At 47.4% G+C, this 288,358-nt stretch overlaps 1 protein-coding gene and 1 long non-coding RNA gene across 2 annotated transcripts; both read right to left on the reverse strand.

Annotated features, from left to right (window-relative positions):
• Nucleotides 1-56,768: 56,768 nt before the first annotated feature.
• On the reverse strand, nt 56,769-186,682 carry LOC138522777 (weak toxin 2-like). Its single transcript, XM_069635404.1, has 4 exons — nt 186,575-186,682; nt 142,635-142,751; nt 98,681-98,837; nt 56,769-56,967 (listed from the first exon to the last, which is right to left on the reverse strand). Exons 1-3 carry the CDS (start codon nt 186,624-186,626, stop codon nt 98,719-98,721), a joined length of 288 nt encoding a protein of 95 aa, XP_069491505.1. The 5' UTR covers nt 186,627-186,682; the 3' UTR covers nt 56,769-56,967; nt 98,681-98,718.
• Nucleotides 180,481-184,401, reverse strand: LOC138551135 (uncharacterized). Its single transcript, XR_011294873.1, has 2 exons — nt 183,817-184,401; nt 180,481-180,834 (listed from the first exon to the last, which is right to left on the reverse strand). It is a non-coding gene; the product is annotated as an uncharacterized lncRNA (long non-coding RNA).
• Nucleotides 186,683-288,358: the final 101,676 nt, after the last annotated feature.

Raw genomic sequence — 288,358 nt, forward strand, 5'->3', positions numbered from 1 at the left:
TGTCAACTGTCCTTGGTAACATGGAACTTGGCAAGAGAAATACACTTTGAAAAAACACAGCAAGACCTTTCAAAACATAAATGCAGGATTACATGCATGTTGAAAATAGGCAGCACCTAATATGATGTGACCTACTTAATCTCGACTACCTGACTTCATTCCAAACAGCAGCCCCACATTAACCTCATATTTACCTAGATATGTTGGCGAGATTTCTGATTCAGTTTGGCATGGTGATCCTCCCCAATCTTTCCGTCTGCCTCCCCCAGGGTCACTCAGATCAGGAGCAATTCAGCATCAGACAGTCTCCAGCACTGGATTCCATCTCTAGCCAGCCCCCTGTTGCTTCGTCTCCCAGTGCCTGCTACTACCTCACAAAACCCCTTTTATCAAATCCCCTTGTTCCCCAAGGGAAACCCCTCCCCTTGAGAAGATGAATCCACTGTGAGAAGATTAATCCACTGAAATGACATGTGATTTCATTGCTGGAGAGCAAAAGATACATCTCTCCATGAGTTTCCTGCTCTAATACAATGCCTGGTGTTCAGTGAAATGGATTCAGCCTATACATTTAATTAACCGTTTAAAGAGCATTATGCATTTCCCCAATCTGCATGCTTTTCCTCATGGACTAATTTGCACTAAATCTTATTAAGGGATTCAGTTACATGTTTACTGGGGTTGGGTTAGATTAGTATGTTAATATATATTAGTATTATATTAAGTGCAGCTCAGTCCATTGAAATATCATTCTGAAGCAACATGCAATTTCAATCATGTGCTCTGTGCGTTGGCATCGATTTAATTCTGCCTGTGATTCACACTATTGAGTCCGGAAATGAGTTTCCCCTCCTGGGTCCCTATTACAGTTTAAACCCACGCTAACATGTGCATGCTAAAATGATAAACCTAACTGTTGAAATGTAGAGTCTCACTGCTAAAATTCAGAGCCCCTACTCCTACACATCTCTGTAGGTTTCCTTAGGGTATTAGGATGACCAGACCTCCCTAAGGATGAGAACAATGTACAATCCAGAGGCCAGGTGACCTAGGAAGTGACACGGCAGTGACCTGTGAAGCTGTAATGTAGTGCTAGAGCTGGCCTGAAAGATGCGGCTTAGACCACCAGTGGCGGGTGCCTGGCACTCATGTCATGGGAAAGATGAGCACAAGAAAGACACCAAAGACTAAGAACAACCCACACAATCAAGGGAGGGTAGAGTTCAATGAAGAACATGGACCACTGCAGCCAGAACCAGAGTGTACACATAACTCGCTCTAAGTGGGACATGCCTAATCAGAGCGCGCAAGATGGCAGCCCTCTAAGAGATGAGGACATGGGAAGCCTGCGGATATACTCCTGAGTCGTGAGAGGAGGAGAAGGAGAGCGAGGTTACAAAACATGGCAGGAGGAAATCCGCGGAATACAGCAACTTGGGGAAAAGCCAAGGGCAGGCGGTTTAATTACAGGGAACATGTTACATGCAGAGACAAAAGAATCTGGGTAAACTGAGGAGACAAAGTGATCCCAGCACTAAAACTTGCGACATGCAAGAGACTGGTCCAAGGGAACCCTGTGTGGTGACCATACCAAAGAGAACTATTTTGGAAAGTTCCAAGGAATAAAGATGAAGGCAAGAAGAGACAAAGGTTTCAAGCTAAAGCTGAACAGCCATGATGAGAGAAATACGCTGCTACATTGAGCATAAATCCCCTGAGATGATGAAAGGAACACATGACAAAAAATGACTGCATGTTCGGAGACAGACACTAGGTCCCCAAAGCTAACTGTAGACTGTAGTACACACTGAGATGTCGCTGCACGCTGTCTAAAGGGCAAACCTAAACTGAAGGAAGAACACACTAGAGAAGCTCTCCATGTTGGGGATACTGAGTCTACATTCCCAAAGCATACTGAAGCACCTCATTATGGCAGTTTGGCAGGAGGTGCTACGTGTCTCCCCTTGTGTTGACGTGGACTTTGGAGTGTCTCTTCAGTGCTTACTGAGAAGGAGCAGCAGTGACTTGCACAAAGAACCTACACAACACAGACAGCGTGGAGCGTGCGGTGTGTGCAGCATGCAACTGCAGTTGGGCAGTTCGGCGGGTGAAGGCCACCGGGAAGAGCTCCATCCCATTCCTGTACTAAGGACTAGTGGAATGGTTCATAGATGAGTGTGTTCTCTCGGTTGCACTTTGTTTGTATGTTTGACCTACGTAGTGGGGTCAAGCCCGCTAAAATGACTCCAGGTTCTTCAGGGGATAAGCAGCTGGCCATGACTATGCCACTACCATAGTCACCAGCGGACGGACCCTCAGGGATTAATACTTACTTTAATGAGACAGCGTACACTTACCGCCGTATAACGTTCTTTCATCACCCGTTTTTCTTTCTCTATGGGGGGGGGGGTGGGTAGGGCAAAGGGATATTAGGGGTAGGGGATGGGAGTGTGGGGAATAGGTTCTAAATAGCTCAAACAAAAAACAAAAAACAGAGTTTGAGCGGCCAAAACATCGGCTGCAAATAACGCTGGGAACAGAAAACGGGTGAGGGAATGCCATAGAACCGTTAATGCGCCTTTGCATAACAACCCCCCAGCCACCAAACAACAAAGTCTAACAAGGGTAGGGGCGCGACCAACAAGGCAGACAAAACTACTGGGGACACCCACCAACTGGAGTCAGTGATCAGCCGAGATGTTGTCTAGACAGAATCACATGAGGTCCAATCTAGTGCCTCACCATGGCCAATTACTATACCACCTTCGATGGTTGTGTCAAAGAGTACTACGGGGAATGTTGGGGCCAACCAAATAGTACACTTTGAGTACCACAAGTCATCCATTTCTAAACAGTGCCTCTTTTTCAGGGCTTTACATGGGGGATCAAGACCAAATGCTTAATCTTCCCCAACAGGAATTGTGTACGAGAGTAGCCTTTAGGCACTCTATCAGCTTACTAAAGGGCTCTGAGGGACAGGAATTGTACCAGGATTGGGACGGGCCATGCCTGAGGACTAACCCAAGACTGTATGATAACCAGGCTACGATTAAAGGGCCTGAAGGGAACACAAAGTTCAACAGACCTTGAATAAACCTAGAATAATGATGGAGGGCTTGCTACCGGATAGTAGGGACCATTTGCTAAATAGAGCGAATATCCTGCGCTTGTAGGGTGAAGTGCCTAGGTTCCCTGCACTATCTTCAAATGATATCGATAGAGTAGATTTCTCCAGAACAGACCATGGTGTCCAAAATGTTAGCTCAAAAATAATATTTGGTGTCATCCTGGGGGAGTGTCAGTCCCTGAGGCAACTAGGTTTTGATCTGCCAATCTATTCAGGTCTTGGATGGGGGTGAAGGGGAATGAATTTCCTGGGAAGTGTTCACCTTTACTGTCTGATATCTGGGTGTCAACAGACTGTGGTGGAGTTCAGGGTAGAGAAGTGACTGTGGCTATCGCGAGGTCTGACATTCAGGGTATCGTGCACGACTGGCCCTGAGTATCCGGAGCCCTCGGTCAGTCGAGGCCTGGTGGTAGGTAATGATTGGGCTCTAGGGGGCAAATCTCATTATTATTTTGGAATACTAGAGACCATCTGAACCTTTTTACTAATCCAGACCTGGGTAAAATCCTGAAAACACATTACTTGGTGTGTTTCCAAGAGTCACTTTTTTTTTGTCCTTCAGGGCATGACACACCACTCTTTGATCCTTCCCTCAGGCATAAATGTGCCGGAGAGAATTCCTGCATTGGAGCTAGAGGTGAGGTTGTTGCCCTGAGACTTCCACTATAAAGCCGCTCTTAACGTTGCATTTTTATACATTTTAATTGTGCTTATTGTTTGACAACACCTTACCTTATGGACGATTTGCCTGGATTCAGTCCTTGGAAGGCTCCACTTCCAGCCCACGCAGGAGTCCTCTTTCTTTGTCCTTCACAGCATGACATGCGCTTCTTTGATCCTTCCCTCCAGCATAAATGTGCTGGAGAGAACGCCCCTGCAGCTAACGGGCGCAGCAGGCGTGTCATCAGCGCGCCGAAGGGGCACTTAAGGCAAGCCCATCTGTGCCTGTCCAGGACTGCTCCGGGCCATGGGCCCTGGAGATTAACATTGCCAATAGCGGTAAGATGTGCGCAACCACTTACTCGCACAACGTTCTTGTTAACTTAGCTCCCTTGAGCGTTAGTTGGCCTGATGGCTTTAATACTTTTTTCTCACTCACCAGTGTTGAGTACGATCACCTCTCCTCCTACTCTCAAAGGTCTTCTTGTCAATGCTCGGTCCGCAGTAGCACACCGTAACGACATTTTCGCCATACTTGATGAACTCGTACCTGATGTTCTCTGTATTACAGAGACTTGGTTCAATGCTGCTTCTGGGCTGATATGGTTCATATGCTGCCCCTCCAATATGATATCCTTCATTTGAATTGATCTACTCCTAAAGCAGGTGGTGGAGTTGCCATTATATTTAAAAAACACTTGTGCTGCTCCATTATTGAATTTAACCACAAACGTACTTGTGATTTACTTCTAAGAATTCAGGTTTCTTCTGCACAGTGTCTACACTTTCTCATTGTTATCCTCCCTCCTTGTTATGCCACCCATTGTGTTCTTAGTAGCTTCACACAACTGATGGCTGATCTTTCTTCGACACACGCTAGAATTGTTATTCTGGGAGACGTTAATCTTCATCCAAATGCCCTGCCTGATCAACAAGCGGCTAAACCTACCTCATTGCTTGCAGACTGTGACTTACACCTAGGGAACCACACTCCTACCCTTTGGGCTGGTAACCAGGTAGACCTCATTTCTCCTGATATTTCTGATTTCCTTTCTTTTTCCCGCTGCCAGTGCTCTGGTCTGATCATTTCTTAGTAGGTTTTTCTTTTCTTCTCGCTCAGCCCAGAATCAGACCTCCCTCTCTTGCTAAATTTCAACACCAATGGGCTGATGTTCCTCCAATAAATATTGTTCTGTCTATTGAAAATCTCACTCTTCAAGGTCTTCTAACTGACACTAATCCCTGTGACTCCTTCATCCACTTGTTCCTTTGATTACAGTCCACTGCAGGCTCGTCGGTACCCTCTAAACGTTCTACTTCTCGTGCAAAACAGTCTGCCCCTGGTATTGTCCTGAGCTGCAAACACTTAAGCAAAGATGCGGACAAGCTGAACGCAGATGGCATCGATCTCCTGAGTGCTAAATCGGCCTATTTTGAAGCACGGAATACCTATCAAGGCACCAGTAAAAAAGCTAAGCTCAGCATTTTACTGCGCTCTTCTTTAAAGAAAGGATCTGGAATTTTTTGAGCAGGTTGGCGCTGAAAGACATATCTCTGACATTGCCCCTGAGGTCTCTCTCCGCCCAGTCTCTTCCCCTAATAGTTTTCAGTTTACAACAGTGACAGGTACCATGGGTTCTACTGACCTTCTGAAGTAGCCAGGGCCTCCTGTCAGTAAGCAGAGACACTGGCCCTCATTAGGACCCTGGCGTAAAGGGGTTAACGGTGCCATAAAAGGTCGAGGTCCCTTTGCGGTTTGGACCAGCCGTTAAAGTAGGGACCCGCAAAGGGACTTTCGAGGTAATGACGGTAACGCAATTTGCGGTACTGTAATTACTGCCTTCCCCAGTCCCATTGAGCCCTATGGGGCAAAAATGGGAATGGGAAGGGCCAATGGTAAATGGGGAATTACCCCATTATCTGAAGCTCAAATCCACATCTCCTGCTGACCTTGTTCCCCTTCGTACTCTCTAATCCATCCCTCACAGACTCGTCCCACTTCTCACTCCAGCTCTGAAATATTCTTTCTCTACTGGTTACATTTCTGACTCACTTAAACACATGGTAATCTCTCCTCTTCTGAAGAAGTCACCTCCAGATCCTTCTGCTGCTGAAAATTACCGTCCCATCTCTCTTCTTCCAGTTGTTATGAAACCGCTTGAAGCCATTTCCACCCTGCAACTTTCTGCTTTTCTTCTTCCTTCTTTCCAGGCTGGTTTCTGCCCTAGAATGGGCACTGAGTCCGTTCTGGTCTCTCCTCTTGATGATATTGCTCTACTTCAGGACCGCAGAGAGATTGGAGTTCGCCTTCTCCTTGATCTCTCTATGGCCTTCGACACTGTTGACCATTATAGAATCATCTGTTGTCTTCATAAAGCGGAATTTCTGGCATCCCCCTAAAGTAGTTCACGTCCTTTCTTTTCAACCGAGTTCAGATGGTCTCGCTCCCTCCTTTTACTTCCTCTCCTATCACTCTGGACTGGGGGTCCCACAGGGATCGGCTCTCCGCTCTCTTGTTTAATTTGGACATGCTAAACCTATCTCTAGTCACAGCATTCACTTTTTTTCCTATGCCGATGACAAACAAATTATTTTCTGTCTCAACGCCCCCTCTACTGATCCTCCACATACGTTAAAGAAGTGTCTTTCCGCAGTCGCTGACTGGATGTCTAAAAATGGGTTCAAGCTTAACGGTGATGAAACCAAGGTCTTATTAGTCGGTTCCACTTGTCCCAGTTCCTCTTGGACCACCGACTACTGGCCCTCTTCTCTTGGCCCATGTCCGGAACCTGCCCCTTTTGTTAAAAGCATAGGCATAAAAATCATGCCCTTCGGGTCCAGATCAGTTCAAGTGTCGGCCATTTGCCAAACGGGCTTCGCAAAACTGAAACAGTTGAAAAGGGTTTTTCCCTTCCTTCCTATTGAATCTCGATCCAAAATTGTTACGGCTTCTACTATGGGGTCTATTGATTATTGTAACAGGATCTATCTTGGCTAATCTGAATTTTTACTACATCGTCTGCAGACTCCTCAAAACTCGGCCGCTCGCCCTGCTCTGAACACCCCCAGACTGGCTCACTCCCAGAAGCTTCTTCTCCAGCGTCATTGTCTTCCTGCCAAAAGCCGTATGAAATGTAAAGCCCCATGCCTCGTTCACTGTGCTATTCACAACACCGGGGCGGAGATTCTGCAATCTAAATTGGTACTTTATAGACCCTGCAGAGCTCTTTGCTCGGCTAATCTTTCACTACCTTGTACTGCTCGGTTCTTACCAACTCGCGCCGCAGGAAGATCTTTTCCTGTCTTATGCTCGACTCTGTGGAACGCTCTTCCAGCTGAGCTGAGCAATACTGCCCACTTTCTCCCGTTCCATAAATGTCTAAACACGTTTCTGTTCCAGCATCCCGGGGCACCTCCCTCCTCTCCTCTACCTAGCACCTTGATGCCTTTACTGGTCGTGTTCGCGCTCTATCAAGTTCGGTACAGTACAATACAATACATGGTTAATGGAAAAAACATCTTTTGACGGATACACTGCACACGTGCAGGCAGCGTGTAAAGGTTTAATGGCACCCCCTCTCAGGGGGTCTTTTAACCTTGATTAAATCGTGCATCAGAATAAAGGGTAGGTTTGTAGAGGCTTTTATGTTATGTTATGTTATGTTATGTTATTGTTCATTTGTATAGCGCCTTATAAATCATTGGTATGATCGCAAAGCGCTGTGGGTTGAACACCCTTGGGGACCATAGTCCAGGTCTGTGGAGCAAGTATAGTAGCATATAGCGTGTACTCTGTATGTGTGCAGCCAGTACGGTTTGCACTGAGGTGGTCACTTTCAAATGCTAGGTGCAGTGGGGTGGTTGTGAGAGATCAGTGGAATGTATGCAACGAGGTGATTGACCTCGAGTCGGCACTCTGGCTGTCGTGGGGCCTGTGTAAGAGATGTGTGCAGATAGGCTGATTTTATTGTGGGATATAACAGACAGTTGAGGTGTTCAAGGAGAAACGTATGTATGTCTGCAGATAGGCCGAAATTGTTCGAGGGGTGTATATGCGTTCTATTGTTTGTTTGAGAATGAGCATATTGGTAGGAGTCAGTGGTCCTCATTACAACACCGGCGGTAACCAATGGCGCTATTAGCACCATGGTTGCTGCTGGTATTGTAACAAGTGCGCCAATGGTAAATGGGGAAATACCACCCCATTCCAAGGTTGGCGGGGCGGTAATTCCCCATTTACCATTGGCCCTTCCCCATTCCCATTTTTGCCCCATAGGGCGCAATGGGACTAGGGAAGGCAGTAATTACGGTACCACAAATTGCGTTACCGTCATTACCTCGAAAGTCCCTTTGCAGGTCCCTACTTTAACGGCTGGTCCAAACCACAAAGGGACCTCGACCTTTTACGGCACCGTTAACCCCTTTACGCCAGGGTCCTAATGAGGGCCAGTGTCTGTGCTTACTGACAGGAGGCCCTGGCTACTTTCTGGAACCCGATGAGTTGGCTGTGTCTGTCCTAGTGATTTACAGTAGTGGATCTCCGAGAGAGATTCTCTGGCTGGTGCGGAGTATGTTTTATTTGCCCAGTTGGATGGTCCCTCTTCTAGAGGCTCTGGTGTAGGTGTCAGAGGGCCCATTTCTCGGGTATTTGGTCATAGTCCATGGTGGGTGGCTGGGTAATCCTGACATGTCTGTGGTTACTGCTTACTTCCCAGTGCAGTTCAACCAAGCATATTGCTATAACGCCTCAGGTTTGGGGGTTCCTGGACTCACTCCTCGGTAGGCCAGGGTTGCCTGACCTGTGCATATACCGCCCTGTGTACACGATAGGCGACAAGTCATGACCCAAACGCAATGCCCAAAACACAAGTGCTATGAGGCTATGAAGTTCTGCGGCAGTGGCTCTGCGGGTTGATTCCCAAATAGTCAGACCTTGGCACAAGGTTAACAGGAACAGTGTGAAATGTGGTAGGCTGACGGGGGGGCCTGCTCCAGTAGCTCTGCATGCTAGTTCCCAGATGGGTAAAGTTTGACAGGAGTAGGCCCATCCGCATTTATCTGTTTGAGCAGCTAATTATGCTCCAGGAACGTGGTGGTGCGCAGGAGTCTGTGGGTAGGCCTGCACACCAGTGGTGGGAATCTCCTGGTGTGATAGCACTGTGCTTCCCTATGGGAAGGTGTGATTAAGCCCAGTTATGGGTGATGTTGAGCTCTAGTTTCTAGGCAGATATCTCCTGGTCTTAGAGTGTGTGGTATCTCTGGTCGGGTGCCAAGAGCTTGCCTTGTCATTGCATACGATTATAGTGATGTCAAGCAGTGGGATTGGGAGTTTTGGAGGGCATGGTCAACTTGTTGGCACAAGGGGGGATGCATGGAATTTGTACTCGAATGAGTGTGCAGAGAGCCCGCAGCTAACTAGCCCAGAGCCTGCAGGTCTCCTGAGCCAGCTTTCCCGCTCCCACAGCTCCTATTCTTCTGTGGTGATGCATTATAGCTTCTGCTACTGTGGCCCGGGTGGTCCTACTCGAGATTATGCCATTCTTGCCAAATTCTGGCCATTGGTGGGGGGCTGTGGGGGCCATAGTCAGTCCCTTTCATAGTTTTGGGAAAATGCCAGGTTTTCAATGCTTTGCGGAAGGCCATTTAGTACTGGTTGTGTCGAATGTGGGGAGGAAGTGAGTTCCACAGTGTTGGTGCCAAGGTACAGTGGGTGGACCCTCCAATCCTGGCTGAATTGGAGACTGATTCACTAGCAGTAGGGCCGTGTTTAGTCTTAGGCTGTGTGTTGGTAGGTACGGCATAATCTTCTCTTCTAGGTATGCCGGGCCAGCCTTGTGCACCACACGGTGGGTGATGCATATGATTTTGAAAGTGGCCCTTTGTCCAGTAGGGAGCCAGTGAAAGGTGTGGCAAGCCGGCAAGATGTTACCCCATTGTGCTAGTGCAAAAAGGAGTCTGGTAGCTGCATTGTGGACTCTTTAGAGTTTGTTGAGTTGGTAGGCCGTTGCACCCAAATAGAGGGGGTTTGCTTAGTCCAGTTTAGACATGTCAATGGGCATACTAGCAGCCAGTCTGTTGGGGTAGGTGAGGGAAGGGAAGATGTGTCTCAGAAGCCTGAGGTTTGAGTGACAGGATTTGGATACATTATTGATCTGGTGTTACAGGGTTAGGCCCGAGTCCATTGTGAAGCCAAAGGTTTTGGCTGTGTTTAGGTGGGGGGTGGGGTTGGGGGGCATGGAGTGGTTGCAGGAGTAGAGCTATGCTGCCACAGACCATGATCTCTGTTTTCCCTGGGTTCAGAAGGAGGTTGTTTCTTGTCATCCGTAGATATATAGCTCTGAGGCAGGCAAGCTGCTACGTTGGGTCATGGATTGGAGCCTGTTTTGAGGATTCTCAGGATAGTTTAAGTGTCCTCAGCGTATTTAAAGCAGGTGAGGTCGTGCATGCGGATGATAACTGGCAGAGGGGTCATGTTGAGGTTTAGAAGGAGAGGTGAAAATCAAGCACCTAGGGGTACACCTGCGTTCACAGGGCAAGCACTGGACAGAAAAGAGGGGAGCAAAGTAATTTGTTTCCTGATGTGGAGGAACGAGACAATCAAGTTAAGTGCAGAGTCTCAGATTCCTAGGGAGTGGAGTCGGTCAAGGAGGATTGAGTGGTTAGTGGTGTCAAAAGCTTCTGAGTGATCAAGGAGTACCAGTGCAACGCATCCTTCAGTGTCTACCAAGACTTTGGCTGGAAACCTGATTAAGCCGGGTCTAGTAGGTTGTTGGATTCTGCGAAAGGATTGAGCTGAGAGTATGCAGAGTGGTCGATGAGTTTCGTCAAAAATCAGGTGTTGGAGATGGGCCTGTAATGGATTGGCTGGATGGGGTCGAGACATGCTTTTTTCAGAAGGGGTTTGAAGGGTTCTGGGAAGATGCCAGAGGTGCGGAAGTCATTGAGTTTGGACATTGCCCGTTCTCCTGTGCAGGTGGAGATGAAGATATCTTTGAGGAGAGAGGCGGGTCAAGAGTCAAGGGAGGACCCGGAGGGTTTGCTGCTGGACAGTAGTTTGAGGAACTCCTTGCTTGAGATAAGGTTGAAAGAGTTGAAAGATGGCACTACGGCGATGGGGATGGTGGAATCTTGAGTAGAGTTGGGCAGGGAGTTGAGGTTGGAAAGTTTGGCATTAAAGGTAGCTGTCCTGTCCTGTGTTGTGGAAGTGTTGGGAGAGGGAGTTGCAGAGTGTCTGCGTGGATGCAATCTGGGTGTGTGAGAGAGAGGGTAACAGTGAGTGTCTCACTAGAAGGGATTCTCAATTAGCTGTGCATAGCTGTGTTTCGGTGAGTGAGATGGAGATGCGAGGTTTGTGGAGGATGGCTATTCCACCACCTCTGGAAGGTCTGGTGTGGGAGAGGAGCTCGTAGTCGGGTGGGAAAGCTTTGTGTACAACTGGTTTGAAATCGTCTGCAAACCATGTTTCAGTGATGAGGATGAGATTGGGATTGTTAGAGAACAGGAGGTCAAAGGTGTAGATGTCTGTTTTTGGCCACAGAGCTGGCATTGAGTAGGAGTCAGGTGAGTTATTGGGATGTGGTGGTTCCACTGATGCTTGTGGCCAGATGGACTCTGCAGGACAGGGTGGCCGGGGGTTAGGTGTTGGTCGCTGGGGGTGCGGTGTGTGTAGTAGGGTCAGAACAGTTGGAGTGACTGAACCTCACTGAGGGGTGTTGGCTCGGGTCAGGGATACTGTATGAGGGGGCGGTGAGTGAGTGTGATGGGTCAGGCGGGAAGAGTGAGCAGCCAGTGACTAGTTTGCATGAGATCGAAGGAGGTGGATCGGGGGTAGTGAGGTGGGTGGTAAGTGGTGCCGGTGTCGTGTGTGCGTTCTTTCTAGCTGATGAATGGGGTACGAGTCCAGAGGGAGGTAGAGGTGTCGATGTGGTAGGTGAGAGGTCATGTTCAAAAAGGGAGAGTCAGGCAGTGGCTAGCAGCGAGGACATGACAGCTGGGCTGGGGACGGTGGGGAAGGTTGGACCGATGGTGAGGCAAGAACAGTCAAGGATCAGGGCCGTTTTCTGTTCCTGAGTTTTGTGCGTTTGGGTGCAAGAAGTGTGTGGGAGAAGGTATGGGGGTTAGAGGGGAAAAGGGATGAAGCGATAGTTCTGGCTAGAGCAAGGCATGCCATGCTGAGAAAAGGGAAAGAGGTGGAGAGGGGTGGTCTGGAGATTGAGGGTGAGGGGATGTTGAGGAGGGGTGGGATGGGCATGTGTGTGGGGGGTGTGGGCATGGCAGGTGGTGAGGAAGGGGGCCTGAGTGGGTGGAGTTTGGGGTGAGTGGTGGTGAGAGTAGGTTGGGGCCGTCTATGGGATGCTGGGTATTTGTGGGATGGAGGCTGGGGGTGAGGTGAGGCAGGCTGGAGGTGGAAGGAGGGAGGGTGTATGTATCAGTGGAGGGCCAGGGTTAGTAGTGCAACATGGAGCTCCTCACATATGAGAGTTTGATATGGTGTGAAGTGGTGGGGTCCTTGGGGTACTGGCTAAGGCAGGGAGGGATGAGGGAAGGGGGACTGATCTGTGAGGGGAATTCCAGCAAGGTGGTGCAGAGGTTGAGGTAGTGGCAGTGAGAGTTGGAAGTAGTGCAGTTTGTATAAGTGGATTAGTGAGTGTCATTCTCAATGGTTGACTGGAGGGAGGGGGTGAACATGAGGGGAGGTTGTGCAGAGGTTTATGGTAGCACGGTATGTGAGGGGCATTCTTGGTGTGTCAGATAGATCCTCTGGTCTGAGAGCTGGAGGGGGTGTGGTGGGAGGAGGAAGGGTGTAAAGGGTCAGAGTGTAACGGGATTCCGGTGCCGGTGTGGAGAGGTGTTGTGGCGTGTAGCCGGGGATCGTGAATGAAGGTGGTAATATGGAGGTGGTAGGCTGGGTGGTGTGCTTTTTGGCTTGCCAGAGGGTTTCTTTTCTTTGTCGGTTGGGATGTGTGTGGTGAGTGGCTGTGTGCAGGAGTGATGCTCTGGATGAGTGTGGTGTAGATGGTTCAGAGTTGTGGGGGCGGAGAGGTGGTCTCAGTTGTCTCTGTCAGATTGGAGTTGCCAGTCATGGTCATGTGAGAGAGCATTGTGCCAGCTAAAAAAAATTTCATGTCTGAGTGAATAGCAGCAAGTAGGGAGTGCTTAGGTCAGAGGTACCTGGGTCGAAAGGGAGGTAGCCAAGTCTAAGCTACTGTAGTTGTTTAAGCTAGATGGGGGATTCCTGAACTGTCCGGGCGGTGCCTAGACCGGTTATCACTGCAGAGGGCATTGAACAGCCAGCTGTGAGACTCCTGGACAGCGTAAAATGACTAGATTTGAGGGAGCAGCCATAGCCAGTCACTAGTCAGATGTGAGGCACTTAAACAGTGGGAGAGATGTCTACACTTGCGACTATGGAAGGCAGTATTAATTGGCCAGGTGTGAGATAACCGAACAATGGAGGGTGTACCATAATTCGGGGCAACCATAACAAGTACCGGGCAACTAGATGTGAGGTACCCCATTATTCGGAGAGGGGCCTGCATCAGAGGCAGTTACTCCAAAGGGGGGAAATGTCCAGATATGGGATTCAGTTCACTGGTAGCAACTGGCCAGATGTCAGATGTCTTAGTTATCTGGGGAACCCCCTAGCTAGGAGGTAGTAGTTGCAGAGGACGACCCTCTAGATCTGAGATATATATACAGTGGGATAATGGCAGCAGATGCTTGGTGGCTGGATGTTGGACTCCTGAACAGTGGGAGATAAGGCCCAAATTGGCGATTGGCTACAGAAGATACAGAGCTATGTGTGAGATGCCTGAAAGTGCCCTAAATGGGGGCACAACAGTAAATGCAATAACACCTAGATTTGGGATGCTCGGGGGAGGGAGAAGCGCCCGAAATAGAAGCACGAGAGTAAATGCAATAACACCTAGATTTTGGACAGCTGGATAGTGGGATAAGGTATCTAAAATTGGGCCACAACAGTAGGAAGTGGAAAATTGTCCCACTCGCAGTTTATGATAAGCTACAACAATTTGCCTGTATGCGCGATATGGCTGACACAAAATAGAGCTGAATCCAATTCACCTAGAAATCACGCTCCTGTGGGCTATGTGCATCAGACTGCAAGATAATGGGTAATTAGAATGGAGGGCCAGTTTAATGGGGTTCAGTGGTGGCTTTGCCCCCTGTCCTAGCCGCTCTTACTTTGTCAGTCGATGCTGGTTGACGGATGCCGGCGTCACTAGCTAACACGAGCCAACATGTTCAGGAGCTGCCTCTTCTGGAGCTGTCCTTTGCCTCAGGGTCCTTCACCGCAGCGAGCTGAAACAGGCACTGGGACTGCCCTGAATATGATAATAAAGTAGGGCCAAGGGCCCAGTCAGGGGCGGGGGTCGTTAGAGGGAGGATCAACGGAGGATCAACAGATCAGGAATCAGGAAGATCACATTTTCAGGGTGCGAGGCGGATGGATGGATTCAAACAAAATTAAAAACAACAAGCACAGATGAAAGGAAATGCTCACACCACGAGCAGTGCTAAAACCCTGCCGTGTGCTATGGCCAGCGGAAAGCAAGAGCTGAGCCGAGCACTGGCAAAGGCAGTTCAAAGTCAATTCAAGCCAAAGCAGGAAGACGCTTGCAGGGAAACCATTGTACAACTCACCTTAGCCATAGAGGTGGAAAGGTGGATATGAGAGTGCACGAAGGAGCTAGACCCTCTCTGGTGATGTTAGTGAGCTGCAAGGGCCAATCATGGGTCAGTGGGTGGGATGGGAAGTGGGATGTAGGTGGTAAAAACAGGAAGCAACAAGGGTGGGGAGACGGGCAACAGAGAGAGGTGCAGAAAGCGCCCAAAAAATAAATATATGAAAGCAAAGGCAAAGAGTCAAATCAAACCAAAGCAGAAAGACGCTTGCAGGGAAAACACTCCACAACTCACCTCGGCCACACATGTGGAAAGTGTGAGACGAGTGTGAACGATATTAGCCTCCTATGTTATGTTGTAAGAGGCGGGGCAGGTAAACACATTGTTCCTTATCAATGTCTATTGGCAAACAGGGGTAATTGACCTGGAAATGGCCTTGGCAAGCTTAGCTTCCTTTGTAAATGACTGCAGCAGTCAGAAGCATGGAGGCCACCCCGACATTGCATCGACATTGATTACGAAGGTCCCCTTTTCAGGGGGTGAACAGAACTAAATCTAAGGACTACTGGGCCAGGCTTTGGCTTAATCTCCAGATGTTAAATGGGATACCTCAGGGACGCTCCTGGAGAAATGGAAAATCCAGCCCCACAATAGATAGTATTTTCGTGAGAAATGGACCCCACTTCAGATGATGTATCTTATGAAATAGTGAGACTAAGGGGAGCGAGCATGGCATGTTGATTGCAACATCCAATCTGGGAAGAACCCAAAGTGACTTAAATGGCCCGAAGGACCGTGGATTGAATGCGGCGGGAAACAGGATTACCTGGCATGGCCAGAATATAAAAGATGCAAATGAATGATACTTCTTTTATCTGGAAACGATACTCCTCCTCAGTCGATCGGTTTGAACCTTTTGAGGAAGATCTTTAAAACACATCTCTGGATAACCTGAGTAAACGTGGGCAGTTTAATCGCACACAGGAGGCAGTCGTAGGAAAGAAAAGGGCTTTAAAATGTGCAAAAGGCAGGACATTGCTTGAATCTTCAGGAGTGGAAATTGAAATTAAAGTATAAATATTGCCTGAACGGACATAAAGTGCTCATGCTGCAGAGGTACTCTGAAAGAAAGCTCAAAACATACAAAAATTAACAATCCCGGGTGTTTGGGGAATTCATAAATAAGGAACATTAAGTTAGCCCTGTGTGAGATAGAGAAATTATTCTCTGACAGCAAATCTGAGAGTGTAACTTGTCCTGGATTGATGTGTGATGCGGGTGGTTCCTGGATTATTTCTTTTAGACTAAATAGCAGCTATTATGACTAGGATTAGCTCGTTTTGTGCCCCGGGCGAATAACCCTTCGAATGTGTTCTTCAAGAGCAGCCAAAGGAATTGGGCATTTATCCTGAATCTATTTTTGGAACATTTTGGCTAGTAATAATTTCCCAGACTCATGGAAAGTGGCTCACATCATGCCAATCTATTGAAGTGACCCATGTAACTAGAGACCCATGTCCATTCTGGACGCCGACAGCAAGGTGTTTGCCACTGTCATGCCTGCGCCATGGGCGCATATATTTACGATCAATATGGACCTTATTTCCCATTTGCGAGACTTTGGTGCTTTTCTATTTTTCCCAACAAACTACACTTACCACAATGCACTTGGCTATAACCATCTTTTCCTGGCCATTCCTATTCGCCATCTTCGGAACTACAATCCCCAGAAGCCCTATGGATCTCCTCTGCTTCCACCAGCTCAGGAACAGAGAGGGAGGTGGCCAATTGTCTGCAGGTGTGCTTAGCCAGGTGCAACTAATTAGCCTGCCTCTGTGCTGGGAGTGGCGGTATAAAAGCTGCTGCCTGCAGGAGCTCAGTCTCTTGCGTTAAGAGTCCTCCCTGCACCTTTTTGCTTCGAGCTACGGATCTTGTATGCGGTTCCTCAGTACTCCTGCTTTGGATCCATTGCCCTGCCGGGCTCTCTGCTTTGCAGCCGATCACGCTCTGCTGTTTTCCAGCCTCCGCCCTTGCCCTGCTGGGCTCTCTGCTTTGCAGCTGATCAAACTCTGCTGCTACCTTCCGCCCTGGTCTTCCAGGCTCCAGCTCTGCAGCCTGCCTCACTCCGGCTGCCTACAGACCTTGTCCTCTGGGCTCCCTGCTCTGCAGCCTGCCTCACTCCGGCTGCCTACAGCCCTTGTCCTCTGGGCTCCCTACCTTGCAGCTTACAGTCCTCTGCAGTCTTTTACAGTCAGCGGCCCTGCTCCTCTGGGCTTACTCCTTGCTGCCGGTCCTTCTGGCTCCTTACCGCGCAGCCTGCCTCTCTCCGCTGCCAACAGCCCTTGTCCTCGGGCCTTCCTACCTTGCAGCCGATCACGCTCCGCTGCTTGCTACCTATAGCCTTTGTCTGCTGGGTTCTCAGCCTAGCAGCCCTCTACAATCCTCCAGAGCCTTCTACAGTCAGCGGCCCTGCTCCCCTGGGCTCACTCCTTGCTGCCTGGTCCTTCTGGGCTCCTTGCCGTGCAACCTGCTTTACTCCACTGCCTTAAGCCCTTTCCCTCTGGTCTACCTACCTTACAGCCCTGCTCCTGTGGGCTTGCTCATTGCTTTCCTGCTCCTCTGAGCTCTCAACCTTGTTTCATACTGTCCTCTGCTATCCAATCCTGTTATACAACTTTCCCTTCATTTCCTTCTGCTAGTTTGCTATTAAGTTCGTTTCCTGGATTTGTCTGTAAGTATCTTCTCTTGTACTGTTTGTAGACCCTTTTGTACAGAGCTTGTCTGTTGGTTTCCATCAGGCAACCTCTGCCCCTTCCCTTGTCTCGTTTCTACGTTACAGACACCCATAGCTGTTGTTCCAAGCCATGAGCAAACAGCGTGGGCCTCTGTTATAGCAAACTGTGCAGAAGGCTAGAGTTTTTCCTAAGGTGCGTGGAATACTCTTTTCCTATATCTGCATACACCCCTAGAGGGAATCCATTCTGTTGTACCGTATTCCTTGCTACACTTGTCTACTCTTCATTCTCATTACTTTCAGCTGTGTGTGTACTTATCTGTCCACCTTATTTCGGCACAACCACCCAAAGCCCTTCCTGTGCCTCTCTTTACAGGGTGTCATCCCGGGACAGCCACCTTGCTGTAGAAACATGTGCATACCTGGGAGAGGCAAGCTGGAAGACTACTAAATGGCTCGATTTTAGAATGTGCCCATTCATCGGTGTGGGCTAAAAGATACGAGTATGTTTTTCATAGCCACTATAGAGCTGTCTGCGGAAATTTGATGCAGTTAATAGAAACCTGCTCTGGGGAAAACTTGAGAAATGGGGAATACCACACGGACTCCGGTGTCTTCTGGTGGCCTTGCGTGCACATTCTGTGGTCCAGGTACGACTGAATGTGGAGCGGCCTTTGCTCAGAAGGGCACCAAGTTGCAGGGGTATTTTGGCCCCATGTCTTTTCAGCCTCTACACGTTGGGTGCGGGAGACTACCTATTACCGGTGACCCTTGCCCTGCCTAAACTGAACGATCTCAGAGTGGTGTGGCTTAGCTATGCAGATGACTTTCTTGGTTTTCACACAATTGCAATTGGCCTTCAAAGGCTGTTAAATACCTTTAGTAAGAATGTGACGGATCACTCATGATCAATTCTAAAAAAACTAAGCGCATGCAGTGTACATGGAAGAAAGGATCACCAGCATTTAAATGGCTATTGGTAAATGAGACACTGGAACGTGTGGATAGCTTCATTTATTTGGGCGCTCCCATTACCTCTAAACCTCACAAATCTAGCTCTGAGTTAGGGTTCAGCAAACGACCCACTACCGATGCTGGGAAAATACAATGTAACTTTCCACAGCAAATCTAGGGAACTGCACACTTCTACACCGCTACACACGAGGGGACTCTTCCATAGAAGGTACTGCGTAACACAAGTAACATGCTCACGCCACGTAAAGTCCGCACTGAAATAAAGTTAGAATACATTATCATTCTGTTCACTGAGAATGCCTGGAAAAAGCAGTATACGATGAAGAAAGTCATATGTCTTTTGGTGGCAGCATTTGCCCACCCTTAGGTCAGATGGCAAAGATAGCATGAGTTACCCGCGTGGCACTACCTCCTTATAACAGTGGCACCTGGGTGGGGGATGCCTTGGATTCCGAGTGCAAAAAAGAATCAACAGCATGGTCTTAGTTTTGGGTGGCCGTGCACAGCTGGGACAGAAAGAACCTGCCCATGGCATCCTGCTAACACCAGGCCTTGACAGAACAAATACATGTTGGGTGTTTGTGGGATGTTGACTAAAATTCAGGATCTCATGCTACTCACCTCTACTAAGATACTATTTGCTTCATTTATGAGATCCTTAAGGGGCCGGAGAAGCCCCCATATATTTCCCACAAGTGGAGGAAAAGTGAGAAAGAAATAGCTTTTAAAGTTACAGTTTAGGAACTGCTTAACACTGGAACTGTTTTTTTCAGATAGGTCTCATGTTATGCAGGTTTCTTTTCTAATTTGATCTCTTTATTTCATTTTTTAAATCTCTCAAAATATATATTTTTTTACTTTACAGGGCTGGAGGGACGCTTGGAAAATTCACTTCCCAGAGCATTTTCCATTTAATGGGTAATACATGTATCTTGCCTGGAGCCAGAATGACTGATTGAAAACAACAATGGCTCTGAAAAAAAAACTGTGTTGAGTGGTGGTGCTGGGTGCAGGAGCAAAAGAAGCTGGGAGTGGTTGCTCCTTATCTGGTGAAATTCCTGAATGCTAAATGGAGATCGCACTTTATGCGGTTCAGGCTACATCTTCTACTGACTCAGGGTATAGCGGGTTATCGATAAAGAAAAATATGTCTTTTTTTCTGTTTGTTGCTTTTACCTCAGCACTACAGGTAGGTTGCATGTCTTTAAAACAAATCCTATATGTCGACTCCAAGTAACAACGAATGTGATATACCGAAAACATAATCATTGAAATAAAAAAGCTGATTACATATAATCAGTTCTTATAACGAAACATCAACAACAACAGCAACATATAACGAAGGTGAACGAGGTCCTAAGAGAAAAGGACCTTAATGAGGAAGTCTTTTTCTAAATCGTGTCAACTGTTCAAAAACAGTTCATTACGACACAACCACTGAGGTAAAGAGAAAGAGTAAAGTAACGGGAGTTAAACAAAACATCACATAAACCACCCTTGTATTTACTGAGGTAAGATTTATAACGTGAAAGTAATGTAAAACATTACTTAAATGTACATATTTATTTAAAAACAGTGCATTAAAAAGCATATCTGATAAGATATTACCTTAATAACACAGCGTCTTTCATTCAATTTAGACTTCAACATAATGAGTGATACACTACAACATATTGAAACGATAAAAATGAAAAAACTATTGATTTCAAAAGGATTTATATTAAACAAAGAAAAGGAAAAAACAACTAAATGTATTGCAAATGTTCCGATTACTACGTTCACAATTGTCGAGGAAGAGCAGTGACACAGGGAGAAAAATTGCTAAGTGAGGGAGCCCACAAACACATGCCAGATAACACAAGAGCTGAAATAAAAAAGAAAATATCAGAAATGATCGATTTGAATGAAAATGAACCAACTGGATCTATAATCAAAAAACGTATGTAGGGATGTACCATTTCACATGGCTGGACAAATGCCAAATGTAAAATTGTTTCAACGACAGTTATGTAAATGCAGACAATTTTTATTTTTCCTGCAACGCCCTTTAACATTTCAAACTGTTAAAATACCCCAGGAATTGTTAGTAACTACGATTTTTTTTATTATTATTTGACAATCAAAAGTTGGAACATAGAGTACTAATCTTTGGAACCAGGAAAAAATTGACTACTTAAAATATACAACCCAATGGCAAGTTGTTGCAACTCTTAAAGTGTGTCCTAAACCATTTGCACAATTTTATACTATCCACGGTCTAATACGTGATACTTTGAATCCTTTATTATTTGCATTAATGCCTTCTAAATCACACAAAAATTACAAGGAAATATATAGGTTTGTAAAAGATGCAATTGCACCAAAAGAACTGGAAATGATAACTCTGGATTATGAAATTCAACAAATCAAAGCAATCACAGTTTTTTCTTTCCTGAAACTAAAATTCAAGTTTTTTTTTTTTTCGTTTCACTCAAGCAATCTGGACAAAAATACAAACAAATGGAATGCAAAGTCGATACACAGAATATTTAGATATTCAGTTCAGCATTAAATTGCTGTCTGCTTTAGCATTTGTACCAGAAAATCATGTAGAGGAATATTATGAATTATTAACACACAGTGACATTTTTAAGGCAAATTAATATTTCTTTGGCACCATTATTAGACTACCCTGATTCTACATGGATAGGACAGCTTACAAGAAGTGGAACAAAAAGAAGACCACGTTTCAGCAAACAACTATGGAACTGTTACACAGCTGCCAAAAATGAAACTGCATAAACTAACAACCGTCTAGAAGGATGCATTCTGGCATCAGACAAACATTCAAAATAGGGCAATCCATCTTTATGGAGCTTTCTACAACATCTTAAAAAAGAACAGTCTTTCCAAGAACAACAGATTGCCCAATGTTTGTCAAAGGGAAAAATAGCAACTCAAAGAAGAAAATACAGAAATGACCAAAAACGTCTTAAAGAGTATGTACTTGATTTCGAGAAAAAAAAAACAAGAAAAAATGTGCATATCTACACAGCATCGCTTTCAATATAAACTATTAAAAATATGAATGAATTTACCACTGCAAATGCCACAATCCAAAAGACAGAATATCCCAAACCTGGCCAAACTGCAAATAAATCCAAAATGGAAAATTCACTGTATCCAAAAAGCAAGGAAAATCCCCAGACTTCCAATGTGCAAAATTCAGATTATCCAAGATCCAACAGCAACCCAAACCCTAAAAAATTCAACGGCAACAATCCAAATCCTTAAAAATCCCATTAATCCATTGTCCTGGATCAAAATGTTCCATGTATCCAGCACAACATGGTGAAAAATCCCCCAAAAACAGCAAATCCAGAGTCCAGGAAATCCATAAAAAAGTAAAAACCATAAAAAAGCAAAAATCCAGGTTCCTTGGTATCCAAAAAGCCACTTCTAAAGACGCACTCCGACTGGTGCAAAACACAAAATCCAAAATGGCCTCTTAGTTTCTGGTACATTCTAATGTAAAACAAAAAAAAAACTATGGAGCATCACCTACTGGTCAAATGTAATATATAATTTTTAAAAATGTTATTCAATATTAAAATTATATAGAAGTTAATGAATTTTATGTATTATTCTTATTATACTTAATAAATAAATGTTCAGCATGTTTGCAATTGGTATTCAATATTAAAATGATATACAAGTTAATAAATTTAATTTATTATTCTTATTCTATTTAGAATGAAATATTAGTGCAGGTTACATCGAAATCAGTGCCAAGGTCAAAATCAGAATCAAAAGTCAGCGTGAAAATCAAGGTCAAAGTTAAGATCAGCATCAGAAACGAAAATCGAAGTCGAAATCAAAATCGATCATCGCTTGTAACTTCGAGCCTCAAGTCTCAGGAGACTAACACATTGTCGAGATAGTCTATTACGGCACAGATAATAGACAATTGCGACCAGACAGTAGGTATGACCACCACTCAGACATATTGTTGTTCAGTGGTGCAAATTTCTCGATAAATCTGGACCTTTGAGTTATTGTTGCTGGGCAACCTATAACTAGATGTTTTAAACATTCAACCATTTGTTCACAGAATCAACAATCGTTGTTGGTGGTGCCAGTTGTTTTTCTGCGGAATAATAGTTCCTTGGTTGGAAGCAGGTAAAGACGAAATTGTAGCAACTGATTACGGTGGTATTTTGATGGAAAGTTGATTATATATTTTGCAGGTTCATGTAAGGATCGGGGTTTGCCGATCAAAGGTAGACTAGTTTTGAGGGTTGCCCTTTCCTTTAGTCAATGGTATTGATCCAGTCCCTACGGGCTAGCATTTTCTTTGCTTTGCATGGATTCTCCATCAGCATTTGTATGCTGCTTCCGGCGTCAATCAGAAGAGCGGTCAGTCTGTTGGACCCTGACTTCAGCAGGCTACTGTTTGTTGCGCCCTCTAATATTTTATATGCTTTCGGTGTGTTGACCATCAATATTTTTCTCAGTAGCGAGACTGATTTCCAAATCAATGAGAGTGGAGTGATTGGATCCCCAGTTCATGTCTAATGGATTTTATAGAGGCGCAATTGGGTAGCCCAAGGACCTTTCGCCAGAATAGGCCTTCTAAGAGGGGCCAGATGTGATGTTGAATCCTGCCTCACTTCCAAAGGTTACAACAGCGAATACTTTTTGGCGGTAAAAAATTATTACCGTACATAATGACAACTTTCCGTAGTCAGCATGCAGTTTTGTGCCTTGCAGTTTCAAACTGATAATTTTGGAGGTCAAGTCTGTAACCCTTTGATGCTCTCTGATGGAGTTGTTGAAATACACCCCCAGGTAACGGATAATGTTGACACATTCCATGCTCTCGCCTGAAACGTGCCATTTAAACGACTTCCCTTTCTTTCTTGTTTTGGGGCCAAGGATCAAGGTTATAGATTTTCCAACATTGATCTTCAAGTCGTTTTGGTTCAAAAACAGTTCTAGACATGAAAGCAGTCATTGAAGACCAACTTGGGTACGATCAACCAACACCAGGTCGTCTGCATAGGTAACCCAACTGAGATGGTGGTTGTTGATATTTGGGGGAAAACAATGGCTGTCCATTAAGGCAGCTGGTAGATCTGATATATATAATTCGAAAATTGTTGCAGCCAACGGGCAGGCTTGCTTAACCCCTCTCTCTGTGGGGATCTTGTTGGTCAGTTTGCCTTGGGCGTTGATCGGTTTTTCTTTTCCATCTTTTTTCATTTGAGCTTGGGTGAATTTTGGATTCAGATGTGAGGTTTGAATGTGTGTTCTCCCTCTTGACGGTCTATTGGAACAAGCAGAGTCCATTTTTGGATAAAAGGTTTTGCCTGATTTATTTTGTTGTTTAGGCGCATAGACAGGTTCCTCCACTTGATTCTCATCTGCATCTTCGACAATGTAGAGGGAGCCACTTGAAGAGTCGCCATTTTGAATTGATTGGCAGGAGGAATCTGAAATGTCTCCCGATTACGGCTCGTCTTCGATGGAATATGTCGATAGGTTGGCAAGGTCTGCTGAATTAAAGGTTGTATCATGGTCTTGTACGTCCAATCGTGGTCTTTTTTGGGGGGATTTGCGGCCATCTCAGACCGTTTAGAAAGATCAGGTCCTTTGATGTTTGAGATTGTAGTCCTGCCAAACGAGGGTTCACGTAGAGGTGTTTTTGCGACTTCAACAGGTGGAGGTGTGGTAAGATTCCTCATACATTTCTTTGATTACTGATACCCTGTGCAATGCGTTGAATGGTTATCACCTGGCCAGAGCAGGTTATTCGGATTTGATTTCTTTCTCAGGGTCGCTATATCAGTGGCTTTAGGTGCTGATGATTTGACTTTGGCTGGGTCATTTAGATGACTTGGGGGGCTTTTCCAGATTGAGCTTGTGGTAGGGGAGGATGCATTGGCTTCCTTGTTGGTACTTGTAGACTAATCTTGGGATTGCTTTCAAACAAAACCACAGTGTTGGCCTCAGAATTTGTTATCTGTGGCAATTTGATTGGATGGTTTGTCCCAAGATCAGTATTTTTAGTTCCGAAGGTGAATCGAATGTCTTTTGTCGATGTCGGGATTGGCATAGGATTTTCAACTTTCCTGCATTTATCCAAAATGTCGACTAAAAAAGGGGCAGACACACTTGATGGATTTGTTGGGGGGGTGATAGAAATGCCCGGGTTTTCAGTCTACAAACAGCCGATGTTGGAACGATCCTCTTTCTGGTGAGATTGTATCTCAGGGTTAAAGATGTAGGTCTGGGCTGTTGTTGTGTCCTTTCTGAATTTAGTTTGGATGCAATTGGTGTTTTAGGCAAGTTCAAAGGTCCGCAGTTTTTCCGCATCCATTTTACACACTCCATTACCCCTTCCATTAAGTCAGCGTTGTGAACAAATTCATTTCTTGCAGCATTACTAGACGTTGCTGCCATCGAGTCGACCTCTCAGCCTCGGTATCCAAGTGTTTTTCCAGGTGTTGTGAAAAGTTTTCCAGGTTGATTAAATTCCCATTCAATGTTGCTAGTAGTGAAGTTTGGTTGTCAAGCTTATCACTGATGGATTCATAAAGTTTGACAAAGGGGGCTATTGATATTGATGTGGCTGCCAGTACATTGTCATGTATTTGCAGGCTGGCGGCAGCTGACAAGATATGTTTACTTTCCAAATTTAGAGCATCATTATCATTTTGCACAGCTGGCCGAGATGGAAAAGGATCATTCAAATTTAAGAGAGCACTTTCCTGTAGGATTTCATATGCAACCTCCGCCAATTGTGTGTCGCTGGCCTTGTTCCTGTTTGATTTACAGATTGAGGCTATGGCATGCCCCAATTTGATGGTATTGGGGGTACTTGTTAATTCCTTGTGAGGCTTAGTTGTTGCGTGATGTTTTCTGACAGCCGATCTGTTATTTGTAGATAAGCCTCTTTGCGGGGTGTTGCTCTGGTCTGGGGACCCGGCCTTGACTCGTGAGTGATTGGCTGATGTATGTTTTCTATTTGTGTCAATCATGGATATCTTTGAAGTTTGCATACTTGTGTACAGTGTACTTGACATTACACACAATACAAAGAAGATAAGGCGGGGCAGCTCACACCTTATATGGATATTTTTCAAGAGCAAATTAGGGCTCCAATCCTGACTGCTGTGACATGAGCCTATGCCTGGTGATATCCGTCTCGGCTTGTTTTGTCTGCAGGAAGTGGCGAAAAAGCACTCAAAGCGTGAGGGTCTTTAGAAATTCCAAAATGATATGGACCCTCTCTTACTTGTATCATCCCACCTCGGTGATCCTCCTTCCCCATCTTTCTCTGTCTGCCTTACATCAGAGACCCAATACATATCACGCTGGCGTGAACTATTGCGATAGCAGGGCTTTCCATTGCAACACTGTCTAAAAATGTAGCTTCTAGGATGGTCCTAAATGTTTTTTGGGGTGACACTCAGGCCGCGACAGAGGTCCACTCACCTCGGGCAGTTCAAAATGCCACTAGAAAGAAGACTGACAGTAAAATGACATTACAAGGCATTTGGCCAGTATAACTCTATATTCCCTTGGGCACCATATCAAATCAGATATGGCAGATATGTACTTATTACTCTGCCACCAGGCCTTGTGGATGTACAATTAAATACACTTTGGATCAGGATTGCCCAGAGTGAAGGGCAGTCCCTTGCTGTTGGAACATTGGGATGGAACAGGCTGTTTTCATGAATGCACAGGTGCAGCTCAAAGGGCAGCTGCAGGGGCGTCAGTACACAGGGTGTCAGTACACAGTTCCTTCCGAGTTCCATTTCTACACTAAACGTTTCAGCAAGAGTTAACCTGCTGAGCAGAGTTTACCTTCTGGGGCAGAACTACAAGAACAAGGTTTTGTTTCAGAAATCAAAACACTTCATTCAATTCAAGTGTTGCATGATAAAAGATATAGTTCACGCCTGTGTACTTTGCCAGGCGCTATCTATTGGAAAACGAGCAGTTGCAATGTGAACTGGCAACATGGCGGCCACAGCATAACATGTGCCTTAAACAAATGAATTGCAAAAGCTTTGGGCTGCCTGTCAAGGTACTGACATCCATGTTCCTCATTGCCTGGTGCCAGATCTTTCAATACATATACATAACAGGCAACATGTAGTTTGATATGGTGGCATATGGGGACAAAGAGTTACACTGTGAAATACACTCTGATGTCCTTTATTCAGGGGTAAAAAATGAAAGTGCCAAGCTCCTTGGCAGCCATAGAATGTCAGCTTTCTTACTTGTTCAAACTCAATTATCATGAGCCAATGGAAAGTGCACATTTTGAGTTATTTCCATTTGGTTTCCATAGTCAACGGAAGCTGCAAAGCATATTTTTTTATTTTATTATTTTTTATTTGATATAGCTGGTTGAAACCAACTTTTCAAATTTGCAAATATAAATACAAACAATTACATTATTTTACATAAACAAAATTTGTTTGCCCGTATAAAAAAAACTATTCATTCAAGATACAAAAAAGTAAAATTACATTAGCAGTCATTAAAAAGAAGAAAATAGGCACATGTTTAAATGCTCATTGATTGCGAGTTCTTTTACTCCTTTGCTGCCTAAGCAGTCAAATTTTCTAATTACAAATTTCATTATTCTCAGAATCCATTAAATTTAAACTTAATAGATAGTGTACTACAGCTACATTTGCTTTCTGCCATTGACAGTTGAAAATAACATTCCAAAGTTCATCTGAGGTCTCAATTGTGTAGCTTGAAAATATCTCAAAAAAGAATTGCTTCCTTTTATGCAATAAAGCCGGACACTGTACAAACAGATGTTTGATGGTTTCCTGCGATGCTAATATCTGCATATGTGTTCATGCTGTTTTGTAATGTCTCTTGGCTAATACATCCTTGGTTGGCCAAAGATCAAGGCGAAATCGCAGATATTGATATTTTAAACATTTTGATGGGTATCTATTCAAATATGGCTCTAATCGAGTTCGGTTTTTTTAATGCAAAACTATGATTTCTAAACAATTGCAATTGCTGACAGTTGGCTCTAGTAATAATCCAGTCATGCCATAACGATTTAGATTTGGCAAGTTATGTATTGTACAACAATAGTTCTTGGGGAATATCTGCTTTTTCCATATATCTAATTATGTTTTTTCACCAAATTTGAATTTTCAGATGATCACATTTAAACACATATGCACAGTGTAGTCATCAGGCATTTTTTGTTAGATCCTGTAACAGATATTTCCTATATGTTGACAAAAGTCTCCACATGTATTTGTTAAAAAAAGAAGGAATGCCTATTTCATGTCGAATAGCACAGATTGAGGTGCACATCGGAAGATTTAGAACCATTTTCCAGTATTTACCTTTGATTTGCGTCCAAAAAGGTTCGGCAGTGGCCTTCTGAGTATAAAATGTGATAGCCGGTTTCACTGTGAATTTCCCAAATTTCAACTGAATTACCCGTGTCTGGGAGATTACTGTTTTCAATTTGCAAATAGGTTCCGTTACATAGGAGGTATCAGCTGCATAGTTGCTAAAGATTACACCAAGATATTTAAATTCATTGACAATCTGTACAAGTTGTTGTTGTAATTTCCATACGTATCTGGTGGTAGGCAACTTTCTTTTGCTGTGTCAATGATAATTTTACATTTTGCCTTATTAATGGTCAACAAATTGGTTTAAGCATATACATCCAGCTGATTTAGGAGTGTCTGCAATCCCCTGGGTTTCCTCGCTAACATGGTCGTCGGCGTAGAACATTCAGGGAATGCCAACAGTTCCCAACCTTGAAGGATCTGAGATTTTTTTCAGAAAATCATGTCTCATGTCTGCTGTAAAATAATTAAAAAGAGCAGATGCCAAAATGCAAACTTGTTTAAGGCCTCTATGAGTGTTAATAGGAACAGACAATTTGCCATCCAAGGTTAGTCTCATTTGGATGGTCGTTTTCTGATGAAATTGGTTGCTCCGATATATTAAATATGCGGGACACGATGCTGCACAGAGTTTTCCAAGGAGAAGTTCTCGTGAAACCGAATCGAAGGCAGCTTGGAAATCAATGAATGCCATGAAAAATGGCTGTCCTCGATACTGTTCCTGCTGCTTTATTACATGTACAGTGTGCAAATGTACTGCAGTTCTAAGTCCCATGGTAAATCCAGTTTGATATGGATCTGGATGATCAGTAGATGTTAACCATTTGAAAAGTCCCTTAGAAGCAATTTAGCAAATAGCTTACCCGGGGCATTCAACAAAGCTATCGGTCTATACTGTTGGGGTAAACTCTGATCACCCTTTTTATAGATCGGTATGATGACTGATCGCGTCCATAAGTGTGGTATTTGTCTGGACTGAATAACTTGTGTGAATATCGTCATCATAATTTTAGCCCATGCTTCAGGATGCTTTTTGATCATAAAATTTGTGAGCCCATCAGGCCCTGGTGTAAGTAAGGTGATGCATACAGAGTATGATAGTGAACACTCCATATCTCCTCAGGGACTGCATTTATCTGTGCGCCCATTTGGAAAAAGCCAAAAGGTTTGTTCAAAAGACCCCAGATCAATGCAGATTTTTTAGATGCAATGGCAAATAGCATGGCTTAAGCATCTTTTTGATATAAAAGATATTTACGCTGTCTTAGCCAGTTATTATATTGGCATTTGAGCAACCTTTGCATGTCCATGCGGGCAAAACCATGAAGATGTTTTGCTGAGCGGCAATCTGCTCTTGACTTGGCTTTCCTCCTGACCACATCAATAGTATGTGTATGCACATGTGTGGTGTCCTCTTTATTAGACGCTCTGGGATTTTTCTTAAATATTTGCAAAACTGCTAGATATGAATTGTCAATGAAATTCAAGTGTGGCTGTAAATAGTAGCTTGATAATAAAATCGCAGTATTTAAAGCAATCAAGTCTTGTGGAGACCAGTAGAATCTATTTTTTCTTTGATATATAGACAAGTTATAAAGAGATGATTTCTCATAAGTGTTTTCTTTTTCAGGCCAAGCCCATGTCATTTCTAAAATATCATGATCGCTGATTGATTGAGAAACAACTTTGAATTCGTTAACCAAAGAAAACATCTTTTCTTCAACATATACATAATCGATAAAAGCAGTTTGATTGGCGTGATGCCAAGTATGTACAGGTGGACAATCTCCTGCAATCGCTCCATTAAGCATATATAAATGGCGATCACTCATGGGATTAGTCCATTTGTCAACAGTGACATTCTTAGTTGAAGCATCATCCATTGCGAAGCATATGGCCTGGAACTCTCGCCCACATTAGGAACTGGAAGTAGTTTTCTCGAACTACATTTCCCAGAACCCCTAGGGTTCTTCTTGATTGTTCAGGCGCTTCAGCGCCGGCGCTTCTGGGTCGCGCTTCTGGGTCGCGCCAGTATTCACCGGTCACGCCGCTCGCCACATATATTGGCTGGACTTCCCCTGCAGTCCATCTTTCTTTACAGGTACTGCTGCTGCCATTGGCATTTTACCTGTTTGCACGTGTCATCACGCTGCGCACGACTTCTAGGTCGACTTTATTTGTGATTCCCTGATTTTCTACTATTTAGGAATTTCTTGTGTAACGCACCACTGTCTAGGTAACACACTGTATGACTGCTGGTGTGAGTGGCAGAGAGCAAAGCACTCTCAGGTCTGCAAGGAACTGGAAGTAGTTTTCTCGAACTACATTTCCCAGAACCCCTAGGGTTCTTCTTGATTGTTCAGGCGCTTCAGCGCCGGCGCCTCTGGGTCGCGCCGGTCTTCACCGGTCATCGCCGCAGCTCGCCGGCTCGAGGGGAAACCCTGCGTCTAGCAGACGCATCCTCTTCTAAGTAAGTTGTTTATGCACTTTGCCTTTGTTTTATCATGTGCTTAAAGAAAACACTGAGCAAGTCAAATATGAATTCAAAGATTGCACCCTTGTTGGTGCTCTCTCTCTCCCTTCTCAACACACGTTCGCTATACAAGAACGGTGTGGAAATTTCAGACCTAACTAATGAGCTTAAGCCCGACTTCTTTGGCATAACTGAAACATCGCTCAACCCCGAGCTCCCCACCCAAGCTACACTGTCCACGCCCGACAATTACACTCTTTTCAGAGCTGATCGTTTGCAGGGCAAAGGCGGTGGAGTGGCTCTGATGTGTAAATCAAGTCTCGAATGTTATGAGATTCCCCGTACCTCTCCGGAAGGCTGTGAGAGTTTATGGGTGAAAATAAAAACCTCCTCTCACACCACTTTAAATACACTAACAATCTATCGCCCACCTAAAACTATGCCCCTTTTTGAAGACAAGTTAAGTGATCTACTGGCCCAGATTTGTACCACTAAAGGCCCAATTATCATTAATTATTAATCACTGGGCTAACAACCAACAGGACAAAGCAGGCACCAAGCTGATGGACACCATCACCTCTTTCGGCCTTACTCAGTGGATGAAGTCTCCCACGCAAAACAAGGGTCACACCCTAGACTGGCTTCTGACTCAAAATGTCAATATGTCCAATATCTCGGCCCCATCATGTATCTGGTCTGACCATTTTCTTATTCAAGCTAAGATTTCACTACCATCCCCTCCTCCAAAACTTAACGCCCATCCACGCATACAGAAAATGTCTCGTAACCTGAAGAATCTAACAGCTCCTAATTTTACCACATTGCTGTCTTCTAAACTTCAACCTCTTGACAACTTCACGGAATCCTCTGAACTTATCAACCACTTGTCAAATAACATTAAAGAAACAGTTAACGATCTTGCCCCACTAAAAATGAAGACAATAAAGACTGAAACCACAAAGAACACCTGGTTCAACAATGAAATTCTTGCAGCTAGACAAGAAAAAAGAGCTCTCGAAAGGGCCTGGAGGAAAAATCCTAACGATAGCACACAAACTAACTATAAAAAATCCGTCATTAATTATAAAAGGCTCATCACGGAAGCAAAGGCCACACATTACAATGCACGAATAGTGAATGCTCAATCAAATCCAGGGGAGCTTTTCAAAATCTTAGCAGAATTCCAAAGTCAGCCCCCAACCTCTAACAACATCGTCAAGGACAATAAATGGTGCCAGAGCATTCATGATGCTTTTTCACTCAAGATTGATTCTCACAAGGAAAAAATAAATAAAAAAAGCCCTAGGTAATGTAACATTTACGCAAAACCTCACAGACACCACTTCACCCAGCAACTCTGAAAACGATATTCCTCAATTCTCCTTTACGCACTACACTGAAGATGAAGTATCTAAAATCATAAAAGACCCCAAAGACACGTCCTGTCCTGCCGACGATTGTCCTACAAGTACTCTTAAAGAGTCTTTAGAAACTCTGGTCCCATGGATCACTAAATTGGTAAATCTCTCTTTTGATGAGGGTCTGGTGCCGGAACTGTTAAAGTCGGCATGGATCACACCCTTACTGAAAAAGGAAAACCTCCATCCAGCGAATAAAGACAACTACAGGCTTATTACCAACGTGCCTTATGTTCTCAAAATAATTGATAAATTGGCCTACTTACAGCTACAGGCCCATGTCCAAAAATACAATATCCTGGGCACCCGTCAGTCGGGCTATAGGGCACGTCATGGGACTGAGACAGCTATGCTAGATCTCAAATCTACCCTAGCTAGCATAGCTGATAATAATCAAGCTGCCTTGCTCATGTTACTTGACCTCTCCGCAGCCTTCGACCTAGTTGATCACAGCTTACTGGTGTCAAGGCTCGGAGAGGTCGCCAGGTGCTCCGCAAATGCATCCAGATCGATTGCCTCCTTTCTGGGTCCCAGAATGGTAAGGGTTTGCGTAGGCGATAGCCAATCTGCCCCTATTTCTCAGACATGGGGAGTTCCGCAGGGCTCCTGTCTATCGCCCTTGCTTTTCAATCTATACATTTGTCCTCTTCTTGACCTTTTAAATAAACTAGGCGTGCAATACACAAACTACGCCGATGATACTCAAGTGGTTATACAGCTGAGTGGCCTTTATAGCAGCGATTCTGCAACCATCAATAAAATATACAAAGATATACAAGACTGGATGGCCTGCAATTATCTTGCCCTCAATGATAAAAAAACTGAAATTCTCATTGTGGCATCTAAAAACACCAGGGCGAAACTAGATCCCGACTATGCTAGTTTCCATATTGCTGATAACACCATTCTCGTTCAGAAGAAGGTTAAGACATTGGGAGTTGTTCTTGACGAAGATCTCTCAATTAAATTTCATGTCTCCAGCATCAAATCAAGCTGTGGTCTTATAAATAAGAGAATAGGATACATTCGCCCATTCATATCACAAGAGAACTGCGCTCTTATTTCCACCGCACTAATTAATTCTAGATTGGATTACTGTAATAGCCTCCTAGCGGGCACCATAGCTCTCAACATCCAATCACTACAAGTGGCTCAGAATAATGCTGTGTGCAATATCTTCACTCAGTCCCGTCGCACACACATTTCCACCTTTAGGAAAAAACTTCATTGGCTCCCCATTAAACACCGGATAACCCATAAGATATTAACCACGACTCATAAATGCCTTAGTCTCAGCAGTCCCACCTACCTGTCAGACCGTATAAGCATTAAGCCAAACATTAGGACCCTTCGGTCATCCTTGGCCATCATTCTCAAACAGCCCAAGATTAGGACAGCTAAATTTGGTGGCACAACTCTTGATGCACAGGGACCCCTGCCCTGGAACAAACTTCCAGCCCAGATGCGGCAGATTCAGAACTACTCCGTCTTCAAACGCGCCGTAAAAACCCATTTGTTCAATATGGAATAACTCCTTGACCTTTCTCCTTCTCTGCTCTATTTAGGCTTCTCTATATGTTTGTCTGTCCTGTTAAGTTTCTATGTGCGCCCTGAGGCCTACGGGCATGTTGGCGCTTTATAAGAATTAAAATAAATAAATAAATATTGTGGGCTCTGTGCAGGCTGCTGTCTGTTCTGTACTGGGCAGCTCTGGCACCTTCCCGGGAGAAAGGGTCATACCTCCTCTGGGGTGGGTGAGGATCTGGGAGCTTGAAAGTGGCTGCTGCAGCATAATGGCAAGGTTACACCAGGGTGATAATGAATAGAGTCCCTGTACTAGGTGGCAGGCGGATGCAGTGAAGCACAGTGCAGCTGGGAGAGTAGCATCACACTTTAGAGGCCTCACTTCCCTGTATGACACCCTTCCTAACTCCCAACACAAAAGGGGATCCAAGTCAAGCTTTCTGGAAGGGGGTTATCCGAACACAGGCCTTGTGTTCTGATGCTCCCTCCCAATAAAGTAAAGTGACTATATAAGGGGTTAACGAGTCCGCCCCCACCTTTGGGAATCCTCTTTCAAGCAGATATGAACCATCTTGTGAGCAAATTGAAGATCTTTCACAGGAACCTTGTTGGGTTACAGGCTGCCCGGAGCCCCGTCTGATGGTTCTAGAGAAAGACCTCCAAGGAGGGAGAAGACCCTCTTCCACACCATCTCTGTGGATGTGGAGCCTTTGAGATAAGCTGCTGGAGGAAGGCCTGCCTGCTTGTGAACACTGGTACCCAGCACTCTGCCTACTGACGTGTCAGCTCTGCAAGTGTCCCTGGCATCCTTCCTGACCTGGAAGGACCGAAGGCAACCTCACTGGTCTTTAGGGCCCGGGGGAAGGGCGCCAAAGCACCCCAAAGACCAGTAGAAGCTGCATGTGTGTGTCTCTCTCTCTCTCTCTCTCTCTCTACAATTACAAATTGTTTAGAGCCACTGTGACTGCTGCAAACCCTTTCAAGCTGCTGTTGATAAGCTTTCAACTTTGAGTTTATTGAAGCGCTGTTGAGCTAAGCTAAAATATTGCTGCTTATCGAACCACACTACTCAGCCAAGTCAGCTCACCTCTGCAGAATAATCTCTGCACTCCTCCCATCGAGACCCCTGAGCCTTCGAGCGACACCAACATTAACATTGTCGCTTGTCACAAGCTTCTTAGGGGCACAGACTATTGCCGCTTGTTGAATCACACTGGTCTTTTTGTATCCTGTTGAACCAGTTTGCCAACTCAACCTGAACTGGAAGCACTGGAAAGCCCCCAAAACCCCAGCTTCATGCTGTAGTGATCCAGGAAGAAGATGATAAGGCATAAAACATGGGTTCTGGCCCCTGCCTCTTCTATGGGTCCCAGTGCGATGGAAGCCACTCGTTATGCCTTACCAACATAATCCTGAACTGAGTTTTCTACACACTTAATGCTTGCAGACCCCCGTTCTTCAATACCAAGAGCTCCCTCTTCTCATATCATATTAAAGGTGTGGATTGTTGGTGTTTTTAATAGTGGATTCTTTATATTTAATTAAAGTCTTATTTTCATAGAATAAAATGCGGATGGAATTCTCATGTCTGCAGATGATACAGTCTCAAAGACAAAGGTGGGTACGCAGAAACAGCCAGGTGTTCTTGTTCAATTGTGTAGAGAAAGAATGCTCTCAATAAATCGCTAGACAACAATGGCGATGGTGTGTCACAGTACAAAAAAGGATTAGGGCAAACATATCCATCGCAGGGCGCTCTCTCCAGAAGGCGGACAGCTCAGATTATTTAGCTGTCAGGTTCAAAGACAGTGATAAATGGGTTTCTTATCTAGGCAGAAGCAAATTCATCTTAACAGGTGCCCGGCATTGTTCACCGATTCCGTCTAATCTCCCTAGAAGGATACACAACTCAAGCTGTACCAGATGTTCTATATGGCAGCAAACCCTGGAGCCAAATGGTTATGTCCACCTTACCACAGCTTGAAAGAAATTCATTAAGCAACCCTTCAGTTTTGCCACAAGTGCAGCAACCATCTCATGATCCAATGAAATCACAAGTGCAGCAACCATCTCATGATCCGTGGAAACCACAAGTGCAACAACCATCTCATGATTCATGGAAACCACAAGTGCAAAAACCATCTCATGATTCATGGAATCCACAATTGCAACGACCATCCCATGATTTATGGAAACCACAAGTGCAGCAACCATCTCATGATCCATGGAAACCACAAGTGCAGCAACCATCTCATGATCCATGGAAACCACAAGTGCAACAACCATCTCATGATTCATGGAAACCACAAGTGCAAAAACCATCTCATGATTCATGGAATCCACAATTGCAACGACCATCTCATGATTAATGGAACCCACAAGTGTAACAACCATATCATGATTCATGGAAACCACAAGTGCAGCAACCATCTCATGAACAACCATCTCATGATTCATGGAAACCACAAGTGCAACAACAATCTCATGATTTATGTAAACCACAAGTGCAACAAACATCTCATGATGTATGGAAACCACAAGTGCAACAACCCTCTCATGATTCATGGACATACAAGTGTAACAACCATCTCATGATTCATGAAAACCACAAGTGCAACAACCATCTCATGAACAACCATCTCATGATTCATGGAAACCACAAGTGCAACAACCATCTAATGATTATTGGAAACCAGAGCCAAGTCAATTCAATGTGAGGATATTTCTGAAGAGTATCTATTGGCGATGTGGGGATTGATTGACATGAATTTGTGGTTACAGTGGATGGCACCCACACGTCCGGTGCCCACTTTGCTGACAGGAAGCGGTTTGCCAGCGCCGTACCGGCCTTTCATGGTTGCCCCACCTTGGACCAGGTGTGGGGAGTAGGCATGGCAATGGGCATTCAACAAGGATGGGTGCTCTAGGGCAGTCTGTAAATTTAGGCATGAGTGCAGCAGGTGCGCAGAATGGCACCCAGCCACGCAATGTTTTACAGCATGACACAGAGTGAGGTGTAGGGGTGCAGGGAGAGGGATTGTGGGGAAAGGCCTACACTCCAGTTAAGTTGGAGAAGTTGGAGGAGTGGCTGTGTTTTTACTCTGACAGGGAGGCAGCAAAGATTTTGGGGGAAGGGTTTCAGGCGGGTTTTAGGCTGGGGTTTCAGGGACCTAGGGTGCAGAGATGGGTGGTAAATTTGAAGTCTGGGAGAGAATGAACATTGTAAGACTGAAGTTGGAGAAAGAAGTGGTGGAGGGGAGGGTGGTTTGCCAGGTGATTGGGTGGTGTCCCCTTTGGGGGTGGTGCCTACGGGTTGACGGGGAGTTCAGACTGATCTATCATTTGTGACAGCCAGAGCGCATGTCAGTGAACAATTCCATTCCCCAAGAGGATTGAGTGGTGTCCTGTGCAAGCATGAATCAGGAGGTGGAGCTCGCGATAGAGATGGGACGGGGAGCATTTATGGCCAAGTCTGACATCAAGTCTGCATCCGGAAGATTTTTGGCTGTTGGAGATGCAGTTTGAGGACCAGATTTCTGTGGATAAGGTTCTGCGTAAGGGGTGTGCAGTGTCCTGTGCATTGTTTGAGCATTTTAACTCTTTACTGCAGTGGTGTTTCATGTACAGATCAGGTTTTGAAGGAGTATTACTTGGATGATGTTATGTTAATCAGTGGGAGAGGGAGAAAGGAGGAGTGTCAGGAGATGCCAGAGGTTTTCCAGCAGTTGATGGATGACTTGGGGGGTCCCTTGATGGAAGACAAAACAGATGGGCCGGAAGTGGTGGTCCTGAATTTTTTGGGGATTGAATTGGACTCAGTGGCAATGACCTCACGCTTGCTGGCCGACAAGGTGAGTAAATTGGTCCAGTTACTGGAGAAGGTGGTGAGGGCACGCAAGATGATGCTGGTTGACTTGCAGAAGCTGTTGGGACACCTCAATTTTGCATGCCGGGTAGGGATGCCTATTTTGCAGAAACATGGCGAGATCTATGGCTGGGGCAAAACAACGGCACCACAGAATAAGGATGTCAGGGGCTCTCACAGAGGGCTGCAGGGTATGGTTGTGTTTCTTCGAGGATTTCAATGGAGTGTCAATGTGGCTGCAAGGGGACCCAGTGGCTCCGAAGGTACAGATCTTTACTGACGCATCAGGAGCAGGAGGGTTTGGGGTGTGCTGGTGGGGTAGATGGTATGCCGAGAGACGGCCACCACACTGAGGAAAAGAAGGGAGGAGCATTGTGTTCTTGGAGATTTTTCAGTTGCTGGTGGCTTTGGCATTGTGGGGCAGAGAGCTGGAGAACAGAAAGGTGAAGTTCAACGTGGACAGTACAGCTACGGCCAATGTGGTGAACAGACAGCCTGCCAAGGATCAGATGGGGTAAAGGCGGTGGCTGAAGTGGTATATTGTGTTTAAGGAGACGCACATGCCGGGAAAGGATAACGCCATTGCTGATGCATTATCTCGTGTTTAGTGGCAGAGATTCTGTGGGTTGGTACCAGAAGCGGAGCTGGAAGGGCAACTGATCCTGAAAGAGCTCTGGCAGCAAGGAGAGTGAGAGCCCTGCAGTTGGTGGAGGCTTCATTGGCTGCAGGTTCACGGGGAGCGCACAGGAGACCCTGGTTAGATTTTCTAAAGGGGGGAGTGCAGAGTTGGAGAGCGAGAAGTCATGCAGAGGAGGGAAGGAAGGAGAACATGGTGAACTTCACATTGGATTGCATTGAGAAAAGGGGAGTCTAGGGTGATGATAGTGGGAATCTGTCAAGGATTGTGTTCTACGACAAGTGTTTCTGGGATTTATAGCCTAGTGTGGGGGAGATGGCGAAAAGGATGCTGGAAGGCTGTGCAAGGGAGAAGGGGCAGGTGAAAGACAGAAGAGAGGCAGTAACAACAGAATTGTTGGGAAGGTTGTGTCAAGCTATTGGGGGATATGCTGGTCTTGGTGGGAAAGAGACCTGTTCGTGGCAGATTTTACTTGGTTGTTCTTTGGGGCGTTTTGAGTGTCGGAATTGGTGTTAATTGCAGGGGCGGTAGCTTGAAGTGGGAGGGCGTATTACTGTCAAAATACAGCCTAGTTGTGAAGATTAGCACATCAGCAAATCAAAAGCAGATCAGACGGGCAAAGGGCTCTGGGTTCATTTGAATAACGGAGGACAGGATTTGTGCCCAGTCAGGGCTGGTTTAACATGGCGAAGGAGATGTCCAGGGAGGGCGGGTTTTGTTTTGCAACATGAGAATGGGGAAGGGGTGATGGCGGGTCAGTTTTTGGGGGTGATGAGGAAGGTTTTGGTGGCAGTGGGGAGTGGGCAGAGACATTTGGGACTCAATCTTTCAGGGTTGGAGCAGCGTCAGAAGGGAGCAACTTAGACCTTATTAAAAGGGAAATGAAGAGATTAGGGCGTTGGAAGTCATCAAAATACAAGGTGTACATCAGAGAACTGGGGGTGGAGGGTGGTAAAGGTGAGGGGAGAAGATGGGGGAGTTTTGCAATAGGAGAGCTCACGTTGTTTTCTCTTACAGATATGGCTCGAGGGAGTGGTGAGGTCCCCCAGATGGGGATCTGTGGACATTCCATGGTGAAATGGGCACATAGAGCAGCTGAAAAGAGAATTTTCGGTTCCCAGCTGCAGTGCAGTTATGCGATGACATCGTTGAGATGGTCGGGGTTGGGGGTTTGAGGTGAGATCAGTTGCTGCCCATGTTGGATGGATTGAGGGAGCAGCACGGTGTGCCGGCGGCGCTGTTTTTGCACCTGGGGGAGAAGGCTTTGGTCAGGGAGCGACATGATAAAGAATGTGAAGAAAGGTGGGAGTTGGTTGAGGGAGATGTGGCTGGCGGTTTCACTTCATTGGATGGAGTTGATGCCTGGAGGGTCTGGAGAGGGGGTGTTAAGGAGTGGGCAGTTGAGCCCTCATGGACAAAGATCAACAGAGAAATGGAAACATTCTGCAGGTCCTGTGGGGTGTATACAGTGTCACACTAGGACATTAAGTACTAAGAGTTTGATTTATTTCGAGAGGGTGGCATGCACCTGGATCTGAGTATAGTGGTGGAAGAACTGATAAAAAGGTGGAGGTAGACATGAGGTGCGGTAGTGCAGAAAGAACACCTCGTGGTAGGCAGAAACCTGTGCAGTTCCCTCTGGGACCACTGCAAAAGATTTAAGACTACAGGTGTTTGGCAGTAAACCCACTTGGTAGCAGTCTGTACCACACAGATTCACTTGGTAGCTGTGGCTGAGCAGTCAGACTTCCCTCAAGAAGACTTAGGCAGTATACAGAGTATTCACAATAGGTCAAAAGAACAAAGTAGAACAAGTAAACATTGACCAGAGCTTGGTGTAAAAGAGATATAATTATTTATTTAAAACCACATCTAGTAAAACACACAGGCACTAATGTTAAGCAGTTCAAAAACACAGTCACTAAAAGATATAAACTCCCTTAAAAGAATATTAGATAAGTCTTAAGTAAAGCCCCACTTATTTACAAACCGCGGTGAGCGCTTAACACAGATGGCACTCTAATAATTCGTTTTAAAAAGGGAGAGAAAAGCAGAGTATAATTTGAAACAGATCCCAACACTTTCACAAGAACACAACAAGAGAGGAAGGCATAGTAAAACCGTGAAGTTAGAGTTCAGAAGGCCGAATCCACTTTAAGAGGATCAGAACGAAATGTGCCCAAGGTCACACGGTTGAAGTGCACAAAAGTCTTGAAAAGGTTCAGAAAGAGTTGGACCAAAGAAAGGGACCAGTTAGATGGTCAAGGCGGCCAACCCAGTGCAGAAGGTTAAGGGATTATTATTACCTTGTTGCAATCTTTAGAAAGGGAGGCCTGGCGGACACGGTACGTTAAAGTGGTGAGAAGACTCCAGCGGGGCAGTTGTTCCTGGCAGCGGATGCAAGTCGGTGCTTCGTCAAAAGGAGCAGCCCTTTTATTCGCGGTCCAGTGGTAAGTGGCTATCCGGTTGCTGGGGTGCTTGGCATGGGCAATTCAACCACAAGACATCCTGGGATGCGAGGAAAAGAAGGTCAACTGGTTGTGCCCACCAGTCAGGGGGAGAAGCCTCTCCAGCCGGGAGATCTTCTCTGTTGTCGGGAAGTGGTGAGTCGGTTCCGCAGGGCTCCACCGGTGGTGTCGTCGTGGTAGGTCGGCTCAGCTTCTCCCTCGTCGGATTCTCAGGTCCTGTGGCGACTTCTGAAGTTCCAGTCCCCAAAGCCCTGCTTTTATGCAGCACACCCCCATTCACTCAGCCTAGCTGTCAATCAAACATGCTAAGTGGTGAGCCGCCGGCTCACCACCTGGGCCAATCACACAAGAGTGCGACTTGAGTTACCAAGGTAACTCAGTCCAGGGTGCCTAAACCCCCTCCCACGCCCCCTGTGGTACCCAGACAGAGTGGCACCACTTTTGGAGGCTTCTGTGGAGATGCCTGCCAAAAAGTGGAACAAAGGGCTCGACTTGGGTTGGAGTCACAGAAGAGAACACAAACGCCATTTTAGAATCGAGTCCTGGCAAAAAATACCAACCGGCGAATTAATATTAAATAAATAAACTGGCGGTATGTTCGAGGCTATGAGAATGAAATAATTAAAGTTGGTAGCCTCGAACAATTGGAAAATCCCATAGGGATATATTCACGGTCGAATATAAAAAAGTAGTATCCGCTGCCACCAGCCAAAACTCGATCAGGGGGGATGGAGACGTGCCCCCTCGACTAACAGACCCCGGGGCAATCGAATTGCCCCGACCAGTACGTCCACAATATGATGGTTTGTACCGGTTTCTGTTAATAATTTGGGACTAGTAAAGCCAATGGTGACTTTACATGCCCTGGGAGACAGTAGTCAGTCCCAGGGTATGGAGACTATGGTGGGGGGTCACTATGACACCCCTGTGTCACTGCACGGAGGGTGCTGTGTAACACACATAGTAAAAACACATGAGGCCCTATGGAGTAAAGGACCCCATAGCCCATAAAACACATTAACAGTCAAAGGAACACCATAAATCATGTCCAAGAGTGGGAGAAAAAGAGTCTCACTCTTGGCAGGAGAAGAAAACAAACTCCAGAAATCCAGCAAAGCTTCTGGGGGACTCACTAGGTTAGGAAATTCAGCCTAAAAAGAGAATGTTCCCTAAAACCTCGGGAAGGGTTTTTCTGGGTGTCTGGAACATGCTCCTTTGGAGGATGGTTGGCGGAAGCAAAAGTGGGTTTTGGCATAGAAAAGAAGGGGGTAGCACTGTTTGCACAGACAGGCTAGCCGGTGTGCTATACGAATGGGGGAGAAGGAGGGGCATGGCCTCAGGGAGAAGATGGGGGAGTAAAGGGGCAAGAATGGTGAGAGGAATTGAAGGGTGAGGGGAGAGACATGGGACAGGAATTAATGAATGATTAAATAAATTAATTAATTATTTTGGTTAATTGTTAACGATCTGTAGTAGTCTCTAAGGCCAAAGAGTCAGGTTAGCATTTTATTGCAAACTGTGGCCTGTCACATTTAAGCACCCTTTTCCACTACTCGCGAGACTGGGTTTTTAGTGCACTTTAACCCAAATGTGTGATTTGGGATAAACGGGGAGCCGTGTTACCCTTCTATAGGATGAACGTTATGTGAAACTAGGGTCGGATAAAGATCACCCATTGGCTCCCTGGACCTCAATCCCCCATCATTGATTAATCAGCAACTGCTTACAAATGGTTTACCGAGCATTGAATAGGATAGCTGCCAGAAATCCTTGGGAAATAGAAATTTGATTACCGCAGTCAACTATGAACTATTCATTATATTTATTATCAATGGAAAATTGGAGCTTTTATCTAGAGCGTTGCCCTGACAGTGGCCATAAACCCCTGGGCCTTATCCTAGAAACAGAGCACCTCCTCCAGAATAATAGCACTGACCAATTACATTCTGTCGAACTAGCACATGATCACTGGTAAATTAGATGCTTTCACAAGCACGAACACACAGAGAAGCGCACACACATTCAAACACACTCACCGACCACCAGTCACGCACCCATAACGCTTCTCTGTCATTCACACGAGCATCCAGAACATTAACATTGCATTCTTTCATAACCGTGTGCACTTACAGACACTACCATGCATATATGACTACATACTTACACAGATGGATTGGCGAGAAGGTGGAAAAGAGAAGATGCAAGATAGAGGGTACAAGAGATGGGGGAGAAAAGAAAGAGCAAAGAAAGGGGGGAAGGCATGGGACCAAGCCGCAGTCTCTATAAAGCCAGTCCTGAAGAAGATTATATAGTGTTGGAAAAGTCTACATGTGCAGCCGAAACCTTGAAGGCCCAAGAGTTGGGATTGCATTAGAATGCGTGTGTACATTTTCACACGATAAGGCTTAGCAGGGCTGACCCGGCTCCGGTAAAAGCAACCTACCAGGTGAAGCATGTGAAAGGGTGCTAAGAGAAGTCAGAAGGAAGGAGTGAGTGCAAGAGTCTTGTTATGTGTCCCGCTGGCCCGAATTTGTCATAGGTCTTTGCTGCATACTGATGGCAGAGGTGTCGAGGCGCAGTCTGGTGTATATAGGCAGAACAATTATGGGACCAGCGATACTGGATTTATTGTAGTCGTTGCTGAATTCTAATGTGTGCGGGTAGCCATGCCTCTGGCCACTGTCCAACGTACTGCTACGTTTATGCGTGCATTTAAGCTCGGATGGGGATATTTTGTATATGCACTTATGAGATCAGGTAGTGTCATTCTGTGCCGATTCTTGCAGCTGCAACACATGGTTAGCAACACAGGCCACCCTTCACAACTTACCACGAGAAGAGCACAAGCTATACTTCAAACTCCCTCAGGTGGAGAGCATGGCGGATGTTCTCAAATAGTGTGCACGATCCTAAACCTTAATAAATGTATCAAGTACCTTGAATTGCCAACCATAACGTTCAACCAGGTGTGATACCCAACCGCCCTCACATCCCACCAGTGAGATTCGGGACAACTCCCTGAGATTGTTCAGGTTCACTACATGAGAAAACCCCACATACCTTTCAAGCACGAGATATGACCATGACGCACAATTCCTCCAAGGACAACGCATTGCCACACACCATGATCTATCCAAGTGCAGCGGGGCTGTAGTTCAATCACATCGCTGACTGCAATATGCTTTTTTCCTTATTCAGAGGCAGTGACTAATCAATCGTGTGAAACTGGGAGAGTGTGGGAGCTGGCTCTCTTATTGACGGAGTTCGGGTGGTATGGGCTCGTCATGAGACTTAGTTGGTGTAGACTATGACTTGGGAGGCCGATATTTTGAAATCCCTGGCCAACATACTCCCCCAGAGAGATAGAAACATATGGGAGTGGTTACATTGTCAAGGAGGGGTGCAAAGGCAGGTGGTTAGTTGTCATTTCCTTAATGCTTAGGGATGTATATCATGGTATGTAGATAGATTTTGTGCCTGATGTGTTTAGTGGTTTGAGAGGGTTCCTAGATGGGGCGCCATGATTATGGTCAGTGTTCTGCTGGGGGTGCTTGAAAACCAAGATCATGGTTGGTTTTTGATATTGTGTGAGGTCGGGCTGCCGCGTTAACCGCCGGCGACACTTGGTGGTGACTGTTCGTGTGCTCGGAATGGGTATTGGAAGGTTAGAGACAGGTTCCAGGATATTGTTGGAAATAGCCAGGTTTTGAGGACTTTTTTGACAGAAAGGTAGTCCACGATCTGGCGGGTGTGGAGAGGAAGAGTGTTTCAGATGATGGGAGCTAGGGTAGAGAAGTCCAAGCCGCCAACTCTAGTGCACTGGTAAGCGAGAGTAGCGAGGACGAAAGCCGAGCCCCATCTGAGGATTCTGGGGTGTTGATAGTGGATGATCTTTTTCTGTAGGAACACTGGTCCTGTATTATGGCGGGCATGTTGTGTAGTGCACATGGCTTTGAAGGTCACTCGTAGGCTGATAGACAGCCAGTGCAGTGCTCTGGGAGCGGTGGTGATATGTTCTCTGGGCGAGAGGGTAAGGAGGAGGAGTGTGGCTGCTGAGTTTTGGATTTGTTAGAGTTACTTAAGCTGGCGCGCTGGCACACCGAGATAGAGGGAGTAGGAATAGTCTAGGCGAGAGGTGATGATGGCAAGGATATGATATGAGTATAGGTAAGATAGGGTAAGATTTGTTTTAGGACGTGGAAGTGGCAATTTAAGGATACAGAGTTGATTTGTGGGCGAGAGATAATTGCGCGTCCATGATGCAGCCAAGGTTTGTTACCGATGTCAATGCGGCCAGTGGGGCTCCAAGGGAGTTTGGCCATGGTATAGATTGGAGAATGAGAGCGGGCTTGCCGGATACTAGGATGTCTGTTTTGCCCGGGTTGAGGATAAGGTGGTTGGCTGTCATCCATAGGTCACTAGCCCAGTGACAAGAGGCGAGGTCAGGAAAGGGGGAGGCTGGAGTGTTGGGAATTTTGAAAATGTTCTGGGTGTCGTCTGCATAATTGTAGAAGGTAAGGTTGTGAGAGTGGATGAGGGCCGGGAGTGGGCTATGGTGAGGTTGAAGAGGAGATAAGGAGGCTCCTTGAGAGACCCCTTTTGGGATGGGGCGAGAGGCGGTGGAGAACGGTGGCAGGAGAATGATTTGCGAGGGATTAGAGAGGAATGAGGAGAATTAACTGAAGGCAGAATCTTTGATGCCTAGGGTGAAGAGCTAGTTCCTGAGCATTGTATGGTCGATGGTGTCAAAGGCTGCAGAAAGATCGAGAAGGATTAGTGCGCTGCATCCTTCTGAATCGGATGTCTTTATAGGTCATGCCAGATTGAGACAAGAGAGGATTCCGTTCCACAAAGGGATCTGAACCCCAATTGGGCTGGGTCTAGAAGTATTGGCTTTTGTGAAGAAGCAAGTTGCTTGTAGGCAGCGCGTTTTATTCATTTGGCAATGAAGCAGGTGTAGGAGATTGGGCGGTACCGCAGTGGAGAGAGGGGGTCGAAGGTGGGTTTTTGAATAGCAGTTTCACATGATATGTTTTGAAGGCCTCTGGGATGATACCAGATGTGAGAGAGTTATTGATGATGGAGTGGGTGACATTGCCTGCACAGGTGGTAGTAAGTATCTTTTTTAGAAGCAATGGTGGGCAAGGCTCCCCCGGTGAGCCGGGGAGTTGGCTTAGTGCTAGTAGATTATTGAATTTGGAGTGGGAAATCAATGTGAATGATGAGAGGGCTGGTAGGGAGGGCGGGGAAGGATTTGAGTTCAAGAGAGGGCAGGGGGTATCGGGCGGTTGGTCAGAGCTAATTTGGTGATGCTGTTGCAGTGTCTATCAAGCACAATGTTATGAAAATGGTTCATCACAGAAGGCTTGTGTGTGTCGGGAAGGGGACTTGAATTTCGCTGAGAGTTTGTGGAGTTCCCTGCATGGATTGCTGGAGTTGGATTTTGTTTCCATAGTGTTTTTTTTTTTTTTTTGGCCAAATAGGACCTGTTCAGTCTTGCAAGATGTTTTTGTACCAGTTCCCACTGAGCATTATTATAACTGACACGTTGTGCAGAGTTGTAAGCTCTACAAGTAGAATAAGCTCCGGAATAGTTACTATTTTGCCCAGAGCACCTCATCGTTTGCGGTATACACACATTTCGCTGACCTATTTTTGGTCGTGGTACTTTTCATCGCCGGATTTTACATCGCCAGAAATCCTGTTTTTTTTATTTTTTATTTTGGGGGGTGTTTTGTTGTGGTTGGGGTTGGGGTATTATTATAATAGTAAGGGGGGGATCTGGGGGGATAACCCCCCTAGAATTACAAAAAACAAAAACAGGGTTTCTGGCGATGTAAAATCCGGCGATGAAAAGTACCACGACCAAAAATAGGTCGGCGAAATCACGTAGAACCGAGATTAAGGCTTTATTTGGCCCCTGATTGTAGAGGGAGGTCTGATGGTGCAGCTGGAATATTTTCCCAACCCTTGGGTTCACTACTCGCGTTACAGATGGTGTAACTAATGACGGGGGTAATTATCTTCTTAATTGCAGAAGAGGTATTGACTGACTGCTTGCTTTTGGTTTAGAATGCCGTCTACAATTCAGTCTCCTCAACAGGCTCTAGTGTAGATCTTAAAATGATCTGCAGCTCTTTTAAGAAGATCGTTAAATAAGAGTTGATCGTGGATGGGAGAAGTGTTGCCTGGTTCAGATGTAACATCCGGAGACTGTAGCACAGAAATGTTTGGATTATCTGTGTCAGAGCCGGTAGGCTCATTAGGTTCCTGATAGGAAGTCCTTTGGTTATCATCAGCCGGGTCTTGATAGTAAAGAGGATCTTGAAAGTCTTGTAATATGTCCTGTTTTGGCTGCTCAGTAACATCAATGATGCTATGTGTTGGAGAATTCTGAAGCCTGGGGGATGAAGGTTCCCTCGTTGCTAAATCTAGGGTATTTTTTTTTAATTGGGTAACGTTCCATGATGAAACAAAGGATGAAAGTTTATCCATTATATCTTCCAAATGCTCCCTAGTCCAATGATTTCTTTTAGGGGTTTCTGCCAGTGGGAACACTACAGCTTCTGGATCTTCCCTTTGCAGCCAACACCTTGAAGGCCCAACAGTATAATCCATCTACTGCCGCCAGGAGGGGAAGCCTCAAAATATTTATTGTCTTACCATATGTACAAGTGCCCCATGGCTGTCCCTCATCAGAACAACTTGGCGTACTAAGGTGGGCTTTCAAATATCAAACCACGACAATAAAAACAATGACCAAGAAAGACACAGCAAAAGTCAAGAAAGAAGTGAGTGCTTTCTGCTAAGAACTCCGGTCTGGTCTAGGAGAGGGAGGGAAGGCCAACCTCAGACACTCTGGCCCTCATTACAACCCCGGCGCTAAACCATGGCGCTATTAGCACCATGGTTGGTGCCGGTGTTGTAACGAGTCTGCCATGGTGGAATGAGGAAATACCGCCCCATTCCAAGGTTGGCAGGGCGGTATTTCCCCATTTCACCATGGCCCTTCCCCATTCCCATTTTCGCCCCATACGGCTCAATGGGACTGGGGAAGGTGCTAATTACGGTATCGCAAATTGCGGTACCGTAATTAGCACCGAGGTCCCTTTGCGGCACCCTACTTTAACGGCTGGTAAAACCAGCCGTTAAGGTCGGGTCCCGCAAAGGGACCTCGTAATCGGGTGTTAAGGGTTTAACGGCGCAGACACCTTTTACAGCGCCGTTAAACCCTTAACGCCAGGGTCGTAATGACCCCCATCTGTCTAAGCCATGATATCCTAACACCCATCCCATTGGATCCAATCAAATCCTAATCCGTGTTGGCTGGTGGTTCCTCAAATAAACAGAAAGGTGAACATGTATGGTTTGCATCATCTGTTGGTACCTTGGCTGTCACTCTAGTGACCCTCTATATATCTCATAATGTGGTGACTAGCGACCCTACCAGTGCATTTCCCCTTAAGCATCCCCCTGTATCATGCATCACCACACCCCATTATCCTGGCCATGGCCATTTCCCTAACCTTTGCCCCGGGTGCACCTATGAGACCACCCCACCTCTCGGTCTCAATACATGTCCCGAATCTAAACAACAAAAGGCATTGTGGCCAGAAATGGAGCTTCAACCCGCTCTATTCCCCAAATCTAACACTTTCGTTATTGAATGTCCAATCCCTTGGAACAAAGAAATCCTTATTCCCTGGCCGGGATGAATCGCAGAACCCCCAGCAAGTGGCCATAAGTATCACAACGCTGGTGTGACACAATCATGATCTCTGCCCTACACACTGATTCAGCTGCCTTCCTTCTCATTCTTGGGTGTCCAAAGAAAAAAGAATGCTGAACAAAGCCAACTTCTCTGCTTGCCTTCAGGCATCCCACACTCCAACCTCTTTTAAACACATGATCACCCTACTCGTTGCAGCCACCATCACGCTGATTCTCGACCTGCCGAACTCCAAGCCATGGCGACTCTATCTTCCCTTTTCTCGACTTCCATCGCGACTCTCTTCCCACCAGTTCCCATTCAGAGGGTCAGTCCGTCTTACACCCATCTCCCCCCAGTGTGGGTGGTCTCATGCGGATGGTTCTGTCCAACAGAAATGCTTCTTAGAGGGGAAGACAACAGGGCTGTGAGTTTTTGCTGACAGTCACTGCCAAACCCATGGGAAGAGGTTTTTTTGTTTTTTTATTTACGTGTTATGCAGCGGTACAAACAACAGCTTTTCAACACAACAAAATCCCAATCCCGTCCACTCCTCCATCCAACCCATAAACAATCTAGTACAATTTAAAAACCTCTAAAATACCCACGACCTTCCTCCAAAAGATAGTAAAAGAATGATGCGAGACTCATTCCCTCCCATCATCAGAGCCCATACAGCCTCCTCATGAATAGCAGAAGGTAGCCCGGCTGTGATGGGGAGAGGTGGGCTGGGCCAGAGACTCCCCCATTTCCCTTCTCTCACTGGAGGATCTTTGTGCAGAATGCTTATTGGTGAAAGTTTGAGAATGAGCCAGTGGGGGTTGGGCTGGCGGGCGGGATAGCTGTGACGTTACATTAGAAGAGAGGGCCTCCACCACTGTATCCAATGGGCTGGACTGGGAAAGAGCAGGTTGCGGTGGTCTCTGAGTGAAGCCATCCTTCACCAGTCTTGTCCTACACATGAGGCCTTGTGGTGATGTCTCAAGCCTGTTATGGAGGTTGGCTGGGTTGTTATCACAGCCCCCACATGGGCCCGGTATGGCGAGTTTGCACGCATGTGTTGTATGTGCTATGGAGGATGTGTGGGGAAGACCAACCTGATTGAGAAAGGCCTCAATGTCCCTTGTCTTTGTGGTGTTGAGCTGAGGGCGATCTGGGTTTCTGGAATTGTGACAGCCTGAATGGGTCCAGTCTTTGGAGGGTTAAATTCAATGCTAGTTTATCTGGTTTGGCCTGGTAAATAGCCAGGTTTTTAGTTACTTTTGTGAAGATAAGGTTTTCTTCCAATGTGCGTATTCAGTGGGCAGGGTTTTCCATAGTTGGTTTCCCGGAATGGTAATGTTTATTTGTAAAGCGCCTATACACAGGGCAAGTGTTTCAAAGCACTCAAGGAGAGAGGGAACAAGGGGAACACAACAAGTCATTTGAACGATACAAGTCTGCACGGCAGAGTAAGTGCATATAATACAATTCACAGTGTAGACAACAACAAATAGGTCTGATGACGATTCTGCAGTTTTTCCAAGTGCATTGAGGCGCCAGCATGCAAGGAGGGAAGATAGATAAACGATCTTCAAGGCATGGTACGTTCAGATCGTGCAAGTGCACAGACGGTACAGGAGAGGGATGGGGTAGGACAATTGCAGGGGAGGGGGGTAAGTAGGATCCTCCTGGATATACCTTCTTTAATCCTGGGACTTTTACTAAGACTGCGTTGCTTGATCGGAGTGTTCTGCACAGCGTGTATCTGCAAGACCTCTCCTTCCTGAGCCTCTGACGTGCAAGGAGCGGTCCCAAATGGTGACCAAATAGCAGATGGGCTCAGTCATCTCTTCCATAGTCGGAACCACCACAACTTCATTCTCGCTGTAAGTTTCTGAGCTGTGCTGGCTGTGCGAGGGAGACACAGCAAATGTGGGCGTTCTTTATGTTTGGCAAGTTCTGCCCTGGGTTTGACCTATGTCTCTTTGAAAAGGCATGTGACAAATTAGTAACCTGGCCTCATCAAAAGGGGATGGGAACCCCTCTCAGACAGGGGTGGGAGGCCTATTAGAAATAAATCCACTAAGGTGGATGGTGGCAGTTGGGAGGGCACCAATGTCTGCCCCCTCTTCTACCCACATGTTTCTGTGCAGATCAGTATTTGCTCGTGCCATGCCTCAAACAGTTGCTCACCAGTTTCTTTGTGTGTCAGAAAACCACTGACCGAGAAATTGGTTCAAAATAGAGAGACGAGGTCTGGAAGTTATGGCAACTACGAGGATGACTGGCCGTAGAGACTAACGAAAATAAAATAATTCCAAAATCCTGAGAAGCAGTGATGTGGTGAGAGAGATCCCACTTCTCAACGCGGTGACGCCACAGACCTCGCCACCCTTTGGAAAACAGAAGACGAGCTTGTGCAACAACCCAAAGGCCCTCCAGACCACCAGGGACTAAAAGAGGAGAAAGACCTACCCTCACCCAAGAGACTTACCAGGAACCTGCGGAACGGAGTCCTGGAACATGAACATTGGCCTGCCTAAGCAGCCAGATTTAGTATGCTGCGCGCCCACAAGGAGAAAGTGGCTGGCGCTTAGCCCATGATTTTGACTTTTTGCTACAAACACACACACTCCACGGGTCAGTAAGACAGGGCCAGATTGGCCAGGGAGAGCAGTCCAATCCTGGGAGAGAACGTTGGATAGAAGTAAGCAACAAGATGCAGGAGATGTGGGTGATTTGGGGTGGGGTCAGGGGTGATGCGAGAGGATGACCAAGAGCCCAGCAGGAGGAATGAAGGAGGGTCAGAGTGTGGAGGTAAATTATGAAACAGGTGAGGCATTGGCTGAAGAATGAAAGTGGGTCGGCAGTGTGAGAGTGCATGGTTGTGTCCCATATGCATAGACAAGGTTGAGTAAGGAGTGATTGTTGAAGTCGTTGTTACTGAGTGAAAATAGTGGGTTTGAATAGTGAAGGAAGGGGTGGTTTGGAGGGAGGCAGAGTTTTTTGGAGAGAGGAGTAATGGTTTTGATGGAGGATTAGTGGTTTGGAGGAAAGAGTAGTGGTTTGGAAGGAGGAGTAGTAATTTAATGGGAGGACCAATAGTTTGGAGTGTGGTATAGGGATTTGGAGGAAGGGGTAGTGTTTTGGACGTAGGAGTAGGGGTTTGGAAGGGGGAGGAGTAGCTTGTAGGGATGTTTAGTAGTTTGGAGGGAGGAGTAGTGGTTTGTAGGGAGGAGTCGTGGTTTGGAGGGAGGAGTAGTAGTTCAGAAAGAGGAGTGGTTGTGAGGGGGAGGGAGTAGAGTGGAGAAGGAGGTAGCAACAGTAGTGGAAGAAAGACTAACATTGAAGGGTGGAGGCATAAACGGGAACATTTGAAGGGACAAATGTGGTGGGAGGAGCACAGCAGAGTTGTCCACAAAGAATAGGAGAGTGAGAAGAGAGAGAGAGCCTGTTTGGAAGAAGCTTGAATCAAACAGCACGTTTTAAGGCATGATTCTGTATCCCATTAGATGACTAGCCGCTGGATAGACTTGGGACAATTATGAAATTAGTGAGGGTGTTTAGATATCAGGCACTTAGGTCATCATCTCTACCACACGCTAGATGTTAGGAAGTAGGGGTCATCATTCGGTAGCATTAACTGGGGGTTACGGAGGCAGATCATAACAAGACGAGAGAGAGGGGCGGCCTTAGGTTCCACAAATACACAAACCCATGAAATGTCTCTGTGACACGTGGAGTCCTGGTGGGATCTCCTCGACCACGACATGTCATTCACCCAATGCTATCCAGAATGTTGGGAGCTGTGTGAATAGCAAACACAGCTCAGCTGGCATCCAAGTCACAGAGGGAGCCACAAGCTATGACATACATGGAGAAGAAGTCACCATCCCTACTAGTGGCTGAAGCTGGAGATATCAGAGGGAACCTATGGAAGAGTGGCCCCAAAATCAGGGTTCGCCGACAAACATTTCCTGTAGGTGGGCGCCAGAGTCATTGACCGAGACGGCTTCATTCTCCATTCATATTGAAGCAGGCGCAACCTATTGCCCAGCTTGCTCTGAAGACCCTTCATTTCAATGAGATGGGGGAGTCCTCTATCATGTCAGCGTTAAACCCAAGGATGATGGCATCAACTCTCTCAAGTTGCTTCCCAAACCTTTTAGGAAGGCTGTATGAGAACTGGCACACTCTAATCTAGCAGCCAGAAAATGCAGAAGGCACTACTCAGCCAGCTCTACTGGGTCAGGGTGTATTCCAAGACCAAACAATTGTGTACCTGGGACTAGGGAAGTTAGCCCACTAAACTCTACACCATCTAAGGGACAGGGGTAGTGGGATCCCACTGGGGCTGACTCCCCCTTGGTGAACATGGAGTCCCCAGAAAGGGATTGTATTAATCTTTCCTCAGGCGAGACATCCCATGTGTGTGTTGGCTGTATGGGGCATAGTTTCTCACCTTTGTGCCCCTCGCCCATTACGAGAACCACGACACCAACGGAACAATCCATTTCATTGCCGCTTGAGTTACAAAAGCAACAAAGGAAGGAGATAAGAGAGAGAGGAACTTGTAGCAGAGGTCTCGCGGAGCAAACCTCGAGGAGGAACATCTTCCTGGGTGACAGAGATTACACATTAGACTGATGCGGAAGACGTTGGGTGTGGAGCAGGAAAGGAGCCAGCACAAAGCTGATGCTTGCAGGTCGGTCTGGAGCCAATTCTCTCGATAGAACAGATGGCAAAGCATCACCCAACTGAGGAGAGAGGAACCAGCACCCACAGTACAAGGCACTGATGAGCCTGAGGACTTACGGCCAATCAGGAGGCTGACATGATGCAGGCAGCAGGCAGAGAGATCAGTCTCAATTCCTGCAACAGTCAAAGTGACTGCCTTCTCCTGGCCGCCACAAGATCGAAGGTGCATGGCCATTCCTGGGAGGAGTGCCGGAAGTTCCGGCACTACTGCATGGCAGGGTGAGAATCCTGAAAACCCTTTGCAGGGTAAATGCCAAAAGACCCCAAGCAAACATTAGAGATACAATACCCCATGGTGGGGTGAGAGTCCGGAAAAACAATGACAACCAGTCAACCACAAGAAGGGATGAGAGACACAATATCCCACGTCACTGTGTGAATCTTGAGAGCCCTTGGCAAGGTAACCACCAAATGACGCCAAGAAGAGGTAAGAGACACAATACCCCAGGATGGGGAGAGAGACCTGACAGCCCTTAGCAAGGTAACCACATAATGACGACAAGAAGGGATGAGAGACGCAATGTCCCTGTGAATCTAGAGAGCCCTTGGCAAGGTAACAACCAAATGACTCCAAGAAGAGTTAAGAGACACAATACCCCGGGTTGGGGAGAGAAACCTGAGCGATCTTTGTTAGGAGAATTCTCCAGAATGGCTAATTTCCATTACCTACTGAGTCCCTCAGCAGCTTTGCTGGATTTCTAGGATTTATTTTTTCACCTGGTAAGAGTGTGAGCCCTTTTTTTCCCACTCTTACATGTGTTTTGCTGTGTGTGTTTAACATTTGGGTGTTGATAGGCTGTGGAGCTTCACCTACTCCTTAGGCATCATCTTTTTACTGTGTATTACACAGCACCTTCAGTGCAGTGAAACAAGGTTGTCTTTTTCAGACTTCCCAACTCCGACTCCATTTTCTGGGGCTGACTACTGTCTCCCAGAACATGTAAAGTTGACATTGACTTTATTAGTCTTTTTAAACTCACAGACCCAGTACAAATTATCTTACATAGGGTCCTGGAAAGGGTTAATAGTTATCCCTTTTTGTCTGTCTCTCATGGAACATTATTTTGTTCCCCTTTCTTTAAGATTTGGCTGATGGCAGTGGTAACTACCCTATTTTTTCTACCACAGTTTTAAATAGCCTTGGTATTGTTTTAGGCTATCTTAGTAGCCTCGAACTTAAACCCGCTGGACCATATTTACTTTTATACGGTTCTGGCTGGGTTTATTCGTCATTTCTTTTTGTAAAAGTCTTTCTCGTGTTTTACTCTACGCGCCAAACCAGGTTTGGTTCCTTTGTTCGCCGTCCTTTGGCGGGCTTCTGCACAGAAGCCCTCCTTCGGCGCCTGAATGTCTGAGGGGGACAGGATGTGAGGGAGGGGTTTGAGACTCCCCGCACAGGGTCCCTTTGGAGACCCATGTCTCACTCTGGTATGATTGGCTGTGGTAACGGTCCCGGCGGAACAGCCACCCTGCTGTGTGATTGACAGTCAGGCTGTGTAAATTGGGGAAAAACTGCATAAAAAGCAGGTCTCTGGGGGTGGAAAGGCAGAGTCGCGACTGGATCGAGAGAATCGAAGAGAAGCTGACAGAAGAGGACCTCTACCACGACTGAACCTCCCGGTGAAGTCCTGCTGCAGGTCCGAATCTCCAAACTTCGATGACAGGGAAGATCTTCAAGGAATCTTCTCCCCATGAGCTGGTGGGAGCAATCAGTTTGCCAAACTGCAAGCCAGGCCTCCCTCCTCTGGTCGAATTTGCTCTGCACAGCTATAGTGAACCGGATAGCCAGGAGGAACGGATGCTACGTGGGTTTTAAGGAATGCACATTTTATTCGTCACTTTGCTCCGCTGCTGGTTTCTTCCCTGGGCAGTGCAGGACCCTCCAGTCTTCCTCCTTCTTGTCAGTCTTACAGTCGCTTCAGGAACCCTGAGCCTGCAGGAACTGCCAGGAATGCCTGCCTCAGCTACAGCATTCTTTTGCTCTAAAGGTACTGTGCTAACCCGGTTGTTCGTTTCGTCCAACCGTGGTGAAAGTGTGTGAAATCTTTTGCCAATCCGAGGGCTTGTCCTTCTCTATTCTTTAAAGTAACTTTTCATCCGACCAACGTCGTTCTGAACTCTTGGCAAAGACTTAACCGCGAACTACCCTGAACTGTGTGATCCTTTGCAAAAACATTGGTCCATTGACTTTGGCCCTGGCCTCTTGATTTGATTTCCTCACTGTAGTTCCTTTTTCTAGATTGCCCTGTTTACTTACTTGTTGGTGCTGCTCAGCTTTTGTCTAACCTGGTCTTTCCCTCCCTTTTAAATTACTGGAGTGCCATTTTGCTCACACTTCATTTTGAGCCTAACTTGTCCCTATTGGGTGTGGTGTAGTGTATTAGAATTGTGATTTTTCATCGGCTTGATAACAGTGAAATGTTTAGTAACTGATGTGTAAATAAATGTATATTCTTTTACTCAGAAACCTTGAGTCAGTGTTTGTTTGAATCATAGTAAGTGCTGTCCTTTGTGTAAGAAGGGGTAAGAGACACAATACCCCAGGTTGGGGAGAGAAACCTGAGAGCCCTTGGCAAGGTAACTACATAATGACCCCAAGAAGGGGTAAGAGACACAATTCCCCAGGTTAGGGAGAGAATCCTGAGTGCCCTTGGCAAGGTAACTACATAATGACCCCAGGAAGGGGTAGCAGAATACCCCAGGTTGGGGAGAGAAACCTGAGCGCCCATGGCTGGGTAAAAGCCAGCTGACCCCGGGAGTGTTGAGCGAAACAAAGCTGCACAGCAGGGTGAGAAACCAAAGAATGCTTGGCTAGTTAGAGCCAAACTGTGACAAGACCCGGTAAGAAATAAACAAACGCGCTTGGGTGAAAGAATCCACACTACAGAGTCAAGGACGCACCATCCAAGTATTGAAGACAAAGATTTCTATCCTCGAAAACCAGAGAGTCAGAAACTTAGAATTATCCTGCCTGGCAGAAGGCCTGGAAGACTTTTATTGAACGATGGGGTTGGGGTCAGAAGCCCCTACCACTTCAGCCATTGAATGAACCACACTATAGAAGACCTGTTCTGGTCAACTTTATGTTATCCTTCTTGTATTCGTGGTAGGGTAAGTACTAAGATTAGATTAGGGTCTTGGGACAGAGGACAGTATTCTTTTTGTAGGACGTGCACCAGTTAGTCTTCTTTCTTTTTAGATGGGGCCAAGATCTAGATTAGCACTAAGGTTAGACTGGGCCTTCTTCTTAAGGTCCATTCATCTTAAGATCAATTAATTACCATGACCTCTTGTCCGCCTCGCGAGTCTGCCTTACTACACAGGGGATATCCCGTTAGAGCTGCTGTGGCCAGAGGAGAGGAGTTACCCATCCTCCAGAAGAATAAAAGAAAGCCGCATCCTGGCTACTGCGTCACTCGGAGAAGTGCAGACAGTCAGGATGCCATGAATAGAGATTGCCCTCACATAGCTGGAATGGGCTTGCAGAGCTGAAACTTGTATGATATCAGATTATTGTTATTTTAATAATTTCATGCTCTTGCGAGTCACCATACCATAATCATGAGATTGTCATCCGACCAGAGAGATAAGACAACAATTGTGATATTTTGAATCAGAGGTGCAGAAGTTAAAATGTCGCTTCTGGATTTAGTGACTTTGGATCACAACAGCTGTCAAGGATGCACGGTACCACTCAAGGGCAGGTGCTACAGTAGTCAGGGGACTTATGCAGCAGGACACATGTATGCACTGTGCTTTTGGAATGGTTATTTGTGAAAAAGGGTCTGAATAGCAGACCCCCTTTTATGTAAAACAGAATTACCCACATCCTGTTATATTATAAAAATCTAAAAGCTGCACCCATGACAGGTGGCACTGTCTCACAAAATGTCTGTTGTATGAATTGTACTTGAAATACATGTTATTGGCGACTGATTACTCTTTTGATGCTGATGTTTCCTATTTTTAGCATACCTACATTGTAAGAAATAGAAGTTTCTCATGGACAAGAAAAGCTGCCTTAGGAGACTCGTCACCTTCCAGTGTTTCCCTGCGCCTGGTTTGTGGGAGCCAAAGATCCAGTTATTAAAAGGACAAGCACAAAAACACAGAAGAGGATTCACAAATACTGGTTGTAGACTCCCAGAATCCCTGCGCTGGTTTCGGAGGAATGTCCTGGTTGCGCCCTGAAGCTTTTTCTGCAGGTCTCGTGGCAGGGGTTTGGGATGGGAAGCGGACAGGTCCAGAGAGGGCCCATAATTCATGAAACCTCCAAGTGAGCCTGTGTTGCTCCTCTTCTTACCAGCGCACTGAGAGGGCTGATCCTCCTTACCTGGGCTTCACACCTGCACAGCTTCCGCACCACTGTAAACCCAAGGCCCCCAAAAGGCAAATAAATGAGACCAGGGTGGGGGGCAATATCTTTATTCATCAATGAGAGCGGGGGATCATCGGGTTTCACCGTCATTCATTAGGGGGTCCGACTACATCTAAATGCCAGGGAAAGAAAAGCTCCGTGCATCCGTGTTTGCCAAACACAGGGTCTTCATTGGGTGGTGCCCAGGGGCCACAGGGGGGCGAAGGCAGCCTGGAACTCCCGCTCTCCGGCTAGAGAGAAAGAAGAAAGGCGGGTGAGTTCCATCAAATCGGTACAATTCTGAAAACATATAGATCCGTGTCAGAAGGTCAAGAAGAGACCGCATTACAACTTCTTTAAGAAGCCCCAATGTGACATCCCTCCTATCTGAAGATCCGATAATTCCCATATAACAAGAGGGCACGGAAAGCGTGTCTGCAGACAGGCACCCAGTGCCCCTGTCGGATTTCCATCAAATCTCGGCTGTTTTAAGTCCTGCTCCTGAAGTGCACTGGTTCGTGCATTTCTGATGTCCCGTGGGCGGATGGATGGATGTATTTATTTATTTATCGGTGATTAGTAATGCGCACTATAAAGCATCAAGACAAAGGTGGGGGGACAGGGATGAGTTACAGGTATAACACAACAATAAACACGTTCTAAAAAGGTCTTGAAACATTTGGAACATGTAGGTGCTAAAACATTCAGGGGAGAGGGGGGCACGGGAAGTGCAGGAGGGGGACCAGTGTTATGGTCACTCTCCTAGGTGAGGCACCACCCATATCCCCGTAGGACACCGGGGACCAGTGTCATGGTCGCTCTCCTAGGTGAGGCACCACCCATATCCCCATTGGGTACCGTGGACCAGTGTCATGGTCAATCTCCTAGGGCGGGCACCACTCATATCCCCATAGGGCACTTTGGACCAGTGTCATGGTCGCTCTCCTAGATGAGGCATCACCCATATCCCCAGAGGGCACTGTAGACCAGTGTCATTGTCGCTCATCAACAAGAGGCACTACTCATATCCCCATAGGGTACCGTGGACCAGTGTCATGGTCAATCTCCTAGGGCGGGCACCACTCATAACCCCATAGGGCACCGGGGACCAGTGTGATGGTCGCTCTCCTAGGTGAGGTGACACCCATATCCCCATAGGGCACCGTAGACCAGTGTGATGGTCACTCTCCTAGGTGAGGCGACACCCATATCCCCATTGGGTACCGTGAACCAGTGTCATGGTCGCTCTCCTAGGTGAGGCACCGCCCATATCCCCATAGGGCACCGCTTACCAGTGTCATGGTCGCTCTCCTAGGTGAGGCACCACCCATATCCCCATAGGGCACCGTGGACCAGTGTCATGGTCGCTCTCCTAGGTGAGGCACCGCCCATATCCCCATAGGACACCGTGGACCAGTGTCATTGTCACTCTCCAAAGCACCTCCCATATCCCCATAGGGCACCATGGACCCGTGTCATGGTCGCTCTCCTAGGTGAGGCACCACCCATATCCCCATAGGACACCGGGGACCAGTATCATGGTCGCTCTCCTAGGTGAGGCACCACCCATATCCCCATAGGGCACCGTGGACCAGTGTCATGGTCAGCCTCCTAGGTGAGCCACCACCCATATCCCCATAGGTCACCTGGGACCAGTGTCATGGTCGCTCTCCTAGGTGAGGCACCACCCATATCCCCATAGGCCACTGTGGACCAGTTTCATGGTCACTCTCCTAAGTGAGGCACCACCCATATCCCCATAGGGCACCGTGGACCAGTGTCATGGTCACTCTCCTAGGTGAAGCGCCACCCATATCCCCATAGGGCACCGTGGACCAGTGTCATGGTCACTCTCTTATGGCGGGCACCACTCATATCCCCATAGGGCACCGTGGACCAGTGTCATGGTCACTCTCCTAGGTGAGGCATCACTCATATCCCCATTGGGTACCGTGGACCAGTGTCATGGTCGCTCTCCTAGGTGAGGCACCACCCATATCCCCAGAGGGCACTTTAGACCAGTGTCATTGTCGCTCACCAACAAGAGGCACCACCCATATCCCCATAGGGCACCGGGGAGCAGTGTGATGGTCGCTCTCCTAGGTGAGTATGTTCTTATATGTTATGCTATATCAGCAAAGTTTGTATAGCGCACTTTCACCCAAGGGTATCTTGGTGCTAGGAAGGCACACCTGTAACCTTAGCAACGGCACTAAAACAACAAGGTCTTTAAGGACTGTCTGAACTCAAGGTGGTGCGGAACACTTCTCAGTGGCAGTGGCAAAGCATTCCAAAGTTTAGCCTCTGCCACTGAGACAGCCCGATTCCCAACCCTGGCTAGCAGGGCGGTAGGAACAGATATCAAGGAAGCATATTGCTAGGCAGAATCACATGCAGTACCCTTTGGGAACACCACACACAATTAAGACTACAAGTGACAGTACAAATTCACCTTTGGTACAAGCCTGTACCACACAGTAAAGTGGTAGTGATGGCTGAGCAGCCAGACTTATCTCAAGAGCAAAGTGAGCAGTATCAATAGTTACACAAAGGACAGCAATTACTATGGTTCAAACAAACACTGAGTCAAGGTTTCTAAGTAAAAGAATATACATTTATTTACACATCAGTTACTAAACATTTCACTGTTACAAAGCAGTTGAAAAATCACACTCTTAATACACTACACCACACCCAATAGATTCTAGACAAGTTAAGCTCAAAATGAAGTGTGAGCAAAATGGCACTCCAGTAATTTAAAAGGGAGGGAAAGACAAAGTTAGACAAAAGTTGAGCAGCACCAACAAGCAATTAAGCAGGGCAATCTAGAAAAAGTAACTACAGTGAGGAAATCAAATCAAGAGGTCAGGGCCAAAGTCAATGGACCAAAGCCTTTGCAGAGGATCACACAGTTCAGAATAGTTCGCGGTTAAGTCTTTGCCAAGAGTTCAGAACGATGTTGGTCGGACAAAAAGTTACTTTAAAGAATATAGAAGGACACGCCCTCGGATTGGAGAAAGATTTCAAGCACTTTTACCGCAGTCAAACGGAACGAATGACTGGATTTGAACGGTACCTTAAATGAAGAAGAAGGCTGTAGCTGAGGCGGACATTCCTCGCAGGTCCTGCAGGCTCACGGTTCCTGAAGCGACTGTCGGACTGACAAGAAGGAGGAAGACTGGAGGGTCCTGTGCTGCCCAGGGAAGAAGCCAGCAGCAGAGCAAAGCAACAAATAAAAGGTGCGCTCCTTAAAACCCAAGCAGGGTCGATCCTCCTGGCTATCCGGTTCACTGTAGCTGTGCACAGCAAATTCGACCAGAGGAGGGAGGCCTGGCTTGCAGTTTGGTGAACTGGTTGATCCCACCAGCTCAAGGGGAGAAGATTCCTTGCAGATCTTCCCTGTCGTCGAAGTTTGGAGATTCTGACCTGCAGCAGAGCTTCACCGGGAGGTTCAGTCGTGGTAGAGGTCCTCTTCTTTTAGCTTCTCTTCTTTTCTCTCAATCCTGTGGCGACTCTGCCTTCTCAGTCCCAGAGACCTGCTTTTTATGCAGTTTTCCCCCAGTCACACAGCCTGGCTGTCAATCACACAAAAGAATGGCTGTCCCGGCGGGGCAGTCACCACAGCCAATCACACAGAGTGTGACATGGGTCTCCAAGGAGACCCTGTGCAGGGAGCCTCAAACCCCTCCCTCACATTCTGTCCCCCTCAGACACTCAGGCGCCTAAGGAGGGCTTCTGTGCAGAATCCCGCCAAAGGTCGGCGAACAAAGGAACCAAACCTGGTTTGGCACGCAGAGTAAAACACTAGAAAGACCTTTACAAAAAGAAATGGCGAATAAACCCAGCCGGAACTGAAATAAAGTAATTGTGGTCCAGCGGCTTTAAGTTTGAGGCTACTAAGATAGCCTAAAAGAATACCAAGGCTATTAACAATAACCGCGGTAGGAAAAATAGGGTAGATACCACTGCCACCAGCCAAATCTTAATGAAAAGAGAACGAAATAATGTTCCATGAGAAACAGACAAAAAGGGATTAACTATTAACCCTTTCCAGAACTCTATGTAAGATAGTTTGTACTGGGTCTGTGGATTTAAAAAGACTAATAAAGTCAATGGCAACTTTACATGTTATGGGAGACAGTAGTCAGTCCCAGAAAATGGAGTTTAAAATGGGAAGTCTGAAAAAGACAACCTTGTGTCACTGCACTAATGGTGCTGTGTGATACACAGTAAAAAGATGATGCCTAAGGTGTAGGTGAAGCTCCTATTAACACAAAAATGTTAAACACACACAGCAAAACACATGTAAGAATGGGAAGAAAGGCTCACACTCTTACCAGGTGAAAAAAATAAATCCTAGAAATCCAGCAAAGCTGCTGAGGGACTCAGTCGGTAAGGGAAATCAGGCATTCTGGAGAATTCTCCCTATGCCTTTCCCCCACCCCAGACTAAGGGACAGGAGGATCTAATCCCCACCAGGATGGATCTCCTGTTCCAAGATGGTTAAATGGCCTGCTGAGTACACCAGAAACCTTTCGAACCGTTGCTAGGAATTTCTTTTACAATGGTTTTCATTTGTAGACTATATAACCTACAAACCTGTTGTCATACATCTCTCTTTTTTAATCTACAGGGGGTCTGATCTAACAGTCCCTCAGAAGTTGTAATAACCTCTGAACCTACAATAAGCATTTTCAAGGGGTCCTTGAAAGGAATCCCTTAGATCTAGAGGGGCCTCTATGGTTCCTCACCACCTCTCTCTCAAGAGCAGGTTGGGTCTCAGGTATCTTGGTTGGAGGGGCTGTGGTCAAGCAAGGTACATGCTTCCACTTCCTCTGAGATCTGACCTTACCTATTTTAGAAGTTTCCCTCCTAATACTAAGATTCTCAGTGGAGTCTTCAGTAGAAATTCCAACAGTCTTAAGGTTTATAGCCTTAGACCTGTTTTTCCTGGTTTTCCACCAGCTTTGAGAATTACAAGTTCTCACAGGCCCAGAGAGGGGTCCAATTTGTCTATCCACCTCTTCCTCAGAAGCTGGGGGAATGAAATACTTTGTAATTGGATGGGCAATGATGGAGCTTGGTTGTGACTCCCATTTCCCTAGTATATTAGCCTGGGTCAGAGGTCAACTTACTAACACCAGGGCTTGTAGTGGGTTTCTCTGTAGAGGTTCCCACAGGCTCGGAGTGGTCTCTTAAGGTTGCCTCTCAAGCCAATTTAGTTTGGTTCTGTTTTCTCTCACTGAGAGGCCTGGGGGTACTGGATACTACTCCTAGAGCTGTTAAATCATTCCCCATCAGGACTCTCCCAGGCACCTCATTATGGACACAGACAGGGATCCTCACTGTCATGTTATTACACTGAATGAGAGCTAGCAGAATTGGAACCAGTGGACAGGGCCTCCAGAACATGTAGTGGGACCTTTGGGTGCCTTTGCAACATCCTCAGGCTTGTAAAAGCTTTCATCCACCACTGTTCTGCTGGCCCCAGTGTCTCTCCTGGCAGGGCTATCCTGGCCATTGACAAGAACACAGTCCTAGAATACCCTTTAGAGTTTTCTGGAATGGAGTCATACACATCCATATTCTGTTTCTTACCCAAACCCATGGAGTCTAAGGATATAGTTGCCTGAATACCCAAGGGTTCTTCAGCAAAGAGTTGAAAGTGTGCACTAGCCATTTCTACTTCTTCCTCTGGGGAGAAGGCTAAGGAGGCAGTGCCGATCCCTGCAGGTGTACCCTTGCATCTGGGATCTCCTTTGACATGGTATTTGACCCACAAACATAGGATTTACCAAATGCTTTCTGGAATGGGGGCGTCTGCTGACCTCCCTCTGGTTGGGCACCAGAGGATTCACTAGCCCTATTTGGTTTCCCATGGGGCTTACCCTGGTTATGTTTGGGGCCCTCTTCTGGATTGGCTGCTTTCCCTCATCCTTTTTCTGAGTAGCCCCAGAATCCTTGTGAGTGGCCCTGTTGGCAACCCACAAGTCAACAGCCGTAGCTAACTTCTTTGGATCTATCTCCTTAGAATCAGCCAAGTGCTGTCTGAGCTCAGGAGAGCAGGCATCATAAATTGACTCCAACATTACAAGATTCCTCATTCCTTCATAAGTGTTCACTCTGTAACCCTTAACCCAACCATCTAAGTTTTTCAAACATTCACATACACACGTAGCCCAAGGGGTACCATCATGCTTTTTCCAGGGTCCTAAACCTCTTAAGGTACTTGGAAGGGGTCTTCCCAAATCTAGCAATTAAAGCTAGCTTCACACACTCATAATCCATCCTATCCACCTCCCCCAACTCCATCACAACATCAGATGCAACAGTGGGTAGCCTAGAGAAGAACCAAGGAGGCAGCTGATTCCCTGTAATGTCTTGAATCCCATGGTTATATTCAAACATTGCCAACCAATCCAAAATATCAAGCTTAGCCTGATACATACACACAATTGTTTTAGGTATACGGGGTCTCTTAGGAATGGAAGACCTAGAAGACTCTGGGAGGGAAGAATTTTTAATAGACAACTTTTTCATTTCTAAGGCATGGTTCATCTCCATTTCTCTGAGTTTAAGTTCTTGATGCGTTTGTTCAGTTTTAGCATTGAAACGTTTAAATTCCAATTCAAGCCTCATCTTTTCTAGAGCAATGAATTCAGGACTGAGTGTAGGACCTGTAGGGGTCCCAGTGGACAAAGGTAGAGGTTGCTGAGCAGGCAGATGAGCAGTGAGGCCTACATTGTGGGACACACCTGCCTCATCTAACTCATCAATAATAGACACATTATCATCCTCATCACTTTCCACATTTGCTGAGGGGTTAGGTCAGGGGTGCACAACTGATATTGACAGAGGGCCGAAAGTACCTCACATGATGGCTAAAGTGAGCCTAAAAGTAAATGTGGGTGGGGCGGTAGGCGTGGCGGGGCATGGCATGGCATGAGGCTTTTTCAACCCCCAATTTTTATTAAACACATGGAAAAAGAATTGGTTTTTGAGGTGTAACGATTTTTATTTGTATTTCAAACTTACATTTTGTACTACACATTTTCCATTGTTATCATTTATTTCTATTTAGTTATTGCATATCGTCTGTATAATTATATATTTTATTGACCGTTGATTGGATATTCCGTTCTTTTGGACTGTTATACTTTGCTGTTTGGGTTGCCCAAGAGGAGTATGGCCTTTGTTGAGTCAGGTTTCCACAAAAAGCAAAGGATGTACATCTCCTAACTGTGCCTGCTTTACGATTGGGTTCTCGCTTGGGGTCCGACACTATGCCCCATGGCCCCCACTCCTCAAGCAAACACTATGCCCCATGGCCCCCACCCCTCAAGCAAACACTATGCCCCATGGCTCCTACCCCCAACTAAACACTATGCCTCATGGCCCCCACTCCTCAAGCAAACACTATGCCCCATGGCCCCCACCCCTCAAGCAAACACTATGCCCCATGACTCCCACCCCCAACCAAACACTATGCCCCATGGCTCCCACCCCCAACTAAACACTATGCCCCATGGCACCCACCCTTCAACCAAACACTATGCCCCATGGCCCCCAACCAAACACTATGCCCCATGGCCCCCACTCCTCAAGCAAACACTATGCCCATGGCCCCCACCCCTCAAGCAAACACTATGCCCCATGGCTCCCACCCCCAACTAAACACTATGCCCCATGGCCCCACCCCTCAAGCAAACATTATGCCCCATGGCCCCCACCCCTGAACCAAACACTGTGCCCCATGGCCCCCAACCAAACACTATGCCCCAAGGCCCCCACTCCTCAACCAAACACTATGCACCAAGGCCCCCACTCCTCAACCAAACACTATGCCTCATAGCCCCCACCCCTCAACCAAACATTATGCCCCATGACACCCACTCCTCAACCAAACACTATGCCCCATGGCTCCCAGCCCAAGCAAACACTATGCCCCATGGCACCCACCCCTCAACCAAACACTATGCCCATGGCCCCCACTCCCCAACTAAACACTATGCCCCATGACCCCCAACCAAACACTATGCCCATTGCCCCCACCCCCAACCAAACACTATGGCCCATGACCCCCAACCAAACACTATGCCCCATGGCCCCCACTCCCCAACCAAACACTATCCCCATGGCCCTCACTCACCAACCAAACACTATGCCCCATGGCCCCCACTCCCCAACCAAACACTATCCCCAGGGCCCCCACTCACCAACCAAACACTATGCCCCATGGCCCCCTCCCCCAACCAAACACTATGCCCCATGGCCCCCAACCCCAACCAAACACTATCCCCCATGGCCCCCACTCACCAAACAAACACTATGCCCCAAGGCCCCCACCCCCAACCAAACACTATGCCCCATGGCCCCCACTCATCAACCAAACACTATGCCCCTTGACACCCACCCCTCAAGCAAACACTATGCCCCATGGCTCCCACCCCATGCACCCATACAGACCCAAACCCCCATCCCCCAACTCAGCACACAAACTCACAGGCATACACCAATACACTATGCACCCATACCGACCCGTACCCCCCCAGCCCCCAACTCAGCACACAAACTCACAAGCATACACCAATACACTATGCACCCACACCGACCCGAACCCCCCACTCCCCAACTCAGCACACAAACTCACAAGCATACACCAATACACTATGCACCCATACCGACCCGAACCCCCCCAGCCCCCAACTCAGCACACAAACTCACAAGCATACACCAATACACTATGCACCCATACTGACCCAAACCCCCATCCCCCAACTCAGCACACAAACTCACAAGCATACACCAATACACTATGCACCCATACCGACATGAACCCCCCCAGCCCCCAACTCAGCACACAAACTTGCAAGCATACACCAATACACTATGCACCCAAAACGACCCAAACCCCCCACCCCCAACATAGTTCACAAATTCACAAGCATACACCAATACATTATGCACCCATACCATACCCAACACACCCCCCAGCCCTGCATCTCAACATACACTGCGCAGACATATAAATACAAACACCCATACAGACCCGACACACCCCCCCAACCCCGCATCTCAACATATACTGCTCAGACATACAAATACAAACACCCACAGACCCGACACCCCCAACCCCTGCATCTCAACATACACTGCGTAGACATACAAATACAAACACCAATACAGACCGACACACCCCCCACATCCCCCACTCCCCCATCTCAACATGCACTGCAGACATACAAATACAAACAACCATACAGACCCGACACACCCCCAACCCTGCATCTCAACATGCACTGCAGACATACAAATACAAACACCCGTACAGCCCCGACACACCCCCACCCCCGCATCTCAACATACACTGCACAGACATACAAATACAAACACCCATACAGACCCGACACCCCACTACCCCCGCATCTCAACATACAATGCAGACATACAAATACAAACACCCATACAGACCCGACACACCCCCAACCCCGCATCTCAACATACACTGCGCAGACATACAAATACAAACACCCATACACACCCGACACATACCCCACCCCCGCATCTCAACATATATACAAAAACAAAAAACACAGTCAGGACGGACCCGAGACACACACACACACGCACATACAGCCCCCCCCCACCATGTACTTACCAGACGTGCTGGAACGCTGGCGAGGCTTCTGGCACTACGGCTGGCGTGGGCGTGACAAGGCTGAAATGCCTTCCGGCATCAAGCCTTACTGGCCACGCCAGCCGTAGTGATGGCACTCCATTGGTGCAGCACACACACACTACGTGGCTCGTAGGAGCTGCGTGGTTCGTGTGCACTGAACCAATGAAGGCCATTGTTTTGCCGGCCCGGAAGACAACAAAGACTTTCCTAATGGAGTGCGGCCGATGCTGCTAGCGGGCCGCCCTCCATTAAGAAAGTCTTTGTTCCTCGCGGGCCGGACAAAATGGCATTGGGGGCGCAACTGGCCCGCGGGCCGTAAGTTGTGCACCCGTGGGTTAGGTATTTAAGACCCACCCTCCAGACTTTGTTTCTCTAACAACCTTTCAATCAATTCAGACTTTTTGCCTTTAACAAACAGATTCCTATCATTACACAGATTGTTCAGATAATAAACAGTGTAACTAAGGAGGGTCTCCTGACTGTAGCGTTCCATATCAGACATGATCAATATTGCTTTTTAGTGATGTTTAGCCTTGTGGTTAGTTCATCCAAGGTAATAGCAGCACTCTAAGTGTTATCACTACACTTGATCCTCACCGCTGTACACCAGTGTTAGGCAGAATCATATGCAGTACCCTTTGGGAACACCACACACAATTAAGACCACAAGAGACAGTACAAATTCACCTTTGGTACAAGCCTGTACTACACAGTAAAGTGATAGCGATGGCTGAGCAGACAGAATTATCTCAAGATGTTAGGCAGAAACCTGTGCAGTTCCCTTAGGGACCACTGCAAAAGGCTTAGGACTACAGGTGTTGGCAGTAAACCCAATTGGTAGCAGTCTGTACCACCCAGATTTACCTGGTAGCTGTGGCCGAGCAGCCAGACTTCACTCAAGAAGAGTTAGAAAGTATATAGAGTATACAAGATAGGTACCAAAATACAGTAGCACACGCAAACACTAACCAGAGCTTTGGTATCACAGTATATAATTATTTATTTAAAGACACACTTATAGAAACACTCCAGCACTATTATTGTAAGCAAGTTCAAAACACAGTCACTATTAATATATATGCATCCCATATTCCTTATTAGACAAGTCTTAGTTAACACCACTTATTTTCAGACAGAGGTGAGCACTAAACTAAAGATGGCACTCTAATAAGTTATCAAAAAAGGGAGGGAAAAGGCAGAAATTAGAAAGGCACACAACACAAATACTTTAGAAGCACCCAGCAAGGCAGGAAAGTCAAAGTCTACTTGTGAGCAAAAAGTTCAGAGGCCAGGCTCCCTCTTAGAGAGAGTAGAACACCAATGCGCCTAAGATCACACAGTTTAAGAGGCTTGAAAAGTCTTGCAGAGAGTTCAGAAAGGAATTAGTTCAGCTCAGAAAAGTTCAGTTAGCCAGCCTAGTGCCAACCCAAGTGGTAAATTGAGGATTTAAGAGACACCCCACACAGACCGTTGCGAGGGAGGCCAGGCGGACACAGTACCTTGAAGGTGGAGAGGATCCTCCAGCGGGGGCAGTTGTTCCTGGCAGCGGGTGCAAGTCATGGCGTCATCCAGAGGAAGAGAAGATCTCAACATGGAGGAAAGCTGAAGGTCGTTGCACTGCCAGGGAAGAAACCAGCCGCGGAGTTCTCCGGTTAAAAGGTACTACCCTTTTATTCACGGTAGTGGTAAAACGTGATATCCCGGTTGCCGGGGTGCTTGGCACAGGCAAGGCGGCCACGAGAGGATCCGGGAAGGCGAAAAGGCGGGCAAACTGGCTATCCCCACCAGTCAAAGGAAGGAGAATCTTCGGGATGAAGATCTCCTCTGTCGTTGGAAGAAGTGGTGAGGCAGTTCAGCAGGGCTCCACCGGTGGTGTCCTCATTGCAGGTTGGCTCAGCTTCTCCCTCTTCGGATTGTTTGTTCCTGTGGCGACTTCTGCAGTTCCAGTCCCGAAAGCCCTGCTTTTATGCAGAAAACCCCCATTCATCAGTCCTAGCTGTCACTCAAACATGCTAAGTGGTGAGCCGGGCGGCTCACCACTGGGCCAATCACACAAGACTGCGACTTGAGTTGCAGAGGCAACTCAGTCCAGGGTGCCTAAACCCCCTCCCACACATCCTGGAGACCCAGACAGAGTGGCACCACTTGTGGAGGCTTCTGTGGAGAAGCCTGCCAAAAAGTGGAACAAAGGGCTCGAACACAAACGCCATTTTAAAACCGAGTCCTGGCAAAAAGACCCAACCGGGGAATAAATATTAAATAAATAACCCAGCGGTATCTTTAACATTGCACCAAAAATTGGTGCGTTTAAAATGAATGGGAAAATCCCATCGAAAATATTCCGGTGGTATATTTCGCGTGGTTAAACGCTGCCACCAGCCAGAAACTCGACGAGGGGGACTGCACAGTGCCCCCTCAAAACACAGACCCAGGGGCAATCTAATTACCCCTACCAGTATTTCCACAATATGATGGTTTGTACTGGTTCTGTTCCCAATTTAAGACTAGTAAAGTCAATGGTGACTTTACATGCCCTGGGAGACAGTAGTCAGTCCCAGGGTATGGAGTCTATGTTTGGGGGTCACTATGACATCCCTGTGTTACTGTACTGAGGGTGCTGTGCAACACACTTACCAAAGACCACATGAAACCCTATTGAGTAAAAGATCCCATAGCCCATAAAACACATTACAAAGTCAAAGGATATCTCAAATCATGTCTAAGAGTGGGAGAAAAAGAGTCTCACTCTTAGCAGGAGAAACAAATAAACCCCAAAAAGTCCAGCAAAGCTGCTGGGGGACTCACTAGGTTTGGGAAATTAGCCTTAACAGAGAATTCTCCCTAACACAAGAGTAAAGAGAGCAGTAGCAATAGTTACACAAAAGACAGCAATTACTATGGTTCAAACAAACACTGACTCAAGGTTTCTGAGCAGAAGAAGATACATTTGTTTACACATCAGTTATAAAACATTTCACTATTATCAAGCAGTTGAAAAATCACAATCTTAATACACTACACCACACCCAATAGATTCTGGACAAGTTAATCTCAAAATTAATAATAATAATAATAATAATAATACTTTTGCATTTATATAGAGCTACGAACCCTCAGGTATCTGAGTGCTGCTTATTATTACCCATGGTGCGTGGTGCTCATTTATCGACCTCGGAAGGATGAAAGGCTGAGTTTGGCCCTGCTGGGATTCGAACCTGCATTGGCAGGCTCGGCAGGGATGTGAAAGCGAGCACTCTACTCGCTGTGCCAAAGTGTGAATAAAATGGCACTCCAATAATTTAAAAGGGAGAGAAAGACAAATTTAGACCAAAGTTGAGCAGCACCAACAAGTAAGTAAGGAGGGCAATCTAGAAGAAGTAACTACAGTGAGGAAATCAAATCAAGAGGCCAGGGCCAAAGTCAATGGACCAAAGTATTTGCAGAGGATCACACAGTTCAGAGTAGTTTGCGGTTAAGTCTTTGCCAAGAGTTCAGAACGAAGTTGGTCGGATGAAAAGTCACTTTAAAGAATAGAGAAGAACAAGCCCTCGGATTGGCAAAAGATTTCAAGCACTTTTATCGCAGTCAGATGGAACAAACAACTAGATTTGAACGGTACCTTAAATGGGTAAGAAGGCTGTAACTGAGGCGGACGTTCCTGGCAGGTCCTGCAGGCTCACGGTTCCTGAAGCGATTGTCGGACTGGCACGAAGTAAGAAGACTGGAGGGTCCTGCACTGCCCAGGGAAGAAACCAGCAGCAGAGCAAAGCAACAAATAAAAGGTGCGCTCCTTAAAACCCAAGCAGGGCCCGATCCTCCTGGCTATCTAGTTCACTGTAGCTGTTCACTGCAAATTCGACCAGAGGAGGGAGGCCTGGCTTGCAGTTTGGTGAACTGGTTGTTCCCACCAGCTCAAGGGGGGAAGATTCCTTGCAGATCTTCCCTGTCGTCGAAGTTTGGAGATTCGGACCCACAGCAGGGCTTCACCGGGAGGTTCAGTCATGGTAGAGGTCCTCTTCTGGTAGAGGTCCTCTTCTTTCAGCTTCTCTTCAGTTCTCTCGATCCAGTGGCAACCCTACCTTCTCAGTCCAGAGACCTGCTTTTTATGCAGTTTTCCCCCATTCACCCAGCCTGGCTGTCAATCACACAGCAGGGTGGCTGTCCATAGCCACAGCCAATCACATAGAGTGCGACATGTGTCTACAAGGAGACCCTGTGCAGGGAGTCTTAATCCCCTCCCTCACACCCTGTCCCCCTAAGACATACAGGCGCCTAAGGAGGGCTTCTGTGCTGAAGCCCGACAAAGGTCAGCGAACAAAGGAACCAAACTTGGTTTGGCGCACAGAGTAAAACAAAAAGAAATGGTGAATAAACCCAGCCGGAACCAAATAAAAGTAAATGTGGTCAAGCGGATTTAAATTCGAGGCTACTAAGTACCAAGGCTATTTAAATAGACCATGGTAGGAAAATTAGGGTAGATACCACTGACACCAGACAATTCTTAATGAGAAGGGAACGAAATAATGTTCCAGGAGAAACAGACAAAAAAGGATAACTATTAACCCTTTTCAGAACTCTGTGTAAGATAGTTTGTACTGGGTCTGTGGATTTAAAAAGACTAATAAAGTCAATGGCAACCCTATGTCACTACACTAAGGGTGCTATGTAACGCACAGTAAAAAAAGATAATGCCTATGGAGTAGGTGAGGCTCCACAGTCTATGAATACAAACATGTTAAACACACACAGCAAAACACATCTAAGAGTGGGAAAAAAGGCTCACACTCTTACCAGGTGGAAAAAAAAATCCTAGAAATCCAGCAAAGCTGCTGAGGGACTCAGTAGGTAAGGGAAATTAGTCATTCTTGAGAATTCTCCCTAACCATATTTGGAACAGAATTCACGACCATGGCAGTAACACACAAATCTGTCCTGCAGGTAACTAGCGCCCTGCCCGTAAAAGGCAGGATGGACCTCACAGAGGGACCTAAAGTCGATGTGTTTGGCCACAGGGAGCCAGTGAAGAGTGCAAAGGACAGGAGTAATGTGGGCCCCGTAGGGAACATTCATAGCAACGCAAGCTACATGGTTCTACAGAAGCTGCAGTCCATGTATTGGCCTTTTGGGCTGGGCCAGGTATAATGCATTACAGAAGTCAATCCGACTGAGAATTTATGCGGCCACAACCGGAGAGCGAAAATGAGATGGGAGCAGCGGAATTACCTTTCACAGAATCCTCAGGTGGAAATATCCTGCTTTACAATCGCAGCAACCGAGGCGGCCATGCAAAGTGTGGAGGAAAATACCACTCCAAGATTTTTTACCACCGTCACAGGAGTAGGAAGAAACCCCAATGTGGATAGCGAAAAAAAAGAGACCCATTTTGAAGGAATAGGAGGAGCACCTACCACCAGAACCTCATACATGCCAACATTCTGTGACCAAAAATCTGTAGGAATCTTAACGTTTCATAAATAGTAATTAGCATAATGATGACACATCAATTTGACCCAATGAAAAAATGACGGCATGACGTTCACAGGAAATTATGTAATGTGAACTTTGACCTTATGACTTCACAGGAATTGACCTCAAATGGCATAATGGCTTGAAGAGATCACAGGAAAGTTCAACATAATGGTTGGGTACTGCCCTGCATAGAGTGGAAAACAGTCAGAGGCATCTGTGAGGTGTATACATTGCAAGGGAGACAAAGGGCCTCATTACACGGAAGGCGGTAATGGTTAACGGCCACCGTTAATGGTAACGGTGACCGTTAACCATTACCGCCTTACTACGAGGTCCCTTAGCGGGTTGGTGCTTTAACGCCTGCTTTTTGCAGGCGTTAAAAATCAACCCGCTAAGGGACCTCGGAGCTAATTACGGCACCGCAAAATTCCGGTGCCGTAATTAGCGCCTTCCCCATTCCCATAGAGCCCTATGGGGCAGAAATGGGAATGGGGAAGGGCAATGGCGGAAGGGGGATTTACCGCCCCTCCAACCTTGGAATGGGGCGGTAAATCCCCTTTCCGCCAAGGCGATGCCGGTATTTTACCGGCATGAGCCATGGCGCTAATAGCGCCATGGCTCACCGCCTAGATCTGGGGGTTAATAGCTGACGATTATCACGAGACGGGCAGCTAGCAGGGAGCTGAAACAAGAAATACCCACTGAAAAGCTATAAATTCTATGTTAGCAAGTGCCTGCTGTGAAGGAACCGGTGCGATAACACTTCTGTATATCCCAAGGGAAGTGACGGCCGCAAGGGCTCCCACAAATGCAGCTAGTAAAGCAGGCCCCAGAACAAACACAGTGATATAGAGAGAAATACATGTGTGTTATAACTGCTGACTGGAAACATGGGGCAGCTGCTAGAGGTCTCCCTCATGTTCATGACCCTTTTCAAATGACAAGGTCGAAAGGTCCTGATGCTGTCCCTGCCCGTGGCACATCAATTATTTAAAATAGTAACAAGTGTACCTGCCTCAGAGAACATATATTTGCCGCTGTGTTTTCAGCACAGCCGCTGGGAAGTTCATTATTCTGCAGTGAGAGACAGAGCACCGGGGGAGCTCTGAACAAACACAGCAAATGATTCTACATCCAAAGAGGAAAAAGAAAAAAAGAGAAAAAAAAGTTATTATTATAAATGATAAATGTCCTCATCTTTTGGCTCATGTATAAGTAAATGAATAATATCTACCTCATTAAAAGGTAACTCGTTCACGGAGATTGAATTGACGGTGATGAGTCCAACATCCAAAACAGTAAACACCTGTTAACTCTGATGTAAAACAGGTATTTGGCAACATCATAACATCAAACATAGGTGTGAAGGAAAAGAGAATTGACGCTGTAGTGAGTGTCTAAATGTCGTCAGCTGTACTAGTGACCTAACTGGATATACTGTGATCACAAATGCCCGTCTAGCACGTATCAACGCCTACTCCACCACTGGTGATCCCAACACTCCCAGTGTCAAAATGGGCTATTTGTACCATGCATGCCCAAACATACCTCTAAAAAACACGGTGGCAAAAAACATTGGAGGATAAAACGTCATGAGGCAAGACCCTAAGTGCGGATAAACAGTGTTATATCTCACATAACTAAGAGACACAGCGTCTCTAATAAACACTCAGAGAAGCAAACTCACCACTTGCATAAATAACGTCACCCGCGCTACGTTTCCTGGATGTTTGCAGTCCCATATAAGGGGGCCCGTGTTATGACATCAAAAATGGGTGTGACGTCAGGGGATGATTCAAATTCACCATTCATTGCGCTGATAACCTATGGCCTGTCGCGTACTACGGCACAGATGCCACAGCTTAGGGCACACGTGTGTGTGTGGGAAAGAAGTTAAAAAGTGCATGTGTTTAAAAATTGGAAACCAACGTACTCTTGGTACATGTTTACATATTCACGTCATTATGTCCGCCTTGAAGCTTGTGATAGACAAGGAAGGACCTGCTTGCCTGTGAGCAGAAGGAGGTATGCAAAAGTTAAAATGCTGACTACTCCAGTAAACGCTTCTCGCCAATACATAGGGCCTCATTCCGAGTTGGGCGCAAAGGGATACCGGGCACCAGTAAGGACACCGTGCCGGTAATCCCTTTGTGCCATATTCCCTTGGCAGGTCCCTTCCTTAAGGACGGGACCCGTTAAGGGACTTTAGAGCTAATAAAGGTACTGCAATTTGCGGTACCGTTATTAGTGCCTTCCCCCTTCCCATTGAGCCCTACGGGGGCTCAAATGGGAATGGGGAATGGCTTTTTCAATAGGGGCTTACCGGTCCCGCAAAGGTCGGAATAGACCGGTAAGTCCCCATTGAACAAGGGCGGACTCGGTAGCGGTATTGGAGGTCGTCATGCAGACACGCCAACATTCTGAAGCCCCTTAGAGGGAGATTTCAGCACCGAAATCGGGAGAATGCATTTTCCCCATAGGAATGCATGGGGGATATTGTTATTTTAGGCGGAAAACAGTAACAAACAGTACTGATTTTAATGAGAAAATCAGGAGTCTACCACCTAAATCGGGAGGGTTGGCATGTATGGGTCATGGTGCTAATAGCGCCATGATTACCTCCAAACTCAGAATGAGGCCCACAGTATGTTATTGCCAGTCAACACTGTCCCCTTCTGTGGACGAGAGGCTTATGCATCTCACAAGTAAAAAACTACAAATATACTTGAACCTAAGGCATGTTCATTAACACTGCCGTTTTCAAACACTAAGAACTGACTACATAGAAAATGGTGAGGTGCCTAAATGACTGCATTAAAATACAATGGATAATCGGTGCTCTGTTCGCACATGGCGCTGTCGCGTGGATGCTTTGACACTGAACCCAGGGAGGCAGGGCAGAGAGTGTCTGTTTTCGGTTGTAAACCCCCCACAACCCCCCACAACCCCCCGCCCAATGGCAAACCCCCAAAACCCATATATATATATATATATATATATATATATATATATATATATTTATATATATTTTGAAGAAAAAGAAGTTATCGCACTTCTCCCAAAGTGAGACGGCACTCGCCAAGTTACAGCCATTTGCCAATTCGTACAATTCCTTCAAGTCAGCCCATCACACAACAACGTATGTATTTCTTATATCCAGTTTTATTTAGGCATCGGTAAAAACAGATTTGCCACGGTACAACGCGTTTCGCAACGCTCATATTGCTTGATCACGTACAAAAGAACAGACATACATCCAACCATTAAATACAGGTACACATGCAAAAAACTCTATGGTTCTACTGAGTTTCTTTGTCCGTTTTCTCTTTCTTCCATAATTAAATTCTATGTTTTCCATTGTAAGAAGCATTCGGCCATTTTGTAATGACTTTTGTATTCACTACACCATTAGTTTAAAACAGCATTAGTGTGCATTTTGTGATAATGTAGTCGTTTGTGTATTCCATATGTTTTCAGGAATGAATATATCGGAGAAACTATTTTACTATATGTAGTAGTTTCCCGGGGAAGAAAATCCTTATTATAATTTTCCTTTATAAATTTACAAACATATTTGCTCACAAACAACTTTTATGCACTCCCATGATTGAATAAAAAGGTTAAACCAATAAGAACCTTAATGTTGTCAATGTGTATAGAAGCTAAAGTGCATAGTGCATTATTTCTTAAAATATATAGCTGCCACATTATTAATGCTTCGTTCACACATTAATGGCCAAAGCTTAAGAAGGGGAAAATATTTAAGATAGTACATTTCATCATATTTAGATCTAGGACTTTACATGGACACTCTATACTTTTGGTGGATAAAAAATCACATATAATCTAATAAAACAAGTAAAAAGACTTTCTTAGGATTTTTTCAATTATTCCCTTATTTCTTGGAACCCAGCATCCAAGTCATTCCAATTTTTCCAACAATTAGCAAAATATTTCCCAAATGTATAAAATGTACAGTATTTAAACACTCTATGTGCCGAGGAAAGTATACAACTCTTCATCTAAGTTATGTCCCTTAGGCTCTCTGGTTGCTAGATCTAATATAAACCTGGTTTCCATCTGACGGAGTTCTAGTTCTCGATTGCCCCCTCGTGGATTCTCTTTCACTTGATGTATTCCGAAAAACTTGAAGCAATCCAGTTTACTTTGATGGGCATCTCTAAAGTGGACTGCTATTGGATAGGAGGCATCAATGTTCTTTATGGCTCGCATATGTTGCAGAATTCTTAATTTCAGTTTGCCTATGGTACTTCGCACGTACCAAAGGGCACATGAACAAGACAGTACATATACAACAAACTCTGTGTTGCATGTGATCATTGATTTTACTTCTACATTGTTGCCCAATACAGGATGCACAAAATTGTTCTTGTTTGAAGCATGTTGGCACGCTTTACACTTAGTGCATTTATGGAAACCTGTATTCTTGTTCCCTATCCATGAAGAGATACCAAGCTTTTCTATTTTGGGGGGCAAACAACTACTCACAAGAAGATCTTTGATGGAGGTTGATTTTCTGAAGGTTATATTTGCACGTTCCGCAAGGTATGGTTGTAGAGCCTCATCGGATTTTAAAACATGCCAATGTTTGCGCAGTATATTTCTTATTGTCTTGGCTTTAGTACCGTACGTGAGAATAAGCCTTATCTCATCTGTTTTTGTTACTTCTTCAGATGTTCGATTAGTTAGTAATAGGGCAGTTCGGTCTAGATTGCGTGTTTTGGAGTAAGCTCTTTCAATAATTGCTTTCGGATATCTCTGATTAGCAAAATTGTTGGCCGTGATTTTGCACTCTCTATCAAAGCACTCAAGTTCACTACAATTACGCCTAATTCTAACAAATTCTCCATACGGTATGCTCCATTTTAATGCAGTAGGATGGTTGCTGCTAGCAAATAGAGGCATTTCAGAGCTAGTGGGTTTCCGATGAAGCTCTGAACTGATTTCTTTCTGGTTTGTTTTTACCGATACATCAAGGAAAATTAGTGACTCATGGCTGTGTGTCTCTGTGAATTTTAAATTTAGGTTGTTGGTATTCAGAATTTCTACAAAGTCGAGCCACTCCTTTTCCTTGCCATTCCAGAGAATAAACAGATCATCTATGAACCGTAGCCAAAGAACTACTTGATTGGTGTACTGGCTATTAGCCTCTGTCCATACAGTAAACTTCTCCCACCAACCCATTGTTAAATTTGCATATGACGGAGCAAAGCTCGTGTCCATCGCGGTGCTTCTCAACTGGTTATAATAGACATTATCGAATAGAAAAATGTTGTTACATAGACATAGATCAATCATTTCCATAATCATTTCACCGTGTGTACGGTAGTTTAAAGATCTACTGTCTAAAAAATGTTTGCATGCTCTCTTCCCATCCTGGTGTTCAATGGAGGTATAAAGAGATACCACATCTAGTGTTGCAAACATAAAGTCTTTTTCCCAAGCTACTCCTTCAATCCTACTCAAAAAATCTTTTGTGTCCCGTAAATAGGATGGTAAAGTAAAGACTAAAGGTAGCAGTGCTTGGTCCACATATTTCAACATGTTTTCAAGGGAGGCTCCATTCAGGGTAACAATGGGTCTACCTGGGGGACTAGATGGATGTTTATGGATCTTCGGTAAAAATTAAAATTGTCGGTATGGTGGGGAACTTATTGTACAGGTATTTACAATCGTCATCATTCAGGACGTCAAGATCTGTCCATTTTTTCAAGAAGTCTTCCTCTTTCTTCTTTACTGCCTCCATCAGATTCTCATTCAACTTTTCATAACAAGTGACATCAGACAATTGCCTTTCTGCTTCTTTTATGTAGTCCTTTCTGTTTTGGATGACTATATTGCTGCCTTTATCAGATGCTTTTATGACAACATCATTTAACTCTTGCAGATCTTTAAGAGTTTTCCTTTCTTTTATTGAAAAATTAGTTTTGATTTTTTGATTCTGAAATCTGGCTTTCTTTAGGTAGTGTGTGACGAGATCCTGAAAGGCTTCAATTTTCCCTCCTGGTTGGAACGTTGGGTTGAACCTAGATTTCGCCTTCAATTTGCTTTTTATAGGACAATCAGTGTCTATGTTTAACATTTCAGGAGTGACAGTGACGGACCCTTCAGCTTGTTCCCATATTAGTTCCAGTTCAGCTAAGTCTATTAGCGTGTCTAGATCTTCTATTGCTACCATAGTTCGACCCGAGAAGCCAGTGCTTTGTTTTTCTTTTGGTGGATTCAAAATAAATACAGGTACACATGCAAAAAACTCTATGGTATTACTGAGTTTCTTTGTCCGTTTTCTCTTGCTTCCATAATTAAATTCTATGTTTTCCATTGTAAGAAGCATTTGGCCATTTTGTAACGACTTTTGTATTCACTACACCATTAGTTTAAAACATCATTAGTGTGCATTTTCTGATAATGTAGTCGTTTGTGTATTCCATATGTTTTCAGGAATGAATATATCGGAGAAACTACTTTACTAATTTTAAAAAAATATGTAAAGTGCATAGTGCATGGAAAAAATATGTAGTAGTTTCCTGGGGAAGAAAATCCTTATTATAATTTTACTTTATAAATTTACAAAAATATTTGCTCACAAACAACCCTTATGCACTCCCATGATTGAATAAAAAGGTGGAGAATAAGGTTAAACCAATAAGAACCTTAATGTTGTCAATGTTGTCAATGTGTATAGAAGCTTAAGTGCATAGTGCATTATTTCTTAAAATATATAGCTGCCACATTATTAATGCTTCTTTCACACATTAATGGCCAAAGCTTAAGAAGGGGAAAATATTTAAGATAGTAAATTTCATCATATTTACAGCTAGGACTTTACATGGAGACTCTATACTTTTGGCGGATAAAAAATCACATATAAACTAATAAACTATATATATATATAAAACCAACCCAATAAATATATATATATATATATATATATATATATATATATATATATATATATATATATATATATATATATAGTCAAATTGTGACCCTTTAAATTCGGTCAATTGTTCATTCGAACAATTGTAAACGAACAATTTGGGTAATACCTCTGTTTCACTCCAGCAGCAAGTGTGTCATCATCAATCAAAATGAATCGGCCCATTACTCCCAGCTTCAAAGCACTGATCTGAGGATACTGCTCTGGGCTTGGCAGCCAGGCCTAGTGGAGCCCTCATTAATCAGTAGGTTTTGACATGAAAATCGGGTAGGCAGTAGGGCTGCTTAAAAAGTGGTATCCTACCTGCTAAATCTGTAGGGTTCATAAGTATGGAACCTCAGCCTTGTCATCGTTAAGTTTCAGACAGTTGTGGGTCTTCCACCCCGCCCTACAGCTGCCAGGCATTGACAGAGATGCACCAACACCTTAGCATGGTCAAGATCTAACCGAACCAGGATCTGGGTGTCGTCGGCATATGAATAGCACCAAAGGCTGAAGGAGCAGACAAGACACACAAGAGGCTGAACGTAGATGTTAAATAACGTTGGTGACAAGGCAGAGCCATGGGTAGCACCACAAGAAAGTGAACAAGGGAATGAGGAGAATGGAGAAAAACAAAGTGTTTGGCTCCTGTCCGCCAAGAAAGAGGTAAACCAGTCCAAGACAGACCCAGCAAAACCAGCCTTGGCCAGGCGTGACACCAGGATGGGATGGTCAATGGTGTGAAATGCAGCTGAAAGATCTAACATAATCAGGGCACATCCCCCCTCTGTCCACCAGCCTGGTCATCTCGTCAATGACCAACACCAAGACAATCACGGTGACCCGTCCCAGACGAAATCCAGATTGGAAGGGATCAATTAGTCCAGTGGTTTCTAGAAAAGAGAAAAGAAGAGGAGAACCCAGTGCTTCTAGCAGCCTCATAAAAAAGGGCAGCAGAGAGATTGGTCGGAAATTAGCTGGAAGTGAGGGGTCCAAAGAAGTCTTCATTAGTAAACAAATACCAGTGGCATGTTTCAGCTCTTCCGGGATGTGGCTGGACTGGCAGGACAGATTGATGGCCTGAGTGAACGAAGACAACACATCTGGCCGAATATTCTTCAAAACCTAGAGTGGAATGGGGTAAGAAGGTGCCGCAGATTTAAGGTGACTAATTGTATTGACAACAGCCTCCATTGTGAACAGGAGAAAAGTAGACCACTTGGACAGAGTCCCATCATCAATAGGCATGGAAACGGGAACTCATAGCTTGAGTGGCCAATCTAATGTATGACCGAATAGTCTCAATCTTTATCACAAAATGCCAAGACAAAGACTCACAAGCTCTTTGGACGGAATAGCTGACAATGAGATGTTAGAAACAGATGAAATTGGTCTAACTACAGAAAATAATGCCCCTGGTTGGTTAAGGGCTTTGTCAATTTTCTGGGTGAAAAACTTCAGTTTGGCCTCTTTAATTGATGCAAAATATTGACTTGCAAATTGTCTATAGGGTATTTTTTTGACAGGTCCATAAGATCGGTGCCACTTACGCTCAGTCTGTCTGAGCTGGAGGCGAGCAGTCTTAAGCTTGCAGGGCTGACTCTGCATTTTAGCAAGTTTAAGAAGGGCCAAGAGTAAGAAGCTGATATCGTAAACCTCGCCAGTTGCGCTTTCATTATGACCATGTGAGTAAGTGGAATCATTGTTACGCAGAAGGCAGATTTAAAAATCATTGCCACACCCCCACTAGTGTGTGACAAATTTCAGTTAAGGTGAATTATTTAATAGCCAGTAGGCAAAGCCTGGATGAGTGCGGGCATGGAAGACTCTTGGAGCCAGGTCTCAGTCAGGCAAAGCACATCAGGCATATGATTTGACAGGAGATCATATATCGAAGCAGCATGTGCCAGAAAAGATCTTGTATTAAGTAGAAGAACTAAAAAGTTGGGCGTACTCACTGCCAGACACTGGCCCTCATTACGACCCTGGCGGAAAGTGACTGACCAGACCGCCACAGCGTAAATAGCGTTTCCGCCATTGCACGAAGGAGCAAAGTGCGGCCCATTCCGACCCATCGGGCACGAGCACCACGGCATGGCGGAAGTGCAAAGTCCGCGATGGCGGAAATGACCCCAAAACGGCCCACACCGCCGCCGTACGGCGCCCTAGGTGCAATACCGCCACCCATCACAGCGGACACCGCAGTGTGCGCCTACCGGAAAGTACGGTGACCGGAAATATACGGAAACGGAAGTAAAAACATGGGCCCGGAACGGGAAACATCCCGCCGTACACCTATAAAACCACAAAAACCACACAACCACCAAAAACACTACCCTGAGACACACCCCAACCCGTCATCCACCCTAGCGAAACCAAGAAAAATGGGAAAAGTAGCGAAGAAAGCGTGCGACCGCAAGCGGCAGGTCCACTTCTCCCGTGAGGAACTCACCGTGCTAACAGAGACCCTCCAGGAGAATGCAGCCGTCGTCTTCTCCACGCAAATGACCAGGACGGCACTTGCGAACAAGAAGGCCATATGGGCTCTGGTGGCACAGCGGGTAAGTGCGGTGGGGACCGCACCCCGCAACCCACAGCAATGCAGAAAGCGATGGGACGACCTGCGGATACGCGTCCGCAGCATACTCTCTGCCAACCGCAACATTGCCACAGCCACCGGGGGAGGTCCTGAATCACCCATCAAGTTGACCCCCTGGGAAGAAATCTGTGCCTCCACCATCGGAATGGAGAGCATAGAGGGAGTCGGAGGGATGGAGAAAGGAGTGCAGACATCCGAAGATTCAGGTAGGTGGGCCAGATAAAACAATGCTAAATCCACAATGTCCAATCATGCGAAGTACCATGTGTCCACATAGTGCAACAGAAACACATGTCCAGGAGAACGTCCACACACATCGGCCTGATAGCGCACGTTAAAACCCACAATAAATACATAATTAATTAAAAACCCCTAAAACACGCACTACACGTGCAGCAGGCACACCCTAACTGCAGGCTGCCAAACAACTGCACCCTCACTCCACACACAAATGAAAGCACCTCCAAGGCCCCGACCCAAATCACCCTCAGGTACCACCCCAATGCATGTGATACAATGCCATTCCAATTCCCACAGACCCATTAATAACCCTCGCCCTCCTTTACTCCACCACAGGGTCCGATCCAAACGACGAGCATCAGGACACCCCTACCAGCACACCTGCAAAGAGGGCCAAGACCAACGGCCAAAGACCCTCCACCTCAGCTGCACGCATCAAGACACGGCAGCAGCACAAATCAGGTGGCAGCACAGAGGAGGGAACATCAACAGGCACCCCAGCAACCAGCATGCCCACACCACCACCACCACAGGTCCCCCCAACGGATGCCACAGAAGGCACTGCCTCTGGTGGCAGCAGCACCATAGGTGACACCCCATTGATGGCAGCATGCTCCGACACAGAAGACGGGGATGTCGAAGTCAGATCCATCCATGACCTGTCCCAATCCCCCTGTCTGTCCCATCCCGTACAACATGAGGATACCACGCAGGGGCACCCACAAGACGACGACTGGCCACCCCCCACAAGCCCTGTGGCAAGGCAACATGAGGTCAACAGCCCCTCTGTGACACCCCCGCAAATGGCCATGGCCCAGCAGAGGCAACAGTCCCTCGACCAGTTAATCGTGGAACAGCAGCAACTGGCCACGCTCCTCAAGGACCATGCCGATGAATGTGGGGGAACTAAGGCAGACATAGAAACATCAACTGAGACACTTAGGGCAGAAATGGAGAGAGGTACAGAGACACTAAGGGCACAAATGGAGAGTAGCACCGAGAGCCTGAGAGTCCAAATGGAGAGTAGCACCGAGAGCCTGAGAGTCCAAATGGAGAGTAGCACCGAGAGCCTGAGAGTCCAAATGGAGAGAAGCACCGAGAGCCTGAGGGGGGAACTGCATGCGAAGACCAAAGACGTATGTGCCGAACTTGCCGCAGTGCGCCGTGTGCTCACTGAGCTCTCGCAAACCCTTAGGGACATGCATGGACGTGAGCAGGCAGAGACATCATCCGTTGCAAGTTCCGTCCAGGGCAGCCCCCAACGTAGATCTGGGAGGAACCTGCGCTCCACAGGCAGGGGTGCCCCTGATACCCGCAGAGGGGGCTTGCAATAGCGACAGCCCACTGACAATGAGCATCTTTGGACACTGGTGTTCGGGGGGGAGGTAGGAGGGTGGAGGGGGTGTGTTGGGCTCACTTGGGTGGCGGGTCGATAGGGTGTTCAACATGATATCACATATGCCATAAACAGTGCACGATCAACCAATGAGATGTGTGGACATTGATCTTTGTGTACTAGGCCATCATAGGCGTACAGTCCATATTGTGCATGTCCCAGACACACACAGTGCCACGAGTCCCGTGTCCATGTATCAGCCACCAGGCGTGAGTGCTAGAAGCATGCATCAATGAGATGCTGACGAATGTCACGGCCCTCCGGTGCCTCGCAGACTCCTTGAGGTGCTGCCACATCCCCACCCTCATCATGACCATCATCAGGTGCTTGCAGTTCTGCGTCAGGGGGCATGGGCACATTTCTACGTACGCACATGTTGTGGAGCATGACACATGCCATGACCATCTTTGCAACCTTCTCATGGCGGTACAGGAGTGCCCCGCCAGACCTGCTGAGGCAGCGGAAACGAGCCTTCAGTAGGCCGAATGCCTGTTCAATGACTACACGGGTACGTGAGTGGGCATGGTTGTAGTCCTCCTCATGCTGGTCCCGTGGGTTCCGGACTGGTGTGAGGAGCCATCTCTTCAGTGGATATCCAGCATCACCTGTATGTGGACGATAAACGAATTATGTGGAATGCCATTGCTACGTACGCACCCCCCCCCCTTCCTGCCAGGTCATTGCCGCATCACATACCCCACATCATCATGCATGAAATGAGACTCACCGAGTAGCCAGGATCTGTTCCCTGCGTGTCGCTCCATGTAGCGTGGTATAGTAGAGTTCCTCAAGACCATAGAATCATGGGTTGATCCAGGGAATCTGGCACAACAATGTGTAATGATCCTGTTGGAGTCACACACCATTTGTACATTCAGGGAATGAAATTGTTTTCGGTTGCGGTACTGGGCCTCCATGGCATGTGGGACGACCAATTCCACATGGGTGCAGTCGATGGCACCAATGCAACCCGGTATGCCGGCAAGTGCATGGAATCCCACTTTTGTGTTGGTAATTTCCTGCTCCGAGCGTGGTAGAGAGATGTAGTCGTCTGCGTGCTGCAGGAGGGCATCGAGCACTTGCAATAGTGTCCGTGCGAACAGTGGCTGAGAAATGCCATGCAACTGTCCGACTGTGTGCTGGTAGGTGCCTGTGGCCAGGAAGTGGAGTACAGACACCACCTTCAGTAGGGGTGGGATGGCGGTTGGGCTATCTATCATGCTGACAAGGTCAGCCTGTGTCATGTCCACAATGGCGGCTATGGTGTCCCGGTCCAGACGGTAGAGGGTGTGGATCTGCTCATCAGTGAGGTTGAACGGATGTGCTCGGAGGCGTGGGATTGCGGGCTGCCTGCGTGGTGGTAGTGGCTGTGCTGGCGGCCCTTGCTGGCCCTGCCTTGCCCTCCTCCTCCTCCTGCGTCTCCTCCGTGCGGCCGGTTGTAGTTGGTGTTCGTCTTCTTCTTGGAGTTGGAGTACTTGCAGTGCTATCAGGTCCCCCAGGGCCAGCATCGCGAGTCCTGCCGGTAGCATTTCGGAGTGGGTGTGGTTGTGGGAGGAGACTGGGTGTGCAATTTATGTGTTTTCAGGCTGTATGGCCTCCACCTGTGGTGATTCATTCCACCTGTGCAAACTGCTCTCCCCTTTGGCCGAGCACGTCCCGCACACAACGCTGCAATTCGAGGAATGGCATCTTGCTATTGCAATCATGTATTTGTACCCGATGGCCGTGTAACATTGGTTGATATGTTCATTCTGCTGTGGTCCCATTGTTTCACATACTATCTGTGCAGTCGCGAACAGACTTGTGAAGGGTCAGTGGAACGTAGTACTCGAGTAACGGTGGGCCCTCATGCATCACTGTACCGAGTTGCAACGACGGGCGGGGCGTCCCATTTGTGGGTGAAGGCAGTTGCCATTTTCACACACAGCCGCACTAGATGGATTAATTAGTGATTTCAAACGGCCACAGATGCCTCTTCGACGTGATGTTGCAAATGAGGAATTCGAAGGGCGGCGCTTTCGGTTTTCAGCTAGCGGCGAGGAGATGCCCACAGGTCTGACTGCAAATATAACGTTCTATTGTTCAATGTCCTTGAGACAGGGGCCATGGCGAGGATGCAATGATTGATATGAATGGTTTGGGATGCGCAATAGCGACGTCGGCGATGAGGCCGGACGTTCCCAAATACATGTTACTTCACTACACTGGAATTACGGGCTGGGGCACTGTGGATTTTGCAGGCTGCATAACGCACAGACTCAATGGATATTTCTAATGTTATGTGAGTAAATATTCAGGCGTTTTCATACCGGGATGAGGGAATGATGAATGGATGCATGGGCAGGTGATTTGATACAGAGTTTGCCATGTACAGGGCTTCTTGGAATCTATCCGCCTCCCCTGCGCTATGTGATGCAGGGCTGCCATAGTGGGACCATCGTCTATCTGGCCTTGTTGAGCCCTCCCTGTCTCGACGCGCCCTCAGACACTTGTGTCCATGCACGTTACCAATCCCATCTGATGGATTCTGTTTTGACAGACGCATGCACAGGTACACTCGTTTGTGATGGTGTTTACACCTCGATATAGATGGTTATGAGTCGCAAGTGGTTTTGGGGTGGTGATGATCCTTTGGAGTGGGCTAGCATGCATATGGCTGTGGATTTAGTGTGATCATTGAAGTGAGTTGTTCGGATGTAGTTCTGATTGCCATTCTGTTCTTTTTCTTTTCTTTTGGTTGACAGGTATCTCCTCCCCTTTTGCCACTGCCATCTGTATGCCACTCCTGCAGATGGCTTTTACTCCCGACACCTGCTGCTTCGTGTTAATCAGTGGAGCAGCATTACGATCTTATGGGACGATCGCCAATGGGCCACATGCCCTTACGCAGTACTGGTGGCTCGGAGCAACATTTCGGCCTTTCAGCTGGACTAGTGCCTCCCCATTGGGACGGCCCTGCGGTTCTGTGCGCTTCCATGTTGCCTTTTCATACGTGAATGTGGCTCTGTGTACCATGATGGAACAGGGCGTCACACAAGTAGTGGCTGGTCATTTCTTGCGGATGCAGCCCACAATGGTGAAATGTGTTTTGGAGTTCATGGCCTAATGGCTGTATGGGCTTGGTGATTTTGTTGTGCATTAAATTTCTATTCTGATTTGGCCCGTGTAGCGTTCTTCTTTGCAAGTGATGTGGCATATTCCTATTTGGGGAGCGATGTATTGGGAGGAGATCTGCATTGGGTTCCAGCTTCGGAGTTTAGTTGTGTGGTACTGTACTGGGCGCGTTTGCCTACGAAGCCCAGTGAGGTCAGGGATGGGGGCTGCCAATATGACTGTTTGAATGTTGTCATGCTCAGGGGCGGGGGATTGGGTTTTGTGTAACAGATGCCGGTCAGCCAGGTGGACTGGTGGAATGATGTGATTTTCGGAATATTGCTGGTCACAGGTGCCTGTGTTTGCGTGCGTTTCGGGGGGGGGACTGTGGTCATGTCCATTGGATTGGCTTCTGTATTCGTGCCATCTGTGCCCTGCAGCTCCCATTGGCCCCTCTTGTGATTCTTTTGTTCGTTGGCATGCATGGGTGACTTGTACATTTCACTGGTTGCATTGTGACTTCATTGCACCTACGGGGATTTGTACTTTGTGGGCAGGGAGCGGTGTACAGGCACTCATTGGGGCCGTTTACAGTTGATTCGCGATGCCGTACTTCTCACCATGGCGGAATGGTACATTCCGCCATGCTTGATGGTGTTAGGTACATGTCCGCTAGGGTCGGAATTGGCGTACCCTTGCGCCATGGTGGTATTTACGGTTTGGCATGGCGCGCGCGCGTGCTTGGTGCAGTTAGCGTTGGCGTTCACTACGGTGTCGCTAATGGCTTCGTACTTTGCGGTGACGGGTCATAGTCGCACCGAGCGCTATTCGATGGCGGTATTGCATTTCCGCCATCGTTTTCCGATTTCCGCCAGGGTCGTAATGAGGGCCACTGAGGGCAAGAAGCCTGCGATGAATCCAAGACAGCCATACATTTTATCGAGGGTGGCGCAGGGTCAAGTATAGCCTGACGTGACATCATCATGGACTGCAGTTGTCTGGGACTATCCTTAGCCCGGAAGGGCCTAGACGGGCTTATCTTATGCGCAACTTCGGCGCAACGAGCCCTCTCTCACTGCACATGTCAGCTGTGCTCTCTAAAGACTGGTTTCTGAAATATGCACATGGTATAACCATAGCCAATCCCCTTACACTTCCAGACGGCAGAGACAAAGCATTGCCTCCCCGAGTGAATGGAGGTTAGAAATGAAAAGAGGACTGCTGATACCAAGCTTGAGCCTCTGGGTCCCTAATGAGGCCAGGAACCCTCAGATACCGGCACAAATGCCAGAGTGCAAAGAAATCAATTATAATGTGAAAATAAGTGACATTGTTAGGAAAGATTTCCCTTAAGTGCAATTTTCCCTCAATTTTTGAACACCCCTCACCCCCTAAACGTTTTGCTTTTGTTTGGCTTACCTAACCTAACTTTTTCCAGTGTATCACAGCGTTCCACTGCGCTCCTCTATGCTTTTGCTCATCTGTTATGGGGATACTGACGTGTCCTTCAGGCTCTCAGTACTGAGAAACTATATTTCCCTTAGTCTTCGCCTATGTTGCCATTTCTAGGTAACTTTTTATCTACGTGGCAAGTACCTTACAGTACTGCGCATAGGGGTACTTTTGATTTATGGCCCTCCCAACCCTCTAAGGATTTGCTGGTGTTTGTAAAAGTGTGCCTACGAGGAACCTGTTGCAGCAGTTTACTTTTAAAATATTTCTACTTAATTTTTATGGACCATACCGTGTTTACCCTGTTTGGCCCACGAATGTGTTACGTGCTGAAAATGGCTGTGCCACAAAGTCTTTTGTTCTGTCCTATGGCCATTTTGTCCCGTTGCCTTTCCCCAGGTCAAAAGACCCGTCTATTCCATATTTGGTCATGCAGCCTCCCATGAAAACCACATCTTTTGCGGGCTCTTGCATGTCATGTGTGCTAATGCCAAGGAAGTGTTTTGGGACTGTCTAGCCCCAATCCACACTACTGGTGCCAGTATGTCTGGTAGGCCGGAATGATTGGGACCAGCATGGGCCACGATTGGCCCACGTCTGGTGTGCATGCAAGAGAGCAAATCTTCCATTGGTTATCCTAGATTTGGACGTGCAATGCATCTTGGATAAGAGAAGGGGCTCTGCATCCATTCCAGGTCAATCGCCCAAAGTTCACACTGAATTACCACAGGAGCCAAGTGTCCCAACCAAAAGAGCAGACTTGTCGAACCGCCAGAGACATGCTGGAAGGTTTGGGACCCTGAACCTGCTGTGGTGCCTTTGGACCCCTCCTTCTGCATCATACCAAGGAGGCCTGCAAGGGCACTTTGACCCTTTGGAGTAGTGGGACAAACTACTCTCAGGACCCCCTACTTACCTTCGCAAAGAGCCTCTTCGGAAGTGTTCCTTGACCATCCAGTGAATTGACGAGATCAAACCCGGGGTATTGTACAGGAGTGCCACCGCCCCGAGCTGAGAATTGAGACTGTGGACATTGCTTACTTGTGTTTCTGGGCCCTCTCCTTCCAAAACTCATTGCCCTAGCTCCTCTGGTTCGCGATTTATGAGAGTGCACCACGCAGCAAGTGTTTGAGGTCCCTATGTCACCCTGCTATGGTGACTGTCACTGTAGGTGCCTGCAGACCTGCCAACCCTTTCCCCGTGTCCTGAGATGTGATGCACTGGATCTATCCTTCTCCTTTCTCCGAGAGATGAGTAAAGTCTACTGTCCCACCTCAGACAATCTTCTTGTTGTGCAGCCACTGAGAGCCAGAGCATCCTGTAACTGCAGGGGTGAAACCTACTAGCAAAGTGGACTAGGCTGGCAAAGTTTGGTCTGGACTGTGTCGGGGGTCAGCGAGAACTTATTACCTCCATGGCCCCTTAACGGGTCCCGCTAATGGCAGCTGGTTGGACCAGCCGTTCCTGTTGGGACCCGCTAAGGGACCTCGGAATGTGGCGGTAGGCGGTTAACAGCACCGGCATCCTCACCGGTGCCCTTTATCCCCCACCGCCATACTCGGAATGACCCCCTTAGTCTTGATCGCGTGCCAAGCAACCATAAATTGGTCTGGTTTTTCCAGAAGGTTCCACTGTTCCACTAAACTACGGTGGCCTTCTAAACTTCTGCCCACCAGCTGAGATTTTAGAAATCCATCTTAACAAAAATAAGTAGAATGAAAATAATAATAGCGCTAAGCAAATTAGCTGGTATGGAAGGTCCATGGCATCCAGTCACCTGTCGTGGGCCGGGTCAGAGCCCGTACCTAAAAGGAACCCAGTAACAATGCAAATGAAAAGAAACAAAAAGAAAACCACTGGGGCTAATGCCTATCGTATGCACCCACCGGCGATCTAATGGACTGGAGTTTAAAAGCTCTGAGGCTGGAAATCCCCTTACACCGCCAGAAGGCAGAGAAAAAGGACTGCCTCCCCGAGTGAATAGAGGTTAGAAATGAAGAGAGGACTCCCGGTTCAGGCCCTCTCGCTATGCTCGGTCGCAATCACATATGTGTGGCTAATATTTACACCCTCCAAAAAAACAACTGGCTGGTATATTTTGAGAGCAGGCACTGCCTCCTTCTTTCTACGCTAGGTGAAACATGTAAGCTTCGATTGAAAAACACTTCAGTAGTGAATGCCCCTGCAGCAGGCAGAATCATCATAGACATAAGGCACACATGGTGGTCCGGCCCGGGGGGTGGCGTGACCTGTGCTTTGTTAAGGAGTTTGGCGGGGGGTTCTCTCATGGCTCACAGGATGGACATGTAATTTGGTGCTATGCCATTGATTGGGCTCAACTCACTTTGAACACATTCAAGTGTGATGTGAATGTTTGAGAGGGGCCGGAAACTCAACCAGGACCCTGCTCTGGTGCAACACACAGTTTAAGAAAATAAGCATAGGACACAGTCATAGAAGTGAGATTGCCCTGGAGTGACCCACCTCTGCCTACTGAAACTCCTTCTTGGAAAGGGCTTTGTGGAAGCTTCATTCACGGGCCGATCCTGGGGTTTGGGGGTCATTCAATAACACAGCTTGCACGTAGAGCTCTGAAAATTCCAGATACAAATAAACGCACTCTTCAGGGAAGTGCGGACCCGCCTCCCCACACCTAACCCTGTTAAAAAAGACTGAAGACGAGTCATGTATCCAAGCCTAGGACATTGGGCCTCATTACGAGTCCGGCGGTAACAGCCTCTGTGATTCCCGGAATTACCAGGGCATTACAACCCCAGTTTTCCGGGAATCACGGAGGCGGAATGGTGTTAATCCCCATTCCCATTGAGTCCTATGGGACTCGATGGGAATGGGGAAGTGGAAACACTGGCACCAACTCGTAATGCTGCCGGTGTTTCCTCGTCCGCCTGCAGGCGGGCGGTGTTAAAGCCGCCAGGTCAAACCTGGCGGGACCATCAACTCCCGCCTGCAGGAGTCGGGATCAGGCGGTCCGGAAAGCAGACGGATAGTGTGTTATATTTTTTCTCTTTTATTTGTGCATCTACCATTACAGTGCTGATAATATGGGGAGAGGTTTAGCCAGTGCAATTGTCATTTTTAAGGTAGCTAAAAATAAGACTTAGCAGTAGCTGTGTGCATGATTCCATTTAGTATATACGTGTGTGTTTTCTGAACGGAACATAATAATAACATAATGAAATAGACTCCTGCTGGAGATACATGAGTCAGCAGAAAGAGAGGCCCTGGACATATAGTTCACGATGTAGATAAGTTGGTGATGAATACCACATGTTAGCTCGCTGCCCATAGATAAGTCAGTGAGAACAGCCCATGGTGGCACTCCAAATGAAAATGTGCTGTTCCTGAAATGTAAGCCTGAGGTCTCTCTAGTGATCACACGAACAAACTAAACAAAAATAAGGGGTTCTGGATATTGGGGCCACATATAAAACAAAGGAATTATGCTCACCAGAAATACCACCAATAACGCATACCAACATAATGTATACCACTAAATGTATCAGTGTACTGAAATAATGTATGTATACTGTAGTACTATATACCAAATCTAATCTGAATGCAAAGAGTGATTATTACTAAATTATTTTCATTTTGGCGGTAAGAAAATACCGCTAGGCCCCAAATCTATACAAAATACCCAACAGGCCTCATGTGTTTTTGGTATGTGTGTTACACAGCACCTTCAGTGCAATAACACAGGGGTGTCATAGTGATCCCCAAACATAGACTCCTTACCCTGGGACTGACTACTGTCTCCCAGGGCATGTAAAGTCACCATTGGCTTTACTAGTCTCAAATTGTGAACAGAACCAGTACAAACCATCATATTGTGAACGTACTGGTAGGGGTAATTAGATTGCCCCTGGGTCTGTTTCCAAGGGAGCACTGTCTAGTCTCCCCTCGTCGAGTTTCTGGCTGGTGGCAGTGGATACCACGCAAAATATTCCACCGGAATATTTCCTGTGGGATTTTCCCATTCATTTTAAACGCACCACTTATTGGTGCAATGTTAAAGATACTGCCGGGTTATTTATTTAATATTTATTCCCTGGTTGTTTTTTTTTGCCAGGACTCGGTTTTAAAATGGCATTTTTGTTCGCCTCTGAAACTCTAACCCAAGTCGAGCCCTTTGTTCCACTTTTTGGCGGGCTTCTCCACAGAAGCCCTCCAAATGGTGCCACCCTGTCTGGGGTCAACAGGATGTGTGGGAGGGGGATTAGGCACCCTGCACTGAGTTGCCTTGGCAACTCAAGTCACATTCTTGTGTGATCGGCCCAGTGTTGAGCCGCCCGGCTCACCACTTAGAATGTTTGAGGGATAGCTAGGCTGTTGAATGGGGGTTTTCTGAATAAAAGCAGGGCTTTGGGGACTGGAACTTTAGAAGTCGCCACAGGACCTAAAGAATCCGAAGAGGGGAGAAGCTGAGCCATCTACAACGATGACACCACCGGTGGAGCCCTGCTGTACGAAACTCACCACTTTCCCGACGACAGAGGAGATCTTCTTCCAGGAGAGTCTTCTTCCCTTTAAGCTGGTGGGACCAACCAGTTTGCCTTTTTTGCCTTCCTGGATCGTCTCGTGGTCGAATCACTCGTGCCAAGCACCCCGGCGGCCGGATAGCCACGCTTCACCACTACCGGGAATAAAAGGGTCGTACCTTTTAACTGGGAAACTCTGCGGCTGGTTTCTTCCCTGGCAGTGCAACGACCTCCAGCTTTCCTCCACGTCGAGATCATCTCTTCCCCTGGAAGAAGCTCCAACTTGCACCCACTGCCAGGAACAACTGCCCCCGCTGGAGCTTTCTCACCATTTCAGGTACTGTGTCCCGTCTGGTCTCCCTTGCAACAGACTGTCCAAGGTGTCCCGTAAATCCTTGACTCTCTATCCTGGGGTGACTTCGGACCTGCTAACATTACCTTTCTGACTTGATCCAACCTCTTTTGACTTTTCTGCAAAGACTTTGAGTGCATTTCCACTGTGTGATCTTGGCACATTCCACCTTGCTCTCTCCAAGAGTGGGCTTGGCCTATGAACTTTTTTCTCCACAGTAGACCCTGCCTTTCTTGACTAGCTGTGGTTTCTTAAAAGTGTTGGTACTGTGTGTTTTTCCTATTCTGCCTTTTCTCTCCCTTTTTAAACAAATTATTGGAGTGCCATCTACGGTTACACGCTCACCTCTGTTTTGCTAAATAAGTGGTGTCTTAACCTAGACTTGTCGAATAATTAACTAGGGAGTTGAATATACTTATAGAGACTGTGTTTGAGCTTGCTTGACATATTAGTGCCAGTGTATGTTTACAAGTGTGTTTTTAAATAAATAATTAGATACTTTTATACCAAAGCTCTGGTCAGTGTTTGCTTGTGCTACTGTATTTTTAGCCCTATTTTGTATACTCTATATACTGCCTAACTCTTATTGAGAGAAGTCTGACTGCTCAGCCACAGCTACCAGGTAAATCTGGGTGGTGCAGACTGCTACCAAATGGGTTTACTGCTTTCTCCTGTAGTCTTAATCTTTTTGCAGTAGTCCCTAAGGGAACTGCACAGGTTTCTGCCTAACAGGATGCACACAGAGACAGATGGCCTCAGCTTACACCCGCACACTAGGTTTCTTCTATCGTAGTGGTAGCTGACTCATAGATTCATTTGTAACCAGGGAATTTTGCTTCTGCTAAATCCTGCTCAATTATTGTATTTTCAGGCCTTGCTCATGCAGCATTTTGCTCCTGGGTAAACAGACAGCACATGCCTCCCAGGTCAGTGCTTTTTTGGCGTGTTTAACACATCAATGCCACAGATAACGAGTACTTCTGTGTCCATTGATCTATAGATCTTTCATGCACTACTTGTAGCCTGCATTAGAGATTTTGGTTATTCTGTTCCAAGTACTGCAATTATCTATGTTTGACATACATGCTCCATGTCGAATCTGTAAAATAACATTCCCCTAATGTGTGATCGTGGACAAATCTTGCTTCCCTCTGTGCCTCGGTTCTTATATTGAAATGAGATTTCCTGAAAAACACAGGTGTTATATGCATCTGAGGGTCATGTGCCAAAACACTTCTTTTGATGTCACTTGGGCCGGGGTCGAATGCCATCACTTCCTATGATGTCATTGGAGATCAAGGGCTGTGTGATTTCACTTTTGCTACCTCTTGCATTTTGGTGAAATTACGTCACCTGGCTTTCTTCTCTCTGGCTGCCCCTTCCACCTCAGAGACCTGGCCTTCTTCTCTCTCGCTGCCCCTACTGCCTCACAGATCGGGCCTTCTTCTCTCTCACTGCCCCTACCACATCCCACACCTGGCCTTCTTCTCTTTCGCTGCCACTACCGCCTCCCAGACCTGGCCTTCTTCTATCTCGCTGCCCCTAGTACCTCACACACCTGTCCTTCTTCTCACTTGCTGCCCCATCCACCTCAGAGAGCTGACCTTCTTCTCTCTCACTGCCCCTACCACCTCACAGGCTTGGCTTCCTTCGTTCTAGCTGCCCCTACCACCTCACATACCTGGCCTTCTCTCACGCAGCCCCTACCACTTCACAGACCTGGCCTTCTCTCTCGATGCCCCTACTGCCTCACAGACATGGCCTTTCTCTCTCTCGGTGCCCCTCCCGCCTCACAGACCTGTCCTTCTTCTCTCTCGCTGCCACTACCTCCTCACATCCGTCTTCTGACTCGTTACCCAACCCGCCTCACAGATCTGGCCTTCTTCTCTTTCACTGCCCCTAATGCCTCACAGACCTGGCCTTCTTCTCTTTAGCTGCCCCTACCACCTCACAAACCTGGACTTCTTCTCTCTCGCTGCCCCTACTGCCTCACAGATCGGGCCTTCTTTTCTCTTGCTGCCTGTACCGCCTCACAGACCTGGCCTTAATCTCTCTCGCTGCTACTACCGCTTCACAGAACTGTCCGTCTTCTCTCTCACTTCCCCTACTGCCTCACAGACCTGGCCGTCTTCTCTCTTGCTTCTCCTACTGCCTGACTGACCTGGCTTTCTTCTCTTTCGCTGCCCCTGCCGCCTGCCTCACAGACCTGTCCTCCTTCTCTCTCACTGCCCCTACCACATCACAGACCTGGCTTTCTTCTCTTTCGCTGCCCCTACCGCCTCACAGACCTGTCCTTCTTGTCTCTCGCTACCCCTTCCACCTCAGAGACCTGGCCTTCTTCTCTCTTGCAGCCCCAACCAACTCACAGACCTGGCCTTCTTCTCTCTAGATGCCCCTACTGTCTCACAGACCTGGCCGTCTTCTCTCTCACTGCCACTACCACATCCCACACCTGGCCTTCTTCTCTTTCGCTGCCACTACCGCCTCCCAGACCTGGCCTTCTTCTATCTCGCTGCCCCTAGCACCTCACAGACCTGTCCTTCTTCTCACTTGCTGCCCACCCACCTCGGAGAGCTGACCTTCTTCTCTCTCACTGCCCCTCCCACCTCACAGACCTGGCTTCCTTCCCTCTAGCTGCCCCTACCACCCCACATACCTGGCCTTCTCTCTCGCAGCCCCTACCACTTCACAGACCTGGCCTTCTTCTCTCTAGATGCCCCTACTGCCTCACAGACCTGGCCGTATTCTCTCTCACTGCCCCTACCACATCCCACACCTGGCTTTCTTCTGTTTCGCTGCCACTACCGCCTCCCAGACCTGGCCTTCTTCTATCTCGCTGCCCCTAGCACCTCACAGACCTGTCCTTTTTCTCACTTGCTGCCGACCCACCTCGGAGAGCTGACTTTCTTCTCTCTCACTGCCCCTCCCACCTCACAGACCTGGCTTCCTTCCCTCTAGCTGCCCCTACCACCTCACATACCTGGCCTTCTCTCTCGCAGCCCCTACCACTTCACAGACCTGGCCTTCTCTCTCGATGCCCCTACTGCCTCACAGACCTGGCCTTTCTCTCTCTCTGTGCCCCTACTGCCTCACAGACCTGTCCTTCTTCTCTCTCACTGCCACTACCTCCTCACATTCTTCTTCTGACTCGTTGCCCCACCCGCCTCACAGACCTGGCCTTCTTCTCTCGCGCTGCTCCTACCACCCCACAAACCTGGCCTTCTTCTCTCTCGCTGCCCCTACTGCCTCACAGATCGGGCCTTCTTCTCTCTTGCTGCCTGTACCGCCTCACAGACCTGGCCTTCATCTCTCTCGCTGCTACTACCACTTCACAAAACTGGCCGTCTTCTCTCTCACTTCCCCTACTGCCTCACAGACCTGGCCGTCTTCTCTCTTGCTTCTCCTACTGCCTGACAGACCTGGCCTTCTTCTCTCTCGCTGCCCCTACCACCTCACAGACATGCCCTTCCTCTCTCTCGCTGCCCCTACAGCCTCCCAGACCTGTCCTTCTTCTCTCCTGCCCCTACCACCTCACAGACCTGGCCTTCTTCTCTCTCGCTGCCCCTACTGCCTCACAGACCTGGCCTTCTCACTAGCTGACCCTACCACCTCACAGACCTGGCCTTCTTCTCTCTTGCTACCCCTACTGCCTCACAGATGTGGCCTTCTTCTCTCTCGCTGCCCCTATTGCCTCACAGACCTGGCCCTCTTCTCTCTCTCTGCCCCTACTGCCTCACAGACCTGGCCTTCTTCTCTCTCACTGCCTCTGCGGCCACATAGACCCGGCCTTCCTCTCACTCGCTGCACCTACTGCCTCACAGACCTGGCTGTCTTCTCTCTCGCTTCCCCTACTGCCTCACAGGCCTGGCCTTCTTCTTGCTTGCTGCCCCTGCCAACTCATAGACCTGGCCTTCTTCTCTGTCACTGCGCCTACTGCCACAGAGAGGTGGCCTTATTCTCTCTGGCTGCCCCTACCACCTCACAGACCTGTCCTTCTTCTCTCTTGCTGCCCCTACCACCTCACAGACTTGGCCTTCTTCTTGCTCGCTGCCCCTGCCAACTCATAGACCTGGCCTTCTTCTCTCTCACTGCCCCTACTGCCACACAGATGTGGCCTTCTTCTCTCTCGCTGCCCCAACGGCATCACAGACCTGGTCTTTTTATCTCTCGCTGCCCCTACCACCTCACAGACCTGTCCTTCTTCTCTCTCCTTGCCCCTGCCGCCTCACAGCCTGGCCTTCTTCTCTCTCCCTTCCCTTACCGCCACACACACCTGTCCTTCTTCTCTTTCGCTGCCCCTACTTCCTCTCAGACCTGGCCTACTTCTCTCTTGCTGCCCCTGCTGTCTCATAGACCTGGCCTTCTTCTCTCTCGCTGGCCCAACTGCCTCACGGTCCTGGCCTTCTCCTCTCTTGCTGCCCCTACTGCCTCACAGATGTGTCCTTCTTCTCTCTCGCTGCTCCTACTGCCTCACAGACCTGGCCTTCTTCTCTCTCGCTGACCCTACTGCCTCACAGACCTGGTCTTTTTCTCTCTTGCTGCCCCTACGACCTCAAAGACCTGCCCTTCTTCTCTCTCGCTGCCCCTAACGCCCCAAAGATCTGGCCTTCTTCTCGCTCGCTGCCCCTACTGCCTCACAGACCTGGCCTTCTTCTCTCTCGCTGCCCCTACGGCCTCACAGACCTGGCCTTCTTCTCTCTCGATGCCCCTCCTGCCTCACCGATGTGGCGTTCATCTCCCTCGCTGCCCCTACCACTTCACAGACCTGGCCTTCTCTCTCGATGCCCCTACTGCCTCACAGACATGGCCTTTCTCCCTCTCGGTGCCCCTCCCGCCTCACAGACCTGTCCTTCTTCTCTCTCGCTGCCACTACCTCCTCACATCCTTCTTCTGACTCGTTGCCCCACCCGCCTCACAGACCTGGCCTTCTTCTCTCTCGCTGCCCCTACCACCCCACAAACCTGGCCTTCTTCTCTCTCACTGCCCCTACGGCCTCACAGACCTGGCCTTCTTCTCTCCCGATGCCCCTACTGCCTCACCGATGTGGCGTTCATCTCCCTCGCTGCCCCTACCACCTCACAGACCTGGCCGTCTTCTCTCTCGCTGCCCCTAAAGCTACGGATGTGGCCTTCTTCTCTCTCGCTGCCCCTACTGCCTCACAGACCTGCCCTTCTTCTGTCTTGCTGCCCCTAGTACCTCACAGACCTGGCCTTCATCTCTCTTGCTGCCCCTAGTGCCTCACAGACCTGGCCTTCATCTCTCTCGCTGCCCCTACTGCCTCACAGACCTGGCCTTCTTCTCTCTCACTGCCCCTACCGCTTCACAGACCTGGCCTTCTTCTCTCTTGCTGCTCCTACCGCCGCACAGACCTGGCCTTTTTCTCTCTCACTGCCCCTACCGCTTCACAGATCTGGCCTTCTTCTCTCTCGCTGCTCCTACCGCTTCACAGACCTGGCCTTCTTCTCTCTCGCTGCTCCTACCGCTTCACAGACCTGGCCTTCATCTCTCTCGCTGCCCCTACTGTCTCACAGACCTGGCTTTCTTCTCTCTCACTGCCCCTACCGCTTCACAGACCTGGCCTTCTTCTCTCTCGCTGCTCCTACCGCTTCACAGACCTGGCCTTCTTCTCTCTTGCTGCTCCTACCGCCGCACAGACCTGGCCTTTTTCTCTCTCACTGCCCCTACCGCTTCACAGACCTGGCCTTCTTCTCTCTCACTGCCCTTACCGCTTCACAGACCTGGCCTTCTTCTCTCTCGCTGCCCCTACTGCCTCACAGACCTGGCTTTCTTCTCTCTCACTGCCCCTACCGCTTCACAGACCTGGCCTTCTTCTCTCTCGCTGCTCCTACCGCTTCACAGACCTGGCCTTCTTCTCTCTTGCTGCTCCTACCGCCGCACAGACCTGGCCTTTTTCTCTCTCACTGCCCCTACCGCTTCACAGACCTGGCCTTCTTCTCTCTCACTGCCCTTACCGCTTCACAGACCTGGCCTTCTTCTCTCTCGCTGCTCCTAACGCCGCACAGACCTGGCCTTCTTCTCGCTCACTGCCCCTAGCACCTTATATCGGCATACACCTGTCCATCCCGTCCAGTCTCACCCTAATAGATTTATACACCTTGGAATCATAGGGCATGCCCCCACAAAACTGAGAATTCAAACTCAACACATGGAAACATATGCACCATGGCAACCAACTCTAGCGATCACTGTCCAATGAGAAAGTCCCAGCACTGTCTCCTTACCTCTCAAGCCCACGAGGTACATGGACGCCATTTTGATGCTAGGGCTGTTTCTTCACGGATTTGTTGCAGAGATTACTTTTGCAGCAGTTGATCACCAGATCAGCTTTTTTCAGTGGTTTGCATTTGGATGAACACTTTTTGGTGAACCAAGTGGTTCCTGGAAAGAAAAAAAAAAAGAAAATGTATTCTTGCAGTACTTACACACGTCATTTTATAAGGCTGTATACTGAACACAAAGAAACTTTGATGCGATGCCTCATTCTCCCATGCAGAGTACTCCCAGGGAGTCTATGACAAGAGTAACGCCATCATTCAGTAGGCAATATTCACACTGGGTCCCAGGTTTTGTGCCTCTCAATCAGAGGGTGATGAATACACAACCACACTCCATATGCCTTCCCATTCCCATGTTATTTCCCATCCCGCCCCCATTATCCCTCCCCTCACATAATGAGGTTGACGGGTTGCTTTGTTTCAGGATAGTACATTCTCCCCCTCAATTGGCTATCAGCTAACCCAACTCCTCAATTCACCGTGCCAAGCGGTTGCCAATTCTTGGAGGGCACTTGACTCTTTCTCTTGACTTCTGACGTCCTCATCTCCAGTGCATCCGGTTCCTCCGGCTCATCCCTGTGTTGTGCTTCCGCATCGGCGGTGCCGTAACCCGTCGACGACCTTGTGTGTGTACAGTATGAGCTGTTTCTCATGATTTTCTTGTCTGAGCATTCTGTAGTGACCATCAACTCTTTCTTTTCTACCACCGTCATTGGTTGTGGACCAAAAGGTGATGGGCCTTTGTGCTGGATTGGCTGTCGTACCAGCACTCTGACCCCTATTTGGATGCCTGATGTAGGCACCCCTCCGCGGTCTCCTGCACATGCTTTCATTTGTTCTTTTGCTTCTGCGTCGTTCTTCGTCGCTGCTTGTTCTGTGTGTGTTCTTCTTCGTTTCTGCGCTTCCTGCGGAAGCCTCGTGCGTACCTCTCAGCCAAACGTCAGTTCTGCGGGACACCTATATGAGGTGCTATGTGGTGTATTTCTATAGTCTCATAGGAACTGGCATATTGTCTGCTCTAAAGGTTTCCGTCTGATGATGGATATCCTTCACCCTCTCTTGAGATTTGGCAAAAAGTGCTCCACTACCCCATTGGCTTGGTGCCATAGAGCTGGGATCGTCCTGTGGTGGAAATCCATGTAGTTGGCAAACTCCTTAAAGTTATGACCTGTGATAGGGGGCCCATTGTCAGATTTGACAATTTCAGGTAGGCTACAGCTGGAGGGGTGTGTGAAATGCTCATCCAAGGTGACCAGTATGTACAGGCCTGACTGTAGAGGTCCGAGAAAGTCAACCGCTAATTCTTCCCAGACACCCGGTGACAGTGGTGTCATGCAGAGTGGTTCATAGACTCACACAGATATTGTATGCCTTCAAGGTGGACTCTAACATGAGGTCCATCCTGGGGAACCAAACTATTTGGCGTAATGGATGCTTTGTCGATACGTTCCCTCTGTGGCCTTCATAAACCAGATCAATGACTCATCTCTGTATCGCTGCAGCCATCACAATCCTATTCCCCTTCAAGAATTACTGTCAGGATGAGACAGAGAGTTCATCTTTTATGCATGTGAGGACCTGTATGGTGTGGAGGTCCACGGCTGCATTTGATGTGGCCAGGCGTTGCACATGTCACCAACTTGAGACAGGCAAAGACTACATGGAGAGATGGATCTTCAGGCGTGTGTAGTGCCAACTCTTCTATCGACAGACTGCTAGGCATGAATGGTGCAGCATGCTGCACCACATAGTAGATGTATTGGTCTCCTATGTTTGCTGAGGACGTGTGCGACAGCAAAGGGTGACGTGAAATGAAGTCTGCTGGGTTCCCATCTGTACCCGGTTTAAGCGCTATGTCAGATTTATAGTCTTGTAAGTACAGACACCAGCATGTGATGCAGGCCAGCATCTGTGCCATGAATGGTGACCAGGGCCTGGTGGTCTGTAATGATGGTAAATACTTTTCCAAATTAAAACAAATGAAAATGTTCACATGCCCACATGACCGCTAAGATTTTCTTCTCGGCCTGCAAGTAGGCCTGCAAGTAGGCCTGCAGGTAGGCCTGAAAGTAGGCCTGTTCTGTGTCAGAGAGACTCCTGCTTGCACATGATACATGATACAATTCGGCTACATCCCTTGAGCACTACACCAGCACAGCACGTTACCCTACAGGGCTGGCATCGACCAGTGTGACCAGTGTGCAGTGTGCAGGTTAGGGTCCAAGTACGACATGCAGACATCTGAGGTAATGCCACATCTGATTTTGTTCCAAATTGAAACTGTGTTCCTTCTTGCTGAGCACCCACAAGGGGGCGCTTATGGAAGCAAAGACCAGTAGATAACGCATCAAGTAGCTTGCACGACCCAGAAAGTACCTCACCTATGCGATGTTGCGAGGGCAGGGCGCTTCCATGAAGGCTTCGATCTTACCCGGTCCGGTTCAATGCCCTGTGAGGAAAAGATGGGGATGAAGAACTTTATTGTAGATTTATTGAAAGCACACGTGTCACGATTTAGCATGAGGTTAGCCTCCTCTAACGCCTTGTAGACTTGGAACAATGTGGCGTCATGTGTTTCTTGCCTCTTTCCGAAGACAAGTATGTCTTCACTGTAATTCAGTCAATTTAGGATGTGACAAATGGCTTTACCGATCTCCTCCTGAAATATTGCTGCTACTGAAAGCATGCCCAAGTTGAGGCATTGGTATCAGAAAAGGCTGAGGTATCTTGTGAAAGTCGTGATAAATCTTCTGTCTTCACTGATTATAAGCTGGTAATATCCTTTATTCAGATCAAGTCTTGAAAAAAAATGGTAGCCCCATTTAGAAGAAGCATCCTGTCAGTGATCCATGCTGCCTGATGGTTTTCTCGCAGAACTGCTTGATTTGGTGCTGTCATGGTAATACAAAAATGGATTTAGTGCTCGGGTCCCTTTTTTGGTATTGGGAAAACAGGTGCGGCCCATGGAGTGGGTCCTGTTGCTGGCTCGATTATGTCTGCATTTATCTGGGAGTGGAGCTCTTTCCTAACCTGACCCTGGATATTGAGAGGAATTCCCCTGTAATGCTGCACCACTGGTTTTATCCTGGGGTCTATGTAGAGTCTGATCTGGCACGTTTTCAATTTGATGATGTCCTTAACAACAATGGGAATGTGGCTTCCATCTTTGCAGTTGTCGTTAGGTATTTTTTTTAAACAACAATAACACATGTCGTTACCCCAAGGCTTAGAGTTGCACTCACAACATCTAGAAACATACAAAGCCACAATCAAAGCTTGGGTATGGATTCTGTGATGAACACAAACCACCATCCCAATAGAAACAAACGGTGCTGCCAGCACCAGAAAACTAGTGCCACAAATACAACAAGACAAGAATGATATTGCTTCAATATACAAAAAACAGAAATGTTCCCAAGACCCTATGTGGGTGATACGCCTAAGGCTGCAGTTGCATATCAGCCCAACTTCACGTCTTCTTGCTGTGTGCTAAAATAATTCCTAACAGGGCAGGTTTTAGAAGGAAGTCACCAGAAAAATTAGGACCAATCAACACCTACTCGGGTTTCGGCTTAGCACAACCCAAGACAATTCAAGGGCCAAGCCTTCTTCAGGGCGTATAGGTTCAAGGGGAGATTGCCAATGTATTGCAAATCACAGTCTGTTAATGAACTATATTGAAACAATTACTCACACAGGCAAACTCCGGAAGTATTGGATCAATAAGTGTATCTTGCGGTGAGTTCTCCTTTGCAGAGGAGAGGGAGTTTTGACTCATATGCATATATTTCTACTTGTGCTTAATTTAGTTTTGGGACATGATGTAGATTAAGGTATTCTGCCTCTGATTTCACATTGGCCCACACACCAGAGTCAATGAGAAGGTATACATCTGCTAATGTACCTGTATTGGCCGAGTGGGGCTGTGGGCGACGGCGGTCGTATTTCTTATTGCATATATGCAGACTTTCTGTCTCTCTCATCTCGCAGCTGACTCAGAGTCGCTCATAGAAGGTGTTGTCCTTCTTAAGTGATGTATTATTCTTCTGGATTTTTGTCATTTTTCGGGTGACTCTGGACATCTCGCTGGTGTGTCTCTGTGTTCAAGGGTTGCATCCCCTCCAGCCATCGTCTTCATCATGTGTTTTGGAGATGGTTGCGTTGCTGCTGAAGGTGGAGGCACCTTCTGTATACTAACGGCGTGTTTGTGGTGTTTGACATTCCACTCTGAAGTGATTTTCTCCTCGGCATTCCAAACATTCCTGTCCCTTTGACGGGAAGGCCCCTTGGTGTGGGAATTTGTAACTGCATCTGTAGCAGGCGCATTTGCTGTGCTTATCCGGCACGTGTTGGGCGGGTTGAGATGTGATATTTTGAAGGGATGCATTTTGGTTAGATGGACTTGCTGTCATACCATGTAGTACCTGGCGTTTGTGGAGCCGATGGCGACGCAGACTCTAGTTTCGTTCCGTTCAGCCTCCGCTTAGCCACGCCCCCTTTTACTGTGTTTTCTCTCTTCTGCCCTGATTCCATCGGTTGTGACGCTCCCCGACTCGGACTCTTTACCAGCTCCTTCCGGGTCGGGGATGCGTCGCAACGCTTCCGGGTTTTCGTACCTACAGAGCCTTGCTTGCTGTTCCCGTTCGCCTCCCTTTTTTCCGTGACTCCAGCTCTTTCCCCAGAGAAGTAAACCGCGCCTTTTCCTGCCGCCTCTCCTCCCGTTCTGGTTCCCCACTGTATCTTTTCTTGTACCCACCTTCTCCTTCTCCTTCCAGCCTCTTACCTCCCTTCCTCCCTTCTTCGTTCTACACTTCCCTTTCTTCCCTTTCCTGTTTCCTTGTTTTCTCATACTCTTCTTTTCGGGGTTCTTCTCCCGCCATACTCTCCAGTTTTCTGTGTACTTCTGCCCTTGCCCTACAGTGTACCGGATCTTAGCCTGTTCTCTGGACTGCCTCTTCTTGCCGTCTTGGATACCTGGCTATTTGCTTACAGTGTACCGGATCCTTGCCTGTTCTCTGGACTGCCTCTTCTTGCCGTCTTGGATACCTGGCTATTTGCTTACTGTGTACCGGATTCCTGCCTGCCTTTTTGGACTGCCTTTGCTTACCGTTTGGGAAACCTTGAACTACTGCCTTTCCTGGGTACCTTTCCACGGAGTACTCCAGATCTCCTGCTCTACACACCTTTCCGGAGATTCTCAGTTGTACCACAACCAACGAACATTGTAGAATTCAGGGGTTTTTTGTGCCTCGTAGGCTTTTTCCCCTCCTGGGCGATTCCGGAGGGGAGCCCCCTGGTCTTCCTTATTGGAGACACGGTGGCTTCCTTTCGGGGTCGTCCCTATCTCCATAAAAAAAAGGAACCTTCAAGGAGAAGAGAAAAGAAGGGTACCTGGAAAGAAGAAGAAGGTGAGGAGTTAGGGGAGGGGGTAACTTCAGAGTCTGATTCCTCTGACAAAGAGATCACCGATTCCGTTGACAGTTTGCGACGCCAACAGAAAGTAATGGCCACCCCGCAGCAGGTACAAGAGCTAGTAGCTGCTGTACAAAGCTTAAATCTGGAAATGCAGAACCTAAAGGCCGCTAATGCCACCCTGCAACAGCGGCTGACGGACCGAGAAAGACTCTCACCTGACTTACCTCCGCTTCCCCTTGTGTCAGGAAAGTTTGACGGCTCCCCAAAAAAGGTCAAGGAGTTTCTGGATGCATGCAATTTACATTTCTCTTTTCGCACACAGACCTTTGCCTCTGACCACGCAAAGGTAGGATTTATGATTACGCATATGACCGGGAACGCCCTAGCCTGGGCTAACCCATTTGTTAACCTACCGGACCCTGTACTGCAAGATTTCAATGCCTTTAAAAATCTGCTACAACAAACCTTTCTACGAACTGAATGCACCTTCCTAGCCTCAGAGGACCTGCTTGATATTAGACAGGGTAGCTCAGACCTCCTAACCTACATCACCACCTTTAAACAAGTGGCCGCTGAGGCAGGTTGGCAGGAGCAGGCCCAGTATGCCATATTCAGGCGGGGTTTAAGGGAAGACCTCAAGGACGAACTGGCACGGATAGAAAGGCCTGGGTCTTTTGCGGAGCTCCTAACCGCTACCCTGCGCATCGATTTCAGGATGTCGGAAAGACGTCAAGAGAAAAAAAGAATTAAGTCAAGCGCACCCCCCCTTCTGGGATTCTTCATCTTCATCGGTACCCTTCCAACGGTCCGCTAAAGAAGAACCCATGCAGATAGGAACGGCTCGAGCACCACTTACCCCAGAGGAGCGAAAAAGGCGAAGGGAGAACACCCTGTGTATGTACTGTGGGTCTGCTTCCCACTTGCTCAGAGATTGTCCGGATGTACCACTCAGAAAGTCGGGAAACGTGCGCCCTCGGTAAATGTTGGGACACATAACCGAGGGGCCGTTCACAGTCCCTATGCTCCTCTTTCGGTATCCTCTGCAGAGGTCTCTGAGGATTCCCGGTTGATGGTGCTCACAGTCACACTCAGAATCGACTCTAAGGAAGTCACCACTTTTGCCCTACTTGATTGTGGGGCTGCAGGAAATTTCATGGACATCCACTGGGCAGACAGACAAGGAATTAAAAGAATTGCTAAACAAGAAAACCAGAAAGTCGAAGGGGTGGATGGCAAGCCCCAGAGTTCGGGCATGATTACTCACACCACCATAGCCCTCACTTTGTCTATCCAACAACACGTTGAAAGTATCGCATTTGACATCATCAGAGCGGCCCACTTCCCCATTATTTTGGGTATCTGCTGGTTACGCAGACACAATCCCAGAATCGACTGGTCTAGTAATATGTTGGATTTTCAATCCTCGTATTGCAAGACAGAATGCTTACCCAAACCCAAGTTCGAGATGGTAAAGACCTCCAACAGCTGTGAAGTCCGAACAGTACACTGTCTACCACACTACCTTGAGGAATTCAACGAGGTAGTAACAGAAAAGACACCCATCGAACTCCCACCACATCGACCTGAAGATTGCTGCATAGATATAGCCCCAGGAGCATTGGTGCCTTTTGGGAGAATGTTTCCCCTTACATTGGAAGAGAAACAATACCTCCGCGAATATCTGGATCGCAATGTGGAAAACGGACTCATAAGACCATCGAAATCACCCGCTGGAGCTTCACTGTTATTCATCTCCAAGAAGGGATCTAAGGAACTGAGGCCGTGTATTGATTATCGCGGTCTCAACAAAGTCACCATAAAAGATAGGTACCCCATGCCTTTGATCACCGAAATCTTACAAGCAATTCACGGAGCCAAGATCTTCACTAAACTTGACCTAAGAAACGCTTACCACCTCCTCCGGGTTCAAGACGGGGACGAATGGAAAACACCATTCTGGACTCCATTTGGCCTTTTTGAGTATAGAGTAATGCCTTTTGGGTTAGTTAATGCTCCATCGATATTTCAACGATTCATGGACTGGCTATTTTCTGATCTACTGTGCCAAACCACGTTGGTGTACCTAGACGACATTCTTATCTTCTCCAAAACTCCTGAAGACCATAAAAAACATGTCAAGGAAGTTTTTCGCAGGCTTCAAACCAACCATTTGTCCGTCAAGCTTGCCAAGTGCGTGTTCGCAGCCTCCTCCATCCCTTATCTCGGGTTCATACTCTCGGACCACGGAATCGCCATGGATCCTTACATCCTGGACTGGCCTTCTCCGACTTCAGTCAAAGAGGTCCAACGGTTTTTGGGTCTGGCAAACTTCTATAGGAGGTTTATCCCCAATTTTTCTCAAATAATTCTGCCTATCACTTCTCTCCTAAAGAAGACAACAACATCATTCAAATGGTCAATTGAGGCCGAAGACAGTTTCAAGATCCTCAAGAAAGCTTTCTGCTCAGCTCCCATACTACAACAACCTAACCAACACCGACCATTCATTCTGGAGACAGACGCTTCCTCAGCAGCTATAGGAGCTGTTCTGCTTCAAGAAATACGGAATGTTGAACATCCGGTGGCTTACTTCTCCAAGACCTTAACCCCTAGTCAAAGGAATTACTCAGTCATAGAAAGGGAGTTATTAGCTATGAAAGCGGCTTGTTTGGAGTGGCGTCACCTCCTCCAGGGAGGTGAGTTTCCATTCACCATTCGGACGGACCATAAAAACTTACAAGTCCTAAGACAATTCGAGTGCTACAACACCCGACAGGCACGATGGGCCCACTTCTTCGCACAATTTGATTTTCATATCACATACATCCCAGGCAAACTGAACCTAGTAGCAGACTCACTGTCCCGCCGAAGCGACTACCTGCCAGAGACAGAGACATCTTCCGAATTCATGTTCCCCAAGACAAGAACCATCGGAGTGGTTTCAACATTCCTCAGACAAGTACAGGAGGACTCCGGAGGTTGTTTCGAGTTAGAAAAACACCCCAAAGACTTGTCTTATGAAGTCAGAGACGGTCTTTATTTAGTCAAGGGACGCCTGTACCTACCCACACAATCTTTCCGCAAAATGGCACTGAACTGGTGCCATGACTCCAAACTAGCGGGACATCGAGGCGGAACCAACACTCTCGAGTATCTTCAACGACACTTTTACTGGCCAAAGATGAGAGAGGATGTGAATCGTTATGTTCAGTCCTGCATCGTTTGTCTTCGGAGTAAGTCTTCACGCCAACGACCAATCGGTCTCCTCGAACCATGTGAAGTGCCCAAGAGTCCTTGGAGCACCATCTCTACTGACTTTATTGTGGACTTACCCCCATCTCAAGGGTGCACATGTATCATGGTAGTGGTGGACGCGTTCACCAAGCTGGCTCACTTTTCTCCATTACCAGGGGTTCCCACAGCGGATAAGATGGCGGGCGTATTTCTCCAGGACATCTTTCGATTGCATGGTATGCCAAACAAGATAATATCAGACCGCGGTAGCCAGTACACCTCCCGGTTCTGGAAGGCATTATGTGTCAGACTGGGGATTGAAAGAGCTCTCACTTCTGGATTTCACCCGCAATCCAACGGACAAACTGAACGTTTGAACGGGACTTTAGAGCAGTACCTACGGTGCTTTATCAATTCCAAACAGGATAACTGGTACACATTACTCCCACTCGCAGAATTCTCCTATAATAATTCTGTACATTCTGCTATTGGGTGTAGTCCTTTTTTTTGTACTTATGGATACCATCCTCGTTCTATTCTTCCTGTCTCTGATCTTCCTTCTGATTTGCCAGCTGTCGATTCATCCCTCTCTCTTCTCAAGGAAACTCACAAGAAGGCACAGGAGGGCCTTCGATCGGCTCAAGCACGCTATTGCGTTCAAGCCAATAAACATCGTCGGCCGGTTCCGGGGTGGGAGGTAGGAACCAGAGTCATGCTTTCCACTCGATACCTACCACGTTGGGTCCATCCCTCCAAGCTGTCTCCCAAGTTCTTAGGGCCATATGAGATAATACAAAAGATCAACCCAGTGGCCTTTAATTTGCGATTACCCACAAATTTAAAGATGGTCCACCCTGTATTCCATGCCTCCCAACTCAAGTCCTTCCAGGTTGACCCCTGGGCACGTCAGGCTAATCAATACCCGATTCCTCGGGGTCCCTCACAGACGGAGTTTGAAGTTGCCCAACTCTGTGACTCAAGATACCGTAAGGGTAGATTAGAGTATTTGGTCAAGTGGAAAGGCTATCCCTCCTCGGAAAATTCCTGGGAACCCATCACTCACATTAATGCACCTTCCTTGCTTCGTAAGTACCACTTTTTTCACCCGGGGAAACCGGGGGGTGGGGCCTATCGGAGGGGGCATACTGTCATACCATGTAGTACCTGGCGTTTGTGGAGCCGATGGCGACGCGGACTCTAGTTTCGTTCCGTTCAGCCTCTGCTTAGCCACGCCCCCTTTTCCTGTGTTTTCTCTCTTCTGCCCTGATTCCATTGGTTGTGACGCTCCCCGACTCGGAGTCTTTACCAGCTCCTTCCGGGTCGGGGATGTGTCGCAACGCTTCCGGGTTTTCGTACCTACAGAGCCTTGCTTGCTGTTCCCGTTCGCCTCCCTTTTTTCCGTGACTCCAGCTCTTTCCCCTGAGAAGTAAACCGCGCCTTTTGCTGGCGCCTCTCCTCCCGTTCTGGTTCCCCACTGTATCTTTTCTTGTACCCACCTTCTCCTTCTCCTTCCAGCCTCTTACCTCCCTTCCTCCCTTCTTCGTTCTACACTTCCCTTTCTTCCCTTTCCTGTTTCCTTGTTTTCTCATACTCTTCTTTTCGGGGTTCTTCTCCCGCCATACTCTCCAGTTTTCTGTGTACTTTTGCCCTTGCCCTACAGTGTACCGGATCTTAGCCTGTTCTCTGGACTGCCTCTTCTTGCCGTCTTGGATACCTGGCTATTTGCTTACAGTGTACCGGATCCTTGCCTGTTCTCTGGACTGCCTCTTCTTGCCGTCTTGGATACCTGGCTATTTGCTTACTGTGTACCGGATTCCTGCCTGCCTTTTTGGACTGCCTTTGCTTACCGTTTGGGAAACCTTGAACTAGTGCCTTTCCTGGGTACCTTTCCACGGAGTACTCCAGATCTCCTGCTCTACACACCTTTCCGGAGATTCTCAGTTGTACCACAACCAACAAACATTGTAGAATTCAGGGGTTTTTTGTGCCTCGTAGGCTTTTTCCCCTCCTGGGCGATTCCGGAGGGGAGCCCCCTGGTCTTCCTTATTGGAGACACGGTGGCTTCCTTTCGGGGTCGTCCCTATCTCCATAAAAAAAAGGAACCTTCAAGGAGAAGAGAAAAGAAGGGTACCTGGAAAGAAGAAGAAGGTGAGGAGTTAGGGGAGGGGGTAACTTCAGAGTCTGATTCCTCTGACAAAGAGATCACCGATTCCGTTGACAGTTTGCGACGCCAACAGAAAGTAATGGCCACCCCGCAGCAGGTACAAGAGCTAGTAGCTGCTGTACAAAGCTTAAATCTGGAAATGCAGAACCTAAAGGCCGCTAATGCCACCCTGCAACAGCGGCTGACGGACCGAGAAAGACTCTCACCTGACTTACCTCAGCTTCCCTTTGTGTCAGGAAAGTTTGACGGCTCCCCAAAAAAGGTCAAGGAGTTTCTGGATGCATGCAATTTACATTTCTCTTTTCGCACACAGACCTTTGCCTCTGACCACGCAAAGGTAGGATTTATGATTACGCATATGACCGGGAACGCCCTAGCCTGGGCTAACCCATTTGTTAACCTACCGGACCCTGTACTGCAAGATTTCAATGCCTTTAAAAATCTGCTACAACAAACCTTTCTACGAACTGAATGCACCTTCCTAGCCTCAGAGGACCTGCTTGATATTAGACAGGGTAGCTCAGACCTCCTAACCTACATCACCACCTTTAAACAAGTGGCCGCTGAGGCAGGTTGGCAGGAGCAGGCCCAGTATGCCATATTCAGGCGGGGTTTAAGGGAAGACCTCAAGGACGAACTGGCACGGATAGAAAGGCCTGGGTCTTTTGCGGAGCTCCTAACCGCTACCCTGCGCATCGATTTCAGGATGTCGGAAAGACGTCAAGAGAAAAAAAGAATTAAGTCAAGCGCACCCCCCCATCTGGGATTCTTCATCTTCATCGGTACCCTTCCAACGGTCCGCTAAAGAAGAACCCATGCAGATAGGAACGGCTCGAGCACCACTTACCACAGAGGAGCGAAAAAGGCGAAGGGAGAACTCCCTGTGTATGTACTGTGGGTCTGCTTCCCACTTGCTCAGAGATTGTCCGGATGTACCACTCAGAAAGTCGGGAAACGTGCGCCCTCGGTAAATGTTGGGACACATAACCGAGGGGCCGTTCACAGTCCCTATGCTCCTCTTTCGGTATCCTCTGCAGAGGTCTCTGAGGATTCCCGGTTGATGGTGCTCACAGTCACACTCAGAATCGACTCTAAGGAAGTCACCACTTTTGCCCTACTTGATTGTGGGGCTGCAGGAAATTTCATGGACATCCACTGGGCAGACAGACAAGGAATTAAAAGAATCGCTAAACAAGAAAACCAGAAAGTCGAAGGGGTGGATGGCAAGCCCCTGAGTTCGGGCATGATTACTCACACCACCATAGCCCTCACTTTGTCTATCCAACAACACGTTGAAAGTATCGCGTTTGACATCATCAGAGCGGCCCACTTCCCCATTATTTTGGGTATCTGCTGGTTACGCAGACACAATCCCAGAATAGACTGGTCTAGTAATATGTTGGATTTTCAATCCTCGTATTGCAAGACAGAATGCTTACCCGAACCCAAGTTCGAGATGGTAAAGACCTCCAACAGCTGTGAAGTCCGAACAGTACACTGTCTACCACACTACCTTGAGGAATTCAACGAGGTAGTAACAGAAAAGACACCCATCAAACTCCCACCACATCGACCTGAAGATTGCTGCATAGATATAGCCCCAGGAGCATTGGTGCCTTTTGGGAGAATGTTTCCCCTTACATTGGAAGAGAAACAATACCTCCGCGAATATCTGGATCGCAATATGGAAAACGGACTCATAAGACCATCGAAATCACCCGCTGGAGCTTCACTGTTATTCATCTCCAAGAAGGGATCTAAGGAACTGAGGCCGTGTATTGATTATCGCGGTCTCAACAAAGTCACCATAAAAGATAGGTACCCCATGCCTTTGATCACCGAAATCTTACAAGCAGTTCACGGAGCCAAGATCTTCACTAAACTTGACCTAAGAAACGCTTACCACCTCCTCCGGGTTCAAGACGGGGACGAATGGAAAACACAATTCTGGACTCCATTTGGCCTTTTTGAGTATAGAGTAATGCCTTTTGGGTTAGTTAATGCTCCATCGATATTTCAACGATTCATGGACTGGCTATTTTCTGATCTACTGTGCCAAACCACGTTGGTGTACCTAGACGACATTCTTATCTTCTCCAAAACTCCTGAAGACCATAAAAAATATGTCAAGGAAGTTTTTCGCAGGCTTCAAACCAACCATTTGTCCGTCAAGCTTGCCAAGTGCGTGTTCGCAGCCTCCTCCATCCCTTATCTCGGGTTCATACTCTCGGACCACGGAATCGCCATGGATCCTTACATCCTGGACTGGCCTTCTCCGACTTCAGTCAAAGAGGTCCAACGGTTTTTGGGTCTGGCGAACTTCTATAGGAGGTTTATCCCCAATTTTTCTCAAAAAATTCTGCCTATCACTTCTCTCCTAAAGAAGACAACAACATCATTCAAATGGTCAATTGAGGCCGAAGACAGTTTCAAGATCCTCAAGAAAGCTTTCTGCTCAGCTCCCATACTACAACAACCTAACCAACACCGACCATTCATTCTGGAGACAGACGCTTCCTCAGCAGCTATAGGAGCTGTTCTGCTTCAAGAAATACGGAATGTTGAACATCCGGTGGCTTACTTCTCCAAGACCTTAACCCCCAGTCAAAGGAATTACTCAGTCATAGAAAGGGAGTTATTAGCTATGAAAGCGGCTTGTTTGGAATGGCGTCACCTCCTCCAGGGAGGTGAGTTTCCATTCACCATCCGGACGGACCATAAAAACTTACAAGTCCTAAGACAATTCGAGTGCTACAACACCCGACAGGCACGATGGGCCCACTTCTTCGCACAATTTGATTTTCATATCACATACATCCCAGGCAAACTGAACCTAGTAGCAGACTCACTGTCCCGCCGAAGCGACTACCTGCCAGAGACAGAGACATCTTCCGAATTCATGTTCCCCAAGACAAGAACCATCGGAGTGGTTTCAACATTCCTCAGACAAGTACAGGAGGACTCCGGAGGTTGTTTCGAGTTGGAAAAACACCCCAAAGACTTGTCTTATGAAGTCAGAGACGGTCTTTATTTAGTCAAGGGACGCCTGTACCTACCCACACAATCTTTCCGCAAAATGGCACTGAACTGGTGCCATGACTCCAAACTAGCGGGACATCGAGGCGGAACCAACACTCTCGAGTATCTTCAACAACACTTTTACTGGCCAAAGATGAGAGAGGATGTGGATCGTTATGTTCAGTCCTGCATCGTTTGTCTTCGGAGTAAGTCTTCACGCCAACGACCAATCGGTCTCCTCGAACCATGTGAAGTGCCCAAGAGTCCTTGGAGCACCATCTCTACTGACTTTATTGTGGACTTACCCCCATCTCAAGGGTGCACATGTATCATGGTAGTGGTGGACGCGTTCACCAAGCTGGCTCACTTTTCTCCATTACCAGGGGTTCCCACAGCGGATAAGATGGCGGGCGGATTTCTCCAGGACATCTTTCGATTGCATGGTATGCCAAACAAGATAATATCAGACCGCGGTAGCCAGTACACCTCCCGGTTCTTGAAGGCATTATGTGTCAGACTGGGGATTGAAAGAGCTCTCACTTCTGGATTTCACCCGCAATCCAACGGACAAACTGAACGTTTGAACGGGACTTTAGAGCAGTACCTACGGTGCTTTATCAATTCCAAACAGGATAACTGGTACACATTACTCCCACTCGCAGAATTCTCCTATAATAATTCTGTACATTCTGCTATTGGGTGTAGTCCTTTTTTTTGTACTTATGGATACCATCCTCGTATTATTCTTCCTGTCTCTGATCTTCCTTCTGATTTGCCAGCTGTCGATTCATCCCTCTCTCTTCTCAAGGAAACTCACAAGAAGGCACAGGAGGGCCTTCGATCGGCTCAAGCACGCTATTGCGTTCAAGCCAATAAACATCGTCGGCCGGTTCCGGGGTGGGAGGTAGGAACCAGAGTCATGCTTTCCACTCGATACCTACCACGTTGGGTCCATCCCTCCAAGCTGTCTCCCAAGTTCTTAGGGCCATATGAGATAATACAAAAGATCAACCCAGTGGCCTTTCATTTGCGATTACCCACAAATTTAAAGATGGTCCACCCTGTATTCCATGCCTCCCAACTCAAGTCCTTCCAGGTTGACCCCTGGGCACGTCAGGCTAATCAAAACCCGATTCCTCGGGGTCCCTCACAGACGGAGTTTGAAGTTGCCCAACTCTGTGACTCAAGATAACGTAAGGGTAGATTAGAGTATTTGGTCAAGTGGAAAGGCTATCCCTCCTCGGAAAATTCCTGGGAACCCATCACTCACATTAATGCACCTTCCTTGCTTCGTAAGTACCACTTTTTTCACCCGGGGAAACCGGGGGGTGGGGCCTATCGGAGGGGGCATACTGTCATACCATGTAGTACCTGGCGTTTGTGGAGCCGATGGCGACGCGGACTCTAGTTTCGTTCCGTTCAGCCTCTGCTTAGCCACGCCCCCTTTTCCTGTGTTTTCTCTCTTCTGCCCTGATTCCATTGGTTGTGACGCTCCCCGACTCGGAGTCTTTACCAGCTCCTTCCGGGTCGGGGATGTGTCGCAACGCTTCCGGGTTTTCGTACCTACAGAGCCTTGCTTGCTGTTCCCGTTCGCCTCCCTTTTTTCCGTGACTCCAGCTCTTTCCCCTGAGAAGTAAACCGCGCCTTTTGCTGGCGCCTCTCCTCCCGTTCTGGTTCCCCACTGTATCTTTTCTTGTACCCACCTTCTCCTTCTCCTTCCAGCCTCTTACCTCCCTTCCTCCCTTCTTCGTTCTACACTTCCCTTTCTTCCCTTTCCTGTTTCCTTGTTTTCTCATACTCTTCTTTTCGGGGTTCTTCTCCCGCCATACTCTCCAGTTTTCTGTGTACTTTTTCCCTTGCCCTACAGTGTACCGGATCTTAGCCTGTTCTCTGGACTGCCTCTTCTTGCCGTCTTGGATACCTGGCTATTTGCTTACAGTGTACCGGATCCTTGCCTGTTCTCTGGACTGCCTCTTCTTGCCGTCTTGGATACCTGGCTATTTGCTTACTGTGTACCGGATTCCTGCCTGCCTTTTTGGACTGCCTTTGCTTACCGTTTGGGAAACCTTGAACTACTGCCTTTCCTGGGTACCTTTCCACGGAGTACTCCAGATCTCCTGCTCTACACACCTTTCCGGAGATTCTCAGTTGTACCACAACCAACAAACATTGTAGAATTCAGGGGTTTTTTGTGCCTCGTAGGCTTTTTCCCCTCCTGGGCGATTCCGGAGGGGAGCCCCCTGGTCTTCCTTATTGGAGACACGGTGGCTTCCTTTCGGGGTCGTCCCTATCTCCATAAAAAAAAGGAACCTTCAAGGAGAAGAGAAAAGAAGGGTACCTGGAAACAAGAAGAAGGTGAGGAGTTAGGGGAGGGGGTAACTTCAGAGTCTGATTCCTCTGACAAAGAGATCACCGATTCCGTTGACACTTGCACTTATTTTGAGTTTTCCGTTTGTAGAGACTTGCAGATCAATGTGAGTATCTAGGCAGTATGAGTAGCTTTTGTGCAAGCTTTTTAGGGCATGTGCGCAGCTCACAGCCGGCTATCACCGTGTGATAGCCTCTTCGCGATAATATAGGAGAAAGTAATTTTTTTTTTACTTTTGCTTGCAGCCGCTTAACAAAATTATCCATTGTCTAACTTTGAGACTGCATTGTTGTGTGGAACACATGGCGCTCGTAATCTAAATTTTTATGAATTGTGAAATGTTAATTTAGGCACTGTTTTAATTCTGGGTATGTGGAATTTTATATATGATGTCCCATACCCCTGCTCCTGCTGTCAGCGTAAGGAGATCTTTGAAGCACTTCTTGAGGGCATAGTGCATTTATGTAAACCTTGAAACAGTGCATCCATTTCGTGTGGTCCATCATGTCGAACTGGAGTGGGGTCTGAATTGGAAAAGTATCCATTGTTGTGTGGTGTTAAATAGCCCATTGGATGCCCCATCAAGAGGCCAGAGTCATTGGTGTGCATGCCCCGAAATAAAAGGCCAGCACTGAAATAATGTCCAACATAAGGCCTATGGAACACAAGTAAAAAGGAAAGAAAGCGGGCCTAAAAACATCAAGATGCTAACATGTGCGAAATACTTATCATAAAGGAAAGAAAGCGGGCCTAAAAACATCAAGATGCTAAAATGTGCGAAATACTTATCATAAAGGAAAGAAAGCGGGCCTAAAAACATCAAGATGCTAACATGTGCGAAATACTTATCATAAAGGAAAGAAAGCGGGCCTAAAAACATCAAGATGCTAACATGTGTGAAATACTTATCATAAAGGAAAGACACGTGGACATATTTGACAAATCCATGGAGAGCTGCACTGATATTTCCATGAAAGAACAGTGCACAGAACCCTCAATGGGATGCCAGAACTGTGCTCAGCGGCTGCAGTGAAACAGAGTTCATTACATGTGTAAAATAATTAGAATCGTATCTAACTGCTGTATGGAAGGGACAGCTTAATAGTGACACTTACATATATGCTGAAACTGTGTGCCTTCAAAGAGCTTATTTAAAAGTAAAATGTGAGTTTAAAAAGGCAATTTGCAGCTGGGTGCATGAAAGTTCAGTTCGCAAAAAATGAAACTGACCCCAGCATTCTTTCCCTTGCTGCCCCATTAATCAGAACCATTTCTTAAAAATACAAGCCTAAATACAAGAAATAATATACTTTTAGATGGGAAATGCAGTGAAAACAAGATACGGTTGGGTCTGTTCTGCAGCCCTTATGACCTGCAGGTCACATGACCGATAAAAATAGCATTAGCTTAACCATTAGCCCTTGAAGGGGGAGGCAAAATTTAAAATCCGATCCCTCTTCTGACGTCATGTGCTCATGCTGGGTGGGGGCCCAGCAGATGAGGAGTGAAGCTGCCCACTGCTTTTAAACAGGAGGAATATATTGTATTGCATAACATAGACAATGTACATCCTACAACAGTCATTCTAAGATTGTATTAAAGGTGAAAGTTAACCCCTTCTACCCATGTTAAAACGATTTTGGTGGGATAAACACAACTAAGGTTATTCATGAAAAGGTGATTTGGGCATCCTCGTGATTTTCAGAGATATGAAAAGTGGATAAGAATATGCCCATCATAATTAAGATGACGCCCGTAAAAGCGGCATATTTTTCACTGATATGGTTCCTGAGTAAATGAGGAAAAACTGTATCTCTGCACAGGAAGGACATGCAGACTACCGACTAGTCTCATTTCATGTGCTTTAAAATTTAGTGCTAAAAAATGTATTCATAAATGTCAAGATGTGAACATTAAGGGTACTTGCCATGTGGTGAGATTTTCAAGTCGTGATGCAGACCGAGCCCATCTGTCAAAGTGGGATGACAAAGTTCTCTCCTCCCCTAGCTGTCCCAAAGCACTCCTCTATCCCTTTGTCTTATCAGAACACAGGTGGTAGTGGGGTAGTAAAACACACTAAATGGACTAAACAAACAGGGAGTATTCCTGTGAAATTCCCAATACACTTATCACATACTAGTCATAGGTCAGTAATCAATTCTTAGAGTTATTCATACACTTCTGCAAGTATGAAACCTATAACTAAAGTTTCCCTCCAACACTTCTTCTAAGCCCTTGTGATTTTGCTATCCCTATGATGCGCTGCAAGCCGCTTATCTAGGGTTAGGGGATAGGGAGAGAGGCTGACCCTATCTTGCACTATTCACAAAGAAATCGAACAGGATTCACATAAAAAATGTGCATAGCCAAAACATTGCTAATGAATTGTATAGCTTTATTCTCATTCTCAGCTTAGTATGGGTGCACTTAAAATAAAAAGTAAAAACATTTTTGAATTTTTTCTGTGTTAAGAACCCCAATGTGGGTAAAGAAAGAAGCAGAGCAGGACAAGTACTGAGTGTCGTCCTTTCTGCTTAGACAGCTATTTTCTAGTGTAGCTGTACTATTACCCAATATGGGTGCTTATTCAGGCAAAGGGGCCCCTTCCTCTCTTCCAGAATGCTAGATAACAAGAGAAAGGTGGTAACATCTTCTTAAAACAACTCGAACAAAGGTTTCTTTGCCTGAATAAGCACCCATACTGGGTAATATGATTATCTCCTCGTCCAATTACAAAGAGGCGATACTCGCAGCAAAAAAAGACACCTACAATAAGCTTATCCTGCAAGCTGAATCTAACACCAAAGAGCTCTTCAAGATTATCAAAGAACTTGAATCTCCCATAGTCCCTATTGTCAATCACAACACCGATACCACATGGTGTACCAACATCCAAAAAGCGCTCCGTGATACAATCGCCACTTTGGAAAACTAAGATTAACGCCAAAAAATGCAGCCTTACCTTAGACCCACTACATAACTTCTTATCTAACAACAATCAGTTTCCAACATACTCCTTCAAACCATTTAGCTTCTCACCACTTTCCATCACAGAAGTGGAAAACATTGTTAAAAAACGTAGACCTAAACGTCAGGGTGACTCGTGCCAAGCCCATGTCATCAAAGAGGCTGCCCACGACCTAGCCCCCTTTATCACCACCTTTATTAATGCCTCCTTTAAGAATGGCACCGTCCCCGATAATCTGAAGGATGTGTGGGTCAAACCTCTAATAAAAAAAAAATGACTCTGGATGCAAGTAACTCCTCGAACTACAGACCCATCACCACGGTTCCCTTTCTACTGAAAACTCTGGACCGTGCCGCTTATTTACAAATACAGGACTATCTAGAATCCAACAAACTTATTGGTCTCTGACAATCGGGCTTCCATCCTAGGCACGGGACAGAAACTGCCCTCATTGACTTAAAAATGCAAATCGCAGACCTAAATGACAAAGGCAAACTGGCACTATTACTGCTGCTTGACCTTTCGGCAGCATTTGATTTGGTCAACCACCAAACTCTCTGCCGCCACTTCAAAATTTCTGCCCATTTCTCTGATGAAGCCACCTCCTGGATCAGTTCCTTTTTAGCAAACAGAACCATTAGGGTTTTCTCGCCTTCGCCTTCTGCTGAACCGTCGCCAGTCACGTGCAGGGTCCCACAGGGGTCCTGTGTCTCTCGGACACGCTATAATGTGTTCACAAAGCCACTCTTTGATATTCTTGACTATCTGGGTATCACGTACACCAATTATGCGGACGATACCCAGATACTCATCCCTATCACTGGTGACTATGTGACCGGCTCGAAAGCCCTCAACGACATCTACACAGTCATTTAGGACTGGATGGCGCATCACGGGCTCTGTTTAAATGATGAAAAGACTGAATTACTCATTCTTGGATCCACCCTCAGATTTAATAAACTGGATTCTGCCTTCAAATCATTTGTCATTGACGGTAGCAACGTCAAGGTATCTAATGACACAAAAACATTAGGTATATATCTCGAATCCACCTTATCCTTTACGGGATAAACCAATGTGGTGGTCATCAGCCTATACATGCAAACCTATTACAGCATGCAGACCTTTCCTCTCTAAGGAGAACTGTATCATCCTTGCTAGAACACTCATTATGGCTAAAATGTATTACCGTAATGCCCTGTACTTAGGGACTAGTCAAAGGAATATTAACAAGCTCCAGGTAACTCAAAATAATTCCATAAGGGCTGCTCTTAATATTCCCAGGAAAATACATATATCTGACACCAGATACAGTCTGAACTGGCTACCGGTAGCTTACCGAATATCACTCAAAACCCTTGCACTTACGCACAAGGGTCGGGCTAACATCGCCCCTAATTATCTAGCCAAACGATTCACTGCACATACCTCGTCCCGCCCCACAAGATCTGGCCAAGCCCATCCTCTGTCCATGCCTAGATTTAAGCTGCAGAAAGCAGGGGGATCTGGATTCCCAGTCCTTGCAGCTAAACTCTGGAACACACTCCCCAACTCACTCAGAGCTGATCCTTCTTATCACTTATTCAAGAGTAAAACCAAAATCTGTCTCCACAAGCAGGATTAAGCCGCCGTCAGACTATGATAAACAATGTCAAGGTGGCAGTGGCCCAAACCCGGGCACATCCGATAACCTGTTTCTTCTTGTAAATCTACTGCATTATCTGTTGTTGTCATATGTAATCTTTGAACACTTTACAGCTGCTTGTAATCTTACGCTGATTGTTTCGCTTATCACCTTTGTCATATATGGTGATGCGTGTGCGTATTATTTGCTACTACTATGTTTTGCACTATGTAAATGTTCTTTATCTGTAACCTATGAACACTCAAGAAATGTGCCCAAATGCCCCAGGGCCAGGTGTGCAATACAAGTAAACAAAATACAAATACAAATACAAATAAAGCACTTGGTTTTCTACATCATATTCCTGTGATAAAACTGCCCCTAACTCTCCTTTAGATGTATCCGTGCAGAGTAAGAACTCCTTATTAAAGTTAGGGACTTTTAAAACAGGCTTGTTGCATAGGATGGATTTCAGGTGTCGAAACAGGCTTGATCTTCCTTTTGCCATCGCATCCTCTAAGGTTCAGCGCTCTTTAACTTAACGGTTAAGCAGGCAATGATGGTGGATTAATTAGGGATGAACCTCCTGTAATAACCAGTAAGTTCCAAGAAGGTCCTCAGGTCTTGTTTTGTTTATGGGAATTGGGGTTTCTTGGATGGTCCGTACTTTCTCTGGGGTTGTACTAATCCATTTCCTTCAAACAAGCCCAAGTATTTAACCACAGATTGTGCCAAGTGGCACTTTCTGGGGTTAGCGGTTAGGCCAGCTCATCATAGGGCTCGGGTAATTTCATAGAGTTGGTATTAGTGTTCTTTCCAGGTTTTACTATGGATGACAATGTCATCCAGATAGGCACTGAAAAAACTAGAATAAGGCCGCCAAACCTGGTCCATTAATCTCTGGAAGGTGGTGGGCGCACCATGAAGCTCAGAGGGTAGGACTTTAAAGTGAAATCGCCCACTAGGGGTGAAGAAAGCTGTCTTCTAGGTTTAATGGCACTTGCCAATAGCCCTTGGTAAGAACGATCGTGGAGGGATAGCCGATCCACAAGATCATCAATCCTGAGGCATTGGATAATTATTGAACTGGGACAAAACATTGAGTTTTTGAAAATCTATACAAAACCTCCATGATTGATCAAGTTTTGCCACAAGGACTATTGGCGAGCACCACAGGCTTTGCAATGGCTGGATAATATCTGCCTTTAGCTTATTCTCTGCCTTCTGGAGGACTATTTATTTCCGGACCTCTGGGATGCGATAGGGTTTGAGATTAATGACTTTCCCAGGGAGAGTGCGTATATGACAGAAAATTCACTTCACTCGCCTAGGTTCAGAAAGAGTCTAAAAGGGCTAAAATGTCTTGTTGTTGGGAAGGCGAGAGGTCTGCAGGTAGCATCGGTCTGTTCGGATAGGAGGCTGGCCATTACCATGGAGGAGGATTCTGCTGGGTTCTCTTTCCATTCTTTAAAGAGGTTCATGTGTTATATTTGGGTTTCAATCTTCTATCTGGTTGGGAAATACGATAATTGTCAGATCCAGTCTGCTCTAACACTTCACTTGTTCCATGCCAATGAAACAACATGCTATGTTCTGATGTTGGTAGGAGTACTGGGATGTTCTGTCCAATGGCAAAAGTATGAGTGACAGATTATTTATCATAGTGGGTCTTCTGATGTTCCTGGGCTTTGCCTAAGTGAGTATGGGCTATCACCCGGACCACAGTCACATGGTCTTTGATGCTATGTGCTGTTTGGGATAATGGTAGAATAACCTCCGCCCTCTCTTCCCATGTCTCCCTTAACACGTCTAGGACATTTCTGGGATCCTATCAATGTAATAGCTCGAGGGGGAGAACGCATGGGAAGCTTGGAGAGCCTTCCTGATAGCAAACAAAGCCCAAGGGATCATCAAATCCCATTTACTTCCATCCGCCTCTACTAGTTTTTAAGAACGCTCTTGAGTGTTTTATTAAAGCATTCATCCAGACCATCTGTCTGGGGATGGTACAAGAATAGCTCAGGGGCAAGCCGTCTGTATTGGAAGCAAGACAACACAGTGCAACACAGGTTAGAATCCTGATCTCGCACTTAGAAACCATTCACTGGCATTAAACAAGTTATAAAAGAACAATTATATTATAGTATAATACACTGAGGTCCTTAACATTTTAATCTGAAGAATTTGCTTCGCGCATCATTTTGCCGATAAAGGTTGTTCTCTGATAGGTCAGTATTTCTTTTCGGGAAGCCAAGCCATGACAAAAAGGGAATACGATGTTTTAGAATTTGCTGCAAGGTGTTACTTCGAATTGGAAAGGACTTAGGGTAACGAGTAGCATAATCTAGTGCCACTAGGATATTCTTGTTTCCGAGATTTGAAGGTGGTAGGGGACCTATGACATCCATCCCAAGACAGCAGAAGGGGATGTCTATGATATGTAAGCGTTTTAAGGGGGCCGGTTGTCTTTTGGCATTAAGAGCAAGTCATATCAACATTTTTGATGTCAGAATATATTCCCAGACATTAAAATTGACTCACAATTTATCCTTGGGTTTTAGCCATTCCCAAATGCCCTGCTGTGAGGCGAGCATGACTCTTGAGTACCTCTATTTGGGAACAAGGGGTTACCTTACTGTTGGTGTCTCCCTTACACAATAAACCCTGTCTCAAGAAAAAGAAGGGACAATCTTTCTTTCTGCCCTCCTCTTCAGGGATAACACTAAGGAAGGCTTTTGCCAATACAGGGTTGTAGCATTTGGCAAATGCCAACTCAGGATTTATCTCAGTATCCCTGTCCTCCATACTGGACGTGGGTACCTCCAGGTCTGCTTCTGGGTCTTTGTCAACTTCTCTGAAGCCTTTTTCCCATCTTTCTGTGGACTCCAATTCTGGTACCTCAAAGAGTCTGAGAACTAGGGCTTTCTTGAGAATCCCTTGAGCGATCTTCTCTTTGGTTTTAACATGATACACATGTTTCCCATTATTCTGGAGTAAGATTTTAACATTTCCTCTGTAGCCTGGGTCTATTACCCCAGCCATAACATCCAACCCATACTTCCATGCAAGTGCTGATTTGGAGACGAGTCAGATGTAATTACCTTTGGCAGTGGCCAAGACTAGGTGAAGGCTGAATTTATCTGGGCTCCATACTTAGGTCATGACTACTGGAAAGGTCGAAACCTATGTATTCTGTAGTGAAAAGGTATGGGTTAGAGGCTCAGTCACTTAGTTAAGTGAATCTTAGGGTTTCTAGGTTTCTATCAGGTAGGTCAAATCCCACCTCTGACACCAAGAATGTGGAAGGAGGAAACTGACAACCAGGTGGCATGATTGTTATTAAAGACGTTTATTTTAACAAAATAGAGGAAAACCCAATCTGACCCTATTACTAAGAGGGGTTCCCTGCCTCAATTCAATACTAAGGATGTGTCAGAAAGTCTGTTACTCAGTAGTTCACCGTACTGTGTGGAAACCTATTTCTTTCCCTTATGTCTTAAAGTAAACTAAAAGGTAAGTGGGTCTTCTTAATGCAGAAGAATATCCCCCCTTCTTCTGTGGGGCAGAATATTATGCCAGTAGTTTGAAAGGATTATTCACTGGAGAATCAATCCCATCACCATGTTTCAGTTCTCGTCAAAAGTAGCACACAAAGTTCCAAATTGAAGGAAAGTCTCAGTTCAAAGTTAAAGGGCCTCATTTCAATATTGGATGTAGTCATGGCGCTATTTGCGCCATGACTGCCTCCAATAACGGGTCCGGCACCGGTATGGTTCAATGGGGACTTACCGGTGTAGTCCGACCTTTGCAGGAGCGGTAAGTCCCCATTGAAAAAGCCATTCCCCAATCCCATTTGAGCCCCCATAGGGCTCAATGGGAATGGGGAAGGCGCTAATAACGGTACCGCAAATTGTGGTACCGCAAATTGTGGTACCCCACTTGGAATGAGGTCCAAAGTTTCAATTCAAACCTTGGTACCAAGAGAGTGACTCCCGTCTCCTGGTCTCTTTCACGTCTCTCACAATGTTCTCAAATAAAGTAATGTTTCAACTGCAAAACCCTGATGTCAAGAGAATTACTCTTTTCCCTTGGTCTCTTCTAGGCTGCTCAGAATGTTAACTCACACTGCCAAGAGCATGAGTCCCTTCTCTTGGGCATTGTCGCAGTGTTCACAACCACCAGTAGGAATGACTCCTTTCTGCCGGTTCCCTTCATGCATTTAGCAATGCAAAGAGAATGACTCCCTTCTCTTGGCCATTGTCACAATGTTCATAACTACCTGGGGGAATTGGGCCCTTCCCTTGGTTCTCTCTATGAGGGCCCCAGACCCCTTAAAGATGCTTTATTAGGTGTGGTCCCAGACCCCTTTCACAACATCAGAGGGTATGCTTCTTCCCCTGACTTCTCTCAGGCATTCACAGTGCAAAATGCCCAGGTCGCATGTTTCTTCCCCTGGCCTCTTTCAGGTTTGCACAGTCCAAAATGTCATGGGGGATGCTTCTTCCCCTGATATCTCTCAGACTTTCTTAACATTCACAGACCGCCTGGTTCACTACCCTGCCAGGTACTGTGACTATGAAAATGGCTTTGGAGGCAACTCTTCATAAATGGGTTTGGGTCCCCGATCCGTGAGATTCTCTTCTCTTGACCTGCTATAATCTCCTGACAGGTACTGTAACTATGAAGATGTGTTTGGAGGCAACTCTTCATAAATGGGTTTGGGTCCCCAATCCGTGAGATTCTCTTTTCTTGACTTGTTATCACCACCTGACAGGTACTGTGACTATGAAGATGGGTTTGGAGGCAACTCTTCATAAATGGGTGTGGGTCTCCGATCCGTGAGATTCTCTTCTCTTGACTTACTATAATCTCCTGCCAGGTACTATTACTATGAAGATGGGTTTGGAGGCAACTCTTCATAAATGGGTTTGGGTCCCCGATCCGTGAGATTCTCTTCTCTTGACCTGCTATAATCTCCTGACAGGTACTGTAACTATGAAGATGGCTTTGGGGGCGACTCTTCATAAATGGGTTTGGGTCCCCGATCCGTGAGATTCTCTTCTCTTGACCTGCTATAATCTCCTGACAGGTATTGTGACTATGAAGATGTGTTTGGAGGCAACTCTTCATAAATGGGTTTGGGTCCCTGATCCGTGAGATTCTCTTCTCTTGACTTGCTATAATCTCCTGACAGGTACTGTGACTATGAAGATGGGTTTGGAGGCAAATCTTCATAAATGGGTTTGGGTCCCCGATCCGTGAGATTCTCTTCTCTTGACCTGCTATAATCGCCTGAAAGATATTGTGACTATGAAGATGGGTTTGGAGATTATTCATTACTTGTTGTGTGTTCAAGACCAATTTCTTCTGACCTGTCCACCCCTCATGGTTCTCAACAACTGTCACAGTGATCCGGACCTCTCCAGGTTCCTTACTGGCAACCTCTGGCTGTCCGTGGGCATCTCTCCCCGTCTCGTAATCGTGCCAGGAACCAATGCATCCTCGTTGCATTCCCCTGTTGCAGGACGTTGTGCTTCTAGCTTGACTCACACACCGGCTCTCCATGTCAGCTAGTTGTCTGGCTTTCTGCCTCCTTCATTGGTCGGTCCACAGCGGGTTTACCAGGAACGCCTCTGCCTGCAACCCAAATGTCTCCACTCCTGCACTCCTGGCGTCTCCATAATTTCAGGCACATTCAAATTTCCCAGCTCCTCCTGTAAGGATCTGAGAGGTTGTAAAGTCCTTTTTCCCTTTTATCGGTGGAGCTTACCTGTTTGTTTCACATTGACTGGAATGCTCATGCTGGCTCCATGGGTCACTCTGCATTGCTGCGCACTCTCCTCCTAGTGTCGGTATTGATGTTATTACTCCAACATGGGTTTCTTACATTCTTCTTCATCTCAGTTTCTGTAGGTGATTCCCACAGGTAATCCCTACTCTTCCTCATCTCAGTACTTTCGGTGGTCAGGCCATCTATTTTACAAAGATGCATGGAAGTGTGTGGGATTGTTGGATATTGAGAGGCGTAGAAAGATGAGGGAGGTGGGAATATCTCTTGGGCATACTGTGTTCGTCTTGGCCAGTCACCCCTAGACCCACAGGAGTATCTCTCCCCATGAGATCCACCCGCTGAGTACCACACACATGGTGACTATTGGGTAGCGGCCTCCTGGTCTCATGGGAAGGAGCTGTCCCCAGGAGAGAAGGAATGACATCCAAGCATTCATCAAAGTGCATGTACAGAAATGCTGACTGCCGACGGACCGAATGGTACTCTGTGTGATTTGGGCACGGGCAGGCACATTTGCAGCAATTCTGGACGGGAATGTAATGGTGTCTTGGTTGATGCAAGATTTTGGGCGTGGGCCGGGTGATGATGGATTGGCATCCTCAGTGAGTTGGGCATGTTTTTGCACATGTGTAGAAATGAGGCTTTGAGGTCATAGTTGATGTTTTTATCGTCATGGTTCAGCATGTGTGTGCTTTGTACTTGGGCAGGTTGTTTCCTGGTGTTACTTTTACATTGGACACATCTGTAGCATGTGTGTTACTTGTGTGGTGAAACATCGCTTCCCAGATTGCTAAAATCAAATAAAGCTAAGAATCTGCACTAAACACCCGGGATAGTAACTGAACTGGAGTCACAAAGAAACCTGCGGAGACGCTTCCCTAACGTCAGCCAAACCTGTGGAGACGCTTCCCTAACGTCAGCCAAACCTGTGGAGACGCTTCCCTAATGTCAACCAAACCTGTGGAGATGCTTCCCTAATGTCAACCAAATCTGTGGAGACGCTTCCCGAATGTCAGCCAAACCTGTGGAGACGCTTCCCTAACATCAGCCAAACCTGTGGAGACGCTTCCCTAATGTCAACCAAACCTGTGGAGATGCTTCCCTAATGTCAACCAAATCTGTGGAGACGCTTCCCGAATGTCAGCGAAACCTGTGGAGACGCTTCCCTAACGTCAGCTAAACCTGTGGAGATGCTTCCCTAAGTCAGCTAAACCTGTGGAGACGCTTCCCTAACGTCAGCCAAACCTGTGGAGACGCTTCCCTAACGTCAGCCAAACCTGTGGAGATGCTTCCCTAACGTCAGCCAAACCTGTGGAGATGCTTCCCTAAGTCAGCTAAACCTGTGGAGACGCTTCCCTAACGTCAACCAAACCTATGGAGACGCTTCCTTAATATCAACCAAACCTGTGGAGACGCTTCCCTAATGTTAGTCAAACCTGTGGAGATGCTTCCCTAACGCCAGTCAAACCTGTGGAGATGCTTCCTTAACGTCAGCCAAACCTGTGGAGACGCTTCTCTAATGTCAACCAAACCTCGGGAGACACTTCCCTAACGTCAGCCAAACCTGTGGAGACGCTTCCCTAATGTCAGCCAAACCTGTGGAGACGCTTCCCTAACGTCAACCAAACCAGTTGAGACGCTTCCCTAACGTCAGCCAAACCTGTGGAGACCCTTCCCTAACGTCAGCCAAACCTGTGGACACGCTTCCCTAATGTCAGCCAAACCTGTGGAGATGCTTCCCTAATGTCAACCAAACCTGTGGAGACGCTTCCCTAATGTCAGCTAAACCTGTGGAGACACTTCCCTAACGTCAGCCAAACCTGTGGAGATGCTTCGCTAATGTCAGCCAAACCTGTGGAGACGCTTCCCTTATGTCAACCAAACCTGTGGTGACGCTTCTCTAATGTCAGCCAAACCTGTGGAGATGCTTCCCTAACATCAGCCAAACCTGTGGAGACGCTTCCCTAATGTCAGCCAAACCTGTGGGGATGCTTCCCTAACGTCAGCCAAACCTGTGGAGATGCTTCCCTAAGTCAGCTAAACCTGTGGAGACTCTTCCCTAACGTCAACCAAACCTGTGGAGACGCTTCCATAATGTCAGCTAAACCTGTGAAGACCCTTCCCTAAGTCAGCTAAACCTGTGGAGATGCTTCCCTAACGTCAGCTAAACCTGTGGAGACTCTTCCCTAATGTCAACCAAACCTGTGGAGATGCTTCCCTAATGTCAACCAAACCTGTGGAGACGCTTCCCTAATGTCAGCCAAACCTGTGGAGATGCTTCCCTAACGTCAGCCAAACCTGTGGAGACGCTTCCCTAACGTCAGCTAAACCTGTGGAGACCCTTCCCTAAGTGAGCTAAACCTGTGGAGACGCTTCCCTAACGTCAACCAAACCTGTGGAGACGGTTCCCTAACGTCAGCCAAACCTGTGGAGACCCTTCCCTAACGTCAGACAAACCTGTGGAGACGCTTCCCTAATGTCAACCAAACCTGTGGAGATGCTTCCCTAATGTCAACCAAATCTGTGGAGACGCTTCCCGAATGTCAGCGAAACCTGTGGAGACGCTTCCCTAACATCAGCCAAACCTGTGGAGATGCTTCCCTAAGTCAGCTAAACCTGTGGAGACGCTTCCCTAACGTCAGCCAAACCTGTGGAGACGCTTCCCTAATGTCAGCCAAACCTGTGGAGACGCTTCCCTAACATCAGCCAAACCTGTGGAGACGCTTCCCTAATGTCAGCCAAACCTGTGGAGACGCTTCCCTAACGTCAACCAAACCTATGGAGACGCTTCCTTAATATCAACCAAACCTGTGGAGACGCTTCCCTAATGTTAGTCAAACCTGTGGAGATGCTTCCCTAACGCCAGTCAAACCTGTGGAGATGCTTCCTTAACGTCAGCCAAACCTGTGGAGACGCTTCTCTAATGTCAACCAAACCTCGGGAGACACTTCCCTAACGTCAGCCAAACCTGTGGAGACGCTTCCCTAATGTCAGCCAAACCTGTGGAGACGCTTCCCTAACGTCAACCAAACCAGTGGAGACGCTTCCCTAACGTCAGCCAAACCTGTGGAGACCCTTCCCTAACGTCAGCCAAACCTGTGGACACGCTTCCCTAATGTCAGCCAAACCTGTGGAGATGCTTCCCTAATGTCAACCAAACCTGTGGAGACGCTTCCCTAATGTCAGCTAAACCTGTGGAGACACTTCCCTAACGTCAGCCAAACCTGTGGAGATGCTTCGCTAATGTCAGCCAAACCTGTGGAGACGCTTCCCTTATGTCAACCAAACCTGTGGTGAATCTTCTCTAATGTCAGCCAAACCTGTGGAGATGCTTCCCTAACATCAGCCAAACCTGTGGAGACGCTTCCCTAATGTCAGCCAAACCTGTGGGGATGCTTCCCTAACGTCAGCCAAACCTGTGGAGATGCTTCCCTAAGTCAGCTAAACCTGTGGAGACTCTTCCCTAACGTCAACCAAACCTGTGGAGACGCTTCCATAATGTCAGCTAAACCTGTGAAGACCCTTCCCTAAGTCAGCTAAACCTGTGGAGATGCTTCCCTAACGTCAGCTAAACCTGTGGAGACTCTTCCCTAATGTCAACCAAACCTGTGGAGATGCTTCCCTAATGTCAACCAAACCTGTGGAGACGCTTCCCTAATGTCAGCCAAACCTGTGGAGATGCTTCCCTAACGTCAGCCAAACCTGTGGAGAAGCTTCCCTAACGTCAGCTAAACCTGTGGAGACCCTTCCCTAAGTGAGCTAAACCTGTGGAGACGCTTCCCTAACGTCAACCAAACCTGTGGAGACGGTTCCCTAACGTCAGCCAAACCTGTGGAGACCCTTCCCTAACGTCAGACAAACCTGTGGAGACGCTTCCCTAATGTCAGCCAAACCTGTGGAGATGCTTCCCTAATGTCAACCAAACCTGTGGAGATGCTTCCCTAATGTCAGCTAAACCTGTGGAGACACTTCCCTAACATCAGCCAAACCTGTGGAGACGCTTCCCTAATGTCAGCCAAACCTGTGGAGACGCTTCCCTAATGTCAACCAAACCTGTGGTGACGCTTCCCTAATGTCAGCCAAACCTGTGGAGACGCTTCCCTAACATCAGCCAAACCTGTGGAGACGCTTCCCTAATGTCAGCCAAACCTGTGGGGATGCTTCCCTAACGTCAGCCAAACCTGTGGAGATGCTTCCCTAAGTCAGCTAAACCTGTGGAGACTCTTCCCTAACGTCAGCCAAACCTGTGGAGACGCTTCCCTAATGTCAGCCAAACCTGTGGAGATGCTTCCCTAACGTCAGCCAAACCTGTGGAGATGCTTCCCTAAGTCAGCTAAACCTGTGGAGACGCTTCCCTAACGTCAACCAAACCTATGGAGACGCTTCCTTAATATCAACCAAACCTGTGGAGACGCTTCCCTAATGTTAGTCAAACCTGTGGAGATGCTTCCCTAATGTCAACCAAACCTGTGGAGACGCTTCCCTAATGTCAGCTAAACCTGTGGAGACACTTCCCTAACGTCAGCCAAACCTGTGGAGACGCTTCCCTAATGTCAGCCAAACCTGTGGAGATGCTTCCCTAATGTCAACCAAACCTGTGGTGACGCTTCCTTAATGTCAACCAAACCTGTGGAGATGCTTCCCTAATGTCAACCAAACCTGTGGAGACGCTTCCCGAATGTCAGCCAAACCTGTGGAGACGCTTCCCTAACGTCAGCTAAACCTGTGGAGACGCTTCCCTAACGTCAGCCAAACCTGTGGAGACGCTTCCCTAACGTCAGCCAAACCTGTGGAGATGCTTCCCTAACGTCAGCCAAACCTGTGGAGATGCTTCCCTAAGTCAGTTAAACCTGTGGAGACGCTTCCCTAACGTCAACCAAACCTATGGAGACGCTTCCTTAATATCCACCAAACCTGTGGAGACGCTTCCCTAATGTTAGTGAAACCTGTGGAGATGCTTCCCTAACGTCAGTCAAACCTGTGGAGACGCTTCCTTAACGTCAGCCAAACCTGTGGAGACGCTTCCCTAACGTCAACCAAACCTCGGGAGACACTTCCCTAACGTCAGCCAAACCTGTGGAGACGCTTCCCTAATGTCAGCCAAACGTGTGGAGACGCTTCCCTAACGTCAACCAAACCTGTGGAGACGCTTCCCTAAAGTCAGCCAAACCTGTGGAGACCCTTCCCTAACGTCAGCCAAACCTGTGGAGACGCTTCCCTAATGTCAGCCAAACCTGTGGAGATGCTTCCCTAATGTCAACCAAACCTGTGGAGACGCTTCCCTAATGTAAGCTAAACCTGTGGAGACACTTCCCTAACGTCAGCCAAACCTGTGGAGACGCTTCCCTAATGTCAGCCAAACCTGTGGAGACGCTTCCCTAATGTCAACCAAACCTGTGGTGACGCTTCCCTAATGTCAGCCAAACCTGTGGAGACGCTTCCCTAACATCAGCCAAACCTGTGGAGACGCTTCCCTAACGTCAGCCAAACCTGTGGGGATGCTTCCCTAACGTCAGCCAAACCTGTGGAGATGCTTCCCTAAGTCAGCTAAACCTGTGGAGACTCTTCCCTAACGTCAACCAAACCTGGGGAGACGCTTCCATAACGTCAGCTAAACCTGTGAAGACCCTTCCCTAAGTCAGCTAAACCTGTGGAGACGCTTCCCTAACGTCAGCTAAACCTGTGGAGACGCTTCCCTAATGTCAACCAAACCTGTGGAGATGCTTCCCTAATGTCAACCAAGCCTGTGGAGACGCTTCCCTAATGTCAGCCAAACCTGTGGAGATGCTTCCCTAACGTCAGCCAAACCTGTGGAGACGCTTCCCTAACGTCAGCTAAACCTGTGGAGACCCTTCCCTAAGTGAGCTAAACCTGTGGAGACGCTTCCCTAACGTCAACCAAACCTGTGGAGACGCTTCTCTAACGTCAGCCAAACCTGTGGAGACCCTTCCCTAACGTCAGCCAAACCTGTGGAGAGGCTTCCCTAATGTCAGCTAAACCTGTGGAGACACTTCCCTAACGTCAGCCAAACCTGTGGAGACGCTTCCCTAATGTCAGCCAAACCTGTGGAGACGCTTCCCTAATGTCAATCAAACCTGTGGTGACGCTTCCCTAATGTCAGCCAAACCTGTGGAGACGCTTCCCTAACATCAGCCAAACCTGTGGAGACGCTTCCCTAACGTCAGCCAAACCTGTGGGGATGCTTCCCTAACGTCAGCCAAACCTGTGGAGATGCTTCAATAAGTCAGCTAAACCTGTGGAGACTCTTCCCTAACGTCAACCAAACCTATGGAGACGCTTCCTTAATATCAACCAAACCTGTGGAGACGCTTCCATAACGTCAGCTAAACCTGTGGAGACGCTTCCCTAATGTCAACCAAACCTGTGGAGACGCTTCCCTAATGTCAACCAAACCTGTGGACATGCTTCCCTAATGTCAACCAAACCTGTGGAGACGCTTCCCTAATGTCAGCCAAACCTGTGGAGATGCTTCCCTAACGTCAGCCAAACCTTTGGAGACGCTTCCCTAACGTCAGCTAAACCTGTGGAGACCCTTCCCTAAGTGAGCTAAACCTGTGGAGACGCTTTCCTAATGTCAACTAAACCTGTGGAGACGCTTCCCTAATGTCAACCAAACCTGTGGAGACACTTCCCTAACGTCAGCCAAACCTGTGGAGACGCTTCCCTAACGTCAGCCAAACCTGTGGAGATGCTTCCCTAACGTCAGCTAAACCTGTGGAGATGCTTCCCTAAATCAGCTAAACCTGTGGAGATGCTTCTCTAACCTCAGCCAAACCTGTGGAGACGCTTCCCTAAGTCAGCTAAACCTGTGGAGATGCTTCCCTAATGTCAACCAAACCTGTGGAGACGCTTCCCTAAGTCAGCCAAACCTGTGGAGACCCTTCCCTAACGTCAGCCAAACCTGTGGAGACCCTTCCCTAACGTCAGCCAAACCTGTGGAGACGCTTCCCTAATGTCAGCCAAACCTGTGGAGATGCTTCCCTAATGTTAACCAAACCTGTGGAGATGCTTCCCTAATGTCAGCTAAACCTGTGGAGACGCTTCCCTAACGTCAGCCAAACCTGTGAAGACGCTTCCCTAATGTCAGCCAAACCTGTGGAGACACTTCCCTAATGTCAACCAAACCTGTGGTGACGCTTCCCTAATGTCAGCCAAACCTGTGGAGACGCTTCCCTAACGTCAGCCAAACCTGTGGAGACACTTCCCTAACGTCAGCCAAACCTGTGGAGATGCTTCCCTAACGTCAGCTAAACCTGTGAAGACCCTTCCCTAAATCAGCTAAACCTGTGGAGACGCTTCCCTAAGTCAGCTAAACCTGTGGAGATGCTTCCCTAAGTCAGCTAAACCTGTGGAGATGCTTCCCTATGTCAGCTAAACCTGTGGAGATGCTTCTCTAAGTCAGCTAAACCTGTGGAGACCCTTCCCTAACGTCAGCTAAACCTGTGGAGACCCTTCCCTAAGTCAGCTAAACCTGTGGAGACGCTTCCCTAACGTCAGCTAAACCTGTGAAGACCCTTCCCTAAGTCAGCTAAACGTGTGGAGACGCTTCCCTAACGTCAGCTAAACCTGTGGAGACGCTTCCCTAATGTCAACCAAACCTGTGGAGACGCTTCCCTAATGTCAACCAAACCTGTGGAGATGCTTCCCTAATGTCAACCAAACCTGTGGAGACGCTTCCCTAACGTCAGCTAAACCTGTGGAGACGCTTCCCTAACGTCAGCCAAACCTGTGGAGATGCTTCCCTAACGTCAACCAAACCTGTGGAGACCCTTCCCTAAGTCAGCTAAACCTGTGGAGACGCTTTCCTAACGTCAGCCAAACCTGTGGAGACGCTTCCCTAATGTCAGCCAAACCTGTGGAGACGCTTCCCTAATGTCAGCCAAACCTGTGGAGACGCTTCCCTAATGTCAGACAAACCTGTGAAGACGCTTTCCTAACGTCAGCCAAACCTGTGGAGGCGCTTCCCTAACGTCAGCCAAACCTGTGGAGACGCTTCCCTAACGTCACCTAAACCTGTGGAGACCCTTCCCTAAGTCAGCTAAACCTGTGGAGTCGCTTTCCTAACGTCAACCAAACCTGTGGAGACGCTTCCCTAAAGTCAGCCAAACCTGTGGAGACCCTTCCCTAACGTCAGCCAAACCTGTGGAGACGCTTCCCTAATGTCAGCCAAACCTGTGGAGATGCTTCCATAATGTAAGCTAAACCTGTGGAGACACTTCCCTAACGTCAGCCAAACCTGTGGAGACGCTTCCCTAATGTCAGCCAAACCTGTGGAGACGCTTCCCTAATGTCAACCAAACCTGTGGTGACGCTTCCCTAATGTCAGCCAAACCTGTGGAGACACTTCCCTAACGTCAGCCAAACCTGTGGAGACGCTTCCCTAATGTCAGCCAAACCTGTGGAGACGCTTCCCTAATGTCAACCAAACCTGTGGTGATGCTTCCCTAATGTCAGCCAAACCTGTGGAGACGCTTCCCTAACATCAGCCAAACCTGTGGAGACGCTTCCCTAACGTCAGCCAAACCTGTGGGGATGCTTCCCTAACGTCAGCCAAACCTGTGGAGATGCTTCCCTAAGTCAGCTAAACCTGTGGAGACTCTTCCCTAACGTCAACCAAACCTGTGGAGACGCTTCCATAACGTCAGCTAAACCTGTGAAGACCCTTCCCTAAGTCAGCTAAACCTGTGGAGACGCTTCCCTAACGTCAGCTAAACCTGTGGAGACGCTTCCCTAATGTCAACCAAACCTGTGGAGATGCTTCCCTAATGTCAACCAAACCTGTGGAGACGCTTCCCTAATGTCAGCCAAACCTGTGGAGATGCTTCCCTAACGTCAGCCAAACCTGTGGAGACGCTTCCCTAACGTCAGCTAAACCTGTGGAGACCCTTCCCTAAGTGAGCTAAACCTGTGGAGACGCTTCCCTAACGTCAACCAAACCTGTGGAGACGCTTCTCTAACGTCAGCCAAACCTGTGGAGACCCTTCCCTAACGTCAGCCAAACCTGTGGAGAGGCTTCCCTAATGTCAGCTAAACCTGTGGAGACACTTCCCTAACGTCAGCCAAACCTGTGGAGACGCTTCCCTAATGTCAGCCAAACCTGTGGAGACGCTTCCCTAATGTCAATCAAACCTGTGGTGACGCTTCCCTAATGTCAGCCAAACCTGTGGAGACGCTTCCCTAACATCAGCCAAACCTGTGGAGACGCTTCCCTAACGTCAGCCAAACCTGTGGGGATGCTTCCCTACCGTCAGCCAAACCTGTGGAGATGCTTCAATAAGTCAGCTAAACCTGTGGAGACTCTTCCCTAACGTCAACCAAACCTATGGAGACGCTTCCTTAATATCAACCAAACCTGTGGAGACGCTTCCATAACGTCAGCTAAACCTGTGGAGACGCTTCCCTAATGTCAACCAAACCTGTGGAGACGCTTCCCTAATGTCAACCAAACCTGTGGACATGCTTCCCTAATGTCAACCAAACCTGTGGAGACGCTTCCCTAATGTCAGCCAAACCTGTGGAGATGCTTCCCTAACGTCAGCCAAACCTTTGGAGACGCTTCCCTAACGTCAGCTAAACCTGTGGAGACCCTTCCCTAAGTGAGCTAAACCTGTGGAGACGCTTTCCTAACGTCAACTAAACCTGTGGAGACGCTTCCCTAATGTCAACCAAACCTGTGGAGACACTTCCCTAACGTCAGCCAAACCTGTGGAGACGCTTCCCTAACGTCAGCCAAACCTGTGGAGATGCTTCCCTAACGTCAGCTAAACCTGTGGAGATGCTTCCCTAAATCAGCTAAACCTGTGGAGATGCTTCTCTAACCTCAGCCAAACCTGTGGAGACGCTTCCCTAAGTCAGCTAAACCTGTGGAGATGCTTCCCTAATGTCAACCAAACCTGTGGAGACGCTTCCCTAAGTCAGCCAAACCTGTGGAGACCCTTCCCTAACGTCAGCCAAACCTGTGGAGACCCTTCCCTAACGTCAGCCAAACCTGTGGAGACGCTTCCCTAATGTCAGCCAAACCTGTGGAGATGCTTCCCTAATGTTAACCAAACCTGTGGAGATGCTTCCCTAATGTCAGCTAAACCTGTGGAGACGCTTCCCTAACGTCAGCCAAACCTGTGAAGACGCTTCCCTAATGTCAGCCAAACCTGTGGAGACACTTCCCTAATGTCAACCAAACCTGTGGTGACGCTTCCCTAATGTCAGCCAAACCTGTGGAGACGCTTCCCTAACGTCAGCCAAACCTGTGGAGACGCTTCCCTAACGTCAGCTAAACCTGTGAACACCCTTCCCTAAATCAGCTAAACCTGTGGAGACGCTTCCCTAAGTCAGCTAAACCTGTGGAGATGCTTCCCTAAGTCAGCTAAACCTGTGGAGATGCTTCCCTATGTCAGCTAAACCTGTGGAGATGCTTCTCTAAGTCAGCTAAACCTGTGGAGACCCTTCCCTTACGTCAGCTAAACCTGTGGAGACCCTTCCCTAAGTCAGCTAAACCTGTGGAGACGCTTCCCTAACGTCAGCTAAACCTGTGAAGACCCTTCCCTAAGTCAGCTAAACGTGTGGAGACGCTTCCCTAACGTCAGCTAAACCTGTGGAGACGCTTCCCTAATGTCAACCAAACCTGTGGAGACGCTTCCCTAATGTCAACCAAACCTGTGGAGATGCTTCCCTAATGTCAACCAAACCTGTGGAGACGCTTCCCTAACGTCAGCTAAACCTGTGGAGACGCTTCCCTAATGTCAGCCAAACCTGTGGAGACACTTCCCTAATGTCAACCAAACCTGTGGTGACGCTTCCCTAATGTCAGCCAAACCTGTGGAGACGCTTCCCTAACGTCAGCCAAACCTGTGGAGACACTTCCCTAACGTCAGCCAAACCTGTGGAGATGCTTCCCTAACGTCAGCTAAACCTGTGAAGACCCTTCCCTAAATCAGCTAAACCTGTGGAGACGCTTCCCTAAGTCAGCTAAACCTGTGGAGATGCTTCCCTAAGTCAGCTAAACCTGTGGAGATGCTTCCCTATGTCAGCTAAACCTGTGGAGATGCTTCTCTAAGTCAGCTAAACCTGTGGAGACCCTTCCCTAACGTCAGCTAAACCTGTGGAGACCCTTCCCTAAGTCAGCTAAACCTGTGGAGACGCTTCCCTAACGTCAGCTAAACCTGTGAAGACCCTTCCCTAAGTCAGCCAAACCTGTGGAGACGCTTTCCTAACGTCAGCCAAACCTGTGGAGACGCTTTCCTAACGTCAGCTAAACCTGTGGAGACCCTTCCCTAAGTCAGCCAAACCAGTGGAGACGCTTCCCTAAAGTCAGCCAAGAAAGTACATACAAAAGAAAAACATTCAGTTTCAAAGTGCACCTCTTATTAAAGTTTTGCTAGACACATTTTCTGGAAACACATAGGGACGTCATTTGGGAGTCGCCAGATGTCGCAAGTGTGACCTCTGTGGTCACAGTTGCGACCTCTGATGACCTCCAGCGACCTCTGGACTGGAGAATGGGTTTATTAAAAAAAGCACAACACGCAAGCTGGGCAGTGGGAGCCACTGTTTCCGCAGACTCTGTCCCCAGAGAACCTAGCTTTGCTTTTGTTTGTTCATGCCATCCAAACGGTGTTTGGTGCCTTTAGGCCACGGTGCAATCTAATTGTTTTATGGGATTTCAAGCAGAGGTAAAGTTGTAGCTGTTCTGGCTCACAACATGAAGGTGGCATCAGCTAGTGTGAAATCGTAATGTTCTTTTTTTCAGGGTAATGGGGAAGGCAAAAGAGCAGAGTCTGCTTTAACACGAAAGAAAGTAACACACAATGTTAATGTTATGGAAAGCACTAAAAGCGAGGGTGCAACAGTGTGCCCCATCCCTTTCACTCAAGCTTAGCCTCTCTCGCCGACATATGGGTCTTGATTTACAAAAATGTTTTGAAATGGGTCAGTCCCATTGAAAAATGTTTGCAAATCAGGCCCATGGTCTCTTACCTTGTTTCCTGATTACTGTTTATGCGAAGCAGGCTGGAAGCTTATGCACTTCTGATGTTTCAGACCACCAGTCCCATCAGCCCTTGCCAGCATTGTCAGTGTTTATGGATCACGGAAGTCGTAGTCCAAAGCATGTGCAGTGCCACAGGTTGCCGACCCCTGTATCCCACTGCACCAGTCACCTCTCCTCCAGTGTTTCTACTGATTCAGCCAAACTACACATGGCTCTCTCTGGAGGATGAGAAGTGAGAGAGAGCATACCCGCTGGGAAAGATGTTTTTTTTTAAACGCAAAAGGTTAATGTTGAACTCAGCAAATCAATGTATTCTTATTTCTTCAAGGGCTAATGGCCTGACTCTCAAAGTCGCACCAGTCCTGCAGATGAACTGGCCTGCTATTCAATCTCACAGTTACCAGTTCAATGGTACCCACTACAGAGTGTAATCTGCTTCTGACTTTGAGAACATTCAGACATGTAATTCGTCATTTTACTGTAGTGTTAAGATAGCTCAGTGGGTTGAGCGCTTGCTACTGCAATGTGTGTGCTTGATCTGCACGTTGCAGGTTGGAATCCCAACAATGCTAACTCAGCCTTTTATCCTTATGAGGTTGATAAATGAGTACCAACACAGGTTGGGTGATATTGTGTGTATATCTGTTCTATATAAAGCGCTTAAGCTTAAGTGCTATATAATAACACATCATTATCATTTGACCATGCCTTGCATTCACAGTAATTTGGTAATATAGGCCTATACACACTGATATTAACGATACATGTGGTGATCCATTAGTGTATGAAATGTATATCACATTATAGTGATATTGTAAACATATTTTTCGTAGTGACTTAGGAACGATGCTATGTAATGCTACTTCCGGTCGTGTCTTTCTTATTTTTGATGCTACCAAACTTTTGATCTCTACATTTATTTTTAGAAATGTGTTGGGAGAGGCCCAGCGACTCCATATCGTGGAGGTGAGAGAGTGCATGCTTGCTGTCCAGCTAATGGACTGAACTTCCTGTTAGCTAGATCTAGAATTGCATGCAATGGGGAGAGTGACAGAGCCCTTACTGTAGAGGTGATTCGGCTGTTAAAGGAAGTGGAACCCAAGAAGGGGATGCTCTGCGGGGTGTGGGGTCTCAGAGCGGCGGGACAGAGACGGCAAGCATTCATGCTGGATCGAGAGGGCTGTGGAAGGGGTTGAAGTCTTGGGGCTTCAAGGTCATCCTCCGGGTCTTCTGTAGGGTTAGGGTAGGGTGGGGTTCTAGCTGGATCGACTGGGCTTGGCTACAGGGTACATGGGAGGTTTGTAAGTGTGAACAGTCCTCGCACATGCTTATATCTCAGAGAGACTAGGGATCTAGAGGTTTAAGATGGTCATTCGCACACCTTCATCTGGTGGGATAATCATATGTCCATTCTGACATGGCAGTGTTCATGGCCACATGGAGGGGAGGGGCCCATGACGGAAGAGGCAAAGAAGCTTAATCCTGGTCTCCCCTCCCTTCTCTGAGCTGCTCTGTGACCCACCAACATCACCACTGACACGCAGCCGGGTGCAGGTGCTCAGTGTGACATGGAGGGCATTGTGGTCCACGGCACACCATCTTGTAATGGGTTCTTGTGCATAAAGGGGCATGCGGGATGTGGGTGATAGCAACATTTACCTGCCTGGATTCTTCATGCTTCCAGCTGCCTACTGGTTACTGGTCCTAACATGGTCTTGGGGCATCAGTGCAGCGTGCCACACACGGTTTTGTGGAAACACTTTAGCCCCTGAACATTGCTCATCCTAGCTTGATGGTGCTTGGGTCAGTGAAGTGGATGAGCACCTTAGAAATTGGGTTGCAAAGAATATGGTCGCCGGTGAGGACACAACGCAAGTTTCAGGCGCTCTTGCAGAGACGGTGACCTTAGAGGCTGACCTCACCATCTGGACATGGGAGGTTGTGCTTCAAGGAGATTCAACCCTTAGACGGTCTCCGGATTTGTGTTATGTTCAAGAAGATGGCACTTCCCGGTGGAATGGCTCTTGGCCCAGCCAGGTGGTCACCCACCGATCACACTGCGGCTTACTTCAGGCTACAAGCGCTCTGGAGGACCTTGAGGGCCAACTCCTGCATAGTCATCATCTTGGAATGGGTGATTATGCATCGCAGGGCACTGGTGATGCGGGCAACAGTGGTTCTTCCAATCTGACTTCTTTGGCTGGCAAGGGGGGTGTGCCAATACTAAGAAGTATGGGGGGCACAGATAAACCACTCCTAATTATGGAATGGGAAGGCATATAAGAATCCTCACAGCCCACTGCCCTTCGTTAAAAGTGATAAGACGAGCAGTGAGGATAGGCGAACTACTGCAGTATTAGCCCTCTCCTCCGCCATCATTATGTGCAAGAGCTGATAGCCGTGACACTACCCTCGGAAGAGGAGTGACCACTAACATCGCCCAGGTGTGAGGGCAGCATTCAGGGCAGCACCGATACGCAGGCGAGGGTGGCGCAACCAGTGGGAACCTGAGCGGTGGCGTCGATGCGCAATAACGTCAGCTTGTGATCCACCACCTCCACCACTTCTGCGCTCAAGTACATTGATCCAAGCCATTCCATCATCAATATGTTTGGGAATGCACTTAACCTGATTTAACTAAATATATATATTAACAACTGGCTGTATAATCTAAAACTGATACTAAGATAAATTAAGCTGTGTTGCTACTGGTGTACCCCAGAGCTTTTCTGACTTTTCCTGACCTGCCCTCTGGCCACCTGTGGCATCTGCTGTTCAGCAGGATGAGTGGTCACTTGGCTCAGAATCCAGTGAAGAAAGACTGTCCTGGCCTGCTTTGCAGGATGAGCTGTCACAAGGGCCCAGAATTGAGTGAAGAAAGACTGTCCTGATCTGCTTTACAGGATGAGCTGTCATCGGGATCACAATCCAGTGAAGAAAGACTGTCCTGACCTTCTTTACAGGATGAGCTGTCGCTGGGCACACAATCCAGTGAAGAAAGACTGTCTTGACCTGCTTTACAGGATGAGCTGTCCCTGGGCTCACAATCCAGCGAAGAAAGACTGTCCTGACCTGCTTTACAGGATGAGCTGTCATCGGGCTCACAATCCAGTGAAGAAAGACTGTCCTGATCTGCTTTACATGATGAGCTGTCCCTGGGCTCACAATCCAGCGAAGAAAGACTGTCCTGACCTGCTTTACAGGATGAGCTGTCATCGGGCTCACAATCCAGTGAAGAAAGACTGTCCTGACCTGCTTTACAGGATGAGCTGTCCCTGGGCTCACAATCCAGCGAAGAAAGACTGTCCTGACCTGCTTTACAGGATGAGCTGTCCCTGGGCTCGCAATCCAGTGAAGAAAGACTGTCCTGACCTGCTTTACAGGATGAGCTGTCCCTGGGCTCACAATCCAGCGAAGAAAGACTGTCCTGACCTGCTTTACAGGATGAGCTGTCCCTGGGCTCGCAATCCAGTGAAGAAAGACTGTACTGACCTGCTTTCCAGGATGTGCTGTCACCGGGGTCACAATCCAGCGAAGAAAGACTGTCCTGACCTGCTTTACAGGATGAGCTGTCCCTGGACTCGCAATCCAGTGAAGAAAGACTGTACTGACCTGCTTTACAGGATGAGCTGTCCCTGGGCTCACAATCCAGCGAAGAAAGACTGTCCTGACCTGCTTTACAGGATGAGCTGTCCCTCGGCTCACAATCCAGTGAAGAAAGACTGTCCTGACCTGCTTTCCAGGATGAGCGGTCACTGGGCTCATAATCCAGGGAAGAAAGACTGTCCTGTCCTGCTTTACAGGATGAGCTGTCATCGGGCTCACAATCCAGTGAAGAAAGACTGTCCTGATCTGCTGTACATGATGAGCTGTCCCTGGGCTCACAATCCAGTGAAGAAAGACTGTACTGACCTGCTTTCCAGGATGTGCTGTCACCGGGGTCACAATCTTAGTGAAGAAAGACTGTCTTGACCTGCTTTACAGGATGAGCTGTCCCTGGGCTCACAATCCAGCGAAGAAAGACTGTCCTGACCTGCTTTACAGGATGAGCTGTCCCTGAGCTCACAATCCAGTGAAGAAAGACTGTCCTGATTCGCTTTACATGATGAGCTGTCCCTGGGCTCACAATCCAGTGAAGATAGACTGTACTGACCTGCTTTCGAGGATGAGCGGTCACTGGGCTCATAATCCAGGGAAGAAAGACTGTCCTGTCCTGCTTTACAGGATGAGCTGTCATCGGGCTCACAATCCAGTGAAGAAAGACTGTCCTGACCTTCTTTACAGGATGAGCTGTCACCGGGGTCACAATCCAGTGAAGAAAGACTGTCCTGTCCTGCTTTACAGGATGAGCTGTCATCGGGCTCACAATCCAGTGAAGAAAGACTGTCCTGACCTTCTTTCCAGGATGAGCTGTCACCGGGGTCACAATCCAGTGAAGAAAGACTGTCCTGACCTGCTTTACAGGATGAGCTGTCCCTGGGCTCACAATCCAGTGAAGAAAGACTGTCCTGACCTTCTTTACAGGATGAGCTGTCACCGGGGTCACAATCCAGTGAAGAAAGACTGTCCTGACCTGCTTTAAAGGATGAGCTGTCCCTGGGCTCACAATCCAGTGAAGAAAGAGTGTCTGCGGGGCCAGGCAGTTTAAGGGGGTGAGAAGGTAGCTTTCTTTGATGCCCTCCTTGTCCATGAAAGGCACAGTTGTGGCACGATGAACTCCAACTGTAAGTGATGCATTTCCCCCACCAGTGCATAAAGTTGTATTTTCTTGATGGGAAGAACCTGGAGAAATAGTTGACAATGCTTTTGGGGCCAATTTTCAATATTTATCTCCACCTTTTTTGTGGAGGTAAAAATAGGACTTTAAGTTGCAATTTGTAAGAGGACTATAACGCCAACAGTATTCTACGGGAATTCTGCAGGAGATAATGCTTCAAAGTCCTCAATCCGGCAGGTGGTATTTCTAGTGGTGTTTTGCAAATACCACTGTAATTACTGTTACTGAGAAACCCATACCCCCCCCCTTAGTGTCAGAGGTAAGGGAAAGCACTAGAAAGCATTAGGAAGAAAAGACATGTTTTCAGTGGCGTGTCAAGGGCGTGGCCTTTTCTGGCACGTTCTACCCCTGGAATCTGATTGGCCACCCCATTATCCTAAACTACGATCATTAAGTGTGTGTGTGCACTCATGCCACCCTTGTAGAAGTCAGTGCCCCACTTGGGCCACCCCAGTCAAAAGAGTCTGGACACGCCACTGGAAGTTTTAACTGAAGAATCAGAGGCGGAGCCTCGTGGCCCGCACTTTTTCTTACCGTTTACATCGCGGGCTTTGGTCATACAGTGCTTCTCCTCAGCCGCGCACGTGGCAACATTATAACACTTGGCAAGTAGCTTCACCCGATTGCACGCAATGCACTCCAAAGTATTAACTGTGAAAAGACACAAAACAAAAACAATTGAGATTTAGAAAATATTTGATTGAGGTTTTACAATAGAACAACAAACATTTAATCGTAAGCGCAGTAATTGTATAGGCGGGTGGAATGAGAAAGAGCTAAACAGCTGGTATACAAGCAGTGCCACAATTACAGGGTGATACTGATATGAAGAACAACGGAGCAAACATCTTGAACAAGTGAGAGTTAGAGCCTCATTACAAGTGTGCCGGTCCAGGAAAAATGCTGCTAATTCTGGCTTTGGCATTTTTACCAGAACATCACACTTCAAGTTTGCTGGCGGGGGCCACGGATCACCCGACAGGCCTGACCTGCTGTGAGTTCAGACCCCTACCGGTAAACAAATACCTGAATCCCATCTCATGGAGTCGAATGGGACTCCATGAAAATGTGAATTTACCAGCATTCCTCTGCGAGTAATATCCAGGTAATACCAGGATATCTGCAGCGCAGACAGTAAGCGCTGTCTGGAGGTATCGGCTGGTAAAACCAACTGGATACTGGCAAACTTATAATCAGAGCCGTAGTGTTAGAGGAGTTCCCTATTGGATTGTTTTTAGTAGCGGAAACAGAATCTATACATTACACATTTATAATATGATAACAACAGAAACTCTGTTTATAATCTGTGAGTAATGCTTAAATGGAATAGGGTTGGCCGCCCGTTGTATGCCTTCTTCAGGACTTGTTTGGGAGCTGTAGGTTCAGCAGAGACGAAGAGAACGAGAAAGGGTGAAAGGAGAGAGTAGAGCAGAGCACAGGAAGATGAGGAGAGGAAACCTGAGAAATATGAGGCCTTCATGTCTGTAGTTCTTTTTAGAGAGTGGGAGTAGTGCTTGGTCAGGAGGATGTTTGGTAGGATCTGTGTCCGGGGTCTAAATGAGGTGTGGTGTGCTGAGCATGTGATCTGGATAATGGAGGCGGTCCACAGAATGTTTCTTGTGTAGTTGTAGGTTATTAAGTCAGTCTAGTCGGGGGGCCACAGGAGGCGAGGCTTGGCAGCCTTGTGGAATGTGTTTGCGTTCACCAGTTGGGGGGGGACGGAACATGTGGAACGGCCTAGTGCATCCGAGATTTCACTTGACCAATAGCAATCCAGTGTGTTTAGGAATGGCACGTTCAGGGGAGGATGAACACAAAATGTAAAACACATTGAAATGTGTATGGAGGATGTTGGATTATGGGGGTTTACGACCCTCCAGGTTTTGACATTTGCTCGGGCCACTAGGTTGGATGCTCCAGAGGGTTCCATACACATGTAAAGTTTGCTATTCAAGTTGGATCTCGACAAAGTGGGTTTTCCAATCTTTGGGACAAGCTTGTGGAGATCCACCCTAATCTGTGAGACGGCGGTTCTTGGTTTTTATTGATGTATTTATTTTATTGGTCACTTATAACTTGCTTTAATACCAGCGAGTGGTTTCTAAGCGCAGAATCAGGATTGAAGCCTGTGTTACCCTGTGTTATCTTGCTTCCAAAACAAATGTGTTGCCCCTGAGCTATCCTTCCTCCCCTTTTCCAAAAGGAGGTAATACATTTGATGACCGCTGCTAGTCATGAGTCTGGAAGCTCTGTGTTCTTGGGGGTCAGGGAGCTCTCTTTCTTTAGGGTGTTGATACAGAGTTCCATTGGAGACATATTTGGGTTCAACTGCAGTATGTCCATGATAGACTGTGCTACCTCTCTCCGGAATATGGATAAACATGGGGTGACAAAGAACATATGCTAAATTGAGCCCACATTCTGAGGATCTTTACATCTCCAGTACTTTGGGCTCTCCATAATGTTGGCCTTGTGCATTCTCTCTGGTGACCATAAAGCTCTGTGTAGTGCAAAGAGTAGGGTGTGGGATTTGCTGCACTTATAAGTCTGTTCCCATTGGGCGGGATCTAGATTGATGACCAAGTGCCCATTTGGGGGTTCAGCAGAACGTCCTCGACGATCTTATTTTAATGTCTGGTTCTTTGCCATGTGGTTGTGTATTGCACTCCTTAATTTCAGGTAGTTACCAACCTCGTGGGTCGGTGGGTTAGTGGCTAAGCCATATTTGAGTTGCTGTTCAACTAAGATGAAGGGTGTATCTTTGTTGACAAATGTTGAATATGTTTTTCTCGATCCTTGTAGCCCAATAGAATTGATATTGATGTTGATATTTTATTTCTATCGCGCTCGTACACGAGTGTTTCAGAGCGCGACAAGGCAAGGGAGGGGTACAGGGGAGAACAAAACAACAATCTCACTAGGCCCAGTGACATTGAGAACGCGCAAGTGTATGGGAGAGACTGAGGGGAAAAGTGCATGGAGGGGGCATGATATGATATGATATGGCATTTGTAACGCGCCTATACACAAGTGTTTCAAGGCGCGATGAGGCAGGGAGGGGGGAACAAAGGGAAGACAGACAACAATCCTACTAGGCCAGGTGTCATTCAGACCGCGCAAGTGCAGGGGTAGGGGGAAGGGAAAAATGCAAGGGGAAGGGAGAGGGGGGAGTGCAATACAAATAGTAGAACAGAAATAAAATAATAAATAAATAGGGCCAGCTGGTGGCAAGTGCAAGGTAAGTGCAGACAAGTGCTGGAGAGGGGGTCGGGGGGCTGTAGTGATACAGAGACAGTCCCGCAGTCCAGGGGTTGCCAGGGAGGCAGTGCAAGTGAAGAGTGACTGGGCCCAGGACCGAGGTCGGTGAGAGTGGCCCAGTTGCAGATTGGTGCAAATTCAGTCGAGAATTTAGCAGGGGAGAGGGGAGAGGGAGAGAGAAAGCAGAAGCGAAGAGGAAGGTTTTGAGGTGCTTCCGGAACCGGAGATGGTTCTCCTCAAGTTTCAGGGAGGCATGGAATGTTTTATTATGCATGTCAGTGAGCAAAAGTTAATTGTGTGATGTTTATTGCTGTTGATATCGAGTGGGCTAAGCACGGGCCTCCGTTCGAGTCGGTTTCAGTATATGCTGTGTTTGCCTTCGTTTCTGCTTTGATGAGCATTGCAACTCGGTTTTTCTTTCCCATGGCCAGTGAGTAAAGGCAATATACATAGGGATTCCTTTTAAGTTTGATGGATTGGGGGTTTCTTCCAGGAGGACAATGTCATGAGTTAGAAGCCGAAAGGCGATTCCGAGTGGCATTCTGCAATTAGCGAGGAAATATAATGATATGATAGGGTATGATAGGGTATTTATAACGCGCTTAATACCCAGAGGTTTCTAAGCGCGGAATGATGTGATTTGTGCGGGACGTGAATGGTGAATTGACGACATTTGGATTTGAAATGTGTGTGAACTCAATAAGCGAGAGTGCACAAGGACTTATAAGCCTTAGAAGAAGCTGCGCTCGAAACATGTGTCGGCTGATTAGAAATTGGCTTCATTGGCGTCTCTTAGGAACTTTGGGGCACATGCGCAGAGTGACTGTATCACTTGGTCTTTACCTCCAAGGATCCCTCGTCACTAACTACGCTCGCTAGGACTCATGGGAGTTGTATTCCGAAACATCTGGAGAGCCAACACTTGTAGACCCCTGATCAATAGAATAACTAACATAGCTCCCCAAAGTGTGGGAAATGCAGATGTAGTTCCCCACATTCCTTAGAGTCCCCGTGTCTCAATCCTTATGTGTCCAGGAGACCCCCCGAAATATTGTGTGATCACAAAATCTCGCATAAGTGGTCTCCATCCACTATCCAAACAGACAAATGCAGAGGATAAATCAATGAATGTGACGTAGAAGGGTGCCCTATGCCCGCCTGTGGCATTACCAACAAGTAGGTGTACGGGGAGGGCCTCTTCAATCGTTCCCCCTCAACTCGCGGAGGGCACACTGGATCTCCAGCACTTGCTCTTGACAGTCTGGTGCTCACCCATGCGGAAAGTTCCGAAGGGATTTAGATGCGTCATTTAGCAATGCCATCAAGCCCTAGCATGCGCGATGTCATCTGCCCCCCCTAACATGCGCAATCTAATCTGCCCCCCTAACATGTGCGATGTCATCTGCCCCCCCTAACATGCGCAATCTAATCTGCCCCCTAACACGCGCGATATCCTCTGCCCCCCTAACATGCGCAATCTAATCTGCCCCCTTACATGCGCGATATCCTCTGCCCCCCTAACATGCGCGATATCCTCTGCCCCCCTAACATGCGCAATCTAATCTGCCCCCTTACATGCGCGATATCCTCTGCCCCCCTAACATGCGCGATATCCTCTGCCCCCCTAACATGCGCAATCTAATCTGCCCCCTTACATGCGCGATATCCTCTGCCCCCCTAACATGCGCGATATCCTCTGCCCCCCTAACATGCACGATATCCTCTGCCCCCCTAACATGCGCGATATCCTCTGCCCCCCTAACATGCACGATATCCTCTGCCCCCCTAACATGCACGATATCCTCTGCCCCCCTAACATGCACGATATCCTCTGCCCCCCTAACATGCGCGATATCCTCTGCCCCCCTAACATGCACGATATCCTCTGCCCCCCTAACATGCGCGATATCCTCTGCCCCTTTCTTGCAAATGGCGACAATAATAGAGTAATGTGACCTTTGGGGAGTAAGACAATGTTCTATTATGACATTATAGAGACGCTCCAAAGTGGTACTTCAAAATATAGGGTCAGACTTATGGAGATCCATAGGATATTCATCCATACCCAGACATTTTAGAACAAGCCCCACTCACCCCCCCAATCCTGCACTCTCAAAGTTGATTGAAAACTTGTTTGGGTCTGTATTTGCACCATTTTCCCTTCATATAAATTTAAGAAAGGAACTAAGCTTATTGCGAAATATTGCCAATAGGTCATTAGTAGCTGCGCTTCCAGAACCTCTGGTAACGAGCCAGCGGCAAAGACCAAATCGCCCTGATATCTTTCCATTCATGCGGGGCCATCTCCCAGGTGCTTGCCTTAGCTGTGCCCTTGCTCCTGCAGCAATGTTTTAGTTCTAATAGCTTCAGTATTCACAACACTATTCTTTACAAATGGCAACAAGGCTTCAAAATGTTTCACCTTGTGTGAAGGCTCCGACCCTCGCGAACACAGAGAGCTACTTCACTCCGGATCTTGGATTAGAAATTGGGCTCAATCTATTGAAAGCCATTAAGATCCTTTCTAGTGCATTCTAATGTTAGACTCAGTTTCCACTTCTTTAAATGCCTTGCTCTTCTTCATGTCATAGTGTTCCTCTACATAAGCGATGTGAGGGCTCAGAAATGCAAGATGGACACAAAGGTATCGTTTTCTCAATGTTTGCCATTTATTAAATGAAAAGGGGTGAGATAAACGCCCATGTGTCCCTATCCTCAGACGGCTGTCCCCACCTAGCAACTAAAACTAAAGCAAGATGAGCTAGTGTTCAGAAAGCCTCTGACCCTCACACTAATACATACAACAAAATAACACAAGGAATATTTGGCTGTCTTCAGTTCAACAAAACAGTGAAAAATGTCAAACTTATAGGTTTTAAAAAGGGCTCATTGTGACCAGGGTTAGGGTCCCTTCACCTGGGTCAATTTAGAAATACCCTTGGAAACGTTCTAATTCAACAGAATTTTGTTCAGTTCAACACAACAAGTATTTTCCCTCCTTTGTGTCCTTCCACTTGGTAAAGTAAATGTCTCTTTCACATGTCACATGTCATCATCCCCACTCAATCCTACTCCTCCTATGAAAACCTAGTCTGCAGGTTGTCTGTCTGCCCTTCTTTCTCTGTGACTCTCGCTACCATTTACAGACCCCCTGGTCCTTCCTCCCTCTACCTCTCTGAATGGGCTGGCCTCTTCTCCTCTCTTCTTGCCTCCTCCCCCAAACCTTTCTTCCTTGGGGACCTCAACATCCATCTCGACTCCCCTGATGTGGCCACCATTCTCTTCCGTGACCTCTGCAACACTCGCTCCCTCACTATCCTCCCCCTGGCCCAATGCACTCTGCAGGGCACACCCTGGATTCCCTTTTCTCGACAGACATCCATCTTTCGAAATCCCCTCAATACCCCACTCTCCTGGTCGGACCGCTCTCTCCTCTCTTCCTTCCTTGACCTCCCCTGTCCCCAGTCTAGTTCCTCCGTACTGCCAGTCTCCTTCGCCGTCGTTCAACCAATGAAGCATGTGTCAGTCGCTGCTTTTGCTTTCTCCTTCATTCCTCCCCGTCCCCTACTTTGGACTCTTCTTCTGACTCTATCCTAACTAACCTCCAGCTTTCTATCACTAACACCCTGGACATCCTTGCACCTGTCATGAGGATCCACATGAAGCCTACCTCTAAATGCAACTCTTGGTATGACTCTGATTTATCTGCTTTGAAACCAAAGTGCAAAGCTGCAGAGCAGAAGCGGCAGGCATCTAGCTCTTCTGGACAAACTGGCCTGCTGTCTACTCCAAAAGCAATACTGTCTTTCCATCTGCTCCAAGAAGAGGGTTCGGTCCAAGCCTGCATCTCTGGAGCCACAAATAACACAGCTGAACTCCAAAATCTACAAGGAACTTGCCAATCCTACCGCAGTCTCCTCTTCTCCTCCTCCCTCCCAGGCCCTTTGATCTGCACTGGCCACCCACTTTATCTCCAAAACACTTGACATCCTGTCCTCTCTGTCATCTGCTCCCCCCCACCTCCCTCTTTGGTTCACCTCTTCGGAACCCCCCACTGCATCACCTTACTCACCTCCCTCTCTACCATTGCACCAGATGAGATCTCTCGAGTCCACTCTGTGAAAGTCTTCTATAAACAGGGGCTACCCTGCTCCTAAAAAACAAGCAAAGACAACATTGACACTCTTGCCCCTCCCTTGGCGGACATTTGCAAACACTATTTTGCCACAGGCTCTTTCCCTCAACCCCTCAAGCACTCGCTTGTGCATCCTCTCCTAACAAACCTGTCTGCTGAGCCCTCTTGCCCGGCTAACTATCAACCTATCTCTATCACCCCTTTCTTGGGCAAACTCATGGAGAATCTGGACATCCCCCAACTGACCCTACACAATGAAAATGCTCTCCTGAATACCTACTCTCTAATCTGGACTTCAACACTCCTTCTGTTTTGATCCTTCTTGATCTTTCCTCTGCTTTTGACACTGTCAACCACTCCATCCTCATAAACCATCTTTATGGTACCCTAGGCATCATGGATAGAGCACTGGCGTGGTTTACCTGTTTCCTCTCTAACAGACCATCCCAAGATCAAATGTGTCCTTTTCTCTCCTCCACCTCGCTCTCTACCTGTGGCGTCTGTCAGGGATCTATCCTATCGCCATCGCTTTTCAACATCTACCTGGCCCCTCTGGCCCACCTGATCTCCACCTAATCCCCTCATTTCCAGTGTTACACAGACTACACACAGCTCTCTTTCCAGCTTCCTTCCCCTACCTCCTCCTTCTCCTATTCCTGCCTTATAACTGACATCCTGACTGCTATTCAGGCATGGTGCTCTGCCATGATCTCTGCCTCAACTCCAGCAAGAAAGAGATCCTTCTCATTGGGAGGCCTGCCCCTAGTGTCCCCCTCACTCTCTGGTGGTCGGACTTTTGGGCCCCTGCCCTCACCCACTTGTGAGGCAATACACCTTTGGATCATCTATGACTCCTCTCTCTCCTTCTCTCCACACATCATAGACCTTGCCAAGAAGTCCAATTTTCAGCTTCATCTACCTTTCCTCACGTTCCCCCAGAATCTCAATGTCTCCAGAGCCCTGGTTCTCTCTAGGCTTGACTACTGCAACAGCCTCTTCCTCAACCTTCCTCTTTCCTCCCCTCGCTCCCTCCAACTAATCCAGAATAGGACTGCAAACGTATCCTTAGCCTCAAGCCCAGGGACAGCCTCTCTAGCCGTAAAATCTCTCCACTGGCTCCCGATGATTGCAAGGATCAAATTCAAAACCCTTTGCATCATCCACAAGGCTGCCTGGGACCTCTCTAAATCCAGCTTTCTCTCCCAAAATACCTCCCAGCCAGAATTCTTTGGTTTTCTGGCTCCAACTCTCTGCAGGTCAAATGTTTCTCCAAACAGAGTGGGAGGTAGATGCCTCTCCTCAGCTGGCACCTCCTTCTGACACAGCCTACCCTCCCCCCTCAGACTTGGCTGGATCTTCTTAAGTTCTGGAAACTTCTCATGATCTTCCTTTTCTCCTCTTCTTTCCCTCTCCCCTGCTAAACTCTCCAACCTGCCGCTGCGACTGGGGCCTGGTCCCTTCATACAGGGACCAGACCACCCCCCACCAGTCCCTCACAGCATCCTCTGCCTGCACTTTCCCGGACTATCCCAACCCAGTCCTCCTGTCCACGGCACTCTTGCTTACCTCGCCCCTCTTTCCCCTGGCGCTTGCTGCCTTGGCATGACCAGCACTTGCCTGGCCCACGGCCGTGGGGGTACCCCACTCTTGCACTTCTCTCTATTCCTCCTCCCACTTGCACGTATCACCTTGTCATCATTTGCAGGGTAGGATTGTCACAAGGCCAATATAGCCATTTATTTGTTCTTATTGTATTCTTATGATTCCCATGCCCCCACCCCCCTTGTCCTGTGGTGCCTGGAAACACCTGTGTATAGGTACCATACAAATGTCCAATACATAAATAAGATAAATAAATACAAACACTTGCTCAAAAATCAAAGCAATTGTTGTCTTCCATGTTATCCTTTTTGGTAAGACACATGTCCCTCTCACAAAACACAAGTTCATAAACCAAGGCAATTGTAATTACTAGCATATCAGACTTATTCGTCCATGGAATACTTTAGTCAGGATAGTACAGCAACTACCTTTCGTAATGCAATAGTTTGTAAAAATAATTGAATTAACAAGTTCTTTCCACATCACCTTTTTGCCACAACCACACTTCTTCAAAACATCTTCTTTCCTGGTATACTCGCCTGCCAGGTGTAACTACTATTGATCCCTTTCCCAGTTAACTAAACTCCTACAACTATAATTGGTCTTAGTGACAATATGTGTTTGAAGGTTCTTCACACCAGTATCCCATGTGAGGATGGCTGAACAATGGCTGTCTCTTTTTTACGTTTCTTGATTCTTGGCAATGTGGGCTACATGTTTCCTCAAGTTGGTGTCCCATGAAAGATGAATTGCACCCTTGTCGCCTTTGTACTTCTTCTTTACAACCTCTTGGCTATTGGCAATGCAGGTTACAGGTTTCCCCAAGTTAGTATCCAATAAAAAGGGAATTGCCCCGTTGTCCCCTCTTTACTTTATTTGCTCGGTATTCAATATTATTGATTACTACCAAATGTCCTGCTCCGAGTGCCCAGGGTCACCTTTAACTTCAGGCCAACTCACTGGTCTCCTTTGGCATTCTGCTTCACTTTCTGCTGCTGCGGCAGACCGTCTGCGTTCTGCCGGCTCTGTTATCCAGCTCCCGCGTAACCTTACTGGTCTGCACGGCTCTTCTTCACAGCTCTTCCACTTCCTGCTGTGCGCACTCTGCAATATCGCACACCTTGTCATCCCGCGTCGGCTTCAGCTGGCGCGCTACCTCCTACTTCTGTGGCAATCCCAGAACTCTGCACTGCTTCTGCCTCTACTACTACTTCTGCATCTCTCTCCAGTTGCAGCTGATTCTCGTGTTTAAATGTCCAGCTCAGGTGCCTTGCTCTACAACAACTATGCCGCACATTCTGTTTAATAGCACCTCTGATCCTTACTAGCTCTATTTTACAATATGCCATCAATGCTTCAGGAAGAATAGGGGAATCATGAGTTAAAGAGGTCACCATTTCCCCTTGATATGAGTCTCCTGCCATGTGATCCTGCCACATAATATCACCCCAGTGTCAGGATCAGGCTGTGGGTGCCTTCTGCTAGCCACTTTAGAGGATGACCATACCGGGGTTTTAGGGATGATCTCACTAGATTCATCACAGGGGGTCTCCACCCAGTAGATTGTGAGCCAGTGGTAGTTTGTCTGAGTCTTCCCAGTAGCTCCTCGCAAGAGACACCAATATGAGCACTGTGTGTGGTTGTCTGGTTGTATGATTAATGCACGCGTCAAGTTAACACTGTAAAACAATGTTATCGTAGCACTCTGATTTACACTTTCCATTTAACTTCATCAATTGGTTTCCAAACGTTCATTTTTTCAATCTTGCCAGTTATTTTTACATAAAAACTGTTAAGGGTAGTCATAAAATTCGGCTTTGGCATACTTTTCCACTGTCTGAATTCCGTCACTTGGCATGTGAGCAATTTGCATGAATTTGGGATATGCTCAAGGGGCAGAGGAATTAATTTTTTGACAAAGCAGGATGTGGTATATGCTGATTATTTGTTTGAACTCTATAACACATTGATTAAAATACTCCTCAGAAGAAACAAATAAACTGCCCTTTGTGAAATCCTGGCTGCAGAGGTAGCCTCCAACACAAGGGAAAGGATGCAACCATTCCAGCCAGAGTAGGAAACTCATTTTATTTTCTCACAGCGTAAAAAGAAAATGTGCATCTTTAATCTGCGGTGCTCAAACTAGAATAGGCCAAAAGAGTAAGATTGAGAGGCATAATACAGACATTATGAAAATAGTATTCCCAAAGGGAGCGGTCTGCGATCCTACAAGCAGGTAAACTAAGCACAGCAATGCAAATGCTCTCACACAGGCATGCTTCAAAGTTGCCAATTATTTGATAAATAACAAATGTACTTTTATAGATGATTCAAGTGTCAAGTAACTTGCGTAGCTGCGTATGTCGCAAGATATTTTAAAAACTGTCCTGTAACGTATGTCTGCCATGTCAGGTGTTCAGTTAGGTGCAGACACTGTGGCAAGGAGGTTATCTGCAATATCAGCCATTGCAATTGTCTATCTCTGCAAAGCTGCCTCTCTCTGCAAATTTGACCAGTCCAGACAAGAACCTCCTGAAATCAAACCTTTGATCCCACCTGAAAAAACATCTGACTGGTGTTTCAAGCTACACAGGTTAAAAATCGGTGGTGTGGAAGGCTGCCCCGAGCAATGCCAGTGGTTCAGATTAATTCAAAACCCTCCACCCATCACTTTTTGGGTTTCAGGCTCCACACCAGATTAATGAGCACTGGTGGACAGCATTCGGTATCAGCCTTCACAGCTGCTTCAAGATACACACCAGATTACTGAGCACTGGTGGACAGCACGCAGCATCAGCCTTCACAGCTGCTTCAAGATATACACCAGATTACTGAGCACCGGTAGACAGCATGCAGCATCAGCCTTCACAGCTGCTTCAGGCTACACACCCGATTACTAAGCACTGGTGGACAGCATGCAGCATTAGCCTTCACAGCTACTTCAGGCTACACACCCGATTACTGAGCACTGGTGGACAGCATTCAGCATCAGCCTTCACAGATGCTTCATGCTACACACCAGATTACTGAGCACTGGTGATAAGCCTTCACAGCTACTTCAGGCTACACACCCTATTACTGAGCACTGGTGGACAGCATACGGTAATAGCCTTCAAAGCGGCTTCTGGCTACACACCGGATTACTGAGCACTGGTGGACAGCATGCAGCATCAGCCTTCACAGCTTCTTCATTCTACACACCCAAATACTGAGCACTAGTGGACAGCATGCAGCATCAGCCTTCACAGCTGCTTCAAGCTACACACCATATTACAGAGCACTGGGGGACAGCATGCAGAATCAGCCTTCACGGCTGCTTCAGGCTTCACACCAGATTACTGAGCACTGGTGGACAGCATGCCGAATCAGACTTCACAGCTGCTTCAGGCTGCACACCAGATTACTGAGCACTGGTGGACAGCATGCAGCATCAGCCTTCACAGCTGCTTCAGGCTACACACCAGATTGCTGAGCACTGGTGGACAGCACGCAGCATCAGCCTTCACAGCTGCTTCAAGCTACACACCAGATTACTGAGCACTGGTGGGCAGCACGCAGCATCAGCCTTCACAGCTGCTTCAGGCTACAAACCCAATTACTGAGCACTGGTGGACAGCACGCAGTGTCAGCCTTCACAGCTGCTTCAAGCTACACACCCGATTACTGAGCACTGGTGAACAACATGCAGAATCAGCCTTCACAGCTGCTTCAGGCTACACACCAGATTACTGAGCACGGGTGATCAGCCTTCACAGCTGCTTCATGCTACACACCAGATTACTGGGCACTGGTGGACAGCATGCAGAATCAGCCTTCACAGCTGCTTCAGGCTACACACCAGATTACTGAGCACTGGTGGACAGCATGCAGAATCAGCCTTCACAGCTGCTTCAGGCTACACACCAGATTACTGAGCACTGGTGGACAGCATGCAGAATCAGCCTTCACAGCGGCTTCAAGCTACACACCCGATTACTGAGCACTGGTGATCAGCCTTCACAGCTGCTTCAGGCTACACACCAGATTACTGAGCACTGGTGGTCAGCATGCAGCATGCAGCATCAGCCTACACAGCGGCTTCAGGCTAAACACATGAATACTGAGCACTGGTGAACAGCATGCAGCGTCAGCCTACACAGCTGCTTCAGGCTACACTCCAGATTACTGAGCACTGGTGGACAGCATGCAGCGTCAGCCTTCACAGCTGCTTCAGGCTACACACCAGATTACTGAGCACTGGTGGACAGCACGCAGCGTCAGCCTTCACAGCTGCTTCAGGCTACACACCAGATTACTGAGCACTGGTGGACAGCACGCAGCGTCAGCCTTCACAGCTGCTTCAGGCTACACACCCGATTACTAAGCACTGGTGGACAGCATGCAGCATCAGCCTTCACAGCTACTTCAGGCTACACACCCGATTACTGAGCACTGGTGGACAGCATTCAGCATCAGCCTTCACAGATGCTTCATGCTACACACCAGATTACTGAGCACTGGTGATCAGCCTTCACAGCTACTTCAGGCTACACACCCGATTACTGAGCACTGGTGGACAGCATTCGGTAATAGCCTTCAAAGCGGCTTCTGGCTACACACCGGATTACTGAGCACTGGTGGACAGCATGCAGTATCAGCCTTCACAGCTTCTTCATTCTACACACCCAATTACTGAGCACTAGTGGACAGCATGCAGCATCAGCCTTATCAGCTGGTCAAGGTACACACCAGATTACTGAGCACGGGGGGACAGCATGCACAATCAGCCTTCACGGCTGCTTCAGGCTTCACACCAGATTACTGAGCACTGGTGGACAGCATGCAGAATCAGACTTCACAGCTGCTTCAGGCTGCACACCAGATTACTGAGCACTGGTGGACAGCATGCAGCATCAGCCTTCACAGCTGCTTCAGGCTACACACCAGATTGCTGAGCACTGGTGGACAGCACGCAGCATCAGCCTTCACAGCTGCTTCAAGCTACACACCAGATTACTGAGCACTGGTGGGCAGCATGCAGCATCAGCCTTCACAGCTGCTTCAGGCTACACACCCAATTACTGAGCACTGGTGGACAGCACGCAGTGTCAGCCTTCACAGCTGCTTCAAGCTACACACCCGATTACTGAGCACTGGTGAACAACATGCAGAATCAGCCTTCACAGCTGCTTCAGGCTACACACCAGATTACTGAGCACTGGTGATCAGCCTTCACAGCTGCTTCATGCTAAGCTACACACCAGATTACTGGGCACTGGTGGACAGCATGCAGAATCAGCATTCTCAGCTGCTTCAGGCTACACACCAAATTACTGAGCACTGGTGGACAGCACGCAGCGTCAGCCTTCACAGCTGCTTCAGGCTACACTCCAGATTGCTGAGCACTGGTGGACAGCACGCAGCATCAGCCTCCACAGCTGCTTCATTCTACACACCAGATTACTGAGCACTGGTGGACAGCAGGCAGCGTCAGCCTTCACAGCTGCTTCAGGCTACACACCAGATTACTGAGCACTGGTGGACAGCACGCAGCGTCAGCCTTCACAGCTGCTTCAGGCTACACACCAGATTACTGAGCACTGGTGGACAGCACGCAGCGTCAGCCTTCACAGCTGCTTCAGGCTACACACCAGATTACTGAGCACTGGTGGACAGCACGCAGCGTCAGCCTTCACAGCTGCTTCAGGCTACACACCAGATTACTGAGCACTGGTGGACAGCACGCAGCGTCAGCCTTCACAGCTGCTTCAGGCTACACACCTGATTACTGAGCACTGGTTGACAGCACGCAGCGTCAGCCTTCACAGCTGCTTCAGGCTACACACCAGATTACTGAGCACTGGTGGACAGCATGAAGAATCAGCCTTCACAGCTGCTTCAAGCTACACACCCGATTACTGAGCACTGGTGATCAGCCTTCACAGCTGCTTCAGGCTATACACCAGATTACTGAGCACTGGTGGACAGCACGCAGCGTCAGCCTTCACAGCTGCTTCAGGCTACACACCAGATTACTGAGCACTGGTGGACAGCACTCAGCGTCAACCTTCACAGCTGCTTCAGGCTACACACCAGATTACTGAGCACTGGTGGACAGCACGCAGCGTCAGCCTTCACAGCTGCTTCAGGCTACACACCCGATTACTGAGCACTGGTTGACAGCACGCAGCGTCAGCCTTCACAGCTGCTTCAGGCTACACTCCAGATTGCTGAGCACTGGTGGACAGCACGCAGCATCAGCCTCCACAGCTGCTTCATTCTACACACCCAATTACTGAGCACTAGTGGACAGCATGCAGCATCAGCCTTCACAGCTGGTCAAGGTACACACCAGACTACTGAGCACGGGGGGACAGCATGCAGAATCAGCCTTCACGGCTGCTTCAGGCTTCACACCAGATTACTGAGCACTGGTGGACAGCATGCAGAAACAGACTTCACAGCTGCTTCAGGCTGCACACCAGATTACTGAGCACTGGTGGACAGCATGCAGCATCAGCCTTCACAGCTGCTTCAGGCTACACACCAGATTGCTGAGCACTGGTGGACAGCACGCAGCATCAGCCTTCACAGCTGCTTCAAGCTACACACCAGATTACTGAGCACTGGTGGGCAGCATGCAGCATCAGCCTTCACAGCTGCTTCAGGCTACACAACCAATTACTGAGCACTGGTGGACAGCACGCAGCGTCAGCCTTCACAGCTGCTTCAGGCTACACACCAGATTACTGAACACTGGTGGACAGCACGCAGCGTCAGCCTTCACAGCTGCTTCAGGCTACACACCAGATTACTGAGCACTGGTGGACAGCACGCAGCGTCAGCCTTCACAGCTGCTTCAGGCTACACACCAGATTACTGAGCACTGGTGGACAGCACGCAGCATCAGCCTTCACAGCTGCTTCAGGCTACACACCCGATTACTGAGCACTGGTTGACAGCACGCAGCGTCAGCCTTCACAGCTGCTTCAGGCTACACTCCAGATTGCTGAGCACTGGTGCACAGCACGCAGCATCAGCCTCCACAGCTGCTTCATTCTACACACCCAATTACTGAGCACTAGTGGACAGCATGCAGCATCAGCCTTCACAGCTGGTCAAGGTACACACCAGATTACTGAGCACGGGGGGACAGCATGCAGAATCAGCCTTCACGGCTGCTTCAGGCTTCACACCAGATTACTGAGCACTGGTGGACAGCATGCAGAATCAGAATTCACAGCTGCTTCAGGCTGCACACCAGATTACTGAGCACTGGTGGACAGCATGCAGCATCAGCCTTCACAGCTGCTTCAGGCTACACACCCAATTACTGAGCACTGGTGGACAGCACGCAGTGTCAGCCTTCACAGCTGCTTCAAGCTACACACCAGATTACTGAGCACTGGTGGGCAGCATGCAGCATCAGCCTTCACAGCTGCTTCAGGCTACACAACCAATTACTGAGCACTGGTGGACAGCACGCAGCGTCAGCCTTCACAGCTGCTTCAGGCTACACACCAGATTACTGAGCACTGGTGGACAGCACGCAGCGTCAGCCTTCACAGCTGCTTCAGGCTACACACCAGATTACTGAGCACTGGTGGACAGCACGCAGCGTCAGCCTTCACAGCTGCTTCAGGCTACACACCAGATTACTGAGCACTGGTGGACAGCACGCAGCGTCAGCCTTCACAGCTGCTTCAGGCTACACACCCGATTACTGAGCACTGGTTGGCAGCACGCAGCGTCAGCCTTCACAGCTGCTTCAGGCTACACTCCAGATTGCTGAGCACTGGTGCACAGCACGCAGCATCAGCCTCCACAGCTGCTTCATTCTACACACCCAATTACTGAGCACTAGTGGACAGCATGCAGCATCAGCCTTCACAGCTGGTCAAGGTACACACCAGATTACTGAGCACGGGGGGACAGCATGCAGAATCAGCCTTCACGGCTGCTTCAGGCTTCACACCAGATTACTGAGCACTGGTGGACAGCATGCAGAATCAGAATTCACAGCTGCTTCAGGCTGCACACCAGATTACTGAGCACTGGTGGACAGCATGCAGCATCAGCCTTCACAGCTGCTTCAGGCTACACACCCAATTACTGAGCATTGGTGGACAGCACGCAGTGTCAGCCTTCACAGCTGCTTCAAGCTACACACCCGATTACTGAGCACTGGTGAACAACATGCAGAATCAGCGTTCACAGCTGCTTCAGGCTACACACCAGATTACTGAGCACTGGTGATCAGCCTTCACAGCTGCTTCATGCTAAGCTACACAGCAGATTACTGGGCACTGGTGGACAGCATGCAGAATCAGCATTCACAGCTGCTTCAGGCTACACACCAGATTACTGAGCACTGGTGGACAGCATGCAGAATCAGCCTTCACAGCTGCTTCAGGCTACACACCAGATTACTGAGCACTGGTGGACAGCATGCAGAATCAGCCTTCACAGCTGCTTCAAGCTACACACCCGATTACCGAGCACTGGTGATCAGCCTTCACAGCTGCTTCAGGCTACACACCAGATTACTGAGCACTGGTGGTCAGCATGCAGCATGCAGCATCAGCCTACACAGCGGCTTCAGGCTAAACACATGAATACTGAGCACTGGTGAAGAGCATGCAGCATCAGCCTACACAGCTGCTTCAGGCTACACACCAGATTACTGAGCACTGATGGACAGCATGCAGCGTCAGCGCAGCGTCAGCCTTCACAACTGCTTCAGGCTACACACCAGATTACTGAGCACTGGTGGACAGCGCGCAGCGTCAGACTTCACAGCTACTTCAAGCTAAACACCAGATTACTGAGCACTGGTGGACAGCACGCAGCGTCAGCCTTCATAGCTGCTTCAGGCTACACACCAGATTACTGAGCACTGGTGGACAGCACGCAGCGTCAGCCTTCACAACTGCTTCAGGCTACACACCAGATTACTGAGCACTGGTGGACAGCACGCAGCGTCAGCCTTCACAGCTGCTTCAGGCTACACAGCCGATTACTGAGCACTGGTGGACAGCACGCAGCATCAGCCTTCACAGCTGCTTCAGGCTACACTCCAGATTGCTGAGCACTGGTGGACAGCACGCAGCATCAGCCTTCACAGCTGCTTCAGGCTACACTCCAGATTGCTGAGCACTGGTGGACAGCACGCAGCATCAGCCTTCACAGCTGCTTCAGGCTACACTCCAGATTGCTGAGCACTGGTGGACAGCACGCAGCATCAGCCTTCACAGCTGCTTCAGGCTACACACCAGATTGCTGAGCACTGGTGGACAGCAAGCAGCATCAGCCTTCACAGCTGCTTCAATCTACACACCAGATTGCTGAGCACTGGTGGACAGCACGCAGCATCAGCCTTCACAGCTGCTTCAGGCTACACACCCGATTGCTGAGCACTGGTGGACAGCACGCAGCATCAGCCTTCACAGCTGCTTCAGGCTACACACCCGATTGCTGAGCACTGGTGTACAGCACGCGGCATCAGCCTTCACAGCTGCTTCAGGCTACACACCCGATTGCTGAGCACTGGTGGACAGCATGCGGCATCAGCCTTCACAGCTGCTTCAAGCTACACACCCGATTACTGAGCACCGGTGGACAGCACACGGCATCAGCCTTCACAGCTGCTTCAGGCTACACACCAGATTACTGAGCACCGGTGGACAGCACTCGGCATCAGCTGCACCGGTGGACAGCACTCGGCATCAGCCTTCACAGCTGCTTCAGGCTACACACCCGATTACAGCATGTAGCATCAGCCTTCACAGCTGCTTCAGGCTACACACCAGATTACTGAGCACCGGTGGACAGCATGCAGATTCAGCCTTCACAGCTGCTTCAGGCTACACACCAGATTACTGAGAACTGGTGGACAGCATGCAGAATCAGCCTTCACAGCTGCTTCAGGCTACACACCAGATTACTGAGCACTAGTGGACAGCATGCAGCATCAGCCTTCACAGCTTCTTCAGGCTACACACCCGATTACTGAGCACTGGTGGACAGCACGCAGCTTCAGCCTTCACAGCTGCTTCAGGCTACACACCAGATTACTGAGCACTGGTGGACAGCATGCAGCATCAGTCTTCACAGCTGCTTCAGGCTACACACCCGATTACTGAGCACTGGTGGACAGCACGCAGCATCAGCCTTCACAGCTGCTTCAGGCTACACACCAGATCACTGAGCATTGGTGGACAGCACGCAGCATCAGCCTTCACAGCTGCTTCAAACTACACACCCGATTACTGAACACTGGTGGACAGCATGCGGAATCAGCCTTCACAGCTGCTTCAGGCTACACACCAGATTACTGAGCACTGGTGGACAGCATTCGGCATCAGCCTTCACAGCTGCGTCAGGCTACACACCCGATTACTGAGCACTGGTTGACAGCACGCAGCGTCAGCCTTCACAGCTGCTTCAGGCTACACTCCAGATTGCTGAGCACTGGTGCACAGCACGCAGCATCAGCCTCCACAGCTGCTTCATTCTACACACCCAATTACTGAGCACTAGTGGACAGCATGCAGCATCAGCCTTCACAGCTGGTCAAGGTACACACCAGATTACTGAGCACGGGGGGACAGCATGCAGAATCAGCCTTCACGGCTGCTTCAGGCTTCACACCAGATTACTGAGCACTGGTGGACAGCATGCAGAATCAGAATTCACAGCTGCTTCAGGCTGCACACCAGATTACTGAGCACTGGTGGACAGCATGCAGCATCAGCCTTCACAGCTGCTTCAGGCTACACACCCAATTACTGAGCACTGGTGGACAGCACGCAGTGTCAGCCTTCACAGCTGCTTCAAGCTACACACCAGATTACTGAGCACTGGTGGGCAGCATGCAGCATCAGCCTTCACAGCTGCTTCAGGCTACACAACCAATTACTGAGCACTGGTGGACAGCACGCAGCGTCAGCCTTCACAGCTGCTTCAGGCTACACAACCAATTACTGAGCACTGGTTGACAGCACGCAGCATCAGCCTTCACAGCTGCTTCAAGCTACACACCAGATTACTGAGCACTGGTGGGCAGCATGCAGCATCAGCCTTCACAGCTGCTTCAGGCTACACAACCAATTACTGAGCACTGGTGGACAGCACGCAGCGTCAGCCTTCACAGCTGCTTCAGGCTACACACCAGATTACTGAACACTGGTGGACAGCACGCAGCGTCAGCCTTCACAGCTGCTTCAGGCTACACACCAGATTACTGAGCACTGGTGGACAGCACGCAGCGTCAGCCTTCACAGCTGCTTCAGGCTACACACCAGATTACTGAGCACTGGTGGACAGCACGCAGCATCAGCCTTCACAGCTGCTTCAGGCTACACACCCGATTACTGAGCACTGGTTGACAGCACGCAGCGTCAGCCTTCACAGCTGCTTCAGGCTACACTCCAGATTGCTGAGCACTGGTGCACAGCACGCAGCATCAGCCTCCACAGCTGCTTCAATCTACACACCCAATTACTGAGCACTAGTGGACAGCATGCAGCATCAGCCTTCACAGCTGGTCAAGGTACACACCAGATTACTGAGCACGGGGGGACAGCATGCAGAATCAGCCTTCACGGCTGCTTCAGGCTTCACACCAGATTACTGAGCACTGGTGGACAGCATGCAGAATCAGAATTCACAGCTGCTTCAGGCTGCACACCAGATTACTGAGCACTGGTGGACAGCATGCAGCATCAGCCTTCACAGCTGCTTCAGGCTACACACCCAATTACTGAGCACTGGTGGACAGCACGCAGTGTCAGCCTTCACAGCTGCTTCAAGCTACACACCAGATTACTGAGCACTGGTGGGCAGCATGCAGCATCAGCCTTCACAGCTGCTTCAGGCTACACAACCAATTACTGAGCACTGGTGGACAGCACGCAGCGTCAGCCTTCACAGCTGCTTCAGGCTACACACCAGATTACTGAGCACTGGTGGACAGCACGCAGCGTCAGCCTTCACAGCTGCTTCAGGCTACACACCAGATTACTGAGCACTGGTGGACAGCACGCAGCGTCAGCCTTCACAGCTGCTTCAGGCTACACACCAGATTACTGAGCACTGGTGGACAGCACGCAGCGTCAGCCTTCACAGCTGCTTCAGGCTACACACCCGATTACTGAGCACTGGTTGACAGCACGCAGCGTCAGCCTTCACAGCTGCTTCAGGCTACACTCCAGATTGCTGAGCACTGGTGCACAGCACGCAGCATCAGCCTCCACAGCTGCTTCATTCTACACACCCAATTACTGAGCACTAGTGGACAGCATGCAGCATCAGCCTTCACAGCTGGTCAAGGTACACACCAGATTACTGAGCACGGGGGGACAGCATGCAGAATCAGCCTTCACGGCTGCTTCAGGCTTCACACCAGATTACTGAGCACTGGTGGACAGCATGCAGAATCAGAATTCACAGCTGCTTCAGGCTGCACACCAGATTACTGAGCACTGGTGGACAGCATGCAGCATCAGCCTTCACAGCTGCTTCAGGCTACACACCCAATTACTGAGCACTGGTGGACAGCACGCAGTGTCAGCCTTCACAGCTGCTTCAAGCTACACACCCGATTACTGAGCACTGGTGAACAACATGCAGAATCAGCCTTCATAGCTGCTTCAGGCTACACACCAGATTACTGAGCACTGGTGATCAGCCTTCACAGCTGCTTCATGCTAAGCTACACAGCAGATTACTGGGCACTGGTGGACCGCATGCAGAATCAGCATTCACAGCTGCTTCAGGCTACACACCAGATTACTGAGCACTGGTGGACAGCATGCAGAATCAGCCTTCACAGCTGCTTCAGGCTACACACCAGATTACTGAGCACTGGTGGACAGCATGCAGAATCAGCCTTCACAGCTGCTTCAAGCTACACACCCGATTACCGAGCACTGGTGATCAGCCTTCACAGCTGCTTCAGGCTACACACCAGATTACTGAGCACTGGTGGTCAGCATGCAGCATGCAGCATCAGCCTACACAGCGGCTTCAGGCTAAACACATGAATACTGAGCACTGGTGAAGAGCATGCAGCATCAGCCTACACAGCTGCTTCAGGCTACACACCAGATTACTGAGCACTGATGGACAGCATGCAGCGTCAGCGCAGCGTCAGCCTTCACAACTGCTTCAGGCTACACACCAGATTACTGAGCACTGGTGGACAGCGCGCAGCGTCAGACTTCACAGCTACTTCAAGCTAAACACCAGATTACTGAGCACTGGTGAACAGCACGCAGCGTCAGCCTTCACAGCTGCTTCAGGCTACACACCAGATTACTGAGCACTGGTGGACAGCACGCAGCGTCAGCCTTCACAACTGCTTCAGGCTACACACCAGATTACTGAGCACTGGTGGACAGCACGCAGCGTCAGCCTTCACAGCTGCTTCAGGCTACACAGCCGATTACTGAGCACTGGTGGACAGCACGCAACGTCAGCCTTCACAGCTGCTTCAGGCTACACTCCAGATTGCTGAGCACTGGTGGACAGCACGCAGCATCAGCCTTCACAGCTGCTTCAGGCTACACTCCAGATTGCTGAGCACTGGTGGACAGCACGCAGCATCAGCCTTCACAGCTGCTTCAGGCTACACTCCAGATTGCTGAGCACTGGTGGACAGCACGCAGCATCAGCCTTCACAGCTGCTTCAGGCTACACTCCAGATTGCTGAGCACTGGTGGACAGCACGCAGCATCAGCCTTCACAGCTGCTTCAGGCTACACACCAGATTGCTGAGCACTGGTGGACAGCAAGCAGCATCAGCCTTCACAGCTGCTTCAATCTACACACCAGATTGCTGAGCACTGGTGGACAGCACGCGGCATCAGCCTTCACAGCTGCTTCAGGCTACACACCCGATTGCTGAGCACTGGTGGACAGCACGCGGCATCAGCCTTCACAGCTGCTTCAGGCTACACACCCGATTGCTGAGCACTGGTGTACAGCACGCGGCATCAGCCTTCACAGCTGCTTCAGGCTACACACCCGATTGCTGAGCACTGGTGGACAGCATGCGGCATCAGCCTTCACAGCTGCTTCAAGCTACACACCCGATTACTGAGCACCGGTGGACAGCACACGGCATCAGCCTTCACAGCTGCTTCAGGCTACACACCAGATTACTGAGCACCGGTGGACAGCACTCGGCATCAGCCTTCACAGCTGCTTCAGGCTACACACCCGATTACAGCATGTAGCATCAGCCTTCACAGCTGCTTCAGGCTACACACCAGATTACTGAGCACCGGTGGACAGCATGCAGATTCAGCCTTCACAGCTGCTTCAGGCTACACACCAGATTACTGAGAACTGGTGGACAGGATGCAGAATCAGACTTCACAGCTGCTTCAGGCTACACACCAGATTACTGAGCACTAGTGGACAGCATGCAGCATCAGCCTTCACAGCTTCTTCAGGCTACACACCAGATTACTGAGCACTGGTGGACAGCACGCAGCTTCAGCCTTCACAGCTGCTTCAGGCTACACACCAGATTACTGAGCACTGGTGGACAGCACGCAGCATCAGTCTTCACAGCTGCTTCACGCTACACACCTGATTACTTAGCACTGGTGGACAGCACGCAGCATCAGCCTTCACAGCTGCTTCAGGCTACACACCCGATTACTGAGCACTGGTGGACAGCACGCAGCATCAGCCTTCACAGCTGCTTCAGGCTACACACCAGATCACTGAGCATTGGTGGACAGCACGCAGCATCAGCCTTCACAGCTGCTTCAAACTACACACACGATTACTGAACACTGGTGGACAGCATGCGGAATCAGCCTTCACAGCTGCTTCAGGCTACACACCAGATTACTGAGCACTGGTGGACAGCATTCGGCATCAGCCTTCACAGCTGCGTCAGGCTACACACCCGATTACTGAGCACTGGTGGACAGCATGCAGCATCAGCCTTCACAGCTGCTTCAGGCTACACACCAGATTACTGAGCACTGGTGGACAACATGCAGAATCAGCCTTCACAGCTGCTTCAGGCTACACACCAGATTACTGAGCACTGGTGATCAGCCTTCACAGCTGCTTCATGCTACACACCAGAATACTGGGCATTGGTGGACAGCATGCAGAATCAGCCTTCACAGCTGCTTCTTGCTGCACACCAGATTACTGAGCACTGGTGGACAGCATGCAGAATCAGCCTTCACAGCTGCTTCAGGCTACACACCAGATTACTGAGCACTGGTGGACAGCATGCAGAATCAGCCTTCACAGCTGCTTCAAGCTACACACCCGATTACTGAGCACTGGTGAACAGCCTTCACAGCTGCTTGAGGCTACACACCAGATTACTGAGCACTGGTGGTCAGCATGCAGCATGCAGCATCAGCCTACACAGCGGCTTCAGGCTAAACACATGAATACTGAGCACTGGTGAACAGCATGGAGCATCAGCCTACACAGCTGCTTCAGGCTACACACCAGATTACTGAGCACTGGTAGACAGCACGCAGCGTCAGCCTTCACAGCTGCTTCAGGCTACACACCAAATTACTGAGCACTGGTGGACAGCACGCAGCTTCAGCCTTCACAGCTGCTTCAGGCTACACACCAGATTACTGAGCACTGGTGGACAGCACGCAGCGTCAGCCTTCACAGCTGCTTCAGGCTACACACCAGATTACTGAGCACTGGTGGACAGCACGCAGCATCAGCCTTCACAGCTGCTTCAGGCTACACACCAGATTACTGAGCACTGGTGGACAGCACGCAGAGTCAGCCTTCACAGCTGCTTCAGGCTACACACCCGATTACTGAGCACTGGTGGACAGCACGCAGAGTCAGCCTTCACAGCTGCTTCAGGCTACACACCCGATTACTGAGCACTGGTGGACAGCACGCAGAGTCAGCCTTCACAGCTGTTTCAGGCTACACTCCAGATTACTGAGCACTGGTTGACAGCACGCAGCGTCAGCCTTCACAGCTGCTTCAGGCTGCACTCCAGATTACTGAGCACTGGTGGACAGCACGCAGCATCAGCCTTCACAGCTGCTTCAGGCTACACACCAGATTGCCGAGCGCTGGTGGACAGCACGCAGCATCAGCCTTCACAGCTGCTTCAGGCTACACACCCGATTGCTGTGCGCTGGTGGACAGCACGCAGCATCAGCCTTCACAGCTGCTTCAAGCTACACACCCGATTACTGAGCAACGGTGGACAGCACACAGAATCAGCCTTCACAGCTGCTTCAGGCTACACACCAGATTACTGAGCACTGGTAGACAGCACGCAGCGTCAGCCTTCACAGCTGCTTCAGGCTACACACCCGATTACTAAGCACTGGTGGACAGCATGCAGCATCAGCCTTCACAGCTACTTCAGGCTACACACCCGATTACTGAGCACTGGTGGACAGCATTCATCATCAGCCTTCACAGATGCTTCATGCTACACACCAGATTACTGAGCACTGGTGATCAGCCTTCACAGCTACTTCAGGCTACACACCCGATTACTGAGCACTGGTGGACAGCATTCGGTAATAGCCTTCAAAGCGGCTTCAGGCTACACACCGGATTACTGAGCACTAGTGGACAGCATGCAGCATCAGCCTTCACAGCTTCTTCATTCTACACACCCAATTACTGAGCACTAGTGGACAGCATGCAGCATCAGCCTTCACAGCTGCTTCAAGCTACACACCGGATTACTGAGCACTGGGGGACAGCATGCAGAATCAGCCTTCAAGGCTGTTTCAGGCTTCACACCAGATTACTGAGCACTGGTGGACAGCATGCAGAATCAGACTTCACAGCTGCTTCAGGCTGCACACCAGATTACTGAGCACTGGTGGACAGCATGCAGCATCAGCCTTCACAGCTGCTTCAGGCTACACTCCAGATTGCTGAGCACTGGTGGACAGCACGCAGCATCAGCCTTCACAGCTGCTTCAAGCTACACACCAGATTACTGAGCACTGGTGGGCAGCACGCAGCATCAGCCTTCACAGCTGCTTCAGGCTAAACACCCAATTACTGAGCACTGGTGGACAGCACGCAGTGTCAGCCTTCACAGCTGCTTCAAGCTACACACCCGATTACTGAGCACTGGTGAACAACATGCAGAATCAGCCTTCACAGCTGCTTCAGGCTACACACCAGATTACTGAGCACTGGTGATCAGCCTTCACAGCTGCTTCATGCTACACACCAGATTACTGGGCACTGGTGGACAGCATGCAGAATCAGCCTTCACAGCTGCTTCAGGCTACACACCAGATTACTGAGCACTGGTGGACAGCATGCAGAATCAGACTTCACAGCTGCTTCAGGCTACACACCAGATTACTGAGCACTGGTGGACAGCATGGAGAATCAGCCTTCACAGCTGCTTCAAGCTACACACCCGATTACTGAGCACTGGTGATCAGCCTTCACAGCTGCTTCAGGCTACACACCAGATTAATGAGCACTGGTGGTCAGCATGCAGCATGCAGCATCAGCCTACACAGCGGCTTCAGGCTAAACACATAAATACTGAGCACTGGTGAACAGCATGCAGCATCAGCCTAAACAGCTGCTTCAGGCTACACACCAGATTACTGAGCACTGGTGGACAGCATGCAGCGTCAGCCTTCACAGCTGCTTCAGGCTACACACCAGATTACTGAGCACTGGTGGACAGCACGCAGCGTCAGCCTTCACAGCTGCTTCAGGCTACACACCAGATTACTGAGCACTGGTGGACAGCACGCAGCGTCAGCCTTCACAGCTGCTTCAGGCTACACACCAGATTACTGAGCACTGGTGGACAGCACGCAGCGTCAGCCTTCACAGCTGCTTCAAGCTACACACCAGATTACTGAGCACTGGTGGACAGCACGCAGCGTCAGCCTTCACAGCTGCTTCAGGCTACACACCAGATTACTGAGCACTGGTGGACAGCACGCAGCGTCAGCCTTCACAGCTGCTTCAGGCTACACACCAGATTACTGAGCACTGGTGGACAGCACGCAGCGTCAGCCTTCACAGCTGCTTCAGGCTACACACCAGATTACTGAGCACTGGTGGACAGCACGCAGCGTCAGCCTTCACAGCTGCTTCAGGCTACACACCCGATTACTGAGCACTGGTGGACAGCACGCAGAGTCAGCCTACACAGCTGTTTCAGGCTACACTCCAGATTACTGAGCACTGGTTGACAGCATGCAGCGTCAGCCTTCACAGCTGCTTCAGGCTACAATCCAGATTGCTGAGCACTGGTGGACAGCACGCAGCATCAGCCTTCACAGCTGCTTCATTCTACACACCCAATTACTGAGCACTAGTGGACAGCATGCAGCATCAGCCTTCACAGCTGGTCAAGCTACACACCAGATTACTGAGCACGGGGGGACAGCATGCAGAATCAGCCTTCACGGCTGCTTCAGGCTTCACACCAGATTACTGAGCACTGGTGGACAGCATGCAGAATCAGACTTCACAGCTGCTTCAGGCTGCACACCAGATTACTGAGCACTGGTGGACAGCATGCAGCATCAGCCTTCACAGCTGCTTCAGGCTACACACCAGATTGCTGAGCACTGGTGGACAGCACGCAGCATCAGCCTTCACAGCTGCTTCAAGCTACACACCAGATTACTGAGCACTGGTGGGCAGCACGCAGCATCAGCCTTCACAGCTGCTTCAGGCTACACACCCAATTACTGAGCACTGGTGGACAGCACGCAGTGTCAGCCTTCACAGCTGCTTCAAGCTACACACCCGATTACTGAGCACTGGTGAACAACATGCAGAATCAGCCTTCACAGCTGCTTCAGGCTACACACCAGATTACTGAGCACTGGTGGACAGCATGCAGTGTCAGCCTTCACAGCTGCTTCAGGCTACACACCCAATTACTGAGCACTGGTGGACAGCACGCAGTGTCAGCCTTCACAGCTGCTTCAAGCTACACACCCGATTACTGAGCACTGGTGGACAGCACGCAGCATCAGCCTTCACAGCTGCTTCAAGCTACACACCAGATTACTGAGCACTGGTGGGCAGCACGCAGCATCAGCCTTCACAGCTGCTTCAGGCTACACACCCAATTACTGAGCACTGGTGGACAGCACGCAGTGTCAGCCTTCACAGCTGCTTCAAGCTACACACCCGATTACTGAGCACTGGTGAACAACATGCAGAATCAGCCTTCACAGCTGCTTCAGGCTACACACCAGATTACTGAGCACTGGTGGACAGCATGCAGTGTCAGCCTTCACAGCTGCTTCAGGCTACACACCAGATTACTGAGCACTGGTGGACAGCACGCAGTGTCAGCCTTCACAGCTGCTTCAGGCTACACACCAGATTACTGAGAACTGGTGGACAGCATGCAGAATCAGACTTCACAGCTGCTTCAGGCTACACACCAGATTACTGAGCACTGGTGGACAGCATGCAGAATCAGCCTTCACAGCTGCTTCATGCTATGCTACACACCAGATTACTGGGCACTGGTGGACAGCATGCAGAATCAGCATTCACAGCTGCTTCAGGCTACACACCAGATTACTGAGCACTGGTGGACAGCATGCAGAATCAGCCTTCACAGCTGCTTCAGGCTACACACCAGATTACTGAGCACTGGTGGACAGCATGCAGAATCAGCCTTCACAGCTGCTTCAAGCTACATACCCGATTACTGAGCACTGGTGATCAGCCTTCACAGCTGTTTCAGGCTACACACCAGATTACTGAGCACTGGTGGTCAGCATGCAGCATGCAGCATCAGCCTACACAGCGGCTTCAGGCTAAACACATGAATACTGAGCACTGGTGAAGAGCATGCAGCATCAGCCTACACAGCTGCTTCAGGCTACACACCAGATTACTGAGCACTGATGGACAGCATGCAGCGTCAGCGCAGCGTCAGCCTTCACAACTGCTTCAGGCTACACACCAGATTACTGAGCACTGGTGGACAGCATGCAGCGTCAGACTTCACAGCTACTTCAAGCTACACACCAGATTACTGAGCACTGGTGGACAGCACGCAGCGTCAGCCTTCACAGCTGCTTCAGGCTACACACCAGATTACTGAGCACTGGTGGACAGCACGCAGCGTCAGCCTTCACAGCTGCTTCAGGCTACACACCCGATTACTGAGCACTGGTGGACAGCACGCAGAGTCAGCCTACACAGCTGTTTCAGGCTACACTCCAGATTACTGAGCACTGGTGGACAGCATGCAGCGTCAGCCTTCACAGCTGCTTCAGGCTACACTCAAGATTGCTGAGCACTGGTGGACAGCACGCAGCATCAGCCTTCACAGCTGCTTCAGGCTACACTCTAGATTTCTGAGCACTGGTGGACAGCACGCAGCATCAGCCTTCACAGCTGCTTCAGGCTACACTCCAGATTGCTGAGCACTGGTGGACAGCACGCAGCATCAGCCTTCACAGCTGCTTCAGGCTACACTCCAGATTGCTGAGCACTGGTGGACAGCATGCAGCATCAGCCTTCACAGCTGCTTCAGGCTACACACCAGATTGCTGAGCACTGGTGGACAGCACGCAGCATCAGCCTTCACAGCTGCTTCAATCTACACACCAGATTGCTGAGCACTGGTGGACAGCACGCAGCATCAGCCTTCACAGCTGCTTCAATCTACACACCAGATTGCTGAGCACTGGTGGACAGCACGCAGCATCAGCCTTCACAGCTGCTTCAGGCTACACACCCGATTGCTGAGCACTGGTGGACAGCACGCTGCATCAGCCTTCACAGCTGCTTCAGGCTACACACCCGATTGCTGAGCAATGGTGGACAGCACGCAGCATCAGCCTTCACAGCTGCTTCAAGCTACACACCCGATTACTGAGCACCAGTGGACAGCACACGGCATCAGCCTTCACAGCTGCTTCAGGCTACACACCAGATTACTGAGCACCGGTGGACAGCACTCGGCATCAGCCTTCACAGCTGCATCAGGCTACACACCCGATTACTGAGCACCGGTGGACAGCATGTAGCATCAGCCTTCACAGCTGCTTCAGGCTACACACCAGATTACAGAGCACCGGTGGACAGCATGCAGATTCAGCCTTCACAGCTGCTTCAGGCTACACACTAGATTACTGAGCACCGGTGGACAGCATGCAGAATCAGCCTTCACAGCTGCTTCAGGCTACACACCAGATTACTGAGCACCGGTGGACAGCATGCAGCATCAGCCTTCACAGCTGCTTCAGGCTACACACCCGATTACTGAGCACCGGTGGACAGCACGCAGCTTCAGCCTTCACAGCTGCTTCAGGCTACACACCAGATTACTGAGCACTGGTGGACAGCACGCAGCATCAGTCTTCACAGCTGCTTTACGCTACACACCTGATTACTTAGCACTGGTGGACAGCACGCAGCATCAGCCTTCACAGCTGCTTCAGGCTACACACCCGATTACTGAGCACTGGTGGACAGCACGCAGCATCAGCCTTCACAGCTGCTTCAGGCTACACACCAGATCACTGAGCACTGGTGGACAGCACGCAGCATCAGCCTTCACAGCTGCTTCAAACTACAAACCCGATTATTGAACACTGGTGGACAGCATGCAGAATCAGCCTTCACAGCTGCTTCAGGCTACACACCAGGTTACTGAGCACTGGTGGACAGCATTCGGCATCAGCCTTCACAGCTGCGTCAGGCTACACACCCGATTACTGAGAACTGGTGGACAGCATGCAGCATCAGCCTTCACAGCTGCTTCAGGCTACACACCAGATTACTGAGCACTGGTGGACAACATGCAGAATCAGCCTTAACAGCTGCTTCAGGCTACACACCAGATTACTGAGCACCTGTGATCAGCCTTCACAGCTGCTTCATGCTACACACCAGATTACTGGGCACTGGTGGACAGCATGCAGAATCAGCCTTCACAGCTGCTTCAGGCTACACACCAGATTACTGAGCACTGGTGGACAGCATGCAGAATCAGCCTTCACAGCTGCTTCAGGCTACACACCAGATTACTGAGCACTGGTGGACAGCATGCAGAACCAGCCTTCACAGCTGCTTCAAGCTACACACCCGATTACTGAGCACTGGTGATCAGCCTTCACAGCTGCTTGAGGCTACACACCAGATTACTGAGCACTGGTGGTCAGCATGCAGCATGCAGCATCAGCCTACACAGCGGCTTCAGGCTAAACACATGAATACTGAGCACTGGTGAACAGCATGGAGCATCAGCCTACACAGCTGCTTCAGGCTACACACCAGATTACTGAGCACTGGTGGACAGCACGCAGCGTCAGCCTTCTCAGCTGCTTCAGGCTACACACCAAATTACTGAGCACTGGTGGACAGCACGCAGCGTCAGCCTTCACAGCTGCTTCAGGCTACACACCAGATTACTGAGCACTGGTGGACAGCACGCAGCGTCAGCCTTCACAGCTGCTTCAGGCTACACACCAGATTACTGAGCACTGGTGGACAGCACGCAGCGTCAGCCTTCACAGCTGCTTCAGGCTACACACCCGATTACTGAGCACTGGTGGACAGCACGCAGAGTCAGCCTTCACAGCTGCTTCAGGCTACACACCCGATTACTGAGCACTGGTGGACAGCACGCAGAGTCAGCCTTCACAGCTGCTTCAGGCTACACACCCGATTACTGAGCACTGGTGGACAGCACGCAGAGTCAGCCTTCACAGCTGTTTCAGGCTACACTCCAGATTACTGAGCGCTGGTTGACAGCACGCAGCATCAGCCTTCACAGCTGCTTCAGGCTACACACCCGATTACTGAGCACCGGTGGACAGCACGCAGCTTCAGCCTTCACAGCTGCTTCAGGCTACACACCCGATTACTGAGCACCGGTGGACAGCACGCAGCATCAGTCTTCACAGCTGCTTCACACTACACACCTGATTACTGAGCACTGGTGGACAGCACGCAGCATCAGCCTTCACAGCTGCTTCAGGCTACACACCCGATTACTGAGCACTGGTGGATAGCACGCAGCATCAGCCTTCACAGCTGCTTCAGGCTACACACCAGATCACTGAGCACTGGTGGACAGCACGCAGCATCAGCCTTCACAGCTGCTTCAAACTACACACCCGATTATTGAACACTGGTGGACAGCATGCAGAATCAGCCTTCACAGCTGCTTCAGGCTACACACCAGGTTACTGAGCACTGGTGGACAGCATTCGGCATCAGCCTTCACAGCTGCGTCAGGCTACACACCCGATTACTCAGAACTGGTGGACAGCATGCAGCATCAGCCTTCACAGCTGCTTCAGGCTACACACCAGATTACTGAGCACTGGTGGACAACATGCAGAATCAGCCTTCACAGCTGCTTCAGGCTACACACCAGATTACTGAGCACTGGTGATCAGCCTTCACATCTGCTTCATGCTACACACCAGATTACTGGGCACTGGTGGACAGCATGCAGAATCAGCCTTCACAGCTGCTTCAGGCTACACACCAGATTACTGAGCACTGGTGGACAGCATGCAGAATCAGCCTTCACAGCTGCTTCAGGCTACACACCAGATTACTGAGCACTGGTGGACAGCATGCAGAACCAGCCTTCACAGCTGCTTCAAGCTACACACCCGATTACTGAGCACTGGTGATCAGCCTTCACAGCTGCTTGAGGCTACACACCAGATTACTGAGCACTGGTGGTCAGCATGCAGCATGCAGCATCAGCCTACACAGCGGCTTCAGGCTAAACACATGAATACTGAGCACTGGTGAACAGCATGGAGCATCAGCCTACACAGCTGCTTCAGGCTACACACCAAATTACTGAGCACTGGTGGACAGCACGCAGCGTCAGCCTTCACAGCTGCTTCAGGCTACACACCAGATTACTGAGCACTGGTAGACAGCACGCAGCGTCAGCCTTCACAGCTGCTTCAGGCTACACACCAAATTACTGAGCACTGGTGGACAGCACGCAGCGTCAGCCTTCACAGCTGCTTCAGGCTACACACCAGATTACTGAGCACTGGTGGACAGCACGCAGCGTCAGCCTTCACAGCTGCTTCAGGCTACACACCAGATTACTGAGCACTGGTGGACAGCACGCAGCGTCAGCCTTCACAGCTGCTTCAGGCTACACACCAGATTACTGAGCACTGGTGGACAGCACGCAGCGTCAGCCTTCACAGCTGCTTCAGGCTACACACCCGATTACTGAGCACTGGTGGACAGCACGCAGAGTCAGCCTTCACAGCTGCTTCAGGCTACACACCCGATTACTGAGCACTGGTGGACAGCACGCAGAGTCAGCCTTCACAGCTGCTTCAGGCTACACACCCGATTACTGAGCACTGGTGGACAGCACGCAGAGTCAGCCTTCACAGCTGTTTCAGGCTACACTCCAGATTACTGAGCGCTGGTTGACAGCACGCAGCATCAGCCTTCACAGCTGCTTCAGGCTACACACCCGATTACTGAGCACCGGTGGACAGCACGCAGCTTCAGCCTTCACAGCTGCTTCAGGCTACACACCCGATTACTGAGCACCGGTGGACAGCACGCAGCATCAGTCTTCACAGCTGCTTCACACTACACACCTGATTACTGAGCACTGGTGGACAGCACGCAGCATCAGCCTTCACAGCTGCTTCAGGCTACACACCCGATTACTGAGCACTGGTGGATAGCACGCAGCATCAGCCTTCACAGCTGCTTCAGGCTACACACCAGATCACTGAGCACTGGTGGACAGCACGCAGCATCAGCCTTCACAGCTGCTTCAAACTACACACCCGATTATTGAACACTGGTGGACAGCATGCAGAATCAGCCTTCACAGCTGCTTCAGGCTACACACCAGGTTACTGAGCACTGGTGGACAGCATTCGGCATCAGCCTTCACAGCTGCGTCAGGCTACACACCCGATTACTCAGAACTGGTGGACAGCATGCAGCATCAGCCTTCACAGCTGCTTCAGGCTACACACCAGATTACTGAGCACTGGTGGACAACATGCAGAATCAGCCTTCACAGCTGCTTCAGGCTACACACCAGATTACTGAGCACTGGTGATCAGCCTTCACAGCTGCTTCATGCTACACACCAGATTACTGGGCACTGGTGGACAGCATGCAGAATCAGCCTTCACAGCTGCTTCAGGCTACACACCAGATTACTGAGCACTGGTGGACAGCATGCAGAATCAGCCTTCACAGCTGCTTCAGGCTACACACCAGATTACTGAGCACTGGTGGACAGCATGCAGAACCAGCCTTCACAGCTGCTTCAAGCTACACACCCGATTACTGAGCACTGGTGATCAGCCTTCACAGCTGCTTGAGGCTACACACCAGATTACTGAGCACTGGTGGTCAGCATGCAGCATGCAGCATCAGCCTACACAGCGGCTTCAGGCTAAACACATGAATACTGAGCACTGGTGAACAGCATGGAGCATCAGCCTACACAGCTGCTTCAGGCTACACACCAAATTACTGAGCACTGGTGGACAGCACGCAGCGTCAGCCTTCACAGCTGCTTCAGGCTACACACCAGATTACTGAGCACTGGTAGACAGCACGCAGCGTCAGCCTTCACAGCTGCTTCAGGCTACACACCAAATTACTGAGCACTGGTGGACAGCACGCAGCGTCAGCCTTCACAGCTGCTTCAGGCTACACACCAGATTACTGAGCACTGGTGGACAGCACGCAGCGTCAGCCTTCACAGCTGCTTCAGGCTACACACCAGATTACTGAGCACTGGTGGACAGCACGCAGCGTCAGCCTTCACAGCTGCTTCAGGCTACACACCCGATTACTGAGCACTGGTGGACAGCACGCAGAGTCAGCCTTCACAGCTGCTTCAGGCTACACACCCGATTACTGAGCACTGGTGGACATCACGCAGAGTCAGCCTTCACAGCTGCTTCAGGCTACACACCCGATTACTGAGCACTGGTGGACAGCACGCAGAGTCAGCCTTCACAGCTGTTTCAGGCTACACTCCAGATTACTGAGCACTGGTTGACAGCACGCAGCGTCAGCCTTCACAGCTGCTTCAGGCTACACTCCAGATTACTGAGCGCTGGTGGACAGCACGCAGCATCAGTCTTCACAGCTGCTTCAGGCTACACACCAGATTACCGAGCGCTGGAGGACAGCACGCAGCATCAGCCTTCACAGCTGCTTCAGGCTACACACCAGATTGCTGAGCGCTGGTGGACAGCACGCAGCATCAGCCTTCACAGCTGCTTCAGGCTACACACCAGATTGCTGAGCGCTGGTGGACAGCACTCAGCATCAGCCTTCACAGCTGCTTCAGGCTACACACCAGATTGCTGAGCGCTGGTGGACAGCACGCAGCATCAGCCTTCACAGCTGCTTCAAGCTACACACCAGATTGCTGAGCGCTGGTGGACAGCACGCAGCATCAGCCTTCACAGCTGCTTCAGGCTACACACCCGATTAGTGTGCGCTGGTGGAAAGCACGCAGCATCAGCCTTCACAGCTGCTTCAGGCTACACACCCGATTACTGAGCACCGGTGGATAGCACACAGAATCAGCCTTCACAGCTGCTTCAGGCTACACACCAGATTACTGAGCACCGGTGGACAGCACTCGGCCTCAGCCTTCACAGCTGCTTCAGGCTACACACCCGATTACTGAGCACTGGTAGACAGCATGCAGCATCAGCCTTCACAGCTGCTTCAGGCTAAACACCAGATTACTGAGCACTGGTGGACAGCATGCAGAATCAGCCTTCACAGCTGCTTCAGGCTACACACCAGATTACTGAGCACTGGTGGACAGCATGCAGAATCAGCCTTCACAGCTGCTTTAGGCTACACACCAGATTACTGAGCACTGGTGGACAGCATGCAGCATCAGCCGTCACAGCTGCTTCAGGCTACACACCCGATTACTGAGCACTGGTGGACAGCACGCAGCTTCAGCCTTCACAGCTGCTTCAGGCTACACACCAGATTACTGAGCACTGGTGGACAGCACGCAGCATCAGTCTTCACAGCTGCTTCAGGCTACACACCCGATTACTGAGCACTGGTGGACAGCACGCAGCATCAGCCTTCACAGCTGCTTCAGGCTACACACCCGATTACTGAGCACTGGTGGACAGCACGCAGCATCAGCCTTCACAGCTGCTTCAGGCTACACACCAGATCACTGAGCACTGGTGGACAGCACGCAGCATCAGCCTTCACAGCTGCTTCAAACTACACACCCGATCACTGAACACTGGTGGACAGCATGCAGAATCAGCCTTCACATTAAATGTCTTGATTGGTTTCCGTCATTCTGATATGCTTGACCATTTTTAGGAGACAGCTACTAATATAGACTTATAGACTGAAGGAGTGGTCGTTATTATGGGATAACGGCCCACCACCAAGTTATGGCTTGAGGGGAAGCCGAGGGCCATAAATTGGTGAAGGGTCATTATCCCAAGTGTTAGTGAGAATTCTCCAGAATGGCTAATTTCCCTTATCTGTTGAGTCCCTCAGCAGCTTTGCTATATTATTGGGCTTTAAACTTTTCATTTTCAATGTGTTTTACATTTTGTTTTCATGGACTATGGAGTCTCACCCACATTGCTGATCACATGCCTACACAAAGTCAAATCTGTTGGCATTGCCAATGCTTGTTTTCTTTCCATTCCGGAACTAGCCCCCTGGCCTCCCCCCAGTCTCTACACAGCCACACATCCCTTCAAGGAGAAACCACATATGATGATGGGATAGAGCTGCGCCACAGCACATGCCCGTGCACGACAGCAGCCGTGCCAAACTGATGGCAGGATTGTGGCATCAGAGGCCGCAGCTCTTGAAGGAATTTGAACACGAATTGGCAAAGTTGACACCTCTGGCTTTTGTTTAAGCCGGGGATGGGCATTTGCCAGTAACAGGCCTGACGGTGCTACCTGGCCCTTACATGGCAACCGCTGGCATATTGTGTGAGTGCCTGGCATATGACAGCGGTGCCTGGGAAATGCCCAGCTAATACCTATGCCCAAGCCAACATTGTTGACTTTCTCAGTGCTGTGTGTTTGTACAAGCCTTCAGTGCAAGGAACAGATATAAATTAAGGGGCTGCAGGTGCACTTGGCTAATGCATTTTTATTACACTAGTAGCACATTTAGAACAGCAATCAAGCCAATTAACTGACAGCAGACTGCTCAGAGGTAGCAACGACCAAGTAAAGTTTGATATTACTGTTTGATAGAGAGGGGGGTGTTTTGGGAGGGAACGGGCAGGAAGTAGGCAAGAATGCATAGCTCTCAACCATTTGTGTCACCAAGGCAATTGAACATACCTGATGTTTTTTGGGCTGGTGCAAGCCCGTTGAAGTGAATGGGCGTATACATTGCTCTCAACCATTTGTGTCACAAAGACGGGTGAAAACACCCGATTTTATTTTTGGCGGCTGAGAGCCCCATTGAAACGAATGGGCGTGCAGGCGGCTTGGTGAGTCAGCTGTTTACAAGGCGGGTGACACCCGCCAAAAGCTTGTGTCATCCGATTGTGTGACTAGGGCATCATTGTCAAACGTGCTCTCAGAGCTTTCTTTCCGTCTGTCTTTCCAAATTTTTTGCTATATTATATTTATTTTAAATTTTTTTTTTCTTGTTGATAATCAAAGTTTTAGATCATAAATAACCAAATGAATGCTGGCTGCCCTTGATCAGAGGCAATGTTTGTGTGCAGTCTGTTTACTATTCTTATTACAGCAGCCATGATGGATTGGGACTTTCACAATGTAAACCTTTGCGAGGCTCCCAATCTATAATGGCCACCGATATTATCATCTATATCACTGAACAGTGGTTTTCACCTCTTTCACACTCGAGGGCAAAGGGCTCTAACTCAATATCTGATCAGACAGTTTCAAAAGTGGGACAGCTCCTGCTGCTGGAATTGAAACATACAAATGTCATATACTATCTCCTAACGGTTTTAAATAACTAGACCATTGCCTACCTCTCAAAATGTTTATTTCCCACGGTGGGTGAAAAGGGACGATTTTGTTTTGGGCGATTAAGAGCTCATTGAAATGAAGGGAGGAGGCTTGGCGGTTGAATTAATTCCATTGCAGGTGACACCTCCCAAAAGTGTGTGAGTTGAGATCTATGCCGTTGGCACACTGTGCTGCCCTGCCATCTCAGACCACTACGGCCACGATGATTTGAATCAGAAAATAAGATGGATGGGTTAGGAGTGGGCTTTGGCTATCCCCAACAAAAAACAAGTTATATTGGTGGTCAGGTTCAGTATCCGTGCCAACGTTTTGGATCGCCTTGGAGGGAGATTATGTCACGGGAAGCGGGACAATGTCTAATCCCCCACACTAGCGTGAGATGGGGGTTTAGATTCTATAAAAGACAAGGAGGCGAGTATTATGCATTTCAATCTTTACTCTGAACCACAGCAGCAAAGAATAAAAAACTTTGTAAACGAATTTTTTTCAATAAACATAACGTTATAACAATGCAATGGGAAACATCCCAGTCCAATATGGTGGGCAGGTCATGCCCTGGGGGTAGCCAATAGGGAGCGAGCCAGTCCCAATATAGGTCCATTCCTTTAGTAACTCCCCCTCTTTCTGACGCTGATCTGTCTCACACGACCACCGAACTCCTTCTCCACGTGGAACGAAGAACAAACTCCCATGGAGACGCTGGGGCTGAAACCTTCTGCAACCTGGAGCTCAATCTCCCACTTCCTCCTGCATCGAAGTCATCAACTGCCCTCTGAAACAACAACCGACACCAGTAAGGGTGGGTGGGTGGGCTAATACTCGCCTCCTTGTCTTTTATAGAATCTAAACCCCCATCTCACGCTAGTGTGGGGGATTAGACATTCTATGGCAAGACAGGAGGCTCATATTATGCAAGTTCAAAGCCCTTGCATTACATTCACCGCTACATGGGCAATACGCTTATGGTAAAATGTCTTAAACGTTGATTCCCTTGACCAGTCAGCTGCTTTTAGGATCTGTTCCAAACTACCCCCCAGAAAGGCTGCTTTAGAGGCCATAGCGCCTCGGACTGAGTGGGGACCAAAAGAGGAAGTGTCAACCCCCGCCTCCCGCATAACCCATTTGATCCATCTGGCCAAAGTAGAAGGGGAGACCGGCTTATGGGGTTTCCTGTAGGAAATCAGCAGCTGAGAGGTATTGGGAGGTCTAAAACCTTCAGTTATAATCTCAAAACATTTCAAACAGTTGACCACACATAGTTTACAATCTTCAGGAAAACTGGATAGGATATCGAAGAAGTCATGCATTTAGTCCTTCGTGAGATAAAGAAAGTAACCCCTTGAGGGGTGAACATCTTATTATCCACATCAAGAACTCTGATATCAGAGACCCTTTTAATAGACACCAGACATAGTAACATAGCAAGTTTGGCAAATAACTGCTGCAGGGACAGTTCTTCATTAAGAGGCCAGGACCTGAAGAGCTGCAGCACCACATTAACATCCCAAAGAACCGAATATTTCAGTTGTGGCGGAACCTTAATACGGATAGATTTGAGGGCCCTTCGCACTAAAAAGTGTCTACCCACTGGTTCCCCTTTAACCAAAAGATGACCGGCTGAAATAGCCGAACGAAAACCATTAACAGTTCTGTAGGCTTTCCCTTCCTTAAACAATTCTACAAGAAAATTAACCACCTCTACAGGAGGGGCAGAAACGGGATTGAGGTGCCTAGCCACACACCAGCTAACCCATCTGTCCATGCAGTGGAATACCCTGCCTTAGTAGAGGGCGCCAGGAGTCCCTGATGACCGCCATAGAGTCTTGCGAAAGTCCTCTGAAGCACCAGGAAGAGCTGAAATCTTCCAAGCCATAAGGGCAAGGTGTCCCTGCAAGACCAACTCGTGAGGGAGACCCTCCGGATCCACTAGCAACTGGGGATCGCGAGGGAGAAGACAGGGAATATCTATTGCCAATTCTAGAAGGGCCGGGAACCAAACTTGAGAGGGCCAAAAGGGGGCAACTAGAACCAGAGACACCGCCTGAGTGCGAACCTGGACCAGAACCCGGGCTATCATAGCAAAGGGAGGAAAGGCATACCCCAACTGACCCGACCAATCCTAGAGGAAAGCGTCGGTGGCTAGAGCTAACGGATCTGGTCTCCAACTGTAAAACCTGGGAACTTGACAATTCAGTCTGGAGGCAAACAAGTCTATCATCAGAGGACCCCAGAGGGACTCTATGCGGGCGAAAAGAGACCTGTTCAGCATCCAATCGCTCCTGTCCTGCAGGTGCCTGGAGTTCCAATCTGCAACCTCGTTGCTGACTCCTGGGAGGTATTCCACTTTCAAGAGAATATCCCTGTCGAGGCAAAAATGCCAAAACTCTCTCGCCAAATCCGCCAAGACTTTGGACCTGGTACCCCCCAGGTGATTGATGTACCTCACCGCAGATATGTTGTCCATGCGGAGGAGAACACAACAATTCCCCTGATCCTTGAGGAGACTCCGAACAGCAAAAGACCCCGCTAACAACTCTAGGCAATTGATATGGAGTAGTTTCTCTGACTCCGACCATTTCCCTCCTGTGGAGACCTGACCCAATCTGGCTCCCCAACCCGATCTGCTCGCATCTGACTCCAGAACGACATCCGGCGATGGGCCAAATATTGCCTTGCCATTCCAGGCCTCCATGTGCCTGAGCCACCACAGAAGTTCCAACCTGGCCTCTGGCGGCAATTCCACCATTTGGGAGTAAGAGAGACACTTGCGCAAATGCCTGGCCTTTAAGCGTTGCAGTGCTCTGTAATGTAGGGGAGCAGGGAAGATAGCCTGAATGGATGCCGACAACATCCCTACAACTCTGGCCAACTGCCTGAGGGAGATCCTCCCTCTCCTGAGGAGTAGACGAATTTCCTTCTTTATCTTGGACAGTCTGCTGTCTGGGAGAAGAAGGATGCAAAGCTTTGAATCTATATTGAAGCCCAGAAATTGGATACATTGCGTAGGCTTCAATATGGATTTTTTTACATTTATCACAAAACCTAGATCCTGTAAGAGGGTCACAGTAAATTTCAGATGAGAACACAGAGTTTGACAATTCTGGACCCAGGAGCAACATGTCGTCTAGATAAACTATGATCCGAATCCCCCTGGACCTGAGAAGAGCCATCACAGGGCGCATGAGCTTGGTGAAACACCATGGGGCCGAGGACAGGCCAAACGGAAGGGATGCAAACTGCCACACCCGACCCCCCCACTGAAACTGAAGATACTCCTGATGTGGGGGAAAGACGGGAACCACTAGGTAAGCGTCTTTGAGGTCCAATTTGACCATCCAGTCTGCAGGGAGAAGAGTATCCCTGAGTAAATGAATTCCCTCCATCTTGAAGTGGTGATAAACCACAAAAGAGTTGAGAGCTTTCAGGTTGATTACTGGACGAAACCCCTGGTACGGTTTCGGAACTAGAAAAATGGTACTCTGGAACTGAGAGGCCCTGTAAGAGGCCGGGACTACCGCCCCTTTGGAGATGAGATCCCGTACCTCCCCATCTATAAGGGATTGTTTGACTTCGTCGAACACCAAAGGAAGGGGAATGGACAACTGGCAAGGAGGGGCATAGAACTCTATCTGATAACCCTGAATCGTTTGTAGCACCCAAGGATCCGAAGTGAGAGCCTCCCACTGTGGAAGGAACCTGGCTAGTCTGCCACCTAAACTTTTGAGGGAAAAACTTTTAGCACCTCGGAAATTACCTGCTGGCCCTCTTGATCTTCCGGCTCCCCTGCCGGCACGTCCTCTCCAACTGGAGTTTTGTTGCGGATAGAACTGATTATGTGCTCCTCGAGCAGAGGAGGTATGGTATGCGCCACGGGGCGCAAACTGTCGGGGGCGGGAGGAGCCCTGGGAAAAACGGCCGGAGGAGCGGGCCCTACCTCGTCCAGCCTTGTTAAAAACCTTTGGGGCAAAAACCTTTTTTATATTAACCTGCGCTTTGTCCAGCGCTGTAAATGTGTGAACATAAGCTGACAAATCTTTCAGGAAAGAATCCCCAAACAAATTACCCTGAGCTGCAGGGCCACCTTCCCTCTCTGACATGTCTGCCAGTTTGGAATCCAACCTCATTAATAATGATTTCCTCCTCTCCCTACATATGGAGGCATTAGCATTGCCGAGCAGGCATACTGTACGTTGGATCCAACCCCTTAATGCGTCAACATCTATCGGGGTATTAGAGGACGCCGCCTCTTCTGCCATTTCAAAAATCTGCGTGACTGGACCCAGGATGTCCAACAGTCTGTCTTGACAACTACGCCACACTTTATCGACCCCCTTCTTGGGGTCCTTCCCTTTCTGGGAAAGAAAAGCCGCCATAGACTGGTCTATTTCTGGCGCTAGAGCTACCTTGTCGGCGAGCAACGGTCTAGGGCATTCCGCCCGTAACTTATTACGATCCTCTTTGGCCATAGGGCGCCGGATCCAGAACTTGAGGAAAGAGGAAACCTCCTCGGAGGGTTGCCACTCAGCAGACCTGGGGTGTTGTATCAGGGCAGGATCAAAGAAAGGAACACCACTACCATCCAGCAGGGGACCCCCTTGAGGGACTACCGAGGTCACCTTCCTTTTTTGCCTCTTAGGGGGCGAATCAGAATCATCTGCACTGTCAGAGGATGAGACATCAATAGGGGGCTCCACCGGCGCGAAAGGCGCGGGGGCCGGCCAGGGGGTGGAAGAGATAGGTCGAGATTCTTCCCACCCGCGCTTTAAATTACCCTTAGGGGAAGCAATAGGAGATATGGCCACTAGGGGACTGAGTTGTCCCTGGGTATGTTTAGTTTTAACCTTACATTTTCTGGGTGCCTGGGACTCCACAGATGGGACAGCGTCCTGGGAGGGATGAAAATCCGCAATGCGGGTAATTAATCTGTCAAAGGCTGACGCCAAAGTATTATTCAAATCAGATAAAGCGGAGTCCAAAGAGGACTGAATAGCTTGTGCCACTAAAGGCTGGGAATGACAGGCTTGATCCCCAATGTTTTCAAGAACCTTCTCACTTTTTTTGGCAGTGCGCACTTGAGAAGCACTCCTTTGTCCATGACAGCACCAATTTCTTTGGTAAAATATATATATATATATATATATATATATATATATATATATATATATATATACCGTTATTTAAACACAGCCGGGTCAAAGCTGCACTCACACAAGCCGAGCAGGCTGTAAGGACTCAATTTAATAGTGTGCCACAAACCACAGGTAAGGGCCACCAAGGCAGAACATGGGCAGTGTCTGAATTCCCACAGACAAACACGCGAGCAGCGTGTGAGGGCAAAGAAGCAACATTTTTAAACCTACAAACAACGGTAACACTATTACTAATTTATAAAAGAAAATGGAACATATTACGAAAAAATAAAAATATATAAATTTTTCGTGGCGGAGAGCAGGCACGAACTGCTAAACCTGCCTTTCACAAGCAGCACGCTTACCGCGTGTGCCACAGAGCTCCCTAGGCTACAAAGCAACAACAATGCGAGCGAACTCCACGCTCGAATAAATCACCTCAGGCGAACGCGGGCGAGATAAACAAACGCTCCGCTTGCCTGAGGAAAGTCACAGCATATACAAAGTATCAAGTAAAAGAAACACGTTCTCCCAAACGCTGCTCCCTGAAACCAAGTGATATAATTAACACTTCAAAGCACACAGTCTAAGAGAAAACCAGAGGTGTGACTTAGCTTGTGGGTCAGCAGCAAAGAAAGAGGGGGAGTTACTAAAGGAATGGACCTATATTGGGACTGGCTCGCTCCCTATTGGCTACCCCCAGGGCATGACCTGCCCACCATATTGGACTGGGATGTTTCCCATTGCATTGTTATAACGTTATGTTTATTGAAAAAATTTCGTTTACAAAGTTTTTTATTCTTTGCTGCTGTGGTTCAGGGTAAAGATTGAAATGCATAATATGAGCCTCCTGTCTTGCCATAGAATTAAATGTCGCCATTGTACTGCATTGGGGTTATGGATATTTTAGGCAGGAGATGTCAAAAATAGCACTATTTCTGACAGGAAAATCGGGAGTCTCCCATCTAAGTAAGGAGGGTTGGTATGATGTTCAGGGGGGATGTGCTGGTGCGGTGGTGACACTTCAGCAGGTGTGGGAAAATTTGAATCAGACATTACACGCCAGTTTGCTCAAGCGGAACGGAATGGTATTTGCACTAGGGTAAACTTTTACCTGATACAAGAAATGCACGCTATCGACACTACTCTAAGCACGCGGACTGGAAAGCGAACGCGCACCTTGGCACTCCTGTCCAAACCACCTGGAAATGCTCCGGTCACCTTTGGGAATGAGGTGACCTGAGCACTTCAACACTCTCTGCGCTCCTTTCATTTGCACTCATTTTCGAGAGTCAGTCCCACTGAGTTCAGCTAAACATTGTACACTTTACCCTATGCTCGCATTGCCTGGTGGTGCACAGTGCCCTCCAGCGGAACCCTTACCCATCACCACCAGCAGGGCAGTCGCCAGGAGGATGCCCAGGACAGCCTTCATGTCTCCAGGGTGATGCGGTGCCAGGAATAGCGGAAGGTTTGCGGGAGCTGGCTTTATATAGGCTCAGAGTGAGGTCTGAGGCCAAGCGGCGAAGGTGCTCCAGGGCACACATGTATGCTGGCAGCCGAGGCCATTAAACAGAAGACAGCGCATATTTTACTTCCAGGATTTCCAAGGGCCGCAAGGCAAGCGTGGCACCACATGTCGCACAATGATGAATTGCCCCTAAGTGAGGCTGTGACTGCGTTTACGCAGGCTAAAAAAGGCTTTGTTCACAAAACTCCAGAGATGGCTATAACTTTTCATTGTAGCAGCGCGTTAAGCCATCCAGTGCATTAAGACATGGCCCCCTACGAATCATTGCGCGCGCGCCCAGGGAGATAGATAGGTGACACGGGCGTACTAACCGATAGAGAGAGAGAGGGAGACAGAGAGAGAGAGAGAGAGGGAGGGAGAGAGAGAGAGGTAGAGAGAGAGAGAGAGAGAGGGAGACAGAGAGAGAGAGAGAGATAGGGGAGAGGGACAGGGAGAGGGAGAGAGAGAGAGGTAGAGAGAGAGAGAGAGAGAGAGGGACAGGGACAGGGAGAGAGGGAGAGAGAGAGGTAGAGAGAGAGAGAGGGGGAGAGGGAGAGGGAGAGGGAGAGAGAGAGAGAGGTAGAGAGAGAGAGAGATGGATAGAGAGATAGATGGACAGACAGATAGATAGAAGGATGGATAGATAGATAGATAGATAGATAGATAGATAGATAGATAGATAGATAGATAGATAGATAGATAGATAGATAGATAGATAGAGATAGGACCGGGTCCTGATGGCAGAGGCAACCTACTATTTAATATGAACCCCATGGTTTAGGGTAGGATGTTGCACACCCTTGTTTTGACAGTCAGTTACACAGGACTACTATCTAAGACCTGGCTGGGAGCATCATTGTCCTGGTCTATAACTGGGCCCTCTCCATGAACCCAAAAGCGGTTGCCTTCTTGCTATGATTGATGCACCTGCAAAGATATTTATGAAGGTTTTAAAAGAGTGGGTTACTCACAAGAGCCTTCCTTTAAATCAGACAGGCTTTCGTGAATCGCACCCCACGCGCGATGGTCTAAACAGTGGAACGTTCATGGAGTTTATGTGGCTTATGCTGGGTCTACTTTGGCAATAACTCGCTGTGTGGGGTATTCCGAGGGGCCCCTTAAAGAGGCTTATTTCCTTACAACGTAACCCCTAGGACTAGACCTCAAGGGGTCGCTATCTGATGCCCCTTCCAGATATAGGGGCTTGAAACAAGGCTGCACCTCGGCCACGTTAGTTTTTAACCTGTACACGCCTGATCTTACTTCACATTTGCCTGCGCCAGATTCTCACCCCAAAACCCCCGGACTCCCCCGCCCCCAAGAATTGGCTCCAGCGATAGTTCCTGGCTCGGCTACACTAAGGCCTTGAAGTCATTAGATCTTCCCCCAAAGGGCCTCCAATCCTCGTCCAAATAGGCCCAGGCTGTGGGATTTAACCATTAGCAGCTCTTAAACCAAGGCAATGACCTTCTTCTTGAATAGGAGCAAAGAGAAACGTAGCTGTACCTGGGAGGTGGCAGGTCAGCGGATTGAGAGGGTCGCCATTTATAACCAACGTATTAAATCGCTGTTGCAGCACTCCAACTGATTGGAACTGCTAGATTATTTGCTAAGCAACCTGCAGGCAGCGCTCTTCCGTCCCTCCTAGACCTATAGAAGATGAAAGTCATACCTCAAACAAAGCATTGGGCAGAGGCCTGGGGTGGAGGATAAGAGTATAGCATGAACTCTTCTTGAGCCCTTGAGCCAGGGCTGTACTCTTATTAGACACAAATGACAGCTGGGATTTGGAGAGAGTATTCACAGCAAGTCACATGGAGCTGCCAAAATCATCTCTGCCCATTACACAGAAGAGGCAGCTTATATTCAGAGATCAATAATGTGAAATCACATTGGCCTGAACCTGGTGGGCGCTACCAGGCGGTTTAACATAAAACTAATGGCTTCTTATGACAGATGTTTCAACGCGTCAATTAGCCTTGCTGTTTCTTGTGCCCTTTCACAACATATGGGTCAAGAAAATGCATAAATTAGCAAAATCCTGTATGACCTCGAGTTAAGAGCATGCAAGGGGCGCCTCACCAGTGACCAGATGGCAAATAAAACATTGATTGCCCCATATAGACAATATTTGTGCAGAAGGATTCAAGACAGGGAGAGCGTCTATGATTATCATCAGATATCTGAGAATATTACTCCCTGCGTCACCTGTTTTAGCAATACCGTTAAGCATAGGGCACTGATTAAGGCAGAGTGGCATGAACTAGAATGGGCCTCTGCAAAGCCAGCCTTGGTGGCTGTATTGGAGCAGGGGCCCTCAATTGATAGGGACCTACTTCGTGTAAAGAGGTGCCGATATAAAAGGAACACAAAAGAAAAGAAATGAACGCTACCTGAAGCCTAACTAGGAGGGCCAGGAAGCAGCCCCGAATAGCAAGATGGTGTTGCTTTTTGGAAGCAGGTGTCAGATACTGAGGTCAAAGGGGTTGTTAGCATGCAAGGTAGCATCATTGAGGCTTGGTTAAATCATTTGTTTGCCTAATAATGGGGAGCTCAGGATCAAGAAATACAGGGATCAGCGTACTCGCCACCCTGGGTCATTGTTTGGTATTGCAGACGTGGAACTGGCCATCAAAGCACAGAAGGCAGGTAAGGGGGCAGGACCTGATAAGGGACTGATAGACATTTACAGAGAGGAACCACTGGTCTGGACCAAAACCAACTCTGTCCCAGAATCCTGGCGTCTAGCCCATCTACAAAAGGGGGTTGGGGGATGGAGCACCCAGGAAATAATCGTCCTATAGCTCTACTGCACAGCTCTGGAAAACCCTTTGCTAAAGTGATCCTGGAGTATATACAGGGCTGGGTTAGGGAAAATGATATTATCAGAACTCTACTGGCGGGCTTGCAGTCTTGCAAGGGAACAGCCAATCAGAGACTCCACCTTTGTTTTCTTCTACAGAAGTATGTTGTCCTCAAAAATATGGAATCGTACACTACTTTTGTGGATTTCAGGACAGCTTTTGATTGCGTCCCATGAGATCTGCTTTGGCAAGTACGTGCCAAAAGAAATATGCCTAAAGGGCTGGTTAGTATCGTTAAGTCTCTATATTATAACAAGAAAACAGGTGAACGAGCTGGCTTGGGAGGAGAAGTGACAGCCAAGATCGATGTAACCAAAGGAGTCGTTCAAGGGTGTTTTTTGCCTCTCTTCTTATTTTTCATCTTCATAGAGGAGATTATCAACACCCTCTTGGCAGAAGGCAGGGCACTGTTCTTCATGTGTGTTGCCGTGATTGTGTCTACCACCCCCATGGGGACGAGGCAGTCTCTGGCATCCTTCATGAAAAAGTATGTGGAGAGGAGTCTTGTTTTGAACACAGAGAAAACCAAGACCCTGGTTTTTAAGCCTGAATTCGGCTAGCATCAGAATCTAGAAGCCATGGTAGAGGGGACAGCTCTGGAACAAGTCGTAAAGTACGATTCTCTTGGGTTACGCTTCCATGAAAATGGCAAGTGGCCCAGTCAGGTGGCAAAATCCTCGGCCACCTTGAGAAATACAGTGGTGGGATCTGGGCATTCTTTCATAGACATGGTAGAGGGGCAATGAGCCTTGCCCTGGATTCATATGCAAAGCAGGCTACAGCTGCTGGCCTTTTGGGGCCGAATTATGGGGGTTTGTAAATGTAAAGCCGTTGACTACTGTCGAAAACACATTCTTAAAGCCACTCCTTCAGTTATCGCAGGTCACGCCTGATGTTCTATTACATCTGTATGCCCGATTGATGTAATTGCTGCAACAAAACCTATAGGTTACTGGGTGCGGCTATTGCGGGCTCCAGGTCTCGTGGATTTCAGGGATACTTAAGTAGACCTACTGAGCATGGAATGTAGTATGAATCTGCCATGGAGCATCACGTCCTAAAAGGCCTGAGCGACTTGAATGACCAGGAGTTGTGGTTATGTCCTGCCCTGATCAACAAATTAGCGCTCACTGGAAACAAGCTCTGTGCTGACCAGTATAGAGAGAACATGATGGTATGCTCCGGCAAATTGAAAGCTGCTCCTAGTTATGTGAAATATCTTGACCGTATTACCCCACCTTATGCACGTGCATTATGTATTAGGTTTCGCCTGGGCACACTGAAGTTGTCCACATTCACAATATTGTGGGGACAAGGGAACTCAGGACTGTGTGCACATTGCAGCACCTGTGAGGAGAAAGTAGCCTGTTTCATGTTTCTATGTGCAACAGCTCGGGGACTGAGAACATTCTATCTAAAACCTATATTAAGAAGAGCGCGCATGCGTACTGTACCCAAAGCCTTAGACCGCGGTACAAGCTCGGATGACACGGGCACTGTACTTAGGCCATCCAACTCCATGCATCCAGCAGGGAGAGCAAGGGCTGAGAAACTGCACACCGCTCTCCATGCAAAACCTTCCTCAGAGGGTTCATCCCTCCCTCCCTGACATTTCCCTAAACAATAGGGTTACGCTGTTACTAAGGTGCAATTGTGGATATTGGTTAAACAACTTGTATTATGACCAGAACCCCATATTATAAAACTACAATTATTATATTCTATCAAGGTTGTCATGGTCAAGTGTTGGTCATCCTGGACCCACCTCCTGGACCCACCTCCTGGACCCACCTCCTGGACCCACCTCCTGGACCCACCTCCCTAGCAGACAGCCCCATAGAGTTCCCTGAGGTCCTGGCCCCACCTAGCAGACAGCCCCATAGAGTTCCCTGAGGTCCTGGACCCACCTAGCAGGCAGCCCCATAGAGTTCCCTGAGGTCCTGGACCCACCTAGCAGACAGCCCCATAGAGTTCCCTGAGGTCCTGGACCCACCTAGCAGACAGCCCCATAGAGTTCCCTGAGGTCCTGGCCCCACCTAGCAGACAGCCCCATAGAGTTCCCTGAGGTCCTGGACCCACCTAGCAGGCAGCCCCATAGAGTTCCCGGAGGTCCTGGACCCACCTAGCAGGCAGCCCCATAGAGTTCCCTGAGGTCCTGGACCCACCTAGCAGACAGCCCCATAGAGTTCCCTGAGGTCCTGGACCCACCTAGCAGACAGCCTCATAGAGTTCCCGGAGGTACTGGACCCACCTAGCAGACAGCCCCATAGAGTTCCCGGAGGTCCTGGACCCACCTAGCAGACAACCCCATAGAGTTCCCGGAGGTCCTGGACCCACCTAGCAGACAGCCCCATAGAGTTCCCTGAGGTCCTGGACCCACCTAGCAGACAGCCCCAGGACCCACCTAGCAGACAGCCCCATAGAGTTCCCTGAGGTCCTGGACCCACCTAGCAGACAGCCCCATAGAGTTCCCTGAGGTCCTGGACCCACCCAGCAGACAGCCCCATAGAGTTCCCTGAGGTCCTGGACCCACCCAGCAGACAGCCCCATAGAGTTCCCTGAGGTCCTGGACCCACCTAGCAGACAGCCCCATAGAGTTCCCTGAGGTCCTGGACCCACCTAGCAGACAGCCCCATAGAGTTCCCTGAGGTCCTGGACCCACCTAGCAGACAGCCCCATAGAGTTCCCTGAGGTCCTGGACCCACCTAGCAGACAGCCCCATAGAGTTCCCGGAGGTCCTGGACCCACCTAGCAGACAGCCCCATAGAGTTCCCTGAGGTCCTGGACCCACCTAGCAGACAGCCCCATAGAGTTCCCGGAGGTCCTGGACCCACCTAGCAGACAGCCCCATAGAGTTCACAGAGGTCCTGGACCCACCTAGCAGACAGCCCCATAGAGTTCCCGGAGGTCCTGGACCCACCTAGCAGACAGCCCCATAGAGTTCCCGGAGGTCCTGGACCCACCTAGCAGACAGCCCCATAGGGTTCCCGGAGGTCCTGGCCCCACCTAGCAGACAGCCCCATAGAGTTCCCGGAAGTCCTGGCCCCACCTAGCAGACATCCCCATAGAGTTCCCTGAGGTCCTGGCCCCACCTAGCAGACAGCCCCATAGAGTTCCCTGAGGTCCTGGACCCACCTAGCAGACAGCCCCATAGAGTTCCCTGAGGTCCTGGACCCACCTAGCAGACAGCCCCATAGGGTTCCCTGAGGTCCTGGACCCACCTAGCAGACAGCCCCATAGGGTTCCCGGAGGTCTTGGACCCACCTAGCAGACAGTCCCATAGAGTTCCCTGAGGTCCTGGACCCACCTAGCAGACAGCCCCATAGAGTTCCCTGCGGTCCTGGACCCACCTATCAGACAGCCCCATAGAGTTCCCGGAGGTCCTGGACCCACCTAGCAGACAGCCCCATAGAGTTCTCTGAGGTCCTGGCCCCACCTAGCAGACATCCCCATAGAGTTCCCTGAGGTCCTGGCCCCACCTAGCAGACAGCCCCATAGAGTTCCCTGAGGTCCTGGACCCACCTAGCAGACAGCCCCATAGAGTTCCCTGAGGTCCTGGACCCACCTAGCAGACAGCCCCATAGGGTTCCCTGAGGTCCTGGACCCACCTAGCAGACAGCCCCATAGGGTTCCCGGAGGTCTTGGACCCACCTAGCAGACAGTCCCATAGAGTTCCCTGAGGTCCTGGACCCACCTAGCAGACAGCCCCATAGAGTTCCCTGCGGTCCTGGACCCACCTAGCAGACAGCCCCATAGAGTTCCCTGAGGTCCTGGACCCACCTAGCAGACAGCCCCATAGCGTTCCCTGAGGTCCTGGACCCACCTATCAGACAGCCCCATAGAGTTCCCTGAGGTCCTGGACCCACCTAGCAGACAGCCCCATAGAGTTCCCTGAGGTCCTGGACCCACCTAGCAGACAGCCCCATAAAGTTCCCGGAGGTCCTGGACCCACCTAGAAGGCAGCCCCATAGGGTTCCCGGACGTCCTGGACCCACCTAGCAGACAGCCCCATAGAGTTCCCTGAGGTCCTGGACCCACCTAGCAGACAGCCCCATAGAGTTCCCTGAGGTCCTGGACCCACCTAGCAGACAGCCTCATAGGGTTCCCGGAGGTCTTGGACCCACCTAGCAGACAGCGCCATAGAGTTCCCGGAGGTCTTGGACCCACCTAGCAGACAGCCCCATAGGGTTCCCAGAGATCTTGGACCCACCTAGCAGACAGCCCCATAGAGTTCCCGGAGGTCTTGGACCCACCTAGCAGACAGCCCCTTAGAGTTCCCGGAGGTCTTAGACCCACCTAGCAGACAGCCACTTAGAGTTGCCAAAGGTCTTGGACCCACCTAGCAGACAGCCCCATAGAGTTCCCTGAGGTCCTGGACCCACCTAGCAGACAGCCCCGTAGAGTTCCCTGAGGTCCTGGACCCACCTAGCAGACAGCCCCATAGGGTTCCCGGAGGTCTTGGACCCACCTAACAGACAGCCCCATAGAGTTCCCGGAGGTCTTGGACCCACCTAGCAGACATCCCCATAGGGTTCCCGGAGATCTTGGACCCACCTAGCAGACAGCCACTTAGAGTTGCCAAAGGTCTTGGACCCACCTAGCAGACAGCCCCATAGAGTTCCCTGAGGTCCTGGACCCACCTAGCAGACAGCCCCGTAGAGTTCCCTGAGGTCCTGGACCCACCTAGCAGACAGCCCCATGGGGTTCCCGGAGGTCTTGGACCCACCTAGCAGACATCCCCATAGGGTTCCCGGAGATCTTGCGCCCACCTAGCAGACAGCCCCATAGAGTTCCCGGAGGTCTTGGACCCACCTAGCAGACAGCCCCATAGAGTTCCCTGAGGCCCTGGACCCACCTAGCAGACAGCCCCATAGAGTTCCCGGAGGCCCTGGACCCACCTAGCAGACAGCCCCATAGAGTTCCCTGAGGTCCTGGACCCACCTAGCAGACAGCCCCATAGAGTTCCCGGAGGTCCTGGACCCACCTAGCAGACAGCCCCATAGAGTTCCCGGAGGTCCTGGACCCACCTAGCAGACAGCCCCATAGGGTTCCCGGAGGTCCTGGCCCCACCTAGCAGACAGCCCCATAGAGTTCCCTGAGGTCCTGGCCCCACCTAGCAGACATCCCCATAGAGTTCCCTGAGGTCCTGGCCCTACCTAGCAGACAGCCCCATAGAGTTCCCTGAGGTCCTGGACCCACCTAGCAGACAGCCCCATAGAGTTCCCTGAGGTCCTGGACCCACCTAGCAGACAGCCCCATAGGGTTCCCTGAGGTCCTGGACCCACCTAGCAGACAGCCCCATTGGGTTCCCGGAGGTCTTGGACCCACCTAGCAGACAGTCCCATAGAGTTCCCTGAGGTCCTGGACCCACCTAGCAGACAGCCACATAGAGTTCCCTGCGGTCCTGGACCCACCTAGCAGACAGCCCCATAGAGTTCCCTGAGGTCCTGGACCCACCTAGCAGACAGCCCCATAGCGTTCCCTGAGGTCCTGGACCCACCTATCAGACAGCCCCGTAGAGTTCCCGGAGGTCCTGGACCCACCTAGCAGACAGCCCCATAGAGTTCCCTGAGGTCCTGGACCCACCTAGCAGACAGCCCCAGAGAGTTCCCTGAGGTCCTGGACCCACCTAGCAGACAGCCCCGTAGAGTTCCCGGAGGTCCTGGACCCACCTAGAAGGCAGCCCCATAGGGTTACCGGACGTCCAGGACCCACCTAGCAGACAGCCCCATAGAGTTCCCTGAGGTCCTGGACCCACCTAGCAGACAGCCCCATAGAGTTCCCTGAGGTCCTGGACCCACCTAGCAGACAGCCTCATAGGGTTCCCGGAGGTCTTGGACCCACCTAGCAGACAGCCCCATAGAGTTCCCGGAGGTCTTGGACCCACCTAGCAGACAGCCCCATAGGGTTCCCAGAGATCTTGGACCCACCTAGCAGACAGCCCCATAGAGTTCCCGGAGGTCTTGGACCCACCTAGCAGACAGCCCCTTAGAGTTCCCGGAGGTCTTGGACCCACCTAGCAGACAGCCACTTAGAGTTGCCAAAGGTCTTGGACCCACCTAGCAGACAGCCCCATAGAGTTCCCTGAGGTCCTGGACCCACCTAGCAGACAGCCCCGTAGAGTTTCCTGAGGTCCTGGACCCACCTAGCAGACAGCCCCATAGGGTTCCCGGAGGTCTTGGACCCACCTAACAGACAGCCCCATAGAGTTCCCGGAGGTCTTGGACCCACCTAGCAGACATCCCCATAGGGTTCCCGGAGATCTTGGACCCACCTAGCAGACAGCCTCATAGGGTTCCCGGAGGTCTTGGACCCACCTAGCAGACAGCGCCATAGAGTTCCCGGAGGTCTTGGACCCACCTAGCAGACAGCCCCATAGGGTTCCCAGAGATCTTGGACCCACCTAGCAGACAGCCCCATAGAGTTCCCGGAGGTCTTGGACCCACCTAGCAGACAGCCCCTTAGAGTTCCCGGAGGTCTTGGACCCACCTAGCAGACAGCCACTTAGAGTTGCCAAAGGTCTTGGACCCACCTAGCAGACAGCCCCATAGAGTTCCCTGAGGTCCTGGACCCACCTAGCAGACAGCCCCTTAGAGTTCCCAAAGGTCTTGGACCCACCTAGCAGACAGCCTCATAGAGTTCCCAGAGGTCCTGGACCCACCTAGCAGACAGCCCCATAGGGTTCCCTGAGGTCCTGGCCCCACCTAGCAGACAGCCCCATAGGGTTCCATGAGGTCCTGGCCCCACCTAGCAGACAGCCCCATAGAGTTCCCTGAGGTCCTGGACCCACCTAGCAGACAGCCCCATAGAGTTCCCTGAGATCTTGGACCCACCTAGCAGACAGCCACTTAGAGTTGCCAAAGGTCTTGGACCCACCTAGCAGACAGCCCCATAGAGTTCCCTGAGGTCCTGGACCCACCTAGCAGACAGCCCCGTAGAGTTCCCTGAGGTCCTGGACCCACCTAGCAGACAGCCCCATAGGGTTCCCGGAGGTCTTGGATCCACCTAGCAGACATCGCCATAGGGTTCCCGGAGATCTTGGACCCACCTAGCAGACAGCCCCATAGAGTTCCCGGAGGTCTTGGACCCACCTAGCAGACAGCCCCATAGAGTTCCCTGAGGCCCTGGACCCACCTAGCAGACAGCCCCATAGAGTTCCCGGAGGCCCTGGATCCACCTAGCAGACAGCCCCATAGAGTTCCCTGAGGTCCTGGACCCACCTAGCAGACAACCCCATAGAGTTCCCGGAGGTCCTGGACCCACCTAGCAGACAGCCCCATAGAGTTCCCGGAGGTCCTGGACCCACCTAGCAGACAGCCCCATAGGGTTCCCTGAGGTCCTGGCCCCACCTAGCAGACAGCCCCATAGAGTTCCCTGAGGTCCTGGCCCCACCTAGCAGACATCCCCATAGAGTTCCCTGAGGTCCTGGCCCCACCTAGCAGACAGCCCCATAGAGTTCCCTGAGGTCCTGGACCCACCTAGCAGACAGCCCCATAGGGTTCCCTGAGGTCCTGGACCCACCTAGCAGACAGCCCCATAGGGTTCCCTGAGGTCCTGGACCCACCTAGCAGACAGCCCCATAGGGTTCCCGGAGGTCTTGGACCCACCTAGCAGACAGTCCCATAGAGTTCCCTGAGGTCCTGGACCCACCTAGCAGACAGCCCCATAGAGTTCCCTGCGGTCCTGGACCCACCTAGCAGACAGCCCATAGAGTTCCCTGAGGTCCTGGACCCACCTAGCAGACAGCCCCATAGCGTTCCCTGAGGTCCTGGACCCACCTATCAGACAGCCCCATAGAGTTCCCGGAGGTCCTGGACCCACCTAGCAGACAGCCCCATAGAGTTTCCTGAGGTCCTGGACCCACCTAGCAGACAGCCCCAGAGAGTTCCCTGAGGTCCTGGACCCACCTAGCAGACAGCCCCGTAGAGTTCCCGGAGGTCCTGGACCCACCTAGAAGGCAGCCCCATAGGGTTCCCGGACGTCCAGGACCCACCTAGCAGACAGCCCCATAGAGTTCCCTGAGGTCCTGGACCCACCTAGCAGACAGCCCCATAGAGTTCCCTGAGGTCCTGGACCCACCTAGCAGACAGCCTCATAGGGTTCCCGGAGGTCTTGGACCCACCTAGCAGACAGCCCCATAGAGTTCCCGGAGGTCTTGGACCCACCTAGCAGACAGCCCCATAGGGTTCCCAGAGATCTTGGACCCACCTAGCAGACAGCCCCATAGAGTTCCCGGAGGTCTTGGACCCACCTAGCAGACAGCCCCTTAGAGTTCCCGGAGGTCTTGGACCCACCTAGCAGACAGCCACTTAGAGTTGCCAAAGGTCTTGGACCCACCTAGCAGACAGCCCCATAGAGTTCCCTGAGGTCCTGGACCCACCTAGCAGACAGCCCCGTAGAGTTTCCTGAGGTCCTGGACCCACCTAGCAGACAGCCCCATAGGGTTCCCGGAGGTCTTGGACCCACCTAACAGACAGCCCCATAGAGTTCCCGGAGGTCTTGGACCCACCTAGCAGACATCCCCATAGGGTTCCCGGAGATCTTGGACCCACCTAGTAGACAGCCCCATAGAGTTCCCGGAGGTCTTGGACCCACCTAGCAGACAGCCCCTTAGAGTTCCCGGAGGGCTTGGACCCACCTAGCAGCCAGCCCCTTAGAGTTCCCAAAGGTCTTGGACCCACCTAGCAGACAGCCCCGTAGAGTTCCCGGATGTCCTGGACCCACCTAGCAGACAGCCCCATAGGGTTCCCTGTGGTCCTGGCCCCACCTAGCAGACAGCCCCATAGAGTTCCCTGAGGTCCTGGACCCACCTAGCAGACAGCCCCATAGAGTTCCCTGATGTCCTGGACCAACCTAGCAGACAGCCCCATAGAGGTCCCTGAGGTCCTGGACCCACCTAGCAGACAGCCCCATAGAGTTCCCTGAGGTCCTGGACCCACCTAGCAGACAGCCCCATAGAGTTCCCTGAGGTCCTGGACCCACCTAGCAGACAGCCCCATAGAGTTCCCTGAGGTCCTGGACCCACTTAGCAGACAGCCCCATAGAGTTCCCTGAGGTCCTGGACCCACCTAGCAGACAGCCTCATAGGGTTCCCGGAGGTCTTGGACCCACCTAGCAGACAGCCCCATAGAGTTCCCGGAGGTCTTGGACCCACCTAGCAGACATCCCCATAGGGTTCCCGGAGATCTTGGACACACCTAGCAGACAGCCCCATAGAGTTCCCGGAGGTCTTGGACCCACCTAGCAGACAGCCCCTTAGAGTTCCCGGAGGTCTTGGACCCACCTAGCAGCCAGCCCCTTAGAGTTCCCAAAGGTCTTGGACCCACCTAGCAGACAGCCCCATAGAGTTCCCGGAGGTCCTGGACCCACCTAGCAGACAGCCCCATAGGGTTCCCTGAGGTCCTGGCCCCACCTAGCAGACAGCCCCATAGGGTTCCCTGAGGTCCTGGCCCCACCTAGCAGACAGCCCCATAGAGTTCCCTGAGGTCCTGGACCCACCTAGCAGACAGCCCCATAGAGTTCCCTGAGGTCCTGGACCCACCTAGCAGACAGCCCCATAGAGGTCCCTGAGGTCCTGGACCCACCTAGCAGACAGCCCCATAGAGTTCCCTGAGGTCCTGGACCCACCTAGCAGACAGCCCCATAGAGTTCCCTGAGGTCCTGGCCCCACCTAGCAGACATCCCCATAGAGTTCCCTGAGGTCCTGGCCCCACCTAGCAGACAGCCCCATAGAGTTCCCTGAGGTCCTGGACCCACCTAGCAGACAGCCCTATAGAGTTCCCTGAGGTCCTGGACCCACCTAGCAGACAGCCCCATAGGGTTCCCTGAGGTCCTGGACCCACCTAGCAGACAGCCCCATAGGGTTCCCGGAGGTCCTGGACCCACCTAGCAGACAGTCCCATAGAGTTCCCTGAGGTCCTGGACCCACCTAGCAGACAGCCCCATAGAGTTCCCTGTGGTCCTGGACCCACCTAGCAGACAGCCCCATAGAGTACCCTGAGGTCCTGGACCCACCTAGCAGACAGCCCCATAGCGTTCCCTGAGGTCCTGGACCCACCTATCAGACAGCCCCATAGAGTTCCCGGAGGTCCTGGACCCACCTAGCAGACAGCCCCATAGAGTTCCCTGAGGTCCTGGACCCACCTAGCAGACAGCCCCATAGAGTTCCCTGAGGTCCTGGACCCACCTAGCAGACAGCCCCATAGAGTTCCCGGAGGTCCTGGACCCACCTAGAAGGCAGCCCCATAGGGTTCCCGGACGTCCTGGATCCACCTAGCAGACAGCCCCATAGAGTTCCCTGAGGTCCTGGACCCACATAGCAGACAGCCCCATAGAGTTCCCTGAGGTCCTGGACCCACCTAGCAGACAGCCTCATAGGGTTCCCGGAGGTCTTGGACCCACCTAGCAGACAGCCCCATAGAGTTCCCGGAGGTCTTGGACCCACCTAGCAGACAGCCCCATAGGGTTCCCAGAGATCTTGGACCCACCTAGCAGACAGCCCCATAGAGTTCCCAGAGGTCTTGGACCCACCTAGCAGACATCCCCTTAGAGTTCCCGGAGGTCTTGGACCCACCTAGCAGACAGCCACTTAGAGTTGCCAAAGGTCTTGGACCCACCTAGCAGACAGCCCCATAGAGTTCCCTGAGGTCCTGGACCCACCTAGCAGACAGCCCCGTAGAGTTCCCTGAGGTCCTGGACCCACCTAGCAGACAGCCCCATAGGGTTCCCGGAGGTCTTGGACCCACCTAACAGACAGCCCCATAGAGTTCCCGGAGGTCTTGGACCCACCTAGCAGACAGCCCCTTAGAGTTCCCGGAGGTCTTGGACCCACCTAGCAGCCAGCCCCTTAGAGTTCCCAAAGGTCTTGGACCCACCTAGCAGACAGCCCCATAGAGTTCCTGGACCCACCTAGCAGACAGCCCCATAGGGTTCCATGAGGTCCTGGCCCCACCTAGCAGACAGCCCCATAGGGTTCCCTGAGGTCCTGGCCCCACCTAGCAGACAGCCCCATAGAGTTCCCTGAGGTCCTGGACCCACCTAGCAGACAGCCCCATAGAGTTCCCTGAGGTCCTGGACCCACCTAGCAGACAGCCCCATAGAGGTCCCTGAGGTCCTGGACCCACCTAGCAGACAGCCCCATAGAGTTCCCTGAGGTCCTGGACCCACCTAGCAGACAGCCCCATAGAGTTCCCTGAGGTCCTGGACCCACCTAGCAGACAGCCTCATAGGGTTCCCGGAGGTCTTGGACCCACCTAGCAGACAGCCCCATAGAGTTCCCGGAGGTCTTGGACCCACCTAGCAGACAGCCCCATAGGGTTCCCGGAGATCTTGGACCCATCTAGCAGACAGCCCCATAGAGTTCCCGGAGGTCTTGGACCCACCTAGCATACATCCCCTTAGAGTTCCCGGAGGTCTTGGACCCACCTAGCAGACAGCCCCTTAGAGTTCCCAGAGGTCTTGGACCCACCTAGCAGACAGCCCCATAGAGTTCCCTGAGGTCCTGGACCCACCTAGCAGACAGCCCCATAGAGTTCCCTGAGGTCCTGGACCCACCTAGCAGACAGCCTCATAGGGTTCCCGGAGGTCTTGGATCCACCTAGCAGACAGCCCCATAGAGTTCCCGGAGGTCTTGGACCCACCTAGCAGACAGCCTCATAGGGTTCCCGGAGGTCTTGGACCCACCTAGCAGACAGCCCCATAGAGTTCCCGGAGGTCTTGGACCCACCTAGCAGACATCCCCATAGGGTTCCCGGAGATCTTGGACACACCTAGCAGACAGCCCCATAGAGTTCCCGGAGGTCTTGGACCCACCTAGCAGACAGCCCCTTAGAGTTCCCGGAGGTCTTGGACCCACCTAGCAGCCAGCCCCTTAGAGTTCCCAAAGGTCTTGGACCCACCTAGCAGACAGCCCCATAGGGTTCCCGGAGGTCCTGGACCCACCTAGCAGACAGCCCCATAGGGTTCCCTGAGGTCCTGGCCCCACCTAGCAGACAGCCCCATAGGGTTCCCTGAGGTCCTGGCCCCACCTAGCAGACAGCCCCATAGAGTTCCCTGAGGTCCTGGCCCCACCTAGCAGACAGCCCCATAGAGTTCCCTGAGGTCCTGGACCCACCTAGCAGACAGCCCCATAGAGGTCCCTGAGGTCCTGGACCCACCTAGCAGACAGCCCCATAGAGTTCCCTGAGGTCCTGGACCCACCTAGCAGACAGCCCCATAGGGTTCCCTGAGGTCCTGGCCCCACCTAGCAGACAGCCCCATAGGGTTCCCTGAGGTCCTGGCCCCACCTAGCAGACAGCCCCATAGAGTTCCCTGAGGTCCTGGACCCACCTAGCAGACAGCCCCATAGAGTTCCCTGAGGTCCTGGACCCACCTAGCAGACAGCCCCATAGAGGTCCCTGAGGTCCTGGACCCACCTAGCAGACAGCCCCATAGAGTTCCCTGAGGTCCTGGACCCACCTAGCAGACAGCCCCATAGAGTTCCCTGAGGTCCTGGCCCCACCTAGCAGACATCCCCATAGAGTTCCCTGAGGTCCTGGCCCCACCTAGCAGACAGCCCCATAGAGTTCCCTGAGGTCCTGGACCCACCTAGCAGACAGCCCTATAGAGTTCCCTGAGGTCCTGGACCCACCTAGCAGACAGCCCCATAGGGTTCCCTGAGGTCCTGGACCCACCTAGCAGACAGCCCCATAGGGTTCCCGGAGGTCCTGGACCCACCTAGCAGACAGTCCCATAGAGTTCCCTGAGGTCCTGGACCCACCTAGCAGACAGCCCCATAGAGTTCCCTGTGGTCCTGGACCCACCTAGCAGACAGCCCCATAGAGTACCCTGAGGTCCTGGACCCACCTAGCAGACAGCCCCATAGCGTTCCCTGAGGTCCTGGACCCACCTATCAGACAGCCCCATAGAGTTCCCGGAGGTCCTGGACCCACCTAGCAGACAGCCCCATAGAGTTCCCTGAGGTCCTGGACCCACCTAGCAGACAGCCCCATAGAGTTCCCTGAGGTCCTGGACCCACCTAGCAGACAGCCCCATAGAGTTCCCGGAGGTCCTGGACCCACCTAGAAGGCAGCCCCATAGGGTTCCCGGACGTCCTGGATCCACCTAGCAGACAGCCCCATAGAGTTCCCTGAGGTCCTGGACCCACATAGCAGACAGCCCCATAGAGTTCCCTGAGGTCCTGGACCCACCTAGCAGACAGCCTCATAGGGTTCCCGGAGGTCTTGGACCCACCTAGCAGACAGCCCCATAGAGTTCCCGGAGGTCTTGGACCCACCTAGCAGACAGCCCCATAGGGTTCCCAGAGATCTTGGACCCACCTAGCAGACAGCCCCATAGAGTTCCCAGAGGTCTTGGACCCACCTAGCAGACATCCCCTTAGAGTTCCCGGAGGTCTTGGACCCACCTAGCAGACAGCCACTTAGAGTTGCCAAAGGTCTTGGACCCACCTAGCAGACAGCCCCATAGAGTTCCCTGAGGTCCTGGACCCACCTAGCAGACAGCCCCGTAGAGTTCCCTGAGGTCCTGGACCCACCTAGCAGACAGCCCCATAGGGTTCCCGGAGGTCTTGGACCCACCTAACAGACAGCCCCATAGAGTTCCCGGAGGTCTTGGACCCACCTAGCAGACAGCCCCTTAGAGTTCCCGGAGGTCTTGGACCCACCTAGCAGCCAGCCCCTTAGAGTTCCCAAAGGTCTTGGACCCACCTAGCAGACAGCCCCATAGAGTTCCTGGACCCACCTAGCAGACAGCCCCATAGGGTTCCATGAGGTCCTGGCCCCACCTAGCAGACAGCCCCATAGGGTTCCCTGAGGTCCTGGCCCCACCTAGCAGACAGCCCCATAGAGTTCCCTGAGGTCCTGGACCCACCTAGCAGACAGCCCCATAGAGTTCCCTGAGGTCCTGGACCCACCTAGCAGACAGCCCCATAGAGGTCCCTGAGGTCCTGGACCCACCTAGCAGACAGCCCCATAGAGTTCCCTGAGGTCCTGGACCCACCTAGCAGACAGCCCCATAGAGTTCCCTGAGGTCCTGGACCCACCTAGCAGACAGCCTCATAGGGTTCCCGGAGGTCTTGGACCCACCTAGCAGACAGCCCCATAGAGTTCCCGGAGGTCTTGGACCCACCTAGCAGACAGCCCCATAGGGTTCCCGGAGATCTTGGACCCATCTAGCAGACAGCCCCATAGAGTTCCCGGAGGTCTTGGACCCACCTAGCATACATCCCCTTAGAGTTCCCGGAGGTCTTGGACCCACCTAGCAGACAGCCCCTTAGAGTTCCCAGAGGTCTTGGACCCACCTAGCAGACAGCCCCATAGAGTTCCCTGAGGTCCTGGACCCACCTAGCAGACAGCCCCATAGAGTTCCCTGAGGTCCTGGACCCACCTAGCAGACAGCCTCATAGGGTTCCCGGAGGTCTTGGATCCACCTAGCAGACAGCCCCATAGAGTTCCCGGAGGTCTTGGACCCACCTAGCAGACAGCCTCATAGGGTTCCCGGAGGTCTTGGACCCACCTAGCAGACAGCCCCATAGAGTTCCCGGAGGTCTTGGACCCACCTAGCAGACATCCCCATAGGGTTCCCGGAGATCTTGGACACACCTAGCAGACAGCCCCATAGAGTTCCCGGAGGTCTTGGACCCACCTAGCAGACAGCCCCTTAGAGTTCCCGGAGGTCTTGGACCCACCTAGCAGCCAGCCCCTTAGAGTTCCCAAAGGTCTTGGACCCACCTAGCAGACAGCCCCATAGGGTTCCCGGAGGTCCTGGACCCACCTAGCAGACAGCCCCATAGGGTTCCCTGAGGTCCTGGCCCCACCTAGCAGACAGCCCCATAGGGTTCCCTGAGGTCCTGGCCCCACCTAGCAGACAGCCCCATAGAGTTCCCTGAGGTCCTGGCCCCACCTAGCAGACAGCCCCATAGAGTTCCCTGAGGTCCTGGACCCACCTAGCAGACAGCCCCATAGAGGTCCCTGAGGTCCTGGACCCACCTAGCAGACAGCCCCATAGAGTTCCCTGAGGTCCTGGACCCACCTAGCAGACAGCCCCATAGAGTTCCCTGAGGTCCTGGCCCCACCTAGCAGACATCCCCATAGAGTTCCCTGAGGTCCTGGCCCCACCTAGCAGACAGCCCCATAGAGTTCCCTGAGGTCCTGGACCCACCTAGCAGACAGCCCCATAGAGTTCCCTGAGGTCCTGGACCCACCTAGCAGACAGCCCCATAGGGTTCCCTGAGGTCCTGGACCCACCTAGCAGACAGCCCCATAGGGTTCCCGGAGGTCTTGGACCCACCTAGCAGACAGTCCCATAGAGTTCCCTGAGGTCCTGGACCCACCTAGCAGACAGCCCCATAGAGTTCCCTGTGGTCCTGGACCCACCTAGCAGACAGCCCCATAGAGTTCCCTGAGGTCCTGGACCCACCTAGCAGACAGCCCCATAGCGTTCCCTGAGGTCCTGGACCCACCTATCAGACAGCCCCATAGAGTTCCCGGAGGTCCTGGACCCACCTAGCAGACAGCCCCATAGAGTTCCCTGAGGTCCTGGACCCACCTAGCAGACAGCCCCATAGAGTTCCCTGAGGTCCTGGACCCACCTAGCAGACAGCCCCATAGAGTTCCCGGAGGTCCTGGACCCACCTAGAAGGCAGCCCCATAGGGTTCCCGGACGTCCTGGATCCACCTAGCAGACAGCCCCATAGAGTTCCCTGAGGTCCTGGACCCACCTAGCAGACAGCCCCATAGAGTTCCCTGAGGTCCTGGACCCACCTAGCAGACAGCCTCATAGGGTTCCCGGAGGTCTTGGACCCACCTAGCAGACAGCCCCATAGAGTTCCCGGAGGTCTTGGACCCACCTAGCAGACAGCCCCATAGGGTTCCCAGAGATCTTGGACCCACCTAGCAGACAGCCCCATAGAGTTCCCAGAGGTCTTGGACCCACCTAGCAGACAGCCCCTTAGAGTTCCCAGAGGTCTTGGACCCACCTAGCAGACAGCCACTTAGAGTTGCCAAAGGTCTTGGACCCACCTAGCAGACAGCCCCATAGAGTTCCCTGAGGTCCTGGACCCACCTAGCAGACAGCCCCGTAGAGTTCCCTGAGGTCCTGGACCCACCTAGCAGACAGCCCCATAGGGTTCCCGGAGGTCTTGGACCCACCTAACAGACAGCCCCATAGAGTTCCCGGAGGTCTTGGACCCACCTAGCAGACATCCCCATAGGGTTCCCGGAGATCTTGGACCCACCTAGCAGACAGCCCCATAGAGTTCCCGGAGGTCTTGGACCCACCTAGCAGACAGCCCCTTAGAGTTCCCGGAGGTCTTGGACCCACCTAGCAGCCAGCCCCTTAGAGTTCCCAAAGGTCTTGGACCCAGCTATCAGACAGCCCCATAGAGTTCCTGGACCCACCTAGCAGACAGCCCCATAGGGTTCCCTGAGGTCCTGGCCCCACCTAGCAGACAGCCCCATAGGGTTCCCTGAGGTCCTGGCCCCACCTAGCAGACAGCCCCATAGAGTTCCCTGAGGTCCTGGACCCACCTAGCAGATAGCCCCATAGAGTTCCCTGAGATCCTGGACCCACCTAGCAGACAGCCCCATAGAGGTCCCTGAGGTCCTGGACCCACCTAGCAGACAGCCCCATAGAGTTCCCTGAGGTCCTGGACCCACCTAGCAGACAGCCCCATAGAGTTCCCTGAGGTCCTGGACCCACCTAGCAGACAGCCCCATAGAGTTCCCTGAGGTCCTGGACCCACCTAGCAGACAGCCCCATAGAGTTCCCTGAGGTCCTGGACCCACCTAGCAGACAGCCTCATAGGGTTCCCGGAGGTCTTGGACCCACCTAGCAGACAGCCCCATAGAGTTCCCGGAGGTCTTGGACCCACCTAGCAGACAGCCCCGTAGGGTTCCCGGAGATCTTGGACCCATCTAGCAGACAGCCCCATAGAGTTCCCGGAGGTCTTGGACCCACCTAGCAGACATCCCCTTAGAGTTCCCGGAGGTCTTGGACCCACCTAGCAGACAGCCCCTTAGAGTTCCCAGAGGTCTTGGACCCACCTAGCAGACAGCCCCATAGAGTTCCCTGAGGTCCTGGACCCACCTAGCAGACAGCCCCATAGAGTTCCCTGAGGTCCTGGACCCACCTAGCAGACAGCCTCATAGGGTTCCCGGAGGTCTTGGATCCACCTAGCAGACAGCCCCATAGAGTTCCCGGAGGTCTTGGACCCACCTAGCAGACAGCCCCATAGGGTTCCCGGAGATCTTGGACCCACCTAGCAGACAGCCCCATAGAGTTCCCGGAGGTCTTGGACCCACCTAGCAGACAGCCCCTTAGAGTTCCCGGAGGTCTTGGACCCACCTAGCAGACAGCCCCTTAGAGTTCCCAAAGGTCTTGGACCCACCTAGCAGACAGCCCCATACAGTTCCCTGAGGTCATGGAAAGGGAGGTCAGACGTTGGACTCTGCAGAGCTAGTATGTGCCCAGTGCATACTTGGTGCTTCATCTCAGGTCTCCACCTCTAAAGAAGGGCTGCCTGTGACCATCTTCCTGGTCATTTAATAGTAATTCAGAGCCACTTTCTTCTTTTGCTCTATGTACTGTTAAAAAGAAAACCATGTTTTAGTCACATGTGAAACAATTTACGTCACCTTTTCTTGTTTAAAAATGGTATTCTGTATTATTTGAGTTGTTTCCTTCACTCAATTCATCATGGGAGAAATGTTCTTCCAACCACTCTATGGTGCTATTTCTTACAAGTCATGTACGTATAACAAACTGTAATGTTACAGAAAGAAATATAGTGTACTTACTACTTTTTGTAAGGGTTTATTCTGAGTAGCTTGAAGCTGCTTGTGTGTACGCAACGTTGCACCGAGGTAATATGATTAGATGCACAGTTCACCTTTGTGCTTGGTGCATTCCATTATGTTGCGCAACCTATAAAATTGTACTTCTGGTTTCTTAAGTACAGAATTTGTTTACATATTTAATTTTTGAATGTGCTATATATATCTGTTTAAAGTACTTGTGTTTACTTGTTGCAGGTTATAATAATGTAAGCTAACCCATGTGCTTTTGGGCAGTGTGAATGCTGTCCGAAGTCTGCGGACAGTCGCACAGTCCGTGGACTCTGTGGCTATCATGGAGGAGCCAGGGGTGCAGTATGATGTAAGGATCATGTAGAACAATTAAGGGTATCCTGGTAAAAATCCATGAAATTCAGTGAAAAAACATTGTTAAAGGGATGTTATTGTTAAGTTGCACTATTAAAAACCTAACAAATTCAATGGAAAAAGTTTCTCAAAGGGATATTATGGATACAAGTGAAATCGATTTAGTTCCGCTTTGCAGTAGTGCATAGAATTCATGGGTTCTAGCTCGAAGCACGCACAGTTAGTTCCGCTTTGCAGTAGTGCATACAATTCATGGGTTCTATCTCCAAGCACACACAGTTAGATTCGCTTTGCAGTAGTGAATACAATTCATGGGTTCTACCTCCAAGCACACACAGTTAGTTTCGCTTTGCAGTAGTGCACACAATTCATGGGTTCTACCACCAAGCACACACAGTTAGTTTCGCTTTGCAGTAGTGCATACAATTCATGGGTTCTATCTCCAAGCACACACAGTTAGTTCCACATAGCAGTAGTGAATACAATTCATGGGTTCTATCTCCAAGCACACACAGTTAGTTTAGCTTTGCAGTAGTGCATGCAATTCATGGGATCTATCTCCATACACACATAGTTAGTTACGCTTTGCAGTAGTGAATACAATTCATGGGTTCTATCTCCAAGCACACAGTTAGTTTCGCTTTGCAGTAGTGCATACAATTCATGGGTTCTATCTCCAAGCTGTAACGCTCACCTGATTCCCACGGAGGCGCCGACCCGTTCTGGACTGCTACAACTTTTTCCACGGTAAAGCATTGTGCTTGGAAGATGGACTGGACTGGACCCCCAAACCTCGTCTGTCTGGCCCGTAGAATAATCCTTCTGTAGATGGGAAAAGGGAGTTAACTGTCTGCTAGATTGTGTGTGAGATTCCCCCCTTTTTCCCCTTCTCACCCTCCTCGAACCCTAGCTGTGCCTTCTGCAGACTCTCACCTTAATTTCTGTATGGACAAGCTCTCCATCCTGCTTCTGACGCAGGGGCGCGTAGATTTCCAGTTACTTCACTGGATCTCGGATTTGGCGAGGGTTCGATGTCTGCTTGCCTTTACCAAAATGCGGCCGTAAGTATATAGTTCAAAAGATCAAGTCTTATTTGTCCCTTGGCCTTTGTTTAATTTTCAGGGACTAGGTAAGGAATCCGTGTAGAGGAATGGATTCGCCGAGGTAAGCTCAGGTGAGTACTTTTAATGAAGGTGTGCCATAGTGGTTTGCTCCGACACCTTAATGAGTGTGTCTTATTTCCCCATAGGGGCCGGGGTACGGAAAAGCCAGAAAAGCAGCTCCGACCCGAAAAGGGAACTGAGGTCCCAACAAAATTCAGGTAAGACGTGAGTAATCTGTCCTTTTGCAATTAGTTTGTTGCTCACCTTGTTTTGTCCTTTTTCTCCGTAGGTCTTGAATGCGACCGTTGTCGCCTATGGCGCTGAAAAGGTTGCCGGCGCCACGTGAAGGTAAGTGGAAGCGGCGCGGCAGTGTGAGAAGCGGAACGCTTCTAACTATTGTCTTTCTTTTCCATAGGTGCTGGGATGCGGCCGATGTCGCCTATGACCGCTGAAGAGCTAGACAGCGCCACGTGAAGGTAAGTGGAAGCGGCGCTGCAGCGAGCGATGAGATGCGTTTCTAACCCTTGACTTTCTTTTGCAGGATCGGCGGAGTGAAGATTCCGGATGCTGGATGAAGGTAGGTAATGTCCTAATGCTTGCCATTCTCTCCTTGCAGGTGTTCCAGGTGCTGGCGGGCGTGGCAGGAGCCAGGATGCAGGAGCCGACTTGGTGAGCGTCCTGCTGCAGATGCAGAATAACGCGAAGCACGTGTGGCCATCCGGGCGTGGTTTAAACAGCCTTGGAAGAGCTTCATGTGAGTGTTCTTCCACGGGCCCCACCCGAGTAAGAAAAGAGTTCCTGAAAGAAAATAGTTCCTCCCCAGCCTTAGTTGGCTTGGAGCTTCAGATAGCATGGTCTGCCTCGGGGAAGTATGCAACATGGTCTGCCTCAGGTGAGTTCACCCAAGCGTTACCATATGTTCTGCCATGATGAGCCTGGTGCCTATGGCGCCAGGACAGATGCCTTTTATGAGCCTGGCGCCAAAGGCGCCAGGGCAAGGTCCAAAGAGCACCTATAGGGGTATGCTGGGTCCTGCTTGGTGAGTATGAAGTCTGCTTATGGGGACGCTGGGCCTGACCTGGCTCCTCGTGAGCAGGCATCATGACACAAGCACAAACAGTAAGATTCGCTTTGCAGTAGTGAATACAATTCATGAGTTCTATCTCCAAGCACACACAGTTAGTTTAGCTTTGCAGTAGTGCATACAATTCATGGGTTCTATCTCCAAGCACACACAGTAAGATTCGCTTTGCAGTAGTGAATACAATTCATGAGTTCTATCTCCAAGCACACACAGTTAGTTACGCTTTGCAGTAGAGCATAACATTCATGGGTTCTACCTTCAAGCACACACAGTTAGTTCCTCTTTGCAGTAGTGACTAACATCCATGGGTTCTACCTCCAGAGAAAAACACAGTTAGTTCCTCTTTGCAGCAGAGCATAAAATTAATGGGATCTATCTCCAATCATACACAGTTAGTTCGCTTTGCAGTAGTACATACAATTCATGGGTTCTACCTCCAAGCACACACAGTTACTTACGCTTTGCAGTAGTGCATATAATTCATGGGTTCTACCTCCAAGTACACAAAGTTAGTTACACTTTGCGGTAGTGCATAACATTCATGGGTTCTACCTCCAAGCACACACAGTTAGTTCCTCTTTGCAGTAGTGCATAACATTCTTGGGTTCTACCTCCAAACACGCATAGTTAGTTCCTCTTTGCAGTAGTGCATAACATTAATGGGATCTATCTCCAAGTACACAGTTAATTCCGCTTTGCAGTAGAGCATACAATTCATGGGTTCTACCTCCAAGCACACACAGTTACTTACGCTTTGCAGTAGTTCATATAATTCATGGGTTCTACCTCCAAGCACACACATTTAGTTACGCTTTGCAGTAGTGTATAACATTCATGGGTTCTACCTCCTAGCACACGCAGTTAGTTCCTCTTTGCAGTAGTGCATAATTATTCATGGGTTCTACCTCCAAACACGCACAGTTAGTTCCTCTTTGCAGTAGTGCATAACATTCATGGGTTCTACCTCCAAGCACACGCAGTTAGTTCCGCTTTGCAGTAGTGCATAACATTCTTGGGTTCTACCTCCAAAGAAAAACACAGTTAGTTCCTCTTTGCAGCAGAGCATAAAATTAATGGGATCTATCTCCAAGTACACACAGTTAGTTCCGCTTTGCAGTAGTGCATACAATTCATGGGTTCTACCTCCAAGCACACACAGTTACTTACGCTTTGCAGTAGTGCATATAATTCATGGGTTCTACCTCCAAGCACACAGTTAGTTCTGCTTTTCAGTAGTGCATATAATTCATGGGTTCTATCTCCAAGCACAAACAGTTAGTTTCACTTTGCGGTATAATTGTGGTAGTGCATACAATTCATGGGTTCTATCTCCAAGCACACAGTTAGTTCCACATAGCAGTAGTGCATACAATTCATGGGTTCTATCTCCAAGCACACACAGTTAGTTTCACTTTGCAGTAGTGCATACAATTCATGGGTTCTATCTCCATGCACACATAGTTAGTTACGCTTTGCAGTAGTGAATACAATTCATGGGTTCTATCTCCAAGCACACAGTTAGTTTCGCTGTGCAGTAGTGCATACAATTCATGGGTTCTATCTCCAAGCACACACAGTTAATTCGCTTTGCAGTAGTGAATACAATTCATGAGTTCTATCTCCAAGCACACACAGTTAGTTACGCTTTGCAGTAGTGTATAACATTCATGGGTTCTATCTCCAAGCACACGCAGTTAGTTCCTCTTTGCAGTAGTGCATAACATTCATGGGTTCTACCTCCAAACACGCACAGATAGTTCCTCTTTGCAGTAGTGCATAACATTCATGGGTTCTACCTCCAAGCACAATCAGTTAGTTCCGCTTGGCAGTAGTGCATAACATTATTGGGTTCTACCTCCAAAGAAAAACACAGTTAGTTCCTCTTTGCAGCAGAGCATAACATTAATGGGATCTATCTCCAATCATATACAGTTAGTTCGCTTTGCAGTAGTGCATACAATTCATGGGTTCTACCTCCAAGCACACACAGTTACTTACGCTTTGCAGTAGTGCATATAATTCATGGGTTCTACCTCCAAGCACACACAGTTAGTTCCGCTTTGCAGTAGTGCATAACATTCATGGGTTCTACCTCCAAGCACACACAGTTAGTTCCGCTTTACAGTAGTGCATACAATTCATGGGTTCTACCCCCAAGCACACACAATTAGTCCCACATAGCAGAAGAGCATACAATTCATGGGTTCTATCTCCAAGCACACACAGTTAGATTTGCTTTACAGTAGTGAATACAATTCATGGGTTCTATCTCCAAGCACACAAAGTTAGTTACGCGTTGCGGTAGTGCATAACATTCAAGGGTTCTACCTCAAGCACACACAGTTAGTTCCTCTTTTCAGTAGTGCATGACTTTCCTGGGTTCTACCTCCAAAGAAAAACACAGTTAGTTCCTCTTTACAGTAGAGCATGAAATTAATGGGATCTATCTCCAAGCACACACAGTTAGTTCCGCTTTGCAGTAGTGCATACAATTCATAGATTCTACCTCCAAGCACAGACAGTTAGTTACGCTTTGCAGCAGCACATATAATTCATGGGTTCTACCTCCAAGCACACACAGTTAGTTCCGCTTTGCAGTAGTGCATAACATTCATGGGTTTTACCTCCAAGCAGACAGTTAGTTACGCTTTGCAGTAGTGAATACAATTCATGGGTTTTATCTCCAAGCACACACATTTAGATTTGCTTTGCAGTAGTGAATACAATTCATGGGTTCTATCTCCAAGCACACACAGTTAGTTACGCTTTGAGGTAGTGCATAACATTCATGGGTTTTACATCCAAGCACACAGTTAGTTACGCTTTGCAGTAGTGAATACAATTCATGGGTTTTATCTCCAAGCACACACATTTAGATTTGCTTTGCAGTAGTGAATAGAATTCATGGGTTCTATCTCCAAGCACAAACTGTTAGTTACGCTTTGCAGTAGTGTAAAACATTCATGGGTTCTACCTCCAAGCACACGCAGTTAGTTCCTCTTTGCAGTAGCGCATAACATTCATGGGTTCTACCTCCAAGCACACGCAGTTAGTTCTTCTTTGCAGTAGTGCATAACATTCATGGGTTCTACCTCCAAACACGCACAGTTAGTTCCTCTTTGCAGTAGCGCATAACATTCATGGGTTCTACCTCCAAGCACACGCAGTTAGTTCCGCTTTGCAGTAATGCATAACATTCTTGGGTTCTACCTCCAAAGAAAAACACAGTTAGTTCAGCTTTGCAGTAGTGCATACAATTCATGGGTTCTACCTCCAAGTACACACAGTTACTTACACTTTGCAGTAGTGCATATGATTCATCGGTTCTACCTCCAAGCACACACAGTTGGTTCCGCTTTGCAGTAGTGCATAGCATTCATGGGTTCTACCTCCAAGCACACACAGTTAGTTCCGCTTTGCAGTAGTGCATAAAATTCATGGATTCTACCTCCAAGCACACACAGTTAGTTCCGCTTTGCCTTAGTGCATAGCATTCATGGTTTCTACCTCCAAGCACACACAGTTAGTTCCGCTTTACAGTAGTGCATAACATTCATGGGTTCTACCTCCAAGCACACACAGTTAGTTCCGCTTTGCCGTAGTGCATAAAATTCATGGATTCTACCTCCAAGCACACACAGTTAGTTCCGCCTTGCCTTAGTGCATAGCATTCATGGTTTCTACATCCAAGCACACACAGTTAGTTCCGCTTTACAGTAGTGCATACAATTCATGGGTTCTACCTCCAAGCACACACAGTTAGTCCCACATAGCAGTAGAGCATACAATTCATGGGTTTTATCTCGAAGCACACACGGTTAGTTCCGCTTTGCAGTAGTGCATAACATTCATGGGTTCTACCTCCAAGCACACACAGGTAGTTCCGCTTTACAGTAGTGCATACAATTCATGGGTTCTAACTCCAAGCCCACACAGTTAATCCCACATAGCAATAGAGCATACAATTCATGGGTTCTATCTCCAAGCACACACAGTTAGAATCGCTTTGCAGTAGTGAATACAATTCATGGGTTCTATCTCCAAGCACACAAAGTTAGTTACGCTTTGTGGTAGTGCATAACATTCATGGGTTCTACCTCCAAGCACACACAGTTAGTTCCTCTTTGCAGTAGTGCATAACATTCATGGGTTCTACCTCCAAACATGCAGAGCAAGTTCTGCTTTGCAGTAGTGCATAACATTCATGGGTTCTACCTCCAAGCACACACAGTTAGTTCCTCGTTGCAGTAGTGCATAACATTCATGGGTTCTACCTCCAGACATGCACAGCTAGTTCCGCTTTGCAGTAGTGCATAACATTCATGGGTTCTACCTCCAAGCACACACAGTTAGTTCCTCTTTGCAGTAGTGCATAACATTCATGGGTTCTACCTCCAAGCACACACAGTTAGTTCCGCTTTACAGTAGTGCATACAATTCATGGGTTTTACCTCCAAGCACACAGTTAGATTTGCTTTGCAGTAGTGAATACAATTCATGGGTTCTATCTCCAAGCACACAAAGTGAATAACGCTTTCCGGTAGTGCATAACATTCATGGGTTCTACCTCCAAGCATACACAGTTAGTTCCTCTTTGCAGTAGTGCATAACATTCATGGGTTCTACCTCCAAACATGCACAGCTAGTTCCGCTTTGCAGTAGTGCATAACATTCATGGGTTCTACCTCCAAGCACACACAGTTAGTTCCGCTTTACAGTAGTGCATATAATTCATGGGTTTTACCTCCAAGCACACAGTTAGATTTGCTTTGCAGTAGTGAATAGAATTCATGGGTTCTATCTCCAAGCACACAAAGTTAATTACGCTTTGCGGTAGTGCATAACATTCATGGGTTTTACCTCCAAGCACACGCAGTTGGTTCCACTTTGCAGTAATGCATGACATTCTTGGGTTCTACCTCTAAAGAAAAACACAGTTAGTTCCGCTTTGCAGTAGTGCATACAATTCATGGATTCTATCTCCAAGCACACACAGTTAGTTACGCTTTGCAGTAGTGCATATAATTCATGGGTTCTACCTCAAAGCACACACAGTTAGTTTCCCTTTGCAGTAGTACATAACATTCATGGGTTCTACCTCCAAGCACACACAGTTATTTCCGCTTTGCAGTAGTGCATCCAATTCATGGGTTCTACCTCCAAGCACACACAGTTAGTCCCACATAGCAGTAGAGCATACAATTCATGGGTTCTATCTTCAAGCACACACAGTTAGTTACGCTTTGCACTAGTGCATAACATTCATGGGTTCTACCTCCAAGCACACACAGTTAGTTCCACTTTACAGTAGTGCATACAATTCATGGGTTCTATCTTCAAGCACACACAGTTAGTTGCACTTTGCAGTAGTGCATACAATTCATGTGTTCTACCTCCAAGCACGCACAGTTAGTTCCGCTTTGAAGTAGAGCATAAAATTCATGGGTTCTATCTACAAGCACACACACTTATATTTGCTTTGCAATAGTGAATACCATTCATGGGTTCCATCTCCAAGCACACATTTAATTTCGCTTTGCAGTAGTGCATTACATACATGGGTTCTACCTCCAAGCACACACAGTTAGTTCCGCCTTGCCTTCATGGTTTCTACCTCCAAGCACACACAGTTAGTTCCGCTTTACAGTAGTTTATACAATTCATGGGTTCTACCTCCAAGCACACACAGTTAGTTCCACATAGCAGTAGAGCATACAATTCATGGGTTTTATCTCGAAGCACACACGGTTAGTTCCGCTTTGCAGTAGTGCATAACATTCATGGGTTCTACCTCCAAGCACACACAGTTAGTTCCGCTTTACAGTAGTGCATACAATTCATGGGTTCTACCTCCAAGCCCACACAGTTAGTCCCACATAGCAATAGAGCATACAATTCATGGGTTCTATCTCCAAGCACACACAGTTAGAATCGCTTTGCAGTAGTGAATACAATTCATGTGTTCTATCTCCAAGCACACAAAGTTAGTTACGCTTTGCGGTAGTGCATAACATTCATGGGTTCTACCTCCAAGCACACACAGTTAGTTCCTCTTTGCAGTAGTGCATAACATTCATGGGTTCTACCTCCAAACATGCACAGCTAGTTCCGCTTTGCAGTAGTGCATAACATTCATGGGTTCTACCTCCAAGCACACGCAGTTAGTTCCTCTTTGCAGTAGTGCATAACATTCATGGGTTCTACCTCCAAACACGCACAGTTAGTTCCTCTTTGCAGTAGCGCATAACATTCATGGGTTCTACCTCCAAGCACACGCAGTTAGTTCCGCTTTGCAGTAATGCATAACATTCTTGGGTTCTACCTCCAAAGAAAAACACAGTTAGTTCAGCTTTGCAGTAGTGCATACAATTCATGGGTTCTACCTCCAAGTACACACAGTTACTTACACTTTGCAGTAGTGCATATGATTCATCGGTTCTACCTCCAAGCACACACAGTTGGTTCCGCTTTGCCTTAGTGCATAGCATTCATGGTTTCTACCTCCAAGCACACACAGTTAGTTCCGCTTTACAGTAGTGCATAACATTCATGGGTTCTACCTCCAAGCACACACAGTTAGTTCCGCTTTGCCGTAGTGCATAAAATTCATGGATTCTACCTCCAAGCACACACAGTTAGTTCCGCCTTGCCTTAGTGCATAGCATTCATGGTTTCTACATCCAAGCACACACAGTTAGTTCCGCTTTACAGTAGTGCATACAATTCATGGGTTCTACCTCCAAGCACACACAGTTAGTCCCACATAGCAGTAGAGCATACAATTCATGGGTTTTATCTCGAAGCACACACGGTTAGTTCCGCTTTGCAGTAGTGCATAACATTCATGGGTTCTACCTCCAAGCACACACAGGTAGTTCCGCTTTACAGTAGTGCATACAATTCATGGGTTCTAACTCCAAGCCCACACAGTTAATCCCACATAGCAATAGAGCATACAATTCATGGGTTCTATCTCCAAGCACACACAGTTAGAATCGCTTTGCAGTAGTGAATACAATTCATGGGTTCTATCTCCAAGCACACAAAGTTAGTTACGCTTTGCGGTAGTTCATAACATTCATGGGTTCTACCTCCAAGCACACACAGTTAGTTCCTCTTTGCAGTAGTGCATAACATTCATGGGTTCTACCTCCAAACATGCACAGCAAGTTCTGCTTTGCAGTAGTGCATAACATTCATGGGTTCTACCTCCAAGCACACACAGTTAGTTCCTCGTTGCAGTAGTGCATAACATTCATGGGTTCTACCTCCAGACATGCACAGCTAGTTCCGCTTTGCAGTAGTGCATAACATTCATGGGTTCTACCTCCAAGCACACACAGTTAGTTCCTCTTTGCAGTAGTGCATAACATGCATGGGTTCTACCTCCAAGCACACACAGTTAGTTCCGCTTTACAGTAGTGCATACAATTCATGGGTTTTACCTCCAAGCACACAGTTAGATTTGCTTTGCAGTAGTGAATACAATTCATGGGTTCTATCTCCAAGCACACAAAGTGAATAACGCTTTCCGGTAGTGCATAACATTCATGGGTTCTACCTCCAAGCATACACAGTTAGTTCCTCTTTGCAGTAGTGCATAACATTCATGGGTTCTACCTCCAAACATGCACAGCTAGTTCCGCTTTGCAGTAGTGCATAACATTCATGGGTTCTACCTCCAAGCACACACAGTTAGTTCCGCTTTACAGTAGTGCATATAATTCATGTGTTTTACCTCCAAGCACACAGTTAGATTTGCTTTGCAGTAGTGAATAGAATTCATGGGTTCTATCTCCAAGCACACAAAGTTAATTACGCTTTGCGGTAGTGCATAACATTCATGGGTTTTACCTCCAAGCACACGCAGTTGGTTCCACTTTGCAGTAATGCATGACATTCTTGGGTTCTACCTCTAAAGAAAAGCACAGTTAGTTCCGCTTTGCAGTAGTGCATACAATTCATGGATTCTATCTCCAAGCACACACAGTTAGTTACGCTTTGCAGTAGTGCATATAATTCATGGGTTCTACCTCAAAGCACACACAGTTAGTTTCCCTTTGCAGTAGTGCATAACATTCATGGGTTCTACCTCCAAGCACACACAGTTATTTCCGCTTTGCAGTAGTGCATCCAATTCATGGGTTCTACCTCCAAGCACACACAGTTAGTCCCACATAGCAGTAGAGCATACAATTCATGGGTTCTATCTTCAAGCACACACAGTTAGTTACGCTTTGCACTAGTGCATAACATTCATGGGTTCTACCTCCAAGCACACACAGTTAGTTCCACTTTACAGTAGTGCATACAATTCATGGGTTCTATCTTCAAGCACACACAGTTAGTTGCACTTTGCAGTAGTGCATACAATTCATGTGTTCTACCTCCAAGCACGCACAGTTAGTTCCGCTTTGAAGTAGTGCATAAAATTCATGGGTTCTATCTACAAGCACACACACTTAGATTTGCTTTGCAATAGTGAATACCATTCATGGGTTCCATCTCCAAGCACACATTTAATTTCGCTTTGCAGTAGTGCATTACATACATGGGTTCTACCTCCAAGCACACACAGTTAGTTCCGCCTTGCCTTCATGGTTTCTACCTCCAAGCACACACAGTTAGTTCCGCTTTACAGTAGTTTATACAATTCATGGGTTCTACCTGCAAGCACACACAGTTAGTTCCACATAGCAGTAGAGCATACAATTCATGGGTTTTATCTCGAAGCACACACGGTTAGTTCCGCTTTGCAGTAGTGCATAACATTCATGGGTTCTACCTCCAAGCACACACAGTTAGTTCCGCTTTACAGTAGTGCATACAATTCATGGGTTCTACCTCCAAGCCCACACAGTTAGTCCCACATAGCAATAGAGCATACAATTCATGGGTTCTATCTCCAAGCACACACAGTTAGAATCGCTTTGCAGTAGTGAATACAATTCATGTGTTCTATCTCCAAGCACACAAAGTTAGTTACGCTTTGCGGTAGTGCATAACATTCATGGGTTCTACCTCCAAGCACACACAGTTAGTTCCTCTTTGCAGTAGTGCATAACATTCATGGGTTCTACCTCCAAACATGCACAGCTAGTTCCGCTTTGCAGTAGTGCATAACATTCATGGGTTCTACCTCCAAGCACACACAGTTAGTTCCTCTTTGCAGTAGTGCATAACATTCATGGGTTCTACCTCCAATCATGCACAGCTAGTTCTGCTTTGCAGTAGTGCATAACATTCATGGGTTCTACCTCCAAGCACACACAGTTAGTTCCTCTTTGCAGTAGTGCATAACATTCATGGGTTCTACCTCCAAGCACACACAGTTAGTTCCGCTTTGCAGTAGTGCATTACATTCATGGGTTCTACCTCCAATCACACACAGTTAGTTCCGCTTTACAGTAGTGCATACAATTCATGGGTTCTACCTCCAAGCACACACAGTTAGTTCCGCTTTGCAGTAGTGAATACAATTCATGGGTTCTATCTCCAAGCACACAAAGTTAATAACGCTTTCCGGTAGTGCATAACATTCATGGGTTCTACCTCCAAGCATACACAGTTAGTTCCTCTTTGCAGTAGTGCATAACATTCATGGGTTCTACCTCCAAACATGCACAGCTAGTTCCGCTTTGCAGTAGTGCATAACATTCATGGGTTCTACCTCCAAGCACACACAGTTAGTTCCGCTTTACAGTAATGCATATAATTCATGGGTTTTACCTCCAAGCACACAGTTAGATTTGCTTTGCAGTAGTGAATAGAATTCATGGGTTCTATCTCCAAGCACACAAAGTTAATTACGCTTTGCGGTAGTGCATAACATTCATGGGTTTTACCTCCAAGCACACGCAGTTGGTTCCACTTTGCAGTAATGCATGACATTCTTGGGTTCTACCTCTAAAGAAAAACACAGTTAGTTCCGCTTTGCAGTAGTGCATACAATTCATGGATTCTATCTCCAAGCACACACAGTTAGTTACGCTTTGCAGTAGTGCATATAATTCATGGGTTCTACCTCCAAGTACACACAGTTAGTTCCCCTTTGCAGTAGTGCATAACATTCATGGGTTCTACCTCCAAGCACACACAGTTATTTCCACTTTGCAGTAGTGCATCCAATTCATGGGTTCTACCTCCAAGCACACACAATTAGTCCCACATAGCAGTAGAGCATACAGTTCATGGGTTCTATCTTCAAGCACACACAGTTAGTTACGCTTTGCACTAGTGCATAACATTCATGGGTTCTACCTCCAAGCACACACAGTTAGTTCCACTTTACAGTAGTGCATACAATTCATGGGTTCTACCTCCAAGCACGCACAGTTAGTTCCGCTTTGCAGTAGTGCATAAAATTCATGGGTTCTATCTACAAGCACACACACTTAGATTCGCTTTGCAATAGTGAATACCATTCATGGGTTCCATCTCCAAGCTCACATTTAATTTCGCTTTGCAGTAGTGCATTACATACATGGGTTCTACCTCCAAGCACACACAGTTAGTTCCTCTTTGCAGTAGTGCATAACATTCATGGGTTCTACCTCCAAGCACACACAGTTAGATTTGCTTTGCAGTAGTGAAAACAATTCATGGGTTCTATTTCCAAGCACACAAAGTTAGTTTCGCGTTGCGGTAGTGCATAACATTCATGGGTTCTACCTCAAGCACACACAGTTAGTTCCTCTTTGCAGTAGTGCATAACATTCATGGGTTCTACCTCCAAGCACATGCAGTTAGTTCCGCTTTGCAGTAGTGCATGACATTCCTGGGTTCTACCTCTAAAGAAAAACACAGTTAGTTCCTCTTTACAGTAGAGCATGAAATTAATGGATCTATCTCCAAGCACACACAGTTAGTTCCGCTTTGCAGTAGTGCATACAATTCATAGATTCTACCTCCAAGCACACACAGTTAGTTACGCTTTGCAGTAGCGCAATTAATTCATGGGTTCTACCTCCAAGCACACACAGTTAGTTCCGCTTTGCAGTAGTGCATAACATTCATGGGTTCTACCTCCAAGCACACACAGTTAGTTCTGCTTTGCAGTAGTGTATAACATTCATGGGTTTTACCTCCAAGCAGACAGTTAGTTACGCTTTGCAGTAGTGAATACAATTCATGGGTTTTATCTCCAAGCACACACATTTAGATTTGCTTTGCAGTAGTGAATAGAATTCATGGGATCTATCTCCAAACACACACAGTTAGTTACGCTTTGCAGTAGTGTATAACATTCATGGGTTCTACCTTCAAGCACACTCAGTTAGTTCCTCTTTGCAGTAGTGCATAACATTCATGGGTTCTACCTCCAAGCACACTCAGTTAGTTCCGCTTTGCAGTAGTGCATAACATTCATGGGTTCTACCTCCAAGCACACACAGTAAGTTCCGCTTTACAGTAGTGCATAGCATTCATGGTTTCTACCTCCAAGCACACACAGTTAGTTCCGCTTTACAGTAGTGCATACAATTCATGGGTTCTACCTCCAAGAACACACAGTTAGTCCCACATAGCAGTAGAGCATACAATTCATGGGTTTTATCTCGAAGCACACACGGTTAGTTCCGCTTTGCACTAGTGCATAACATTCGTGGGTTCTACCTCCAAGCACACACAGTTAGTTCCACTTTACAGTAGTGCATACAATTCATGAGTTCTATCTCCAAGCACACACAGTTAGTTGGACTTTGCAGTAGTGTATACAATTCATGGGTTCTACCTCCAAGCACGCACAGTTAGTTCCGCTTTGCAGTAGTGCATAAAATTCATGGGTTCTATCTCCAAGCACACACACTTAGATTCGCTTTGCAATAGTGAATACCATTCATGGGTTCCATCTCCAAGCACACATTTAATTTCGCTTTGCAGTAGTGCATTACATACATGGGTTCTACCTCCAAGCACACACAGTTAGTTCTGCTTTGCAGTAGTGCATAACATTCATGGGTTCTACCTCCAATCACACACAGTTAGTTCCGCTTTACAGTAGTGCATACAATTCATGGGTTCTACCTCCAAGCACACACAATTAGTCCCACATATCAGAAGAGCATACAATTCATGGGTTCTATCTCCAAGCACACACAGTTAGATTTGCTTTACAGTAGTGAATACAATTCATGGGTTCTATCTCCAAGCACACAAAGTTAGTTACGCGTTGCGGTAGTGCATAACATTCAAGGGTTCTACCTCAAGCAGACACAGTTAGTTCCTCTTTTCAGTAGTGCATAACATTCATGGGTTCTACCTCCAAGCACACGCAGTTAGTTCCGCTTTGCAGTAGTGCATGACATTCCTGGGTTCTACCTCCAAAGAAAAACACAGTTAGTTCCTCTTTACAGTAGAGCATGAAATGAATGGGATCTATCTCCAAGCACACACAGTTAGTTCCGCTTTGCAGTAGTGCATACAATTCATGGTTTCTACCTCCAAGCACACACAGTTAGTTCCGCTTTACAGTAGTGCATAACATTCATGGGTTCTACCTCCAAGCACACACAGTTAGTTCCGCTTTGCCGTAGTGCATAAAATTCATGGATTCTACCTCCAAGCACACACAGTTAGTTCCGCCTTGCCTTAGTGCATAGCATTCATGGTTTCTACCTCCAAGCACACACAGTTAGTTCCGCTTTACAGTAGTGCATACAATTCATGGGTTCTACCTCCAAGCACACACAGTTAGTCCCACATAGCAGTAGAGCATACAATTCATGGGTTTTATCTCGAAGCACACACGGTTAGTTCCGCTTTGCAGTAGTGCATAACATTCATGGGTTCTACCTCCAAGCACACACAGGTAGTTCCGCTTTACAGTAGTGCATACAATTCATAGGTTCTAACTCCAAGCCCACACAGTTAGTCCCACATAGCAATAGAGCATACAATTCATGGGTTCTATCTCCAAGCACACACAGTTAGAATCGCTTTGCAGTAGTGAATACAATTCATGGGTTCTATCTCCAAGCACACAAAGTTAGTTACGCTTTGCGGTAGTGCATAACATTCATGGGTTCTACCTCCAAGCACACACAGTTAGTTCCTCTTTGCAGTAGTGCATAACATTCATGGGTTCTACCTCCAAACATGCACAGCTAGTTCCGCTTTGCAGTAGTGCATAACATTCATGGGTTCTACCTCCAAGCACACACAGTTAGTTCCTCTTTGCAGTAGTGCATAACATTCATGGGTTCTACCTCCAAGCACACACAGTTAGTTCCGCTTTGCAGTAGTGCATCACATTCATGGGTTCTACCTCCAAGCACACACAGTTAGTTCCGCTTTACAGTAGTGCATACAATTCATGGGTTTTACCTCCAAGCACACAGTTAGATTTGCTTTGCAGTAGTGAATACAATTCATGGGTTATATCTCCAAGCACACAAAGTTAATAACGCTTTCCGGTAGTGCATAACATTCATGGGTTCTACCTCCAAGCATACACAGTTAGTTCCTCTTTGCAGTAGTGCATAACATTCATGGGTTCTACCTCCAAACATGCACAGCTAGTTCCGCTTTGCAGTAGTGCATAACATTCATGGGTTCTACCTCCAAGCACACACAGTTAGTTCCGCTTTACAGTAGTGCATATAATTCATGGGTTTTACCTCCAAGCACACAGTTAGATTTGCTTTGCAGTAGTGAATAGAATTCATGGGTTCTATCTCCAAGCACACAAAGTTAATTACGCTTTGCGGTAGTGCATAACATTCATGGGTTTTACCTCCAAGCACACGCAGTTGGTTCCACTTTGCAGTAATGCATGACATTCTTGGGTTCTACCTCTAAAGAAAAACACAGTTAGTTCCGCTTTGCAGTAGTGCATACAATTCATGGATTCTATCTCCAAGCACACACAGTTAGTTACGCTTTGCAGTAGTGCATATAATTCATGGGTTCTACCTCCAAGCACACACAGTTAGTTCCCCTTCGCAGTAGTGCATAACATTCATGGGTTCTACCTCCAAGCACACACAGTTATTTCCGCTTTGCAGTAGTGCATCCAATTCATGGGTTCTACCTCCAAGCACACACAGTTAGTCCCACATAGCAGTAGAGCATACAATTCATGGGTTCTATCTTCAAGCACACACAGTTAGTTACGCTTTGCACTAGTGCATAACATTCATGGGTTCTACCTCCAAGCACACACAGTTAGTTCCACTTTACAGTAGTGCATACAATTCATGGGTTCTATCTCCAAGCACACACAGTTAGTTGCACTTTGCAGTAGTGCATACAATTCATGGGTTCTACCTCCAAGCACGCACAGTTAGTTCCGCTTTGCAGTAGTGCATAAAATTCATGGGTTCTATCTACAAGCACACACACTTAGATTCGCTTTGCAATAGTGAATACCCTTCATGGGTTCCATCTCCAAGCACACATTTAATCTCGCTTTGCAGTAGTGCATTACATACATGGGTTCTACCTCCAAGCACACACAGTTAGTTCCGCCTTGCCTTAGTGCATAGCATTCATGGTTTCTACCTCCAAGCACACACAGTTAGTTCCGCTTTACAGTAGTGCATACAATTCATGGGTTCTACCTCCAAGCACACACAGTTAGTCCCACATAGCAGTAGAGCATACAATTCATGGGTTTTATCTCGAAGCACACACAGTTAGTTCCGCTTTGCAGTAGTGCATAACATTCATGGGTTCTACCTCCAAGCACACACAGTTAGTTCCGCTTTACAGTAGTGCTTACAATTCATGGGTTCTAACTCCAAGCCCACACAGTTAGTCCCACATAGCAATAGAGCATACACTTCATGGGTTCTATGTCCAAGCACACACAGTTAGAATCGCTTTGCAGTAGTGAATACAATTCATGGGTTCTATCTCCAAGCACACAAAGTTAGTTACGCTTTGCGGTAGTGCATAAAATTCATGGGTTCTACCTCAAAGCACACACAGTTAGTTCCTCTTTGCAGTAGTGCATAACATTCATGGGTTCTACCTCCAAACATGCACAGCTAGTTCCGCTTTGCAGTAGTGCATAACATTCATGGGTTCTACCTCCAAGCACACACAGTTAGTTCCTCTTTGCAGTAGTGCATAACATTCATGGGTTCTACCTCCAAACATGCACAGCTAGTTTCGCTTTGCAGTAGTGCATAACATTCATGGATTCTACCTCCAAGCACACACAGTTAGTTCCTCTTTGCAGTAGTGCATAACATTCATGTGTTCTACCTCCAAGCACACACAGTTAGTTCCGCTTTGCAGAAGTGCATCACATTCATGGGTTCTACCTCCAAGCACACACAGTTAGTTCCGCTTTACAGTAGTGCATACAATTCATGGGTTCTACCTCCAAGCACACACAGTTAGTTCCGCTTTGCAGTAGTGAATACAATTCATGGGTTCTATCTCCAAGCACACAAAGTTAATAACGCTTTCCGGTAGTGCATAACATTCATGGGTTCTACCTCCAAGCATACACAGTTAGTTCCTCTTTGCAGTAGTGCATAACATTCATGGGTTCTACCTCCAAACATGCACAGCTAGTTCCGCTTTGCAGTAGTGCATAACATTCATGGATTCTACCTCCAAGCACACACAGTTAGTTCCGCTTTACAGTAATGCATATAATTCATGGGGTTTACCTCCAAGCACACAGTTAGATTTGCTTTGCAGTAGTGAATAGAATTCATGGGTTCTATCTCCAAGCACACAAAGTTAATTACGCTTTGCGGTAGTGCATAACATTCATGGGTTTTACCTCCAAGCACACGCAGTTGGTTCCACTTTGCAGTAATGCATGACATTGTTGGGTTCTACCTCTAAAGAAAAACACAGTTAGTTCCGCTTTGCAGTAGTGCATACAATTCATGGATTCTATCTCCAAGCACACACAGTTAGTTACGCTTTGCAGTAGTGCATATAATTCATGGGTTCTACCTCCAAGCACACACAGTTAGTTCCCCTTTGCAGTAGTGCATAACATTCATGGGTTCTACCTCCAAGCACACACAGTTATTTCCGCTTTGCAGTAGTGCATCCAATTCATGGGTTCTACCTCCAAGCACACACAGTTAGTCCCACATAGCAGTAGAGCATACAATTCATGGGTTCTATCTTCAAGCACACACAGTTAGTTACGCTTTGCACTAGTGCATAACATTCATGGGTTCTACCTCCAAGCACACACAGTTAGTTCCACTTTACAGTAGTGCATACAATTCATGGGTTCTACCTCCAAGCACGCACAGTTAGTTCCGCTTTGCAGTAGTGCATAAAATTCATGGGTTCTATCTACAAGCCCACACACTTAGATTCGCTTTGCAATAGTGAATACCATTCATGGGTTCCATCTCCAAGCACACATTTAATTTCGCTTTGCAGTAATGCATTACATACATGGGTTCTACCTCCAAGCACACACAGTTAGTTCCTCTTTGCAGTAGTGCATAACATTCATGGGTTCTACCTCCAAGCACACACAGTTAGATTTGCTTTGCAGTAGTGAATACAATTCATGGGTTCTATCTCCAAGCACACAAAGTTAGTTACGCGTTGCGGTAGTGCATAACATTCATGGGTTCTACCTCAAGCACACACAGTTAGTTCCTCTTTGCAGTAGTGCATAACATTCATGGGTTTTACCTCCAAGCACACGCAGTTAGTTCCGCTTTGCAGTAGTGCATGACATTCCTGGGTTCTACCTCCAAAGAAAAACACAGTTAGTTCCTCTTTACAGTAGAGCATGAAATTAATGGGATCTATCTCCAAGCACACACAGTTAGTTCCGCTTTGCAGTAGTGCATACAATTCATAGATTCTACCTCCAAGCACACACAGTTAGTTACGCTTTGCAGTAGCGCAATTAATTCATGGGTTCTACCTCCAAGCACACACAGTTAGTTCCGCTTTGCAGTAGTGCATAACATTCATGGGTTCTACCTCCAAGCACACACAGTTAGTTCTGCTTTGCAGTAGTGTATAACATTCATGGGTTTTACCTCCAAGCAGACAGTTAGTTACGCTTTGCAGTAGTGAATAGAATTCATGGGTTTTATCTCCAAGCACACACATTTAGATTTGCTTTGCAGTAGTGAATAGAATTCATGGGTTCTATCTCCAAGCACACACAGTTAGTTACGCTTTGCAGTAGTGTATAACATTCATGGGTTCTACCTCCAAGCACACTCAGTTAGTTCCTCTTTGCAGTAGTGCATAACATTCATGGGTTCTACCTCCAAGCACACGCAGTTAGTTCCGCTTTGCAGTAGTGCATAACATTCATGGGTTCTTCCTCCAAGCACACACAGTAAGTTCCGCTTTACAGTAGTGCATAGCATTCATGGTTTCTACCTCCAAGCACACACAGTTAGTTCCGCTTTACAGTAGTGCATACAATTCATGGGTTCTACCTCCAAGAACACACAGTTAGTCCCACATAGCAGTAGAGCATACAATTCATGGGTTTTATCTCGAAGCACACACGGTTAGTTCCGCTTTGCACTAGTGCATAACATTCATGGGTTCTACCTCCAAGCACACACAGTTAGTTCCACTTTACAGTAGTGCATACAATTCATGGGTTCTATCTCCAAGCACACACAGTTAGTTGCACTTTGCAGTAGTGCATACAATTCATGGGTTCTACCTCCAAGCACGCACAGTTAGTTCCGCTTTGCAGTAGTGCATAAAATTCATGGGTTCTATCTCCAAGCACACACACTTAGATTCGCTTTGCAATAGTGAATACCATTCATGGGTTCCATCTCCAAGCACACATTTAATTTCGCTTTGCAGTAGTGCATTACATACATGGGTTCTACCTCCAAGCAGACACAGTTAGTTCCGCCTTGCCTTAGTGCATAGCATTCATGGTTTCTACCTCCAAGCACACACAGTTAGTTCCGCTTTACAGTAGTGCATACAATTCATGGGTTCTACCTCCAAGCACACACAGTTAGTCCCACATAGCAGTAGAGCATACAATTCATGGGTTTTATCTCGAAGCACACACAGTTAGTTCCGCTTTGCAGTAGTGCATAACATTCATGGGTTCTACCTCCAAGCACACACAGTTAGTTCCGCTTTACAGTAGTGCATACAATTCATGGGTTCTAACTCCAAGCCCACACAGTTAGTCCCACATAGCAATAGAGCATACACTTCATGGGTTCTATGTCCAAGCACACACAGTTAGAATCGCTTTGCAGTAGTGAATACAATTCATGGGTTCTATCTCCAAGCACACAAAGTTAGTTACGCTTTGCGGTAGTGCATAAAATTCATGGGTTCTACCTCAAAGCACACACAGTTAGTTCCTCTTTGCAGTAGTGCATAACATTCATGGGTTCTACCTCCAAACATGCACAGCTAGTTCCGCTTTGCAGTAGTGCATAACATTCATGGGTTCTACCTCCAAGCACACACAGTTAGTTCCTCTTTGCAGTAGTGCATAACATTCATGGGTTCTACCTCCAAACATGCACAGCTAGTTTCGCTTTGCAGTAGTGCATAACATTCATGGATTCTACCTCCAAGCACACACAGTTAGTTCCTCTTTGCAGTAGTGCATAACATTCATGTGTTCTACCTCCAAGCACACACAGTTAGTTCCGCTTTGCAGAAGTGCATCACATTCATGGGTTCTACCTCCAAGCACACACAGTTAGTTCCGCTTTACAGTAGTGCATACAATTCATGGGTTCTACCTCCAAGCACACACAGTTAGTTCCGCTTTGCAGTAGTGAATACAATTCATGGGTTCTATCTCCAAGCACACAAAGTTAATAACGCTTTCCGGTAGTGCATAACATTCATGGGTTCTACCTCCAAGCATACACAGTTAGTTCCTCTTTGCAGTAGTGCATAACATTCATGGGTTCTACCTCCAAACATGCACAGCTAGTTCCGCTTTGCAGTAGTGCATAACATTCATGGATTCTACCTCCAAGCACACACAGTTAGTTCCGCTTTACAGTAATGCATATAATTCATGGGGTTTACCTCCAAGCACACAGTTAGATTTGCTTTGCAGTAGTGAATAGAATTCATGGGTTCTATCTCCAAGCACACAAATTTAATTACGCTTTGCGGTAGTGCATAACATTCATGGGTTTTACCTCCAAGCACACGCAGTTGGTTCCACTTTGCAGTAATGCATGACATTGTTGGGTTCTACCTCTAAAGAAAAACACAGTTAGTTCCGCTTTGCAGTAGTGCATACAATTCATGGATTCTATCTCCAAGCACACACAGTTAGTTACGCTTTGCAGTAGTGCATATAATTCATGGGTTCTACCTCCAAGCACACACAGTTAGTTCCCCTTTGCAGTAGTGCATAACATTCATGGGTTCTACCTCCAAGCACACACAGTTATTTCCGCTTTGCAGTAGTGCATCCAATTCATGGGTTCTACCTCCAAGCACACACAGTTAGTCCCACATAGCAGTAGAGCATACAATTCATGGGTTCTATCTTCAAGCACACACAGTTAGTTACGCTTTGCACTAGTGCATAACATTCATGGGTTCTACCTCCAAGCACACACAGTTAGTTCCACTTTACAGTAGTGCATACAATTCATGGGTTCTACCTCCAAGCACGCACAGTTAGTTCCGCTTTGCAGTAGTGCATAAAATTCATGGGTTCTATCTACAAACCCACACACTTAGATTCGCTTTGCAATAGTGAATACCATTCATGGGTTCCATCTCCAAGCACACATTTAATTTCGCTTTGCAGTAATGCATTACATACATGGGTTCTACCTCCAAGCACACACAGTTAGTTCCTCTTTGCAGTAGTGCATAACATTCATGGGTTCTACCTCCAAGCACACACAGTTAGATTTGCTTTGCAGTAGTGAATACAATTCATGGGTTCTATCTCCAAGCACACAAAGTTAGTTACGCGTTGCGGTAGTGCATAACATTCATGGGTTCTACCTCAAGCACACACAGTTAGTTCCTCTTTGCAGTAGTGCATAACATTCATGGGTTTTACCTCCAAGCACACGCAGTTAGTTCCGCTTTGCAGTAGTGCATGACATTCCTGGGTTCTACCTCCAAAGAAAAACACAGTTAGTTCCTCTTTACAGTAGAGCATGAAATTAATGGGATCTATCTCCAAGCACACACAGTTAGTTCCGCTTTGCAGTAGTGCATACAATTCATAGATTCTACCTCCAAGCACACACAGTTAGTTACGCTTTGCAGTAGCGCAATTAATTCATGGGTTCTACCTCCAAGCACACACAGTTAGTTCCGCTTTGCAGTAGTGCATAACATTCATGGGTTCTACCTCCAAGCACACACAGTTAGTTCTGCTTTGCAGTAGTGTATAACATTCATGGGTTTTACCTCCAAGCAGACAGTTAGTTACGCTTTGCAGTAGTGAATAGAATTCATGGGTTTTATCTCCAAGCACACACATTTAGATTTGCTTTGCAGTAGTGAATAGAATTCATGGGTTCTATCTCCAAGCACACACAGTTAGTTACGCTTTGCAGTAGTGTATAACATTCATGGGTTCTACCTCCAAGCACACTCAGTTAGTTCCTCTTTGCAGTAGTGCATAACATTCATGGGTTCTACCTCCAAGCACACGCAGTTAGTTCCGCTTTGCAGTAGTGCATAACATTCATGGGTTCTTCCTCCAAGCACACACAGTAAGTTCCGCTTTACAGTAGTGCATAGCATTCATGGTTTCTACCTCCAAGCACACACAGTTAGTTCCGCTTTACAGTAGTGCATACAATTCATGGGTTCTACCTCCAAGAACACACAGTTAGTCCCACATAGCAGTAGAGCATACAATTCATGGGTTTTATCTCGAAGCACACACGGTTAGTTCCGCTTTGCACTAGTGCATAACATTCATGGGTTCTACCTCCAAGCACACACAGTTAGTTCCACTTTACAGTAGTGCATACAATTCATGGGTTCTATCTCCAAGCACACACAGTTAGTTGCACTTTGCAGTAGTGCATACAATTCATGGGTTCTACCTCCAAGCACGCACAGTTAGTTCCGCTTTGCAGTAGTGCATAAAATTCATGGGTTCTATCTCCAAGCACACACACTTAGATTCGCTTTGCAATAGTGAATACCATTCATGGGTTCCATCTCCAAGCACACATTTAATTTCGCTTTGCAGTAGTGCATTACATACATGGGTTCTACCTCCAAGCAGACACAGTTAGTTCCGCTTTGCAGTAGTGCATAACATTCATGGGTTCTACCTCCAAGCACACACAGTTAGTTCCGCTTTACAGTAGTGCATACAATTCATGGGTTCTACCTCCAAGCACACACAATTAGTCCCACATATCAGAAGAGCATACAATTCATGGGTTCTACCTCCAAGCACACACAATTAGTCCCACATATCAGAAGAGCATACAATTCATGGGTTCAATCTCCAAGCACACAAAGTTAGTTACGCGTTGCGGTAGTGCATAACATTCAAGGGTTCTACCTCAAGCACACACAGTTAGTTCCTCTTTTCAGTAGTGCATAACATTCATGGGTTCTACCTCCAAGCACACGCAGTTAGTTACGCTTTGCAGTAGTGCATGACATTCCTGGGTTCTACCTCCAAAGAAAAACACAGTTAGTTCCTCTTTACAGTAGAGCATGAAATTAATGGGATCTATCTCCAAGCACACACAGTTAGTTCCGCTTTGCAGTAGTGCATACAATTCATAGATTCTACCTCCAAGCACACACAGTTAGTTACACTTTGCAGTAGCGCATATAATTCATGGGTTCTACCTCCAAGCACACACAGTTAGTTCCGCTTTGCAGTAGTGCATAACATTCATGGGTTTTACCTCCAAGCAGACAGTTAGTTACGCTTTGCAGTAGTGAATACAATTCATGGGTTTTATCTCCAAGCACACACATTTAGATTTGCTTTGCAGTAGTGAATACAATTCATGGGTTCCATCTCCAAGCACACACAGTTAGTTACGCTTTGCAGTAGTGCATAGCATTCATGGGTTCTACCTCCAAGCACACACAGTTAGTTCCGCTTTGCAGTAGTGCATAACATTCATGGGTTTTACATCCAAGCACACAGTTAGTTACGCTTTGCAGTAGTGAATACAATTCAGGGGTTTTATCTCCAAGCACACACATTTAGATTTGCTTTGTAGTAGTGAATAGAATTCATGGGTTCTATCTCCAAGCACACACTGTTAGTTACGCTTTGCAGTAGTGTAAAACATTCATGGGTTCTACCTCCAAGCACACGCAGTTAGTTCCTCTTTGCAGTAGTGCATAACATTCATGGGTTCTACCTCCAAGCACACGCAGTTAGTTCCGCTTTGCAGTAATGCATAACATTCTTGGGTTCTACCTCCAAAGAAAAACACAGTTAGTTCAGCTTTGCAGTAGTGCATACAATTCATGGGTTCTTCCTCCAAGTACACACAGTTACTTACACTTTGCAGTAGTGCATATGATTCATCGGTTCTACCTCCAAGCACACACAGTTAGTTCCGCTTTGCAGTAGTGCATAGCATTCATGGGTTCTACCTCCAAGCACACACAGTTAGTTCCGCTTTGCAGTAGTGCATAAAATTCATGGATTCTACCTCCAAGTACACACAGTTAGTTCCGCTTTGCCTTAGTGCATAGCATTCATGGTTTCTACCTCCAAGCACACACAGTTAGTTCCGCTTTACAGTAGTGCATAACATTCATGGGTTCTACCTCCAAGCACACACAGTTAGTTCCGCTTTGCCGTAGTGCATAAAATTCATGGATTCTACCTCCAAGCACACACAGTTAGTTCCGCTTTGCCTTAGTGCATAGCATTCATGGTTTCTACCTCCAAGCACACACCGTTAGTTCCGCTTTACAATAGTGCATACAATTCATGGGTTCTACCTCTAAGCACACACAGTTAGTCCCACATAGCAGTAGAGCATACAATTCATGGGTTTTATCTCGAAGCACACACGGTTAGTTCTGCTTTGCAGTAGTGCATAACATTCATGGGTTCTACCTCCAAGCACACACAGTTAGTTCCGCTTTACAGTAGTGCATACAATTCATGGGTTCTAACTCCAAGCCCACACAGTTAGTCCACCATAGCAATAGAGCATACAATTCATGGGTTCTATCTCCAAGCACACAAAGTTAGTTACGCTTTGCGGTAGTGCATAACATTCATGGGTTCTACCTCCAAGCACACACAGTTAGTTCCTCTTTGCAGTAGTGCATAACATTCATGGGTTCTACCTCCAAACATGCACAGCTAGTTCCGCTTTGCAGTAGTGCATAACATTCATGGGTTCTACCTCCAAGCACACACAGTTAGTTCCTCTTTGCAGTAGTGCATAACATTCATGGGTTCTACCTCCAAACATGCACAGCTAGTTCCGCTTTGCAGTAGTGCATAACATTCATGGGTTCTACCTCCAAGCACACACAGTTAGTTCCGCTTTACAGTAGTGCATACAATTCATGGGTTTTACCTCCAAGCACACAGTTAGATTTGCTTTGCAGTAGTGAATAGAATTCATGGGTTCTATCTCCAAGCACACAAAGTTAATTACGCTTTGCGGTAGTGCATAACATTCATAAGTTCTACCTCCAAGCACACGCAGTTAGTTCCACTTTGCAGTAATGCATGACATTCTTGGGTTCTACCTCTAAAGAAAAACACAGTTAGTTCCGCTTTGCAGTAGTGCATACAATTCATGGATTCTATCTCCAAGCACACACAGTTAGTTACGCTTTGCAGTAGTGCATATAATTCATGGGTTCTACCTCCAAGCACACACAGTTAGTTCCCCTTTGCAGTAGTGCATAACATTCATGGGTTCTACCTCCAAGCACACACAGTTATTTCCGCTTTGCAGTAGTGCATCCAATTCATGGGTTCTACCTCCAAGCACACTCAGTTAGTCCCACATAGCAGTAGAGCATACAATTCATGGGTTCTATCTTCAAGCACACACAGTTAGTTCCTCTTTTCAGTAGTGCATAACATTCATGGGTTCTACCTCCAAACATGCACAGCTAGTTCCGCTTTGCAGTAGTGCATAACATTCATGGGTTCTACCTCCAAGCACACACAGTTAGTTCCGCTTTACAGTAGTGCATGCAATTCATGAGTTTTACCTCCAAGCACACAGTTAGATTTGCTTTGCAGTAGTGAATATAATTCATGGGTTCTATCTCCAAGCACACAAAGTTAATTACGCTTTGCGGTAGTGCATAACATTCATGGGTTCTACCTCCAAGCACACGCAGTTAGTTCCACTTTGCAGTAATGCATGACATTCTTGGGTTCTACCTCTAAAGAAAAACACAGTTAGTTCCGCTTTGCAGTAGTGCATACAATTCATGGATTCTATCTCCAAGCACACACAGTTAGTTACGCTTTGCAGTAGTGCATATAATTCATGGGTTCTACCTCCAAGCACACACAGTTAGTTCCCTTTTGCAGTAGTGCATAACATTCATGGGTTCTACCTCCAAGCACACACAGTTATTTCCGCTTTGCAGTAGTGCATCCAATTCATGGGTTCTACCTCCAAGCACACACAGTTAGTCCCACATAGCAGTAGAGCATACAATTCATGGGTTCTATCTTCAAGCACACACAGTTAGTTACGCTTTGCACTAGTGCATAACATTCATGGGTTCTACCTCCAAGCACACACAGTTAGTTCCACTTTACAGTAGTGCATACAATTCATGGGTTCTATCTCCAAGCACACACAGTTAGTTGCACTTTGCAGTAGTGCATACAATTCATGGGTTCTACCTCCAAGCACGCACAGTTAGTTCCGCTTTGCAGTAGTGCATAAAATTCATGGGTTCTATCTACAAGCACACACACTTAGATTCGCTTTGCAATAGTGAATACCATTCATGGGTTCCATCTCCAAGCACACATTTAATTTCGCTTTGCAGTAGTGCATTACATACATGGGTTCTACCTCCAAGCACACACAGTTAGTTTCTCTTTGCAGTAGTGCATAACATTCATGGGTTCTACCTCCAAGCACACACAGTTAGATTTGCTTTGCAGTAGTGAATACAATTCATGGGTTCTATCTCCAAGCACACAAAGTTAGTTACGCGTTGCGGTAGTGCATAACATTCATGGGTTCTACCTCCAAGCACACGCAGTTAGTTCCGCTTTGCAGTAGTGCATGACATTCCTGGGTTCTACCTCCAAAGAAAAACACAGTTAGTTCCTCTTTACAGTAGAGCATGAAATTAATGGGATCTATCTCAAAGCACACACACTTAGTTCCACTTTGCAGTAGTGCATACAATTCATAGATTCTACCTCCAAGCACACACAGTTAGTTACGCTTTGCAGTAGCGCATATAATTCATGGGTTCTACCTCCAAGCACACACAGTTAGTTCCGCTTTGCAGTAGTGCATAACATTCATGGGTTTTACCTCCAAGCAGACAGTTAGTTACCCTTTGCAGTAGTGAATACAATTCATGGGTTTTATCTCCAAGCACACACATTTAGATTTGCTTTGCAGTAGTGAATACAATTCATGGGTTCTATCTCCAAGCACACACAGTTAGTTACGCTTTGCAGTAGTGCATAACATTCATGGGTTCTACCTCCAAGCACACACAGTTAGTTCCGCTTTGCAGTAGTGCATAACATTCATGGGTTTTACATCCAAGCACACAGTTAGTTACGCTTTGCAGTAGTGAATACAATTCAGGGGTTTTATCTCCAAGCACACACATTTTGATTTGCTTTGCAGTAGTGTAAAACATTCATGGGTTCTACCTCCAAGCACACGCAGTTAGTACCTCTTTGCAGTAGTGCATAACATTCATGGGTTCTACCTCCAAACACGCACAGTTAGTTCCTCTTTGCAGTAGCGCATAACATTCATGGGTTCTACCTCCAAGCACACGCAGTTAGTTCCGCTTTGCAGTAGTGCATAACATTCATGGGTTCTACCTCCAAGCACACACAGTAAGTTCCGCTTTACAGTAGTGCATAGCATTCATGGTTTCTACCTCCAAGCACACACAGTTAGTTCCGCTTTACAGTAGTGCATACAATTCATGGGTTCTACCTCCAAGAACACACAGTTAGTCCCACATAGCAGTAGAGCATACAATTCATGGGTTTTATCTCGAAGCACACACGGTTAGTTCCGCTTTGCACTAGTGCATAACATTCATGGGTTCTACCTCCAAGCACACACAGTTAGTTCCACTTTACAGTAGTGCATACAATTCATGGGTTCTATCTCCAAGCACACACAGTTAGTTGCACTTTGCAGTAGTGTATACAATTCATGGGTTCTACCTCCAAGCACGCACAGTTAGTTCCGCTTTGCAGTAGTGCATAAAATTCATGGGTTCTATCTCCAAGCACACACACTTAGATTCGCTTTGCAATAGTGAATACCATTCATGGGTTCCATCTCCAAGCACACATTTAATTTCGCTTTGCAGTAGTGCATTACATACATGGGTTCTACCTCCAAGTACACACAGTTAGTTCCGCTTTGCAGTAGTGCATAACATTCATGGGTTCTACCTCCAATCACACACAGTTAGTTCCGCTTTACAGTAGTGCATACAATTCATGGGTTCTACCTCCAAGCACACACAATTAGTCCCACATATCAGAAGAGCATACAATTCATGGGTTCTATCTCCAAGCACACACAGTTAGATTTGCTTTACAGTAGTGAATACAATTCATGGGTTCTATCTCCAAGCACACAAAGTTAGTTACGCGTTGCGGTAGTGCATAACATTCAAGGGTTCTACCTCAAGCAGACACAGTTAGTTCCTCTTTTCAGTAGTGCATAGCATTCATGGTTTCTACCTCCAAGCACACACAGTTAGTTCCGCTTTACAGTAGTGCATACAATTCATGGGTTCTACCTCCAAGCACACACAGTTAGTCCCACATAGCAGTAGAGCATACAATTCATGGGTTTTATCTCGAAGCACACACGGTTAGTTCCGCTTTGCAGTAGTGCATAACATTCATGGGTTCTACCTCCAAGCACACACAGGTAGTTCCGCTTTACAGTAGTGCATACAATTCATAGGTTCTAACTCCAAGCTCACACAGTTAGTCCCACATAGCAATAGAGCATACAATTCATGGGTTCTATCTCCAAGCACACACAGTTAGAATCGCTTTGCAGTAGTGAATACAATTCATGGGTTCTATCTCCAAGCACACAAAGTTAATTACGCTTTGCGGTAGTGCATAACATTCATGGGTTCTACCTCCAAGCACACACAGTTAGTTCCTCTTTGCAGTAGTGCATAACATTCATGGGTTCTACCTCCAAACATGCACAGCTAGTTCCGCTTTGCAGTAGTGCATAACATTCATGGGTTCTACCTCCAAGCACACACAGTTAGTTCCGCTTTGCAGTAGTGCATAACATTCATGGGTTTTACATCCAAGCACACAGTTAGTTACGCTTTGCAGTAGTGAATACAATTCAGGGGTTTTATCTCCAAGCACACACATTTTGATTTGCTTTGCAGTAGTGTAAAACATTCATGGGTTCTACCTCCAAGCACACGCAGTTAGTACCTCTTTGCAGTAGTGCATAACATTCATGGGTTCTACCTCCAAACACGCACAGTTAGTTCCTCTTTGCAGTAGCGCATAACATTCATGGGTTCTACCTCCAAGCACACGCAGTTAGTTCCGCTTTGCAGTAGTGCATAACATTCATGGGTTCTACCTCCAAGCACACACAGTAAGTTCCGCTTTACAGTAGTGCATAGCATTCATGGTTTCTACCTCCAAGCACACACAGTTAGTTCCGCTTTACAGTAGTGCATACAATTCATGGGTTCTACCTCCAAGAACACACAGTTAGTCCCACATAGCAGTAGAGCATACAATTCATGGGTTTTATCTCGAAGCACACACGGTTAGTTCCGCTTTGCACTAGTGCATAACATTCATGGGTTCTACCTCCAAGCACACACAGTTAGTTCCACTTTACAGTAGTGCATACAATTCATGGGTTCTATCTCCAAGCACACACAGTTAGTTGCACTTTGCAGTAGTGTATACAATTCATGGGTTCTACCTCCAAGCACGCACAGTTAGTTCCGCTTTGCAGTAGTGCATAAAATTCATGGGTTCTATCTCCAAGCACACACACTTAGATTCGCTTTGCAATAGTGAATACCATTCATGGGTTCCATCTCCAAGCACACATTTAATTTCGCTTTGCAGTAGTGCATTACATACATGGGTTCTACCTCCAAGCACACACAGTTAGTTCCGCTTTGCAGTAGTGCATAACATTCATGGGTTCTACCTCCAATCACACACAGTTAGTTCCGCTTTACAGTAGTGCATACAATTCATGGGTTCTACCTCCAAGCACACACAATTAGTCCCACATATCAGAAGAGCATACAATTCATGGGTTCTATCTCCAAGCACACACAGTTAGATTTGCTTTACAGTAGTGAATACAATTCATGGGTTCTATCTCCAAGCACACAAAGTTAGTTACGCGTTGCGGTAGTGCATAACATTCAAGGGTTCTACCTCAAGCAGACACAGTTAGTTCCTCTTTTCAGTAGTGCGTAACATTCATGGGTTCTACCTCCAAGCACACGCAGTTAGTTCCGCTTTGCAGTAGTGCATGACATTCCTGGGTTCTACCTCCAAAGAAAAACACAGTTAGTTCCTCTTTACAGTAGAGCATGAAATGAATGGGATCTATCTCCAAGCACACACAGTTAGTTCCGCTTTGCAGTAGTGCATACAATTCATGGTTTCTACCTCCAAGCACACACAGTTAGTTCCGCTTTACAGTAGTGCATAACATTCATGGGTTCTACCTCCAAGCACACACAGTTAGTTCCGCTTTGCCGTAGTGCATAAAATTCATGGATTCTACCTCCAAGCACACACAGTTAGTTCCGCCTTGCCTTAGTGCATAGCATTCATGGTTTCTACCTCCAAGCACACACAGTTAGTTCCGCTTTACAGTAGTGCATACAATTCATGGGTTCTACCTCCAAGCACACACAGTTAGTCCCACATAGCAGTAGAGCATACAATTCATGGGTTTTATCTCGAAGCACACACGGTTAGTTCCGCTTTGCAGTAGTGCATAACATTCATGGGTTCTACCTCCAAGCACACACAGGTAGTTCCGCTTTACAGTAGTGCATACAATTCATAGGTTCTAACTCCAAGCCCACACAGTTAGTCCCACATAGCAATAGAGCATACAATTCATGGGTTCTATCTCCAAGCACACACAGTTAGAATCGCTTTGCAGTAGTGAATACAATTCATGGGTTCTATCTCCAAGCACACAAAGTTAATTACGCTTTGCGGTAGTGCATAACATTCATGGGTTCTACCTCCAAGCACACACAGTTAGTTCCTCTTTGCAGTAGTGCATAACATTCATGGGTTCTACCTCCAAACATGCACAGCTAGTTCCGCTTTGCAGTAGTGCATAACATTCATGGGTTCTACCTCCAAGCACACACAGTTAGTTCCTCTTTGCAGTAGTGCATAACATTCATGGGTTCTACCTCCAAGCACACACAGTTAGTTCCGCTTTGCAGTAGTGCATCACATTCATGGGTTCTACCTCCAAGCACACACAGTTAGTTCCGCTTTACAGTAGTGCATACAATTCATGGGTTTTACCTCCAAGCACACAGTTAGATTTGCTTTGCAGTAGTGAATACAATTCATGGGTTATATCTCCAAGCACACAAAGTTAATAACGCTTTCCGGTAGTGCATAACATTCATGGGTTCTACCTCCAAGCATACACAGTTAGTTCCTCTTTGCAGTAGTGCATAACATTCATGGGTTCTACCTCCAAACATGCACAGCTAGTTCCGCTTTGCAGTAGTGCATAACATTCATGGGTTCTACCTCCAAGCACACACAGTTAGTTCCGCTTTACAGTAGTGCATATAATTCATGGGTTTTACCTCCAAGCACACAGTTAGATTTGCTTTGCAGTAGTGAATAGAATTCATGGGTTCTATCTCCAAGCACACAAAGTTAATTACGCTTTGCGGTAGTGCATATCATTCATGGGTTTTACCTCCAAGCACACGCAGTTGGTTCCACTTTGCAGTAATGCATGACATTCTTGGGTTCTACCTCTAAAGAAAAACACAGTTAGTTCCGCTTTGCAGTAGTGCATACAATTCATGGATTCTATCTCCAAGCACACACAGTTAGTTACGCTTTGCAGTAGTGCATATAATTCATGGGTTCTACCTCCAAGCACACACAGTTAGTTCCCCTTCGCAGTAGTGCATAACATTCATGGGTTCTACCTCCAAATACACACAGTTATTTCCGCTTTGCAGTAGTGCATCCAATTCATGGGTTCTACCTCCAAGCACACACAGTTAGTCCCACATAGCAGTAGAGCATACAATTCATGGGTTCTATCTTCAAGCACACACAGTTAGTTACGCTTTGCACTAGTGCATAACATTCATGGGTTCTACCTCCAAGCACACACAGTTAGTTCCACTTTACAGTAGTGCATACAATTCATGGGTTCTATCTCCAAGCACACACAGTTAGTTGCACTTTGCAGTAGTGCATACAATTCATGGGTTCTACCTCCAAGCACGCACAGTTAGTTCCGCTTTGCAGTAGTGCATAAAATTCATGGGTTCTATCTACAAGCACACACACTTAGATTCGCTTTGCAATAGTGAATACCATTCATGGGTTCCATCTCCAAGCACACATTTAATTTCGCTTTGCAGTAGTGCATTACATACATGGGTTCTACCTCCAAGCACACACAGTTAGTTCCGCCTTGCCTTAGTGCATAGCATTCATGGTTTCTACCTCCATGCACACACAGTTAGTTCCGCTTTACAGTAGTGCATACAATTCATGGGTTCTACCTCCAAGCACACACAGTTAGTCCCACATAGCAGTAGAGCATACAATTCATGGGTTTTATCTCGAAGCACACACAGTTAGTTCCGCTTTGCAGTAGTGCATAACATTCATGGGTTCTACCTCCAAGCACACACAGTTAGTTCCGCTTTACAGTAGTGCATACAATTCATGGGTTCTAACTCCAAGCCCACACAGTTAGTCCCACATAGCAATAGAGCATACACTTCATGGGTTCTATCTCCAAGCACACACAGTTAGAATCGCTTTGCAGTAGTGAATACAATTCATGGGTTCTATCTCCAAGCACACAAAGTTAGTTACGCTTTGCGGTAGTGCATAAAATTCATGGGTTCTACCTCAAAGCACACACAGTTAGTTCCTCTTTGCAGTAGTGCATAACATTCATGGGTTCTACCTCCAAACATGCACAGCTAGTTCCGCTTTGCAGTAGTGCATAACATTCATGGGTTCTACCTCCAAGCACACACAGTTAGTTCCTCTTTGCAGTAGTGCATAACATTCATGGGTTCTACCTCCAAACATGCACAGCTAGTTTCGCTTTGCAGTAGTGCATAACATTCATGGATTCTACCTCCAAGCACACACAGTTAGTTCCTCTTTGCAGTAGTGCATAACATTCATGGGTTCTACCTCCAAGCACACACAGTTAGTTCCGCTTTGCAGAAGTGCATCACATTCATGGGTTCTACCTCCAAGCACACACAGTTAGTTCCGCTTTACAGTAGTGCATACAATTCATGGGTTCTACCTCCAAGCACACACAGTTAGTTCCGCTTTGCAGTAGTGAATACAATTCATGGGTTCTATCTCCAAGCACACAAAGTTAATAACGCTTTCCGGTAGTGCATAACATTCATGGGTTCTACCTCCAAGCATACACAGTTAGTTCCTCTTTGCAGTAGTGCATAACATTCATGGGTTCTACCTCCAAACATGCACAGCTAGTTCCGCTTTGCAGTAGTGCATAACATTCATGGATTCTACCTCCAAGCACACACAGTTAGTTCCGCTTTACAGTAATGCATATAATTCATGGGGTTTACCTCCAAGCACACAGTTAGATTTGCTTTGCAGTAGTGAATAGAATTCATGGGTTCTATCTCCAAGCACACAAAGTTAATTACGCTTTGCGGTAGTGCATAACATTCATGGGTTTTACCTCCAAGCACACGCAGTTGGTTCCACTTTGCAGTAATGCATGACATTGTTGGGTTCTACCTCTAAAGAAAAACACAGTTAGTTCCGCTTTGCAGTAGTGCATACAATTCATGGATTCTATCTCCAAGCACACACAGTTAGTTACGCTTTGCAGTAGTGCATATAATTCATGGGTTCTACCTCCAAGCACACACAGTTAGTTCCCCTTTGCAGTAGTGCATAACATTCATGGGTTCTACCTCCAAGCACACACAGTTATTTCCGCTTTGCAGTAGTGCATCCAATTCATGGGTTCTACCTCCAAGCACACACAGTTAGTCCCACATAGCAGTAGAGCATACAATTCATGGGTTCTATCTTCAAGCACACACAGTTAGTTACGCGTTGCACTAGTGCATAACATTCATGGGTTCTACCTCCAAGCACACACAGTTAGTTCCACTTTACAGTAGTGCATACAATTCATGGGTTCTACCTCCAAGCACGCACAGTTAGTTCCGCTTTGCAGTAGTGCATAAAATTCATGGGTTCTATCTACAAGCACACACACTTAGATTCGCTTTGCAATAGTGAATACCATTCATGGGTTCCATCTCCAAGCACACATTTAATTTCGCTTTGCAGTAATGCATTACATACATGGGTTCTACCTCCAAGCACACACAGTTAGTTCCTCTTTGCAGTAGTGCATAACATTCATGGGTTCTACCTCCAAGCACACACAGTTAGATTTGCTTTGCAGTAGTGAATAAAATTCATGGGTTCTATCTCCAAGCACACAAAGTTAGTTACGCGTTGCGGTAGTGCATAACATTCATGGGTTCTACCTCAAGCACACACAGTTAGTTCCTCTTTGCAGTAGTGCATAACATTCATGGGTTTTACCTCCAAGCACACGCAGTTAGTTCCGCTTTGCAGTAGTGCATGACATTCCTGGGTTCTACCTCCAAAGAAAAACACAGTTAGTTCCTCTTTACAGTAGAGCATGAAATTAATGGGATCTATCTCCAAGCACACACAGTTAGTTCCGCTTTGCAGTAGTGCATACAATTCATAGATTCTACCTCCAAGCACACACAGTTAGTTACGCTTTGCAGTAGCGCAATTAATTCATGGGTTCTACCTCCAAGCACACACAGTTAGTTCCGCTTTGCAGTAGTGCATAACATTCATGGGTTCTACCTCCAAGCACACACAGTTAGTTCTGCTTTGCAGTAGTGTATAACATTCATGGGTTTTACCTCCAAGCAGACAGTTAGTTACGCTTTGCAGTAGTGAATACAATTCATGGGTTTTATCTCCAAGCACACACATTTAGATTTGCTTTGCAGTAGTGAATAGAATTCATGGGTTCTATCTCCAAGCACACACAGTTAGTTACGCTTTGCAGTAGTGTATAACATTCATGGGTTCTACCTCCAAGCACACTCAGTTAGTTCCTCTTTGCAGTAGTGCATAACATTCATGGGTTCTACCTCCAAGCACACGCAGTTAGTTCCGCTTTGCAGTAGTGCATAACATTCATGGGTTCTTCCTCCAAGCACACACAGTAAGTTCCGCTTTACAGTAGTGCATAGCATTCATGGTTTCTACCTCCAAGCACACACAGTTAGTTCCGCTTTACAGTAGTGCATACAATTCATGGGTTCTACCTCCAAGAACACACAGTTAGTCCCACATAGCAGTAGAGCATACAATTCATGGGTTTTATCTCGAAGCACACACGGTTAGTTCCGCTTTGCAGTAGTGCATAAAATTCATGGGTTCTATCTCCAAGCACACACACTTAGATTCGCTTTGCAATAGTGAATACCATTCATGGGTTCCATCTCCAAGCACACATTTAATTTCGCTTTGCAGTAGTGCATTACATACATGGGTTCTACCTCCAAGCACACACAGTTAGTTCCGCTTTGCAGTAGTGCATAACATTCATGGGTCCTACCTCCAAGCACACACAGTTAGTTCCGCTTTACAGTAGTGCATACAATTCATGGGTTCTACCTCCAAGCACACACAATTAGTCCCACATATCAGAAGAGCATACAATTCATGGGTTCTACCTCCAAGCACACACAATTAGTCCCACATATCAGAAGAGCATACAATTCATGGGTTCAATCTCCAAGCACACAAAGTTAGTTACGCGTTGCGGTAGTGCATAACATTCAAGGGTTCTACCTCAAGCACACACAGTTAGTTCCTCTTTTCAGTAGTGCATAACATTCATGGGTTCTACCTCCAAGCACACGCAGTTAGTTACGCTTTGCAGTAGTGCATGACATTCCTGGGTTCTACCTCCAAAGAAAAACACAGTTAGTTCCTCTTTACAGTAGAGCATGAAATTAATGGGATCTATCTCCAAGCACACACAGTTAGTTCCGCTTTGCAGTAGTGCATACAATTCATAGATTCTACCTCCAAGCACACACAGTTAGTTACACTTTGTAGTAGCGCATATAATTCATGGGTTCTACCTCCAAGCACACACAGTTAGTTCCGCTTTGCAGTAGTGCATAACATTCATGGGTTTTACCTCCAAGCAGACAGTTAGTTACGCTTTGCAGTAGTGAATACAATTCATGGGTTTTATCTCCAAGCACACACATTTAGATTTGCTTTGCAGTAGTGAATACAATTCATGGGTTCCATCTCCAAGCACACACAGTTAGTTACGCTTTGCAGTAGTGCATAACATTCATGGGTTCTACCTCCAAGCACACACAGTTAGTTCCGCTTTGCAGTAGTGCATAACATTCATGGGTTTTACATCCAAGCACACAGTTAGTTACGCTTTGCAGTAGTGAATACAATTCAGGGGTTTTATCTCCAAGCACACACATTTAGATTTGCTTTGTAGTAGTGAATAGAATTCATGGGTTCTATCTCCAAGCACACACGGTTAGTTACGCTTTGCAGTAGTGTAAAACATTCATGGGTTCTACCTCCAAGCACACGCAGTTAGTTCCTCTTTGCAGTAGTGCATAACATTCATGGGTTCTACCTCCAAGCACACGCAGTTAGTTCCGCTTTGCAGTAATGCATAACATTCTTGGGTTCTACCTCCAAAGAAAAACACAGTTAGTTCAGCTTTGCAGTAGTGCATACAATTCATGGGTTCTTCCTCCAAGTACACACAGTTACTTACACTTTGCAGTAGTGCATATGATTCATCGGTTCTGCCTCCAAGCACACACAGTTAGTTCCGCTTTGCAGTAGTGCATAGCATTCATGGGTTCTACCTCCAAGCACACACAGTTAGTTCCGCTTTTCAGTAGTGCATAAAATTCATGGATTCTACCTCCAAGTACATAGCATTCATGGTTTCTACCTCCAAGCACACACAGTTAGTTCCGCTTTACAGTAGTGCATAACATTCATGGGTTCTACCTCCAAGCACACACAGTTAGTTCCGCTTTGCCGTAGTGCATAAAATTCATGGATTCTACCTCCAAGCACACACAGTTAGTTCCGCTTTGCCTTAGTGCATAGCATTCATGGTTTCTACCTCCAAGCACACACAGTTAGTTCCGCTTTACAGTAGTGCATACAATTCATGGGTTCTACCTCTAAGCACACACAGTTAGTCCCACATAGCAGTAGAGCATACAATTCATGGGTTTTATCTCGAAGCACACACGGTTAGTTCCGCTTTGCAGTAGTGCATAACATTCATGGGTTCTACCTCCAAGCACACACAGTTAGTTCCGCTTTACAGTAGTGCATACAATTCATGGGTTCTATCTCCAAGCACACAAAGTTAGTTACGCTTTGCGGTAGTGCATAACATTCATGGGTTCTACCTCCAAGCACACACAGTTAGTTCCTCTTTGCAGTAGTGCATAACATTCATGGGTTCTACCTCCAAGCACACACAGTTAGTTCCTCTTTGCAGTAGTGCATAACATTCATGGGTTCTACCTCCAAACATGCACAGCTAGTTCCGCTTTGCAGTAGTGCATAACATTCATGGGTTCTACCTCCAAGCACACACAGTTAGTTCTGCTTTACAGTAGTGCATACAATTCATGGGTTTTACCTCCAAGCACACAGTTAGATTTGCTTTGCAGTAGTGAATAGAATTCATGGGTTCTATCTCCAAGCACACAAAGTTAATTACGCTTTGCGGTAGTGCATAACATTCATGGGTTCTACCTCCAAGCACATGCAGTTAGTTCCACTTTGCAGTAATGCATGACATTCTTGGGTTCTACCTCTAAAGAAAAACACAGTTAGTTCCGCTTTGCAGTAGTGCATACAATTCATGGATTCTATCTCCAAGCACACACAGTTAGTTACGCTTTGCAGTAGTGCATATAATTCATGGGTTCTACCTCCAAGCACACACAGTTAGTTCCCCTTTGCAGTAGTGCATAACATTCATGGGTTCTACCTCCAAGCACACACAGTTATTTCCGCTTTGCAGTAGTGCATCCAATTCATGGGTTCTACCTCCAAGCACACACAGTTAGTCCCACATAGCAGTAGAGCATACAATTCATGGGTTCTATCTTCAAGCACACACAGTTAGTTCCTCTTTGCAGTAGTGCATAACATTCATGGGTTCTACCTCCAAACATGCACAGCTAGTTCCGCTTTGCAGTAGTGCATAACATTCATGGGTTCTACCTCCAAGCACACACAGTTAGTTCTGCTTTACAGTAGTGCATACAATTCATGGGTTTTACCTCCAAGCACACAGTTAGATTTGCTTTGCAGTAGTGAATAGAATTCATGGGTTCTATCTCCAAGCACACAAAGTTAATTACGCTTTGCGGTAGTGCATAACATTCATGGGTTCTACCTCCAAGCACACGCAGTTAGTTCCACTTTGCAGTAATGCATGACATTCTTGGGTTCTACCTCCAAGCACACACAGTTATTTCCGCTTTGCAGTAGTGCATCCAATTCATGGGTTCTACCTCCAAGCACACACAGTTAGTCCCACATAGCAGTAGAGCATACAATTCATGGGTTCTATCTTCAAGCACACACAGTTAGTTACGCTTTGCACTAGTGCATAACATTCATGGGTTCTACCTCCAAGCACACACAGTTAGTTCCACTTTACAGTAGTGCATACAATTCATGGGTTCTATCTCCAAGCACACACAGTTAGTTGCACTTTGCAGTAGTGCATACAATTCATGGGTTCTACCTCCAAGCACGCACAGTTAGTTCCGCTTTGCAGTAGTGCATAAAATTCATGGGTTCTATCTACAAGCACACACACTTAGATTCGCTTTGCAATAGTGAATACCATTCATGGGTTCCATCTCCAAGCACACATTTAATTTCGCTTTGCAGTAGTGCATTACATACATGGGTTCTACCTCCAAGCACACACAGTTAGTTTCTCTTTGCAGTAGTGCATAACATTCATGGGTTCTACCTCCAAGCACACACAGTTAGATTTGCTTTGCAGTAGTGAATACAATTCATGGGTTCTATCTCCAAGCACACAAAGTTAGTTACGCGTTGCGGTAGTGCATAACATTCATGGGTTCTACCTCCAAGCACACGCAGTTAGTTCCGCTTTGCAGTAGTGCATGACATTCCTGGGTTCTACCTCCAAAGAAAAACACAGTTAGTTCCTCTTTACAGTAGAGCATGAAATTAATGGGATCTATCTCAAAGCACACACACTTAGTTCCACTTTGCAGTAGTGCATACAATTCATAATTTCTACCTCCAAGCACACACAGTTAGTTACGCTTTGCAGTAGCGCATATAATTCATGGGTTCTACCTCCAAGCACACACAGTTAGTTCCGCTTTGCAGTAGTGCATAACATTCATGGGTTTTACCTCCAAGCAGACAGTTAGTTACGCTTTGCAGTAGTGAATACAATTCATGGGTTTTATCTCCAAGCACACACATTTAGATTTGCTTTGCAGTAGTGAATACAATTCATGGGTTCTATCTCCAAGCACACACAGTTAGTTACGCTTTGCAGTAGTGCATAACATTCATGGGTTCTACCTCCAAGCACACACAGTTAGTTCCGCTTTGCAGTAGTGCATAACATTCATGGGTTTTACATCCAAGCACACAGTTAGTTACGCTTTGCAGTAGTGAATACAATTCAGGGGTTTTATCTCCAAGCACACACATTTTGATTTGCTTTGCAGTAGTGTAAAACATTCATGGGTTCTACCTCCAAGCACACGCAGTTAGTACCTCTTTGCAGTAGTGCATAACATTCATGGGTTCTACCTCCAAACACGCACAGTTAGTTCCTCTTTGCAGTAGCGCATAACATTCATGGGTTCTACCTCCAAGCACACGCAGTTAGTTCCGCTTTGCAGTAATGCATAACATTCTTGGGTTCTACCTCCAAAGAAAAACACAGTTAGTTCAGCTTTGCAGTAGTGCATACAATTCATGGGTTCTACCTCCAAGTACACACAGTTACTTACACTTTGCAGTAGTGCATATGATTCATCGGTTCTACCTCCAAGCACACACAGTTAGTTCCGCTTTGCAGTAGTGCATAGCATTCATGGGTTCTACCTCCAAGCACACACAGTTAGTTCCGCTTTGCAGTAGTGCATAAAATTCATGGATTCTACCTCCAAGCACACACAGTTAGTTCCGCTTTACAGTAGTGCATACAATTCATGGGTTTTACCTCCAAGCACACAGTTAGATTTGCTTTGCAGTAGTGAATAGAATTCATGGGTTCTATCTCCAAGCACACAAAGTTAATTACGCTTTGCGGTAGTGCATAACATTCATGGGTTCTACCTCCAAGCACACGCAGTTAGTTCCACTTTGCAGTAATGCATGACATTCTTGGGTTCTACCTCTAAAGAAAAACACAGTTAGTTCCGCTTTGCAGTAGTGCATACAATTCATGGATTCTATCTCCAAGCACACACAGTTAGTTACGCTTTGCAGTAGTGCATATAATTCATGGGTTCTACCTCCAAGCACACACAGTTAGTTCCCCTTTGCAGTAGTGCATAACATTCATGGGTTCTACCTCCAAGCACACACAGTTATTTCCGCTTTGCAGTAGTGCATCCAATTCATGGGTTCTACCTCCAAGCACACACAGTTAGTCCCACATAGCAGTAGAGCATACAATTCATGGGTTCTATCTTCAAGCACACACAGTTAGTTACGCTTTGCACTAGTGCATAACAATTATGGGTTCTACCTCCAAGCACACACAGTTAGTTCCACTTTACAGTAGTGCATACAATTCATGGGTTCTATCTCCAAGCACACACAGTTAGTTGCACTTTGCAGTAGTGCATACAATTCATGGGTTCTACCTCCAAGCACGCACAGTTAGTTCCGCTTTGCAGTAGTGCATAAAATTCATGGGTTCTATCTACAAGCACACACACTTAGATTCGCTTTGCATTAGTGAATACCATTTATGGGTTCCATCTCCAAGAACACATTTAATTTCGCTTTGCAGTAGTGCATTACATACATGGGTTCTACCTCCAAGCACACACAGTTAGTTCCTCTTTGCAGTAGTGCATAACATTCATGGGTTCTACCTCCAAGCACACACAGTTAGATTTGCTTTGCAGTAGTGAATACAATTCATGGGTTCTATCTCCAAGCACACAAAGTTAGTTACGCGTTGCGGTAGTGCATAACATTCATGGGTTCTACCTCCAAGCACACGCAGTTAGTTCCGCTTTGCAGTAGTGCATGACATTCCTGGGTTCTACCTCCAAAGAAAAACACAGTTAGTTCCTCTTTACAGTAGAGCATGAAATTAATGGGATCTATCTCCAAGCACACACAGTTAGTTCCGCTTTGCAGTAGTGCATACAATTCATAGATTCTACCTCCAAGCACACACAGTTAGTTACGCTTTGCAGTAGCGCATATAATTCATGGGTTCTACCTCCAAGCACACACAGTTAGTTCCGCTTTGCAGTAGTGCATAACATTCATGGGTTTTACCTCCAAGCAGACAGTTAGTTACGCTTTGCAGTAGTGAATACAATTCATTGGTTTTATCTCCAAGCACACACATTTAGATTTGCTTTGCAGTAGTGAATACAATTCATGGGTTCTATCTCCAAGCACACACAGTTAGTTACGCTTTGCAGTAGTGCATAACATTCATGGGTTCTACCTCCAAGCACACACAGTTAGTTCCGCTTTGCAGTAGTGCATAACATTCATGGGTTTTACATCCAAGCACACAGTTAGTTACGCTTTGCAGTAGTGAATACAATTCAGGGGTTTTATCTCCAAGCACACACATTTTGATTTGCTTTGCAGTAGTGAATAGAATTCATGGGTTCTATCTCCAAGCACACACTGTTAGTTACGCTTTGCAGTAGTGTAAAACATTCATGGGTTCTACCTCCAAGCACAGGCAGTTAGTTCCTCTTTGCAGTAGTGCATAACATTCATGGGTTCTACCTCCAAACACGCACAGTTAGTTCCTCTTTGCAGTAGCGCATAACATTCATGGGTTCTACCTCCAAGCACACGCAGTTAGTTCCGCTTTGCAGTAATGCATAACATTCTTGGGTTCTACCTCCAAAGAAAAACACAGTTAGTTCAGCTTTGCAGTAGTGCATACAATTCATGGGTTCTACCTCCAAGTACACACAGTTACTTACACTTTGTAGTAGTGCATATGATTCATCGGTTCTACCTCCAAGCACACACAGTTAGTTCCGCTTTGCAGTAGTGCATAGCATTCATGGGTTCTACCTCCAAGCACACACAGTTAGTTCTGCTTTGCAGTAGTGCATAAAATTCATGGATTCTACCTCCAAGTACACACAGTTAGTTCCGCTTTGTCTTAGTGCATAGCATTCATGGTTTCTACCTCCAAGCACACACAGTTAGTTCCGCTTTACAGTAGTGCATAACATTCATGGGTTCTACCTCCAAGCACACACAGTTAGTTCCGCTTTGCCGTAGTGCATAAAATTCATGGATTCTACCTCCAAGCACACACAGTTAGTTCCGCTTTGCCTTAGTGCATAGCATTCATGGTTTCTACCTCCAAGCACACACAGTTAGTTCCGCTTTACAGTAGTGCATACAATTCATGGGTTCTACCTCCAAGCACACACAGTTAGTCCCACATAGCAGTAGAGCATACAATTCATGGGTTTTATCTCGAAGCACACACGGTTAGTTCCGCTTTGCAGTAGTGCATAACATTCATGGGTTCTACCTCCAAGCACACACAGTTAGTTCCGCTTTACAGTAGTGCATACAATTCATGGGTTCTATCTCCAAGCCCACACAGTTAGTCCCACATAGCAATAGAGCATACAATTCATGGGTTCTATCTCCAAGCACACAAAGTTAGTTACGCTTTGCGGTAGTGCATAACATTCATGGGTTCTACCTCCAAGCACACACAGTTAGTTCATCTTTGCAGTAGTGCATAACATTCATGGGTTCTACCTCCAAACATGCACAGCTAGTTCCGCTTTGCAGTAGTGCATAACATTCATGGGTTCTACCTCCAAGCACACACAGTTAGTTCCTCTTTGCAGTAGTGCATAACATTCATGGGTTCTACCTCCAAACATGCACAGCTAGTTCCGCTTTGCAGTAGTGCATAACATTCATGGGTTCTACCTCCAAGCACACACAGTTAGTTCCGCTTTACAGTAGTGCATACAATTCATGGGTTTTACCTCCAAGCACACAGTTAGATTTGCTTTGCAGTAGTGCATACAATTCATGGGTTCTACCTCCAAGCACGCACAGTTAGTTCCGCTTTGCAGTAGTGCATAAAATTCATGGGTTCTATCTACAAGCACACACACTTAGATTCGCTTTGCATTAGTGAATACCATTTATGGGTTCCATCTCCAAGAACACATTTAATTTCGCTTTGCAGTAGTGCATTACATACATGGGTTCTACCTCCAAGCACACACAGTTAGTTCCTCTTTGCAGTAGTGCATAACATTCATGGGTTCTACCTCCAAGCACACACAGTTATATTTGCTTTGCAGTAGTGAATACAATTCATGGGTTCTATCTCCAAGCACACAAAGTTAGTTACGCGTTGCGGTAGTGCATAACATTCATGGGTTCTACCTCCAAGCACACGCAGTTAGTTCCGCTTTGCAGTAGTGCATGACATTCCTGGGTTCTACCTCCAAAGAAAAACACAGTTAGTTCCTCTTTACAGTAGAGCATGAAATTAATGGGATCTATCTCCAAGCACACACAGTTAGTTCCGCTTTGCAGTAGTGCATACAATTCATAGATTCTACCTCCAAGCACACACAGTTAGTTACGCTTTGCAGTAGCGCATATAATTCATGGGTTCTACCTCCAAGCACACACAGTTAGTTCCGCTTTGCAGTAGTGCATAACATTCATGGGTTTTACCTCCAAGCAGACAGTTAGTTACGCTTTGCAGTAGTGAATACAATTCATTGGTTTTATCTCCAAGCACACACATTTAGATTTGCTTTGCAGTAGTGAATACAATTCATGGGTTCTATCTCCAAGCACACACAGTTAGTTACGCTTTGCAGTAGTGCATAACATTCATGGGTTCTACCTCCAAGCACACACAGTTAGTTCCGCTTTGCAGTAGTGCATAACATTCATGGGTTTTACATCCAAGCACACAGTTAGTTACGCTTTGCAGTAGTGAATACAATTCAGGGGTTTTATCTCCAAGCACACACATTTTGATTTGCTTTGCAGTAGTGAATAGAATTCATGGGTTCTATCTCCAAGCACACACTGTTAGTTACGCTTTGCAGTAGTGTAAAACATTCATGGGTTCTACCTCCAAGCACACGCAGTTAGTTCCTCTTTGCAGTAGTGCATAACATTCATGGGTTCTACCTCCAAACACGCACAGTTAGTTCCTCTTTGCAGTAGCGCATAACATTCATGGGTTCTACCTCCAAGCACACGCAGTTAGTTCCGCTTTGCAGTAATGCATAACATTCTTGGGTTCTACCTCCAAAGAAAAACACAGTTAGTTCAGCTTTGCAGTAGTGCATACAATTCATGGGTTCTACCTCCAAGTACACACAGTTACTTACACTTTGTAGTAGTGCATATGATTCATCGGTTCTACCTCCAAGCACACACAGTTAGTTCCGCTTTGCAGTAGTGCATAGCATTCATGGGTTCTACCTCCAAGCACACACAGTTAGTTCTGCTTTGCAGTAGTGCATAAAATTCATGGATTCTACCTCCAAGTACACACAGTTAGTTCCGCTTTGTCTTAGTGCATAGCATTCATGGTTTCTACCTCCAAGCACACACAGTTAGTTCCGCTTTACAGTAGTGCATAACATTCATGGGTTCTACCTCCAAGCACACACAGTTAGTTCCGCTTTGCCGTAGTGCATAAAATTCATGGATTCTACCTCCAAGCACACACAGTTAGTTCCGCTTTGCCTTAGTGCATAGCATTCATGGTTTCTACCTCCAAGCACACACAGTTAGTTCCGCTTTACAGTAGTGCATACAATTCATGGGTTCTACCTCCAAGCACACACAGTTAGTCCCACATAGCAGTAGAGCATACAATTCATGGGTTTTATCTCGAAGCACACACGGTTAGTTCCGCTTTGCAGTAGTGCATAACATTCATGGGTTCTACCTCCAAGCACACACAGTTAGTTCCGCTTTACAGTAGTGCATACAATTCATGGGTTCTATCTCCAAGCCCACACAGTTAGTCCCACATAGCAATAGAGCATACAATTCATGGGTTCTATCTCCAAGCACACAAAGTTAGTTACGCTTTGCGGTAGTGCATAACATTCATGGGTTCTACCTCCAAGCACACACAGTTAGTTCATCTTTGCAGTAGTGCATAACATTCATGGGTTCTACCTCCAAACATGCACAGCTAGTTCCGCTTTGCAGTAGTGCATAACATTCATGGGTTCTACCTCCAAGCACACACAGTTAGTTCCTCTTTGCAGTAGTGCATAACATTCATGGGTTCTACCTCCAAACATGCACAGCTAGTTCCGCTTTGCAGTAGTGCATAACATTCATGGGTTCTACCTCCAAGCACACACAGTTAGTTCCGCTTTACAGTAGTGCATACAATTCATGGGTTTTACCTCCAAGCACACAGTTAGATTTGCTTTGCAGTAGTGAATAGAATTCATGGGTTCTATCTCCAAGCACACAAAGTTAATTACGCTTTGCGGTAGTGCATAACATTCATGGGTTCTACCTCCAAGCACACGCAGTTAGTTCCACTTTGCAGTAATGCATGACATTCTTGGGTTCTACCTCTAAAGAAAAACACAGTTAGTTCCGCTTTGCAGTAGTGCATACAATTCATGGATTCTATCTCCAAGCACACACAGTTAGTTACACTTTGCAGTAGTGCATATAATTCATGGGTTCTACCTCCAAGCACACACAGTTAGTTCCCCTTTGCAGTAGTGCATAACATTCATGGGTTCTACCTCCAAGCACACACAGTTATTTCCGCTTTGCAGTAGTGCATCCAATTCATGGGTTCTACCTCCAAGCACACACAGTTAGTCCCACATAGCAGTAGAGCATACAATTCATGGGTTCTATCTTCAAGCACACACAGTTAGTTACGCTTTTCACTAGTGCATAACATTCATGGGTTCTACCTCCAAGCACACACAGTTAGTTCCACTTTACAGTAGTGCATGCAATTAATGGGTTCTATCTCCAAGCACACACAGTTAGTTGCACTTTGCAGTAGTGCATACAATTCATGGGTTCTACCTCCAAGCACGCACAGTTAGTTCCGCTTTGCAGTAGTGCATAAAATTCATGGGTTCTATCTACAAGCACACACACTTAGATTCGCTTTGCAATAGTGAATACCATTCATGGGTTCCATCTCCAAGCACACATTTAATTTCGCTTTGCAGTAGTGCATTACATACATGGGTTCTACCTCCAAGCACACACAGTAGTTCCTCTTTGCAGTAGTGCATAACATTCATGGGTTCTACCTCCAAGCACACACAGTTAGATTTGCTTTGCAGTAGTGAATACAATTCATGGGTTCTATCTCCAAGCACACAAAGTTAGTTACGCGTTGCGGTAGTGCATAACATTCATGGGTTCTACCTCAAGCACACACAGTTAGTTCCTCTTTGCAGTAGTGCATAACATTCATGGGTTCTACCTCCAAGCACACGCAGTTAGTTCCGCTTTGCAGTAGTGCATGACACTCCTGGGTTCTACCTCCAAAGAAAAACACAGTTAGTTCCTCTTTACAGTAGAGCATGAAATTAATGGGATCTATCTCCAAGCACACACAGTTAGTCCCACATAGCAATAGAGCATACAATTCATGGGTTCTATCTCCAAGCACACAAAGTTAGTTACGCTTTGCGGTAGTGCATAACATTCATGGGTTCTACCTCCAAGCACACACAGTTAGTTCCGCTTTGCAGTAGTGCATAACATTCATGGGTTCTACCTCCAAGCACACACAGTTAGTTCCTCTTTGCAGTAGTGCATAACATTAATGGGTTCTACCTCCAAACATGCACAGCTAGTTCCGCTTTGCAGTAGTGCATAACATTCATGGGTTCTACCTCCAAGCACACACAGTTAGTTCCGCTTTACAGTAGTGCATACAATTCATGGGTTTTACCTCCAAGCACACAGTTAGATATGCTTTGCAGTAGTGAATAGAATTCATGGGTTCTATCTCCAAGCACACAAAGTTAATTACGCTTTGCGGTAGTGCATAACATTCATGGGTTCTACCTCCAAGCACACGCAGTTAGTTCCACTTTGCAGTAATGCATGACATTCTTGGGTTCTACCTCTAAAGAAAAACACAGTTAGTTCCGCTTTGCAGTAGTGCATACAATTCATGGATTCTATCTCCAAGCACACACAGTTAGTTACGCTTTGCAGTAGTGCATATAATTCATGGGTTCTACCTCCAAGCATACACAGTTATTTCCGCTTTGCAGTAGTGCATCCAATTCATGGGTTCTACCTCCAAGCACACACAGTTAGTCCCACATAGCAGTAGAGCATACAATTCATGGGTTCTATCTTCAAGCACACACAGTTAGTTACGCTTTGCACTAGTGCATAAAATTCATGGGTTCTACCTCCAAGCACACACAGTTAGTTCCACTTTACAGTAGTGCATACAATTCATGGGTTCTATCTCCAAGCACACACAGTTAGTTGCACTTTGCAGTAGTGCATACAATTCATGGGTTCTACCTCCAAGCACGCACAGTTAGTTCCGCTTTGCAGTAGTGCATAAAATTCATGGGTTCTATCTACAAGCACACACACTTAGATTCGCTTTGCAATAGTGAATACCATTCATGGGTTCCATCTCCAAGCACACATTTAATTTCGCTTTGCAGTATTGCATTACATACATGGGTTCTACCTCCAAGCACACACAGTTAGTTCCTCTTTGCAGTAGTGCATAACATTCATGGGTTCTACCTCCAAGCACACACAGTTAGATTTGCTTTGCAGTAGTGAATACAATTCATGGGTTCTATCTCCAAGCACACAAAGTTAGTTACGCGTTGCGGTAGTGCATAACATTCATGGGTTCTACCTCCAAGCACACGCAGTTAGTTCCGCTTTGCAGTAGTGCATGACATTCCTGGGTTCTACCTCCAAAGAAAAACACAGTTATTTCCTCTTTACAGTAGAGCATGAAATTAATGGGATCTATCTCCAAGCACACACAGTTAGTTCCGCTTTGCAGTAGTGCATACAATTCATAGATTCTACCTCCAAGCACACACAGTTAGTTACGCTTTACAGTAGCGCATATAATTCATGGGTTCTACCTCCAAGAACACACAGTTAGTTCCGCTTTGCAGTAGTGCATTACATTAATGGGTTTTACCTCCAAGCAGACAGTTAGTTACGTTTTGCAGTAGTGAATACAATTCATTGGTTTTATCTCCAAGCACACACATTTAGATTTGCTTTGCAGTAGTGAATACAATTCATGGGTTCTATCTCCAAGCACACACAGTTAGTTACGCTTTGCAGTAGTGCATAACATTCATGGGTTCTACCTCCAAGCACACACAGTTAGTTCCGCTTTGCAGTAGTGCATAACATTCATGGGTTTTACATCCAAGCACACAGTTAGTTACGCTTTGCAGTAGTGAATACAATTCAGGGGTTTTATCTCCAAGCACACACATTTTGATTTGCTTTGCAGTAGTGAATAGAATTCATGGGTTCTATCTCCAAGCACACACTGTTAGTTACGCTTTGCAGTAGTGTAAAACATTCATGGGTTCTACCTCCAAGCACACGCAGTTAGTTCCTCTTTGCAGTAGTGCATAACATTCATGGGTTCTACCTCCAAACACGCACAGTTAGTTCCTCTTTGCAGTAGCGCATAACATTCATGGGTTCTACCTCCAAGCACACGCAGTTAGTTCCGCTTTGCAGTAATGCATAACATTCTTGGGTTCTACCTCCAAAGAAAAACACAGTTAGTTCAGCTTTGCAGTAGTGCATACAATTCATGGGTTCTACCTCCAAATACACACAGTTACTTACACTTTGCAGTAGTGCATATGATTCATCGGTTCTACCTCCAAGCACACAAGGTTAGTTCCGCTTTGCAGTAGTGCATAGCATTCATGGGTTCTACCTCCAAGCACACACAGTTAGTTCTGCTTTGCAGTAGTGCATAAAATTCATGGATTATATCTCCAAGTACACACAGTTAGTTCCGCTTTGCCTTAGTGCATAGCATTCATGGTTTCTACCTCCAAGCACACACAGTTAGTTCCGCTTTACAGTAGTGCATAACATTCATGGGTTCTACCTCCAAGCACACACAGTTAGTTCCGCTTTGCCGTAGTGCATAAAATTCATGGATTCTACCTCCAAGCACACACAGTTAGTTCCGCTTTGCCTTAGTGCATAGCATTCATGGTTTCTACCTCCAAGCACACACAGTTAGTTCCGCTTTACAGTAGTGCATACAATTCATGGGTTCTACCTCCAAGCACACACAGTTAGTCCCACATAGCAGTAGAGCATACAATTCATGGGTTTTATCTCGAAGCACACACGGTTAGTTCCGCTTTGCAGTAGTGCATAACATTCATGGGTTCTACCTCCAAGCACACACAGTTAGTTCCGCTTTACAGTAGTGCATACAATTCATGGGTTCTAACTCCAAGCCCACACAGTTAGTCCCACATAGCAATAGAGCATACAATTCATGGGTTCTATCTCCAAGCACACAAAGTTAGTTACGCTTTGCGGTAGTGCATAACATTCATGGGTTCTACCTCCAAGCACACACAGTTAGTTCATCTTGGCAGTAGTGCATAACATTCATGGGTTCTACCTCCAAACATGCACAGCTAGTTCCGCTTTGCAGTAGTGCATAACATTCATGGGTTCTACCTCCAAGCACACACAGTTAGTTCCTCTTTGCAGTAGTGCATAACATTCATGGGTTCTACCTCCAAACATGCACAGCTAGTTCCGCTTTGCAGTAGTGCATAACATTCATGGGTTCTACCTCCAAGCACACACAGTTAGTTCCGCTTTACAGTAGTGCATACAATTCATGGGTTTTACCTCCAAGTACACAGTTAGATTTGCTTTGCAGTAGTGAATAGAATTCATGGGTTCTATCTCCAAGCACACAAAGTTAATTACGCTTTGCGGTAGTGCATAACATTCATGGGTTCTACCTCCAAGCACACGCAGTTAGTTCCACTTTGCAGTAATGCATGACATTCTTGGGTTCTACCTCTAAAGAAAAACACAGTTATTTCCGCTTTGCAGTAGTGCATACAATTCATGGATTCTATCTCCAAGCACACACAGTTAGTTACACTTTGCAGTAGTGCATATAATTCATGGGTTCTACCTCCAAGCACACACAGTTAGTTCCCCTTTGCAGTAGTGCATAACATTCATGGGTTCTACCTCCAAGCACACACAGTTAGTTACGCTTTGCACTAGTGCATAACATTATGGGTTCTACCTCCAAGCACACACAGTTAGTTCCACTTTACAGTAGTGCATACAATTCATGGGTTCTATCTCAAAGCACACACAGTTAGTTGCACTTTGCAGTAGTGCATACAATTCATGGGTTCTACCTCCAAGCACGCACAGTTAGTTCCGCTTTGCAGTAGTGCATAAAATTCATGGGTTCTATCTACAAGCACACACACTTAGATTCGCTTTGCAATAGTGAATACCATTCATGGGTTCCATCTCCAAGCACACATTTAATTTCGCTTTGCAGTAGTGCATTACATACATGGGTTCTACCTCCAAGCACACACAGTTAGTTCCTCTTTGCAGTAGTGCATACAATTCATGGGTTTTACCTCCAAGCACACAGTTAGATTTGCTTTGCAGTAGTGAATACAATTCATGGGTTCTATCTCCAAGCACACAAAGTTAATTACGCTTTGCGGTAGTGCATAACATTCATGGGTTCTACCTCCAAGCACACGCAGTTAGTTCCACTTTGCAGTAATGCATGACATTCTTGGGTTCTACCTCTAAAGAAAAACACAGTTATTTCCGCTTTGCAGTAGTGCATACAATTCATGGATTCTATCTCCAAGCACACACAGTTAGTTACACTTTGCAGTAGTGCATATAATTCATGGGTTCTACCTCCAAGCACACACAGTTAGTTCCCCTTTGCAGTAGTGCATAACATTCATGGGTTCTACCTCCAAGCACACACAGTTAGTTACGCTTTGCACTAGTGCATAACATTCATGGGTTCTACCTCCAAGCACACACAGTTAGTTCCACTTTACAGTAGTGCATACAATTCATGGGTTCTATCTCCAAGCACACACAGTTAGTTGCACTTTGCAGTAGTGCATACAATTCATGGGTTCTACCTCCAAGCACGCACAGTTAGTTCCGCTTTGCAGTAGTGCATAAAATTCATGGGTTCTATCTACAAGCACACACACTTAGATTCGCTTTGCAATAGTGAATACCATTCATGGGTTCCATCTCCAAGCACACACAGTTAGTTGCACTTTGCAGTAGTGCATAGCATTCATGGTTTCTACCTCCAAGCACACACAGTTAGTTCCGCTTTACAGTAGTGCATACAATTCATGGGTTCTACCTCCAAGCACACACAGTTAGTCCCACGTAGCAGTAGAGCATACAATTCATGGGTTTTATCTCGAAGCACACACGGTTAGTTCCGCTTTGCACTAGTGCATAACATTCATGGGTTCTACCTCCAAGCACACACAGTTAGTTCCACTTTACAGTAGTGCATACAATTCATGGGTTCTATCTCCAAGCACACACAGTTAGTTGCACTTTGCAGTAGTGAATACCATTTATGGGTTCCATCTCCAAGCTGACATTTAATTTCGCTTTGCAGTAGTGCATTACATACATGGGTTCTACCTCCAAGCACACACAGTTAGTTCCTCTTTGCAGTAGTGCATAACATTCATGGGTTCTACCTCCAAGCACACACAGTTAGATTTGCTTTGCAGTAGTGAATACAATTCATGGGTTCTATCTCCAAGCACACAAAGTTAGTTACGCGTTGCGGTAGTGCATAACATTCATGGGTTCTACCTCAAGCACACACAGTTAGTTCCTCTTTACAGTAGTGCATAACATTCATGGGTTCTACCTCCAAGCACACGCAGTTAGTTCCGCTTTGCAGTAGTGCATGACATTCCTGGGTTTTACCTCCAAAGAAAAACACAGTTAGTTCCTCTTTACAGTAGAGCATGAAATTAATGGGATCTATCTCCAAGCACACACAGTTAGTTCGGCTTTGCAGTAGTGCATACAATTCATAGATTCTACCTCCAAGCACACACAGTTAGTTACACTTTGCAGTAGCGCAATTAATTCATGGGTTCTACCTCCAAGCACACACAGTTAGTTCCGCTTTGCAGTAGTGCATAACATTCATGGATTCTACCTCCAAGCACACACAGTTAGTTCTGCTTCGCAGTAGTGCATAACATTCATGGGTTTTACCTCCAAGCAGACAGTTAGTTACGATTTGCAGTAGTGAATACAATTCATGGGTTTTATCTCCAAGCACGCACATTTAGATTGGCTTTGCAGTAGTGAATAGAATTCATGGGTTCTATCTCCAAGCACACACAGTTAGTTACGCTTTGCTGTAGTGTATAACATTCATGGGTTCTACCTCCAAACACGCACAGTTAGTTCCTCTTTGCAGTACCGCATAACATTCATAGGTTCTACCTCCAAGCACACGCAGTTAGTTCCACTTTGCAGTAATGCATAACATTCTTGGGTTCTACCTCCAAAGAAAAACACAGTTAGTTCAGCTTTGCAGTAGTGCATACAATTCATGGGTTCTACCTCCAAGTACACACAGTTACTTACGCTTTGCAGTAGTGCATATGATTCATCGGTTCTACCTCCAAGCACACACGGTTAGTTCCGCTTTGCAGTAGTGCATAACATTCATGGGTTCTACCTCCAAGCACACACAGTAAGTTCCGCTTTACAGTAGTGCATACAATTAATGGGTTCTACCTCCAAGCACACACGGTTAGTTCCGCTTTGCCTTAGTGCATAGCATTCATGGTTTCTACCTCCAAGCACACACAGTTAGTTCCGCTTTACAGTAGTGCATACAATTCATGGGTTCTACCTCCAAGCACACACAGTTAGTCCCACATAGCAGTAGAGCATACAATTCATGGGTTTTATCTCGAAGCACACACGGTTAGTTCCGCTTTGCACTAGTGCATAACATTCATGGGTTCTACCTCCAAGCACACACAGTTAGTTCCACTTTACAGTAGTGCATACAATTCATGGGTTCTATCTCCAAGCACACACAGTTAGTTGCACTTTGCAGTAGTGCATACAATTCATGGGTTCTACCTCCAAGCACGCACAGTTAGTTCCGCTTTGCAGTAGTGCATAAAATTCATGGGTTCTATCTCCAAGCACACACACTTAGATTCGCTTTGCAATAGTGAATACCATTCATGGGTTCCATCTCCAAGCACACATTTAATTTCGCTTTGCAGTAGTGCATTACATACATGGGTTCTACCTCCAAGCACAAACAGTTAGTTCCTCTTTGCAGTAGTGCATATCATTCATGGGTTCTACCTCCAAGCACACACAGTTAGATTTGCTTTGCAGTAGTGAATACAATTCATGGGTTCTATCTCCAAGCACACAATGTTAGTTACGCGTTGCGGTAGTGCATAACAATCATGGGTTCTACCTCAAGCACACACAGTTAGTTCCTCTTTGCAGTAGTGCATAACATTCATGGGTTCTACCTCCAAGCACACGCAGTTAGTTCCGCTTTGCAGTAGTGCATGACATTCCTGGGTTTTACCTCCAAAGAAAAACACAGTTAGTTGCTCTTTACAGTAGAGCATGAAATTAATGGGATCTATCTCCAAGCACACACAGTTAGTTCCGCTTTGCAGTAGTGCATACAATTCATAGATTCTACCTCCAAGCACACACAGTTAGTTACGCTGTGCAGTAGCGCAATTAATTCATGGGTTCTACCTCCAAGCACACACAGTTAGTTCCGCTTTGCAGTAGTGCATAACATTCATGGGTTCTACCTCCAAGCACACACAGTTAGTTCTGCTTCGCAGTAGTGCATAACATTCATGGGTTTTACCTCCAAGCAGACAGTTAGTTACGCTTTGCAGTCGTGAATACAATTCATGGGTTTTATCTCCAAGCATGCACATTTAGATTTGCTTTGCAGTAGTGAATAGAATTCATGGGTTCTATCTCCAAGCACACACAGTTAGTTACGCTTTGCTGTAGTGTATAACATTCATGGGTTCTACCTCCAAGCACACGCAGTTCGTTCCTCTTTGCAGTAGTGCATACAATTCATGGGTTCTACCTCCAAGCACGCACAGTTAGTTCCGCTTTGCAGTAGTGCATAAAATTATTGGGTTCTATCTACAAGCACACACACTTAGATTCGCTTTGCAATAGTGAATACCATTCATGGGTTCCATCTCCAAGCACACATTTAATTTCGCTTTGCAGTAGTGCATTACATACATGGGTTCTACCTCCAAGCACACACAGTTAGTTCCTCTTTGCAGTAGTGCATAACATTCATGGGTTCTACCTCCAAGCACACACAGTTAGATTTGCTTTGCAGTAGTGAATACAATTCATGGGTTCTATCTCCAAGCACACAAAGTTAGTTACGCGTTGCGGTAGTGCATAACATTCATGGGTTCTACCTCAAGCACACACAGTTAGTTCCTCTTTGCAGTAGTGCATAACATTCATGGGTTCTACCTCCAAGCACACGCAGTTAGTTCCGCATTGCAGTAGTGCATGACATTCCTGGGTTCTACCTCCAAAGAAAAACACAGTTAGTTCCTCTTTACAGTAGAGCATGAAATTAATGGGATCTATCTCCAAGCACACACAGTTAGTTCCGCTTTGCAGTAGTGCATACAATTCATAGATTCTACCTCCAAGCACACACAGTTAGTTACGCTTTGCAGTAGCGCAATTAATTCATGGGTTCTACCTCCAAGCACACACAGTTAGTTCCGCTTTGCAGTAGTGCATAACATTCATGGGTTCTACCTCCAAGCACACACAGTTAGTTCTGCTTTGCAGTAGTGCATAACATTCATGGGTTTTACCTCCAAGCAGACAGTTAGTTACGCTTTGCAGTAGTGAATAAAATTCATGGGTTTTATCTCCAAGCACACACATTTAGATTTGCTTTGCAGTAGTGAATAGAATTCATGGGTTCTATCTCCAAGCACACACAGTTAGTTACGCTTTGCAGTAGTGCATAACATTCATGGGTTCTACCTCCAAACATGCACAGCTAGTTCCGCTTTGCAGTAGTGCATAACATTCATGGGATTTACCTCCAAGCACACACAGTTAGTTCCTCTTTGCAGTAGTGCATAACATTCATGGGTTCTACCTCCAAACATGCACAGCTAGTTCCGCTTTGCAGTAGTGCATAACATTCATGGGTTCTACCTCCAAGCACACACAGTTAGTTCCGCTTTACAGTAGTGCATACAATTCATGGGTTTTACCTCCAAGCACACAGTTAGATTTGCTTTGCAGTAGTGAATAGAATTCATGGGTTCTATCTCCAAGCACACAAAGTTAATTACGCTTTGCGGTAGTGCATAACATTCATGGGTTCTACCTCCAAGCACACGCAGTTAGTTCCACTTTGCAGTAATGCATGACATTCTTGGGTTCTACCTCTAAAGAAAAACACAGTTAGTTCCGCTTTGCAGTAGTGCATACAATTCATGGATTCTATCTCCAAGCACACACAGTTAGTTACGCTTTGCAGTAGTGCATATAATTCATGGGTTCTACCTCCAAGCACACACAGTTAGTTCCCCTTTGCAGTAGTGCATAACATTCATGGGTTCTACCTCCAAGCCCACACAGTTAGTCCCACATAGCAATAGAGCATACAATTCATGGGTTCTATCTCCAAGCACACACAGTTAGATTTGCTTTGCAGTAGTGAATACAATTCACGGTTTCTATCTCCAAGCACACAAAGTTAGTTACGCTTTGCGGTAGTGCATAACATTCATGGGTTCTACCTCCAAGCACACACAGTTAGTTCCACTTTACAGTAGTGCATACAATTCATGGGTTCTATCTCCAAGCACACACAGTTAGTTGCACTTTGCAGTAGTGCATACAATTCATGGGTTCTACCTCCAAGCACGCACAGTTAGTTCCGCTTTGCAGTAGTGCATAAAATTCATGGGTTCTACCTCCAAACACGCACAGTTAGTTCCTCTTTGCAGTAGCGCATAACATTCATGGGTTCTACCTCCAAGCACACGCAGTTAGTTACACTTTGCAGTAATGCATAACATTCTTGGGTTCTACCTCCAACAAAAAACACAGTTAGTTCAGCTTTGCAGTAGTGCATACAATTCATGGGTTCTACCTCCAAGTACACACAGTTACTTACGCTTTGCAGTAGTGCATATGATTCATCGGTTCTACCTCCAATCACACACGGTTAGTTCCGCTTTGCAGTAGTGCATAACATTCATGGGTTCTACCTCCAAGCACACACAGTAAGTTCCGCTTTACAGTAGTGCATACAATTAATGGGTTCTACCTCCAAGCACACACAGTTAGTTCCGCTTTGCCTTAGTGCATAGCATTCATGGTTTCTACCTCCAAGCACACACAGTTAGTTCCGCTTTACAGTAGTGCATACAATTCATGGGTTCTACCTCCAAGCACACACAGTTAGTCCCACATAGCAGTAGAGCATACAATTCATGGGTTTTATCTCGAAGCACACACGGTTAGTTCCGCTTTGCACTAGTGCATAACATTCATGGGTTCTACCTCCAAGCACACACAGTTAGTTCCACTTTACAGTAGTGCATACAATTCATGGGTTCTATCTCCAAGCACACACAGTTAGTTGCACTTTGCAGTAGTGCATACATTCATGGGTTCTACCTCCAAGCACGCACAGTTAGTTCCGCTTTGCAGTAGTGCATAAAATTCATGGGTTCTATCTCCAAGCACACACACTTAGATTCGCTTTGCAATAGTGAATACCATTTATGGGTTCCATCTCCAAGCTGACATTTAATTTCGCTTTGCAGTAGTGCATTACATACATGGGTTCTACCTCCAAGCACACACAGTTAGTTCCTCTTTGCAGTAGTGCATAACATTCATGGGTTCTACCTCCAAGCACACACAGTTAGATTTGCTTTGCAGTAGTGAATACAATTCATGGGTTCTATCTCCAAGCACACAAAGTTAGTTACGCGTTGCGGTAGTGCATAACATTCATAGGTTCTACCTCAAGCACACACAGTTAGTTCCTCTTTACAGTAGTGCATAACATTCCTGGGTTTCACCTCCAAAGAAAAACACAGTTAGTTCCTCTTTACAGTAGAGCATGAAATTAATGGGATCTATCTCCAAGCACACACAGTTAGTTCGGCTTTGCAGTAGTGCATACAATTCATAGATTCTACCTCCAAGCACACACAGTTAGTTACACTTTGCAGTAGCGCAATTAATTCATGGGTTCTACCTCCAAGCACACACAGTTAGTTCCGCTTTGCAGTAGTGCATAACATTCATGGATTCTACCTCCAAGCACACACAGTTAGTTCTGCTTCGCAGTAGTGCATAACATTCATGGGTTTTACCTCCAAGCAGACAGTTAGTTACGATTTGCAGTAGTGAATACAATTCATGGGTTTTATCTCCAAGCACGCACATTTAGATTGGCTTTGCAGTAGTGAATAGAATTCATGGGTTCTATCTCCAAGCACACACAGTTAGTTACGCTTTGCTGTAGTGTATAACATTCATGGGTTCTACCTCCAAACACGCACAGTTAGTTCCTCTTTGCAGTAGCGCATAACATTCATAGGTTCTACCTCCAAGCACACGCAGTTAGTTCCACTTTGCAGTAATGCATAACATTCTTGGGTTCTACCTCCAAAGAAAAACACAGTTAGTTCAGCTTTGCAGTAGTGCATACAATTCATGGGTTCTACCTCCAAGTACACACAGTTACTTACGCTTTGCAGTAGTGCATATGATTCATCGGTTCTACCTCCAAGCACACACGGTTAGTTCCGCTTTGCAGTAGTGCATAACATTCATGGGTTCTACCTCCAAGCACACACAGTAAGTTCCGCTTTACAGTAGTGCATACAATTAATGGGTTCTACCTCCAAGCACACACGGTTAGTTCCGCTTTGCCTTAGTGCATAGCATTCATGGTTTCTACCTCCAAGCACACACAGTTAGTTCCGCTTTACAGTAGTGCATACAATTCATGGGTTCTACCTCCAAGCACACACAGTTAGTCCCACATAGCAGTAGAGCATACAATTCATGGGTTTTATCTCGAAGCACACACGGTTAGTTCCGCTTTGCACTAGTGCATAACATTCATGGGTTCTACCTCCAAGCACACACAGTTAGTTCCACTTTACAGTAGTGCATACAATTCATGGGTTCTATCTCCAAGCACACACAGTTAGTTGCACTTTGCAGTAGTGCATACAATTCATGGGTTCTACCTCCAAGCACGCACAGTTAGTTCCGCTTTGCAGTAGTGCATAAAATTCATGGGTTCTATCTCCAAGCACACACACTTAGATTCGCTTTGCAATAGTGAATACCATTCATGGGTTCCATCTCCAAGCACACATTTAATTTCGCTTTGCAGTAGTGCATTACATACATGGGTTCTACCTCCAAGCACAAACAGTTAGTTCCTCTTTGCAGTAGTGCATAACATTCATGGGTTCTACCTCCAAGCACACACAGTTAGATTTGCTTTGCAGTAGTGAATACAATTCATGGGTTCTATCTCCAAGCACACAATGTTAGTTACGCGTTGCGGTAGTGCATAACAATCATGGGTTCTACCTCAAGCACACACAGTTAGTTCCTCTTTGCAGTAGTGCATAACATTCATGGGTTCTACCTCCAAGCACACACAGTTAGTTCCGCTTTGCAGTAGTGCATGACATTCCTGGGTTTTACCTCCAAAGAAAAACACAGTTAGTTGCTCTTTACAGTAGAGCATGAAATTAATGGGATCTATCTCCAAGCACACACAGTTAGTTCCGCTTTGCAGTAGTGCATACAATTCATAGATTCTACCTCCAAGCACACACAGTTAGTTACGCTGTGCAGTAGCGCAATTAATTCATGGGTTCTACCTCCAAGCACACACAGTTAGTTCCGCTTTGCAGTAGTGCATAACATTCATGGGTTCTACCTCCAAGCACACACAGTTAGTTCTGCTTCGCAGTAGTGCATAACATTCATGGGTTTTACCTCCAAGCAGACAGTTAGTTACGCTTTGCAGTCGTGAATACAATTCATGGGTTTTATCTCCAAGCATGCACATTTAGATTTGCTTTGCAGTAGTGAATAGAATTCATGGGTTCTATCTCCAAGCACACACAGTTAGTTACGCTTTGCTGTAGTGTATAACATTCATGGGTTCTACCTCCAAGCACACGCAGTTCGTTCCTCTTTGCAGTAGTGCATAACATTCATGGGTTGTACCTACAAACACGCACAGTTAGTTCCTCTTTGCAGTAGCGCATAACATTCATGGGTTCTACCTCCAAGCACACGCAGTTAGTTCCACTTTGCAGTAATGCATAACATTCTTGGGTTCTACCTCCAAAGAAAAACACAGTTAGTTCAGCTTTGCAGTAGTGCATACAATTCATGGGTTCTACCTCCAAGTACACACAGTTACTTACGCTTTGCAGTAGTGCATATGATTCATCGGTTCTACCTCCAAGCACACACAGTTAGTTCCGCTTTGCAGTAGTGCATAACATTCATGGGTTCTACCTCCAAGCACACACAGTTAGTTCCGCTTTGCAGTAGTGCATAAAATTCATGGATTCTACCTCCAAGCACACACAGTTAGTTCCGCTTTGCGTTAGTGCATAGAATTCATGGTTTCTACCTCCAAGCACACACAGTTAGTTCCGCTTTACAGTAGTGCATACAATTAATGGGTTCTACCTCCAAGCACACACAGTTAGTTCCGCTTTGTCTCAGTGCATAGCATTCATGGTTTCTACCTCCAAGCACACACAGTTAGTTCTGCTTTACAGTAGTGCATACAATTCATGGATTCTACCTCCAAGCACACGCAGTTAGTTCCACTTTGCAGTAATGCATGACATTCTTGGGTTCTACCTCTAAAGAAAAACACAGTTATTTCCGCTTTGCAGTAGTGCATACAATTCATGGATTCTATCTCCAAGCACACACAGTTAGTTACACTTTGCAGTAGTGCATATAATTCATGGGTTCTACCTCCAAGCACACACAGTTAGTTCCCCTTTGCAGTAGTGCATAACATTCATGGGTTCTACCTCCAAGCACACACAGTTAGTTACGCTTTGCACTAGTGCATAACATTCATGGGTTCTACCTCCAAGCACACACAGTTAGTTCCACTTTACAGTAGTGCATACAATTCATGGGTTCTATCTCCAAGCACACACAGTTAGTTGCACTTTGCAGTAGTGCATACAATTCATGGGTTCTACCTCCAAGCACGCACAGTTAGTTCCGCTTTGCAGTAGTGCATAAAATTCATGGGTTCTATCTACAAGCACACACACTTAGATTCGCTTTGCAATAGTGAATACCATTCATGGGTTCCATCTCCAAGCACACACAGTTAGTTGCACTTTGCAGTAGTGCATAGCATTCATGGTTTCTACCTCCAAGCACACACAGTTAGTTCCGCTTTACAGTAGTGCATACAATTCATGGGTTCTACCTCCAAGCACACACAGTTAGTCCCACGTAGCAGTAGAGCATACAATTCATGGGTTTTATCTCGAAGCACACACGGTTAGTTCCGCTTTGCACTAGTGCATAACATTCATGGGTTCTACCTCCAAGCACACACAGTTAGTTCCACTTTACAGTAGTGCATACAATTCATGGGTTCTATCTCCAAGCACACACAGTTAGTTGCACTTTGCAGTAGTGAATACCATTTATGGGTTCCATCTCCAAGCTGACATTTAATTTCGCTTTGCAGTAGTGCATTACATACATGGGTTCTACCTCCAAGCACACACAGTTAGTTCCTCTTTGCAGTAGTGCATAACATTCATGGGTTCTACCTCCAAGCACACACAGTTAGATTTGCTTTGCAGTAGTGAATACAATTCATGGGTTCTATCTCCAAGCACACAAAGTTAGTTACGCGTTGCGGTAGTGCATAACATTCATGGGTTCTACCTCAAGCACACACAGTTAGTTCCTCTTTACAGTAGTGCATAACATTCATGGGTTCTACCTCCAAGCACACGCAGTTAGTTCCGCTTTGCAGTAGTGCATGACATTCCTGGGTTTTACCTCCAAAGAAAAACACAGTTAGTTCCTCTTTACAGTAGAGCATGAAATTAATGGGATCTATCTCCAAGCACACACAGTTAGTTCGGCTTTGCAGTAGTGCATACAATTCATAGATTCTACCTCCAAGCACACACAGTTAGTTACACTTTGCAGTAGCGCAATTAATTCATGGGTTCTACCTCCAAGCACACACAGTTAGTTCCGCTTTGCAGTAGTGCATAACATTCATGGATTCTACCTCCAAGCACACACAGTTAGTTCTGCTTCGCAGTAGTGCATAACATTCATGGGTTTTACCTCCAAGCAGACAGTTAGTTACGATTTGCAGTAGTGAATACAATTCATGGGTTTTATCTCCAAGCACGCACATTTAGATTGGCTTTGCAGTAGTGAATAGAATTCATGGGTTCTATCTCCAAGCACACACAGTTAGTTACGCTTTGCTGTAGTGTATAACATTCATGGGTTCTACCTCCAAACACGCACAGTTAGTTCCTCTTTGCAGTACCGCATAACATTCATAGGTTCTACCTCCAAGCACACGCAGTTAGTTCCACTTTGCAGTAATGCATAACATTCTTGGGTTCTACCTCCAAAGAAAAACACAGTTAGTTCAGCTTTGCAGTAGTGCATACAATTCATGGGTTCTACCTCCAAGTACACACAGTTACTTACGCTTTGCAGTAGTGCATATGATTCATCGGTTCTACCTCCAAGCACACACGGTTAGTTCCGCTTTGCAGTAGTGCATAACATTCATGGGTTCTACCTCCAAGCACACACAGTAAGTTCCGCTTTACAGTAGTGCATACAATTAATGGGTTCTACCTCCAAGCACACACGGTTAGTTCCGCTTTGCCTTAGTGCATAGCATTCATGGTTTCTACCTCCAAGCACACACAGTTAGTTCCGCTTTACAGTAGTGCATACAATTCATGGGTTCTACCTCCAAGCACACACAGTTAGTCCCACATAGCAGTAGAGCATACAATTCATGGGTTTTATCTCGAAGCACACACGGTTAGTTCCGCTTTGCACTAGTGCATAACATTCATGGGTTCTACCTCCAAGCACACACAGTTAGTTCCACTTTACAGTAGTGCATACAATTCATGGGTTCTATCTCCAAGCACACACAGTTAGTTGCACTTTGCAGTAGTGCATACAATTCATGGGTTCTACCTCCAAGCACGCACAGTTAGTTCCGCTTTGCAGTAGTGCATAAAATTCATGGGTTCTATCTCCAAGCACACACACTTAGATTCGCTTTGCAATAGTGAATACCATTCATGGGTTCCATCTCCAAGCACACATTTAATTTCGCTTTGCAGTAGTGCATTACATACATGGGTTCTACCTCCAAGCACAAACAGTTAGTTCCTCTTTGCAGTAGTGCATATCATTCATGGGTTCTACCTCCAAGCACACACAGTTAGATTTGCTTTGCAGTAGTGAATACAATTCATGGGTTCTATCTCCAAGCACACAATGTTAGTTACGCGTTGCGGTAGTGCATAACAATCATGGGTTCTACCTCAAGCACACACAGTTAGTTCCTCTTTGCAGTAGTGCATAACATTCATGGGTTCTACCTCCAAGCACACGCAGTTAGTTCCGCTTTGCAGTAGTGCATGACATTCCTGGGTTTTACCTCCAAAGAAAAACACAGTTAGTTGCTCTTTACAGTAGAGCATGAAATTAATGGGATCTATCTCCAAGCACACACAGTTAGTTCCGCTTTGCAGTAGTGCATACAATTCATAGATTCTACCTCCAAGCACACACAGTTAGTTACGCTGTGCAGTAGCGCAATTAATTCATGGGTTCTACCTCCAAGCACACACAGTTAGTTCCGCTTTGCAGTAGTGCATAACATTCATGGGTTCTACCTCCAAGCACACACAGTTAGTTCTGCTTCGCAGTAGTGCATAACATTCATGGGTTTTACCTCCAAGCAGACAGTTAGTTACGCTTTGCAGTCGTGAATACAATTCATGGGTTTTATCTCCAAGCATGCACATTTAGATTTGCTTTGCAGTAGTGAATAGAATTCATGGGTTCTATCTCCAAGCACACACAGTTAGTTACGCTTTGCTGTAGTGTATAACATTCATGGGTTCTACCTCCAAGCACACGCAGTTCGTTCCTCTTTGCAGTAGTGCATACAATTCATGGGTTCTACCTCCAAGCACGCACAGTTAGTTCCGCTTTGCAGTAGTGCATAAAATTATTGGGTTCTATCTACAAGCACACACACTTAGATTCGCTTTGCAATAGTGAATACCATTCATGGGTTCCATCTCCAAGCACACATTTAATTTCGCTTTGCAGTAGTGCATTACATACATGGGTTCTACCTCCAAGCACACACAGTTAGTTCCTCTTTGCAGTAGTGCATAACATTCATGGGTTCTACCTCCAAGCACACACAGTTAGATTTGCTTTGCAGTAGTGAATACAATTCATGGGTTCTATCTCCAAGCACACAAAGTTAGTTACGCGTTGCGGTAGTGCATAACATTCATGGGTTCTACCTCAAGCACACACAGTTAGTTCCTCTTTGCAGTAGTGCATAACATTCATGGGTTCTACCTCCAAGCACACGCAGTTAGTTCCGCATTGCAGTAGTGCATGACATTCCTGGGTTCTACCTCCAAAGAAAAACACAGTTAGTTCCTCTTTACAGTAGAGCATGAAATTAATGGGATCTATCTCCAAGCACACACAGTTAGTTCCGCTTTGCAGTAGTGCATACAATTCATAGATTCTACCTCCAAGCACACACAGTTAGTTACGCTTTGCAGTAGCGCAATTAATTCATGGGTTCTACCTCCAAGCACACACAGTTAGTTCCGCTTTGCAGTAGTGCATAACATTCATGGGTTCTACCTCCAAGCACACACAGTTAGTTCTGCTTTGCAGTAGTGCATAACATTCATGGGTTTTACCTCCAAGCAGACAGTTAGTTACGCTTTGCAGTAGTGAATAAAATTCATGGGTTTTATCTCCAAGCACACACATTTAGATTTGCTTTGCAGTAGTGAATAGAATTCATGGGTTCTATCTCCAAGCACACACAGTTAGTTACGCTTTGCAGTAGTGCATAACATTCATGGGTTCTACCTCCAAACATGCACAGCTAGTTCCGCTTTGCAGTAGTGCATAACATTCATGGGATTTACCTCCAAGCACACACAGTTAGTTCCTCTTTGCAGTAGTGCATAACATTCATGGGTTCTACCTCCAAACATGCACAGCTAGTTCCGCTTTGCAGTAGTGCATAACATTCATGGGTTCTACCTCCAAGCACACACAGTTAGTTCCGCTTTACAGTAGTGCATACAATTCATGGGTTTTACCTCCAAGCACACAGTTAGATTTGCTTTGCAGTAGTGAATAGAATTCATGGGTTCTATCTCCAAGCACACAAAGTTAATTACGCTTTGCGGTAGTGCATAACATTCATGGGTTCTACCTCCAAGCACACGCAGTTAGTTCCACTTTGCAGTAATGCATGACATTCTTGGGTTCTACCTCTAAAGAAAAACACAGTTAGTTCCGCTTTGCAGTAGTGCATACAATTCATGGATTCTATCTCCAAGCACACACAGTTAGTTACGCTTTGCAGTAGTGCATATAATTCATGGGTTCTACCTCCAAGCACACACAGTTAGTTCCCCTTTGCAGTAGTGCATAACATTCATGGGTTCTACCTCCAAGCCCACACAGTTAGTCCCACATAGCAATAGAGCATACAATTCATGGGTTCTATCTCCAAGCACACACAGTTAGATTTGCTTTGCAGTAGTGAATACAATTCACGGTTTCTATCTCCAAGCACACAAAGTTAGTTACGCTTTGCGGTAGTGCATAACATTCATGGGTTCTACCTCCAAGCACACACAGTTAGTTCCACTTTACAGTAGTGCATACAATTCATGGGTTCTATCTCCAAGCACACACAGTTAGTTGCACTTTGCAGTAGTGCATACAATTCATGGGTTCTACCTCCAAGCACGCACAGTTAGTTCCGCTTTGCAGTAGTGCATAAAATTCATGGGTTCTACCTCCAAACACGCACAGTTAGTTCCTCTTTGCAGTAGCGCATAACATTCATGGGTTCTACCTCCAAGCACACGCAGTTAGTTACACTTTGCAGTAATGCATAACATTCTTGGGTTCTACCTCCAACAAAAAACACAGTTAGTTCAGCTTTGCAGTAGTGCATACAATTCATGGGTTCTACCTCCAAGTACACACAGTTACTTACGCTTTGCAGTAGTGCATATGATTCATCGGTTCTACCTCCAATCACACACGGTTAGTTCCGCTTTGCAGTAGTGCATAACATTCATGGGTTCTACCTCCAAGCACACACAGTAAGTTCCGCTTTACAGTAGTGCATACAATTAATGGGTTCTACCTCCAAGCACACACAGTTAGTTCCGCTTTGCCTTAGTGCATAGCATTCATGGTTTCTACCTCCAAGCACACACAGTTAGTTCCGCTTTACAGTAGTGCATACAATTCATGGGTTCTACCTCCAAGCACACACAGTTAGTCCCACATAGCAGTAGAGCATACAATTCATGGGTTTTATCTCGAAGCACACACGGTTAGTTCCGCTTTGCACTAGTGCATAACATTCATGGGTTCTACCTCCAAGCACACACAGTTAGTTCCACTTTACAGTAGTGCATACAATTCATGGGTTCTATCTCCAAGCACACACAGTTAGTTGCACTTTGCAGTAGTGCATACATTCATGGGTTCTACCTCCAAGCACGCACAGTTAGTTCCGCTTTGCAGTAGTGCATAAAATTCATGGGTTCTATCTCCAAGCACACACACTTAGATTCGCTTTGCAATAGTGAATACCATTTATGGGTTCCATCTCCAAGCTGACATTTAATTTCGCTTTGCAGTAGTGCATTACATACATGGGTTCTACCTCCAAGCACACACAGTTAGTTCCTCTTTGCAGTAGTGCATAACATTCATGGGTTCTACCTCCAAGCACACACAGTTAGATTTGCTTTGCAGTAGTGAATACAATTCATGGGTTCTATCTCCAAGCACACAAAGTTAGTTACGCGTTGCGGTAGTGCATAACATTCATAGGTTCTACCTCAAGCACACACAGTTAGTTCCTCTTTACAGTAGTGCATAACATTCCTGGGTTTCACCTCCAAAGAAAAACACAGTTAGTTCCTCTTTACAGTAGAGCATGAAATTAATGGGATCTATCTCCAAGCACACACAGTTAGTTCGGCTTTGCAGTAGTGCATACAATTCATAGATTCTACCTCCAAGCACACACAGTTAGTTACACTTTGCAGTAGCGCAATTAATTCATGGGTTCTACCTCCAAGCACACACAGTTAGTTCCGCTTTGCAGTAGTGCATAACATTCATGGATTCTACCTCCAAGCACACACAGTTAGTTCTGCTTCGCAGTAGTGCATAACATTCATGGGTTTTACCTCCAAGCAGACAGTTAGTTACGATTTGCAGTAGTGAATACAATTCATGGGTTTTATCTCCAAGCACGCACATTTAGATTGGCTTTGCAGTAGTGAATAGAATTCATGGGTTCTATCTCCAAGCACACACAGTTAGTTACGCTTTGCTGTAGTGTATAACATTCATGGGTTCTACCTCCAAACACGCACAGTTAGTTCCTCTTTGCAGTAGCGCATAACATTCATAGGTTCTACCTCCAAGCACACGCAGTTAGTTCCACTTTGCAGTAATGCATAACATTCTTGGGTTCTACCTCCAAAGAAAAACACAGTTAGTTCAGCTTTGCAGTAGTGCATACAATTCATGGGTTCTACCTCCAAGTACACACAGTTACTTACGCTTTGCAGTAGTGCATATGATTCATCGGTTCTACCTCCAAGCACACACGGTTAGTTCCGCTTTGCAGTAGTGCATAACATTCATGGGTTCTACCTCCAAGCACACACAGTAAGTTCCGCTTTACAGTAGTGCATACAATTAATGGGTTCTACCTCCAAGCACACACGGTTAGTTCCGCTTTGCCTTAGTGCATAGCATTCATGGTTTCTACCTCCAAGCACACACAGTTAGTTCCGCTTTACAGTAGTGCATACAATTCATGGGTTCTACCTCCAAGCACACACAGTTAGTCCCACATAGCAGTAGAGCATACAATTCATGGGTTTTATCTCGAAGCACACACGGTTAGTTCCGCTTTGCACTAGTGCATAACATTCATGGGTTCTACCTCCAAGCACACACAGTTAGTTCCACTTTACAGTAGTGCATACAATTCATGGGTTCTATCTCCAAGCACACACAGTTAGTTGCACTTTGCAGTAGTGCATACAATTCATGGGTTCTACCTCCAAGCACGCACAGTTAGTTCCGCTTTGCAGTAGTGCATAAAATTCATGGGTTCTATCTCCAAGCACACACACTTAGATTCGCTTTGCAATAGTGAATACCATTCATGGGTTCCATCTCCAAGCACACATTTAATTTCGCTTTGCAGTAGTGCATTACATACATGGGTTCTACCTCCAAGCACAAACAGTTAGTTCCTCTTTGCAGTAGTGCATAACATTCATGGGTTCTACCTCCAAGCACACACAGTTAGATTTGCTTTGCAGTAGTGAATACAATTCATGGGTTCTATCTCCAAGCACACAATGTTAGTTACGCGTTGCGGTAGTGCATAACAATCATGGGTTCTACCTCAAGCACACACAGTTAGTTCCTCTTTGCAGTAGTGCATAACATTCATGGGTTCTACCTCCAAGCACACACAGTTAGTTCCGCTTTGCAGTAGTGCATGACATTCCTGGGTTTTACCTCCAAAGAAAAACACAGTTAGTTGCTCTTTACAGTAGAGCATGAAATTAATGGGATCTATCTCCAAGCACACACAGTTAGTTCCGCTTTGCAGTAGTGCATACAATTCATAGATTCTACCTCCAAGCACACACAGTTAGTTACGCTGTGCAGTAGCGCAATTAATTCATGGGTTCTACCTCCAAGCACACACAGTTAGTTCCGCTTTGCAGTAGTGCATAACATTCATGGGTTCTACCTCCAAGCACACACAGTTAGTTCTGCTTCGCAGTAGTGCATAACATTCATGGGTTTTACCTCCAAGCAGACAGTTAGTTACGCTTTGCAGTCGTGAATACAATTCATGGGTTTTATCTCCAAGCATGCACATTTAGATTTGCTTTGCAGTAGTGAATAGAATTCATGGGTTCTATCTCCAAGCACACACAGTTAGTTACGCTTTGCTGTAGTGTATAACATTCATGGGTTCTACCTCCAAGCACACGCAGTTCGTTCCTCTTTGCAGTAGTGCATAACATTCATGGGTTGTACCTACAAACACGCACAGTTAGTTCCTCTTTGCAGTAGCGCATAACATTCATGGGTTCTACCTCCAAGCACACGCAGTTAGTTCCACTTTGCAGTAATGCATAACATTCTTGGGTTCTACCTCCAAAGAAAAACACAGTTAGTTCAGCTTTGCAGTAGTGCATACAATTCATGGGTTCTACCTCCAAGTACACACAGTTACTTACGCTTTGCAGTAGTGCATATGATTCATCGGTTCTACCTCCAAGCACACACAGTTAGTTCCGCTTTGCAGTAGTGCATAACATTCATGGGTTCTACCTCCAAGCACACACAGTTAGTTCCGCTTTGCAGTAGTGCATAAAATTCATGGATTCTACCTCCAAGCACACACAGTTAGTTCCGCTTTGCGTTAGTGCATAGAATTCATGGTTTCTACCTCCAAGCACACACAGTTAGTTCCGCTTTACAGTAGTGCATACAATTAATGGGTTCTACCTCCAAGCACACACAGTTAGTTCCGCTTTGTCTCAGTGCATAGCATTCATGGTTTCTACCTCCAAGCACACACAGTTAGTTCTGCTTTACAGTAGTGCATACAATTCATGGATTCTACCTCCAAGCACACACAGTTAGTCCCACATAGCAGTAGAGCATACAATTCATGGGTTTTATCTCGAAGCACACACGGTTAGTTCCGCTTTGCAGTAGTGCATAACATTCATGGGTTCTACCTCCAAGCACACACATTTAGTTCCACTTTACAGTAGTGCATACAATTCATGGGTTCTAACTCCAAGCCCACACAGTTAGTCCCACATAGCAATAGAGCATACAATTCATGGGTTCTATCTCCAAGCACACACATTTAGATTCGCTTTGCAGTAGTGAATACAATTCATGGGTTCTATCTCCAAGCACACAAAGTTAGTTACGCTTTGCGGTAGTGCATAACATTCATGGGTTCTACCTCCAAGCACACACAGTTAGTTCCTCTTTGCAGTAGTGCATAACATTTATGGGTTCTACCTCCAAACATGCACAGCTAGTTCCACTTTGCAGCAGTGCATAACATTCATGGGTTCTACCTCCAAGCACACACAGTTAGTTCCGCTTTACAGTAGTGCATACAATTCATGGGTTTTACCTCCAAGCACACAGTTAGATTTGCTTTGCAGTAGTGAATACAATTCAGAGGTTCTATCTCCAAGCAAACAAAGTTAATTACGCTTTGCGGTAGTGCATATAATTCATGGGTTCTACCTCCAAGCACACACAGTTAGGTCCTCTTTGCAGTAGTGCATAACATTCATGGGTTCTACCTCCAAGCACACACAGATAGTTCTGCTTTGCAGTAGTGCATGACATTCTTGAGTTCTACCTCCAAAGAAAAACACAGTTAGTTCCGCTTTGCAGTAGGGCATACAACTCATGGATTCTACCTCCAAGCACACACAGTTAGTTTCGCTTTGCAGTAGTGCATATAATTCATGGGTTCTACCTCCAAGCACACACAGTTAGTTCCCCTTTGCAGTAGTGCATAACATTCATGGGTTCTACCTCCAAGCACACACAGTTATTTCCGCTTTGCAGTAGTGCATCCAATTCATGGGTTCTACCTCCAAGCACACACAGTTAGTCCCACATAGCAGTAGAGCATACAATTCATGGGTTCTATCTTCAAGCACACACAGTTAGTTGCGCTTTGCAGTAGTGCATAACATTCATGGGTTCTAAATCCAAGCACACACAGTTAGTTCCACTTTACAGTAGTGCATACAATTCATGGGTTCTATCTCCAAGCACACACAGTTAGTTGCACTTTGCAGTAGTGCATACAATTCATGGGTTCTACCTCCAAGCACGCACAGTTAGTTCCGCTTTGCAGTAGTGCATAAAATTCATGGGTTCTATCTCCAAGCACACACACTTAGATTCGCTTTGCAATAGTGAATACCATTCATGGGTTCCATCTCCAAGCACACATTTAGTTTCGCTTTGCAATAGTGCATTACACACATGCGTTCTACCTCCAAGCACACACAGTTAGTTCCTCTTTGCAGTAGTGCATAACATTCATGGGTTCTACCTCCAAGCACACACAGTTAGATTTGCTTTGCAGTAGTGAATACAATTCATGGGTTCTATCTCCAAGCACACAAAGTTAGTTACGCGTTGCGGTAGTGCATAACATTCATGGGTTCTACCTCAAGCACACACAGTTAGTTCCTCTTTGCAGTAGTGCATAACATTCATGGGTTCTACCTCCAAGCACACGCAGTTAGTTCCGCTTTGCAGTAGTGCATGACATTCCTGGGTTTTACCGCCAAAGAAAAATACAGTTAGTTCCTCTTTACAGTAGAGCATGAAATTAATGGGATCTATCTCCAAGCACACACAGTTAGTTCCGCTTTGCAGTAGTGCATACAATTCATAGATTCTACCTCCAAGCACACACAGTTAGTTACGCTTTGCAGTAGCTCAATTAATTCATGGGTTCTACCTCCAAGCACACACAGTTAGTTCCGCTTTGCAGTAGTGCATAACATTCATGGGTTCTACCTCCAAGCACACACAGTTAGTTCTGCTTCGCAGTAGTGCATAACATTCATGGGTTTTACCTCCAAGCAGACAGTTAGTTACGCTTTGCAGTAGTGAATACAATTCATGGGTTTTATCTCCAAGCACGCACATTTAGATTTGCTTTGCAGTAGTGAATAGAATTCATGGGTTCTATCTCCAAGCACACACAGTTAGTTACGCTTTGCTGTAGTGTATAACATTCATAGGTTCTACCTCCAAGCACACGCAGTTCGTTCCTCTTTGCAGTAGTGCATAACATTCATGGGTTCTACCTCCAAACACGCACAGTTAGTTCCTCTTTGCAGTAGCGCATAACATTCATGGGTTCTACCTCCAAGCACACGCAGTTAGTTCCACTTTGCAGTAATGCATAACATTCTTGGGTTCTACCTCCAAAGAAAAACACAGTTAGTTCAGCTTTGCAGTAGTGCATACAATTCATGGGTTCTACCTCCAAGTACACACAGTTACTTACGCTTTGCAGTAGTGCATATGATTCATCGGTTCTACCTCCAAGCACACACAGTTAGTTCCGCTTTGCAGTAGTGCATAACATTCATGGGTTCTACCTCCAAGCACACACAGTTAGTTCCGCTTTGCAGTAGTGCATAAAATTCATGGATTCTACCTCCAAGCACACACAGTTAGTTCCGCTTTGCGTTAGTGCATAGCATTCATGGTTTCTACCTCCAAGCACACACAGTTAGTTCCGCTTTACAGTAGTGCATACAATTAATGGGTTCTACCTCCAAGCACACACAGTTAGTTCCGCTTTGTCTTAGTGCATAGCATTCATGGTTTCTACCTCCAAGCACACACAGTTAGTTCTGCTTTACAGTAGTGCATACAATTCATGGGTTCTACCTCCAAGCACACACAGTTAGTCCCACATAGCAGTAGAGCATACAATTCATGGGTTTTATCTCGAAGCACACACGGTTAGTTCCGCTTTGCAGTAGTGCATAACATTCATGGGTTCTACCTCCAAGCACACACAGTTAGTTCCGCTTTACAGTAGTGCATACAATTCATGGGTTCTAACTCCAAGCTCACACAGTTAGTCCCACATAGCAATAGAGCATACAATTCATGGGTTCTATCTCCAAGCACACACAGTTAGATTCGCTTTGCAGTAGTGAATACAATTCATGGGTTCTATCTCCAAGCACACAAAGTTAGTTACGCTTTGCGGTAGTGCATAACATTCATGGGTTCTACCTCCAAGCACACACAGTTAGTTCCTCTTTGCAGTAGTGCATAACATTTATGGGTTCTACCTCCAAACATGCACAGCTAGTTCCACTTTGCAGTAGTGCATAACATTCATGGGTTCTACCTCCAAGCACACACAGTTAGTTCCGCTTTACAGTAGTGCATACAATTCATGGGTTTTACCTCCAAGCACACATTTAGATTTGCTTTGCAGTAGTGAATACAATTCAGAGGTTCTATCTCCAAGCAAACAAAGTTAATTACGCTTTGCGGTAGTGCATAAAATTCATGGGTTCTACCTCCAAGCACACACAGTTAGGTCCTCTTTGCAGTAGTGCATAACATTCATGGGTTCTACCTCCAAGCACACACAGATAGTTCTGCTTTGCAGTAGTGCATGACATTCTTGAGTTCTACCTCCAAAGAAAAACACAGTTAGTACCGCTTTGCAGTAGAGCATACAACTCATGGATTCTACCTCCAAGCGCACACAGTTAGTTTCGCTTTGCAGTAGTGCATATAATTCATGGGTTCTACCTCCAAGCACACACAGTTAGTTCCCCTTTGCAGTAGTGCATAACATTCATGGGTTCTACCTCCAAGCACACACAGTTATTTCCGCTTTGCAGTAGTGCATCCAATTCATGGGTTCTACCTCCAAACACACACATTTAGTCCCACATAGCAGTAGAGCATACAATTCATGGGTTCTATCTTCAAGCACACACAGTTAGTTGCGCTTTGCAGTAGTGCATAACATTCATGGGTTCTACCTCCAAGCACACACAGTTAGTTCCACTTTACAGTAGTGCATACAATTCATGGGTTCTATCTCCAAGCACACACAGTTAGTTGCACTTTGCAGTAGTGCATACAATTCATGGGTTCTACCTCCAAGCACGCACAGTTAGTTCCGCTTTGCAGTAGTGCATAAAATTCATGGGTTCTATCTCCAAGCACACACACTTAGATTCGCTTTGCAATAGTGAATACCATTCATGGGTTCCATCTCCAAGCACACATTTAGTTTCGCTTTGCAATAGTGCATTACACACATGGGTTCTACCTCCAAGCACACACAGTTAGTTCCTCTTTGCAGTAGTGCATAACATTCATGGGTTCTACCTCCAAGCACACACAGTTAGATTTGCTTTGCAGTAGTGAATACAATTCATGGGTTCTATCTCCAAGCACACAAAGTTAGTTACGCGTTGCGGTAGTGCATAACATTCATGGGTTCTACCTCAAGCACACACAGTTAGTTCCTCTTTGCAGTAGTGCATAACATTCATGGGTTCTACCTCCAAGCACACGCAGTTAGTTCCGCTTTGCAGTAGTGCATACAATTAATGGGTTCTACCTCCAAGCACACACAGTTAGTTCCGCTTTGCCTTAGTGCATAGCATTCATGGTTTCTACCTCCAAGCACACACAGTTAGTTCCGCTTTACAGTAGTGCATACAATTCATGGGTTCTACCTCCAAGCACACACAGTTAGTCCCACATAGCAGTAGAGAATACAATTCATGGGTTTTATCTCGATGCACACACGGTTAGTTCCGCTTTGCACTAGAGCATAACATTCATGGGTTCTACCTCCAAGCACACGCAGTTAGTTCCGCTTTGCAGTAGTGCATACAATTAATGGGTTCTACCTCCAAGCACACACAGTTAGTTCCGCTTTGCCTTAGTGAATAGCATTCATGGTTTCTACCTCCAAGCACACACAGTTAGTTCCGCTTTACAGTGGTGCATACAATTCATGGGTTCTACCTCCAAGCACACACAGTTAGTCCCACATAGCAGTAGAGAATACAATTCATGGGTTTTATCTCGATGCACACACGGTTAGTTCCGCTTTGCACTAGAGCATAACATTCATGGGTTCTACCTCCAAGCACACACAGTTAGTTCCACTTTACAGTAGTGCATACAATTCACGGGTTCTATCTCCAAGCACACACAGTTAGTTGCACTTTGCAGTAGTGCATACAATTCATGGGTTCTACCTCCAAGCACGCACAGTTAGTTCCGCTTTGCAGTAGTGCATAAAATTCATGGGTTCTATCTCCAAGCACACACACTTAGATTCGCTTTGCAATAGTGAATACCATTCATGGGTTCCATCTCCAAGCACATATTTAATTTTGCTTTCCAGTAGTGCATTACATACATGGGTTCTACCTCCAAGCACACACAGTTAGATTTGCTTTGCAGTAGTGAATACAATTCATGGGTTCTATCTCCAAGCACACAAAGTTAGTTACGCGTTGCGGTAGTGCATAACATTCATGGGTTCTACCTCAAGCACACACAGTTAGTTCCTCTTTGCAGTAGTGCATAACATTCATGGGTTCTACCTCCAAGCACACGCAGTTAGTTCCGCTTTGCAGTAGTGCATGACATTCCTGGATTCTACCTCCAAAGAAAAACACAGTTAGTTCCTCTTTACAGTAGAGCATGAAATTAATGGGATCTATCTCCAAGCACACACAGTTAGTTCCGCTTTGCAGTAGTGCATACAATTCATAGATTCTACCTCTAAGCACACACAGTTAGTTACGCTTTGCAGTAGCGCAATTAATTCATGGGTTCTACCTCCAAGCACACGCAGTTAGTTCCGCTTTGCAGTAGTGCATAACATTCATGGGTTCTACCTCCAAGCACACACAGTTAGTTCTGCTTTGCAGTAGTCCATAATATTCATGGGTTTTACCTCCAAGCAGACAGTTAGTTACGCTTTGCAGTAGTGAATACAATTCATGGGTTTTATCTCCAAGCACACACATTTAGATTTGCTTTGCAGTAGTGAATAGAATTCATGGGTTCTATCTCCAAGCACACACAGTTAGTTACGCTTTGCTGTAGTGTATAACATTCATGGGTTCTACCTCCAAGCACACGCAGTTCGTTCCTCTTTGCAGTAGTGCATAACATTCATGGGTTCTACCTCCAAACACGCACAGTTAGTTCCTCTTTGCAGTAGCGCATAACATTCATGGGTTCTACCTCCAAGCACACACAGTTAGTTCCACTTTACAGTAGTGCATACAATTCATGGGTTCTATCTCCAAGCACACACAGTTAGTTGCACTTTGCAGTAGTGCATACAATTCATGGGTTCTACCTCCAAGCACGCACAGTTAGTTCCGCTTTGCAGTAGTGCATAAAACTCATGGGTTCTATCTCCAAGCACACACACTTAGATTTTCTTTGCAATAGTGAATACCATTCATGGGTTCCATCTCCAAGCACACATTTAGTTTCGCTTTGCAATAGTGCATTACATACATGGGTTCTACCTCCAAGCACACACAGTTAGTTCCTCTTTGCAGTAGTGCATAACATTCATGGGTTCTACCTCCAAGCACACACAGTTAGATTTGCTTTGCAGTAGTGAATACAATTCATGGGTTCTATCTCCAAGCACACAAAGTTAGTTACGCGTTGCGGTAGTGCATAACATTCATGGGTTCTACCTCAAGCACACACAGTTAGTTCCTCTTTGCAGTAGTGCATAACATTCATGGGTTCTACCTCCAAGCACACGCAGTTAGTTCCGCTTTGCAGTAGTGCATACAATTAATGGGTTCTACCTCCAAGCACACACAGTTAGTTCCGCTTTGCCTTAGTGCATAGCATTCATGGTTTCTACCTCCAAGCACACACAGTTAGTTCCGCTTTACAGTAGTGCATACAATTCATGGGTTCTACCTCCAAGCACACACAGTTAGTCCCACATAGCAGTAGAGAATACAATTCATGGGTTTTATCTCGATGCACACACGGTTAGTTCCGCTTTGCACTAGAGCATAACATTCATGGGTTCTACCTCCAAGCACACGCAGTTAGTTCCGCTTTGCAGTAGTGCATACAATTAATGGGTTCTACCTCCAAGCACACACAGTTAGTTCCGCTTTGCCTTAGTGAATAGCATTCATGGTTTCTACCTCCAAGCACACACAGTTAGTTCCGCTTTACAGTAGTGCATACAATTCATGGGTTCTACCTCCAAGCACACACAGTTAGTCCCACATAGCAGTAGAGAATACAATTCATGGGTTTTATCTCGATGCACACACGGTTAGTTCCGCTTTGCACTAGAACATAACATTCATGGGTTCTACCTCCAAGCACACACAGTTAGTTCCACTTTACAGTAGTGCATACAATTCACGGGTTCTATCTCCAAGCACACACAGTTAGTTGCACTTTGCAGTAGTGCATACAATTCATGGGTTCTACCTCCAAGCACGCACAGTTAGTTCCGCTTTGCAGTAGTGCATAAAATTCATGGGTTCTATCTCCAAGCACACACACTTAGATTCGCTTTGCAATAGTGAATACCATTCATGGGTTCCATCTCCAAGCACACATTTAATTTCGCTTTGCAGTAGTGCATTACATACATGGGTTCTACCTCCAAGCACACACAGTTAGATTTGCTTTGCAGTAGTGAATACAATTCATGGGTTCTATCTCCAAGCACACAAAGTTAGTTATGCGTTGCGGTAGTGCATAACATTCATGGGTTCTACCTCAAGCACACACAGTTAGTTCCTCTTTGCAGTAGTGCATAACATTCATGGATTCTACCTCCAAGCACACGCAGTTAGTTCCGCTTTGCAGTAGTGCATGACATTCCTGGGTTCTACCTCCAAAGAAAAACACAGTTAGTTCGTGTTTACAGTAGAGCATGAAATTAATGGGATCTATCTCCAAGCACACACAGTTAGTTCCGCTTTGCAGTAGTGCATACAATTCATAGATTCTACCTCCAAGCACACACAGTTAGTTACCCTTTGCAGTAGCGCAATTAATTCATGGGTTCTACCTCCAAGCACACACAGTTAGTTCCGCTTTGCAGTAGTGCATAACATTCATGGGTTCTACCTCCAAGCACACACAGTTAGTTCTTCTTTGCAGTAGTGCATAATATTCATGGGTTTTACCTCCAAGCAGACAGTTAGTTACGCTTTGCAGTTTTGAATACAATTCATGGGTTTTATCTCCAAGCACACACATTTAGATTTGCTTTGCAGTAGTGAATAGAATTCATGGGTTCTATCTCCAAGCACACACAGTTAGTTACGCTTTGCTGTAGTGTATAACATTCATGGGTTCTACCTCCAAGCACACGCAGTTCGTTCCTCTTTGCAGTAGTGCATAACATTCATGGGTTCTACCTCCAAACACGCACAGTTAGTTCCTCTTTGCAGTAGCGCATAACATTCATGGGTTCTACCTCCAAGCACACGCAGTTAGTTCCACTTTGCAGTAATGCATAACATTCTTGGGTTCTACCTCCAAAGAAAAACACAGTTAGTTTAGCTTTGCAGTAGTGCATACAATTTATGGGTTCTACCTCCCAGTACACACAGTTACTTACGCTTGAAGTAGTGCATATGATTCATCGGTTCTACCTCCAAGCACACACAGTTAGTTCCGCTTTGCAGTAGTGCATAACATTCATGGGTTCTACCTCCAAGCACACACAGTTAGTTCCGCTTTGCAGTAGTGCATAAAATTCATGGATTCTACCTCCAAGCACACACAATTAGTTCCGCATTGCCTTAGTGCATAGCATTCATGGTTTCTACCTCCAAGCACACACAGTTAGTTCCGCTTTACAGTAGTGCATACAATTAATGGGTTTTACCTCCAAGCACACACAGTTAGTTCCGCTTTGCCTTAGTGCGTAGCATTCATGGTTTCTACCTCCAAGCACACACAGTTAGTTCTGCTTTACAGTAGTGCATACAATTCATGGGTTCTACCTCCAAGCACACACAGTTAGTCCCACATAGCAGTAGAGCATACAATTCATGGGTTTTATCTCGAAGCACACACGGTTAGTTCCGCTTTGCAGTAGTGCATAACATTCATGGGTTCTACCTCCAAGCACACACAGTTAGTTCCGCTTTACAGTAGTGCATAAAATTCATGGGTTCTAACTCCAAGCCCACACAGTTAGTCCCACATAGCAATAGAGCATACAATTCATGGGTTCTATCTCCAAGCACACACAGTTAGATTCGCTTTGCAGTAGTGAATACAATTCATGGTTTCTATCTCCAAGCACACAAAGTTAGTTACGCTTTGCGGTAGTGCATAACATTCATGGGTTCTACCTCCAAGCTCACACAGTTAGTTCCTCTTTGCAGTAGTGCATAACATTTATGGGTTCTACCTCCAAACATGCACAGCTAGTTCCGCTTTGCAGTAGTGCATAACATTCATGGGTTCTACCTCCAAGCACACACAGTTAGTTCCGCTTAACAGTAGTGCATACAATTCATGGGTTTTACCTCCAAGCACACAGTTAGATTTGATTTGCAGTAGTGAATACAATTCATGGGCTCTATCTCTAAGCACACAAAGTTAATTACACTTTGCGGTAGTGCAAAAAATTCATGGGTTCTACCTCCAAGCACACACAATTAGGTCCTCTTTGCAGTAGTGCATAACATTCATGGGTTCTACCTCCAAGCACACACAGTTAGTTCTGCTTTGCAGTAGTGCATGACATTCTTGAGTTCTACCTCCAAAGAAAAACACAGTTAGTTCCGCTTTGCAGTAGAGCATACAATTCATGGATTCTACCTCCAAGCACACACAGTTAGTTTCGCTTTGCAGTAGTGCATATAATTCATGGGTTCTACCTCCAAGCACACACAGTTAGTTCCCCTTTGCAGTAGTGCATAACATTCATGGGTTCTTCCTTCAAGCACACACAGTTATTTCTGCTTTGCAGTAGTGCATCCAATTCATGGGTTCTACATCCAAGCACACACAGTTAGTCCCACATAGCAGTAGAGCATACAATTAATGGGTTCTATCTTCAAGCACACACAGTTAGTTGCGCTTTGCAGTAGTGCATAACATTCATGGGTTCTACCTCCAAGCACACACAGTTAGTTCCACTTTACAGTAGTGCATACAATTCATGGGTTCTATCTCCAAGCACACACAGTTAGTTGCACTTTGCAGTAGTGCATACAATTCATGGGTTCTACCTCCAAGCACGCACAGTTAGTTCCGCTTTGCAGTAGTGCATAAAATTCATGGGTTCTATCTCCAAGCACACACACTTAGATTCGCTTTGCAATAGTGAATACCATTCATGGGTTCCATCTCCAAGCACACAATTAGTTTCGGTTTGCAGTAGTGCATTACATACATGGGTTGTACCTCCAAGCACACACAGTTAGTTCCTCTTTGCAGTAGTGCATAACATTCATGGGTTCTACCTCCAAGCACACACAGTTAGATTTTCTTTGCAGTAGTGAATACAATTCATGGGTTCTATCTCCAAGCACACAAAGTTAGTTACGCGTTGTGGTAGTGCATAACATTCATGGGTTCTACCTCAAGCACACACAGTTAGTTCCTCTTTGCAGTAGTGCATAA

Source organism: Ambystoma mexicanum, chromosome 1q (genome assembly GCF_040938575.1).
Source record: "Ambystoma mexicanum isolate Mex_15411 chromosome 1q, UKY_AmexF1_1, whole genome shotgun sequence".
In the NCBI taxonomy this organism is placed as follows: domain Eukaryota; kingdom Metazoa; phylum Chordata; class Amphibia; order Caudata; family Ambystomatidae; genus Ambystoma; species Ambystoma mexicanum.

Coding starts and splice junctions, on each gene's coding strand:
- LOC138522777 (XM_069635404.1), bottom strand. CDS start 186,626: ATGAAGGCTGTCCTGGGCATCCTCCTGGCGACTGCCCTGCTGGTGGTG. Junction 142,752..186,574: donor TGCCCTGCTGGTGGTGATGG/GTAAGGGTTCCG, acceptor GTCTTTTCACAG/TTAATACTTTGGAGTGCATT. Junction 98,838..142,634: donor CAAAGCCCGCGATGTAAACG/GTAAGAAAAAGT, acceptor TTTTCTTTCCAG/GAACCACTTGGTTCACCAAA.